Source organism: Spermophilus citellus, assembly GCF_964194105.1.
Source record: "Spermophilus citellus genome assembly, chromosome: 15".
Classification (NCBI taxonomy): Eukaryota; Metazoa; Chordata; class Mammalia; order Rodentia; family Sciuridae; genus Spermophilus; species Spermophilus citellus.
In genome coordinates, this window is record NC_138195.1 from 86,343,513 (window position 1) to 86,577,335 (window position 233,823).

The following is a 233,823-nucleotide window of genomic DNA, read 5'->3' on the forward strand; positions in this document are numbered from 1 at the left end:
GGAGCCACTGGGATTACAAATGTGTGCCACCACTCCTGGCTCCTCAACTCTTAATTGGATTAAATTTTTTTAAATTAAGGTAAAATTTACATGACATAAAATTAACCACATTTTGTTTATTCATTCATCCATTAATGAACATTTGGGTTGTTTCACCACTTAACTATTGTGAATAATGGGGCTATGAACATTTATATACAGGTTTTTGTATGAATATATGTTTTCAGTCCTCTTGGGTAATACCTAGAAATGGAATTGCTGAGTCATATGATAACTCTATGTTTAACTTTTCAGAAACTCTGATTTTTTTTTTTTTAGGCAAGAGAAATAGAATGTTTTTTTTTAAAAAAAATCACTGGTGATGGAATTATTCTTTAACTTGGTTGAGCTGGTGATTACACAAGTATGTGCATATGTCTAAATTCAGAACTAAGAACCAAAAAGAGTAAATTTCATTTTACTGAATGTCATTTGAAATATTAATGACATAAAGAAAGAAATTCTCATGAACTCTTTTCTCTTTTCCGTGTGTGTGTGTGTGTGTGTGTAGCTGGGGATGGAACCCAGGGTACATGCTAGGAAAGCACTCTACCACTGAGCTATATTCCCAATGTCTCAATGCCTGTGTCCTTCCAGGATTCATGTGTTGGTATTAAGAGGTGGGCCTCTGGGAGGTGTCTAGGTCAGGTGGGTAGAGTCCTCATGAATGGATTATAAAATAAACCCAAGGGAGCTTGTTTATCCATGTGTCACACGAGGACACAGTAAAAAGGCACCATCTATGAAGCAGAGAACCCTCACTAGACAACACTAAAGCTGTGGATTTTTTTTTTTTTTTATCTTGGACTATTTCCCAGCCTCCAGAACTATGAGCAATACATTTCTTTGGTTAATAAATGATCCAGTTTAAGGTATGTATTTTGATATAGAAGCCCAAATGGACAGAGACAAACCATAACCAAAGTGTCTCCAGGCCAGTCTCCCCTACCTCCCACCAAACACAAAGAAGTCAGATGCAGTCTGGAGGGGCTCATTGGTATCCCAGTCAGATCCTGGAGCACACATAGGTTGAGGAGCTCGGGCTATAACACAGAGACATGTTTTATGACCCAGTGACTGCTTCACGGGCAGAATTCTCTTTCTAGAAGGTGGGAGCTGGACTAGCATACTCATGGACCCATGTGAGATCACAACATGTGGAATCTGAGGTTTACTTTTGCAATGTGGCAGCTGGCTGCAGCTCCCAGAGTCCATGCTAGATGGCATCCTCTCTCTATGGAGGAGACTGACAGCTATGGGGAACGACAGCTGCCAGTTCCCGAAGTGCGCCTCATTTCAGTGGCACATTAGCCCACGCCTCTGCTTTGAGATGTCACTACAGGAGAGAATCAACGGCTCCAAATCAACTGGGCAAATTAGGTATTATAGTCTGTTTTACATGATTGTCAAAAAGCTCAGTCTGCATAAAGCATTATGTTCTTTAAACACCAAGGATTTGCAAGATTTCATTTGGCATATATCTAGGTAGCTGAGACTTCAATGTGGGAAAAAGTACATCTTCCCTTTGGTGTGTGTACTAAGGTTTCCAAGATAATTAGGCCCAGAGTCTCTGGAGTAACAGAAAGTTTGTTATTGAAGCATTAAGGTTGCCTTTTGAGCCCACCCCATCTATGAGTCATCTGGTTATAAGGGCTCCTAAGGTTCCAGTTAATTCAACTTGCCTCCCGCTTCTAAGAAGCAATTCTACTTTTATTAAGATTACATCCACATTTCCATTCTAGGCTACCATGCAAAAGAAGTGAATTTGGCTTTGGTCATGTCATTCATTCATCACATGACAGACACTGCTTCTTCCCCAATCTATGTTAACAGAAAACCACTGCTTTTAAATAAATTACAGGAGAAGAGGCATTTTCCCTCTTCCACTCTGAAAGTGCAGAATTAATTTTTATGCTTTGTGTGATTTCTTTGCCAATTTGAACATTTTTCTTCCATTTAAATCTTTTGACTGTTCAGTACTGAACCAGGGGTGAGGGGAGCTCAACCTTCTGCAAGCCATTTTTGGGGTAAGTATCTTTGGTGTTTCACTCCATTTGAAAATTGAATTGAAACTGGTTGCTTAATTTCTTTTAAAATTGGATGACCACTTGAATTACTGGGTTGATAGTAGGAAACAGCCATATTTGAGGACGAAGGTCCAATTAGAGAGCTGGAAGTTGTAGGGACTTAGAGAATACCTTTGGATATCTATAACAGGTGGCCCTGATTCAGGAGACCTCTCCCACTTTGCCCTTTAAACTCTGGTCTGGCAGGAATAAGGGAATTTTGATAGTTAACTAGCATGGCACAACAAGCACTGCCAGGCCCAGGTGGGGCTGAGGCATGCCATCTGTGGTCCAAGTCAGCAGATATTGCCAAATATTGTGTGTTTGCATGTACTGGATTCTATGGAGAAGAGAATCAATAGGTGAAAAAGAAACATTGTGGGTCTCTGGGTAGAGAAGGTAAATACTTTTCTAAATAGCTAGGCTTGCCACTTATCGGTTGACCTTGGGCAACAGACCAAATTCTCAGAGGCTCAGTTTCCTTATTTACAGTGGAGGTGCCAATTAGTGCCTGCTGGTATGACTGAGTGAGGAATAGAGGTTCTGGGTACATTAACAGGGTGAGTACGGGAGATAGGGTTTGTGTTAGGACTGAAAAAGATATCTCGTTAAATTCGTACCACTCCAGGGCCCCAGTAAGTCTACTGTGGAGACACTTCTAACTGAACACAGCTTCAGGGGAGATGGTCTTTCTTTGTCCCTAAAGAAGACCATGATAAACTAATAGGAGATCACACGTGGCTGGGACCATCAGCAGACAGGAGCATTTCAGCAGGAATCTATTTGAACGTTGCAAGCTAACTGACCTTGTAAAGTCTTGTTGTGGAGTTGGGTGTTCAGAAATCTAGAGGTAACAATCATCTGGCCAGACCAGGGTGAACCTCCCAGCAGATTTCGGCTGGTTTATCTTGAAACCAAAAACTGCAGGACTCTGTGTGTTGCTCAGAGGTCAGTTTTTTCCAATGTGATACTTTCATGACTACACATTTTACCAACATTACTGATTAGGATGAGACTACAGTTTGTTCCCTCCAACACTCCTGTTGAAGTTTAATCCCAATTCTGAGGTGTGTGGGAACTTAATCTATGATGTATAGAGATGAGAGGGGGTTAGGGCTGGGGATATAGCTCAGTTGGTACAGTACTTGCCTTGCATGCACAAGGCCCTGGGATCAATCCCCAGCTACACACACACACACACACACACACACACACACACGAGAGAGAGAGAGAGAGAGAGAGAGAGAGAGAGAGAGAGAGAGAGAGAGAGAGAGGTGTGGGGGGGAGGGGGTTAGGGTTAGGTCCTCAGGGTGCACCACCTATGATTGAATCCTGGTGACCATATAATAAGAGACAGACCTGAGGACATATGCATACTGTGTTCCTTGTCTCTCACCAAGTGACATTCTATACCACTTTTGGAGTCTGTCAGCAAGAAGGCCATTACCAGATGTGACCCCTTGACTTTGGACCTTCAGAACTATTTTCCAAAATAAACCTCTTTTATTAAAACTTATCTAGTCTGAGGAATTGTATTATGGTGACAGAAAATGGACTAAGACAGCTGAAAAAAGTTTTTAGAAATGAGTTGACTTTAAACAAGTCAATAGAATATAGGTGGTCTATACCCTAGTGACATCTTAAATGTCAAATTTGGTAACCACTGGGGGCCATTTATGGAGGAACTTTAGGAATGGAGGGGACGTGAACCAGAGGCCTCATGCTTCCAACCCCCTTTCAGCTCCCAATTCTCCTCTCTCAGAATCTTCTGTGTGCCTGAAATCACCTCTTCCTCTGTTTGCAGGGTCCTTTGTGTGTGTCTACACAATGGCCTTATTCCATTGTGGAGGTGACTGCTTCCCCACTTGCTTTCCTTCCTAGTTGTGGGCTCCCTGGGGAACTGTCTTGTACTGCCTGCGGTGCCTGGAACATACAGTTTGCAGAAGAGAATTAATGAGAACTTGAAAGCTCTATATCCAGAGCTTCCTGAGAATCCACAAGCTAGCTGAGAGGCCAGCAAAGGAGGGAAACACCAGTTCTAGCATGATTCTGAATGTCAAAGTGATTATTCAGGCAAAGGGAATCCACATTTTAGGATAAAGACAGGTCATAGCTTTCCAGAAAGCAGATTCCTATTTACAAGGACTCTGACCCAGAAGCTTTGCCATGGGAGATACAGGTACCTGTAGAATAAAATTCCCTGTTTCTTTTGCATTTTTAGCTCTGCTAAACTGAGCACAGTTGGATGTCAGTGTTTACCTTCTGGGTATTCCCGTCTGTCTCATCCTCACTAGTGCCTTCCATTTGGATTTCTATTCTTGCTTTCAGCTGGCTCTCACCGATTCCCTTCTTAGCTATTGATATTTAATAGACTACTCTTCCTTGAAGCAAACCCATTTTTCAAGAAGACTGTGAATCATTAATGCAGTTAATTGAAAGGAATGAAGCAATAATGGTGGAATTATGGACCAGAAGGGAAAACCCCTTTAAGTCTGAATCATTTAGTCAACTGCCTGCTTTGCCTTGTTATAAGTTCACTCAGGCAACCAAACAGAACAGTCACAACTATGTTGTGCCTCTCAGCCTGAGATAGCTGGAAACCAAGTATGCAGACTCTGGGTTCAGCCTATTGAGTTCAAATCTTGGGTCCTTTACTTGTTTGTTTTGTGACCCTACACAAATTTTAAAAACTCTCTATCTATAAAGTAGAACTATTCCCTATCTCTTCTGGGTGTATGTTCATTGAAATAACCCACATAAAACAGCATAGGTCCTGGCCCCCAGTTGAGGTTGTGCAAATGCAAGCCATTGGAATATCTTAATTTCCTCGTAGAGGCACAGATACTTGACATGCAATCATTTATTTTGTAGGCAGGATGCCTACCCTGTATTGGCAGGAGAACTGGACAGGGTAACATCTTCTTGTTGAGTGACTAGCAGGACTTATGTATTCTCTCTGGGTGTGTTTCCCAAAATGAAAGAGGAAGCAGGGATTTTGAGGGTTACAAAAACAAATGTCTATAGGGGACAGATAGGTAAAATCACCAGAGACTTGGATAGACAAGAGAATGGTGGGGACTATGTTAACTGCAGAACTTTGTTACTCAGAGTGTGGTCTATTGACCTGCAGGATTGAAAGAACACTGAAGTTTGTTGGAAATGGTAGAATTTCATACTTTCTCTAGAACTAGGTCTGCATTTTAACCAGATCACTAGGTGATCTGTAGGCACAAGAAATTTTGAGTAAGTTACTAGGGAGTATAAGACATCTAAAGGTATTAAAAATTATTATTTTTTAAAACTTTGGGCTTCATCAGGACTTAGACTGCTGGAAGTGCCCATTAGAGTTGGTGGTTTTAAATATTTTTTTTTTTTTGTAGTTGTAGATGAACAGATGCCTTTATTTATTTTTATGTGTTGCTAAAGCGCCTCACACACGCTAGGCAAGTGCTCTACCATTGAGCTACAGCCAGAGCCCTAGAGTTGGTGGATTTTAATATGCTGCAGCTTTTAAGAGACTTTCTTCCTAATAGAGTCCTTTTCATCACAAATTAGTGCTCTGGGCATGTGGATAGGTGGCAAAGCTCAGAATAATATTTCCTGGAGGGCTGCAAGTTGCCTAAGGAGTTATCTGTTCAGCTCTTTGCTTTCTGATAGGCAAACCACTTGGCCCTACTTTGCAGAGGAGTTAAGTGAGGCCCACTGACACTAGGGAATGGTGGCATGAAGGTATTTACACCAGGAAAGAAGATAATCCCGGGTAACTGGAATCGCTGTCCAAGGCCTGGAAAGTTTGCTCATTTCTTTATATTCTCCATGCATAATTGTTCTCCGTTCCTCGGGGCACCTCCCTGCTATTTCCTTGCAGCCCTGGTGACCGAAGGTTTCCTCCTTCTGGACAGAGAAAGCCCAGAGCCGCCTTCAGAACGGATATCCGGCCCTCAGCATGCAGAAGAGGCAATGGCCTCATTGTTCCCGGGTCCAAGTGGCCCCGCCCCCAGCCCGTAGGACACTCGTCGTGGACCCCAGTTGCAGGAGAGATCCCGTTTCCCAGGAGTGAGGCTTTCGGAGGAAGCAGGGAAGCGGGGCTGAGCACACATCTAGGAGTCTGATGTTCTGGGCTGAACAGTGGACGGAGCTAAGAGCCCTGAGATAAACAAGTCTGGAGTCTGAATGCATTTCCATGCCGGTTCAGCTGGCCTGGCTGTTACTCACTGACGCTCTCACGGCAGACTCGGGCGATTCCAGCTGCCTTCTTATAACCTAATCTCAGTGAGTCTGAGTGTAATGATGATAGTTGACCTGCGGGCCCCGCGAGCGCAAGCCCATTTATTAGCAGAGCGCGCCGCTTCCCACGCCAGGATCCCCGAATCCCCGGCGCCGGGGGCGCGGCCCGCGCAGACCCGCCACCGCCTGGGGGCGCTCGGGCTGCGCGGCCAAGGACTCGGGCGCTGGGTGGCTGGCGACTCGTGGAGTCCTTCCCGCCCTCCGAGGAGACAAAGTGCACTTTTGTTAGCTAGCTGGCGCGTGTGCGTGAGCAACTGCGGGCAGTGGCCTGGCCAGAGAACGGAGCTCAGTCCCTCGTGGGCCGCGTGTGCTCTGAGGACGCGGGTTGCGGCACGCTGCCGGGCCGACGGTCTTCCACCGGAGCTCGCTCTGACCCGCACGGCTCATGCCGGGTTGCGGTGCTTCGACCGCCGCAGTGGCTTGTGGGCTCTAAGCAAAGAGGATAGGGGGCAAGACGGCCCGCGCTCTTCTCGGCGGCGCTGCGACCGACTCGCCCATGCCCGCCGACGTCCCGGGGCGCGTCTCGGGCTCCCGCAGCCGCTCACCCGCCCCGCTTCGCGCGGGCCGGGGACTACAAGTCCCAGCAGGCCCTGCGCCGTGAGCGCTGCGGCGGGAGGCGCGTCCAGGCCGACGCCTGTGCAGTGAGGCGGCCGGAGCCTGCGAGTACCACACCCCCGGGAGGGACGGAGGGGAGGCTGAAGCATCCGAGGCTTTAAAGCATCCGAGGGAGCCGGAGGGGAGGAGAATGGAGTGACAGAGACACGCGGAGGGTGGGGGGTGGGGGGGAGAGTGTTGAGGGAGGGGGGAGGGGGGACACAGAGGGAGGAAGAAGCGGCGGCGGCGGCTCCTCTGTGCAGAGGGGGAAAACTCCGAGTGCTCGGAGCAGGAATAATGCGGTAGGCAAGGCGGGCTGCTGGCTCCCGGCTCCGGCAGCGCGGCGGCAGCCCGAGCAGCGGCAGCAGCAGCGGCAGCGCCCCAGGCGCTGACAGCCCCGCCGGCCGGTTCCCTCGCTGACCGTCGACTGTCAATGGAGCTGGAAAACATCGTGGCCAACACGGTCTTGCTGAAAGCCCGGGAAGGTAAGCGGCAGGGCTGGTGCGTGCCTGGCGCATTCTCCGCGGGCCGGGGTGCGGGTGTCGGGCGGCGTGAGTGCTGGGGCTGTGCGCGTGCAGGATGCCCGCAGTGAGTTGTTGCGAGCAGGACATCTCGGAGAGCTGCTCTGCCAACCCTTCAGGGATCCCACCCTTGAACTCAAGAGAATTTGAACTTGGGCAGAGAATGTTGCATGGATTAGGATGCTGAAATATCCCCTGGTTTCCAGCTCTCACCCTACACATCGTGCCCTTTCGGCAGCTGTTGAAAGGTCAGTTGAAAAAGCATTCTTTCAGGGAGAGACGAAAATGTGCGAATAAAATAGCTTTTCGAGTCGGTCCGAGATGATCTTGAGTGTGAATTGGTGAGTGTGTGTGTGTGTGTGTGTGTGTGTGTTTTGCGCGCGGGGGGGGGGGCGTTGGAATGAGCAGAAGCCAAGTCTTTGCCTGTTCAGGCTGTTGATAGAGACTATTGCTGGAAACCATCCGCTGGGAATGTTTCTTAGGGAAATCCCGTCGTGTGGAAGGAAGCCTTTTAAAGGCAAAGTAAGACGTTGAGAAATTAGCCAGTTCACAGAATAACCAAAGGGTGTCTATGTCAATCACACAGAGAATAATTTAGGGGCTCAGGGGTGGTTATTACTATTTCTTTCTGAGGTTAGAAGACAGATGAAACTGAACTGTTTGGTTTGGGCTCAGTTAAGAAAGGTAAGTAAGTGTACTGGTGCTTAGATGCTTTTTGGATGCAAATCATTAGACTTCCTGCATTTAGCTGTCAGGAAGTGTCATCTAAACGGAGTGGATAATATCCTAAGTCATACCTATAAGCACATATTTTGATTCTTCTTTGAGATAAAAAAGAAAAAAAGTGGCCCAGAAACTTAGATGCTTCCTAAAAGGATTGTGTTGTGTATGTATAATCATACATATTGAGGAATACCTGGAATTTATGTAACATCTCTTTTGCCAAGATTCGGGCTCTGGTGTGCAGCTTTTTTATAAAAGGGGAAGTGGTTTTTTCCTTTCCTGGGAGGAGGCTTTATTTGATACCCAAGGTGGAAGGCTGACAAAGTAAGATCTTGACTTTAGAAGGATCCTCGGTGTGCAGCCCATGAAAATGCCATACCTACTTCTTAATATTTTCATTCACCCACTTTGATGAATGAAGGAAGAATTTCTGGCCAGCAATAAAACGATCTGTGTTTATCCAGCCCATTCCATCACCTTGTGGCTCCGTACATGCTGTGCGGGAAGGTGATGTACAACCCGCTGTGAGCTGGGTTTCAGTGACTCAAACCCATGTTCTCGTCACACTTTTGCGTTCATTTGTCGCTCTAAAGCAGCCAGCAGCCACCCGGAAGATTTGTTTTGAAAGCTCCAAAGGGAGCCAGTTCTTTGAAACCCCTGAGCAGAGTTTAAAATATGCTGGTCCATCCCCCTCCCCGCTTGGCTCAGCTTTGCTGTGAACAGACTTTCAGGGGAGACTGTTACTTGGTGACTTCAGTTCTAAGGCCTAAGATCTTTTTGTTTTGTTTCTTCCCCACCGTAGCTTGATGTGTTTAGTGAACCGGATCAAGGTGGGGGCCGATCGGCTCTCCCCTGGGCCAGACTGCTGTCCTGAAAGGGGAAGAAGGGGGGGAAGCCCCTGCTGGCAGCCTTTGCAGCCAGCCACCTAGTGGTGGGACACAGTTGTACATCTCAGGGTCCTAGGGCTGGGAAAGTTTTTACCCTCCCGCGGTTGTGGAATTTCTTGGGAAACCTTTGCGTATCATGGTGCTGGAGGCCTTGTAAGTTTCACTGGTTGCTCCTGTTGCCCAGGGATCCTGCTCATCAGATTTGCTGTGTTGGACCTCTGTTTGCCTGGAGGGATGCTCTTTTCTTCCCTCAGCATTTGGTTGCTACTTTTAAAATGGTTTACTTAGATATCCATTATCCCCCCGCCCCCTTCCCGCGTTGTTCTTCCCAGTGTTTTTCTCTGAAATGAATTTTCCGGCTGATATTTTTGCTTGTCAGGTTTCCAAATTTTTTTTTTTTTTTTTTAGGGAGGGACTGCAGGCCAGAAGCGTGTGGAATGACTGACTCCCATTGGGGTAGAAGTACAGTGATTAGAAGTGCTTAAGAATGTGCCTTTTGCTTTTTTTCCTTTTAAAGTCTTTTTCAATTTTGCTGTGAGGTTTCGCTAGTCATCTCATGGTGAGAAATAGCTCTGGATGATGCTTTCCAGAGGGGGCGAGAGGGCTTTGCCTGTAAGGAAGCGGGATTGACATGAATGAGAAATTAATCATTTACACGGAAGCTTCATTTTAAAATTTGCCTTTCCCCTTTTCTCTCTTATGTCTAGAGAGAATCCATAATTTTAAGAGCTTCTATTTAATAAGGGCCGGGCCTTTATTAAAGACTTAAGCCTATATATCCTAAAGAGTATGGAAGGTTTTAGAAGCAAAAACAATTTATTTTTCTCTTTTCAGTGCTCTGTTTGAGGTTATTCTATTAATTTTAGTAATTCTCCACATAACCATATTACCTAAATATTCAGAAATGAAAGTTTCAACCAGGTTAGTGAAATAGGTAACATGAACCTTATAGGGCATGAAAAAATCTGAGTTGTTTTAGAATGTTTAAAAACACTTATTAGGGGGCTGGGGATGTGGCTCAAGTGGTAGTGCGCTCGCCTGGTCGCCTGGCGCGGCCCAGCTTCGATCCTCAGCACCACATACAGACAAAGATGTTGTGTCCGCCGATAACTAAAAAAAAAAAAAAAAATTAAAAAAACCACTTATTAAATATTCTTGCGAATCGTTACAGATGAGAAATATAAATGGCAAATGTGCGATTTAATTTAGTTCACTTAACAAAATACATTGTACACAATTTAAAATGTGGCTTTCAAGTAAAAGTCACATTTGTCCCAAACAATAGAGAGATCTTGAAGAAAGATACACTCTGTGAATGCTGGGATTTGTAGTTGTCCATGTTGGTGGGTGACTTTGGGACCTATCTTTCCATATTATTATACATTCTTTTTTTTTTTTTTTTTAAGAGAGAGTGAGAGAGGGGGGAGAGAGAGAGAGAGAGAGAGAGAGAGAGAGAGAGAGAGAATTTTTTTTTTTAATATTTATTTTTTAGTTCTCGACAGACACAACATCTTTGTTGGTATGTGGTGCTGAGGATCGAACCCGGGCCGCACGTATGCCAGGCGAGCGCGCTACCGCTTGAGCCACATCCCCAGCCCAATTATACATTCTTAAAGGCAGATTTCTTGTAAATTCATTGTACCTTCAATGAATATACATAGTAAAATATATCTAAAGTAGAAAGTGTTAATGAGGCAATGAAGTAGAAAACCAGTAAGTGGATTAGAATAAAAATGATTCTTTTAAAATAATTAGAAAGCATAGCAATCAAGTCTCACCTTGTGACAATTGTTTTGAAATAAGATAGAGATCTAAGTTCAAAATTCTAAGTCCACTGAAATGTATTTTGTGGGCTGTTTTTTTTTTTTTAGTCCTGATCTCGTAAGAAAACATCAACTTGTTTACTCTTGACTTTAGGTTGTTCTCCCCAAAATGGTTAAGGAACAAAGAAGGAAGTCCAGACTGAATTCACACCAATTTATAAAAATGAGCTAAGTGATTAAGCATTTAATGCAAAAGAGACCCAGACTTACTCTTCTATCTATTTACATTTTAGAATTTTAGAAAATTGGCAGGCAAGCTAGTGTTGAAATAATGTTAGCAAGAAAGAGTTTTGCAGAGTGCCTTTTGTGTGTTTCTTTTTAGTTTATTGTCGCAGCAAGTTTGATTTTTTCCTCATAGTCTAGATCTGTTGTCTCACTACCAGGGGAACACTGGTGAGAAGAAATTTTGCAGGGACCCACTTTTCCTTTCTTTCAGGTCCTTAGTAGCCATATCTGGTCAATAAAGATGTCACCAGGAGTATTGATCACATTTTCCTGAGCTGGACCCTAGCAAGCACAGGAACTGAGAAGTTTAGGAACGATGTGATGACTTTGCCATTTGTCACAAGAATATGCAAGAACAATTTTCTCAGATAATTCTGTGTCTGGATCTTCCTGATGATCAAGATTAGGGACTGGAGGGAATGTGGAGCTGGGGCCAGGGGAGAGGTTAGGGAGGGCAGCAGGTGGGAGTGAACTGGCATCCAGCCCTGGGAGGGGCAGGCTGGGTCTTGGACAGACCTGACATTCCACAGCAGGGCCAAAGCCAGTGCCCACCACTCCACCTTTTTCCCCTGTACCCCTTGTTCCCTTGCAAAATTTCTTCTCACTAGCTGAAACCAAAACACGACTATATTAAGTGATTAGAGTATTGAGATGCTTGAAGCTCACAGCCGTCTGACAGCTTAGCTGGGGAGGCAGACTTAACACCCCTCACTCCCACCACCCCTTGCCCACCCCAGCTCCCCACTTCAATCTTTTTTTTTTTTTTTAAAGAGAGAGTGAGAGAGGGGGGAGAGAGAGAGAGAGAGAGAATTTTTTTTTTTTAATATTTATTTTTTAGTTCTCGGCGGACACAACATCTTTGTTGGTATGTGGTGCTGAGGATCGAACCCGGGCCGCACGCATGCCAGGCGAGCGCGCTACCGCTTGAGCCACATCCCCAGCCCTCCACTTCAATCTTAAGGCATGGAAGAGCAACAGCTCTCATCCTGGTAAAGGCTACTGAGCGTGTGAAAGCGTCTGGCCTAATAAACACAATGCTGTTAAATGAAACTGCCTTTCATTTTTTTGTGAATTTCCTTTTCAGTACTGACAACTTGGAGGTAGAGAAACCAAAAGCAATGTTTTCAGAAGGCCTTGCTCTCTAAAAGAAAGTTTTCAAATGATGATTGTAGTTGATCTAGCTGCCTGTTTTTATAACCATCAGATAAATGCCCACAAGACTCTCGTCTTTCAGTAGCTTAGCTGCTTCTTGTCAGATTCTAAACTCTAAAGAGCATGATTCTTCCAGTGCCCAAACTAATCCTTGTTTAAATTATGTCTTCAGAAGCCATAACTCTTGTAGTGGCTTGCTAAATGATACCCTTTGGGTCTGCGCTGAAGGCTTCAAGAATGCCCAAGTGAATTTCAGGAACGGCTCTAGCACATGACTAACGGCTCTAGCACCTTTTTACCAAGGGCTGTTCAACCCGTGCCTGGCAACTCTCAACGTTTTTATGAAACCATTCAGGACTATTTAAAGTTAACATTCGTTAATATTTGTTTCTCAAGATAAAGCATTATATATTTAGTTGTTTTTGAAATTAAAAAAAAATTTAGGCTGGGGGGTAGGACTTAGCTTACAGTTACAAAAAGGTGTTATTGCCATAGAGCATGTCATTCAGAGGGGAGCCCTGAGAAAACAACAGAAAACCAGCGGCCCCAGGAGACCTGCTGAGAAGACAATGAGGAGTGTCTTGAGTCCCACCACCTTCAGCCGCAGCCCTTCACATCAAAATAGAAGAGTGAGGACAACGGGTCTTAAGATGTGATTTCAAGTGACTAAAGTAGATTGTGGACCTACTATATTGTGAAATGTAGGGGTAATTTCTACTTTGAAACATATCCTGTTTTGCTTAAGTGAAAAATTTAAAATTAAAATATCCTAAATACTGACAGGATTCGTTTTTTTGAGATTCTGTTTGCTGCCATTCAACCCTGGAGGAAACATTCCATTTTGTATAAATCATGTTACTTTTTAAAGAGAAAGCACTTACTTCCTGACTGGACCCGCTTCCACCCCCATTTCTCATTTTGAGAAAATGGCTCTTGAATTGTCTTCTGAAACTCTTACAAGGGTAAATGCTTTTATTCATTCATTCACCATTTGATTGTTGAAGGACCCCGGGGCAGAGGTGACACTTTTGGTGTCAGCCTTGGATAAACAACGCAAGAGATGCAGTTGGGTGCCATCAGTATCTTTTTAGGCTTTTTTTTTGGGGGGAGGGGTTGCTGGGATAACACCCAGGGCAATTTGCATACTGGGCATTTGCATGCTAGCTCTACCACCGAGCTACATCCCCAGCCCTTTTTTAGACTTTTAAACTATTATGTAAACTAGATGTGAGTACAAGTGGATTTTCGCCCCCCAAAGTTGAGGCTGACTGTGGCGTGTAGTCCTTGGTGTCAACTCTGTGGCTGGTGAGGCTGTATTGACTCTGCTGTGTCTAGAATTTGGACAATGACTGGAGGACCAGTGTGATTTAAGGGTAATTAAAAGATCTTGCTTGAGGGATGGGTCTGAGTCTGCAAGACAACTGCTAATTTTCTACAACATTGTGTTTTTATGAAGGTCAGTTCATCCAAATGGAAACCACTCAAAACAACAGCAGGAAGACCCTTTGGGTGGACAAGGACAAGGACTGGGAGGAAAGCTGATGTGCAGGACTGCTTTCCACCCAGAGCTTTAGTGCCTCTCTGGGCAGAGGCCTGGGCAGGCTGATGCCTGGCGATTCTGGACTGGAAAGTGTGGCTTTAGGCCTCCTTCTGTGTTGGGATTGGGTTGGGTATGTCCTCTGACTGACCTGTCATGGGAGTGACCTGAAAGGATTAAAGCATGCCTCTAACCAGTGCTTGTCCATTGTGGTATCCACTAACTGCATGGCATGAAATCCTGCCAGGGTTCACTGGTAACACCCTCCTGAGATGAGGCAGTAATAAATCAAGAAGAAGGGAGGGGGGCTGGACAGCTTCTTGGGGCTATTTCATCTAAGAGGAAAATGCAGTTTAGTCACCATCGTGGATATTGACAGTGGTGGTAAACTGCCATATGCCTCTTCCTTCCTGTTTTGTTTGTTTGATTTTTGCAGTGCTGGGGATTGAACTAGGCAAGTGCTCTGCCACTCAGCCATACTCCCTGTCCTCTGTTTTTATATTTTGTTGAAAAATTTGCTTAAATGGAGCAACTGACTTTTCTGATTCAAACTAAATGCACTATGTAGACACATGCAGACCCCATGTTCCTCCTCAGAACTCCTAATGTGAGGATGTTTTTTGAAATAGTCATTTTATTAAGAAAAAGAATAATAAGTTGTGTAAGGACACCAGATCCACAGAAGGAAGAAAAAGAAACTTCACTTCAAAAAAGTGATCTAAAATCAAGGTGAAAATAGGCAAAACAATTTGAAGGGCTGCAACTTCTTTCCAACAGGACAGACTGAATTGAGTAAGACTAGGAAGAAGATGTATTCAAAGATGTCAAAGACAGACTGTTCTTGTAACCACTTCAAAATGGTTTCTCTTTCAAAACTGTTTCTTGTGAGATTTGAAACATTTTAGCAATAACCCAGTTAGGGCACACTTATAAAGGAAAGGAAAGCATCTGAAACAATAACACAGTTAGTTGCTTGTTCTTCATCCTCTAAGCAGGATCTATTTGAAATCCTGCCAGGGTCCACGGGTAACATCCTCCTGACACGAGGCAGTAATAAATCAGGCCACTTTTGATAGGGCTGGCCATGTCTCTAGAAACTTGTCATCTGTGGAGGGTCAGTATTTTTTAAAAAGGCAATGATGAAATGAACCTTTGAGGACAACTTCTGGGGCCTGCACAGAAAGCAAAAGAAACTGATGAACAGATAAGAACATTCCTGTGTGGGAGGTGGCAGAGGCCACAGGCAGCCCGGGCCTTGGCTGAGTTAGGCCTTCTCAGCCTCCATTTCCAAAAGAGCAGCCACCCCTGCCTGACCGATTGGGGAGCCCAAGGGCAAAGAAAGGGCATCCAAGGTCATTTGAGCTGTGAACTTATTTCTGAGCAATTTAAGGTAGATCTCCCCGACTCTTCAAAGCATCTCCATGTCCAAAACAAATCTCTCTTCTCCTCTGTAATAACAGAAGACAAAAACCAAATTCATTTTTCAGGGTTTACGGTTTTTAAAATGTAAATTCTCACCAGGTTGTGATTGTGGAAGAGAAAGCAGGTCTCTGTCAGATTCCCTGGGAAAGAAGACAAATCAGGAGCATAATTTTCCTTGCAGACCCTGATTTCAGCTATCAATTTGAGAGCAGTTGGATAAAGCAGTTGCTACTAGGTAGTGAATGACTGATAGGTGACCCTTTGCAGAAAGTGTTTCTATTTTAAAAGTATAACTGTGTTTCAGCTCAAGTGAGTCTGGACCGAGGGGCAGGTGGAATATGTATATATATGTGCACACATGAATAATCATGTAAGGTTATAACCTCCCTGGAGTCCCATTACCTGTATTCTTCCTCCACCTCTACCCCTCCTAGTAATGAATCAAATGTGCAATGTTATCCTTTTGGTATTCTTCCTGGTAGCAGCGCTAGTGTACAAAGACTTGTCCCCAATGGGCAAGACCTTAAAGCAGATGGGTAGTGGTGTGTGGGGACATGATGGGAGATTTGGGGTGGGCCAAGCATTGGCAGTGGGGCTACTTCCTTTTCCTGGCAGAGCCCAGAGGTGGGCAGTGGGTAGGCAAGTTGCAGCTCACATGGGCAGGACACATCTGCCCCACATGCCCTTCTGACTCCTCAGGACATCCTTGCCTTTAGGCACCTCTGCCCGATGGTCGCACCTGAGCTGTATGTCCAGGTTCTGCAGCTTTCTTTACTTAATAAGTAAGTAAAGGGCTAGAGTGGCGGAGATGGGAGGATTTCCTCTGAAGAGAGGGCATGATGTAGCCTTTCCCCCCAGAAAAGCTGTCTCAGGGTTAATTCCTTTTCATTCTTTTTAAGTGCTAACATGTCTGCATTTAGGAACATGCCAGCGCCGCCCCCCCCCCCCACCGTGTTTCTCTGTGTGTGTATGTATGTGTGTGTATGTGTGTGTGTTGCATTAAGTTTAGCAACTTTGTGAGGCAGGGGAGTCTCTAAGAACTGTGGACTTCCTGGGGGGGCTGCTGTCAGACTTGGGATACTGGCCAGGAGGTAGCATGATGTCACTGACTGATAATGAGGGGACAGGAAGTCAGGCCTTTGATCTGCTCCTGCAGAGGAGGTGAAGCTCTGAACTTACCCACCTCAGGAAGGGAAGGGGGGGGGGTGAGGGATAGAATTACCCAGCTCCAGGATGGAGAGCACCCAGCCAGGGTTATTAGCCTGCATATTTGATTAAACGTCTTGTGAAATCTCATTTGAAAATGGAATCCCATCTTGGCTGTCTTAACAGCACTTCTGAAATGGAAACAAGCTGAGAAGGGTCAATGAGTGGACCTGGAAACGCAGCTTTAAATGGTTGATGCAGAAATGTGTTCTGCTCGCTCAGTGTCCCTGGTTGATATGCCCAGCAAGAGCATGAAGGGATGTGTGGATAACATCCCGTGAGAAGGAGCAAGGTCTGGGAAGGGCCAGGTTGGGGTGAGGACAAAGAAATTAGCCGTTGACGTGCATGGCAAAGGTGCAATGCTATTGTGGGTGGATGCCACTTAGTCTGTGGCCACAGATTAGGAGCATGCCTGGGACCTAATAGGTGTTCAGAATGTTTCCAGAGTGAGTGACTGATGAGAGGAGAGAGTAAGATCTTAAAGAAAAGGCCCTGGTGTCATAGTAGAAGGTTAGTTGGGGAATGTTTTGACATGGTTAAGAAAAATTAGCCAGGTGAAAGGGTGCACTCCTGTAACCCCAGCGATTAGGGAGGCTGAAGCAGGAGAATTACAAGTTCTAGGGCAGTTTTGGCAACTTGCAAGACCCTGTCACAAAATAAAAAATAAAAATGTGCTGGAGATTTAGTTCCGTGGTAACGTGCCACTGGATTCAATCCCTAATATTAAAAAGGAGGGGAAAGAGAAAAAGAAAGATTGATGAAGGGTTGAGGACCAATAGGAAAATGGTTTCTAAATGTTTGTTTGGAAAGGTCCCCTCCCCTCATAGCTGGATGTGATTTGTTTTTGTTATTTTGGCAGAAATAAATATTTGCACTTGACCAAACGTTGGGGGTGACGGTTCTCCCCACTTCCGAGGCTCTGTGTCAGTCGCAGGAGGAGCTTCCTGCTGATGAAACTCATTTCTGTTTGGCCCAGTTGAAGGTGGCGTGGGATGCGATCTGCACATGCTTCTCACATCATTAGAATGAGGCTGAGTGATGGAAAGAAAATGGGAAGCAGAGCCGTGATCCTTCCAGACCCGGGAATGGCTCATGACCCGGTATTTGAAGGATGTAATCCTTAAAGAAAAATTGCCTTTTTGCTCATGGGCAGGGAGGCTGGATCCAATTAAAAACAAGGAAAACGTATGTTCACTCGAAGGAAAAATTTCTAAACAGTCAATTCTGTAATCTCTCCGAAGGGGAAGAGGCCAGCGTGGAGGGGCTTTATGGACGGTGCCAAACCCTGTGATCTATAATAATTAGTAACCACTGGTTATCCTGCCACAGGCTCCTTCTCCAAACCACTAACCATTGCTCGGTTGGAATGCACCAGGCCTCGATATGTCCCCAGATGTCTTCCCTCCACAGTGTCCAATTAGAGGGAATTTTAAAAATTAAAGCTTAATTCTCTAGAACAGATAGCAAAATATAAATTAAGGAAGGAAGAGCCTGATTTCCCCAGACAGCTGACTGGGTTACCAAGGCGAGGCACGGGCTTTAGGATCCTTCAAGTTCTCTTCTTAGTCTGCCCTTTGATCACCGTCAGGTGGCTGTTTTATATCATGGTGCCTGGTGTTCTCCCTCATCTTCTTGGTAGTTTAAAAACATTTCAGGAGGGGCTGTGGATGTGGCTCAAGCGGTAGCGTGCTTGCCTGGCATGCGTGCGGCCCAGGTTCGATCCTCAGCACCACATACAAAAAAACCCAAAGATGTTGTGTCCACTGAAAACTAAAAAATAAATATTGAAAGATTCTCTCTCTCTTTAAAAAAAAAAAAAAACATTTCAGGAATGATTGTGAGAGGGTAGAGGGGTTCAGAGGCCCAGCAGAGTCAAGGTAAGCGCTCAGATTGGAACCCTGGTCTTTGGAATTTGTGCCCCCCCACCCCCCAGCCCGAGTGCTCTGTCTAGGATGTAATAGGGCCGTTCAGCGGGAGCCAAAATTCTCTTGAGAGGAGTCTGGATTGGCTTCTGACCTTTTCCTACTACCATGAATCCAGTATCAGGTTGGTGCTTACCTAACACTGTGCTAGGCTTGGGGAACAGGATGCACCTTGAGCCTCTTTGTTCTAAAACAGTAATTTAAAAATTATCAAGCCTGTTGAGGCCATTGCCTTATTTAACATTTCCAATTCTGTATTTTTTCTCTACCGTCACAGATGAAGAATCTGAGGCCCGAGAGGTGAGTTGTGTACCCCAAAGCACCCCGTTAGTTCCGGCGCCTGGACCTGGTGCCACACCTGGTCTCCCGGTCGACTCTCTGGACCCCACCACAGCTGCTGTCTTTAGTAATCATACAGCCATTTGGAACATCATTGCTAACGTATATGAGACCTTAAGAGACGAATCAAGCATGCAGCTGTGACTCACGGTTTACCAGGAGTCATTCTATCCAGTTTTTAAGATTTCAAAAATCTGCCCAGATAATGCCTGCGCTCTCAAGAAATTCAGACAAAGCAAAAATATGGAGAAGTAAGTCAGAGTCTCTCTCCCAATCCCACCGCGGAGACGCCTGTCAGTGTCTAGGTGGTGTCCCTCGTGCTCTGTGAGTGTGCACGCATGAACAAAGAGATGTAATTCTACACAAATGGGGTCCTTGTGTACACGCTGTTCTGCAGCTGTTTTCAGTCAACAATATGTTGCAGAGCCTTCCAGTATCTGTGTTTATAGTTTCCCATGAAATGAATGGGTGTTAGGAAAAACTGTGAGAGGCTTTGGAAGCCAAGTGTGTTCCAGTGGAATGCTGGGTATTTTCTCGCGGACCCTTAGGGGTTATCCGGTTCTAAGGAGGTCTGTGCCTTGATTGTCTCTGACTAGTTTTATGTTTAACCAAGCCCCATTTAGGTCACTTAGGTTTCCTAATTTTCAAGTGTATTATAAGTAGTGCAGGAATAGCCTGCCTCTTGTAGATTTATCTTTAGGCACTTACTTTAAAGACTTAATTTTTCTCCCTCTGTGGGAGTATCTGCCTAGTAACATACTCCTTCCTTTGGGGAGCATAGTTGTAATTTCTGAAAATAAGTGACTGTAGGGATGGCCACAGCACATTTTCTTATAAGAAAAGTGCATCGTGCATGTGCTGGGACATTTTTGAGACCTTTAGGATTTAACTTCCCTCACCTCTGAGTAACCAGTCATCTTTCTGTGGTATTCAAAGCTTGGATCAGGGAAATCAAGGTGGAGTTCAAAGACCTTACTTGTCAATGACTCTTTTTGCATGTGTAAAGCAGGCAGGAAATACAGGTCCAGAAACCAAGTCTACAGCTTCATAAAGAGGCCCTAAAGGGGATCCCCTATTTCTTATCTTTGACCCTTATTGTCACTTATGGGTAGACCTGGGAGTTGTGACTGTTCTTTTTATTCCAACTTGAGACATAAAGAAAACAAGCTCAGAGAGGTAAAGCCATTTTCCGACATCGCACAGCAAGGACCCACTTTGCCTTCCTCTTGCAATGCTAACTCCTGGTTCCCATCAGGGCTGTTGTGTTTGGCTGCACACTGCACAGCTATTCAATCACAAAGGCAACAGTCACGCATACCTGGGTCAGAAAGTGTTTTGAGTAAGGGGCGTTCTTTCCTGATCTTCTCTAAGGTGCCACACATGCTGGTACTGGCTCCTCTCATGTCCTTTGCTCCTGTCTTTATCTATAAATGTTCAACTCGGTTGTAGTTCTTCTGTCTACCATCATCAGTAACTGCTTTGGTTGAAAGTTTGCATGTGATTTACCTAGATGAGGATTATATGGTTCCCACCTTGAGAATCGAAAGTGCAAATAAAAACAGTACAAAACAAGTCTGGGGCCCTTCCTGCCCCCTCTCCCTCCCTCTGAGATAAGCTTGGCACGAGGGCAGAGTCCACAGCCCAGGGTCTTCAATAATTTTGTAGATACTAGAGGAGAGAATGGCCTTTTCTTCCTGGAAACATTTGTGGGTGTGTGAGCTCATACTGTGGCTCATGGCTGCCTGGAAGCCTCAGGGTGATCATGAGGAAAGGCCACCCCTTAGTGGACAAGGCTGTGGGCTCAGTGTCACCTCTGAGTGCAGGAAGGAGCTCACTGCACCACAGCCAGTGCCTTTCCTGGAGGAGGGATTGAGGTCCAAAGGAAGCCCGTATGTGTTGCCCTACTAGGTCAGAGACAGTCTCCAAAATAGGACGAGTCCCCAGGCCTGAATCTAAGAGCTCAGTAGCTCTAATAACTTTGAAGTCCGTATGGGTCTTGTAGGGCTGCTGTAACAAAGTACCACAAACTGGGTAACTTAGAACAACAGAAATTTATTGCCTCACAGTTCTGGAGACCAGAAGTCCAAAGTCAAGGTGCGGGCAGGGCCATACTTCCTTGGAAAGTGCCAGCAAGGATCTGATTGGTTCTAGGCCTCTCTGCTTGGCTTATAGATGACTGTTTTCTCCCTGTGTCCCTTCTCCTCCTCATCCCTCTGTGGGTCTCTGTTTCTGTGTCAATTCCCCTTTTTTATAAGGACACCATTCATGTTAGATCCGGGCCCATCCTAAAGGCCTCACTTGAACCTGATGGCTTCTACAGAGGCCCTGATTCCAGATAACATCGCATTCTGAGACACTAGGTTTTAGCACTGTGGATTTTGGGGGACAGAGTTGAACCCATGACACAGGCCCTGTGGGTGAGTGGGAGGCTTACTGGGAGAGCCTGGTGATCTGTTAGAAACTCCCTAGGAGGCTCTTGGGGGAGCCAGGCATGGGAACTGCTCCTTGGTTTCTGGAGTCTCTTTTAAGACTATCTCAGAGACTCATCTGCAGTGTGGATCCCCACACAGTGCTCTGCTCTGCAGCACCCCTGCCATTGGTTTCTGCCCTCTCCTCAGATCTGTCTAGTGATGGAGAACTCATACTCTCTCCCAAGGAGCCTATCCCATTTTGAACTGTCAGATAAAATAAATGAACAAATAACAACAACAACAAAACCCTATCAGATTTTAAAAAGTATTATTTAAAAATATACACATAGGCATTATATAGGCCTCTTGCCTCACTCATTAAATTGCAGATTCCCTGAGGGGTGGGACTAGGTTTGTCTGCCTGGGCCTTACCAGGTGCTAAAGTATCTCTTCTGCCTGTCAAGGCTAAGTGCACCCGGTGCAGTACTGACCAGTGGGTTCTGGTTGTGTTTGGAGATATTCAGGATAAATGCGGCACTCTTTGCTGAGGGGCTCTTCTAATGCTAGATGACAACTAGGATGCCCACTGGAAAACTATAGCTAGAACCCGGCTTCCAGATTCCCAGGTCCTGGTCTGTTGGGTGCCACTGTGGAGCAGAATCTGCTAATAGATGGGAACAGTGCTGTTGTGAATGTCTGGCAAAACTCAAAGATAGAGCAGTTTAATAAGTTGCCAGAAGTAGGATCAGATACCCACTTTTCCCCCCCTCGGGGTTATATGGTGTCTTCTCTTGGTTTTGAGTGTGCCACATTAACATGTTTCAATTCCCACTGAAGGTGCTAGTGGTGGCTCTGTGAGGATTTGAAGAAGGGAAAATGTGCCACCAACATGCCATGTGACCTTAGGCACATTGTTTGACTTCTTTAAGCCAAACTGTCCTCGCTGTGTAAGTGTACAGCTTGGCCTGGGTGATCTCTGGGGCTCTTTTCAGCCTTCCAATCTTGAGAATTTGCTGGTTCATTTTTCACTGATAGTAATTCAATTGTGGGCACTTCCTAATAGAAATTGGATGTTAATTTGAAGAGCAGGCATTACACATTAAAATGAAAAGTACCCTGGAGGAAAGAATTATAGCCAGGAGGAGTTACATGTGTAATAGAAACAAACAGGACAAAAACTTGTTACTGCTAATTTAACTGATGCCTGCAGTCAAAAAAGGGAAATGTATAATTCTAGTATTTTCTTGAGTGGATTATAGGAAGGAAAATTAAATAAAAAATAAAAATTAATAGTTTAGTTGTTTTACACTATATTATCTTAATAAATATATTATCTTAATAAACAATCTTCCTGGAAAGTTTTAAAATATATATCATTCTGGCCAAAGAAAACAATAAATACATATTGTTCAGAAAATGTAAGAATTTTCCAGCTAGACATGAGCAATGGAAAGCTTTGCAGGTGGACTTGCAGATATTCCGGGAGAAGTCAGAGATTGACAGGTGTTACTTGCTTTTCCAGCCTTATGATTGGGGTCACTGTTGTCATCCATAGGGGCACCAGCTGGGGGTGCAGATGGGCACTACAAGCCCTGCTATGAGATCCAGGCAGATTCGGACCTGCTTCTTAATTCTCCTATATTGTCTGCTTTATCTTGACAGGTGACACACAGATTTCATCGTCTAGGGTGATGCGATGAGGACTCTGGTTCTTTTCTGCTAAATTTCCTACAAATGAAGTCATAAAAGATGGAGACCATGATTTGTGGCTCCTCTGTTGCTTCTTTGCTGACTTGCCCAAGGCCATCAGGCTAGTAACTTAGACTCTCTGAATCTTTATTATCACACGGGGATGATGCCCTATGATCATTAGGTCATAGAGACTCAATAACCACATGCATAAGATAGAAAGTCCAGGGTAGACCCAAGTACATTTAAAAATTTAGCATATAGTAAAATATTTAAATCAATGGGAAAAGAACCTTACTCAGGAAATGGGGCTCAGATAACTAGCTAAATAATTGTTGGGAAAGATACAATGTTAGAATTCTACCCTATACTATCTAAAACAAATTATAGATGCATTGATGATTTACAGTTAAGAAGTGAAACTATAAACATTCTAGAAGAAAACATAGATGGATATTTCTTATTTTAGGGTACAGTCACACAAAAAAGGGACATATCTGACAATTTTAAGTAGTTCTCTATGACAAATAAGATCATAACAGAAGCACAAAGTCAAGCGATAAGGTGGGAAGATATCCTGAACATAGAAGATACCTGTAAAAATCAATCAGAAACAGGAAACACCCAAGAAAGAGATGAGCGAAGGACATGAAGAGGAAATTCACAAGAGAAGAAATACCTAGTAGACAAGACGTGTCAGGCAGGAGTCTGGGTCGTAAATGACAGCAATTCAGTCTGAACTAGGACAGATGAAGGAGAAGTTGCAGGACTCTGGGGTGTCTTCATTTCAAAAGAAGGGCAGGTAGCACAGGGCCAGCTTGCCTCTGAACCCCTGCAATCTGGAACCTGGAGGCCATCGGCACTCTTCAGCTCTCGTCTACTTCTGTCTGTCTACCAGCTTCACAGTTTCTGACTTCTTTCTACATATGGTGGGGAAACATGTCATGGTTTCACATATTACATTTTTTCACCAGTGGCCATAGACAGGTACTTTGTTCCTGAATTCTGATTTGAAAAATCCTAGGAAATGACTCTGATGATCTGTCATGTGTCCATTGACTACTCTGGAACAGTTAACTTAGATTACAGGCATCAATTCTTAGATTGTAGGCTTTAGGCATGAAGTCATAGAAGAACACAGCCGCTAGCTGAATGTGGTGGCACATGTTTATAATCCCAGAAACTAGGGAGGCTAAGGAAAGGGATCACAGGTTCAAGGCCAACCTGAGCCACTTAGTGAGACCCTGTCTAAACAAATAAATAAATAAATAAATAGGGCAGAGGGTATAGCTCAGTGGGAGGGCACCCCTGGGTTCAATCCTCATTACCACAAAGGCTGGGCGGAAGAAGTTACAAACAGAATAATGAACTATGTAGGGAGATGGTTTCCAGGGAAACCAGAGGGTGCTGGTCAGATAGGAAGTAGGTAGGGATCCACCACATGTGAAAAGCTGCTCAGTTTCACTAGTAAAAAAGGAAGACATTCATAATGCCTCATTATGAAAGTATGGGCAAATAGGTTCTTTCAAACATTATGCACCCGCTGCTGATAGGAGTGTAAATTGATAAGTCTGTCTCAAGGACAGTTTGGCAGTACTTACATCAAAAGGTTTGTGTAACCCTGGGCCTTAAAATTTCATTTTTGAGTCTTAATCTTAAGGAAATGTCAGGGTTTAAATGACATGTAGGAGGTTGTTCGTAGAGGGATTTTTAACATAGGGAAACAGGAAACAATTTCAGTGCCCTCCAAGAGAGCATTGGTGGAAAGAATCTTGGCAGATGAACTAATGGGCTCATGTAGCCATTAAGAATTATGAAAATTAACTTTTATGGACATAAATGATATCATAGTGGACAGAGAATTAGGGAGGAGCCAAGATATTTCCATTTGGGGAGGGGGAATGCCTAAGACCATATATATATATAACCACTTGAGCTGGGTGTGGTGGCACATGCCTGTAATTCCAGATGCTTGAGATGTGGAGGCAGTAGGATCTCAAGTTCAAAGCCAGCCTCGCAACTTAGTGAGGCCTTTAGCAACTCAGATAGGCGAGCTGCCTGTCTCTAAATAAAAGATAAAAAGGGCTGGGAATGTGGCTCAGTGGTAAAAAACCACTGGGTTCAATCCCTTGAACCCAACAACAACAACAAAACCCCCCAAACAAGACAAACACTGTGAAGGAACCATTAAGAAAAAAATTCTTTAAAAGAAAAATAAACATGCCAGGTCCTCTGACCTAAGCCTAGGCTCTCCTCCTTAGCAGTTCACCAGGGGAAATCATAGGATCATCCCAGCCATGCTACTCTAAGGATTCTTGAAAACTCTCCTTGGACTCACTTCTTGACTGACGTGTTAGAATGTGTGAATACTCACCTTCGTGCACCTTGCACACTTTTTGGATTCTGCTCCAAGGTAACATGTCTTTGTATTTATTTCAAGTGTGAATTTGATTTTGGGCAAAGCCTGCCTGCCTTCATTGTTTGGAGGCACGAAGCAGGCAGTCTCTCTGGGTAGTGATTTGGAAGTGGGAAGTTGTGAGCAAGATGGAAAAGTAAGAGAAGAATGAATGTGACCTTCCTATTGCCCTGGGCAGGTTTGGGGTTTACCTAAAATTTCTGGACCCTCTCTTTGTTAAGCTGGACTTTCTGAGTGTGCAGATGCGTGTGTTTGCTTTTACAGTAGCCACCATCCTGCGCTTTATTTGACAATAAAACAACACTTTGTGGGAGGTGAGCACTGTGATTCTTGCTTGACAAGCTGGGGAGCTGATGAAGGCAGCTGACTGTCAGAGTCCTGAACCCAGGGATGTGCCAGCGGAGGCTGGGTTCCTGTTAGCTCTATCTAGTGCACTAATGGCCCACTAATGGGCAGGGGTGATTTGGGAGGCACAAAACCAGAGTCCACTGAACTGATAAGATTCAAGACCTCCTGGCCTGAGGCTGGGCAAGGCATTTCAGGAATGCAAGGATGAGAGACACTGCTCCTCCCCTTCTGGACGCATGTTCCAGTCTAACTGAGGGAAGGATGGGTACAGGGCCAGTTCCACTGTAAGGCCGACTCTAGGTGCAAAGTCTTGATGGGGACAGGGGTCAGCACAGGCTTCATCCGAGTGGTGGCGTTGGGCTGGTCCTTGAAGACAGGTGGCTAATGGTGTGAAACAGGTGCCAGGCGCAGTGAGGCATGCCTTATGGAGACTGATATATTTTTTATGACAATCTGATGTGTTAGGGACCATTGTTTTTGAGAGTCTAAACTAGTTTTTCAAGGACCCAGGGGAGAAGAGCACTGAAACTTGGCTTTGACCTTCCCGCCTGTGCTGTGGGGAGGATTCCTTTGCCTGAGGTTACCGGGTGGAGCCCAGTGGACACAAAGTTTCCTGGCTGTGGGGAGGACAGAGCCAAACAGGGGTGACTTGAGGGAACATGGCAAGGTGGCTGTGTTTGCCTGGAGCACAGGCAGGCTGGAGAAGATGTCATGCGGGAAGATCTCCAGACGCCAGGCCGAGAAGTTGGGAGTTCACCTTTTAGGCAAAAGGGAGCCACAGGAGTCGTTGGGCAAAGGAGGCTGATAACAGCTGTGTTTGGAGATACCAGATCTGGCTGTAGAGACTGCAGGCCAAATGGGCACTGGTTCTGGGGGTGTGTGTGGCCCCCTCAAGGGTCTGCAAAAAGATGAGAGCGGTTTTGGGGAGGTTGAATGGATGAAACTTGGCACCTTAGGGACTGGAGGTGAGTGGACGGTCAGAACTATGAGGTCGATGCCCAGGTGACACGCAGGGTGGTGCAGATAGGCCGCTGGCCCTGGGGAAAGGAAAAGTTTGGCCTGGGCCTGTGGGTGGAACCTCCAGAGTGGAGCTTCTGGTGATGCAGAGCTGCCCTGGGTCAGAGGCACCAGCACATCAGCAGCTTCAGAGAAACTGAGGATGGGTGGCGTCGGTTGTTTTGCTGGCCATCACCTGCCCGTCTTCTGCTGACGGCACCTCCATTGTTTCTGAGGGAGGTCACTCTTCCCATACTAACCAGCCTTGGGTGGGGTGACTGTTCTGGGCGCCGTCGGGGAACACGTGACCCTCTCTGGCCAATCCGAGTCCTGATTCTCCATTGGCCCTCAGGGACTGGTTCTGGGTGCGGCGAGCTGCCTGTCTGCATGCCACAGCCTGCCAGGGCATGAAGGCAGCTTGGTACCCGCTGAATCAGAAGCCATGGGGTAGAGGGGGGTGTGAAGAAGGGAGAGAGACAGGATGGAGATATTGACCGAGAGATGGACATTCTTCATCACATTGATTTTGATCGCCAGCCATCCTGGGAACCAGATGTGTGCCCTCATGGCTTCCTGTTTGGGCAAAATGATGACTCAATGTAGTCACAGTGTCATGACTCACTCAGGTTAGAAGCCACACCGTTGGAGGATACGTGTTTTAAAGGTGACAAGCACAGAGGGGCGGCCATGGCTAGGGAGGAAAAACTCTTGAGTCAAAAAGACTGAGTGTGAACATTTGTCCCCAACTTTTCATAGGGACAGGTGCATTTGATGTTTGCCACAAACAATACAGTCCCCAACCTGGATGCCCTGTGGGACTCCAGTTGTAAGGGGTAAAAATCAGGAAATAAAGTAAACAAACATTGCAGTCACCATGGAAATGTGAACCCAAGGTGTTAGGAACAATAGCTGCATGCGAGCCCTGGCAGTGGGTTCCCTCTGCGCACATGCTGGTTTCAGCCACATCTGCTCTTGTGGAAGCCTGGACATGTCCTTAAAATCATGACATCCCAGCTCCTCCAGGGCTGGGTGAGCCTCGGGTTGGCCTCGGTTTCATCTCCACCAGAATAGCTGTAAACCCAGCTCACAGTTTACACATGCCCTGGCCTCCTCTCAACTCCCTTTGGGGCAGATGCTATTTTTAATCCAGGTTTACAGATAAGAAAATGGAGGCTCAGAGAGATTCCCTAACATTCCCGAGGTCACCGTAAGGAATGCAAGACCTGGGATTTGATCCCAGGCCCTGAGTCTGTGCCCTTTTAGCATCCGTAGACCACGCACGACAATACCACGTTGGTGAAGAGAGGAATCGAGATTAGCAGTTCACCCTTTCTTTATAGTCTTATTTCATTCACTTCCTGCTGCAAACCTATGAACTAGGTACAACTGGTGAATCTCATTTATACACGAGGAGATCAAGGCACAGAGGATTTAGAAATCTTGCCCAAATTCCACTGTCAGTAGGAGGCAGAAGTATATTTTGGGATTATGTTTTTCAGATGGATTTGAAATGCTAATGTGCTTTAAGTTTAATTTGGAAGCCAGAATGGGTGATAACTGTAATTTCTAAATCTGGCTTTCATCAATCGTGATGTTCTTCATTTGTAGATTTATGTTAAAGAAGCAGATTAGGGGAGGGAACAGGGTGGACAGAGAAGAGTGGCGACTTGTCTGTTGATGGAAAGCTGTATTCTGGAGCTCACCAACATGTAAGGAACTGGACAATGTTAAAGAAAAAGATCAGGTTTGGAAACAAAATCACACCAGCAAGTCTATGCAAATTAGTTCCTTGGTGAAGAAAAAAGCCCAATGTACTACTGTTTGTGGGCTGTCTGGATGTGTTACAAACGCTGTGGACGGGGAGTGTGTGTGTGTGTTTTTTTTCTTTATTGAGGGCCTATTACAAGACATATTCGGGTGCTAAAATTCTCATGAATTGATTCAAAAACAAAAAGCATGAATCATTTTAAAAATGAAGGTTCAGAGACATCTGCTTGAGTAATCTCTGACACTTAAATTTTTTTTTTTTTTTTTAATATGTGTTATACTTAGGACTTACTGTTTGAAGTAGGGTGGATTTGGGGACTGGTAGCCTCTAAGCTTTGCGAGGGCCTATGTTTGTTTATTGCTTTTTATTGTGTGCCTGTTTACAGTAGATGTGCCCAAAATACTTTTTTTTTTTTAAAGAGAGAGTGAGAGAGGAAAGAGAGAGAGAGAGAGAGAGAGAGAGAATTTTTTTTAATATTTATTTTTTAGTTCTCGGCGGACACAACATCTTTGTTGGTATGTGGTGCTGAGGATCGAACCCGGGCCGCACGCATGCCAGGCGAGCGCGCTACCGCTTGAGCCACAACCCCAGCCCCCAAAATACTTTTTTAAAAAAATATACTTTTTAGTTGTAGATGGACATAATACCTTTATTTTATTTGTTTATTTTTTATGTGGTGCCGGGGATTGAACCCAGTACCTGACGCATGCTAGGCAAGTGCTCTACCACTGAGCTACAACCTCAGCCCCGATAAATGCTTTTTAAATAAATGATAAATGGAGGAATACCCTTCTGCCTCACATCAGAGAGTGTAGAATTGGGCACCGTAGTGGCCTGCTCAGGGAGACCCTGTTTCTACTCTCTGGCTCCAACTGTGCAGGGCTGTGTTAATGAAGCACTTTGTGCTGGTTATTTGCTATTATCCTGTAGTGAGTACTAAGTACGTCTCACTGTTTTCTCTTCTAGTTTACAATTTCCTTCTCTGTTGCACAGGTAACGTTAATGCCACAACCACCATTCTGCATGCTTCATGTTTACAGGAATTCTGTTAGGTTCGTGCTGTCAGGAGGCCATCTTACTGGGGGAGACTGAGGCCTTCAGCAGTAACAACTGGCCCGGCAGCTTGTCTCTCTTTAGTTGTCTAAACTGAGCGAAGGAGCGTGACTCTTACGGGGTGTTTGCCTCTCTGCCGTGTCAAGGGAGGGAGGTACAGGCCTTGGGTGGACTTTTGTTCAGTCACTGGGGCTGGAGAGTTTTATGCTCTGAGGACTTTATGCTCACTGTATCTCGTGTGTTTTTATTGGAAAAGGGCCACCGCCTGTCATCTCTCTCATAGATCTGTTTCAACAAAGCTGGCTGTAAAGGGAGTTTCTGGAAAGTGAATGCAGGTAAAGTGAATACGAGTGAAGCAAATCCTATTTCCTGCCTAAAAAATAAGATTGCTTCAGAAGAGGTCCCAGGGGGCCCCCCAACCTGCAGAGGAGCCGGGCTGTGAGGAGTGGGGGGTCCAGGACCTGCCTTTGGCCACATCCCTATTCCCAGGCCTGACCGTCCCCCACCATCTGGGCTGTGGATGCTGCTCCCAGGACTGTGTTCTTTGTGCAGTTGTTAACAGTGCCCCAGGTGCCAAGGTCCAGTTTGCTGCTTATCATCTAACCTAGAGGGTACAACTGTCCAGAAAATCTTATCATCTAACCTAGAGGATACAACTGTCCAGAAAATTTGTAAATCAGAAAATCTCCTAAGACCTCCCTGAGTTAAAATTGGTTATCTGTTTGGGGGCAAGGTTCCAGGCTCTCCCTGTCACTGTGGGCTTCCCTTCCTTCTTATATTACACCAAGTCTCCTTGACTCATTTCTGTCTCTTGACCAGCCTCTGGCTCCAGGGCTCCTGTCTTTTTCCATCGTGTATTTGCCTTGCAAACTTTTTATGTAAAAAGAACACATTTTCCTTTGGACAGGCATAGGACTGACTTAAAATGTAATTTCCATAGGTACTGATTTTGTTCCTTCATTCTGGAGAACAGACCAGGTCCCTATGTGGAGAATTTGTGGCAGGAATATATGGGAACAGAGAGGACACCAGGCATTATCCAGGTCTCCCACATGCTAGGTCAAAGGGTTCCCTTTAAGAAATGAGAATTTGTACCAGCAACTCAGGAGGCTGAGGAAGGAGGATCATAAGTTTAAGGCTAGCCTCAGCAACTTATGGAGACCCTGTCTCCAAATTAAAAAAAAAAAAAAAAAGGACTGGGGGCTGGGGCTGGGGCTGGGGCTCAGTGGTAGAGCGTTTGCCTAGCACGTATGAGGCACTGGGTTGGATTCTCAAGACCACATATAAATAAACAAATGAAGGTTCCATCAACACCTAATAAAATATTTTAAAAAAAAGGACTGGGATAGACTCAGTGGTAAAGCACCCCTGGATTCAATCCCCAGTAGAAAAACGAACAAATAAAAGAAGAAATGAGAAGTTTACAAAGTTGAGGTGATAGTAATATTCCAGGAGAGGGCCTCAAACTCCAGAGAGATGGAGGGATGAAAGGAGACAGCGGGTAGAATGGGCAAGAGAGGGGTGAAAGACCCTTCCCTCTCTGCCTTTCCTACCCCCAGGGAACATTCTGGGAACTAAGGAAGTGGAAGCAGTGAGTTTAGCCCAGGCTGAGCTGGTGAGGTGCTGTTTATGGATCCTCACGGGAAAGACGGTTGTGGGCGGGCCTTTGCCCTCCTGTCTGTCAGAGCCGCTGGGAGGGCTGTAGGGGAGCTCAAGTTAGGGGATGGAGGGACTCTGAGATTTGCTTCTTGCATTTCCTGTCTTTCCGTTCAGAATCTGCCTGGGGGGTTCAAGGGCCCATGGCTGATGTGAGAAGGAAGGGACTTCTCTGTGCATGCACACGCCTGTTTCACATTCTGAATGTTTCCTGGGCCCAGAGAGGGGTTTCTGGTCTGAAGAGGAGAGGATGCCCTGGGAGTCCTGCAGGTGGAGTGGCGGGCTCTATGGGTTTCCTGGGTGGAGGGTGGACAGGAAGGAGTGGGGCCTTATTCTGGAGCTCTCAATTAAACTTTGGACTGGCTCTCCCAGGGAGGTAGCCTCATTTCCTCTGGAGGTTTAAAATAAAGAGCAGAGATTGGATTCCATCTGGACTGAAGGGTGTGGCCTGCTTGGTGCTGGGGTGGACCCATGCTCTCCTCAGTCTTCTTTGTTCTGAGACTAGACACCCCGCCCCTCACGGCGGCCTGAGAACTTGGGGGGGGGGAAGGTTTCTTAGCAAATCAGGGTTACTGCTAGAAAAGAAGGCGTCCTGAATCCTTTGGCTTCTTGGGCAATACCCACCTCCTGCTGGCCACGTGGAGCTGCTGTGTCAGAGTGGAGCAGTCTCTGACTTAAATTGGGGGGGTAGTGCTGCGGGCCCTCCAGGCCCAAGATCCACACACCCTGCTTGCTGTCAGGAAGTGATCAGCCACGTTCTTCAGGGCTCCAATGTCTGATGAGAAAAGAGGACCCCAAAGAAGGGTGGACGCATGGCTGGGGTCAGGATTCATAGGGTCTTCTTCTATTCTTGAAGGGACCCTTGTTTGGACAATACATTACAGAGTCACCCTACCACGAAAAAGCAGCAGCAGCTCGGTAGAGAACTTTATTTTGGAAGGTGGGGGTAGGGTGGGGGGAGTGTTAAACCCAAGGCATTTGGAAAACACGATTTTCTATATACATACATATATTTTTTCTTCTTTGGTAACCTAGATGACACAACTTTCAGAATCTGACTTCTTGCTGGAAACAGAGGGAGTTTTGTTTTTTGAGAAGCTCATTTAAAAAAACAAGTGGAATGTGAGTCCGTGGGGACAGGCAGCCCCCAAGGACCTGAGAAGTCCGTGATCGGAAGCTGCACATCTGGAACACCCAGGAACGCACATGCTCAGGCCACAGGGCCCTGCGGGCAGAGGGAGCAGGATTGTGCTGGACCTGGCTGAGCTCTGCTCGGGGCCACTTGGTCCATCTGTGACTAAAACTGCTTGCCAAGGGTGGGGACGAGGGATTGAGATTCTGTGTGCCCTCTCCTTGACCACTTTTTCCTGTAGGGCAGAGAGACCTCCTTTGGCTTTGGCTTCCTCACCTGGAAAGTGGGGTGTGGACCATCTCTTGTCCCCAGGGCTTCTGTGAGAACCTAGGGGAGGAAGCAGAGGAGCTGGGATGAGCAGCCACTGGGAGGGCTTGGCCCTGTGTGTTCACAGGGATGCTGTCTCCCATGGGCCAGGGGGGTGTGGCCCTCAGGCACCTTTGTGTCAGGGGGTGCGTGGTAGGTGGTCTTCAGTGCACTCTTTCCAGTTCTGTCCACCACCGAAGGTTCAGTGAGGCCTTGCCAGAACGTTCACCTTGCTCTTCCTACCACAGAAACCTTCTTCAGCTTCTGTCCCACACTGCTAACCACAGGCTTCTCTGGGAACACAGACCTTTTGCCAAAATGAAGTTGGCTTAGCCGTAGTAAGAAGTTTTATGGCAGTGTTGTGTGTCATTGTGAGAATGGCACCCTGGCCGGCTCATAGTGGATGTTCACTGACTCACCCTGTGTACAGGCCTTGGCCTCTACTGTGCTCAGGCACCAGGGTCACTGAGGTGGCTAGGAAATGTGACCTTTGCTTGATCCTGGAACTGGCCTTCGTCAAGGATAGCCTACAAATAACACAAATGTAGGGGAACCTTTGTCCTCTCAGGTTCAGTGCCTGGGGGCTATAAATGAAATTGACAGAAGACAGATTAACAAGGGGGAAACCCCCATATTTAATATCTACTTAGGCATGGAAGTTCACAAAGAAAGGTGGCTCAATGAAGTGGTTGGGATTTGGGGCTTATATACCATCCTAGGCTCAGCAAAGAAAAATGGAAGTGGGGCAAGTGATGGGAAGGTAACGGAAGAAATGCATGATAAATACGGGTTGTTTAGTAAGCATTGTCTCAGGTGTCAAGAGTTGTCTAGTCTTCCTGCTATGTGAAGAGGAGGGAAAGAGCTTCACAAATGGAAATTTATGTCCTGCTCATAGACAGACAGTGGGAAGGCAGAGAGCTAATTGCTTTCAGCTCAGAACAATCCCTTGCCAAAGTGGGGTGGCATATCCTGGGTCCCTCCATTAGTAACTTAGATTCTATTAAGGAAACATGAAGGCCTGGAGACCAAAGATTGAGCACTGAGTGGAAAAGTGGTACTGCCCAATCTCGCATGGAGTCAGGGCTCTCAGGGATACCACCTAGACTGGAGAAAAGGCAGAGGCTCTGCATAGCTCAGAGCCTGTGACTGTGTCCCCTCGGCATTCAGAAGGCCTCTCATAGAGCACTGGTGCTTGGCTGGCCATACCTGGGTTCACAGGGCACACGGATGGCTCCAGGCAGACTCCTGTGCACCGAAGGGCTGCACTGGCACTGTGTGCCCAGCCATGTCTGTCACACACATCCTGTGCAAGGTCAGGGTTGTGGCATCCAGTGAGATCTGCCCTGGGGTCAGCCGGTGAGGGGGCCAGACCAGCTTTGTCTCATTTGATGAGTTACATAGACACCCAAAATGAAAGTTGTTAAAATAATGTAGAAATGTGAAAGATAATATATGAACTCTAAAGCACAAGAAACAGAGCATTAAAAAAAAAAAAAAAAAAGAATCCCAACTGTAGTACTCAGAAATCCTTTGGCAGCAAGTGATATAAACTAAAATCTAATTAGTTTAAACAAAAATGAGAATTTATGGAGTCATGTGTCTGGGAATCCAAATGTATTCCTGGATTTCTGGATCCAAGGATTCAAATACTCTCCCTGGGGTTCTCTGCCCATCTCTACTCATCCCTCTTCCACTTAATTCTTGCTAGGTCAGGAGGTCAAGTAACAACTCATTTAGGGGCCCCAAGGCCAATAAAGTATCTCTTCTGAAAGCCAGCAGGAAGTCCTGGAAAGGACTCCTTGGTGACACCACATCATTTGCTGGACTTGGAAGGAGAGGAGGGTGTGGGGGTGGGGTGGGAGGGTCATGTGGAGTGGTTGTTACTGAAGCAGAGGCTGGAGGCGTGGAAAATTTCTTTCCATCCCAACCCTGCAGGAACGAGGGGCTTAGTAAGACTCAAACGCATCAATAACTTATTGGTAGGAGCTTGGATTTTTTTTTTTTAAATATTTGTTTAGTTGTAGATGAACACACAATATCTTTATTTATTTTTATGTGGTGCTGAAGATTGAACCCAGAGCCTCACACATGCAAGGCAAGCACTTTACCATTGAGCTACAGCCTCAGCCCCGAGCTTGGATTTTAAAGTTGTATTTAGTGACAGAAGTCACTGTGTATAAAAGAGAATAATCTGGCCCAGAGGTGTCCTTCCTGACATGTTATGGTTGGGGCCACCTTTGACGTATGCTGAAGCCTTGCTCATGTACAACCAGGGTTTGGCACACTTTCTCTGTAAAGGGTAGATAATAAATGCTTTAGGCTGTGGGCCATGTAGACTGTGTTGCTGCCACTCAGCTTTGCCGTGGTAGCTTGAAAACTAAACAAATATATGACTGGGTGCCAATAAAACTTTATTTATAAAACAGACATTCTGCAAGATTTGGCCCAGATAGCTTGGCAATTCCTTGATATAGACATGATTGAATTTTTTTCTTTCTTTTATTTTTTGGTGGTATTGGGGATCAAATTCAGGGCCACATGCTGAAAATTTTATATTCTCATAGGCCATAAGATACTGCTCTATCTGCAAACCACATATCTGATAGGGAGTTAATATAAAAAAAAAATCCAAAGAGGCCAGGTGTGGTGGTACATGCCTGTATTCCCAGTAACTTGGGAGGCTGTGGCAGGAGGTTCTCAAGTTCAAGGTCACTCTTGGCAACTTAGTGAGGCCATCAGCAACTTAGCAACTTAGTTATAGATACCTATATATATATATTTTTTTTTTTTTAAACTTTATTATTTATTTATTTATTATTTTTATGTGGTGCTGAGGATCGAACCCAGGGCCTTGCACGTGTAAGGCGAGTGCTCTACCACTGAGCCACAACCCCAGCCCGATACCTATATATTTATAACTCAATGACAAAAAGCCAAATAACCCGATTTAAAAATGAGCAAGGGACTTGAAAAGGTATTTCTCCAAAGAAGATATATAGACAATCAATGGGTATATGAAATGTTCAACTAATCATCAGGGAGATAAAGTCAAAACCACAATGACATGTCACTTCATACCTGTAATGATGGCTGTTGTCAAAAAAAAAAAAAAAAGGCTGAAGAATAAGTGTTAGTGAAGATATAGAGAAATGGAAAACCCTTGTGCCCTGTTGGTGAGTGTAGAATGTGCACCTGATACGGAAAACAGTATGAAGTTTCCTAAAAAACATAAATAGAATTACCTTATGACCCAGCAACCTCACATCTGGGTATTAATCCAAAAGAATTGAACTCAGATCTTGAGGAGATGTTTGTATTCCCACATTCATTGACGCATTATTTGCAATAGCCAAGAGATGCAAACAACCTAATGTCTTATTGGTGGAAAATGGATAAAGAAAACGTGGTATACACATATAATGGAATATTACTCAGCCTTAAAAAGGAGATCCTGCCATAACTATCTCATGGATGAACCTTGAGGACATTATGCTAAGCCAGTGTGATTCCACTTATGGGGAGGAATTTAGAGTGGCTGAACTCAGAGAGAATAAAATGGTCATTGCCTCAGGCCTGGGGAGGGGCTACAGGGAGCAGCCCTTCAGTTGTACCAGTGTTCTAGAGCCTGCTGTACAACATTGTGTTTACTGTTACAGTTCCATACTGTGCACTTAAACATTGAGGAGGGTAGCCTGGTACTTGCCTGTAATCCCAGTGACTTGGGATGGTGAGGCAGGAGGATTCTAAGTTTGAGACCAGCCTCAGCAATTTAGTAAGACCATGTCTCAAAATAAAAAAAATATAAAACAAAGCCGGGCTTGGTGGCTCACGCCTGTAATCCCAGCAGCTAGGGAGGCTGAGGCAGGAGGATTGCAAGTTCAAAGCCAGCCTCAGCAAAAGAGAGGTGCTAAGCAACTCAGTGAGACCCTGACTCTAAATAAAATACCAATAGGGCTGGGGATGTGGTTCAGTGGTCAAGTGCCCCTGAGTTCAATCCTCAGTACCCCACTGACCCCTCCAAAATATATATATAAAAGGAATGGGCAACTAGACATGTAGCTCGTATTAAAGCATCCTTTAGTTCAATCTCTTGTCAAAAAAAAAAAAAAAAGGCTAGGAGGGTAGACCTCACATTCTTAAAGTACTATATACCTACATATGTATATGAAATAAAGTAATTTTATGACAGTTTATTTTTTGTTTCTAGTGTGGTGGGAAGTTTTTGGAAAACATAAAATTTATCCTATCACAGAAGTGAGGAATTGGGATTGCCTCATCCAAGGCATAAGTCATGTTCTATTGCAAACTTATCTATGAGGATGGCCAGATCCAAGAGGTGGCATCTGGAGGACACGAGAGATGACCCAGTTCAAACACTGATCAGGAGAATTTTTTCTTGCTGGTTTTGGCAGTGCTTACAGTTATGCCAAAAATTTGGGATTTGGTTTTATTTCCTGTATTGGAGATTGAACCCAGTGGCACTCTACCACTGTACATCTCCAGCCCTCTTATTTTTTTGGGGGGTGGGGTGGGCCGGGTCTCTCTAAAGTTGCTCAGACCAACTTTGAACTTGTGATTCTCCTCCTGCCTCAACCTCTGGGGTAGCTGGAATTACAGGTTGCACCACCAAACTGGCACAAACTTGGGATTAGAATGGCATGCCTCCTTGGGGTTAAAGCTCCCTCCTGCACCCTCCAAACCAGGCCTTGCTTGGGTCTGAGAAGGAGCATTGTTTGGTCAGCAGCGGGCTCTGGAATCTCTGATGGGAAGGTCACCTAAGAAGAGCAGGCTCCTTGGGGATTTGCCTTTCAGCGCATTCTGACTTCTTCAGCCAGCTGCTGTTTTAAGTAGCACACCAGGGCCAGTGGAGGGTGAGCCCCAGGGGGTCAGACTCACTCACTAGTGTTGGTCTGAGGAGAGGGGATTTGGTACCGAGTTCCTGTTTTCTGCAGCTGTGATTAGGTGGTGAAGGGCAGCCTGGAGTTTGGGATCTGTGTGACCATCCCAGGGCATGGGACGCCAGGCCAGGGAGAACATTCCATTTGAATAAGATACATTTAATAAGAGCAATGGAAAACAGCGAACCTGGCTTAGGGAAAGGGAATGTGCTCTTTCATGTAAAACAAACAAACAAAAAAATGGGACTGTGGGAAGCTTCCAACAAAATGAGATGACCTGCAGGATGGATTTAAGGATTGGCACTGAGGGAAATCTCATTTCCACAGCGGATGACTCCCCCCGCAGCTAGGCTTATGCCAGTAGAGCAAACCAAAATAACTTCATAAATGAGAGTGTATGTGGCCCAGCAGGCTGTGCCCGGGCTGTCACACAGCAGATGAGAACCGGGAGGCTCTGTGTATGACCCACATCCTTGGTTGGAGAAGGCTAGATCATGCACATGTGCAAGTTTTTAGAAAAATCCCTCTAGATAGAGAATCCTAGCCCTGCTTGCTTGAATCTTTTATGCTACCTTGTTTATTTGTTTTCCTTAGGGAAGAATGTCTTTGTCCTGCCATCATTAATTGTAACCAGGTTTTGTTTAGATTGGGGGACATGGAAACTGCTCAGAGTGCTCCAAGTGTGTTTTTGAGTGGTGTTTTGTAACTAGGACCTGAATTGTTTTTTCTTTTATTACACAAGCAAGAGAAGGATGCATTTGGAATGGAAAAGGTTCAAATTATAGAGCCACATACATACATACCCAGGCAAGTATGAAAGCCCCTTCTGCACTTCCTGGGTGCTGTTTATATGTGTGCAAACACGTATATGTACATACATGTACACAATTACTGTCATTTAAAATTTTTAATTCATAAATAGGGCCATGATGTGCGTGTTGATGTACAACTTGCTATTTTCACTTAAAAATACAGCACTCCAATGTGTCAGCCTGTGTGTGTGTATGTGTGTGTGTGTGTGTGACCTTTTTAATGCTGTAGAGCATTCCATAATATAAATTCCATTCATAATTAATTAAACTATTTCCTTACCCTTTTTTTTTTTTGGTTACTGGGAATTGAACTCAGGGGCACTCGACCACTGAGCCACATCCCCAGCCCTATTTTGTATTTTATTTAGAGACAGGGTCTTACTGAGTTGCTTAGCACCTCACTATTGCTGAGGCTGGCTTTGAACTTGGATCCTCCTGAATCAGCCTCCTGAGCTGCTGGGATTATAGGTGTGTGCCACCTCTCCTGGCCCCTTTCTTTTTGCTAGTAACTGGAGTGATGATAGAGTGAGTTTGTGAATGCATCTTGTAGAGCTTGGACTTCCTGGTGTTGAAACAGGACTTCCAACTAGGTGAATGACCTAGGGCACAGGTTGACAAATTGCAGCACTTTGGGCCAGTCCCCCTGTCATGATTTTGTGTGGTTCACAAGCCAGGAATATTTCTTCATTTTTAAATGGTTGCCAAAAAAAAAAAAAGAGATAAATTGTTCCTGATATATGAAATTCAACATTCAACATCGCAAGTAACATTCCCTTAGGACTGAGCCACGCTCTTTGTTGACCTGCTGTCTGAGGCTGTTTCCTTGTTACAGCGGTGGGGCTGACCAGTTGGGACATAGACCATGTGGTCCCCCTAAAATATTTATCATCTGGCCTGTTACAGAAAGCATTTGCTGACCCCTGACCTAGGGCAAGTTACTAATCTCTCCATGTCTCAGCCTTCTTTTTTGTTAAAAGCAGATAATAAAAATACCTACTTTTTAGAGACGGGTGACTTAATACACCTATCGAATCAATGTGTACAACACAGCAGATGCATCAAATACACAAGTTGAATTGAAATGTACAAATATGCAAATTGCATGGAAAACTTTGAGTTTTGTGATTGCTCATTAAAGTTTGGCTATTATTATTGTATTATTATTATTACTGTCACAACTCTGGGTGCACAGGTGTGGGGACATCACTGATGATAACTGGAAATGGGCCTAGGGTGAAGAAGGAATGGGTTAAGTGCTACCGAATGGCTTCCAGGTTTTCTTTACCAAATCATGATTCCGAAGCAGGGCCTCTGCTTTCCTGTTTTGTTTTGTTTTAGTTATAGATGGACACAATAACTTTATTTAATTTATTGATTATCTTTATGTGGTGCTGAGGATCTAACCCAGTGCCTCACAGGTGCTAGGCAAGCGCTCTACCACTGAGCTACAGCCCCAGCCCTTTCCGGGGTTCTTGTCGCTCTGGGTGGGGGCTTGCAGCTCAGACAAGAAAGCTGAGCTGTGGATGAGTTCAGTCTTGTCCTCCCCCAGGCTCTTGGGACCCGGGAGACCCCCAGCCTCGCACTGTGTGCAGGCCTTCCGCTGTCTGCTCAGATCATAACTGCTCGTCATTTCTTCAGGGAGGGCTCCTGGGTGCTCAGCCCTTGACCTGGAATTTCCATTTTACAGATGAAGAAACTGAAGGGCTCAGAGGACTGCAGCTCCTTTCAGGTCTGAAAGCTCAATGCAGAAGTGGGGTTTGAACCCAGATGTGAAGACTCCATGGTACTTTGTACTCCACTCTTTGACTTCCAGGAGTATGTAAGCAGGTGTCAGACACTCTACATTTTCTGTCTTCCAAATCAGCATCTTGATGAGTCAGTCAGAGCTGCACAAAAAATGGGAAGCTCACTTTGGAGGGCGGGACTCAGTCTCTTGCTCTGACTAGAGCGTTTGGGACCTGTGTGTTGCTGTTTCTCCCAGTGTCCTGGCCTTTGCCGCTCAGTCAATCTGAGATCCATGTAGTTCTGACAGACGGCCCTGGTCTGGGTGAAGTGAGCCTCCCCAGGCCTCCCCAGCACCTCTCCAAAGGCCTTTGCCACAGCTTCTCCTGTGCTGTCTCCTGGCTGCAGACTCCCGCCCCACCCCACCTTCAGCAGAGGTCCCTACCCATTTCTGACCCAGGGCAGGAGGGAAGTGTTTCTGGTTAAGAACATTTGCATTCTTTCTCCTCCCCGCCCCCTTTTCTCACATTGACATTAAGAAACACCAAAATGCTGTTGGCCCTAAAACTGTCTGCATTTCAAATTCTTAATTTGCATAGGCAGTAGATCTCAGGGCAGAATGTGAAGCCTTTGACAGAGTTTCCTGAAGGAACAAAGAGGTTCTGATTAAAACCACTTTAAAGCCGGGCATGCCACCCCCACCCCCCCCCCCCCCCCAGCAGAGCACTTCTTATTTACCCCAGGTTTGAAGGCCCCCTGAGCTGCCTGTTGGTGATGTCACAAGGCCTTTCTGGGATGCTGAAGCTCATTAAGAGCACACTCAGAACTTTGTCCTGACTTCACTCCCAACTGTTTTTCCAAAGGGTCACCTTCCAGTCTGCAGCCCCATCACTAAGAGTCCCTGTAACAGAGGAAAAGTCAGAGGTTTTCTAACAGGCTGTGAGCATTTATCTGGAGTTGTAATTGTCATACACTCACATTTTATTCTTGTTCTCTTATAGGGCAGTGATGTTAGGTGTCTTGGGGAAATGAAATAAAAGAAACAATCTTCCCCTGGTCAGATCTAAGTAGGGATTGTGAACCTAGCGCTATTGGCATTTGGGGCCTTGAGATTCTGTGTCTAGGGTGAATGGTCTGTGCATCATAGGATGTTTAGCGGTACCTCTGGCCTTTTACCCACTAGATGGAAGGAGTACCCCTGCAGTTTTGATAACCAGAAATATCGCAGGATATTGCCAAATGATCCTTGGGTGGAGAAATTTCCCCAGGTTGAGAACTATTGGCCTTGGTGTTGGTGGCCTAGAATTTGCAGAGTGGTGCATCTGTGAGCCTCGGCCTCCCGCCAGCGAGGATCATTTTGTTTTCTTCTTTTTACCCCACTTTCACTGCCTGAGAGAGCATTGCCTCTGGACAGCTGTGCCAATCGCAGCTCTGGGTCAGCATAGAGCATGGAGGCAGGGAGTGCTGTCCCTGGCTGCTCCGCACAGTGATGGGCATATTAGTGCCAATAGGGGCAGCTGTGTGGGCGCAAGACCGCCCTAGGATGCATGGAGGAAGGGAGGGGGGGAGGTGGATGGGGTGTGGAAGCTCAGCTGCTAATCCTGGGGTTGTCTGAGCTGATCTTCATGCTCTAACCCCTGGGAGCCCAGGCTTGTGATGGATGGAGCTGCCCTGTTGGGTCCCTTTGGGATTCTGCAGGGCAGAGATGGTCAAGTTCCTGGTCAAGTTCCAGCTCCCTGCTGGATCCCAGTGGACAGGACATCCTCTTTCCTAGGGATAAGGGTGGCATAGGTTCAGAAAATGTTTGTCTCTGGCCCCTGTGCATCTGTGAGAGCCCCATGTCCCAGGCCCTCGGTCCCAGGTACAGTGAACTGCGTGACTGGAAAGGGCCCCAATCCAGGTGTCTTGAGGCCTGAGTTCCACTCCCAGTGGCAGCATGGCCCTGGGCAAATAATGTTCTCCTTTGGATCCTTAAGTTTCCCATAAGACCGTTTCCAACTTTCTCTTTTGTGCCTGATTCACAGGCAAAGGTAGAACCATGAGAGGATGGCAGTGTGACCTTCTCCATTTGCTGTCAGCCCTGAGTTCCTGATTTGGGGGAGGGGGGTGTCAAGGTTGGTCAGTGGCTTTTTGCCTCATGTTTGTGGGGCCCTCGAGGAGACACCGGTAAAGAACATTCCGTTTCCCTGGACACATGGAGAGGCGGGGCCATGGATACTTGCTCCTATTTATCTGGTAAGTCATCCTCCTCACCTGGGGCCAGTGAGCCAAGTGTCCAGAGGGCCAGGTGTTCTCAGAGAAGATGGAAGACACAGGGATGCAAGGGTCATGGCCAGCATGGGCTGCAGAGGCCCTGCCCCCCACCAGGTAGGACCTCCCCTGGGCTCAGGCTGGCCTGTCCCTGGTGTGCCCACCTGCTGGTGAGGGTGTTGCTGCCTCTGCCTTCTCAGCCTAGAGGCAGCTCGGAGGTGATAGCCCAGGATGACATGGTGGCACCCACACCACCCAGCACCCCCTCAGAGCTCAGGTCTGAGGGGTACTGAGATGGTGGTGGCCCTTGATGGAGTCCCAGAATTCTAAGGGGAAGGCTCCATGGGTTAAGTCAGTTTTAGCCTTGCATCAGGACCGGAGTCACTTAAGAGCACTGGCCTCTTCTACGCCCTGCTCAGTGGTCTCCACAGCCCTGCCCCCTGCCAGCTTGTGGAGAAGAGGGACAAGCCTGCCCGCCCCACTTTATGCATTTATGTATTTAAAACTTTATTTTAATTTTCCCCTTTTATTTTAAGCCAGAAGCTTAGACTTCTTGATGCAGCTGCCCTATTTTCTGTGTCCAGTTGATTGAGTCCAAGCCCCGCATGGGTCGTCCCCTGACCTGCTCTCCTGGCACCACCTTGCTGAGCCTGGGCTGAGAGCCGGGGCTTCATCCTGGGCACCCCGCTTCTTCGGAGGTCAGAGCTCGCCATAAGAATGGTGCGAGTGGCCAGCTCTTGGCGGTGGCTCTGGGCAGCCCCACCCAGCTCCGAGATGGAAGGAGGCCTGAGAGTGAGCTCCCTGCAAATCATGACACAATTCCAGAAAAATGCAGCGTCTCCTGGAGGCTCTGCACCCCTGTCTGGGGAGGGGCCTGGAGGGCCTACATGCTTGTGCTCCTTGCCTCAGAGGTCGCCTGCACATGCACACGTGTGTGCACACTTAATCTTCAGATCTCACGTGGGCCCTTTCTGAGTGTGTCCCCGCAGAAGGAGAGGTAAAGAAAACTGCCACCTGACGGCAACTCTGTGCCTTGGTTAACGGGGCTGGACATGCCTTTGAGAAATGCTCAAGCCTGTTCTTCCTGCTTTGCTTTTCAGACGGTGTACTTTGGTGGGGTTTGGACGGCACCTTAGTTTGCCCTCTGATTTTTTTCATTCAGTGATTCTGAACGTCACTTGGTGTTCCAGAGCCTGGGGGTTGTGGGAGTGGTGAGCAGGCAGACCTGTGCTCAGGGGGCCCATCTGATGGAGAAAGCAGCTTGGAACAGGCCACCTTGCCAGCAGGTGTGCTGACCCAGGGGCTCATGGGAGTCTGTGGGAGACAGAGAAGTGGGAGTTGGTGATAAGGGACTATAGGTATCAGTCCAGCCTTGGGACCTGGCCTCATCACCAGGTCCACTGTGTAATCCCAAAGCACTCCTGTCACCCCAAGAAAAAACCCTGTACCTGTCAGTAGTCATCTTCCATTTTTCCCACTGCAGCCCTGGCAACCACCAGTCTGTGTTGTGCCTCTATGGATTCACTCATTCTGGACAATTCACATAAATGGAATTTTATATACATATATGTAATCTCCTTTTGTATTGGAACTGTTTCACTTAGCATGCTTCCAAGGCTCATCCGTGCTGTAGCCTGTGTCAGTACCACATTCCTCTTGGTGGCCAAATAATATTCCATTGTGTGGCGATGCCAGCATTTCATCCATTGGTGCTCTTTTTAAAAAAAAAAAATTATTTTTTTAGTTAGACACAATATCATCTTTATTTTATTTATTTATTTTATAAGGTGCTGAGGATTGAACCCAGGGCCTCGCACATTGCTAGGCAAGCGCTCTACCGCTGAGCCACAGCCTCAGGCCCCATTGGTGCTCTTTCATTTAAATTCCAGTTACAGCCCCCAAGGTCTCCTGGAGTTCTTTGGTGACTGTTTGAAAGTTAGTTCTGATTTCTCCAATGGACACTTGGATCGACATTCTCCATTTGCTAGACTAAGCTATATTTGACATGTTTCCAGGTGGCCTTAGGAGATGTGGAAGAAGTGATTCTGCATTGGCAGGCTCCTGGTGTGGGCTGCCTCTGACTCGGGTGTCTTTCCTTACAGCTCTGGCTACACTGAGGAGGGCTGGGGCTCAACTAGTCCAAGAGTATGTTTTTGGGATTCTTTCTTAGAGTATTGCCTTCATTTTTATTTTTCCCAGTTACTTAAGATGTTATTTATGTACAGTGACATTTTCCTTTTTAAAGCACACAGTTCTGTGAATCTCAACCGATGTATAGTCATGTGACTGTGGCCGCAGTTGGGAACTCTTTCATCCCCTCCCACCCCCAACGTGCTCATAGACCCCTTTGTGGTTGCCTCCTTCCCCAACCCCCAGCTCCTGGTAATCACTGGTCTGTCTTCTGTCCCTATGTTTGTCTTTACAAGAATGTTACAGAAATGGAGTCACACAGAAGGTGGCCTTTGGAGTCTGGTTTCTTTTCCTTAGCACAGTGCCTTTCAGATCTCTCCATGTTGCTAAGTGTCCGTTCCTTTTTGATTCTGGGTAGTAGTTCATTGTTTGTTTATCCTTTCCCCAGCTGAAAGGCATTTGGGTTCTTTCCAGCTTTTGGTGATAAAGAATAAAGTCACCATAAACATTCACAAACAGCTTTTCGTGTGAACACGAGTTTTTATTTGCTTGGGTAACATACCTAGGAGTGGGATGGCTGGGTCATATGGTAGGTGGATTGTTTAACTTTCTAAGAAACTTCCAAGCTGTTACCTAAAGAGCTGTACAATTTTGCGTGTCCACCAGTGATGGGTGAGCCTTCTCATCTTTCATTACTTTCCAATCCTCTGAATGGAGCAGGACTCATATGTTCTTGACTTTCCAGTTGCACCTGGTTTAGTTTGGGTTTCCCAAAAATGGACTCCAATGATTTGTGTGTAAGTAGTGTATTAAGGTAGGTGGGGGTCCCAGGAAATTCCAGCAAGAAAGGGACGTGACAGGAAAAGGAAGGATACCAGTAAAGGTGGTGCCACCAACAATCTCACCATTTTGGTAACTGGCGCTCTAGCCCCCTGGGAACTGAGGAACAATGTACAGTACACTTCCAAGTCCTCTCCCAACCAAGGGGCCAGGGACTTGGGTTTCTGTAAACAACCCCATCAACCATCTGCCATGGGCTCTGGTTGATTTCCCTGGCACTCCCAGGCTGCCCCGTGTGCAGAGACCTGGCTTTGGCAGCAGACTTCCAGGTGACAAGCGTTGGGAAGTCTGGCCCAGGTGAGGCAGAGGAGAGCCCTCTCAGATCCCGGAGAGTTCTGCTCTGCACACTCCCTCCTCCAACATGACCCTGTCCATCTGTGGCTTCTTTCTCTGCCTCATAATTTCTGCTTACATGTGTCTCCTCTTTATGGTCCCACTTCCAGTTGACTGCAGAGTTCCCCAAGAGGGAAGTCAGTGGGTGAGTCAGTCACTGCTTTTCTATTGAACAGAGTCCTCAGGCCATCTGTAGCCACCCTGGCCATCTGGCAGCTGCCCTTGGGTCAGTGGCCTGCCCTGGGCCACCATCTCTGACTGGGGAGATGGGTCAGAGAGCTGAGAGCAGCTCTGTCCATTGGAACCTCCTGCTCTGATGGAATGTTCTACTTCTGCACTAGCTGTTAGGGTAGCTGCTGAGCGCTTGGAGTGTGGCTAGTGCTAGCAAGGAACTGAAGCTGTAATTTAGTTTCATTTTGATGAACTACGATTTAAATTCATGTGAGGCTGTGGCTACTATAGTGGACAGCATAGTCATTGAACACGGGCCCAGGAGGGGCCTCAGTGTCTCTCTCCAGCATATAATGTGATGTAGCCCTTTCTTTAGATCAGTTTTTTTTTAAAGCCAATTAATAGCTGATTCAGAGTCTTTGTGATTCTGAATCTTTGAAATTTTTCTTTTTATCATCTGCTTAAAACTTAGAAATGTCGTCAGTGTGGGCAACTTCCATTAAAACTGACCCCATGTGCGCCTGCTGCCAGCTGTGTGCATGTGAGTTCTCACTTTCCCTGCACACGTTGCTTGGCGGCTGACTGGGCCCACCTGAAAGCAGGGCTGAAGTTATATCTTGGAGTTTGGAAACACCCTGGTGTCCCGCCTATATTGGTCTCTTAGGTCAGAGCCAAGTTAGGTTCTGTTCAGCCCAAAGGATTTATGCCAGTGTCTTCAACTTTCATTTTAGTATTGTTTTGTTTTGGCTTCAGGAAATGACCAAGAGACACCTGGTGAAAATTATTTTGGAGTCATTGTAATGGGATGGGGCTTTGAGGAGCACTGGACAGGGAGTCATCTCTTGGAGTCTGCCAGAATCCCTACTGTTACGTAGGCCCATCAACTTGGGAAACCAGGATAAGCGATGCTTCTACTTTTCTACTGTAAAAGTCTAATTAAGTCTCTCTTCAGTCATGTTATTAGCTTTTCCTTTCTTTGGTTCTTTTTCTCTTACCTTCTAAGTATTGAAACCACGTGGGCTCATTACTGTGGGTCTTTCCTTGTCCTTAAGGAGGCTGTGAGAGAGCACAGATGGCAGGCGGGAGGCAAGTTGGAGAGACCTCACAGCAGTCCCCACCGGGTTCTGTATTTGTTACCCAAACCATCTCTGTGCCTTCCACCTAGAGTATTCCCCATGGGCATTTGCAACTTGTTTCTCTTGTCATTTTGCAGCCTGATTCTTCCAAAGTCCTGCAAATGACTGTGATTAAGTGACAGAAGCCCAACTCCAACTGGTTTATGTAAACAAACCAACAACTCCACGGAGCCCTCTGGCTCCTGTGTCTGAGAGGTTTGGTCCTGGGTGGGGCTCAAGTGATGTCATCTGATGTTTGTTTCCTGCCTCCCTCTCTGCAAAGCTCCTCGCTCTGCTTCTAAGTGTGTTGGCCTCTTTCTCTTTTGCCCCTGCTCACCCTTTTCCCCATCACAGGAGACATGGCTAGTCTTGGACTTGCAGCCTTCAGAACCGTCAGCAGTAACTCCCTGTGGTTTAACTTCCCCGTCTGTGGTACTTGTTACAGCAGCACTAGTGACTGATGCAGTTGGGTTCTCAACCTTCCCCAGAGTGCCCAGGTCCTGCTGTGTTAGAAGCAAGGGATCCCTCCTCTCGGAGGCATGTACATATTTCCAGGCATTCTGGAACCTTCCATGAAGCCCAGGCCCTGTAGATCCTAATCTAGAGCACCAGGTCCTGCTCTCATGAGTTGAACTGCTTTGATTCCTTCTCTAGGCCCAGTAAAGAGTGTCTCTGAGGGTCCCGAGCCCTGAGCTGAGGCAGAGGATGTCCCTAGCTTCTCCCAGGAGGTCGAGGTGAGGTGGTTGTGCCCAGTGTCCAGGGAGGTTTACTGGGGGATGCTGCAGGCCCGCACAGTCTTTTTTCTTAACCTACTGTTAGAAACAATGCTGGTTGTGTTTTTACCAAGGAGAGCCCTTCCCAAATGCCCAGCCGCCCTCTAATAAGCTTTTCCTTCCCTTTCATAGCTTTTATGTTTTTAAGGGTTAGGAAGTTTAGTAAAGCCAGAGGGAGCACAATATCGAGCCCTTGCAGCTGGGACAGGAAGCAGGGAAGGTTGACTCTACATGGAGCCAAAGAAGCCTTTATGACTCGCTTTGCCCCGCTGGTGGAGAGGCAAGGAGAGGGCTTTTTTGGCACTGGGGATTGAACCCAGGGGTCTCACTGAGTTGCTTAGGGCCTTGCCGAGTTGCAGTCCTCCTGTGAGTCACTGGATTACAGGAGTGTGCCCCGTCCCTAGCCCCAGGGGACCCTTCTTACCACTTTTCCACTAGATGTGGATTTGGCCTTTTGGGGTGAGTGGGGACGTGTCTGGTTATCTATAATTGGTGTAGGTGCTCTCTTCTATCAGCTTTCATTGTGGGTGCTGGGGCCATAAGTGATGGGTCAGCTGGACATTGGGCCCCCTCTCTTTACCATGGCCAGGGAAGGGGTTGCATGCTGAGTTGGGCAGCCTTCCCCACAGGTAACAAAGGGCTGGACTAAGGGAGTGGGGACGGTGACAGGGAAAGACAAAAAGCACAGGTCCAGTCTTGGTTCCAAAGCAAGGTCCAGTCGCTGCTTGTGGACCTGAGTTCTCCTCCGTGGAATAGATCAGATTCCTCTCACAGTATGGGAGCTGTGGAGAAACGGTGGCCCCACCCGGCCTCCACACAGTGGTATTTGGGACAGTGGAGACTGACTGCTGTCCTCCGTCATGTCCTGCCCAGCTCAGTGGAAATTCAAGGTGCTGCCTCATAGGAAACAGGTCTCCTGGGGGAGCTGAAGCCGATCAAATTCTGCAGTCATGTGGGAGAAGAGTTGGGTGCCCTCTCTGTGCTGATCCCAAGTGAGCATCCTCCTCTGTGGGACCCGCTGTGGTTTGGGGCCTGTGGGTATGTCCCTAGGGATCAAAGAAGAACAGAGACAACTGGCACCAACTCTGTCCTGGGCATTGGCCCGCCCAGACCCTAGATGGGCTGCTAAGTGGAGAAATTCCCTTTCTTGTAGTTTCTCTCTCACCTGCTTCTGAGGCAGCAGATGAGAAGATTGAATAGAACTGACGAAGTCAACTTTGGAACAAACTTTGTATTAAATTGAATATACATAATTTGATTATTTAAAAATAAAACCCATGTTTTTCTGGTTTTGGGATACACAGTTTTTCTGTGCGAGGTGAACTGATTTAGCCTCTGGGCAGTTTCTGATGCCGAGGCCGAGGATGGCCATGTTGACACCAGTGCCCCCCTTTGCCAACTTCACTGCACGAGGTGGGGTGGGAGTTGGTGGTGAGAAGGCCAGGCTGCCTGGCTGGAATCCTGGCTCCTCTGGTGGACATCAGTCGGGATGGGATTGCAGCAGTTTATCTAATTTCTCTGAGCCTCTGTGTTTTGTCTATAAAATGGAGATAATAGTAGGGTTGTTGAGATTTAAATCATGAACATGTGGTGGGTAATAAATGCTAAGGAGCATTGTTGTAATAGGAGTTGTTAGAGGTAGTCATCAACATCATCATCTTGTCATCTCAGGACACTGAGGAGGGACATAGTGATAAATAGGGTTGTATTGTCTCTCTAGTCCCTATGAAGGCCATCCTGGCCCTGTCCCCAGGCTCAGGCCTGAAGGGGGGGATTCATCCACCAGCATCACTCTGGGGTGATTTGGGAGTGGATAACACAGGGGCTACCCCCCCATGCTCCCCTGGGCTTTGAGGCCGCCCTCTAAAGTGGACAGTGTCCTCAGGGCAGAATTGGGGGTCTTGGCCAGTGGCTGATTGTAACTCTCCTACCTCACTCCAGACTCTCCTGGGCAACTTTGTTTGTTCTCTAATTGAAACATAGAAACAACTCGCATCATTTCTAAACAAAGAGGGAATTTTCCCAGGAAGTTTGGTGACCTGGTGTGTTCTCTCTGCCTGTTGAAGCATTTGGCCTAGTCTCCCACGGTCAGAGTGACTTGCTGCCAGAACAATGGACAGTAGTCATGCCGCTTCCCACCAGCAGGAAGAATGGGCACAGGTGGGTGTCCGGAAGGGATTTCATGAGCACATCCCGTAACCCCTTAAAAGGTGCCCGAGGATTCCTGCAGTTCCTATGTTGGGCCCAGTAACGAGGAGCAGGCAGGGCTGCGGTTCTGGAGGCTTCCTCCCCCAGGCAGGCCTTGTTCAGAGGGCATTTCACGCCTCAGTTCTGGAGGGGCAGCAGAACTGTGATTCCGGGATGTGGACGTTGGAGGGGCCTTGCCCGCCCTGCCCCTGCTTGCTCTGCCAGCTGTGTCGGCGCCAACCTGCTCTGTTTTGTTTGCTCCCTTTGGTCTCCTTTGAGTCCCTTGAATGTGCCTGGAACTCCCTGCTCCTCTCCTGTGTCCCCCACCCGATTCCTCATTGACCTTCAGAGGTTGGCACACATGTGACCTTCTCAGGCCTTCTTGTGCCTCCTGTGTAGCTTGGCCCCTTTGCAGACCACTCCCAGCCCAGTTGTTCCTCCTCACAGCCCCGCTCCTTCCTTCCTTTCCTCCCCAGTATGCTGTGAAGTACTGGTGTACCTTTGTGTTGTTCGCCTGCCCCGCTGGGTGTGGCCACACCTGCTGGGTGCGGCCCCATCTGTGCCACCCACAGCCTTCTTTGCTGAGGACCCTCAAGGCTGGATGAATGCAAAAATTAGTGGAGGGCAGTCTCTAGGGAGATTTTCAGCAGTTTCTTGGGAGGGGTTGAGAGGTAAGTGTGGTTTTTGTAGGTAAAACGATAGGCATTTTCCCTGTGGCAGCTCAAACTGCAGAGTGGCATGGCACTGTAAATCAAAGAGGGAAAAAACACTTAAGAAAGTTCTGGAAATTTCATCTGTCTTTGAGTGAATTGGTATGCTGGGCCTCTGGAGGAACACAATGTGGAATTTGAACTCTACCCTACCTCAGAGAGAAGGCTGAGTGATAGGGTGCAAGGCATTCAAATGTCAGGAGTGTTGTTATTAGTCGTAATCTTATCTTTCTTAATAATAATAACAGGACCCGCCTAGAAGTTACTGAATAGCAGACAGGCACTTCCGTAAGCCACACTGTCAGATAGCACAGAGGACCTGGGGAGGCGGCGGGAAAGGGACGGGGTGTTTGCAGGAAACCCCGCCCTGCTTACTGTGTAGCCACATCCTCCAACCGAAAAGGGCGTTGGTCATTCAGAGATGCCCTGGACGGCCGTGGCCCCCTTGGACACTTGCATGGCCTCTCTGGAGGCTCTTTCATCCCCTTCAGCTGCCAACACAATAGGTCTGCAGGTTTGAGACTCCAAGGCAATTTCGCTCTGCAGAGTTCTCTTCGGTCTTTTCCCTTCTATTGTCTGCTGCCCAGAGACTGGTTCAAACAATGTGTTTCCTACCGATTTTGTTTGTCTTCATTGGCTTCTTTGTTTTGCTCTAGTAAACAGACCTTAGCTTATACAGATCTGTATACTTGACAAAGAGAAATCCGGAGCCCTGGACGGAGAGACTGCACTGAGTCACCAGCTCCTTGAACTTGAAGACCTTGGATGGTCCAGAGCTTGTAAATGACTCATGCCGTCAGAGCTGGGCCTGTGTGGAGGCTTCCTTGCCAGCTGCGGCGATGGAGGGGGTGATGTGCCTCTGACTGGTGGGGAGAAGCAGATGTTCGAGTGCTAGATTATGACGAGGTGCAGCAGGTGGGCTCTAGGCTCGGCTCTCAGGGCTTTAGTCTGGGCTCCAACACCTTTTGTAGCTGTTGCCCACTTATGATGTCAATCCCCTCCTCTGTCAAAACAGAACCAACCTTGTAGGTTGTTGGGTGGCTAAGGGAGTTGTGACTTGGAAATCACTAGGCACAGAGCCTCCTCTTGTCACTTGCCTATTGGTCCCTGTTTTGTGGACTCTCTACAGTCTCTGGTCCTGCTGGGAAGGGTTTTCCTACAGAGTCACTTGACCTGGATTGGAGTTTGGGTGTCTGTCCTTGAAGTTGGATGCAGTCTTTCTGGTTGTAGCAGGTTCTCTCCATTCATCAAATGATTATGAGCGCTGGGTGCAGTAGGGCCCACCTGTAACCTCAGCAATTGGGAGACTGAGGCAAGACGATTGCAAGTTCAAGGCCAGCTTCAGCAATTCAGTAAGACCCTGAGGATGTATCTCAGTACCCACACTGCAAAAAAAAAAAAAAAAAAAAAAAGAAAGAAAGAAAGAAAAAAAATGATTCAGAATGTTCTTAACTTCTGCTTCATAGAGGACCTATTCCAGCTGAACAGGATGTAGCCAAGGGCGTCAATGCCAAATGGGACAGACCTAGGTTTGCACCTTAGTACCTGCCCCTCCTGGCTGCATGAGCTTGGATGGGCTACTGAGGGCATTTCTCAGTGTGAAACAGTGCATGGTGTCCCTCCTTACAGGGTGGCTGTGAGCTTTAACGGCACAGGTGTTTGTGAAGTGCTCACAGGAAGGGGTGTTGCCCGGCCCTCTAGGGGGATGTCAGGATACTGCAGAATCTGGAGGGCAGGTCAGAGGAGATGATTACAGTCTTTAACTTCCCCTCGCCTAACCCCATCTGATATTCAGGATGTATATGTCATTTGCGGTCCCTGGAGACCCAGGGAGGCATGGCCCTCCAGGAGGGGTCTGAGCTGGCCGAATAGCACGATTCCTGTCACGTGAGAGCATCATGCAGAAGCTGGGTAGCACCTTGGCAGGGACTCAGCATCCCTTCTGATGGCTTTTAAAACCTCTCCCAGCTTGCAAAGATTCTTCTACAGAACCAAAGAGAACACCCGCCTTTGATGCCATGTACATATCCTACACCCCCGAATGTGAACAAAGCTAGACGGGGAGTGGCTTTTCCCTTGAGAGGCCCCACGGAAGAGGAGATTCCCCAGGTTGGAGTAGACAGAATGTGGCTTTCCCGAGGGGACTTGGCTCTCTAAGAGCACTGGAGGCTATTTGAACTGTGTCCGCTGGCACCTGTTCTGAGGCTGGTCATTTTGGGGCCTGTGGTTGACACTGGTGGCATAAAGGGGTTTTAAAAATGGCTCCCTTCCATATGGAGCTCCCTCCTGGGACCTGCCTGGGCCAGCAGGTTATGCATAACAGAGGTGGGGACTGGAGAGCATGCAGACTCCATGTGACCTTCTAAAAAGGATTTTAAGTAAATCCATCTGTGATCACTCTGTGTGTGATGGACGTTTGGGGCAGGGTGCCAGCCTCAGGCTTCCTCAAGCCTCCCTGGGGGCCAGATATTGGCACCCTCGGGCCTCAGGGGATGGGACTTATTTCCCCACACTTTGCCACCTACTTTTCAGCCCTGCTTTGGGGATTCCTTGGATGGTTGGAAAATGGCTGAATCGTATATCTAGGGACTTTAATGGTGTCATCCCCATTTTTTGTTGAGGTTTTCAGGCGGCATCCCTTCTTTTTCCTCAGCTAGCTAGAGCTGGGTTTGTGAGTGAACGAACCCCGAGGCTTTTGGTTTGAAGCAAAGCTTGATGAGCCATTGGCAACTAACTGGAGACTGGTTCCAAGCCAGCCGTGCCACCAAGGATGGGGATCTGGGCACCGGCCAACACCCGGATTATAACACTGACCTGCCAGATGATACGGAAGGCCTTCGTCTCCCCTGTGGCATAGAACACAAACTGCACTTATCTCTGAGATGTCTGACCCTGACAATCTGAAAACTATGTGCACGGTGCTCAGGGGGGCTGCACGTGGACGTGGAAGGGAAAGCATCCTGGGCGGCACTGTGCCGAGAGGGACCCAGGTGTTTGCTTCCCCCTGGCTTCTGTAGGCCACTTACCCAGGCTTCCTTCAGCGGAGATCAGCCCTTTAATTCTGCCTGTCACCTGGCATTGTAAAGGTGTCTGGGGTGTCAGAAACATGGAGACTCATCTTTGTGAGGCTGTAGCTTGGCCTTTGTCTCGTTTGGTGCCACTGTCAAGCCTCCTGAGACTTAGGCTGGGTGTGTCCCCTGGGTGTGTCCCCCCACAGCCGAGGCGAGGGGTACATGTTTACCTACTGAGGAGGTCAGCTGGGGCTTCTCTGTCCCCTTTGCTGATGGGCCTTCTGGGTAGACTCTGAGGCTCAGTCTGCAGCCCGAGTACTGTCAGCCCCCGAGGGTTCCAGCCTTTGTTGGCTCTCAGGGGTGGCCCACAGCAAATCTCCTGGTCTCTACAGGAAGTTGCTGGGGAAAAGCAAAGATCCTTTGGCTTAAAATTTCTTAGAGCAATATTGCAAAATAGTTAAGGACCTGGGATTTGAATTCTGGTTTGGCCACACGCTTGCTTCCAAAAGTCCTTTGTTTCTTCATCTGTACAATGGGCTAATTATGGTCCCTACCTCCCTGGATTAGGGGAAGGAAATGAGGGAATGTGTATCCGGGAGCAAAGTTCCTGTCACACTGGCCTGTCTGGCTCAGTCGGTGGCATTTCTTCCCACTGTTATGAGTGAGACTGTCTTAGAAAGCTAGGTAGCCGACTGTGGCTGAGGTTATAACCAGGACAAGTCCCCAGAGCAAAATGACAAGGGGACACCATTGGTTGGCATCCTTGGTTTGTCTTCTCCATGCCATGGAGCAGCTGTGACCTGCATCTGACCTGTTAGAAATGGGATCAGGGCCACCTGGGCAGGAACTGTTTCTTCACATTGGGGCAGACACTGAGCCGAGTGGCCTGGTATTTCCCTCCTGAGATGACCCTTCTTTCATGTCCATGTTCTCTGCATTTGAACTTCACCGTGGGGGAGACTTGGTACAGGGAAGAATTCCCGAGGTGAGCCCTTCATTCCTATATAGATGATGGCCTTTGGATCTGGGGTCCAGTCTGAAATCTCCAAGGCAGTTTTTTCCCTGCAGTGGTTTTCAAGTCACACCATGCCGGGCTCTTGGCTGCTGCTGTTTCTGGCTGGTGACCTCAATGAGATGCCAGGAAATTAGGTGGGTGCCTTGGAAGGCTTTCAAAAACTGCTCATTGACATGGAAATGCAGTGTTAGGGGAGGGGGAGAGCTGAGCCCAAGCTCTGGTGAGCACAGCACTTAGCTTTTGGAATTCAGTCAGGGAGGACAGGGAAGGCTTGGCAGTCTGGGGACTGGCTTCTGGGTGACACTAAAGAATCAACTGGGGTTGAGTGTCCATCCACAGCTGCCTAATTCTGCAGTAAGTTTGAGAATGCCCCTGGTTCGGGTTTGAAGGTATTCTCTGTGTCCTGTCACCTTCATTTGCCAGATTAGAGTTTCATACCCCAGAGATGGGACATGCTGGGCTTCTATAAAGGATGCTTTTGTTTTGTACCAGGGATTGAACCAGGGGAACTTAACCACTGAGCCACATCCCAAGCCTATATGAAATGTTTTATCTAGAGACAGGATCTTGCTGAGTTGCTCAGTGCCTTGCTGAGTTACTGAGGCTGGCTTTGAACTCGTGATCCTCCTGCCTCAGCCTCCTGAGCTGCTGGGATTACAGGTGTGCACCACTGTGCCCAGCTATCAAGGATGCATTTTTAGAAGTAAAATCATGAAATGTTTTTGGTTTTCTCGAAGCCACTCTGCATCAGCAACAGTTAGCAGGGGTAGGTAGAAGCCTCCGGTAGGATGGAGATGAGCTCTGGCCTGTCAGTTGAATGAGGTCTCAGGAGGTGGTCTGAGCATCTCCCTTTCTCCCTCTCCTCAGTCCTCCATCCTTTACCCATTCATCCCCTTCCTTGGGTGCTGTGTTCATTTGCTAGTGAGGATATAACAAAGTGCCACAGACTGGGCAGCGTGACTAGCAGAACTTTATTCTTCCCACAGTCCAAGGTCGTCAAGGTCCCAACAGGGTTGGGCTGCTCAGAGTCTCTCTGAGCATGTTGGTTGCGCATGTCCTCCTCTTGCCGTGTCCTTACTTTGTCCCTCCTCTGTGCATTCATTCATGTTGTCATGTGTCTTTATCCCCTCTTCTTATAAAGATACCGGTCATGTTGGAATTAGGCTAACGACCTCAACTTGGCATGGCTCCTCTTTAAAGATCCTGTCTCAAAATACAGTCACATTCCAAGGCCCTGGGAGTTAGGACTTCAGCATATGATTTGGGGGACACAGTTTAGTCCATAACAGGTGCCAAGCTGAGCTACAGGCTCATGACGGAGTGGTGAACTGGGGAGCTCTGTTCCTGGTGGAGCCCAGCATCCTGGAGGAGAGGGGGTGGGAGGAAGCAATCTTCTGGTGAAAGAAGACCCAGGAGGGGGCGGGCTCTGGGATACCAGAGTGGAAGGGTGATTCTGATGAATTTGTGATAAAAGCAACGACTTGCCATTCCCATCCATGATGCACCCTTCCAGACTTGCATGGTCCTTGAGGAGTGAGCAGTGGTAGCCTGCAGCCCTGGCTTTCTGTGGCTAAGGCCAGCTCCAGCCCTACAGGGAGAGATGAACCCAGGGGTGCTGGTGCTGACGTACATGCCAATGACTGCTTGGTATTTTGGCCAGTGCCCTCGATGGAGGAATCTGCTCCACTTTCTGAAGGCAATGAAGCAGCAGGGAAGTGTGTAAAAAATAGAGCATCCATGGGAAGGTGTGAAGTCCTTGTTCTGTGGCTGAAGTTGTGACCTTGGGGTAGTGGTGAAGTGGGCATGGAGCCCTCGTATTTAGATATATATGTATATATTTTTATTATTGCATTATAATGATACATTAGAGTGGAATTTATTACTTTATTCATATATGAATGTAGCAAACTTGGCTGGTTTTTATACTCCAACTCTTCCCCTTTCCCTCTCCTTCCCTTCCCCTTGATCCACTACCTGTCCTCTACTGATTCCCCTTTTATTTCATGACCCCCCTCCCCCTTTTTGTGATGCTGCAGATTGAACCCAGGGCCTTGTGCATGCTAGGCAAGCACTCTACCATCAAGCCACATCCCTCCCCCATTATTTTTAAGTCTTCCCCCCCCCCTCCCTCTGTAGCTTCTGTATATGAAGGAAATCATTTGACCCTTGACTTTCTGAGTCTGGCTTATTTAACTTGCCATGATGTTCTCTAGGACATCCATTTACCCACAAATGACATAATTTTATTCTTCTTTATGATTGTATAGAACTCCATTGAGTATCTGGATCATATTTTCTTTACCCATTCATCAGTTGATGGACACCTAGGCTGGTTCTGTAAATTGGCTCTTATGAATTCTGCTGCTGTAAACATTGGAATGTTTGTGTCACTGTGGTCTGCTGATTTCAGTTCTTTTGGATAAATAGCAACAGCAAAGTAGCAGAATACATGAACAACATGCCCAAATCAATAGCTTCACAATAAGGAACCCCATGAAAAAGAAATCAGGAAAACAACTACATTTACAATAGCCTCAAAAAACAAAAGAAATACCTGGAAATAAATCTAACCAAGGAGGTGAAAGACCTGTAGATGAAACTTATAGAACACTGACGAAGTTGAAGAAGACATTAGAAGATGGAAATGCCTCCATGTTCATAAATAGGCAGACTCAGGTGATTTAAAGATTCAATGCAATCCCCATCAAAATTCCAATGATATTCTTCATAGAACTAGAAAAATAGTCCTAAAATTCATATGGAAAATAAAAGACCCAGAATAGCCAAAGCAATCCTGAGCAATAGGAACAAGGGTAGAGGGGTTGGGGATGTAGCTCAGTGATCTAGTGATTACCCACCTAGTATGTGTGAGGCCCTCACTTCAATCCTCACTGCTGCAGGGAAAAGGTTGGGGTTCAGGGGTACTGGAGGTCTCATAATCCTCAACCTCAAATTACAGTAACAGAAACAGCCTGGTACTGACATAAAAACAGACATGAAGACAAATGGAATAGAATGGAAGGCACAGAGACAAACCCACATGGGTACAGTCATCTTATCTTTGACAAAGGTACCAGAAAACAAAGATGAGTCATCTCATTTTTGACAACAGTGGAGAAAAGACAGCCTTTTAAAAATAAATGGTGCTGGGAAAACTGGCTACCCATTTGTTGAAGAATAAGTGAAATTAGACCCCTGTCTATCACCCTGCATAAAAGTCAACAAAAGGGAATAAAAGACCTAGGAATTAGACTAGACACTGTACCACTGATAGAAGAACATGTAAGGGCAACACACCGACATATAGGTGCGGGAACTGACTTCTTTAATAAGACCTCTAAAATGCAAGAGGTAGAACCGAGAACCAGCGAGTAGGGTGGCATCAAATTAAAAAACTTCCGTACAGCAAAGGAAACAGGAGCATGAAGAGACAGTCTACAGAATGGCAGGAAATCTTTGCCAACTAATCTTCTGACAGAAGATTAATATCCAGAATATATAAAGAACCCCCCCCAAAACTCAATACCAAAAACCAGATAACTCAATTATTGAGCCAATGAACTAAACAGACATTTCTCAAAAGAAGAAACATGAATGGCCAATGAATATGTGAAAAAACATTGAGAATCCTTAGCAATTAAGGAAATGCAAATCAGAACGACACTGAGATTTCATCTTACCGCAGTTAGAATGGCAATCGTCAAAAATATAAATAATAGGGGATTGGGGTTGTGGCTCAGTGGTAGCGCGTTTGCCTAGCATGTGTGAGGCACTGGGTTTGATTCTCAGCACCACATACAAATAAGTGAAAATAAAAGTCCATCAACAACTAAAAAAATATTTAAAAAATAAATAATAATAAATGCTAGAGAGGATGTGGGGAGAAAGGAACACTTATCCACTGTTGATAGAACTGCACATGAGTACAACCACTGTGGAAATCATTATGGAGATTCTGCAAATGACTAGGAAGAGAGCCACCGGGTGACCAGCTATCCCTCTCTTGGTATTTATGCATTGGCTTTTTTGATCCTTGGAGTCCTGTGTCTGGAACCCTACAACTGAGTGCCTACAGTGTTGTACTGGGTTGCCTAGATGTTGGGCTAGATTGAGATAAGAAAAAAGCCCCTGAATGCAGAGGTTGGCAGACTGGCTTCCCCGGTAGGCAAGGGGAAGTCCCTGCTGTGTACCTTGGGTGTTGGAGGCCTTGAACCTGTGACTACAGAGAATTTTCCTTGTTGGTGAGAACAACTGTAATCAGGGGATAAAAGACTTAAAAATTGGTGCAGGGACACATTATATTCAATAGTGAATTATCCCCAGCATGCTCTGAGTGCTAGCAGGCGTGTGATGAACATCACCACGGTCCATCCCCCAGGCTGAGGGCTGCACACTCGTCGCTGCCCCTCCCACTCAGGATTTCTTGTTGGTCTTGCTGCCTGTGGGAGTGTGAGCATGGCCTTCTCTGTCCGCCAAGCCGATGCCCAACCTCTGTCCTGCTGCCAGTTCAGAATTGGATCTGCTAGCTCTGGTCTGCTGACCCCTGCTTTCCAGTTCCTTCTGAATTTGTGGGTTGATATCAGTTTTATTTATTTATTTATTTTACTGTTATTTTTAGGAGCTTCAGGAAGGATGAAAATATTAATGGTGTATAAGTCTTCGAATCCCTGATTTCAGTTCTCTTGGGTATAGACTTCGAAGTGAAATTGCTAGATGAGATGGTAATACTGTGTTTAACTTTTGGGGGGTAGGCAGGACTGGGGATTAAACCCAGGGATGCTCTACCACTGAGCGCCCCCACCTCTGCCTTTTTTATTTTGCGATAGGGTCTTGCTAAATTCCCTGGACGGCCTCAAATTCATGATCATCCTGCCTCAGCCTTGTGAGTCGCAGGGGTTCTTGATTGTGCCTCTGTTTTCAGGTGCTGCTGAACTGTTTTCCTCCCAAAATGCTTTGGGGGCAGTGGCTTCCCACTGCCTGCAGGTGAAGCCCCCTGGAGGCCTCTTGCCCCAGCACAAGGCTCTGCCGGTCCAGAGAGATTCACCACTTGTGCTGCCTCATTCTCGGGCCAGGTCGTCCTTCTCACCTGGGACACTCCTTGACCCCCTTCCAGGGACTCAGTGCCAACCCCACCTTCACTGACTCTTGTGGAAGGGTCGCTCCCCGCTGCTTCTCCCAAGGCAGGCTTGTTCTTGGCCTAGTGACCCCCAGTCCTAGTTTACTAACTGCCTAGGTTGATGGTCTCTGCTTTGGGCTCTCTGTTCTTGCCCTTCAGCTCCTGGTAGGTGTCAAGTGCCAGAGGCCAGGTGGAGCGTTCACTGGGGCCATACTGTGCCTGGCTGTGCTCAAGGCTTGTGTGTGGATACCTGTGACTCTGCTGCCCATATCAGGCGACTGTTCTGCCATCGGCCTCCCGCGCAGTGGCATCTTCGTCACAGGAGGGATCTGGCTTGCTTCGGACTCTGGTGTCAGCGGCTGAGCCTTCAACATTGGCAGGCTGCCTTGGATTCCCGGGGTGGTGGCTGGCTGCCTCCCTCTTGGGCCCCTGCCCATTTGGAAGTATGCCCTTGAGCGCTGCCATCCCCGATCCAGGCCATCAGGTCATCCGATCCCAAGGTGGCTGAGAAGCCTGGCCGAACGCCCCTACTGTGAACTGATGGCAGAGAAGCAAACAGCTGCTCTCGGAGCTCGGGCCAGTTTGGGTAGATACAGAGCCTCATGTTTCTAAGGGGCGGTCTCCTCGGAGTGGCCTGTCACTCAAGTGGGAAACCAGGGCCCCTCCCCTCAATCCGCTCCCTCTCAGCTACACTGGTGACCCTCCTGCTAAGTGTCACCTCTGGCTTGGTCCCTGTCTCCCACTTCCTCTCTGGTTTCACCCCTCTGCTTTGCCTCTGTGACCTGCCTGCTCACACAGCACCGCTTCCATTCTCCCCAGCTCAAATCTGAGCAGGCTCTCCAAACCACCGATTCTCCAGCAGGTCCTCTCCTGTCACATTTAGGACCCCAAACACCTTTAGTTTCCTGAATGGCTCTTCTCTGTCTTGACTTGTACATCTTGTTTCCTAGGCCTGGAACTTTCTCCTGACTCCCCCTGAGCTCCAGGGTGCAGCTTAGGTGTTGCTCCCTGGGAGACACCTCAATGGCCTGGTGCCGTTGTCCGCATAACCTCCCCTCACAGCCCCTCCCACCAGGCTGCTGACCTGGTCTGGTCCCCCTTCAGGCTTGGCTAGTCCCTGTGCCTTCTAGGGATTGGTCCTTCTGCAAAGCTGGGGTATATTTTGGGGCCTCTCAAAGTTGGTAAGAAGTCTGGCTTGCTTCCAAGTTTTTGGTTCTGTTTTGAGGCTCCCAGTTCATTAAGAAATTTTAAATGCCACAGGAAGGCTATAAATATTATGGCATTTTAAACTGGCCAGTGTTTTCAACATGAAGCTTTTTAAACAATAGCTGCATAGCAATGTAATCATTCTAGTCACAGGTAATGACAGGATGTTTAAGGAGCACTGATTCCTAGTGTGCTCTGGGCAGTGTGATCTGTGATGAGACGCAAGTGTCCCTGTCCCTGCAGTCCAGTGTGGTCACATCTGGAGATGATGCAGAGTATTTGCCCTTGAGGCTTCTGTGAGATTGAGTCCATGTTCTCTTCTATTCCCATTCCCAGCCCCTCCACCTCACCTTACATCCCTCCAGGCCCTGCAAGCCTTTCTCCCAGGCTGGGAAATGAAGACATGGGGGCAGGGCAGGGGGAGGTTGGGGAGTTGCTGGGGCTTTGAGTTGCCAGGTTCAGGAATGCCTCATCCCTGGGCTCCTTGGGCACTGCTGGGGGTGCCTTAGGTGAAATTGGTACAATTACTGGGGTGGGGGGATTATCATGGGTAGAGGTGGCTCAGAGGCCAGCCTTCTGAGATCTAACTGTGCTGATGGCCTCCGAGTCATCAAGGGTCACTCCTCAGGCCAGGCCATGAGCCCTGCTCCCCAAAGTGTGATTTGTTCAAGGTCACGCAGGTAGCAGTAAAGCCAAGACCTGAACCTGGTTCTTCAAGGCCTGTGATGGGGACGCCTCTGGTAGAGGAGTGTTGCCTTTTTGTCTTAGTGATCTCAGGGCTTAGATGGAACCTGGTATGTCCCAAGGAGATCAGGATAAAGAACAGCGACCAGCTTCCCCGAGTGCAGGAACTGCAGCAACTCTGCCAATCTGTGTGATTTCTCTGGCTCCCCCCCCCCCCCCCGACTCTGGCAGGTGAGTCTGTAAGGCAGCTGGAGTACAGGTGGGAAAAGAAAACTGCCCAGTGTCCACCAACTAGTAATGGAGCTGAGGTTTGGACCCCATACTGTATGTCAGAGGCGATGGAGAACAGCACTGTCTGAAGTGAAGTGGGAACGTCCTGTGAAACTGAAAAAATTCTAGTAGCCGCATTAAAAAAACAAAAGGGGGAAACAACTGAAATTATTTTAATAATGATTTTATTTAATCCAACATGTGCAAATGATTATCATTTTAACGCATCATCAATATAGAAATTATTAGTGAGATACTTTGCATTCTTCTTTTATGCTGAGCATTCAAAATCTAGTGGTTTCATTTTAATTTTTGGTGCTGGGGATGGACCAGGGGTCTCACACATGCCAAGCACCTGCTCTCCCACTGAGCTAGACCCCAGTCCCTCCAGGGTGTATATTAATTCAGCACGTCTGAGCTCACATTGACTGCATTCAGGTGCTCCATAGCTACCCAGTGGCCTTGGCACAAGGACCACTGTGGGCATTATTGGCTGTTTGTAGCTGAGGGGAGCATGAGGAAGTGGTAAAGGGGACCACAGAGATACAGGAAGCATCTTTGCAGGACAGCCTGCGGTAACACCCGAGGACACTCTGCACGGGTGCATGCCAGCTGAAAGGGAACTGTGGTGGCAAAGGGATGCTCCGATATGCAGATGTTCTGTGGGGACCCTCCTGGAAGTCCAAGGCAGGGCCTGCAGGGCTGTGCACAGCGCGGCTCTGGAGCCCCAGCCCCTGGGCTATGGGGGCAAAGTGAGGTGCCTACCTGGGGAGCTGGCTTTGAGCTGTGTTTCTTTTGGCCAAAGGCTGTTGCAGAACTCCCTGAGCATGGAACAGGTACGATGTGTTCCTCAGAAAAGGTTATGAGTTTTCAGACATAACAGGTTTTGAGTATACAAAGAAAGGATATCTCAGCACCCGGTCGGGAGTGAAGTCATCAGACCCATCCATCATGAGAACATGGAGGCAGCCAGTATTAGGGGAGACCAGAAATCTCAGATTGGGGTGGGCTGTAAGGAGCTGGTGTTTCCTCAAATGGGTTGTGATTGAAAGAAATTAAAAAATGTTCGCCTTAAACATTTCCTGGAGTGGTCCCAAGGCAAAGTGTAGGGCAGGGGTTAGCAGGAAACTCACTGGACCAGGCTCCCTGCTAGCCCTTCTTGGGTTGGGGGCAGAGATGTGGCAAGGTGGCCAGCCCCTGCCCAGGCCAGGTTTCTGCAGAGGGGAGCTTGGGTTTGGGACAGGGAAAGGGTCCCGGGAGGCCTGGACTTATGCTGCTGGAAACCTTTTTGATTGAGGAGTTGCCCTGACCCAGCAAGCCCCAGGCCTGAAGGTCCATCATTGAGGTGGGTGCTGAGTGAATAGGCCTCCAAACACTGAGGGAACTATGGGTGCCTTTCCTAAAATCCTGCACTATGATGCTGAAATAGGGGAAGGGACATGGTGACAGGAGAGATGACAGACATCATTTTTTAACAATAACAACAAAAAAACCTATTTGATCATAGCCAAACCTACAAGAGTGGGGAGCAGGGCCACTGAGTTCCAGGGCTGGGCTGGGCCGGTGGGTGATCCCTTCAGTGAGCCCTGTGCCAAGGTCCAGTCCTCACTTCATGGCTTCCTCCAGAAAGTAGAAAGTCTTTGTGAAAGCTGAGTCTCCACTTCCCTATCCTCAAAATGGGGGCAATCACCCCAAGTTCCTTTGTGAGCTAAAATTTGGTGCTGCACATGGAAGTGCTTTATAGAGCAAAGCACCCCCAGGTTCAAGGGCTTCTTCTTTTTATTAAACCCGCTGTAAATGTTTTAAGTTTACTTGTAGCTTTCAGGTATGGGGTTCTATTTGGGATTTAAAAACTTTTCATTATGAAAAATTTCAAATGCACTCAAAAATAGAGAGGACAGTATAATGAACCCCCTGTGCCCTGCAGCCAGCTTCGGGGAATCTTAATATTTCATTGGCATAATTTCAGCTCATGTCATAATAATATCTTTCATTAACTGAATTCCCAAAGTGCTTTAAGTCCTTTGAAGTAAAATCTTTCTAGAGAACATCTGCCCCCTGGTTTGGGAAAAAGAGTTTCTGAATGTTAAGTTTCTTGGACTAACATTCTTGCTACAATCTGTGATTGGATTCTGCAGGAGCTGCTATTTGCTGTGCAGTGTGGGGGTGTCAGGGCCTGGAGGTCTCCCGGGCTCCCCTTGCTCTTCCTTGAGTCCCAAGGGTAAGGTCAGTTCTCTCAGGAGTTTGGGAGCGTCTCTTGACTCTACTTTCCAATTGGATATAATTTGAAGGGAAAAGTTTGTTCTGGAGCCTAAATGATTATTTACCCATGGAACTTGGGAGTGGCTGGCAGGAATAATGAGGGAGCTAGGGGATTCCTCGGCTCCCTTCCTCCAGCCTCCGTCATTTCAGCCCGCCACGCAGGCGCCTCTTGGAAGTGGTCGCCTTGAGACCGGTTGTCCATTCCCTTGCCTGGGTGGAGAGGTTTTGGTGGGAAAGGTGGGGAGACAGGGTGGGAGGGAAGGCTGGTGGGACTGGCTTTCCTGGGTTCAGGGGGTCTCTGTGTGTCATCGGGTGGGCTTACCAGTGCTTCTGTCACTGATTAAATGGAGTTGATGAAGATACTTGGTCAAATTTACTCTGGGTGGTTGTGAGGCTCCAGCGTCAGGTCCCCTCTGCAGCATCTGGCAGGTGGTGAGCGCTCAGTAAGCTCGTATTCTTCAACGTGGCGGGAGCGGGGGTTTATGGCAGCACCATTCACAATAGCTAGGATGTGGAACCGGCCCAGGTTCCCTCCGCAAGTGATGGACAAAGAAAATGTGGTCTGAACACAATGTGATATTATTCAGCCATCAAGAGAATGGAGTCCTGTTGTGTGCAGCAATGTGGGTGAGCCCGGAGGACGAGAGGTTAAGTGAAATAAGTCAGGCTCAGGAAGACAGATGCCACGTGATCTCACTCATGTGTGGAAGATAAAACAACTGACCTCATAGAAGTGGGAGCAGAACAGTGTTTAGCAGGGACCGGGAAGGCTAGTGGGATGGAGAGGTCGATGGCACAGCTGTGTGGGAGGAGGGGGACTAGCTCCTGCGCCTCAGAGCACAGTTGGATAACGTGGTTGACAACAATTAATCGCCTGCTTCAACGGGGCTAGTGGAGAGGATGAAAAGTGGAGGCTGCTGGAGGTGATGGATATGCCAGTTACCGACCTGATCCTTAGTATGTACGGGTTTGAAATAGCACCTCTCACCCCATAAATATGCACAACTACCTGTCAATTAAAATTTTTTTGTGTGTACTGGAAATTAAAGCCAGAGATGTTTTACCACTGAGCCACACCCCCAGCCCTTTTTATTTTTTATTTTGAGATAGGGTCTCACTAAGTTGCTTAGGGCCTCACTAAGTTGCTGAGACTGGACTTGAACTTGACAATCTTCTTGCCTCAGTCTCCCGAGCTGCTGAGATTACAAGTGTGCGCCGCTGTGCCTGGCCTAAAATATTTTAAAAATTTTAAAAAAGAAAAATAATAATAGTTAGGGAGGGAAGAATAGAAGGGAGGAATTAAGAAAGGAAGGAAACCTCCATCTGTTTATCCATTATTAATAAGCCATCACAAGTCTTTCATTTCAGGATAAGTAATGTCATAGAAAGCCCCCAAGAAAAAATGCCTGTTTCCCGTGAGCTTGGAGCGCCTTTCTCCATTTTTCTTCCTGTGGAAATTGCATTCCTACCTCTGGGGCTTAGTGCGAATGACAAATCGTCTCTGAGGTGTTCGGACCTCTTCTGGCAGCCCCCTTCCTGCAGCGCCCCCTCACCAGGCTCCCACTCTGCTGTGCACACGGGGAGGGCGGTCACTGCTGTACCCCATCAGTGCAGTGCTGACTGCTTCCTCAGTGTGTGACCAGGCCAGCAGGGCGTTCTCCTGTGGTAACATGGAGGCTCAGAGAGGTGCAGGAATTTGCCCAGGCAGACCCGCAAGGCTTAGATCCACGTTAAGCCTTGTCTCATTCTAATGCTCCAGCTTGCGTCCTAATCCTGCCCTTTGGGTCCCTCCTCTCTTGGACTGGGTGGTCCTCCCAAGTAGGAATGGCTCTTGTCTTTGTCCCTTGTCCTCGGTCCTTGCCCAGGAGCTGGAAGCTGGGACTCCACAGGTATGCAATTATCAAATGGTGGCACATGTTATAGATAGCTGGGTGGGGTCCACACTCTTTCTGCCTGCAGAGCCCCCAAGGAGATTTTGCACCCTGTGGGGCAAGGTCATGGCTTCCCTAGTGACTCTGTTGTCTTGGCACACAATAGTGCCCAGCAGGGTTGTCAGATGTCTCCCAGAGTAGGGAGAGGGGGAGGAAAACATGGGGGGGCTCTGCATGTGGGAATGGCAAGCCCGTGCCAGCCACACCTCGTCTGTCTGCGTGGTGAGTTCCCTGCTTGGTTCGGAGCCTGACAAATAACAGGTGAACTGTGAGCCCTGCTTCCTGCTTCCCCAGAGCTGACTGGATTGTGGTCGTCTGTGCTGTGGGTACTGTTCAGGGTAGTGGCCCTGCTGGGAGGGGCATCTCTACTGCCCCTCACTGTGTCACTGTCCCAACAACCTGGTGCGCTCCTCCTACCTGGGCCTGGTCCCACAGCCTGCCCTGGGGCAGATAGTCACCCTTCAGCGGGGATAGCAGGCTGGCTGCACTGTCTCCTCCCAGACTGGTCTTCCTGGGGCACAGTGTCCCGGCTCCTCGTCCCCACCTCCGGCGTGCTCTGGGACCTTTCTTCAGACCCGGCTTTCTGACGCCCAGCGGTCCCTCAGGTCACATTCCCAGAGAGCTGCAGATGAGGGTCGAGTCTGTTTATTTTTTGAGATTTCAAAAAAACATGCTTTCCCCTCCTCTGACCTTCAGCAGAACTTTTTTTCCTCCAACACTTGTATTTTTAACTTCATGAGAAAATATGGTGAGGGAGCGCATTTATTTTCAGAAACTATCATTTTTCAAGTTTTTTTTTTTTTTTTTTTTTTTTTTTTTTTTTTTTTTTTTACTTAAAGGCTCTGGGGACAGGGACATTGAGGGTGTTTGGTGCTGTGATTCAGCCTGGGGACTGCTTGGAGCTGGAGCTGTGAGTCCGTGGCCCTGGCTCTGGGCTGAGCTCCTCCAGAGCTCGCTGCATGTCCCACCTGTGGCCATTTTGATCATTGTCACTACCCTGGATTTCTAAGCACCTTTTCCTCTGAGACTTAGCTCTGGGCCACTGGGGGCTATAACAAGCTTTTCCCTCCCAGCAGTGGGAGGGCAAAAGGTGTCCAGTGTGCTGGCATCTTGCAGACCCTGACTTCTCATCCAGTGGATATAGGATCCGAGGCCCAGATAGGGTTGGTGACTTGAACGTAGTCACACAGCAGCCTGACTAGTGATAGTGATGGGAGAGCAGCTTCCTGTGTCCCTGGTCTTTAGGCCAGGTGGCCATTTTCCGGAGTCTTATAGCCCAGCAGTGGCTTGTCAATGGCTTTGCTGGAGGCTGTCCCTCTGGCGTGGCTGTTGCAGGCTAGGTGGTTCCTGGACCTGGCTGCAGGTGGCCAGGAGGTGGCTGCAGTGTGGCAGTGCTGGGGGTGAGCTGGACAGGGTTTTCTCCATGATCTTCAGGCTTCTCGCAGAGTGATCTCTTGCCTCTTGGAAAGTTGACACTGGAGGCAGAGAGGCTCCTTGGAGTTTCTGAAGTGTCACCGATGCAGCAGGAAGTTGAGGGAGATCTGTGCCTCCCTTTTAGCCACACCCAGGGTTGGGTGGTCACCCAGGAACCCACTGATAAACAGCTGTCAGGGTGCAGGCAATCTTTGGCCACCGTGGGACCATTGGTCTGGTCTGGAGCTGGGTGCGTGGGCTTGATGGTAGCCTTGGGTACAGAGCTGCTTCCCGGAGCCAGGAAGGAACTGCTGGCTCAGACCACCGCCTCCGCCTCCTGCTCCTCCTCGGCCTTCACGGTCACCTGTTTCTTGGCTTCATGAGGACAGCCTCCCCGCTCATCCGCTCATTGTTTTTGGGTTGCTGCCTTGGCTGGTGGCTATTTTGGGGGTCTTTTGGAGAAATCTGGAAAACAAAAATATACTTTAAACCTAGTTCTTACCCTCAGGGAATAAAAACATTTTGAAGTTGTACAAAAACCTATTAAGGTTGCTGTTTGCTAGATAGGCAGGGTGACTGTGGCTTACAAAGCACCTCTTGGCCACCTGCCCTGGGTGGCTTGGAGCCCTTGCTCAGGCAGGACCAGGGTTGCACCAGGTGCCTGTGGCATGGCCTCAGGTGCTCCTGGGAAGGGTTGGGCAGGGGTGATCCCACCGTGTGGGCAAAGGAACGGAGCCCTGGGAAGCCGAGGTTAAACTGTCATCTGAGGTTATGTGTCCAGGAAGTGCCGAGTGTGGGGCTGGCTTCCTCTCTGCTTTGAATCTTGCTGTGACTTGTGAAATTGGAGAGAGGGATGTGTTTTTACCCCCATTTAACCAACAGGGAAATGAAGACCTGGGGAGTCCTGTAGGGCGTCCAGCCTGAGCCCAGGTGCCTGGCCTTTGACCCCGCACACTTTCTTCTGGTCGTGCTGCCCCCCCACCCCTTGTTTTGGTACTGGGGATTGAACCAGGGGTGTTTTACCCTGAGCTTCTTCCCAGCCTGAGTGGCCCCAGCTCCCATGGGACGTTGGAAACCCCATGTGCAAGGTTTGCTTTCAGTGAGGAGTTGCAGAGGGCATGGGACAAGAACTTTGTATACGAAGGGACAGTTATTCCTCGTCCACCCCTGTTTCCCAGCTGTCCCCTCTCATCCCTCCAGTATACTGCCCACAGGGCTGTTTCTCAAGTTGACCTTTGGTGTTGGTGGGTCAGTTTCTGTTCCTCTGCGAATGCCTTGTTCAAGGTGTTGGCCGAATAGGCCTCCTCGGGGTGAGACTGGTCCTGTGCCTCTCTGGAGCGCCGTCCCTCCCTGGGGAGGAGACCTTGTGCCCCCCTCCTCACTGCCCAGAACATTCCAAGGTGGTGTGGATGGAGTGGGTGGTGGCCTAGAAGCTCTCCAGTGTAACTTCTGCCCCAAGGCGCAGATAGTGCCTGGAGGGGTGGGTGGGTGCTGCCCTCTTCCCTCCTTAGCTGACTCTGCAGGGTGGCACCCCAGGCAGGGGTGGGAACAATGCTCTATTGTCATGTTAAACCTGAAATAGACACCTGTAGTTGGAGGGCGGTAGGATGAATCTATTACCGTCTAATAAAGACAAGTGCACTCTGTCTTTTCAGACGCTTGACACCACCTGCTCATCCCCAGGGGTCGGGAAGCAGGGCATTTTCCCCTCACCCACAACCTCCGCCTTGCTGAGCCGGGAACACTGGGAGCCAGGAGCTGTGGAAGGGCCAGGGCCCAGCAGCAACCCCTGCTCTGTGTGGAGTGCACGGCTGTGGGTTGCTCTGGACCCTGCCTGGAGGCACGGCGTGGTGTGAGTGGCAGGAGAGTGCGGTGCCAGGAGAATATTGTGTAGACCCAAGTTCCAATCCAGGTCTGTCATTTGGACATTTTTCTGAACCTTTCCTAGTCTCTGTAAAATAAGACTAGAGCCATTTTAAATGCGTCGTCTGTGAGGTCTGGCCTGAGCCCCTAGATGCTCCAGGATGTGAGGACCACACCCCTCCCCAGCCAGGACACAGGAGTTGGGGTGTGGAGCTGCTTTCAGGGAACCGTTTGAATCCTGAGAGGGGACTTCCAGGGCAGGAGCTATCCTATCAGCCACCTGGGGAGTAGGGCCTTCTGGGGACCACATATCTGCCTTAGGCCACCTGTCAGGCCTGACCTAGGTTTTTCCCTGAAGACTCTCTTATTCTGGGGAAAGGGTGGGGATAAGTCTCAGGTGGAGATAAACTCAGGGCCCAAAGCAAGTGGGGCCCAGGCATGGCGGGTTTCCAGGAGACCTGGTTCCAGACCTCTCTGACCAGGACTGTCCCTTTGGGTCACTGGGGCCAGGTGGATAGGTAGGGACAGACTTAGATGAGTTCTAGAACTTTTGAGATTCTAGACCAGGGATTGGCAAACTCTGGCCCCCAGGCCAAAATCTGGACTGCCTTCTGTTTTTAAATAAAGCTTTATTGGAACACAGCCATACCTGATTGTCTAAGAATTGTCTGTGACTGCTTTTGCTATACAGTGAGGCAGAGTTGTGTAGTCTTGGCAGAGAGTACATGCTGCAAAGATAAAGTTCCTTTATAGAAAAGCTTGCCATTCCTGGATGCAGACCATAAAGCCTCTCCCCCTCCCCCTCCGTGAGCCACATCCCCAGTCCTTTTTATTTTTTACTTTGGGACAGGGTCTCACTTTGTTGCTGAGGCTGACCTTGAACTTGTGATCCTCCTGCCTCAGCCTCCCTAGTAGCTGGGATTATAAGTGTGAACCATGCCCTGTGTGTTGAGCTTCCTCTGACTCCACATTGGAGGTGGACTCTGTCCACAAGGAATAAGAGCAGAGGGACCACTGGCTCTTCAATATCTGCCACAAAGTTCTGCTGTAGTAAAAAAAAAAGAGATGTGTAATTCTCATGGGAGGGCAGGGGTGGCAGAAAAGCCTTCTCTGAGGAGGTCCAGTGATAACTGACCACAGTCTGGTGGTCACAGATCACTAACTCTGGCTGCTCACGGGACACAGCACCCATGTTTGACACTCTGTTGAGCACCTGTTGTGGGTTTGGCATACAGGGGTGTTTTCCCTTCGAAAATCAATGCAGATGTCTCTTCCTGTAGGCTCCTCAGAACAACCCTTGGGAGGTTATATATTCATTTAATAGGTTAGATTAGGCAAGTAAAGCTCCAAGGGATGAAGTGACTTGTCCACACCAGTCTGGAGCTGGGATGTCAGTTGCTGGACCACCCTGCGCTCCTGTGCAGGGGACACAAAGTCATCCTGTGGCAGCCACCTGACCCAACAGAGCTGGATTCCGCTCTGGTGTCTGGTGGCCACAGCTGAAGCTGGCAGCCTCCCTCACAGAGAGCTGGGCAGGGTGGGGGACTGGTGTGGCCCAGCCTCCTGGGGCTGCCAGACAGGAGAGGAGCCTTGAAGAGGAGTGCCAGGGCTCCAGAGGGATCTGGTGTCCCTGTGGGCCCAGCCTCTGTAACTGGGCAGGCTCAGAAGGAGAAGCTGCCACTGGGGGACGCTGTTCCTTCCTGGGTGTCATTCCAAGTCATGACAAGACGATACAACGTGATGGTGCTGTAGTGTTGGCTGGGAGTGCGACCTGGCACCTAGACAGTGTTCGGTTGATGTCAGTGCAGTGGTCCCCACTGTCACCGTCACCTCAGCTGGCCAGGAGGAACTCTAACAGCCTGCAGAGACAGAAGGAGTCTGGCCTCCTCCCTGCAGAGGTCTGGCATCTGCCTCCATCCTCCAGGGCGGCTCTGCCAGAAGTGTTCCTGGGTTGAGCCCACAGGAGCTCCGCATTCTGCCCCGCGGCTTCCCAGCTGCATTTGGCATGAGACTGTCTTTGGTGAACACCAATCTGCTTCTCTCCGGGGCCTGGGAGAGGCAGCCCTTGCCTTTCTGGCAGAGATTTTTCCCTTGGATCTTGGCAGCCCTGGGCTCAGGCCTGGCCCTGCTCCTCTCTTGGTTGCAGGCTCTGGGGGAGACGTGCGAGCCTGACGTTAGTGAGCACCCGCTGCACGCCTGGGCAGTCAGTGCTGGGCACACCCCAGTCTCCTGCAGCCCTGTGGCATAGCTCTCCCAGGCAGTGCGGTGTGCTTGGTCACTCCCTTGTTCTTTCAGTGTGACTGAGCTCCTACTATGTGCCACGCACACCAGGTGCTGAACCCGACAGGCGTGTTAGTGCCCTGGGGAGCTGTTAGTGGGTGGGAGTGTCCAGCTTCACAGGAAGTAGCTGAGCCCCTAGGATTCCTGCCTGCCATGGCTGGTGGGCAGAGGCCACCTCCAGGCTGAAGGCTCTTCCCTGTGTCCCAGCCATGATCACCACCTCCACTTCCAGTCCTGCTTCCTTCCAGCCCCCCATCTCTGCCTGTGGGACAGGCATCTCAGACATGCAACGTATTTCCAATAGGCCACACTGTCACTGTGTTTTGATTTTGTGTGTGCGTGTGGTACTGGGGGTTGAACCCAGGCTTGCTCTGCCATCAAGCTATATCCCCAGACCTTTATTATCATCATTTAAAAGGAATTTTTAGTTATAGATGAACACAGTACCTTTATTTCACTTATTTATGTGGTGCTGAGGATCGAACCCAGTGCCTCACACATTCCAGGCAAGAGCTCTACCACTGAGCCACAACCCCAGCCCCTCATTTTTAAATTTTGAAACACGGTCCTGCTAAGTTGCCTAGGCTGGCTTGAACTTGTGATACTCCTGCCTCATCCTCCTTAGTAGCTGGGATTGCAGGCGTGTGACTATAGGCCAGCTATGGTTGGTTCTCTCCATATTTGCTCCTCTTCTTAACCTGATCTCCACAAAGGGGCCTGGGAGGCCATCTTCTTCCTCTTCTCCAAATTCTGTCATCAGAAATGGTCAATTTTGTCTCCTTGTTGCCTTAGGGACCTGTCCCCACTACCCCTGCCCCAGCCCTCCCTTCTTGGGCTCCCTGTCTCATCTCATGCCCAGCTCTAACATGGTCAGCCTTGCCCTCCCGTCACGGGCCCTTTGCACTGCTCTTCCCATTGCCAGGAACACTGCTTACCCCCAGTGACACCTCCATCCCTGGCACACTCCAGCCTAGGTGCAAACGTCACCTGCTATAGGCCCCCTTCAAGCTGTGCCCTCATAGGATGCCAGTTACACGGGGTCGGGCAGCCAGCTGCGAGCACTCAGGGATAGGAGTTTGGATCTTTCTTTAAGCTACAAGCGTTGTTCTCCCTGAGGAAAAATGCCACTGAGAGGGGAGATGTGCACGCCCTGTGAGCCTGGGCACCACCGAACCACCAACATTGACAAGAGTTGGCAAATATGTTCTTAAAATGGAGTGTGTGCAGGAAGTGGGGTTGTGGTGCAGATTTGACATTTGGTTTATTTGAAACCTGGTGTGTCACCTGCTAAAGGACCAGCCACAGGGCTGGACCTGAGCTGCAGTAAGCCTTGCCTATGGGTACAGCCCAGTGCGTCTCTGTGAGTGGCCAAGTGTGGGTACAGGAAGTGGTGGGCAATGTGCGTGCTGTGGGGGTGGGGACATTTGAGGGAGAACTCAGCCTGGAGACAGGGTCCACGTGTAGGTGGCCCAGGGCAGAGGTTGCCCCTGTGACAGCTGCCTGGCTTGGAACTCCTAGTCCTGGCTGGTCCCGCCTGCCCTTGGTGTGCAACGACATGTGGCCGTGATGAAGGCCCTGTCCTCCTGCTGATGGATCCACCGAAGCTCTAAGGAGCCTTCCAGGCAGCATTTCTGGGGCTGTTTTATTGAGGTGCCGCCTGTGGGAGAGGCGCAGGGACCGTGAACACACTGCTGGGTGGGGTTTCACCAGGGGCGACGTTGTGGACCCCTAATCAAGAAGCAGCACCTGGGAGCTCCTCTGGTCGGCGGGGCTTGGTGTCCACCTGAGCCCTGCCGAGTGGCCGCGGAGCGCGTGCTCTGACTTCTCTGACTTCTCCGCGCCGCTGCGGCTTTGAGGCGCGGCCTCTGGTGGCCGCAGGTTTCCTCCATGCCTCCCTGCAGCTGAATCACGTCGCTGTCTTCACACACGTGGCGCTCGGGCCACCCCGAGACACAGGCCAGGGCTGGTTTCTCACATTTTGTAGAGAAGGAAGCCCAGGCGCAGCCAGGCGAAGGCACCTGCGAGGTCATGAGGTGGCTGGGACTTCCCCGGGGGCTCCCCAATCTCCACACCCCAGAACCGGAGTGTGTGCGGAGAGCCCTTCCTCCGGCTTCATGAAATATGTTCTAGAACGTTCTGCTCAGACTCACATGAGTGCCTCGTGCTGCAGCAGGAGCTAATGTCCACGTAATCTTTTCTTTAAAAATAGGAATACCTCCCGCCCCTCCACGAGCATGTCCAGATGTCACCTCTGTCCAGCAGGTGAGGGATACCAGCCTCCCTGAGTGTTCCCACTTTCTGGCCCTGGAGTTATCTGTTTCTCGAGCAGGGACCCTGCTAGAAAACTGCCGGCAGGGCTGGCTTTCCTAGCAGGCTGCCCAGCATCTTGCTGGCCTCTCCTCTAGCCTCACATGAGGGCAACGGTGACAGCTTGGCCCTCAGCAAGTTCCCCTGGGCTCTGCCGTCCAGCCTGTGCTGTTGGTTGTGGACCCCACTCCTGCCCAGCTCCAACTGCCAGAGCCGCCGTCCCATCTGTGCCCAGCTGCTCCCTTCTCTCCCTCACAGGGGACATCTACCTCCTGGATGCTGGCCTCCCCTTGGCAGCCAAAGACTATCTTCTTAACTCCAGGAATTTTCTTCCCATCTCCTGGCACGATTCTGTCCGGAGTTGTGTGGCCCCAAGGGGCTTGGAGAGGGTTGGACAGTTTAGATGGGGTGAGCGTGTCACCCACACCTTAGGGGTGACTTTGACACACATTCCATCCAACAGCAGCTGCAGAAGGGACTTAATCTTTCTGGGAGTGGTGAGTGGCTCGTTCCTCTGCCCTGGAAATTGACAGAGCACCTTCCCTTGCCAACTCAATCCTGGGCTTCCTAGGTTGCTCTGCCCCTCTGGCTATGGGTCTGCCCTAACCAAGGTAGCTGCTGAGCGTCTGCCCCACCACGCTCATGGCCCCCATTGCTCATGGGTTGCGGGCTCCTGCCCACTGAGCCTGCACCCTGTCGTAAGTCCAGGACTCTGGGGGCCGCTGCCCTCTGTATGGAGCTGCGTCCTTAATGACATGTTTTTGCCACTGCAGCTCCCAGGGGTAAGAACAGAATCTCACTTCATTCCAAGGAGACTTGGATTCTTCTGAAAGGGCCAGAAAAGTAGGAAAGGGGCATTTTTGAAGCATCTGTTCATTTCTGGGACCCGATTCCTTGCAGGTGGGGCGGCAGGTGGTGGGCAATGGGGCACATCTTGCCCAGAGGGATGTTTGAGCTGAGGTTCCTTCCGGTGTGACTTTGCACATGGATTCTGGTCTGGAGTTGTCCCCCTTGCTCCCTGGGTGACAGTGTCCGGCAGGAGGGGTGCACAGACAGGGTGCTGTCCCGCAGTCAGGTTTGGTGGGGCGCCCTGTGCTCCCTGCCCGTACCAGAGGTCTGGGGCCCACTTTGTTGCTTTTCCTCCATAGGTGGCATCCAGTGCAGGGTGTGGTCAGAGGCCTGAGGAAGTGACGGCTTCTCCCTTAGTGCCCCTTTTGTTACCTGCTGCCCTGGGCTCAGGCTCCAGGCCGGCCTACCTGGTGGCTTCAAACCAGACTGGATCAAATGGGACCAGGAAGCAGGACTGGGTGCTTGAGCAGAGACCACAGGGCTCAGAGATCTCAGGAGAGGGCAGAACCTGGCAGGTGCCTTCCACAGAGGTCTGGGGTTCCCTGGGGCCCTCCTTACTGCTGCAGTGGGTGCTGTTGTTGGGGCAGAGGTTGTCTGGGTGACAGTGTCTACCCTTCTCTCCTTCCCTTATTACCCTGCCCCATGACCCACACCCCTTGAGGCAGCAAAGGAAGGTGGCTTAGAGGTCACGGGGTTCAATCCTTGGCAGTTTATAAAGAGGTCCTCAAGGCTCAGAGAGGGTCTATGACTCTCCCCAGGTTGCATAGCAAGTGGAAGGATGGGCACTGTGTTTGTGGAGGGCTAAGCACATGTCCACAGTGACCAGGGCAGTGGCCATAGATGACAGATTGTGAGTAAAACCAGTAAATGAACTTGACCGTGTTGCTCATGAAAACCGTCTTGAAGTGCATGAACAAGTACTTTCAGAGGTGAACGCTGAGTATCCTGGAGTGGAGGAGCTGCGGCTGGTGAGATGAGGGAGCGAGGCTCTCTGCAGGTGGAGGTGCTCCTTCGGACGCTGCTGGAGTGTCTCGGGGGAAGGGGGCCTGTGACCTGAGACCCCACCAGAAGGGCCAGGAAGGGACCACCCAGAGGAGGCACAGGCAGAGCAGAGCATGGAGTGACCCTGGCTGCAGGGTCCACCTGGACTGGAGGAGGCCGGAGGGCCTGCGCAGGGAGAGAGGCCGGCAGGGCCAGACCTGGGAGCCTCTGTGAGTTCAAAGCCGGGGGAAGTCATTGGAGGATGTGGGTCTGAGTTCCCCTGGCTGCTGGAGGGAGAGGACAAGAAGGGCAGTGGGAGAGAGCCTGGCCAGATCGGGGTAGCAGCCAGAGACAGAGGGAGGAGCCGAGGAGAGAAGGAGTCCAGAGAGGCCAGGGTTGGGGTCCTGGCATCGCCCATCTCCCTTTTTGAGGTTGCCCTGACCGGCCAGCCCCACCGTCACAGCTTAGCCTGGTGCCAGGTGCCAGCGCGGTGCTGGCCCTCCTGCTTCCATTGTTGCCTGGAGGGTGACTCACTGCCTTGTGGATCCAGAGGGCGGAAGGGTGTGGTGTTACCTGGAACCGAGGATGTTGGAAGTCTGAGCTTGGGCTTCATCAGGGTTTGGCTTCAGGGACTCCGTAAGAATCTAGGTGTGACCCAGAGGCAGCTTCCTGGTGGCTGATGGGCAGGGCTGAGGGATGGAGCCTCCCGACTGAACGTGGGGGAGGCGCTGAGTGGTTGCCCTCCGTGACCGCAACCACGTGGCCACAGTGAGGGCCTCTGGGCACCCCGTGCTCTCTGGCTCTCAGTTCACCTCTCAACCCCGATGGCGGAGTACAAGTTCTTGTTCCCATTTTGTAGATATAGAAATTGAGGCTCAGAGTGTTCAGCCCAAGGTCACCCAGCTAGGGAGTGGTTGAGCTCAGCCACAGGCCTCTGACTGAAGTCCCTAACCAGCACCCAGCACTCTCACAGGGGACCCCATATTCTCCTCACCAGCCACCCACCCAGGGTGGTCTCTGTGCCTGTCTAGGGGACACAAGAACTGACCCCAACTAGTTCCCCTGGAGGTACTCTTCCTGGGGACCCTCCAAGAATTTGTCGAAAGAGCAGTTGTCTTGTGGGGGTGCTTGGGCAACTCCCTCCCCTCTTCCCTTCCCCTTCTCTCCTCTCCTTTCTTCCTTCCATCTGTCCCCTGAGCCTGCTCTCTTGCTGGCCAGTTTTCTGTAGGGGTCACCAAGAGGCCTTGCTGCAGGGCTGGCTCTGGCGGGGGCCGCAGGTCAGGAGCTCCGTCACCCTGCCTTCTACTTGCAGGGTGGGGGGCTGCACTGCCTTGGCCCTGATGCCTCACCTGGCCCAGGTGCACACCTCCTCCTGCGCCCTCTGTTCCTGGCAGGGGCTGGCAGCAAAGCTCCCTCGTGAGGTTTGGATAACTCCGAGGACTCCCTTGGGCCCGGGAGGAGCATGATTCTAGGGGGTTTCTGTGCTAGTTGATCTTTAGCGGGAGGCTGAGTGACAGTGTGACACAGGACGATATGGAGTGCCACACTTCCCAAACCTCACACCAGGTGTCCTGGTCTGCCAGGGGACTACCTGTGCCCTTATGGGGACAGGATGTAGGCCTCTGACTGAGCCTCTGAGCCCTGCTCTTGGGATTCAGAGGACTACTAGGTATAGTGCCGCACTGGAGAAGGGTGAGATTTAAAGAGCCAAGTCACTGAGATCCAGGAAACAAACATGTCCCAGGAACAGAAGGCTCAGAGGAGGCTTCCTCCCAGACTGCCTGCAGGAGCTGCTGGCCACCCCACCTGTCCTGTGGCTTCCCGGCTTCTCTGCAGTGGTGAGTGGCACTTGGGTGTTCTTCAGCAGCCCTGAGTCAGAAGGAGCCTGGCCATGTGTCTGAGTGCACGTGTGTGACGGAGTGCGCGGGTATTAGAGTGTGTGTGTGTGTGTGTGTGTGTGTGTGTGAGTGAGTGTGCCTGTGGGGACCCTGCGTCGGTTCCTCAGTGTGAAGGGCAGGAAGCCCCTGGGAGCCCTTGCCAGTCCTTGGCCGTGGGAGGCGCTGAGGACTCAGTGCTGAGCGGCTCCATGTGTCCTGTCCTCTTCATGTGGGCCTGGACATCAGCACGATCCACAGAGCAGAAGCCAAGTGGGACAGGAAACAGCTCCCCAGAGTCCACATGGTGGCCAAGGAGAGGGGGCCCGGACTTGAACCTGGGACTGCCGGGTGCTTGGAGGGTCTGTCTGGAGTGGGAGTCCAGCAGTTCTGAGGCAGGAGGCCACAAGTCAAGGTATTGCCTGACCCCAAGTGTGGCCGGTGGGGGGTGGGGGGCTGGTTCCCTGGTCCCTGGCCCATTGCTGTGACGGATCAGAGCCTGGCTGTGGGAGCCCTGGAGAGCCCAGGAGGAGCTCCCCAGAGCCTCATCCGTGCTGGGCACCCAGGGCCTGGCCCGGAGCCTCTGAGGTCCAGTTCCCAGGGCTGGAGCTGTGGGAACCCAGGCTCCTCCCCTGCCGCCTTCCATCCCTGCCAGAGCAGGGCTCAGCACGGCCTGGGCCTGGGCCTGGGCGACGCTGCTGCCCACTGACACTCAAGCTCATTCACAGATAAGTGCAGAGCCTGCTGCCTGTCAGACAGCACGGGCGCGTCCCTGTCCTCTTGGATGGGTGCCCAACAAAGTCATGAATAAGTGTCTCCTGACAAATTGTACCTGCTTTTCAAAGCAAAAGATTGGCGTTTGGCAGGAGAGAAACATGGGGACATTGGCTTTGGATGGATGGGGGCCGTTCAGGGAGTACACTGAGACCCAAGACCTGAGGACAGGGCTGAGTGACCTGAGGCAGCGCCGAGTGCCACTTGCATGAGGAGCCTTTGTCGGGCGCAGACAGCACTGCCCCTGGACAAGACCAGCGGATGCACATTTTTAGCATTTTTATTCTGTTTCTGTAAACTTGAAATGTTTCAAATGATTCTGGAAGGGTGTATCTGGCAGCGGGAGTGGCATGTACGAAGGTCCAAGGCAGAAAGGACCTTCCAGGGAGGAGGCAGGTGAGGCCTGCTCTGGCCTGGAGGCCAGCCCAGCACTGCCTCTGGTTCTAGGCCTGCCCCCATCTTCCCTTGGGGCCAGGGGAGGGGCTGTAGGGCACCTCTGCAGGCCCTGCCTGGTGTCCTGGTGTCACCTGTGGGACTGTGGGCCATGGGGGTCAATTCTGGGGAGGGCCCATGGGTGAGTCGGTTGACGTGCTGCCAAGGACCCTATGACTGCTCTCTCCTTTTGGGGGGAGAATCTGCCTCTAACAGGCTGGCTGTGAGGCGAGGCACCGTTTCCCACTCACCAGTCATAGACACCTGTGCACAGGCCTGTTAGCCTGAACCGTGTGCGCCCAAGAACGCCACCGCCCTGCTTGGCCGGTGCTTCAGCCTGTGAGTCCCTGGAAGGCTCCTCTGGTGCTCTCTGAGGTAGGGACGGGGCTACTGGACCCTGGAACATGGGTTTCAGATCGAGAGTCACCGGGCAGGTCCAGGCCTGGCTCTTCTGATGTGGGAAGGTCACCCAGCGAGGGCAGGCAGCCAGGGGCCTGGCTGACATTTGCAGTCCGAGCACCTTCTCTTGGCCCTGAACATGGGTCTCGGTGTCCCCAGCTAAGATGGGCCTTGCAGTCATCTCCTGGGGGAAGACTTGTTGTGTCTGACTGGCCCCGGAGCCTGGCGGTGGGGTGGGAACTGTGGTGTGAGAATCTGGCTGCCGCTGCGCCTGCAGGTACTTCCTGCTGATGGGATGCTGGGGAGCACTCCCCTGCCCCCTCCCAACTCACTGGCTACTGTGCCCTCCAGCATCTACTGGGTGCAGAGTGCTGGGGGCCATGCCAGACCCTCCTGTAGACTGGTTATGACAGGTGGTGGTTAGAGGGCACTGGGGAGCGGGGGAGGTTGCCTGAGAACTGCTCTGTGACCTGCATGAGTCCCAGATCCTCTCTGCACCTCTGTCCCCAGCTGTTCACTGAGTGTGGCTGGCGCTTACCAAGGTTCCTCTGAGCTTGGCTGTCCGATTATTCCAAGTCTGCTGGAGAGAGCGGGGATAATAGTCCTTATTCTTTGAGTGTTTTTAACTGTGCTAAATGATTTTCATGCCTCCGCTTATTGACTCCTGTGTGTCTTGGCAGTTATAAAGTATCCAGTTGAAGCCCAGAGAGTTTGAGTAACTTGCCCAGAGTCACACAGCTAGTACATGACCGAGATGGAATTTGAACCCAGTCTGACTCTGGAGCATTTGCAGTCCTCATATCCACCGTGGTAGACTTTCATATGTCACCTTCCTCAAGGTGACATGTGTTCCTGCAGCTTGTGAATATGATACCCACCTGGTATAACGGACTCTTTAGATGTGATCAAGTTAATGCTCTTGAGATGGGAACATTGTCCTGGATTATCCAGGTGTCCAGGGTCTTTCTCAGAGGGAGGCAGAGGAGATTTGACTACAGAGAAGGTGATCAGGGTGATGCAGCTCGAGAGGCCTGATCAGAGACTGCTGGCTTTGAAGATGGAGGAGAGGCCCTGAGTCAAGGATTTCAGGTGCCTCTAAAGGGTAGAAAAGGCCAGGAAATGGACTCTCCTGGGGTCCTCTGAAAGAAGCCTGGCCCACCAACACCTTAATTTAAGCCCAGTGAATCTGGTTTCAACCTTCTGTCTCCCAGAATTGTTGGATGATAAATCCATGTTGTTTGAAGCCACTTGATTTGTGGCAATTTGTTACTGCAGCAGCAAGAAACTCATACGGTCACGTTCCACCACCTGGGTTCCTGGTGGCTGGCGAGCCTTTCTGTGTGCACATTTGATCTTGAATTCCTGGGGTAAAACCTGATCTTTCAAATAGAGCTCTCCTTGGCCATTTTACAACCCAAGAAGCATTCAGAGGAAACTCTTGTCATCCTCTGCTGCCTGCTCTGCTTACTCTGCCCTGGAGAGGAAGGAGGAGGGTGAGTGCAGAGGGCAAAGGTCACAGAGAGCCTGGCCCAGTCTAGAGCCTGCCTGTAAGTCTGCAGCAGGGCACCACTCCCCAGGCCTTGATCCTTGGTAGTGAAAGGGAGGCTTGAGTCCCCTAGTCTCAGGGTCTGCCTGGATTGCTGAGGCTGCTCTCAAACTCATGGTCCTCCTGCTTCAGCCTCCCAAGCAGCTGGGATTACAGGCCTGAACCACCATACCCAGCGACCTGGGAAGGATTTCTACAGTTTGTTCAGCGTCTTTAAGTGGGTAATACAAAAATTCTAGGGAAAGCTGAAGCAATTATTACTCACAGGGAAATGCAAATATTTTTGTGACTATCCTATGAAAAATTGGGGCATTTTTCCCGAGCAAATAATCCTGTTTATTTCTCTAACAAAATAGCCACAGTTGGGCTACAGGGGCCAACCCACAACTGCCAGGGCCATTTCTCAGGGGACAGCTCCCCTCCTTTACCCCCTTTGCCCTTCTTTTTTTTTTTTTTTTCTTTTTAAGATGTTGATGGACCGGGCTGGGATGTGGCTCAGTGGTAGAGTGCTGACCTAGCACGTTCGAGGCCCTGGGTTCGATCCTCAGCACCACATAAAAATAAATAAAATAAAACTATTGTGTCCAACTAAAAAATATTTTTAAAAAACCCCATGTCGATGGGCCTTTATTTTGTTTATTTATCTGTGGTGCTGAGAATCGAACCCAGTGCCTCACACATACCAGGCAGGTGCTCCACCACTGAGCCCAGCCCAGCCCTGCTCTTCTTCTTTTACCAGAGGAAACTTAACGAAGACACAACTGACTGAGTTTGGGCTCTGCTGAGGGGAGGGGATTACTTTTGCAGTGAATTATTCATTCTTGTGGGCAGATTTTCTCAACTCTGAAAGTTGGTGTGGGCAAAAGCATCATAAACCCAAGAATATGTTTAAAAGTTACTTTCCTTGAAAAGACACTTTGGGGAGGTCCTTGTAGCAGGGTTTGCAAGGGGAGGGGCATCTGCTTCCTCTCAAGGGAAAGAGGAGGGAGAGGAGGGGGTCAGCATCCACCATACCCGGCACGTGGCAGGGCCTCAAGTGTACCTCTTGACCGCCTGCGATGCCAGGCATTTGTCTGTGGCTGGCTGGCCTCTAAGTCCCTCTGGAAGCTGAACCTTCCCTCTGTCCTGCCTGCTCATCCGCTGGTTCATGCACCCACGGAGGAGCCACTGAGCAGTCACTAGGGTCAAGTCACAGCAGGTGCCTGCCCTCAGCAAGTCTACATTTTAATTAACTTTTATTGAAATGCAGCCACACCCACTTGTTTATGGGTTGTCTGTGGGACTCAGAGTCGGGTGTAACCCGACTATACAGAAAAGGTTCGCTGACTCCTGCGCCCGGAGCAAAGTCCTCAGGTGGGAGGGGGCTTCGCTTGAGGAGGGGGAAGGGAGGCTGGAGATGGGGGAGGAGGGCTAGAGGGGGAGGTGAGCACAGAGTGGTCGCCGAGTGGTCGCAGGGCAGATCGGGCAGCCCTGCGTGGTTCCTGTGGTGTGGAGGTTGTGAGGTGGGGTGTAGAAGGGTAGAGGTGGGGCTAAATGTGGAGTCACAAGACCTAGACTTGAGACCTACGTTTGTCCCATGATAGCTCTGTGCTGTCAGTTCAGTCACCCACAAAGCCTGATTGATGATGGTGATGGCGGTGGGGATGATAATGGTGGTAATAATGATGGTGTTGGTGTTGGTGATGGTGGAGGTAATGAGGGAGGTGGTGGTGATGGTGGTGGGAAGGATGATAGTGTTGGTGATGATGGTATTGGTGAGGTGGTGGTGATGGAGGCAGTGAGGATGATGGAGGTGTTACACTAGTGTGTAGTGGTGATGATGGTTGTGATGCAGATGGGGGTGGTGGTGACGACTACAGTGGCACCTCTGCTGTGTGAGGTACTCTGCATACGTGGTGCTAATCCTCCACACAGCAATGCATAGTGGGTAGCAGCACCATCTTCATGTGCAGGAGAACACACTGGGTGACTTAACCAAGGGCACACAACTAGCATGTGGCACACCACAATGCAGTGACATGCATTTTATGTTGCAGTTAAGAGACTGTGGGGCCATGGGTGTGAGAGTCCCTGGTCAACAGCATGACCTCTCTCTGTCACTCAGAGAGGCAGCTTTGATGGGAAGTGGCCCAATGTCAGTACTGTCTTCAGAGTAAGGGTTTCCTGGGCAGGACTGTCCCAACCTCTCCGTGGTGTGCTGGGGAGGGGCCTGTCTCCCTGTCCCCATGGTGACCAGTTAGCAGGCCTGGTGTTGGCTTTGGTTTTCCTAATTTGAGGTTGTGGCTGAGGTTTTTCTGCCCTGGAAACCCCATCTGTGGCGTGGCTAGGAGGAGGGGCCTGGAGGTGCTAGAACCTGCCCACACACCACAGGCCCCATGCCCTGGGCTGCACCCTACGCCTCCCTCACTCCATGGGAGGTTTGGGGTCTTCCAGCTGAAAAACTGCAGTGCCTTGGAAATTTCTGGGGTCAGAGCTGTGTCTCTCCTCCCCATGTCCAGTCCTACAGAGCTGAGCTGCCAGGAGGCCTGGGGAGGGCTGGGGCTCCTGCTCCCGTTTGTCCACCATGACTTTTGTCCTCCTCCTCTGTGGCGTCCTCTCACATGTGGAAGCCCCTGACTAAGCAGCCAGGCAGGCTGATAGGGTCTGGAAAATTCTCCAGTCCCTGCCCCCTGCTGCTACTTCCTCCCCTCCACCTTATTTGACTTTTGGCAGGTTATTCCCGGGCCTAACTGTGCCCACGTCAGAGTGTCAGCAGTTTGAACCGAGCCTGCATGACCTAATCCTGCGTGACTCCGGGTCCATTCCTGAGTCTTTGAACTGATGCTCTTGCATAAAAAGGGACAGTCCCACCCTGTGGTAAAGTTGGCAGTGGGTTGGGCCGTGGAAAGGGAGAGGCTCTGTATGCCCAGATGTCCCCTCTTCTCCTCCTGCCCACCCTGGGCTCCTCTGCTCCTAGGAAGGCCCTGGACACTCCTACAGACACCAAGGTCATGGCTCCTATAAGCTCCTGGTGGTCCCTGCCCCAAGGACAGTAGACTCAGGCCACCGGCGTCTGTGGCATAGTACCCTCTCAGCAGCTCTGGGCCATGGTGCCTTGGCAACCCCTGCTGCTAAGTTTCCCCAAACTTATCAACCTGTGGATGGGGAGCAGTCTCCACCCACCCCCAGAGCTTGACCTTCCCGCTCAGGCACAGGAACAGCAGGGCCCGCGGGCGGGGAGGGTGGAGCTGGACTTGCCTTGACCAGGTGAGTGTATGGAGGCAGGGAGGTGGCCACCTGTGCGGGCTTTCAGAAGGGGAGCTACAGAACCAGAACGGGCCTCACCCACCCCGTGGCTCCCGTGTCATCCGTCCCCTTCAGGGATCTCAAAGGAAAGCTCTTGTCACAAAGGGCTCTGCGCCACATCCTGGGTCCCCCCAGGTCCCAGCTGAGGAGACTGCGGCCGAGGTGTAGGGCGTTCTCATAACTGTCCTGGGCCTGTCTCCCTTTCACACTGGTGGCCACGTGTATTGGGTTGAGAAAGTCCCCTGGAGGCCGAGTCCCTTGAGTGCACTTGCTGGAGTCATGTCACTTCTGCAAAGGTGTGGGTCACTCCTATCCTGGTCCCCATCGGGCCCCGTAATTGGAATCTCACTTTATTTGAGACCAGATTAAAAGAGGCGAAATCCATGAGCAGCCAGCCTCCACCTCATCAGCCTCAGCAGGAAGGTGGTGGCGAAGATGGCAGAGCCCAGGTGGATGGGAAAGAGTTACCCATGGGGGTCGGGGGTGGGCAGTAGATGCCAGGCAGCGGGCAGTTGGCCTCGTGAAGAAAACCGAGCCACCTCTGCTTTGTCCGGCCACATCTGAAGGACACCCATGGCTCCCCCAGTGGTATTTTCTGGGAGCCCACCCTGTCGCGGGCCTGGGGGAAGCTGAGGCGAGAGCGCGTCGGCAGGTTCTGCAGCCCCCCGATGGCACAGACGTACTGTCACCTGTCACGCTGCCTTCCAGCGGTGGGCCAGCAGCTGTCATTGGCCTTCTGTGGCTGGGAAATGCAGAGGCGGGATCCTTCCCACACCATCACCAGGACACCCAAGACCCTCCCAGACTGGGATCTGAGTGCCTCGAGAGAGTTCCTCCTGCTGTCCTGGTCACAATGGCTGGCGGCCGTTATGTGCCATTCTGAAGACCTGCTTCACCACTTAATGAGAGGTTCTGACAAATCTGGTCCCTGGCAGTAGCTTCACTGTCGGGAGGGCTGTACCAGACAGCCTCGGGGTCTCTGTAGATCACGTCCCTCTCTGTGCCTTTGATCATCCAGCAGTGGCCATGCTCTTTGGAGGTGAGGTGGTGGTTTCTCTCACAGAGCTGCCTCTGGTGATGGTGCCCCCACCCTGAACTTGCAGTCTGGCCTGAAAGCTCAGCGTGATCTGCCACTTGCTTGGTCCTGCTGTGTCACCCATCTTCTCCATCTATAAGCACAGAACTGATGGGAAGGTAGCAGACTCTAGATTGGCCCATGACGTGGCCTGGAGAGGAAAGATGGGCCAGCCAATCAGATTTGCTTCTTGGTGCTCTAGAACCAGGATTCTGGAGAAGACTCTCAAAGAGCTCGGTGGAAAGGGCCCCCAGTAGGCGGGGCCTCAATACTTGTGTCTTGCTGTGCAAATGCTCAGCTTGTGTCGGGCAAGACACAGCGGCCTGAGACCTGTCAGAATCAGAGCCCAGGACCACCAAATTTGGGAGCTAGGGGGAAAATTTTTAGTCGATGTGACCAAACCCCTGTGTGCTTCTGTAGATCTTTTTTAGAAGTGGGGAGGCAGAGAGAAGTCAGAGGGAGAAGTTCCCAGAAAGAGCAGTCCATCTTTGGGTTTGAGCTAAGTGAAGTTTGGGACTTTCTCTGGATTTAGGGCAGTTCTCACACCAGTGTGCATCAGAACCATCTTGGGGCTCATTGAAACCCAAGTTTCCCGCCCTCCCAGAGTTGTCTGGTGTGGAATGTGCATTTCTAACAAGTTCTGGGAGGAGACTGCCGCTCCCTGGTGGGGGGCACACAGAACCACTGATGTGAGGGCAAGAGGGATGCTCCTGCCCACATACGTGTGGAGATTCCTCAGCTTCCCCCCCTCTGGTGCGTTGCTCACTTGTGGCCACTGAGCACTAGTGTGAGAGGAAGGACACCTGAGCCTGGTTCAGGTGGTCACAGATGGCCCGAGTGCTCGGAGGAGGGGTTCTTGCTTTCCTGGAATTCTATTTCTCCTTCTGCAAGATGGACTCAGTAGTAGGATCTGCTTACCAGGGCCGAAGTGAGGAGCAAGGGATGATGTCTTATTAACAGGACCAATGTCCCCTGACTTTGTGTCTAAGAAATGCTGCATTTCTTTAATTTCCACATCACAGAGACCACCGGACTGTGTGGGGCCCGCCCTCTTCCCTGACACCACCTCAGCATCATCCTCTGGGCCTCGCCTTTCCTGCCACCTCTACCCCCCGACCATGGCTGCCCTGTGACTAGCAAATCTCCAACCCCCGTTCTTTCCCTAAGTGTTGGTCAAAACTCCAACCAACTAAAGGAGCATTTCCCCACAGCGCTACCGTTGGCATTTTGGAGCTGATCACTCAGAGTCCTAGGGGTCTGTCTTGGGCATGGTACAACGCTTAACCACATTTTTGGGCTGTGACTCCCAGATGCCAGTAGTGTCTCTCCAGTCTAGCTGTGACAATTGAAAATGTCCCCAGACATTACCAGATGTTCACTGGGTGGGAGTGGGGCAGCCTCGAGGGGCATGGTGATCACTGGAGTGAAGTGTTGACGTCTGTCTTCGCTGCTCAACGTAGCCCTGTCCTGGCACCCACCTGTCCACCTGCCTGTCACTTGGGAGTTACTCAACATTGGTTGAATGAACTAATGAATCTATGTTAATTTTTTTGAATTAATGAAAAAAAACAGTCCATAAAAATTGTGCACATAAATATGTGAGTAAAGTTGTCTGCCTGAGAAATACCTGGGAGCCTTATAAGAAGTCACCTTCCTGGGGTCCAATCAGAGAGTTGGGCTGCAACCTAGAAATCTGGTTGTCAAAAGTGAATCGTGGAGGGCTGGGGTTGTGGCTCAGCGGTGGAGCGTTCGCCTAGCACGTGCGAGGCCCTAGGTTGTATGCTCAGCACCACAAAAAAAAAAAAAGAGAGTAGATCCTGGAATCCTCAAGAAGTTAAACATTGGCTTTCTATAGGACCTAGCCACTCATCTCTGAGAATTGAAAGCAGGGACTCAGACATGTATTTGCTCATATGCAAATATCTATGGAGCAGCAGTGGTCAGCAGAACCTTAGAGTAGAACAAGCTCCAGTGTCCTTCAACAGATGAGTGGATAAATAAAATGTGTATCCATACCACCTATAGGATTCCGCCCTAGAAAGCGGAGATCCTGCGGCAGCCTGGGCGAACCTGGGAGACCTGGTGCTCCGCAAGGCCAGCCAGGCACAGAGGACACGTCTTGTGTGATTCCCTGTATGTGAGGTGACCCAAGTAATGGAGACAGAAAGTGGAACCGAGGCTAGAGGGTGCTGGGATGAGGGGGAATGGGGAATTGTTTAATGGGTACACATTTTTTTTTCGGGATGCTGAGAAAACTCTTAAAGTGCCTTAATTGTATGTCTAAAAATAGCTAAAATGGTAAATTTTATGATATGTGTATTTTATCACCCACACCCAGGTTTTTTTTATCACCCATTCCCAGCCAGGTCTGGGAATCAGTAGTGTGTATACAGGGAACGGGAGAGATGTGACCAGATGAGATCCAATGGCCCTTTTGGGCCTCACGGCCTATGAGCTGCTGGGACAGACCTGACTTTGCCCACCTACTATGGTTTAGGCTGGTTTCTTGAGAGGGTGCCCCTTCCCTGGGGGTGCACATGTGACCCTCTATAGAGGCCAGGCGGGCCACCTGAAGAGGACCCCAGCTGTTGGGGACAGCTCATCTGGAGGCCACGTGTCCTGTCCAGGGGGCAGCTGCTGCCCAGCTCCAGCTGGTTCTCGCATGTGGGAAGCCTGGTTGTGGGTGAGCAGTCCAAAAGCTGGGTTTGTGTGTGAAACTTGCTGGTGTTTAGCTGTTGGCAACTGGCTCATTGAGCAGCAGCAAACAAAGAAGCCACATGTGGGTCGGGCTGAGCGAACCCTGCGGGGCCCTGGTCTGCTTGGCAGTGTTCCTGGGCGCCTGCCGGCGTGGGCCTCGGGCTCCTGCCCCATCGTCACACGCTGGGTGGCGTCTGAGGTCTGACACCAGCTCTCTTGGATCCTCTGAGAATTCCTCTTGCTTGTAGTGCACCCGTGGGTGTACAGTCCCGACAGCAAGGGCCAGATCCCAAGTCCAGGAGTCCCCTCAGCCGGGGTCCTGAAGGCTCTGCCACCTTGCTTCTCTCTTCCCGCTGTCTCAGTTTCCTCATCTGTCAAGGGGGAGTAGAGTCCTTCCCACCACACAGAGTGAAGGTGAAGAGTGCGGGGAGATGGGGCATGGACTCGGTCCAGGCAGGGACAGCCCAAGTGCTCTCGTGTGTGTGTGTGTGTGTGTGTGTGTGTGTGTGTGTGTGTGTGTGTGTGTGCGCGCGCGCGTGTGTGTGTGTGTGTGGCTCTGGGTGGGGGTGGAGGAATGATCATGGAGTGGGATGCACTCCTGTGTCTTCACCTGTGACATGGGCCTGTGGTTTCACCCTCAGCCGTTCTCAGGAACCACGAGGTCTTTTCAAGTGATGGCTGGCCATGGCAGGTGCCCAATACATACTGTTCTGTTCTTTGAAGTTTGAGGCCTTTGCCATCTACAGGGACCCAGGGAGAGGAAACTGGGCCTGGCCAGGAGAGGCAGGATGAGCAGAATGAAGACATAGTCCTGTGTCCCCTACCTCATCAGCTCCCTTGCCCACTCCCTGGCCACCAGCACTTGAGCCGGCCCACTTGCTGAGCAGGCCTCAGCCTTGGCTCTCCAGGGCAATGGGGATGACGGGTAGGGACCCCAGCCCTGCTCTGTGCCTGCCTCTGAATGCTCACTACCTCCTTATCCTGTCAGCGTCACGAGGAAGGCCTCCTGTCTCTAGTTCACAGAGGGCTCAGAGGGGGCTGCATGCCCAGGTGTGCGTAGACAGCTGGGAGGCCACAGGGCCTGAGCCAGGCGGAGCCAGGGGAAGGGGCCCTGTCCTGGCCAGACCCTTCCTGGGAGGGCCAGTGAGGGAAAAGGCCATCAGCCACCCAGAGCAGGGAGCTAGTGTTCTTCCTGGGACCCTGAAGGAGTAAAGGGCCCTTAAAATCCTGAGATACTGGGTGCCTAAAGGATCACATGAGTTCTGGAAAAGTCACTGGCAGATGGTAACTGAGGGCCACTGTGGGGATGGGGTTGGCAACAGTATTTGGGTTCCTAGGGACCCCTGGCCACATGCCATAGATACTTCCAGGTCCTAGGTTCAGAGGCGCAGAAATGGCACCCATTGCTGTGTGCTTCTCTGATGGCTGTCCCCTGTCTCCTGGTTGGGAGGAGTGGCAGGGGTGGTAGGAACCCAGTATGCACCTCATCCACTTCCGTGTGCCCCTCCACAGGCCTGTTCGTGACACTATTTCATTACACATACGTGTTTGTTATATCTGCACACTGTGGTGGACAGGAGGGAGGACAGGACCTTTCAGGAGTCCTTCCTTCTAGTCTTGAGAAATATGTCCTCAGAGGCTCTGGGTTTGGGAGGTTGAGGGAGGAGGTACCCAGGACAAGTGGAAATCGAACTCTTGGTCCCCACATCTGGCCCAGTTGAGGAAGGAGACTCTGTAGGAAACAGGAGGGAGAAATGAGGGCAGTGAGGTGGCCGCAGTCCCCTGGCTGATGGCCTTGTTCCATGAAGAGCGCCCAGGCCACAGGGAGAGGTAGGGTGTAACAGGCCTGGCCCCTGGCAGTTACCAAGCACCCAGGGGCTGAAGGGCTGGGAGATGCCATAGGAAGAGCAGAGACGGGATGCTGGCGTGGTGGGAAAGTGGGGGGCTCTCTGCTGGGATGGGAAGCCCCCGTGGGACCACGAGGAAACATAGACTTCACGCTGGCCTGGAAGAAGCATGTGCATCTTGAGCTTGGGGTGGGGGTGGGGTCACTGGCTCGACCTAGAGCCCCCACCGTCTCCCAGCCCACGAAGCTGGTTCAGTGGGTGAGACGCAGGGGCTGGATCTGGGACAGCACAAACATCTGCCCACCATCTTTCTCCCACCTCTGCAGGGGGCGGAGGAAAGCGCAAAGGGAAAAGCAAGAAGTGGAAGGAAATCCTGAAGTTCCCTCACATCAGCCAGTGTGAAGATCTCCGGAGGACCATAGGTAAGCCCGCTGACCCCCTCCAGGCCACTGTGCAGTGAGTCAGAGGCCACTCTGGTAACGCAATGTGGTCTGTCTGGGGAGGCCCTTGAGGCCGACGTCTTTGCTAACGGGCATAAAGATGCAGCCAGCAGTCACTGACCACTTCCAGTCACCCTTGGCGGCAGCTGCTATTACTTTACTCAGATGGGGAGACCGAGGTGCAGAGTGGCTCTGTCACTGGCCCAAGGTGCACAGCTCAGGGGAGGGCAATGGGGGGGGCACCTGGCTCTGAGCCCCACCTGGAGCTTTTCCTCTCTTCCTCCCTGGAGCCCGTGCACCCTGCCCTTGGGGAACAGCCTGGCTCTGGGCTCTCCTCCTCTCTTGCTGGAGATGGTGATGCCCACCATGGAGCTGCTGCCCACCGACACAGCCCTGCCTTCTCTCTTCAGCACCATGTAGCCACCTCCAACGAGGGCAAGAGCTCATCTCCTGTGGGGACTGGCACAGCCAACACACCAAGTGACCCCACTGAGGACATGGCTGTAGGCAAGAGGCCAGGGTGACTGGGTGAGGGCTCCTATGGGTGGGCATGAGGAGGCTGGTCCTTTGTTCTGGTCAGACCTGGCCCTCCTCCCCAGTGTGCCCTGGGGTGGGCACCTCCCTTGCTACAGGAAGGCCCCTCAACTGCCTGTGACTGTCAGAGGTCACGTACATGTACACATGTTTTACAGTACTCAGGCCCACTGAGGACTGGATAGCCTACAGTGTCCAGTGTAGGGGAGGGGCTCACTTGATTGGCATTTATGAGATGAAAAGATGCTGGCTGCACCCACAAAGGCAGATGTGAGTGGGGAAGCAAGGTAGGTACTGCAGGATGGGGAGCTCCTGCCATCCTTAACCCCTCTGTGAGGTCAGAATCTCCATGGTCCTTGGAGCCAAGAGTGGAGCTGGCCTAAGGAATTGCAGCTCTGGATCCAGCAGACTTGGGCTCAATCCCGCCCTCTCTCCTGGTCCCATGACAGGTTATTAGTCCATTGGGCTTTGTCTCCCTAGCTGTAGGTGACATAATGACTGTGAACACAGTAGAGGGGACCAGATGAGACCATGACTTGCTCTTCTCAGTTCTCCAGTGTTCTTTCTGCAGTTCCCAGCAGCTGCTGCCCTGCTTGGCCCCTTTTGAGTTGTGGCCTCGAACACCCGTGTTCACACTTGAGAATCAACGGGCCCAGGGGGGGAGAGGAGGGGCTGCTCTCCTGGGGCTGGCAGAGCTCAGGGCAGGACTCACGAGTGGCCAGGTAGACTACCATCCAGGACTACCCAGGACTCACAAGTGGCCTTCAGAGAGTCATGGGGAGAGCGCCTCTGGTGACTGGCCATTACCTCCCCTAGAGATCATTTCATTCTTTATCACTCTGATTTAGGCCTGGAGAGACTGGGCCCAGAGGTGGGGACCTCAGACTGGGCTGGGGTGGGGACCTCAGCTGCCATGGTCACCACACACCCCTGAGGGCAGAAAGGCCCTCCTGTGGGTGGTCTGAGTCTTTTCGGTCACCTTCCTCCTGGGTGAGCCTGCTGGCTGCCAGATGCCTCTTCTGGAGGCAGAACCTAGCTTTCTTCTGATGGAAGGATGTCACTTCACTCCCCATTCACTATGGGCCCCGGGGGCATCTTACTTTCCTCCTTAGGACCCTGTGTTGAGCCAGAGGAGAGAGCTTAACATGGAGAAAGGCTCCCCAAAGTGGGGATTACAGAGAGGCAGGGCAACGGGGAGAGGCCAAGCCCACCTGGGAGGGGCCTGGCCTGCCAAGACCACCCTTGGAAGTCATTTGCCTGGGTGGTGTCTGCAGGTAGCTGTCACGAGGACATAACAGGCTCTGAAGGCCACTTCCTCAGAGAAGTCCCCCTGGCCCTGAATGAAAACTAGCCATGGTCAGAGTCGCCCAGAGCCTCCAGGCTGCTCCTGCTAGACCACCTCCCTGGGCTACTGTCTCACATCTGTCTGTCCCACAGTGTGAGTGGCTCTTCAGGAAGAGGCTGGATCTTTGAAGTTCATGGCCGTGTGGTTGGCACTTGGCTTACAGAAGGGGTGTGAGAGACGTCAGCTGGACAAACGAGTGAAGGAGAGAAGAGGAGGAGTGAGTGAACTCGGCTCAGGAAGGGCTTCGGATGGGAGAGTACATCCAGATTAAAGAAATCTTAATATTCTATATTTATTTCACGTGTGTCTTAAAAATATGAAACAAGGGCTGGGGGTTTGGCTCAGCGGTAGAGCACTTGCCTAGCAAGGATGAGGCACTGGATTTGTCCTCAGCACCACATAAAAATAAATAAATAAAATAAAGATATTGTGTCCATCTACAACTAATAATAATAATAATAATAAATATAAAACAAAAATATGAACTAAAGGGCTTCCGTTCTAGATAAGAGGAAGTGGATACATTGTTCCCTACCCTCTTGCTAAGGGCAGTTGAAACCCTGGACGTTGTGTGTAAAACAGATATAAGAAGACTCCTGAGGTGGAAAGAAAGCAGACTGGCTAGGGACTTTGAGCTTCTTGGGTTTTCTTTCTTACTCCCTATGTCCCTGCCTGGGAATCAGAGAAACTCAAAACTACCCCCCGCCCACCAAAAAGACCTGGCCAGTTTTCTGCAGCCAGAGGCCCTGGAAGGGGCAGCTGAGCGCAGGGGCCACTCCAGAGCTGCCGTTTCACCTCGTGCCAGCAGCAGGATGCGCACTTCCAGACTTTCTTCTCAATCTCTGTCTGAGCTCTGGCTGCGGTGACCAGTCATACTGGCCGGGAGGCTTTGACACAGGTGTTTACTCCCTAGTTCCGAAGGCCGGCAATCCAAGATCAAGGCTGCTTCCTGGCCTGCAGACAGCATCGTAGTATCCTTGTGTCATCAAACGAGAGGAAGCAGCTCCCTCAGGGCTCTTCTTACCAGGGCACTAATCCCAGTCCAGAGGGCTCCACCCTGGGGACTGAGCTGCCTCCCCACACCGTCACAGGGAGCTTGGCTTCACCACCTCAGTTTTGGGGAGGACACAATCTATCACAGGCAGCCTAGTTCCAGATTCGAGGACCTGGCTCTGCTTCCCCTCCACTTGCCTCCTGAGACACTGCTCTTCTGCCTTGAGGTGAAGGAGCCTCACAGGCTGTGCCCTGCCTGGCTTGCACTGCCACCAGATGCTCAGATACCCTCCCTGCTCCCTCCTCCCCAGGGGCTTCCAGGCATTGCCCCAGGAGCACCCAAATGTCCCTCACCTTCTCATACCCTCCTTGCTGGAAGGGGACCTGGGAGTACAGGATTGGACTGTGCATGGACTTCACCCTTTGGCCCCAGCCCCATTCTAGGCCCTTAAACGGGGCTTTTGGCAGGGCCCAGGACCCCTGGCAGGTGTGAGAATGGTGTACTGCCAGATGGGAGTGATGCTTTTGTTTTCTGAAGAGTTTTGAAAGAACTGTGTGTGTGTGTGCAGTGTGAAGAGAAGCCCAGGAAAACAGGAGGCTGACACAGACCTGGGGCTGCAGACTGTGGGCTGGGCTGGGGCTCGGGCTTGCCGCCTGTTTGCGGGCAGTTGCAGTGGTGTTTGTTCAGCCTCTGCTGGGGTCCTGCTGGAAGCCTTCTTAAATCAAAATCTCATTTCTCCTCTAGACCAATACACAAACCAAACAGTGGCAGACGCCACATTTGTTTTCTTGTGGACACACACACTGGCTCTGCAGCGCTTTGGCTGGATGTCCCAGGGCAGGCCTTGTGCCGAGGCTCCAGGGCCCCTCGGGGCCAGAGGATAATAGGGTGGTGCAGTGGGAAGGCTCAGGATCAGAGGGAAGGACAGAGCCCTCGCGGACCCTGGGACGCTGGCCCCTCCATTGAAGCCATGACCTGGCCTGCCTTGGCGCTGCCCTGGGAAGCACGGGCTGCTCTGCCCAGCAATGGGGTGATTTTGAAAAACTGAAAACCGCCCTGTGAGTCATTCTCCTGCCAAAACCTATCCTACTTGGGGTAAACCTCCAACTCTTTTCTGTGGGTAGCAAGCACTTTGGCTGTGGGTGACGTCCATGGACCCCTTCTCAGAACAAGGCTTTTACATATGAAAGGGACCACAGGGGGTTACCAAGGAAACCAGTTCTTTTCAAATGCAGTTATTAAATACTTTTAAAATGTTTAACATAGAAATGTATGTGCTTCTTTGTTAATACTTTAAATAACAAGATCTAATAGCTAGTCTAATAGCTATTGTAATTTAGAATTTGGGATGAGCATAAGTGATACTTTCATATATCTGCCACAACTCTAAGAGGAGTGTCATTTGTGCTGGAGACGAGCCCCAGGCACTGCTAGCATTGTGTGGGCCCTTGTCGACATTCATGATGGCAGGCAGTGCTGGGTTTTGGTTAGAGGTTGGTAGAAAGAAGGCCAAGTCTCTCCCTGCAAATCTGGCCTGACATTCTTCTCCCTACCCTGCCCGAGCCGCCCCTGGCTTCCTCCTCCCTTTCTCGGCTGTACACCTTTGTGCAGCTTGTCTTCAGGTGGGAGCTGTGGCACCTGCTCTCCCCTCCACCTGGAATGTTCTCCCCACACTTTTTTTTCAGGGCGCTTTTAGGACTCAGCCCAAATTTCACCTCCAAGAGAAGCCTTCGCCCCCCTCTTGCATTCTTCCACATAGTGCTGTTTATTTAATGTTCTCTCCCCATACCTCCGTGTGAAGTCATCATCTTTTATTAGTCAGTTACTTGTGTATTTTCTGTCTCCTCCACTGGACTGGTTGTTCCATGTTAAAAGTGACTGCGTCTTGCCTGGTTCACTCCCCAAACAGTGTCTGGCACATAATAGGGCTCATTAAACATTAAGTGAATGAAGGATTGAAGGAGGTGAAATGTTTGAAATTCAGGCTCTTTTTAAAAAGTTTATGACATGTGTTTGCTGTATCTAAATTTAACCTTAGCCAGTTACTTAAAGTAATGAGAGTTTAGCTTTGGGAGGCAGCGTAGAAAGTGTACAGAGATGAGCAGGCTCAGCTCAACCCCAAGACCCCAGCCACAGTCTCCTAGGCACTAAGTGGGGAGGCCAACGAGGGGCTCCTGGCCTGCCAGGTTCCCCAGAGCTGCTCTCGTATCACGTTTGCACAGAATCCTCAACTCAAGGAAATGAACATCGTGTCTATTTCAGAAGTGAGTGAACAGGCTCCTGGAGCAGGGTGACTGCCTAGGACAGTCCAGTTCCTGGGTCCTAGCAACAGCTTCCCACCACCTGGAGTTAATTGACTCATAAACATTTGGGGCATGAGCCCCAGCCAGTGCCCAAAGCAGAGGGACTCACTGCAGGCTCCAAGGGTCGACATTCCTGTGGGTCTCTCTCTCTTTACTGTATCTTGTAAGTATGTGCTGCTTGTTTATTCAACAAATGTTTATTGGGAACCTACTATGTGCTGCCCATGGGGAAACAGCTGATTCCTGCCCTCCTGGAACTCAATCATGGCTGAGCTCAGGAGATTGACTGGGATGGCCATGTGATGACTGATTGAGAATGTTCTATGATGGTGAAGAACAGGTCACCAAGCTGAAGAATGGTGGTGAGGGACTGCACCCATCAGAACTTCCCCAGAGGAAGTGGCTTCCCTCACAACCTCCCAGAGCATTTTTCTGTGAGCTCCTTGGGGGCCTAGAACACTTCCTGCTCACTTGAGAGTCTTCACTGCAGCACAGTGTGGATGGATGGATGGATGGATGATGGGCAGATGGTGGGTAGATAGATCAAGTGCTCGTTCCCTCCTCTTCCTCCGTCTGCAAACCAGAACAGCAGTTAGTGGCAGTATTAAGACAGAGGTTCCTTGCTGCCTGGATCTGCTTCCAGTGTGAGCCCCAGACATGAGCTGACTGATTGTAGACAGAACTGGCAGAGGGCAGACAGACTGTGAGAGGAGGGAGACGTCCTCCAATGTCTGCTCGTCTGCTGGCGAAACATCAAGTAATGACATTATTAGTTAGTAGGCTAATTGTTCGAGTAAGATCATTAGGGGCCCAAATCAAAGAAGTTCTCAGAATGTGCAAAGCTTGGAAGGCTGGAAACGTCATCACAAAGATAAAAGATTGTTGAGGTCTGCAGATATTTCTCAGTGACGCAGAAAGTCCTGTTGGGCAAAAGTGTGGCCTTTTTATTTATTTAGCTCAGACTCATTGCGTACTTTATTCTTTCACTTAAAAAAAAAAGTAGGAGGGGGTTTGAGTGAAAGAGTTGATTATTCCAGTGTTTGGCAATATTTCTGTAGGAACTGTCCAAAAGCTGTGTAATAAATCAAGGTCCCTCCTCACCCCCGGCAGGAGCAGTGTTTAGGAGGAGGCTGTTTGCAGAAGTGGCTGCTGAGCCTGGTGTGCCACCACGCTGCCCCAGCCCTCGCGGGCGGGCGGGACGGGGAGATTGAGCTGTCTCCTGGGAGAGCCGCTTGTCAAAGCTTAACTCTTCCCAGGAGCAGAAGCACTTGGCTGTGAGGGATTCCTAGAGGAAAATGCAGGGCCTCAACATGGAAAAAAACCTCCAACTTCCCCCAGAACCGCGAGACTTCCTTGAGCTGCCTTAGTTCTTGTTCACTAACGTCAGTCAGTGGACATTCCTCGAGCCCCTACTATGCACTGGGCATTGTGTGGGTGCTGGGCTATATCATGGGTCACCCTCAAGAAGTGGTGTGGCCTCCAGAAGGATCTTCCGTTGTCATCATCAAGGTCAAAGCCAAGGTCAAAGGGTGGCTCTGATGTGCCCAGCTATGACTTTGAGCAAGTCATTCAACTTCCCTGGGTTGTTTCCCTGGGCCATTCCCTGGCAGTTTCTTTGTACCTAAAATGGAGACACTAGTACCACCTGGTAGAGCTGCTGGGAGTAGCACATGCCACTGATGTCCTTGCCGTGGTGGTTTGAGGGACACTTGGAGAGGACTTTAGAGCTCCCCAAGGAAGCTGAGTTGGCTATGGGTGATTAGTGGGCCATGACATTAGTGCTGACATGGAGTGGGTGCAGTGCAGCGACAGCTGCTCAGAGTTTTCTGAATCTCTATTCCTTACAGCACCTACCTCCAGCTTCCTCCTCCTGGAAGCCCACTCTGAGCCCTGCAGCCCCAGCCCTCCCCCTTCCCCCCAGCTACACGGCCTGTCCCAGAGCGCCATAGCACCCCTCCTGCCCAGACCCCTCTCCTGGCCTGGAGGGCTTCTTTGAAAGGACACGTGTATGTCCTAGAAGGCTGCAGCCCAGAGTCCTCACCCTGGTTGCCCTGGGTAGGCGTGGAGGTCCGCAGGGACCCCAGCTTCATCTGCAAGGTAATTCCGTAAAGGGAGAATGAATTGGTGTGTTATTGTGTAATTAAAAAGGGAATGAAGAAAGACTGGACTCCACCATGGTTAGAGAGAATGGTGACCCTGTTTCTCTCCTCCTTGTTGACTCTGTGCCCCCTGAGGCGTCTGTGGCCCGTGGGATGCTCAGAGCTTCTCACATCTCCGTGACCTCGTCCCCTGCAGGCTGCCAGGCTGGCATTCAAGCTCTTGGTTTCATCGTCAGGGAAACCAAGTCTCTGCGGACGTCATCACCGTCCTTGGGGTGATAAGGGCGCGTCACTCCTCTGGTTCTGCCACTTAACCCTGCCCGGGTAAGGCGCAGCATCTGCTTGGCCTTGGAGTGCAGGATAAATTTAGATGTGGCAGAGCTGGAACATCAGGTGACCTGTCTGCAGCTGGAGCTCTCTGGAGGAGAGGGTGGCCTGTGGGGTTGGTGCCGTGGGTGTCAGCCTTCACCTCTGTGGCTGGCGGCAGCCCTTGGAGGAGGCCCGAGCTCGGTGCCAAGTGGCACTTGCCCATGGGTTTCTCCTTTGTGCTTCTTAGAATGGGGTGCTGGGGAGTTTTTCAGATGATCTGGATGCGTGGTTTCCAGAGGCTGCTCTGCAGGGAGGTGGGATCCAGGCCAGGCTTCCACCTGATCTTTCTTTTTTTTTTTGACCTTTTATATTTGGGCTTCTCTGTAAGGTCTTATTCTGGGGCTAAAACTAAAACCAAATTTGAAACCCAGTGTTGATATGTAAACTGAGTCCCAGAGAGACAGGTGACATGCAAAGGTCTCCTTGTGGCTGGAGTCCAGGCGGGCCTTCCCCCCACTGAATGAATTTGCCAGGGCTGCTGTAACTAAGAGCCACAGACCGAGTGGCTTCAATGACAGAATTTATTGACTCGTAGCTCTGGACGCCAAAAGTGCAGGATGAAGGTGTTGGCAGGGTTGGTTCCTTCTCAGGCTGCAAGGGAGCATCTCTTCTGGGCCTCTCTCCTAGCTTCTGGGGCTTGCCTGCCGTCTTAGCTTAGCCTGACCTCTGCCTGATCTTCACATGGCGTGTTCCCTGTGTGGGTCTGTTGGCAAGTTTTCCCTTTTTATAAGGACATCAGTCTCACTGGATTAGAGCCTGCCCCAAGGGCCTCATTTTAAAATGATTACCTCCATGAATCCTATTTCCAAATAAGGGCACATTCTGAGGGGTCTTGGCTGCTTGTTTTTTAGGGACAGGACACAACTGAACCCATAGCCTACCTTACCCCACGGTCCATGGAGTCCAGGTAGGGGCCAGAGGATCCTGGCTCTAGGGCTGAGGGTGGACCCTCTCCCTCCTACAGGCACAGGCCGCCGCCACCCGCTTCCCTGACAGGCACAGGAACGTCTATGGGAGGACTGATTGTTTCGCCAGCCGTGCTGCATAGTACTTTTCCAATCCCTCTTTTTGTTGCTAAGTCAGCAATTAACAAATTACTTTGCTAAAAATCATATGGAAAATTTTAACAATGAAGGCCACCCATAGTCACCTCTCAGGTACAGCCATAGTTAACACTTTCCTATACGTTCTTCTAGCTTTTCCCCGGTAAGCGTTTTGTTTCTTATATATAGTTTTGTTTCTTATCTTTCCCACACAATTTTTGGTGCCGGGGTTTGAACCTGGGCCTTGTGATTGTTAAGTACCTGAGCTGTACCCCAGCCCTGTTCCTGACCTTTTATCTTTTCTTTTTTCTTTTGTGATACCAGACATTAAATCCAGGGATGCTTAACCACTTAGCCACATTCCCAGCCCGCTTTTTATGTTTTATTTTGAGATGGGGTCTTGCTAAGCTGCTTAGGGCCTGCTAATTTGATGAGGCTGGCCTTGAACTTGCAATCCTCCACCCGAGTTGCTGGGATTACAGGTGTGCACCACCATGCCTGGTTCTGACCTTTTTTCTTAACATGATATCAAGTGTATTTTTCATCATTAAAACTTCATAAATATGATTTTATGGTTTTCCATTTGACACATTTATTGGGCATCAAGTATCAGGGCTACATCAGTGAACAAAACACAAAAGCATCCATATTCTCTCAGGCAGCCCTTTTGCAGGTGAGTGACCACACCAGTTGATGATTGGAAACTCACCTGTTGCCCTTAACCCAGAATTGGTTCAGGCACTCAGTCCCTCCCCTGCTGTGGCTCATCTCCTATGGGGGAAGTTTTCCTTTAATCTTAATCTATCTTGAAAATAAGGCCTTACCCTGAGTGCAGCGTAAACTGATTTTTATAGGTTCCACATCTATCACTTGTGTATATTGTACTACTTGGGTTTTTGGTTGTTACAGTTGGTATTGTGAATATCTTGCACTTCATTGTGGCATTTCAGTCTACAGCCCATGGGTGAGAAAGCCCACACTGTCTTTTGGAAGGCTCGAGTGCGTTTAGCTACACCTGAGCACTCTGCCCAGTGCCCTCTCTGCTTCCTTTGCCTCTTCTGGAATGTTCCATGTCTAGCTGTGGACACCGTTAGCCTGACACAGGGTTGGTGGAGGAAATTTCAGTTGATATTTGGTGAGCAGGCTCTGCCCTTCTGGCCAGCCCCATCCCGGGCAGTCAGCAAGCAAGAGAAGGGCTTTTCTGTCTGCTTTAGGGCCCTCGCTGGAAACGAGAAAAACAAGCTCATTTATGTAGCAATGGGGACCTCAAACCAACACAAGGGGCCAGCCGACCCGCAGCAGCCTGAGCATGACAGTGTTCTGCCCTATAAAGAGACACTGGGACAACACTTTTTATGGTCTCAGCCCAGACCCTATTTACAGATATTTCCCAGGGCTCGGTCTGTTCAGCAATACCTTGGCAATGGAGCCTGGCAAAGCAGCTACTCTAGTCCCTCAGTGTCAGCCCCAGCAAATTAACCACCCCTTGTTCTGACTACCCCAGAGCTAGCCCCAGGAGGGAGAATCAGAAGAAAGTATGGGTGGAAGGATACTTGGGGCCAATGTGAACTTTTGAAATTAAAAACTAAAAATAACCACCACCAAATGATCCTCTAAAGAGCTCCTGGGGGCACGAGTTCCTCTCGGCTTCCAGCTCAGCTCTCTCTCTGTCCAGTAGCAGGGAACAAATGTACAATCCAGAGACATCTGGAGCGCAGCTTTTAAAATATTTTCTGTTTCTCAGTTGTGCTATACTTGTTTCATCTTTGAAGATAGTAATAATAATAATAGTTGTTATTATTATTTTGCAGTGCTGGGGATAGAACATGAGGTCTCATACATGTTAGGCAAGTGCACTACCCCTGAGCTACAAAACCAGCCCCGGTTATTTTATTTTGAGACAGTCTAGCTATGTTGTCTAGGCTGGCTTCAAATTTGGCAATCCTCCTGCTTCAGCCTCCTGAGACACTGGGATTGTAGGCATGTGCCCCTGTGCCCAGCTAAATCAGTTTTTGAATGATCTTTTAGCTCTTTTTCTCATGACAAAAACAATAAACATCCATGGACAAGATTTCCAAAACAGAATTTAGAAAGAGGAAAATAAAAATTGCCAATGCAGTTACCAATTATGACATTTTGGTCTGTAGCCCTCTTGTTTTTAGTTCTGCTGATAGGAAGAGAATTGCTCAGGCTTGAATGTCATCTGTTTCCCTGCCCAGAAGTCAGATGTCATTTTAAATGGAAACATTTGGTGGTAGACTCCCTGCTGGACTGGGCAGCAGAAGACCTAGGTTCTTGTGCCAGCCTCTTGGTCCCGAGGCCCCGAGAAAGTCGTGGAACCTCATTTTGCAATACAAAGTCAGCACTCCCTACCTTAGTGGGTGGTCACGTGGTTAAAGGAGTCACTAGTGGAAAGGGCTTTGCAAAACTCTCTACAAATCGTTGCCGGTCACTTTCTTTGGGGTGCTGTGACCCCTCGGTGGGACCAGTGGCTGGAGTAATTCCTGTCTTCCTGGTGACCTTTTTTTTTTCTAAATTGGCTCATCCTGATCTTAGAGAAAAATCTCTGCGTCCTCCAGTTGCCCAGGGACCTGGGGCCTCTCTTCCCTCTGCCCTGCCACTTGCTCCTGTGACAGTCACAATCCCGGCCTCTCCACACCCAGGTGGCTCAGCCCTCACTTCACCTCCTGGATCGGCCCCTCTGTGTGTCCCTGCTGTTTCCTTTGCCCTAACTTGGCCTAAGCTCCTGTGTGGATTCCCAGCTCCTCTCAGTTTGGACGCAGATGCCGGGAGGTCGTTCCCTCTGGACCCACCACCACCACCTGCTTCAGGAGCTTTCCGCCCAGTATTCCTTGGTTCTTTCCTCCAGGCCTTTGTCGACTCTTCCCCCCACCAGGCTGTTCCCTCTTCTCTAACTTCCTGGTACCTGACTCTCCCTTGGGCCTTATGGTCACCCCTCCAGGAAGCCCTCCCTGGTGACCTCACCTGCTCAGCTTCCTCCCGACCCTTGTGCTGGCACTGACCCTGCTGTGGGGGTCTGATGCCCCCCCCCCCCCGCCCTCTGTTGCCTGTGAGCTCCATGAGGACAGAGCTGGGCCTGCCTGTGGTGGTTCCCCGCGCGAGTGTCCTGGGCGCCATTCCGTTAGCATCCTGCGTTCCTTCTTGCTCTGCATCTTGGCTCTCAGCTGGAGGAGAAAGAAACACATACACTTCCCCGGTTCTGGACTGAGTGCCGATGGGTCTTATTTTTATTCTGGGTTCTTTTGAAAGGCCTGGAAACATGGACTGAGATCAGCCATCCTGTGTCGGTTCTGAGTTGCCGCTGTACAAATCGTCGAGGGGACAGATTCAATCACAGCCCCCCGCCAGAGTGACCCCACTCTACTCTCCCCTTCTGGTCCCCCACTTGGCCTCAAGGGGAGGCCTGGGAGAGTTTGAGGCAGGGGTGAGCCCTGCCAGCAGAGCAGCTGGTGACACTGTCCTGATGCGTCAGGAAGTAGCTGAGACTCAGCTGCTGAGTTGCTGAACCAAACCAGCGCAGTCAGGTTGGGATGCCACAGCAGTGAACAGGTGCTCGCAGGGGAGGGGCTGGTTGGAGCCACGTTCCCTTCCTTCCTGATGGCTTTGGGCGAGGGACCCAACTTCCCTAACCTCAGCTTCCCTACCTGCACAGTGGAATTAGGAGTGTTGCAAAGACTACACGAAGAAGCACCTGGGAAGGGGCTTGGGCCCGGCCTGTGGCGAGCACTCGCTGCTGCGGTCATTTCTCTTTCTTTTGCCGCATGTCCTTGCTGTCAGCAGCGCCATTCAGCTCCCAGCTTTGCTTCTCGGCTCCCCTGGCTGGTGGCCGCCAAGTCCTGCTGGCTAAGTGGATCTGCTCATTCATTCATTCATTCATCTGTTAAGCCCTTCCTCTGTGCCAGGACCCCAGCGTTGCCAGGTGGTGGGGGTGGCTTTCGGAAGAGGCTCTTGGCAGCCTGGGCTGGGCCATATTTGTTGCCTTTATTTTATTTTTTGGTGCTGGGGATTGAACCTGGGATTGCTGTACTACTGAGCCACATCCCCAGCCCCTTTTATTTTTTGTTTTGAGATAGGGTCTCGCTAAATTGCTTCAGGCCTCGCTAAGTTCCTGAGACTGGCCCAGAACTTGCGATCCTCCTGTCTCAGCCTCCTGAGCTGCTGGGATTACAGGTGTGTGCCACTAGTTATTGCCTTTATGTAACCTGAGTGTAACCAGCCTTCTCTCAGCCCCATTGTGGTCCCTCGGATCTCTCTTCACTAACTCTCCGCACACTTGGAGATTAGAGATGGTGTCCCTAAGCCCTCATCTCACCTCCTCGAGACAGGAGGGCCTCTTCCTGGGAAGTGACAACCAAACCCCATCCCCAGGCCCATACTCAGCTTGTACTGTGCACAGGGTTCTGCAGAGGGTCCCTAGGGGAATCCCTCAGGAAGCTGACCAGGTTAGAAAGACGGTGGAAAGCCCAGAGGACACTGGGAGAGAGCCAGGGAAAGGAGGGCCACTGACAGACACAGGCCTGGGAGAGGCGTGGAGAGGGGGCAGAGCACCTGTGTGGGGTGCAAAGTGTCAGTTGAACAGATGAGAGGAAGAGAGGACCTCCGGGGTCAGAAGAATCTGCATTTTCAGGGTCACCCAACCAGCATTTCCTGGGCACTTGCTGAGTGGGCTGGGATAGATGCACCTCATCAGACCACTGGAAAGCCCTGGGGGTCAGGTGCCATGTCCCTGCCCCTGTTTTAAGGACCAGAATGAAGAGACTCAAGAGAGATTCGTAAATTTTTCAGTTCCAAAGCTTTACCGGGAGAATTGGCATGGGCACCCAGTGACAGGAGGCTGAGGCAGGAGGTTGAGGCCAGCCTAGGCAACTTAGTAAGACTCTGTCTCAATATTTAGATAAATAAGTAGGGCTGGGGGGTAGCTCAGTGGTGAAGTGCCTTGGTTCAGTTCCTGGTACCATGTAATATAACAACACTAAGAAAGTCTTAGAGCTCTGGCAGAGACAGCCTTGGTTCAAACCAGGGCCTGAGGCAAGGCTGTGCTGCCTATGAGTTTCCTTGGCCATGGAGATGACAGTGGTGTGGGGGGCACGTTTGGGAGGTGACGTATACACTGCTCTGGTGGAGAAAAGCCATGAGGCAGAAGATCAGAGTGGAACCAGGGGAGCCATTTGTGCCTCCAGCCGGAAAGGTCAGGTCTTTTTCCTGAGCAGTAGGGAGCCATTGAATGTTCATTCTGAGAGCTCCTGAAGCCCTCTTCAGGGACAAAGGGAGGCTGTGGACAGAGCAGGTGGGCTTTCAGGGTGACATGAGGTCTATTCCTTTCTGTTATTTATTACTGACCCCTGGTTGTCAGGGAGAGAGAGATGGTGTTTCTCGGGAATCCAAACCTGGAATGTACCCTAAACGGCCCCCACTCTGATGAGCCAAGTGCCACGCGGTGAGGCAGGAGCGGCTGGGGTTGCTCTCACCTGCAGGTCAGGCCAAGGAAGGGTCCTCTCTGTGACGCTGGGTTACTGGATGCTTCCAGCACTCCCTGTCAGAAGCCTCAGCTGTTCCCAGGGCTCACCTGTCCCTTCTCCATTCTTTTCAGAATGGCTTCTCGCTCCCCTGCTGTCTGTCCTCTCGCCCTGCTCCCCCTGCAGGGCCCTTGGACAGGTGGCAGATGGGCATGAATGTCACACTGGCTGTCTCTTTGGGCGCCTGTGGGGTAGGCGCAGGTGTGTCGCGGGCGGGACTCAGGGGTGGTTCTCAGAGGCCCAGGTGACTGGTCTGGGTGTGAGTGTGCTGTGCCCCCAGGACCCCTCCCCCACCTCCTGGTGTTGGCAGCCAGCCCCAAGACCCCTTCCTTGGGGCAGCCGGTCAACAGATGTCCTGCCACCCTTTGCCCTCATTTGGCTTTAGCATGAAAGGAGTGGTTCTTAGCTTGCTTACCTCCTGTCTCCTGCCTGTGCCCCACCCTTGGGTCCCTGTTTCCCACGATGGCTTCACCAGCCTTGCCAGGAAGGAGCTCGAGAGTTTCCATCCCCAGTGCTTTGGGTCCACCTCGTTTTCTGGTCCTCTGCTTGTAGCTGTTTTCCTTTTCCTTCCTTCCTTTCCCGTCTCGCAGTCCTTAGTACTCAGAAAGGTCTTGACTTTTCAGAGGATGTCCAGGTTGAGGCTCCAGCAGATAGAAACGGTCTGTCTGTTGCCTATGGTTCCCTTGCTGTCCCCCACTCCACCCTGCCAAGGGCTTGCCATGCCCTTGGGCCAGCCCACCAGAGTGGCAGCTAACAGCAGGGTTTTCACATCGAGTGCCAGATTGCTGCTCTTCCATTCAGGAGCTTTGTGACTTTGGGTAATCTGCTTGACTTCTCAGAGTTGCAGATACAGAACAAACATGAAAATGATGAGAGCTCTTATGGGTCAACTTCTTTTTATGTGCCAGACACTCTGCCAAGCGCTTTGGATAATCTCTCTGGACCCACTCCATAACCCTCGGAGGGAGGCATCGTTTTTAGGTTTGTTTTACAAATAAGGAAATTGGAGTTTGTCTCAGTGGAGTTCCTTGCCCAAGGTCACACACCAGCCGCAGTTCACATACCACAGAGAGGCAGGCCACAGCTCCTGTCAGCACTGGTCCCCCACCCGCACCCAAAGTGGGGACCAAACTGCTCACTTGTCAACAGGAGCTCAGATGCAGCACTTGAGGAGCCCTGGCCTGTGCTGAGCAGGCTGAGTAGGTTTTCTTCCTGCCTCTGGCTTCTGCTGTCCTTGGTCCTCTAGCTGGTGAAGTCCTCCCTCCAATGTCAATGGACCCCTGCCCAAAATAACCTCCCAGCCCTCATCCCCCTGCCCAGGCCCGGAGCTCTCCATACCTGCCACCACACTCTGGCCGTGGGCTGTCGCGGTGGGAGTAAGACTAGGCTTTAGGTTTCTGGGTTCCCCCGTGTGGGTGCTTCTCCACCTCTGCATGCCTGCGTCTCTGCAGGAGCTCGGAGAATGTGCACAGAACCATGAGCCTGCTGGGGCATCCGAGAGGAAGGAGAGGCAGGGACCGTGGTGGACAATCACTGTAGAAGGAGCAATAAGGGTTCTCAGGAGCCTGCAGAGCAGCCCGGGGCAGCCCTCCCTGGACTGGTGGAAGCTCTAGGGTCTACAGGCTTTTAACATTCAGTTCTTTACTGACCATGATCTCCAGGTCAGATTTTATCATTTACTGGGACAGCGAAGAAGACTCCAGGGCCAGGTTTGCAGGGATGACAGAGCTGGCTGCTCCCTGGGATGGCCTGAGGTATCTCTGAGAGACATGTGGCCTGAAGAATCAAGCTGGGGTGCCTTCTTCCACCTTGATGACCTTTTGAACACCATCAAAGAGAGTTGGTCAGCTCCTAGGCCTTGGAGGAAGACCACACAGGGCCTGGGGGTCCTCCCTGCTGATCTGATCCCCAGGCCTAGTGGAGGCCAGACAGCTGGCTTCTTTTGGTACTTCCCCCAGCAATAGTCCCTCCATAGACAGAGCTAGCCAGGCCTCCCCTTAGGCCTGGATGGGAACTTGGCTAGAGTGTGTCTCCTAGGAGTGGAAGGAAGGTGATCTTTGGAGACTGGACCGATTGCTGTCTGTGGTTTATTCTCTCCACCCTAGCAGCAAGGTATGCAAACAATTTGATTGTCTGCTCAGTCTCTAGGGCTGAGTACAGTGGGCAATTGGCTCCTCTGAGTGGAGACCATGTTTGTGCTCTCTGCTATTTCCTAGCCTTCTAGAAAAGTCTGCAGCCTTCTCTCTTATTGAGGGGACACAAGTTGTCCCCAGCCTGTGCCTCGTGGGCATGTCAGCGTGAGCATAGGCCTGTTTGCATGTGTGTGTGCACACATGTCCATCATTAGACCATCCTGAAGGCACGTGCTGACTGTCTTGGGTCTCCCCACCTCTGCAGATAACAGGAGAAATGACAGGCCTGAGTCGGGACCAGCAGGGAGGAAGGGAGGCTTCATGAGAGTCCTGGGCGGCGAGCTAGGTGTTCTGAATCCCACCACCCTCCCACTGACCAGCTCCAGCCTTAGTTAAGCAGCCCTTCCCAGCCTCCTCCCATCCTGCCTTGGAGGTGACCCCTTCTGGGCAAGTAGGCCTGGCAGTCTGCATCAGGGAAGGGCTTTCTCTGGGACTAGAACCTTCGTTGGAAGGCAGAGATGACAAGGCAGCCTAGACGGGTACAGCCAGGCAGATGCCACCCTGGAGCCACTGTCACTTGTCCCTTTCTGCTTCAGTGTCCACCCTTCCTTCCTTCTTGAGGGAGAGACATCGTGTGCTGTGCATTCTCTCTGCACTGTGGTTGTCCTCACCCTGCCTGTCTTCCCTCGAGCACAGGGCTGGGTCTCAGTGCCCCAGGGGGCCCAGCACAGTGCGTGTGCCTGCACACAGTAGGTACTCTTTGTGTTTAATGATGTGCCTGAGACCCGGCTTTGAGCAGGTGCTGCTCCGCTAGCCACCCACCTGCTCCCTCTTTGTTCAACCTGCTGGCAGCCTGATCCCAGCTCAGGGCCGGTGGCAGAGCCCTCTCTGTGGCTATCCTGCGGAGAGTATTTCACCCTCCCCTCTTTCTTTGCCACTTACTTCCTGTTTGGTGTCTTTCTAGAGTAACTGAACATGTGCTTTTATGGGAAGATGCTGTGGATCCTTTTGGGAAGTAATCAAGCAATAAATAAATCTACGTTAGAATTGCATGGGAGAAGGAGTGCCCTGCCTGGTGGGGGAAGCAGGTGTGGCTGAGCTTTGTCCTCCTCTCTGGAGAATGGGCAAATTAGCATCTGCCCTGCTGACTGCCAGGAACAGAGGTACAGAGTGGCTTCTGATAGCCAGCATGCTGGGCACTGCCAGGTGGGCCCTGACCCAGGCTGTGGAGGGCTGGGGGGCCAGCCCTGCAGGTGGGCACTGCTGGCCAGCTCCTCATTCCAGAGAGATTGGCTGAAGGCTTAGCTGGACAGGCCTGAGCAGAGTGCCCTGGAGGGAATTAGATGTCCTGAGTGAGGGTTCTGGTGACAGACACTTGCTGCTATGGTTTTGCTTGTCTTCTCCATCCCTGGGAGAGATAAGTGACCGGGGATCGTCTGTGCACCAAGGCAATAAATAACCTTGGCCCCAGAAGGAGGTTTGATGGACAGGTATAAAGGGAACGCTGAGCAGCTCCGCCGCCTCCCTCAACCACTACAGGAGGGCTGCTCTTGAAGTCCCGGCCACCACTGGCAGGCAACACATTTTTTTTTTTTTTAAGACATGGCAAGAGATGAGGATTGAGCAATCTCCCCTCGTCCTCCACTGTCCTCCCCCTGGTCCCATACCCCAGCTGTCATAAAGAAGAATTAGGGACCATGAGCTGTAGGTGGAGAGGCTCAACACGGGTCACTTGCTGTGTTCAGAGCAGAGCGTGTGGCTTGGGGCCAGAGGGAGAAGAGGGACAGGGACGGAGGTACTGCAGCAGGCACCAAGGAAGGCAGGGAGGAGCAGGTGGGCAGAGCCTGGCCTAAAGATCACTTTAGATGCTACAGAGAGGCAGACAGGGAGGACGGCAGCTGAAGGTGTTGGGCAGCTGTGGTCAGACTCTGGAAGGAAGTTTGTGGCTTTCAAGTCAGGCCTGGGGCTAGTTCTTTGCTCTTCCATTGAAGTTAGACGGCCTTGCGCAAGTCTTTGGCCTCTGGGAGGTAGTTCCTCACCTGTACATAGTAAGTCATACCCCAGGGGGTCTGGTCCACGACGGTGTGGGACTTGTCCAGAGATAGTTAGAAGAGGTGGGCATTAGGCCTTCCTCTCGCAGTCCTGGTGACAGCCCTTTCTGAGGTCTTAGCCGGCAGCCATGTTTTTCCCAAGCTCCTGTTTCCCCAATAGTCCTGCAGATGGGATGGTAATTTTCATTCTCACTTTACACATGAGGCTCTGAAAAGTGGCCTCAGTTGCCTATTTAAGGGTATGACTGGCCCTCAACACCTCACTGGTACACCTCAGGGATTACACCAGTGGTGACCCCCACTTGGCCTGCCCCATGTTGGGGCAAGGACACAAGTCCAACAGGGCTGGAGGTTGTGGCCCCTTCCTGCAGGATGGGCTCTCGCCCTGAGCTGGACGCCATCTCCACTGGGCTCCTCCAGCTCTGTCCCATTTGCAGGTTGATCTTTGAGTATCTGGTCCCAAGCAGCTGCTGCCACCACCTGTCTCATTTTTTCAGCCTGGCATTTGACCACGGGAAGGTGAGGTGGTGGCAGAAGAGAGTTACCTTCCAGTCTGAGTTGGTGTGAATTTGCCAAATAAAACATTTAATAAATGCCAAAAAACATTTTACGTGGTTAGTTCTGAACAGGCCAAGTGCACTGTTTTCCATCGGAACTTTTCCATCGCTCAAAAGTGTCTCTGACACAGAAGCTGAGCCCTGCAGCGTCCTTGTCACAGCTCACATTTTATTTGGGCCCTGCTGTTTTCAGAATGTCACCACCTCTTTGCGTAAGGACCAGGCTCCCTGATGGAAATATTTCCCAAGAACGTTCTCAGCTGTCCAGGTGGTGCAAAACACCTTTTAAAGGTTTTCTTTGTCCAGCTGAGAAAAGAACCATTTTTCTGTGAAGGCCCTGTCATGCTTCAGTGGCCTGTCCAGGTCCTGCCGGGACGCCAGGATCGATCAACTCCTATCCTGGGAAAAGCCATTTGCATTTCATGGCAGGGTCTGTGGAAACAATCATGGACTTCTCTGCTGACAGTCCACTTCCAGGGTGTGATGTTTGATAATACATACACCCAGTGCAGCAGAAGAATTTGGACAGCCCTCGGAATGTGCTGGAATGGAATTTGGCTGGGTCCTCCGTCCAGGTCTCTGATATGGGAGAGAGCTCTGTTTGGTGATTAGACAAATATATAATGGGTGCCTTCTGTGTTTCCCATGCTGGGCTACTCACGGGGACAAGTGCAGCCCAACCCCACCCTCAGGGAGCCCGGCTGAAAGGGAGCAGTGATAATGCATTTCGTTCCTAAACGTGTTCAACAGAACCACTCAGGAGGCAGCCATGCCTCTCCGTGTGAGTTGATTTGGGGTGACACATGGTGAGACTGTGTTATGCATTTATTTTACTGTATGTCAAAAAAGGACACAGTGACTGCAGTGTAATCCCCATGTATTATCGCTTAGAAAGACTTAGTTGAAAAAAGGTGGGAGGGGGTGTCAATTAAAACCCAAGTTAAAGGAAAGTATCAGGCTGGGGATGCGGCTTAGTGGCAGGACACTTGCCCAGCACGCACATGGCCCTCGGTTTCACCCCCAGTGCTGTAAAAGAGAAAAATATGACGTCAACCCACCACGAGTTGCTTAATGACAGGATAAGTCCTGGATCATTAGCTGATTCATCATTGTGCAAACACTATATAGTGTAATTATATGAATTAAGATGGCCACTACGTCAGTAGGGTGATGTGATCTTAAGGGACCGTGGTGGTGTGCGTGATCTGTCATTGATTGAAGTGTCGTTATGCAGCACATGACTGTAATATGATAGTAGTAACCACCACAGGGGCAGATTTTGGTAAAAATGGCTCAGGAATGGTGAATGCTTGGAAAAGTCAGTTCAGGTATATTGGGCATTGCTGGTGTGCCAGGGTTTGGCTGGTATTATATCATCCAGCCCTCAGGACTCCCTGGGTGATGGTAGTGTTCCCATCCCACCGACAGGTCACAGAGGTGAGATGATTTGTCCAAAGTCACATGACTAGCTAAGTATGAGAACTTGGATTGGAACCCCGCTCAGCTTGATTCCTGATCCTTAACACTTACCCACTGTGCTATATGGCATTGGACCAAATAAAGTGCTTATTGCCTGTCTAGGGTGTAATCCAGGAAGGCTTCGTAGGGCAGGAGGCCTTAACTGAGTGGTAGGCTGTAGCAAGGGAAGCCTGGGTCAGGCAGAATGGCCGTGGGCCAGGCTCCCATGCTTATTGGCTGCATGGCAAGAGATAGAGTGACTTCTGCATTTTTTTCCCTCCAGTCAATGAAGGCTTGAGTTTCTGTGTCATCAGGGTCCCAGGCCCCTCTCTCTGCGCCACTGGACATTTTCTGGTCATCTTGCCATCGTATTCTTATTTCAAGAAAGTAGAAAGAAGAAAAAAGATGGAAGAGGGCCCATGCACAATGCTGTCCACGAGCTGGCCGCCCTGAAGAGCTTTTCTGGAAGCTCACAGCCTGTCCTTGCATCTCTCTGGCCAGCCCTGGTTATGGGGGAGGCTGCCCACTTTTAGAGCACCTCAAAGTGCTTCTGATAGATTAGGCTGCTTCCTGCTGGGACTGTAGAAGGGAAAGGCAGAGAGTGGAGAGGGAAAAGTCTCCTCTGAACAGGGACTCACTTCTGGAGTGGCCTTCACAAGCTCCTGGTCTGTTCTTGTTCCTTCAGACCTGTACTCGGTGTTTAACTGGAGCACAGAGTTGCAACAATTAGGTCACCAGAGGCAGCCACTGCCCACCATGCCATCAGCCCCTCTGAAAACACAAGAGTCAAGAGTCTGAAAACACAAGAGTACAAGCCAGTCCAGCTCATCTAGCTGCCACCCTCTGGTGCAGGTGGAGCAGGAGCTCTGAGCTACCTTTGCACTGGGATCCCGGACTGGCCATCACTTAGGCTCCTCAGATGGGCTCAGAGATCAAATCTCATTCTTAGCAAGCCCCGCTCTGTTGGATTTTGGGTTCATGGGGATCTGAAATGAGCCATTGGCTGGGGGGGGGAAGGGGGGAGGGGGGAGGGGGGGACAGGATGCCAAGTTGTGGAAAGAAGATTAGGGTAAAAAGGGCACTCAGGTGGGATCCAGTCCCCATTCCTCCACTTTCCTCAGCAGGCCCAGGCCCTGGGAGAGCTGGTTTCTGCTCCTCATCCTGCGTCTTTGTTCTGTAATTACCTCCAAGCACAGTGTGGTGAGGAGGTTGGAGAGGTGTTGCTTGGGGCTTAAGAAATCAAACTGCTATTAATATGCTAATTACAACAGGTTCCTATTTACCATTTAAGCAGGTCCTGCTGAGCCTCCCCTTGGCAACACTGTCAGACACTCTGCACTTGAAATAGAAAGCTCATATTATTTTTAAATGAAAGTTCTAAATCCAAGATTTCCCTACGATCAGCCAGCACTTTTCCTTGGATTCCACAGACCCAGTTATGGCCCCTGGCGTTGAAGACCAGGTGGGTGGGGTAGGGTGAGGAAGATCTGACGCACCTCAAACAGGCAGCTCCCAGAGATGTCCCTGAGTGCTGGCTCACCATAGGTCCCAGGCCAGTTACCTACCAATGTCATCGTACATCTAAGTATTATTTTTAGCTGTGGCATCCTTGCAACTGGCTTTATTTTTAGATTAATGATGCAGGTGCTGTTTGGAAATGTGTTTTTTCCCCACATCACTTTTGTCCTGGAAGTACCTGGTATATGAGAAAAACAAAATGGCAGCCACCCAGCCAAGAGCAATATAAATATTTGTTTGGGAAACTGAGAAATGAGTGGCGTATTTGCTTTGAGGGTGGATCTCAGAGGGCAGAAAGCAGTGTTGACCCTGCCCAGTTCTGAGGAACTGGGGTCTTTTATTCACTGGCAAACAAGAGAGTGATCCTTTGTTACAACCAGGGGTTGAAGATATCCAGCAAAGGGCATTGAACTTCTGAAGAAGTGGCTATAGGTTCTAGGAGAATAATTCATTACTAATGTATTTTATAAACCCAACAAATATTTATTAAGCATCCATTACATGCCAGACCTAAATTAGGCACTGGAGAACATTCCAATTGCCACGCCTAAGTGACATGGCTTAAAGCCACCACTAGTTGTATTCATAGATTCTGTGAGTTAGGAATTCAAACGAAGTAAAGCAGGGATGATGTATTTCCTCTCCACATTAAGGCTCCAGTTGCCAGAGGGACTGGGAGCTGGAAAACCAATTCATTCATATGTCTGGCAGTTGGCTGATGCTGGTGTCTAATGGAGCCTCAGCACCTGTAGCCTCTCCACGTGGCCTTGGGCTTCCTCACAACATGGTAGCCAGTTACAAGTGGGGAACATCCAGGAAATGGAGAGCTAAGCAGAAATGATGCCTTCTTGTGACCTAGCCTTGGAAGTCACAAAGAATCACGTTCACTATGTTCTGTTGGTTGGGATAGTGAGCTCTACCAGGATACAGAGGCAGGGAGCACAGACCCCACCTCTCAGTGAAGGACGTCAGTCCCACTGTGTGCGGAACATATGGGATGTATGTGGATTCGAAGAAGAAGAGAGGCCTGAAAATGTGAGCAAGGAAAAAGAGGCTATAATAAAGGGCAGAGTCAACTTGAAAAGAAAGAAATAGAAATTTTAAAAATGAAATTTTAATAAATGAAAGTAAAAATTGAAAGGATATGTTAAATACCAGATTAGACTAAGCAGATGAAGAAATTAGAAAAGTGTAAATAAATGAACTAGATCAGAGCCTAGAGATGGATTAATGAAAGACAGATAAAGAAATGTGTAGGAATCAGTGAGAAAGTCTAATATATCCAGTTGGCTTTTTAGAGGAGATAATATAGAAGATGGGAAAGAAGCAACATTTTAAGAGATAACACTCAGGCATATACAAGGCCCTGGGTTTAATCCCAGCACGGGGGGAGGAAAAAAGACTCAGAATATTGCAGTCTTTTTAAAGGTATGGAACTGCCGAGCGTGGTGGTCCACGCCTATAATTCCAGCAACTTGGGAGGCTGAGGCAGGAGGATTGCAAGTTCAAAGCCAGCTTCGGCAAAAGCAAAGTGCTAAGCAACTCAGTGAGACCCTGTCTCTAAATAAAATACAAAATAGGGCTGAGGATGTGGCTCAGTGGTTCAGTGCCCCTGAGTTCAATCCCCAGTATCAAAAAAGAAAGAAAGGTATGGAACCTCAGATCTAGGAAATTCAGTGCGTTCCAAGAATGATGAATAACAACAGTCCTGATTTGGGAGGCTGAGGCAGGAGGATAAGAAGTTCAGGGCCAGCCTCAGCAACTTAGTGAGGCCCTAAGCAATTTAGCAAGACTGTCTGAAAATAATAAAAGGGTCTGGGGATGCAGCTCAGTGGCAAAGCATTCCTGGGTTCAGTCCCCAGTACAGAAACAAAACAACAAAATCAGTGCAAACCTACATTCCCTCTAAGATTAAAAAACAGATGATTTTAAAAGCAGCCAAACAGATGAAAAAGATTTCCTATCTAGGAATGCTGATTACTTTGTCAGATGACTTCCCAACAGACGTGGAAGCCAGAAAGTGAGTTATTTTCCAAGTGCGGAGAGAAACTAAGTTTTAAACTATAAGTCTATATCCAGTGGAAGTACTTTTCAAGAACAAGAACAAAATTAGAGATAGAAGAACAAAGTTTGGATAATTTATCACAAATCTATTTCATGTAGGGCCTTCTAAAGGATATATGTCAGGCAGAAGGAAATACCAGACGAAGGTCTGAAGTACAAGACGGAATGATGTGTAAAAATTTTGGTAAATATGTGGCTATGTTGAAACAAAGACTGGTTGTATAGAATAAGTTCTCAATTAAAGGACTGAAAAAAAATCAAGATAGGATTAAAATACTTGTCTACCAGAGCATGCAAACTTGGAGGGAATGAGTGGAATCCACCATGCCAAGTTTCTTATATCTTTCTTGGAAGGAAAGGAACAATGTTGATTGACTTTGGAGTTGTCGGGAACAGATAGTACAACTTCCAAACTGTCGAGTAGCAGCTTCCAAATGCCAGCCAGGACCCTCGGGGGTCCCTGAGCCCTGTCGACGAGGTTAGAGCTGTTTTAGTAACTCACCATGGTGATGTTTTCCCCTTTTACCCATCTCATATGAATATACAGTAAAGCCTTCTAGAGCCCGCTGGGCGTGATGACATCATCACCCTGGCAGTGAACGGAGCATGTGTTTGTGTATTTGAGTGTTTTAAATATTTCTCTATTTTTCTTTTCTTTTGTATCTTTGGATGCTTATATTTTAGTGTGAATATCATTTTTTTTCCATCTGTGGAAATAATATGGTTGATTTGGGGGTGCTTGATATACGTGGCATGTACATAGATTATGTTCTGAATTCTGAAATACATATGATCTCAAGAATTTTTTTTTAAAATTATCTATATTTAATGTTTTTTTTTTTTTGTTATTGTTTATTTTTTGTAGTGCTGGGGATGGAACCCAGGGCTTTGTACATATTAGGCAAGCACTCTACCACTGAGCTACATCCCCAACCCATATTTGGCCTTTAAAAAAAAATTTCATATATAAGTTAGATAATACAGGGTCTCTCTCTCTCTCTCTCTCTCTCTCTCTCTCTCTCTCTCTGTGTGTGTGTGTGTGTGTGTGTGTGTGTGTGTGCGTGTGTGTGACTTATTTCACTTAGTATAGTGTCTTTCAGGTTCATTCATGTTGTTATAAATGGTAGGAGCTCCCCTCTTATGACTGAATAACACTCCATGTATATATGTACCACAATTTCTTTATCCATTTGTCCATCACAGACATTTTCCATATCTTGACTATTGTGAACAGTACTACAGTGAACATAGGGGTGCAGATGTCTCTGCCAGGTGTTGATTTCATTTTCTTTGGTGTATACTCAGAAGAAGGGTTGGTGGGTCATAAAGTAGTTCTATTTTCTAATATGGAAAACATTAATAAATGTAATCCCCACGAGCAAAAGCTTCTTAATACTCTTTAGAAGTGTCCTCTGTCTATATAGTTTGAGAATTGCCAAGAAGAAAAGGATAATAGAAATAGTCAGACTTCAAAGACAATATTTGTCTAACAGCATTTCCTGAGCCTGAGGGCCACCTGGTACTAGATGATTATTTTTCATTCTAAAATAAATCAAGGTAGATTTTTTTTTAAATCTAGAGAACTGATAAACAAAGGTACCAATACTCTCTGTAGGTCTGAGAACTAGATCTGGAGGAATTACAAGACTGGGTCATGTGCACCCTTAAGACGGCAACACCTACTGATCAACAGGGATATTACAACCCAGCTCTATGATACAAGAGTAATTGCTCTACTCAGACTAAAGGACATGGAAGGGCAGATTCTGCCAGGCAGGGTGTGATGTCTTAAACAAAGCAGAAATTCTCCAGGTGCAGAAGGAAACTTGAAAAAGACAAATGACAATTACTTTTCCTGTGTACCCTCTTCCACAGTTAGATGGAAAGCTAATGATCCATCAGGAAATTCAAAGCAGAGAGTGGAATCAGAACTACCTTAAAGTTTTAAAGAAGTAAATAGTTCCAAGGATTTATAGAATCAGAGTCTCTGGTTCCAGAATCTTACAATGGTTAGATTTAAGATCTTTTGACTTGATGGTGTAAAAGTGGTCTGCTTCTAGAAATCATACTTCAAAACTTTGAGTTTATCTTTTTCCAGGTTAGTGATATGCATTGGGATACTCTCCACACTCAACTGTGGGCTGATTTAAGTGTTCTGAACATGTTTAAGGTAGGCTGAGCTAAGTGTGATGTTTGGTAAGTGTATTAAATCCATTTTCAACTTAAGATATTTTCAACGGGTTGATTGAGGTGTAACCTCATCAGAAGTCAGGGAACATCTGTAGTCCTATTTGACAATATCTGGTTCAGAATCTCTCTGCTGAGCATTTCTGCCTCACAGGAGCCATGTGAAGGCTGGACAACTGAGCTGTGCACCTCATCTGTGCAAGGGTCTGCTCCCAGCTCTTCCACTGGTTGCTGCTTCATTCTTTCCACTGCTGTCAATACCCAGGTTTGGGCCCTAATCCCTGGACTTTAGGTCTCATTCATGGCTTGTGCCTTCTTGACTTTCAGAGTGTTGGTCCAATTTCCAAAAATGTACTAAATGTAGTCCTGTTTTTCTATCTTCCTGATGTCCATTAAGACCAACCCCTTATTTGCACCTAGATTTTCGGCTTTTCCAGTCTTTTCTATTCTCTTGAATCTCATTCATGCCCCAGCATCATCAACAAGGCAGAGAGTAGAATAGAGAGAGCTATCACAAATAAACAACAACAAAACCTAACTGAAACCTTCTGCTTACATCGACCTCCGGCAGGCTCAGCCCAGGCTCCTGTCAGCCCCAAGTTTTCCACATGGTCTGTAGGAGGGTTTGTCTTCTCAACATGGGAACCAACAAGAGGAGGAAGGCTTTGTTTTGCCAAGTTGCTCTTCCTTTCCTCTCTTTAGCACCCGACCAGTGCTGAGCTGTCTCCTGGTCCCTTTATGGCTCTGTCGAAGAAGGCAGGGAGTGTCCACATCCACTGAAGAACAACATGTGGGTGAGGCCCAGGTTAGGGATGGACAAATTCTAAACAAGGCTGGGGCCAACCCGAGCCTTGTGTCCAAGCAGTGTGAAGTGATGCCAAGCGCCTCGCCCTCACCAAGGTCATGAAACTGATCTGGAAGTGGTGTTTATCCTCCTGTTAAATGACACAGTGAGGTTGAGTAAGGAGCAGCGATTTGACCGTAAATGCAGGTGAAGTTTGTTTATGCTCCAAAGGTAAAGCACCAAATGGGAGGCAGGATGGGCTGTGGCCTCCTGCTGGGTCTGGAAGCCATTCCTTAGCTCTGGAAATATTCCCTTGAGCCAGAGACCATTTCAATACCATGAGGAGGTGCCTTCACTGGGCCCTGTGTCCTGTCTGAAGATCCCCAAGGATATAAGAGACTGCAGTAGCTGTGTCAGGGCACCTCGCGGGAGTGTCCTCCTGTGCAGTTTGCTCTTGGAGTCAGGGAGATGTTTGGAAAGATCTTAGCCACCAGTGAGGCAGCCCTGGTATGAGTGTCCGCTCCTGGTGCACACCTTCCTGGCTGCCTCCTGAATTCCCATTCAGGGAAGCACTAGTCTGGGTTGTTGTTGGTTTGGCTGTCTTCCGGAGACCTGTGTCCTGGTGCCAGGGAAATTCTGACTAAGGCTCATTCGGTGGTAGCAATGGCAGCACAGACTCAGGCTTGCCAGCCCAGCATTTATGTTTATAGTTCTGCGTGCGTTTCTTTCTAGGCAAACAAGGGTCCCCTTGCTCACTCCCTACCTTTCCTGCCATTGCCTGTCTTCTCAGCCAGGTGGTAAGCCCCCCTCCCGCTGTGCACGCTTTTGTGCTCCGTAGTTGGCAGGGCTCCTCCATCATCCACACCCACTGGCAGGGTTTTGGGGAGGGGGCAGCATGTTTGTGACTTGGTTGCCTCGATGCAGGGGCTGGGTTTGGGTGGAGTGTGCCCCATGGTGGGGGCAGTGTCTGCTGAGCAGATCCATCCTTTTGGGGAAGCTGCTTTCATCACACTCAGAGGAGGCACCTCGACATGGAAAGCAGGTGAGCCCAGGATTGCCCAGCTCCTCTTTCCAGGTCCCAGTTGGGTCCCCCTTGTGCAATGTGGGGATTGCAAAGAGTCAGCTCATGTGAGTTTCCAAATGCCAACAAGAAGCAAAGGCAGGGGTAGTGCTCTGGGGTGACCCCCCAGCACATGTGATCTGCCCTGGCTTGGGTGCTGTGCTTACCATGGCATCCAGCAGTGGCAAAGGAAGAATGGCCCAGTCCCTGCTGCTCACCTGGGGAAGCCTGCACTGTGCCTGGGTGTGACCCATGTACTGCAGAGGGAGCTACAGTGATCCTGTGATTTGCTTGGAATCACCTAGATTCTGAGTGGGGACCAGGATTAAACTGTGTCTGCCTCACACCCAGCCTGGCCCACTTCTCTGTGGCATGGTCCCCAGGTTTAGGGGAAACTGTGGTGCACTTCCATCTCCCCAGCCCCAACCCCATCTGTGCTCTCGTCCACTTTTCCTCCACTGGCCTCTCAGGAGGCAGGGCAGAGGGAGTTAGGAGTCCCAGTTTATAGACCAGGAAACTGAGACCAAGTGATTTATCTGAGGTCATCAAGCTGGTAAATGGCAGAATTAAGCTTCAAGCCTTGCTCCTTTGATCATATAACTTGTATTTGTCTGCTAGGACTGCTGTAGCAAAATACCACAGACCTGGTGGTTTTGACAACAGGAAGATATTATTTCTCAGTTTCAGAAGCTGGAAGTCCAAGATCAAGGAGCCTTCAGGATTGATTCCTGGTGAGGCGTCTCTCCTGGCTTATGGACAGAGCTTCTTACTGTGTCCTCACATGACCTTTCCTCTGAGCTCTCTGGTGTCTCTTCCTCGTCTCATAAGGACACCAGCCCTATTAAATTAGGGCCTCACCCTTATGACCTCATGTAATTACTTCCCGAAGGTCCTGACTCCAAATGTAGTCACATCGTGGGTTAAGCCTTCGACATGAACTGGAAGGGTTAGGGCTTAGTGCACCTCACACCCTGTGCCCTTCCACTGCCTTCAGCCCCCTATTTGCACCAAGAGATGTAAACAGAGGAGCTGGAGAGAGGGTGCAGGAGACCAGGGATGGAAGAGCTGTGTGTATCTGTGCTGGGTTTGGGGTACAGCGTGCACTGAGGGGGAGTCTGGCCCGTTTCAGGGCAATTCTGTCTGCTGTCCACTCTGGGTCACTCTGATGAGCTGTGGCTGTTTGCCAGGAGCTGCTTTCTCTCTGCAGATGGGGCAGGAGGGGACCCTCCAGGCCCAGCTTGGGCTAGCAAGGAGCCAGGTTGATGCAGCTGACCTGGTAGCGTTTCCAAGTCTTGAATATGGAGGACTGTGGAATCCAAGCTGGGCAGCCAAGGGCAGATTGAAATGAGCACCCAGGGGTGGGGGTAGGGTCCCTCAGCAGGGGCATCTGCAGGGTGGGCCCACTGCCTATGGCAGCCAGCCTTGGCCGCTGAGGCCTAGCTTCTGGGAGGATAGCAAAGTGGGGACAGCATCTCCTATGGCAGCCCTTGGTATAAATCCACTTGCCTTTCTCATCTAGTGTCTGTCCCCTCTTCTCACACACTGGATCTGGCTGTGAAGGGAATGTGTACTGCAAGGTTTAGAGTATTTAAATTTCTGCAGTATCTGTTTCTGGAATGAGGGTGACGTTCCCAGAGCAGAAGTGTGGGTTCATGCAGCAAGTCCCACAAGGATTCCAGAGCAGATTCAGGTCCTGGGTGATGTTACTGTGGCTACCTGGTCAAGTAGGCTGGTGGGAATGCTGAGGGAGGCTGAGGGACTGGGCTCTCGGGAGCACTTCCTGTTCCCATGTTTCCTCTGTGAAGGCCACAGGGTCAGGCCCTGCCTCAAAGCAGAGTCTGTGAGCTCATGACCATTTATTGGGTGCAGAGCTTGCCTCTGTCTTCCCTGTCAGGCCCCTGGTAGGACTCTGATGGTCACTTCTCAGAATTTAGGCTGTGGCCTGGGTGGGAAAGCACCCCTCTTGCATCTCCATAGTAAAGCACTTGGAGCTAAGAGGAGATGCACTATTGCCCTCCCACCTCCCATGCCCTTATCTTCTCCTCTGCGCCTGAGCCCTGGTGCTCTGTGTCATACTCTGTTCCCAGGCCCTGTGGGGAAAGCTGGGAGCCCTGGGAACAAGTCTCCTTCCTGCCTGAGGGAGGTTCCTATGTGTTCCTGGGACTGCAGCCCCAACTGCTTCTTTGGTGGGAACAGTGGTTTCCTCTTGAGGGAGGTGCAAGTTGCTGTCCTTCCCTCCCAATGATTCCCAAGGGTAACTCTGGGACAGCAGAAGTCTCTCGGAGGGCCTCCTGGCCATGTGGGTTCCAATCTCCAAAGGTGTATCTTTGGGAGCCCCCAAATCCTGCATCTAATCCCAGCTACCCTGGGACACATGAAGACTTGTCCTGGTCTTCTGTCTGGCAGGACTGGGCCATGCTCTCTACCCTGTTTTGGTGCTAACAGCATGGAGAGGGGTTTGTGGCTCATGGCAGATGAGAATCTGGGGGTAGTGAATGGGCATGAGTGGATACCTACATGTATCTAGCTGCCCACATGGGAGACCTCATCTTCTTCATCATGATTGAAACCATCCTCTCATTCAGCAGGTGCTGACCACTACCCACCCATCTGCCCTCACATCCATCCATCTATCTACCCATCCATCCATCCACCCATCCACCTATCCATCCATCAACGCATTCATCTACCAATCCATCCAGCCATTCTTGTGACCTTCCATGTGCCAAGCCTTGCTCTTGGCACTAGGAAATGTTGCCATGAACAAGACAGGCCCTGCTCCACCCCAGTCCTAGGTTGAAGTGGGCAGAGGTAATCAAGCAATCAGCCAAGCAGGGTTCATAGGACACCTGTGTTGAGTGCCTCCAAGGAAAGGCAAGGAGTTTTGGCTCAGGGCCCACTTAGGGATTCTAAATGAAGGGTGGCTTTGCCCTCGGAAACCTGGGCACCAGCTGCAGGTTCACTTTGTGCTCTATACTCATTAGAGGACATGATACTTTAAGAAGAAATGGTCAATATTTAAAGAAAATAAATGTTAGGAAGCCGTTAGTAGCCCTGTGACAATCTGGAGTTTAACTATGTAAATAAAGCCCCAGCCTGGGATCAGACACCACCTGGGTGTCTGTGCCCTTGTGTGCCCACACACTGCCAGCCTTTCCATCCCCGTGAGCAAAGTCACTATGGTCTCAGGTCCTTGGCATGCCTTGGCAGCCTGTGCCCTTGAGGAACCCAGGACACTTGTGTCTGAATGACCTCAGGCGGCCAGAATGAGCAGTCTTACACAACTCTCACATCTTGGGAAAATAAATGTGATTCCTAACCTGTTGCCTTGAATTCCTGGAACCAGGGTGTTTATTTTATGTAGTATACCACAGAAACCGTTCTGTTGACTTCAGAACCTTCTAGCATCTAAACTGTAACTCTTAGTGAAATGTTCTCCAGTGTCGATGACCCAGAATACCCCAGGGAAGGAAGACTAGCATTCCACAGGGAGGAAACATTCTCCGCATCTCGGGTCACCATCTTGAGAACTGAATGCCTGCTTTTTGGGATTTAGAGACCTTAATTCCACCAGGGAAATCATCCTCTGTTTGCTCAGGTGCAAGGTCTGCCAAAGGAGCCAGTGACCCCTGGTACCGTATTATGCATCCAAGGGCAGACTGAGGGAAGCCTGGGGGTTCACTGGGTTTGATACCTGGGTCTCCCACTCCAGGCAAAGGAACATCCCAAACCATCCAGCGTTAGTATGTGAGACATCAGTGGGTGAATATTAATTTCCAGTTAACCCTTAGGGGCAGCCTGTGCTTAAGCTCTTCCTGGTTGGCAAGTGAAGAGGGTAGATATAGGGGATTTAGGCAAGAATGTCCTGTGGCGGCTCCTTGTAATCATGGCAGATAAATAAGTATTTACTGAGGATCTACTCTGTGCCAGACACTGTACATAAAAAGTAGGTCATTTTATTATTATATCTATTTTAGGAAAAGTATGTCTCCGAGGTGGTCATTCAGCTAGTGCATGGTTGGGTCAGGCAGAGTGTCAGTTGAGCTGCTGTAACAAAGACCCACACTAGAACTAGTTTCAATGAGGTAGATTATTTCTTCCTTAAGGAAAGTATGGGTTGGGGTCCAGGGCTCCCCTTCTGGGCGGGGCTCTGCACCTGCTTTGGTCTGGCCCAGAGACCCGTTGGCTCCCCCAACTCAACTCTGACTTTAGATCAACATATGTGCTTCCAGAATGGAAATTCAGTTACAAGTGACCTTTGGGAGGAGCTGGATGGTCAGAGCTTTTATGTCTCTTGGTGGTGGCTGCTGGAGCCATGAGTGCACCTTCCCCATTTGGTTACAGCCACATATGGGTCCAGGTTTCTCAGCTGCTGGGCCCAACTAAGGATCCTGCCTGCAAGGAGGGGTCCCTGCCTGCCCTCTGCTGAGTCCAGTGCCTACATTAGCTGACCCTGGCTCATGGAGCACAAGGTGCAGTCACTCCCTGTGCTTTCGAGAACCCAGGCCCCTGTCAGGGCCTCTTTGGAAGGCTTCCAGGTGGCCAGCTGAAAACGAGGAGACAGGGGTCGTGGTCCCTGAGAGTACATTTTCTGAGCCACGCTCCCCTTCGTGCAGGTGTTCAGAAGGAAAAATAAGTAAGGATTGGAGCTTCCAGTTTGGAATTTTTCAATCATCCGAACATTGTTCTTGGCAGGGAATAATTTAAAACAAACAGCTATTATGGGTTACATTTTTAGACCAGTTAGAAATGGGGACTCCACCACCATCGTATTCTTTGATCACCCCCATCATTTGGTTTTTCTTTTTCCCAGTTATCCGCCTTGTGCTAAGTAACCAGGGAGGGTGCCTCTTGGGATTTGCATCTGCTAAATGCCTGTTCCAGATCTCGCAGGCAAAGTGAAAAGGAGGTGCCGGGAGGGAGCTGCGCTCGGGCTACCACGGAGCTTAAGGGGTCTAGACAGCTATGAGATACGCAGACTCTGAAAAAGAAAGAAGCAAAGAAAAAGTGTGTGTTTGGGATTTGGGATGTGTCTGTTCCATATGCGTGCAGCTGAGAAAGCTTTAGTTTAAAATAAGTGATGTTTGGCAAGAAGTCGTGCTGTGTGCTGACAAATTGATTGTGTTCTTTTACTTAGACAAAAATGAAAATCCATGAGGCATTTTGCTTTCTTTCTTCTTGATGATTAAAAGCGTCTACTTGGCTCCATGCAGAGAAAGCCCTGGAAGATTTATACGAGACACCTGTGTGGTACTGATCACAGGCCTTCAGACTGGAGCGCAGCGATGCTTCATGGTATTCGAAATGCCAGGTCTCAGGAGGGCATTTGGAAAGGCCTTGGTAAGGGTCTCTGTGCCAAGCCTGGGTGGGACTGTTGAGTAGGGATCTTTAAATTTTAATAAATGACTTGCCTTTAGCCTCTCACTATTCACATCAAAGGGCTCCATTTCCTGTGAGGCAGACCATAACCTATTTCAGCCCAGGGAGAAATTTGGTAAATGCATGTTAGAGTACAGCCACCAGCTAGCCCCTGATGGTTGGGTCATTAATCTCTCCCTTTACTTGCTGGTCAAATGGTTTCGTGCTTGGCTCTGTGCTGGGTGCCGGGACTCCGGGGAACGAGACGGCCTGGTCCTTGCCTGCTGCACGGCAGGGCCGGCCCCGTTTGGACTCCTGTCCTGTTGGCTTCAGGACTCGCCTCCATGTAGGTCCCAGCACAGGAATGTGCTATGAAATGCAACTCTAACACCCCGTTAAAGCCAAGCATTTACTCCTGGACACCGGAGACTTTGAGACTCTCCCTTAAAGGAGCAACAGATTTGTTTGGACAAAAGAAGTGTAAACAGGATCCTGGTGAATAACTTTTCTCATGGGCGCTCCTGCTTTAATCAATCGTATTTTTATTGGTGATCTCATAAGTGTCTAGACTGTCCCAGGCTCCACAGGGGAGGTGCAGGGGGTGGTGGAGAGAGAATTTACAGCTTAGTTTAGAGGCAAAGCTAACTCTTGGGACAGCAGCAGAGACAGGAGGCGGCACATCAGCTGTGTGTGTGCAGAACCCATGTCTGCAGGGCTGCAGGGCTCGGGCAGAGGGGCGTCTGAGCCATTCTCCTGGCTGGCTCCACCCGGGCAGGACAGTGCCCAGTTGACAGCTAGACCTGAGTGGCCACACTTTTCTAGGCCTTATCTCTTGGAGGCTGGAGCCTCTGGACTCAGAAGGCGGAGCAGCCCAGACCCGAGGGAACAGAAGGACCCTTAGGCCATCAGGACACCCAGGTTACAGGACTGCCATCGTGTGATGTCATCTGCCTCCTGTGCTCCCAGGTCCTCGTCTGCTGTGGAACCCTAGAAGCTGAGGGATGAAGAGCAGTTGTTCTGCTGTCAGCAGGAGCTGAGATTCAACTCCAGCACTGCCTCTCGCCAGCTCCACTTCCCAGGCCTCATTTTCAAGCATCTAGAATATGGGCTGGTGCCTGTGTGTGGGGCAGTTGTGAGCCTGAGACAAGACGTGTGATGCCCATCACAGTGCCTGGCACACAGCAAGCTCCCGGTCATGCTAGCTGCTCTCTGGGTGTTATTATGATTACCAGGTGGCAGAGTGGAAGGCCACTGTCTGGTTCAGAACCTGTCTCTAAAAAAGCTCTTTCTGCCAAACTCCATAAAAAGCCATGTTTAAAAATCCATGCTGGCTTCTCTAGACCCCCAGGCCTCGCCTCCCGGCTTGTGTGGAACATGGGCAGTAGGTAGCTCTGTGGGCCAGGGAATGTGCCCCTTTTCCCTCATTAGCAACCCCACCCCCTCATGACACTAAGACCAGGCTAAACCAAGATGGAAGGAGTTGACTAGTTTGATGTTTAATCACCGAAGACCCAAGTTGGATTCCAGCAGGCCGAACCCACTGTACTCTGCTCCAAGGAACAGCAATCTGGGTGTGGTCCTGGGGCCGGCTGGGGTTACTGGAGGCTTATCTTAGAGACGACTCTCAGCACAGAATAACAGTCTCAAACACCCCGTCCTCTGCATCCCAAGAATGAGGGCCAAGGGCAGTGTCTCAAAAGACAGGCTTGGTTTCAGAGTGAGAGTGGCTTCTTGGCATAGCATTGAGCAAGAACAGGGACACTCGGAGGTAAAGTGCCTTCCCGGTGTGTGCAGCTAAGCTTGGCCAGTCCTGTGTGGGATGTGCGTCAAGAGCGGGTGGCTGGGGGCTTGGGATCTTGAGACCTCGGGACTTTTGGGAGACGCTCACTGCCCCCACCTTCCCAGGCCTTCACGTCTCGGCTGCTTTTGGCCCACACAGCTATGAGCCTCCCTAGGTCCTGGCCAGTGGCCCAGGAAGAAACGGGGCCACCTCGTCAGGGCTGGGCAGGACAGCCAGGTCTGGGCAGGACAGCCAGGTCTGCGTAGAAGCTGCTATTTGCCTTGGCCCTGGCTTGCCCTCCACTTCCTGGCCCCGCCCTCCTGTGGCTTGTGCTCTATTAGCTCATAGCTCCAGGTGAAGCCAGGCCGGCCCTGGAAGGCAAGGTGGGCCCCCGCCTCTGAGCACCCTCCCCTCCTGCTCTGTTCCCTGCAGGCCAGGGCGGCTTGCAGAGGGTGGGTAGGACCTTGTCATGTGAGGGTCACTTGAAATGCTTGAAGAGAGGCATGGAAAGGGGCAGTACCACCTCCAGGCTTCCCAGCAGACTCTGCCAGGCCCCTCTGTGCCCAGGCTTGTGGGAAATGCTGGAGGTGCAAGAGGGAGGCAGCTGGTGGGCTTAAAGACCCCAGAAGTGACAGACTCTTCTTGAGGTTCTGACGTCTCCAGTCCCACCAGCTCACAATCTGGAACCATCAAACTAGGAAGTGGCCACTTTTAAACTCCCCTTGTTTGTCAGCCTCATTTTATAAAGGGAGAAAGCAGGACCCCAGGGAGTGAGCTGTGGCCAAGGTCACACCAAGTCAGAGGTAGAGCTAGAGGCAACTTCCCGTGCCCTGGCCCAGCCCCAGGCCTGCTGTGGTTTTCAGAAAGCAGGGAGCCGGCAGAGTCCAGGTTCAGGTCACCTCGCTCTAGGGGTCCTGAGGGCCCTGGGCTCACGCGTTGCAGCTCCAAGTGCAGTAAACAGCCCTGTCCAGCCTCCTCGGCCCAGGCATCTGAAGCCCCATGAGCTGCGGGGGCCCCGTGCTGCCCTTGAACAGAAGCTACATAAGGCGCAACCCTACATCAACTGGTGCTTTAGGAGATCTTCTTTCTGGCAAACTGATCAGAAGAGGATGTCGAGGGAACGTGGGCCTGAGATTGGGAGGCATCTGGCTTCCCCCAGCCCCATCCCATTGATTCATTTGTTCTTTTGCTCATTCTTCATTCTTCATGTATGACTGCACTCCTGCTTGGGCGAGGTGCTGTTCCAGGTGTGGACACAGTGGTGAATTAGACCCCACAGTGATGCATTGCCGGATCACCTGGGAAGGATGAAAGGTCACAGATGCCTTCCCCAAGGTTGGTGCAGTTGGTCTGGGCGCCACCTGGGAGCTGCAGTTTCTAAAATGGCCCACATCTGCACACAAATCCCTTTTTAAGGAGAAAAGAGGCTATAGGAAGAATGTCCTCCTGAGCAGATGGTGTTCCTGGGATGGTAAGAGCAAGGTATACACAAGGACAGGCGTGGGCCACTGAGCAGAGGGCAGCAGTCGCCATCAGCCCAGACTGTCCCAGGCGCCTGCCATGTGGCAGGCGGCCCTAGACCTCTGGAAGGTTTCGGTTAGGCCATGCAGGGCAAAACACAGAGACCCGAGCACCTACACATGCCCAGTCCCTACACCCAGCAGGATATCCGGTGGTCACAGTCCTCTGCTTTCCAGGCTCTCCAGTGATTCTGCAGCTGTGCTTTTGAAACAGTTGCTTTCTCTGGTTTGAAAAAGTTTCAACATCCACAAAAATAGAAGCCAGCGCAGGTCACGCACCTGTGTGCTTCCTCTTTCCCCAGCATTTAAAGAACAAACCCAGATGGCCCAGGAGCCTTTTCTGCCCTGGGCTGTCAGTCCTCTTGCTGCTGATGCAGGGTCGAGGTTTGCCGCCCAGGGCACCAGGCTTTGGGTGAGAGCCCAGGGCTTCAGATCTCTCATTTAGCGATGTCAAGTAGAGATCTGGGCCTGGAACTTGGGTTCCGATTGTCCCCAGGTCTCCCCAGTGTGCCAGGCCTGTTCCAGCTGTGGCCTGTGCTATACCTGGACCCACCTGCCACGTGGCTGTGGCCATTCCCGCCATCCGCCCTACACTACTCCTCCACTCACTTGCCAGGTTCTTCATCCCATCCTCCATTCAAAATAAGGGAGAGGAGCCAGGGGCGGTAACCATGCCTGGTAATCCCAATGAGATGGGAGGATCACAAGTTCCAGGCCAGCCTGGGCAACTGGGCAAGACCCTGTCTCAAAAATAAAAAGGGCTGGGGACGGAGTTCAGTGGTAGAGCGCTACTGGGCTCAAGCCCCAGTACCACATGCACAAACACAAAGACACGGGAAAGGTCACTGCCTGACTCTGGGGTCCCTTTTGCTGCAGAGGGCCTGTGGTGATGTCACACCTCCAGCTTCTCCCCAGACTCCGAGGACACCTCTTTGACTGCACAGATCAAGCCAGAGTCCTGGAGCCTCATCAGAGAGGCCGCTGGCCTGGGCCCCACTAGCCCCCGCAGCCCACCCCTCCTCTGCCTTCTCCAGACCCATGGCAGCGCCTTCTCCCCCAAGCCTGCTGCCTAGCAGCCGGGCTCAGCCTCCCTCCAGCTCCGTGGTTTTGACATGCGGCTTGTCCAGGTGCCACCAGCCTTGTAAGACGTGGGCTTTATGTTTGGATGCAGCAGAAAGAAATAATGTGACAAGCCCAAGACATTCAGTCAAACTAGAGACCAGAATGAGGGGACAAGAGGCAGACAGGAAGATGGGGTTTGGTTTGGGTGTGTGTGTGTAACGTGCCATATGTCATTTTTATTCACATAAAAACATCTTTCTTAAAGTAATCGGAACCCACTCAGCTGTTGCTAACCAAATACCAAATGTTTCCCTTTTCCTCTCCTGTGCCTTCCAAGAGGCGGCTGGTGAGGAATTGCCCATGTCCACGATGCTATCTCGCCTTTCGAACGTCACAGAGCTTTTTCCTCAGAGCAAACACCCAGTTGTTTTTTCCAGCTCTGGCAGGGATTTTTAAGAAGGGGCTGATTGCACGTCTTCCTTTCTGCGTATTGTTTCAGCCTGGCATGTGGCAGCGTGGATGCTGTGGGCTGGCCCTGGCTACTCACATCCCCCTGCATTGCCTTGGGATCCTTCAGGAACACCCCCCACAGTCACCTGGTGTTTTAGAGAAACGAAGTGAAATAAAATAAAACGAAAGAGGCTTCCAGTTGGTCAAGAGATGGCCGCAGGGGTCACTTTGGAACCCCTCCCCTTTTACCATAAACATGTGGTTTCACTTCCAAGGGCTCCGGTGTTAGCATTTCCATTTCCTCAGGAAGCCGCATTTCGTCCCTGCTCTTATTTCTGAAATGGAACGTAGGTTTTCATTGGCCCAAGTTCAAGGAGTGCCTGGGGCGATGGTGAGCACAGTTGCAGGCAGGTCTCAGTCCTGGTCACCCTCCCCACGTGGCCAGCCTGGGCTGCTTCTTAGGCCCGCTCTGGAGAGCCTCGTGGGCGGTGGGGCTGAGCTGGGGGCTTGTGGCCACCCGAGGGAAGCCATGCTACCCCTTCTGGTGGGAAGCTCTGGTTGCCCTCCAAGCGACACATACCACAAACTCTTAATTAAGAAAGTATGTTCCCATTCCGTGTCACTGGAAAAGAATGAAAACAATGACAGCATTTATTTATCTTCACTGTCAATATCATTCCTGTTTCTGAGTCTACTGGGGGCTCTGGGTCTTGAAGGAATTGCCTGGGTTGTGAGATCTTAACCTCAGGCATGTGCTGTTTGGGACACATGCAGGCTTCTTGGCTGGGGGTGGGGGGGGTGTACTCGATGCAAGGCAGAGAAGGCCAGCAGAGCCCCGCCCTGCCCCCCCAGAACCTGGAGTCCAGTGGTCAGGGACAGTGGGGGCCTCTGCCCTTCAGTGCTGGTGGGAGGCCCTTTTCATTTTTACATCCCATCATCCTTTTGAATCTTCAGAGAAATAAAAGCCATCATTTTTGAGCCTTGCAGAGAGGAGTCAGCTCTCCAAGGGGCCGCTGATGTCAGAGCTTGTAGCGCCCTCACACGTCCTCCAGCCCCGGCTGGCGGTGGGCAGCTGGGCCGGAGGAGGTTGCCCCAGGCTCCCCCACTCAGTGGTGGCAGGTTGCCCGTGGAGCTGAATGATTCTGTTCTGTGCACCAGGGTGTCTACCGTATGGCTGGTCTCTACCCACTTGTTATCATAGTAACCCCAGCCGTGAAAACCAAAGGTGGCTGCACATTGCCCCCAGCTGAGAACCTCTGAGCCCAAGCAGAGCTGGGATTCAGAACCCAGCCTGTGCCAGCTGGTGGGGTGGGGGAGGCCTCAGCTACCTCCAGGCTGGGAGGGTGGGAGTGCTTGGTGTTTGGTGTTTCTGAGATGTTCTACTAATCAGCTGTGATCACACACCTTCCAGAAATTCCACCCGGATCCAGCTTCACAGTGGAGGCAGAGGATAAGAATTCCTTGAGAGTGCTGCTGGGGCAGGCCGTGGGGCCTCTAGTGGAGCCCTTCACTGTGTGCAAGGCCTGTAGGTTGTCATTTTGGTCTCCTAAGGTCAGAGACCTTATTATTCACACTTTGGTTCCAAGTGACTGAAACCCCAATCAAACTAGCTTCAGGAGAAAACGAAATCTGTTGGCTTATCTAGGTGAAAAGTCCAAGGGTGGATCTCTGACTTCAGGAATGGCAGTTTCCAGGCCTCAGACATCACTGGGACCCTGCTCCTCTTCATTCTCTAGCAGGTTCTGCCCACATGACCATGAGATAAGTACCAGCCCCTCCAGGATATGTGGCCCTAAGAGTTTAAGACCTCAGAGAAAGAAAACCTGGGTTTCCTCAGAGTGTTAATAAAAGGTCAGGGACAGACCTGGGTCCTGTATCTCTCTGAGGTTGGGGTTGCCTTCACCCAAAGCATTAACACGTTAGGAGGAGTGACTCTTCTATCAAAGGAACAGGAGTCAAAACCAACCTGTGTTTCCAGAGCAGCACTGCCTTTCCTGGTCTCAGAGAGCCGTGTAGGCGCGCTCCAGCCCCCTGACTGGCTGTGGCGCCCAGGGGTGTGATCACGAGACTCGTCTCATCCAGCAGATTTCAGGCTCACCTGGAAGGTGTGAGCCTAGTGAGTTACAGAAGTGACAATTCATGATGAGCTGGAAACGTCAGAAACTTGGTCCTTTCCCGTAGAGTTGGGAAAGCACTATTTTGCACCCCAGGGCGTGCTGAACCGGACTGCAGGGCCCGCCCGTGGACGCAGGTGCAGCAGGTCTAAAAGACCCCAGCCCTGCTTCTCCAGTGACTCCCGGTGATGCGGACACGGCCCTCCCTGGGGCAGTGCTGCTCTAGAAGAGCGCACAGTTTGGATTCTCTCCTGTAGTGGGGGAAACCAGCTCAGAATTCAGGGGACACGACTTCCATTTTTTTTCTTTCCCATTGGTCACAACTCTGTCAAAGTACTGTTACTTACCTAGAGTAGAATTCACCAACTTTAACCATAGAGTTAAATTACTTTTGAAAAATATGTACAGCCATATAACCACCACAGTCACCCCCAAAACATTTTTATCACCCCAAGAAGTTCCTTTATGCCTCTGTTCCCTTGTGCCCGTCCTTATCCTGTCCCCTGTAGCCACTGGGTCTGAGTTCTGTCACTACAGGTTTGCCTTTTCTAGAATTTCTGATGAGTGGAACCTAACAGTTTGTGTCTCTTCTTTGACTTGGCGTGCTGTTTCTGGGATTCATCCGCATTGTGTGTATCCATGATTCACGTTTTCTAACCAGCGAGTGGTGTTCCATTGTATCAATGGCACCCTTTGTTTTTCCATTCGCCAATGGTTGGACATTTGGGTTCTTTCCAGAGGTCCCTTGACTTTGAAGGGCCTGGGCTCCACCTGACTTGAACCTGGGCTTTCTGACTTCAGTCCTGGTTTCCTTTGTGGTTGACCACAGCCTCAGGCCACATGGATACTTCAACCCTCAGAAGCTCCTCCCTGCTCCTTCAAGGCAGCTGGGGTTCCCTGGCCCCAGGAAGGAGAAAGACTGAATCAGGACCAGGGGTCCAAGGGCCCAGGAGAGGCAGGGATCAGCATGCAAGCCCAATGTGGCTCTCCATCTGCTTTTGTAAATAAAGTTTTATTGAACACGGCCATGCCCATAGACAATTTACGTTTTGTCATGGAGGCTTTCATTGCAGTAGTTGTGACAGAGACCATAAGGCCTCTAAAGGCTAACAGGTTTACCACTAGGACTTTACAGGAATTTTTGCAGACCTTGCCATGGATCCAGGAATCCCCATGGGGTTGGACAGAAGCAGAGCTTTGGGATCCTGGTTAAAGCTGAGCTCCAAAGGTGACCTTTGCAGCAGGTCTAAAGGGGCAATTTGGGCAATGCGCAGCCATCTTTGGTTTTCACGGCTGGGGTTACTATGATAACAAGTGGGTAGAGACCAGCCATACCGTAGACACCCCCGGGGCACAGGACAGTCCCAGTCAATACAGAGTCACTCAGCTCCTGGTGGCAGTTTGACCCAAATCCCTCCAATCATTTGCCCTTATGAAGTTAGCACCCAAGAACCTCTTCAGGGTGTGAAGGGGCTTAGAGATTGTTACTCAAACTCCCCTGTGTTATAGATGAAGAAACCGAGGACTCTTAGATGACACAGAATCCACAGCAGGGCTGAGACCATCCTTGGCAATCACCCGAGGTCAGCAGCCTACTGAGAGAACAGATTGGGAGTCCCCCCTCCGCCCCCCATTGCCAGGTGAGGCGACCAGGGTAGGGCCCCTGGTCTCCTTGCGCCCTCTGTTGGTTGGCAGTGTGGCCAGCATCATACTGTACCTGGGAAAAGCAGAGAAGGAAGTGACCTGGCCCGGCCCTGTGTTGTTGCATGCGGTTAGTCTTGTTGCCAAGGAAAGTTATTTGCTGACCCCTCCCTCAACACGGCTTGCTGATGCCTGCCTTCGTGCCTCACCTCCCATCCCCAAGACACCTACCACTTTCTCTGCATTTTCCTTAAGCCACTCTGGAAGGTCTACTTGGTGGCACCCTGCACTGTTCAAGCCCTACCCCCGAGTTCAAGAAGAGAACCTTAAAATTAAAGGAGACTTCTATATTGATAAGCAAGAGACCTGGGATGAGAGTTGAATGAATTAAGGGCCCAAAAGAACAAAGAATGATTTGTGGATACTTGAGGCAGAGAACCTGGTGCTCCCTCCTCTAGGACGGCTTCTTTCTGGCTTAGAGGGAACACCAGTGAGGTCCATGGCCCACAGCAGGATTTCTATGTTCTAGCAGAGCCTGTGGGGTGTGTGTGTGTGTGTGTGTGTGTGTGTGTGTGTACAGTGAGTATACAGCACTCAGTGCCTGTGTGGACAGCACCCCAGGTTCTCCCCTCCTGAGAGAGAGATTGGGAGATGATGGCTTCTGTTTTTCTGGGCCTGTGCTTTGCAGCCCTGTAGCCACACCCGGGAGCAGGGTGGTGGTCAGCCCCTTGCAGCCTGGATTTCAGAGCATGGCCAGCTCCTGCTAAGGCAGATCAGAAAGGGTCTCCCCCAGGGACGTGCTATAGAGCTCCACATGCTTCTGACTTTCCAGAAGTAATCTGACCATCAGGTTTGCTGTTGCCACACCAAGAACTTATTTTTGGTGCCCCGCCCCCATCACCTTGATCATTCCCAAACACTGTCTCTCCCGGGGTGCATCTACTTCAACTGCAAACATTGTACTTGGGTTTGGTGCTGTTGTGGGTGCTTCCTAGGAAGACGAGCCTGTGTGCCACACAGTGATGCAGCCTGTAATGCCAGTGACTCTGGAGGCTGAGGCAGGAGGATCACAAGTTCGAGGACAGCCTGGGCAACTCTCACACAAGGGCGGGGGGATGCAGCTGAGTGGTAAAGCACCGCTGCATTCAGTTCTCAGTACATTAACAGAAGGAGAATGAGGAGGAGGTGGGGGAGAAGGATCAGGAGAAGGGGAAAGATGGAGAAGGAAAACCCATTTATTTTTAAGACTGAGAGGGGAAAAATACCAACTCTGAAAAGTTGACTACTGGGTTAGGGTTGTGGCTCGGTGGTAGAACACTTGCCTAGCGCATTTGAAGAACTAGATTTGATCCTCAGCACCACATAGAGATAAATAAACAAACTAAAAAAATATTATGTCCATCTATAACTAAAACATTTTTTAAAAGATGATTACTAATCCTTTTATTCCTTCCTGGGCTTCCGGTACGTGGCTTTCCTGCCTGGGATGCCCCGTGCTGTTGGAGAGGCACAGAACCATTGCTGACAGCTTGTGTGGGGATCACATGGTGTTTACTGTGCAAGTTTATGACAGCCTTGTTTCCATACTGACGGCCAACGCCATATGGAGAGGGAAGACTTGTGTTAGATGAACTCGGAAGGAATCACAACATGCTACGGGAAATCTCACCATTGCTTTTGGAAATGGGGCGGGGGGTTAGCTTGCTCAATTACACACGAGGTCCTGTGCTCTCCCCCTAAGAGAATAAAACTGACGTTGGTCCAGAGCAGTTGACTTTGGTTCCGTGTTTGTGCTGGGAAATCTCCTTACTGCCAAAGGCCGCGAAGGCTTGTTTTCCTCCCATTGGGGGATCGAGTGCAGTGGGAGGTGGTAGGAAGGCAGGCTGTACTGCAGGGCCTCATGCTAACAAGTGCAGGCTGCAGACCTGTCACAGGCCACCGTGACCAGGTTCCCTCCTGTGGCTGACAATGACACTCATCTAACGTGACATTTTATAACTGTCACTTGGGATCTTGTCTGCTCGCCCACACACTCCCCTGCTGCCCTTTGCAGCAGCAGCCCCCCTCCCCCCCACCCCAGGAGAACCTGGCAGGCGACAAGGCTAAATGCTCGCTGGAGTGGCTATTTGTGAACCATCTGTGCTTGGAGCGTGGCGCCTGGGCCCGTGGTTGAAGGGCAGAGTTGAGGCAGTAGTCCAACACTAGTTTGAGCCACTAAGCTACTGGAGAAGGGCCAGGGGCAGTGGGGCAGGGGCGGGGCACTTGGCAAGTGGCTCACCCCTGTTGATCAAAGCATCCACTTGAGAGAATGTGACTGTCGAGTGCCCTTTTCTGCCTACGATACTCAGAACCTGCGAGTTCCTACACAGGGTCCCTGCCCGCAGGCGGTTTACCCATGAAGGACAAGCGTGTGCCCGGTCACTGCTCTTTCCATTCCAACAGAATGGCTGAGGTGACTGGCACCTTTCTCCGCCCTGACTTTGTCCCTCTGGGTCCACAGAGTTCATGGTCACCTTGCTCCATGGGGCTGGGGCTGGAGATGAAGGTGGGGTGAGGGGCGGCCTGCCTGGCCTCTCGGGTCTCACCACTCTCCTTCTTGCCTTCAGACAGAGATTACTGCGGCCTGTGTGACAGGCAGCCCATCGGGAGGCTGCTTTTCCGGCAGTTCTGCGAAACCAGGCCTGGGCTGGAGTGCTACATTCAGTTCCTGGACTCGGTGGTAAGTCCCTGCTCCTGGGGTGGCCCCCGCGTTCTCTGTGATCAGAGATCATTTTTTTTGCTGAGAGAGAGAGAGAGAGAGCACACTCATGGTTTAGAAGGCCCAACAATAAACTCCACTGCTTAAGAAACCGGGAAGCTGGGCCATTCCCCGACACCCCTGGGGTAGTGTGGGGACTCTGGGCCCTTCCCCCACCGAGAGCCTTTGTCAAAGGCGAGGCTGAAGGCTTTGGTCACTGGCTTGGGTCAGGTTCCCCACAGAGTGTGAGCCCCTGGGCTCTGGGCTTCCACTTGGCTCCAGCCCAGGTCCCCGGGTGAGCGCTGTGGCTGGGCACCCAGACTCAGGTGGCCAGCCTCATGTTGTCTGGCTTCAGCTGCCGTCACCTATTTGTTTAACAAATGCCTTGACTGCAGGAGCTTTAAGGGCAGGGGGTGGAAATGTCACAGCCCTTGTCCAGAGAAGGCTGGCCCCTTGGCTGAACCACTTGCCCTGTGGGTCTCTGGCTGAGGCAGGAGAGGGGTGGGAGGCGAGGAATGGGTCACCTGGCACCTCCTCCTAGGGGCAGGGCCCAGGTCTGCCCTCATGCTGTCCCTGGCTGCAGCTGTCCGCTCCCCGTCTCCGTCTTGGGAGTGCCCCCAGTTTGTGTGTCTCTTCAGGGTCTTCACGTGGCTCTCTAGACCCACAGGCTAACCTGCCCACTGGACATCTCCACCAGAATCCTATAGGCACCCCTGAGGCAGCACCCCTGTCACCCAAACTGTTGGCGCTGTCTGGGACCCGCCTCCCTCCCTCTTCCCCACGGTCAAGGACCCTGTGCTTGGCTCCTGACCTCCAGGCCAGTTCCCCCCCACAGCTCGCCCCGTCCTAGTGCAGCTCTGGAGCGTCCGGCATGAGTGACCACGACGGTCCTGAACCCCAGCCGAGGGTCGGAGCACTGGGCAGTCTTAAAAGGTACCAGCGCCAGAGCCGAAGCCCAGACTAATGAATTTGGATCTCTGGGGGTGGGGCTTAGTGTTTTTATAACTTTTTATTATGGAAAATTTCAAGCTATAAAAAGTAAATGCCAGCCGAATGCGCCCTTCACCCCACTTCCACAGCGATGCGCTCAGGGCCAATTATTTGTCGCCCCACCTCCACCCTCCTCTCAGTGGCACGTTGTAGCAGGTCTCAGATACACTGTTATTTCGCCTGTGAGCTTTTCAGTATGCATCTCCAACGTCATCAGACATTAGTGGTCAAATCCCGACTTTCTTGTGCGTCTTACAAAATCATGTTTTAACTGTTGGGGGAGACCATCGGGGTAGGCCCCACACGCCGTGATTGGCAGTCTTTTTCCTGACTGTCTCCAGTCTCCCCAGTAACGGCCTCCCACCGTGATGGGTTTCTGTTCCTTCAGAGGCTCCCTCCCCCCCCCCCCCGACCCCGAGTCATTTAATAAGTTTCTCAGTATTTCTTGCAAATTGCTTAGTTGGATCTAGGAACTTGATCAGATTCAGTTTCCCTTTTCGGGATGTGCGTGTGGGGGTCAGCCGCTGTGCCTTGTGTCTCTATCTGCAGGTGGAGGTGTGGTGGGGTGTGATCATGTTGCCGGGGCTCACACAGTGTCCACACAGGGTCGTGCTGCTCAGAGCACACTCAGTGAGCCGAGCTGTGGAGCACTCCGCTTGTGTGCTTGTCTCTGGCAGTAGCCAGAAATCTCTTGGGGCTCAGATGTGACCCAGGATCCCTGAGTTCACAACACTGTACCCAATAGGTGGTTGACCAAAAGTTAGGACTTCAGCCTAGTGGGATCTGGTGACTTGCCCAGAGTCACAGACTAAGGGGCAGAGGGGCCTAGAATCCAGCCCCGAGACCTTTCCTCCACACCTGGCTGCCCTGAGGCCAGTGGGTTTCTAAGTCTGTGATGGAGTAGCTCATTGTTAAGTGGGACCCACCAGGACCCTCCTGCAAAGTGAACCTCAGCCCCCAGTGGGTCTGTCCAGTGATGCAGTGGTCTCCCCAGACTGGGTTTCTTCAAACAAGAACCAAGATCTGGAAAGGCAAGCCTCTGACTCTGTCCTCAGTCCTGCCCCAGTGGAGGGGCCAGGAGGACACTGGGTTGTCTGCGTTGTTTGAGAGCTGTCAGCCTTCATCTCTGTGGGGGTCTTTGTGGCCATCACACTAGGGGACTGCTGGCCAAGATTGCATCTAGGGCTCCTGCGTGGCCCATCTCACAGCTACCTGGCCTCTTCATAGCCCAAGAGGCCTGGCGAACCCTGGACAGCTCTTGGTCTCAGTTTCCTTTTTTGGGGGTCATAGAACATGGGGCCATTCAAGGCCTTCACTTGGCAGAACAAAAAGCCCCAGGACTAGGCTCCTCACCACTTTCTTAGCCTCTTATTCATTCATTCTGCAGACTGGTTCCAGTCCTTGGGATAAATCGGTGAATAAAATGGACCAAGCTCTCTGCCTTTGTGTCGTTGATGTTCTAGCCAGGAAGGGGACATGATAAGCCAATGATAGAGCATGTTGGAAGGTGATAGATGAGAGCAGGTGACGGGGGTGGGAGTGTGGGCACGGGGCCTGGTTGTATTATTCAGTAGGCAACATTTGGCCGAAGACGAGAAGGAGTCGGAAGAGCTGGCATGGGGTGGAAGGGCATTGCAGGCAGGGAACAGCCTGTGAAAAGGCCTGCAGATAAGAGTGTCCGTGGCTGGAGCATCGGGGGCAAGGGTACAGGAGGTGAGTGGGAAAGGCATGGATTGTCTAAGACTTGGGCCTTTGCTGAACTGTGGCTTTTACTCTGAGTCACGTGAGGAGTCACAGAGGGTCTTCAACAAAGCAGCATGCTGTGCACCTGACTTGGATGCTTAAAGGATCCCTGTTTTCCACAACGGAAACAGGCTTTGGGGGCAGAAGTGGGACCAAGGCCAGTTGCCAAGAGGCTGTTGTAGCAACGCAGGTGAGAGTGAATGGTGGCCGAGCCAGCATGGAAGTGGTTGGATTGGGGACATGTTTTGAAGGCAGAATTCCCAGTATTCCTGAAGGATTGGGGATGAGAGGACAAGTTCACTGTTCTGACCCGAGTGCCTGTAAGGAAGGATTAAGGACAGGCTGCAGTAAGGACAGACTGCAGTAAGGACAGGCTGGGGGAAGACCACGCTGGGGGCAAGAACAGGAGCTTCGCTCTCTGCCGAGCTTCCCTCTCTGCCGAGCTTCCTCGGTGCCCTGCTGAAGAGCCCTCGCAGGGGGGTGTTCAGGGCATAGGGGTGTCCAAGCCTGGAGCTGGCGAGGAAGGTCTGCGTCGGGAACAGAAACCTGGGACTGTCCGGCCCCGGCCGCTGAACTCACCCTGGAGACGGACAGGCAGTGCAGGCCAGGGACTGACGCTGGCCCAAGGGCCACTCCCCATCTGGAAAGTTGGGGCAGCTGCAGCTCTGGGACCTGTCTGGAGAGTTGATGAGGCAGAGCGGGTGAGGTTGGAATTTTCCAGCCGCGTGTTCTGCTAGCCGCTCATAGTCGGCGGAGAAGGGAAATATAAAATACCAAGGATGCCCCTTCATCCTGGCGGTGTCGTCTTCCGCGTCACTGGGCCGGTACCAAGAGCCATTTGTTGGAAAGGAAATGTGCGTCTGGTTCCCGCGTTAAGGCATCGAGCGCCCTTTGCATACATCTCAACCAAGTCGCTGCTGATTGTCCCTTCTGCACTTTTCTCTGTGTCCCTGGGAAATAGCGAGGTCATTTCATCGCCTGACTTGACGTCAAATGACCGGCCTTTGGACGCTCCTTTTACGCACGAAGACTTTATTGAGTTTTCCAGGGCTGGCGTGACTTCTTGTCTGAAATCCGTTTTTTCTTCCATCCTGCCTGGAGCTCAGAGGAGGGAGGGGGTGGCAGTGCCCTTGGTGTGCTGTGGTACCACCCCAGCGCTCCTTGGCTCAGCCAGTGCCAGCTGCACCATTCCCACCTCACTCTTGAATGTCCCCCAAGTGGAGCTGATTAAGACCAACCCATCCTCGGGCTCTGACGTAGCCCCCAGCATGGATTCTCCCCTGCCCCATCTCGTTGGCTACGTTTCTCAAGTCAAGCAGAAGGCTGTGGCCATTTGTACACGAGGTCGAGGTGGCTTTCCGGGAGCAGAACGGTTAGGGCGTCTTTCTGGAAGCTGCAGGGAATTCAGCCTGCTTCTGGGCCTCAAGGGGCTTCAGTTTCCCCCCACAGAGAAGCAGAGGGAACAATCTCTGGATGGCAAAGAGGGTTTGGCCCCTGATCAGCAGGAGAGGGACTCGGGCTAATGGGAACCCACGGGCCAAGAGGGTCTTGCCTGGGTGTGTTCGAGATGGAGGGTCTGCTCTCTGACCTGCTCTCTGGGATCTTGACCACATATTGGCTCATTTGAAACCCTCCTGTCCTCACACTTGAGTGTGATCTGAAGTTCTCAGTTCTCTTAGGAGGTGAGGGAGGGTTGGTGGATACTGAGCCGGATTCACTTGGCACAACTCATCAGATGTCTCCCCTGGGCCAAGCTCTGTCCCCATTGGAGGCTGCACAGTGAACGGGGACAGGCAGGTTCTTGACCTCTCAGGGCTTAACTTTCTGGTTAAATGAAAAATGGAGAAATAAATAAATGATGAATCATTTTAAATGAAGTAACAACAGCTATGAGTTGGAATACCTGTTGAGTGTTAGTTATCACATTGCAGCGGCTCAAAACGCAACAGCAATTTATTATCCCACAGTTTTGGTGGTTTGGGAAGTTGGGGATGGTTAGCCCGGTGCTCTTGGCTTGCGGACTCTTGAAGGGTAGCATCAGGTGGCTCGACTGCAACTGGAGGATCTGCTCTCCGGCTTGCTCACGTGGACTGGCAAGTAGGTGCTGGCTGTGGGCAGGAGGCCTCTGCTGTTCCCCTGGTGGCCCTCTCCGTGGGATTGCACGGGGTCCTTACACCATGGCTGGCTCCCTGCAGAGTCAGCGATCCAAGGGAACAGAGCACAGTTAGGGGGTGACGTCGTCCATGGCCCGTCATTTCAGCTTTCACAGCCATTCCCCCAGGTCACACTCATCAGACCTCGTGGGTCTTGAAGTGTCTTCTCCAGAGCATGGGTGGCAGGAGGCCAGGGTCACTGAGGGCCATTTGGGAGGATGGGGCTACAGTTATGAGGTTACAATAAATGAAATCTCCCATCAGGAAATGGTAAGTAGTCCTTCCAAGCCATTCATTGATCACAGGCCACCAGCAGCTGTCACCTGGCTTTCAATGTACTGGGTTAACTGCAGCATTATTTCAAGTGATCTGCCCTGCCGCGCCAGGGGAACTGTGGACTCTGGTTCTTACTTAGGGGCCACGTCCAGTATTTGTCTGTCTTTTCTATCATTGCTTTGATCCTCCCAAAGGGAGAGGCTCAGAGGGGAGAGAATTCCTCAGATTCACATAGAGACTCTCAGAACTGTTAGTAAAGCCAGACCCTGGTACAGGGTCATCTTGAGAAAATGGATCATCCAGTGGAAGTCTTCAGCCTTGTCCAGCCTTCTGTGTGGCCTCTCAGACCTGAGACCCCTAGTCCCAAATTATGTGGCTGCCCTAGAAGTGACATCACCCAAACTACAGTGGGTTGGAGAAGACCGAGCCAAACTGAGCCAACAGATCCTTTCTCTGGAACTGACAGGCTTGAGGGGAGTCCTCTGGTAGGGAAGACCTAAACGGGCTCCTGGCAACAGCTGACCACCATGTTTCCTGCCATGACTACCATGAGGGGACAGCCAGTCCACTCTAAGGAAGCTTAAAGCCCCATCACCCCCACAAATGAGCTAGTGGGTCCAGAAGGACTCACATCCCTGGGCCCAGCTGCATTCCTTCTCCTTAGTTTGGTTTTTCAACTCGTCCTTGGGTCCGGGGAGCCAAGAGATGACAGTTTTGCCTGAACCAGGTTAGGTTGGGCTCTTTTCACTGACACCCAGAAGAGTCACAGGAAAAGCCCAAACCCCGTGGTGGCGGGATGAGTCTTGGTTGTGAGCGAGGACAGGGAAGTGCTCTGGGGAACAGAACAGAACAGGCTAGGCAGGACTGAGCTCAGGAGGAGGATGGGGCAGACAGGAGGCGCTAGCACAGCCCCTGTGCCTGGGGACCGACAGCTTCTCGCCTCCTCCAAAGAGGTGCAGTGCCTGTCTCCAGCCAGGACCTGGTTCACAAGCTGGGAACCGTGGGACTGTCAGGAAGACCTGGGTCACCTTGGGGCCACTTCTGCCATTCTCAGTTTCTACCCGGTGTGGACAGGGATCTGCTCTTCCCTTCCTTCTCTGGTCCCATCCCATCTGTGGCCCTGCGGTGGGCCAGTGACTCCCGCTGACCCAACCCAAGAGGGCTGCTCAGCCGGAAGCCATAGATCAGAGGACAGCTGCCTAGGTAGGCACAGCTTTGGGGCTGTCCAGACCCATCAGACCCTTGGCCTCTGGAGGACTCCCTTTCCTGCCGTGCCTCTGCATTCTAGCTGGGAGGCAGAGAGGAAGCAAGATCAGTGTCCACCCACCTTGAACCTGCCAGTCAGGTCCCGGCAGAAAACAGGTGCCCACGGGTACGTGAGTGCAAGAGTTTGGCAAGGGTGGTTTATGGAGTGCTCTCGGAGTAGGAAATCAGTGGCAGCTGATGCCCTGCTACTTCTCCACCTGCAGGGATAAGAGAAGGGACCAACACAGAAGAGGCAGACCTGCAGGAGCTGGGTCTCAGAAGAGGGATACTGGGACCTGCGGTGCTAGGCAGGGAAGGGACAGAAAACTGCCCAGTGTCACTCTGGGTAGGAAGGGGTGGGGCTCAGAGTGGCTGTGACAGTCAGCACAGACAGCACACTGGGGCCAGCGTGGGTGGACCCATGGGGAGCCATGCTGCTGACCAGGCACGTCACTGCCCCTGCCTCTCAGACACTGGAAAAGCTGACCACACCGACAGTTACAGAAGCCCGGGTGGCGAGACCTCAAGGCATCTCTGACTTCATCTTCCTGCCGAGGCAGGAGAGGGTCTCCGGGGAGTAGGAGGGGCACCAGGCCAGTCAGGGCCAAGCAGCATCCCGCGGCAGCTTCTGCTCTTTAAAGCAGTGTGGCTCCTTTGGCCGCATGGCAAGTCCCCACCACCAGGACCTGTTTTCTGTTGTGTTCTCTGAGATGGATGATGCAGTAAGCGCTGATCGTGGGTGGAATGCCGGGTGGTGGTCTGCGCTGCCCACGGACTCCGCGCTCTGGCAGGCAGAGACCCATGAGTAGTCCTGCGTGCCCCAAGCTCAGGGGAGCCCTTCTCTCCTTGCATCGGGGCAGCACCTGCTCCCTAAGGCCATCCGTCCATGTGTCAGCACGAGTCACAGCCCACGAAAGTCCACTGTGCCCTACCATGGTTGGCACGTGCAGTGTATCTGAGGAGAGTTGCCCTCCGAGGGCTTTGAGCTCTGGGCAGAGGCAGGGAGTCAGATGGGCAGGACAGCAAGAGGAGTATGGGCATCCCTCTTTGGGGAGGGACAAGGCCAGCCTCCTGCTCTGGTGGGAAGGGCCTCTGGTGCAGATGGGGTTTGGCAACGGTCCTCGCGTTGGATCTACCTCTTTCTTTGAAGGCCTCCTTGGCTGCTGTTTCCTGAGCCAGATCTGATGCTAAAGTTCTGGCATCACAAGCTCTTACTTGGTCTCAGCCTCATGTCGTGGGATCTGCCTTGAGCTCAGCCCATCCAGCTCAGCTGCTAGGGGCCTTCTCTCTGTAGGTGGCCTCTCAGGACTTGACCCCCACGAGCCCCGGACCCCCTGGGGGTCACTGTGAAGATGTGGCCTGTTGCTCCAGGTGACTTGATCAGTGTGGAAACCTCAGGGGGAGGCCTTCTGCCGGTTCCTGCTTCCCAACACTAATGCTCAGATGGTGGTAGTCCGACGTGGACTCCTCAAAGAAAGGTCTTTTGATCCTGGGCTGGAGAGGTCTGTCCCCGTGTGTTCCCGGCTGCCTCCCTGCGGAGCCATGAGCCCATCTGGCCTCCACTGGGAGGTGGCTGACCTGAAAGTGACGTTATTGTTTTCTTAGCGTGGGTTTCAGTACCCAGAGTAATAACATTTTCAGCTGGTTATTGAGGCTGATCAGTGAGCCCAGGCCTCCATTGGGTTAAATAGAACCGCCTCCACAGAAGCATTTTGGAGCAGTGCGAATCCAGTGTTCTGGGTGGGGTAGAGGTACCCTAAGCCATGGTTGGCCACTTGCCAGGAGCCTGGGCCTACAAAGCAACCTGGCTATGTTCCCACATGCCTGGCCACGAGGCTGGACATTCAGGGGCAGCAGGACACTGGTGCTTCTCTGCTGTCCCTAGAGAAGGGCAGTCAGTAACTGCAGAACGCTCGGCCCTTCAGACAGGAAGGAATTGCTTAGCAGCTCTGTTGGGTTTGAACCAGTTGTTTGGCCTCTTGGCCCCTCAGTGTCTCTGCCATCAATTAGGAAGAGTCATGCTGGTTGTCAGTACTACATGTGTGTGTCCGTGTGTGTGTGTGTGTGTGTGTGTGCAGGCACATGAGCATAGAGAAAGATACAGGAAAGAGTCAAGAGGAAGAGCCACCTTCTCTCCATTAAACATCCCAAGAAGTCACCACTCAGATCAAATCATCAGGAAAGCCTCTGTCTCTCATAATCATCTTGATGGAGAGGAGGTGTGGCCCTGGAGAGAGGCTGTGACTGGATGGTTCAGTAGGAGTGAGGGGACAGCAGGCAGGGCCTCCCCTCCCCTGCTGGTGCTGGCTGTGTGACCTGGGGCAAGTCCTTTGCTTCTCTGAGCCTTCGTGCCCAGCCCTGTAAAATGAGGGGTTGGATTCCTCTGGAACCACCATCCACAGTCCTAGGGTGCAAATGGTTGTAGGGTTTGCATTTCTCATTGGGGACTGGGGACCCTTGGCTCTCTCAGAATGGGAGTGGGCCTGGATCCCCCTGGACCTTCCAAGTGCCACCTTCCCTTTCCCTTTGTCCAGGAGTGTCCCTGGCTGGCCTGGGAGAAGTTGGACCCTGGGCCCTGAACTGTGAGGTTGCCTTGAACCTCATACAGGTGCCACAGGTGCCAGACCCCTCTGCACTTGAGACAGTGGAGCACACTGTCCAGGCACGTGACTCATGAGGTCTGAGTGACCTGGGGCAGCCTTTCTGTGGACTCCAGTTGGGTGGCCCATTGTTGTCCAGGGGTTGCCTTTGATTCATCTGAATTGGTGCTCCTCAACCCCAGCTTCCAAATGCTGCCCTCCTGGCCACCAGAGGGTCTGTCCTGCTGCTCTGGGTCCCAGTGTTTGTCCATCTCTGGTGGGCAGCCTGCATGGAGAGTGCTGCTCTTACAACCAGCATCCTGGGAGAGTGTGGAGAAATTTGGACTAGACATTGGGCTGCTCGACCAGGTCTGCCCTGCTCTCTGGACCTCAGTTTCCTGCCCTGTAGAAGAAGATTGGTCAGTGGCCTCCGGGGGTCTTCTCCGGGGCTCCAAGATTCTCTAACTAAAGGAGCTCACGAGCAAATCTGTTACCTTTTTCTCCTTCTGTTTCAGGCAGAATACGAAGTTACACCAGATGAAAAGCTGGGAGAGAAAGGGAAGGAAATTATGACCAAGTACCTCACCCCAAAGGTAAGAGGCCTCCAGACCCTGCAGCAGGAGGAACCGGAGGCCCCCTCCAGGAAACGGGCCCCAGGTCCCTGCCAGGCCACTTGGGGGCACCATGAAGTGCAGGGCCAGGGGCTTCCATTGTCTCCAGAGAGCTGGGTTCTCGTCCTTAACCAGAGAGCACCCCCAGCCCAGCAGCAAGAGGTGGGGGTCCAGGCCAGGCTGTGTCAGGGAGGAAGCCTGCTCACTGGGTGAGTCCCTTCTGTGGGTCCTCCCGCTGCCTACACTGTGTGTTTGGGGCAGGAGGGGAAGAGCCCTGGCTGAACTGGAAGTGCCTGGAAGAAAAGGCTCACCAGGGGCAGCTCGGAGAGGTCAGAGAGGGCCAGGAGGGATCCAGAAGGCAAGCACAGCCCCAGGTCTGGACGGTCACAGGGCACACAGGAGAATGCGGAGAGTTCCGAGTGTGTTCTGGAGATGATGGAGGGTGAGGGGCCACCCTCTCCCCACCTTAGTGCCCATTGGATGGTTGAAGGAGCCAGGTGGAGGCACCCCTCGGGTCCTGGCAAACTGGGTTCTCTGGGACCTGCCACCTTCGACCCGCATGACGGAGAAGTCTGTTCTTGGCCCATTTAGTGTTCTGCTCATTTTCCCTCACTGGGCCTCAGTTTCCCTTCTTAAAAAGTCGCGCCCCTGCCAAACCCGCCTCGTGAGGCAGTGACAGCCAGGGACAAGACCTGCCTGTGAACAGCTCTGGGCGTTCCCAGGGCCCACAGTGGCTTCCTCCTGCTCAGGGCCCTGATGTCATGGGCACCAGCCCCTCAGAGGGTGGTCCTCTGGGAAGCCACCCAGGCTCCTGGTGGACCGAGGCTGGCACAGCCCACAGGACCAGGACCTGTCCCGGGAATGCAGTAGGTAGTGGCTGTCTCGCTTCCCTCATGAGCCAGGCTCACGCCCAGCAGTGCGGCTCCCGTCGGGCCCTGCTGCTCACTGGCCTACTGAAGGCCACCGCACACGTGTGCACACAGTGGCTGTCAGTCTCTCTGTCATAATCATACCCTTCTCCCTCTGGGAGCTGTGCACACCCCAGTCCTTTCGCAAAGTTTGGATGTGACAGGATTAATGTTTGTGAAATGCTTCAGACTCAGAACAGGCCCAGCTCACTCCGGCCGAGACATGGCCCTGGGCAGATGTGGCTGCCTGCTCCTTCTGCTGGGCCACTGGGCAGCGTTGCCTTGCCCCCTTCCACACACAGGCCTGTTGGAGTCTGTGAGGGTCCCAGGTGTAGGAGGTCAGGAGAAGTCATTCTGAGCGGGGGTCCTGCTCACCCACAATTGCAGCCAGTGACTTATCCATGGGGCTGCAGGGAGGTGCATGTTTGGTCTCTTGGTCACCACTGAAAACACTGTGAACACTATAAAAAGGGACCCAAGTCCAGAGGAGGTGCCACCCTGAGGGCAGGAAGTGCCCCAGAAGGATGAGAAGAATAGTAGCTCCCTGGCTACTATGAAGGGGTCAGGCACCTCCGAGATGGTACTGCTGGTGGTGCCAGTGTCCTTGTCCCGTTCACAAGGCTGCCAGGCCCCAGAGAGGTGAGTCACTTGCTAGGCTGCGTCTTCACCTGCCCTCTGCCAGATGCCTTCTTGCTGCGGCTCTGCTGGGCCGTTCCAGCTCTCCTTCCATACCTTCTTTGAGGCTGTGTCCCCAGAAACAGTGATGACTAACAGGGGCTGAGGACCTGCTGTCCGAGTCCCTGCAGTCGCTGCAGACGCTCCTCTTACTGCTGAGGATGAGGCTGCTCCACAGAGCTGTCACCTGCCAGGTCACAGCTAGTGGCAGAGCCAGACTTGTACCCACCTCTGGGTGATGCTGGGACCCCAGGCCTTTCCCCTGGGGTGTGCAGCTTCCTGCCATCTGGTGGGGTGGGGTGCTCCCTCCACCCAGCCTTGCCTGACTGTGCTCCCCTTGTGCAGCTGGAGTAGACGCTGGCAGCCTGTCCAAGGGCAGGACGTGGGCAGGCGCCAGGGCTTCCCTCTCGCCCTCCTGGCCCACCTCATCCAAAGGCCTCTGCCAGCAGACCCTGATCTGGGCCCTCCAGCCCTCCCTACCTCTGCTCAGAGCAGCCTCGACTCCTGGAGGCATGGGGCCCAGACGCCCCATCAGCTCAGATGGTCTTACAAGTGCCTCTGTGCCTGCCAACATTTTTCCTTAAGTACTCCTCAATTTTTGAAATTTAAACCACACCATCTGTTACAGCCCAGGGGCCTGGGGAGGCCATCTCTTGGGTCGACTGCTTTTCTTCAATAAATTCTGCACTGTGCCCCCAGCCTTCCACAAGGAGCTCAAGAGCCCACTTTACTTCTCAGGGCTGCAGAAGCCCCAGGTGCCGGAGCAAGGGACCCAGTGAGGAGCTGAGCTGGTGGCTCATACCCCTGTCAACCCCCAAAGCCACTGTCCCCCAAATCCAGATGATCCTTGCCTGGGGGCCTTCCTAAGATTCAGCTCACATGTCAGCTCCAGGCAGCGTTTTCAGATGTAGCTGTAGGACACTGACCAGAGGCCCTGGGGTCAGCACAGTGTGGGCCGCCATCTCACGAGCACATCGAAAGCTCGAGAAGTCCTGCTCTGAGGAAAACTACTTATGCTAACAAAGCATTTCCCAAACTTATTTGACCACAAAACTCCCCCCACCCCCCACCCACCCCCTCAGCATTCTGCTGGACACCCCAGGGCTGCGGAAGTCTTCTCGGGGCCTTTGTGACCATACCTCCTCTGGCTCCTACTTCCTTTTTCTTGTGGTCACTCCTACAGCCCCCCCACATCACCCAACTGTTTTTTTTTTTTTTTTTTTTTTTTGGTCCTGGGGATTGATCCCAGGGGTGCTTTATGCTGAGCCATGTCCCCAGTGCTTTTCATTTTTGAGAAAAGGTCTTGCCAAGTTGCTGAGGCTGGCCTTGAACATGTCATCTTCCTGCCTCAGCCTCCTGAGTCACAGAGGTACAGGCCTGCACCACCACACCTGGCTCTCAGTCTCCTCTTGATATCCACGTCTTCCTGGTCTTTGTCCAGGAAGACAAAGGACCTGGGTCTTTGTCACTTCTGTTTCTGTGTCTGCCTTGCCCAGACCCCTCCAATGCACAGGGCTCTTCTGTCTCCAGTCAAAATCCATCCTTCCGACCTGGTGGTCTCTGAGCACATGCTCCTTGTGTTCCTTGTTCCAAGGTGGGGGTTCTGAGCAGCCCACCTTACAGAAAAGGGACAAACATAAACAGATCAGTTGAATGCAGTGTGACTGGAGTAGTGCTCTGTGCTGGGAGGGGGGTCCTGAGAAGCCACCCCTACCCCAGCCTGGGCAAGCCAGCAGAGGCCCCTGGGAGATGAAGATGCTGTTGTGGATTTGAAAGAAGGCAGCAGAGGAAACCAGGTACAAAAGGAGGGAAAGAACCTTTCAGAAGCAAAGGCAGAGAGCAGTGGTCTCGACTTGGCCCCAGAGGACGTGTGGTAATGTCTCGGGACATTGGAGTTGCTGTTCGGGGAGGTATTACTAGCATCAAACAGGTGCAGCCAGGGTTACTTTTGTGCATCCTGCACACACCCGCAGCCCCCATCTCGAAGAATGGGGCCACGGCGGATCAGCCACAGCACAAGGCCGAGCGCCCTTGGTGCAGAGTAGTTCAGGGTGCGGATGGTCACGGGGGTAGGAGCGAAAGGTAGGGGTGGTCCTCGGGGCTGCAGGGCTCAGGAAACCATGCTGAAGAGGTTGACGTCAGGAGGTTGACCAAGGCCTTGAATGTCATTGTGTCTTATGACAGTGCCTCTGGCCACATGGAGGAGTATGAGGGGAGGCAGAAGGACAGGAAGCAGAGGCCATCTGGGAGTTGCTGCAGGAGCCATGAGGGGGCCAGAGGAGCAGTGGGGGTAGGGCTTCGAGAATGTTAAGAGAAAAGTGACAGCCAGGTATGGGCCTGAAGGAACTGCAGATGACCTCCTGGTTTGTCTTGAGTCTCTGAGTGGGTGGTGACCCCAGGCAAGGAGCACAGGATAGGGTCATTGCTGCAGAGGCGGGTTATCAGTCCATTAGCAGAGATGATTATCTGCTTGCGTTCCCTGCTGGGCATCTTCCCAGAGCAAGTTGGTTCAGGTAGAACTGGGAAGCCCTGGGAAGCTTCCCTTCAGGGCACTCACCTCTCCTGCCTCATGTCTCTGGGGAACTGGCTCCTGTCCCTCAATAACTGACACTGAGTATTTGCCAGAAGCCAGGATGGAAAGTCCCTGCTCCAAGGAGATGCTCACGCCTGGAGCCACAGTCCCCTCCCTGTGGCAGGGCACTCTGCAAAGCCTTGCTCAAACTTCCATCTCCAGAGGCAAAGCCCACTCCTTGGACGCTGCCCCAAATCCTGCAGCAGTTGCCCACACAAGGCCAGCTCTGCTCTGGTGGCCATTATAGGACATGAGGCAGGGGTGGGCTTTGGGACTGGCTGAAAAACGAAGGATCTGACTGAGAGGCAGCAGATGGATGCAACCTCTTTTAGCAGCACAGCCTCAGGAAGGTCACTGAGCTTCTTGGTCCTCTTCTGTGAGCGGGCGGGGTGGTCGTGCCACAGGACAACCGGCGAGAGCAACACGCTGCTGGTGCATCCTAGACACCTGGCTGGGGTCCTCTGCCTTCCCCTTTCTTCTTTGAGCTTTCAAAATCAGGCTGTTGAGTGAGGAAATTATCAGACGTGCAACTCCCAGCTATGGAGCTGAGAGGCCAGGGAGGGTCTGGAGGCCCCAGCCACAGAGGGCGCCAAGACAAGGCTGGACTCATTAACATGCAAATGATTAATGCAAGCTGCCACAACAAACCGACCCCAAATCTCAGGGGCCTCGAACAACAAAGGTTTCTTTCTTTCTCACGCATAATCCGATTGGGTCATATCTCTCTCGGGAGCTTCTCCATGGGTGATGCAGGGATCCTGACCACTTTTGTGGCTCCTCCATCTTGAATGTGTTGTCTCATGGCCACCGCCCAAGAGGAAGGGAGGGATGAAGGAGGCACAGGAGCTTTTAACTGCCTTGACCTCTGAAGGTCAAGAGGAAGGCCGGGGAATGCAGAGACTTCTGGAAAACCAGGTGAATGCACCAGGAAAGCCTTCTCACCCTCAAACCCCAAGCTGAAAACTGTTGGTGTGGTGCTGGGTGGACGGGCTGGTTCCCAGGCTCCTCAGCCCAGAGGCACTGGCCAGAGAATCCCACAGTCAACCAGATGTGCGTGCTGGGCTCTTGGGGATCTGGACTAGAAGTGATGGTGGTGGCAGAGAAGGAAGGGTCACCCTAATTGGGGATGCACCAGCAAATATTCCTAATTCTAATAATAAGTAATAGTAAGTAACCATGGAAACAGTATTGTATATCACCTAAGCACTACCGACTTTATTTTTTAAAATACCAGCTTTATCAAGATCTAATTCATATGTCATAAATTCACCTTTTCAAAATCTACAATTCTGTGGTTTTAAAAATATTCGGTCATGCAACCATTACCCCTACCTTTTTTTTTTTTTCATACTGTGATTGAACCCAGGGCATTTAACCACTCAGCCACACATCCCCATCCGTTTTACATTTTTATTTAGAGACAGGGTCTCGCTAAGTTGCTGAGGCTGGCTTTGAATCACAATCTTTCTGCCTCAGCTCCCCAAGCCTCTGGGATTATAGGTGTGTACCACTGCGCCCAGATACCACTGCCTATCCTAGACATTTACCACCCTCCTTTGTCCATTCCTGTTAGCAGTTCTTGCCCTATCCCCTTTCTCTCAGGCCCTGACAACCACTCACTGTTCATCACTAGGCTGATTTTGGACATTTCACATAAATAGAGTGTCATATAATATGTGACCTTCTGTGTCGGCTTCTTCAGCCACAGAGTGTTCATCCGTGCTGTAGCGTGCATTAGTATTTCATTCCCTTTTACGACCAAGCAATATTGCGTTGGTGGACACTCCACATTTCATTTATCTTCTCATCAGTTCATGGACACAGGCAGTTTCTGCTTTGAGGCTGTTATGAATTATGCTAGCAGGAGCATTCATGTGGGAGTTATGTACAGACACCTGTCCTCACCACTCTTGGCTACAGACAGGTGAGCAATTGCTGGGTCAAATGGTAACTGTACGTGTAATCATTGGAGGAACTGCTAGACCTTGGGCCGTGGTTTTGACCACTGTCATTCCCAGCAGCAGCGCCCGAGGCTTCCAGTTTCTTCACTTCTCATCACTTGTTATTTTTTTTTACTTTATCCATCTTGTTGTGTATGAAGTAATATCTTGACATGATTTTTTTTTTTTTTTTTTGGAACCAGGGGTTGAACCCAGGGGCACTTTACCACCGAGCCACATTCCCAGCCCTTTTTGTATTTTTATTTAGAGACTGAAAACTTAGGGCCTCGTTAAGTTGCCGAGGCTGGCTTTCAACTTGTGGTCCTCCTGCCTCAGCCTCCTGAGCTGCTGGGATTACGGGCAAGCAGCACCACGCCCAGCCTCTTGACATGATTTTGATTTGAGTTTTCCTAGTGACTAATAACGTCACATATCTTTCCACATGCTTATTGACTATTTGTGTATCTTCTTTAAAAAATGTCTGTGTTCAAATCCTCAGCCTGTTTTAAACTTGAGTTGCTTGTCCTTTTAGTGTTGAGTTGCGAGAGTTCCTCGTATGTTCTGCTTGCAGGTCTCAAACACACAATTTGCAAATATTTCTCCCAGTCTATGGGTTGTCGTCTCAGTTTCTTTTTTTTTTTTTTTTTAGTTGTTGATGGACCTTGATTTTATTTATTTGTATGTGGTGCTGAGAATTGAACCCAGTGCCTCACACATGCTAGGCAAGTGCTCTACCTCTGAGCCACAACCCCAGCCCTCGTTTCAGTTTCTTGATGGTGCTCTTTGAAGCATAACGGTTTTTAACTTTGACTTCATTTTTGTTCGTTGTTTTTAAAGTATTTGTTTTGCTTTGTTTTATCTATTTTTGTATGCAGTCCTCTTTTCCTTGGGGGACAGGGCCTGTTTAGGGACAAAGGAAACAAATCCTCTTGCCCCATGAACCATTCTTCCTCTGGAGAACCAAACCCTGTTGCCCATTAGAAAGGTCAGGGCTGGGCCTGGTCCTTCAGACATCCCACCCCTCATCCCGCTGACTTGACAATACTCTTCAGCCGTTGAGCCCCCCGAGTCCAGCCCAGCTCTGGTTTCTCACAGACCTGCTTGTGGACCTTCCCAGCAGCTCCCTAAGGTGCGTGTTATTGTGCCCATTTTACAGACCAGACAGCTGAGGGTTGGGAAGAGAAGGGTTGGTCCAGAATGGCAGAGCCCCTGAGTGACCCACCTCAGCAGTGCCCACTGTGGGACATTTTGCTGTGGTTCATTTGAATTGGGCCAATGAGCCACCATGCCAGGTCCCCATCAGTGAAACCCTGATGATCAAGGCCTGGAAGATGGTTCCCAGTTTGGATGTGATTTTACGAGGAAGTAGCAGTGGATTCCAAAGGCATCTCAAACCTAGTAGATGGTTCCAAAGAAAGGCTTTGTGGGGTTCTTCCTGGGCACCAGGGCGGGCAGAGGGTAGGGACAGGTTCCTGGCGTGTACTGCCAACACGCTCCTCTGTGCAAGGCGGGGACTGCCCAGCACAGGCGGCTCCCGGAGAACTTTGCTGGCCAAAGGTCTACAGGCAAAGTATTGTTTCTTGGTCCCCCCGTAGACATAGGGCTGACTCCTTGTTTTTATGTACGATGACTGGGTAAGTCTGGGAAGTTTGTCTCGGTGACGGGGGAGATTACCCATCAAGCCCTCTTTTCTGCACAAAGGAAATTTATTCCTGGTGCTTGTGTGTCTCTCAATAAAAACATCCATCTTTTAAAGCTCTCCAGAAAAAAAGAAGTAATTGTTCTAAGTTTGCCTTTTCTCTGCCTCCCCTCATCCCCACCCTGGCTCACTGAACCCACCAACTCCGTGGCCCCTCCACCCTGCATACTCCAGCCCCTGGACGAGCAAGCCCAAGCAGGCCGGTACTTAGCACCTTGGCCTCTGGGACAGCCAGCCTTACTTCCTATCCTCAGGACCAGGTCGAATCCAAGTCCTTCCAGTTTCCAGCTACGTACCCTTGGACCCTCAGTTTCCTCATCTGAGTACGGGTTGATAAAAATAATGGCACTAGTATGGGCTCCTGACTGTCAATCATTCTTATAGCACCTTCAGGGCTTTTACCCTACTTACCAACCATGCTTGTAATTATCTACATAACATTTTTCTTTAAATCAACTCATGTTTCAACTTAAACAAGTTTTAAAAGGAAATCTTGTTTCAGAAACGTACCTGCAAAACCAGTATTAATTTGTGATACATTAAGATAGCTGGGGGCTGGGGATGTGGCTCAGGGCTGGGGATGTGGCTCAAGTGGTGGTGTGCTCGCCTGGCGTGCGAGCCGCCCGGGTTCAATCCTCGGCACCTCATACAAACAGGGATGTTGTGTCCACCGATAACTAAAAAATAAATATTAAAAAATTCTCTCTCTTTCTCTCTCTCTCTCTCTTTCTCAAAAAAAAAAAAGATTTAAAAAAAAAAAAGATAGTTGGAAAAATTGGCATTAAATCCAAGCTAGATCCTTTTGCCTGCCTGAGGCTCTGGGCTATAGGCCTGCGTTCTGGTGGTTTTGAAGATTAGGAATGTCAGAGATTGGTAATAAGATAGTAGCACCACGCTGAGACTTCATCTTGATGATCAGATGCTTGAAGGAGAATTGAAAAGAATAAGCTTTTCCCTGACTGAGCCAATATTATTTAATAGTGTCGCTGAAGCTCCTAAGGCACACATTGCCCCTGGAAATGCTTGTCCAGCTCTCTGCTTCCAGTAATGAAGCATTATGGAAACGCTGGCTTGGGGTTGGTGACAGCATGGAACAAAGATTACTGGACTAGTTCAGGCTTCTTCAGGGTCCTTCCTGGGGTCTGTGGCTTTGGGGGAGGTGGTGTAGGGTCCACCTAATCATCTAACCACCCACTGGTCTCCAGAACCAGCAAGGGCATGGAACATGGGTCACTTGGGCAAGTGCCTCTTTTGCAAGTGCCTGGCCTATTCTCCATGGGGCTTAGGCTCTGGCCACTGGCCCTGGACCTGACCTTTCATTTCTGCTGCAGTCCTTGTCCCTTGTGTCCCAACACAGGAACAGACCTCCATCCTCTTGTCAACAAATCCAGTAAGCTCAGAGTCCACCTTGGCCTGTGCAGAGGGTCTGGCTGGATGGCTGGACAGGGGGAGGGCAGCTGGGCCACACTCCAGGCCTTTCCAGCTTCCTGCCACAGCCCTGCAAAGAGCCCCGAGCGTGGAAGAGGATTGGAAAGAAAACTTGAGAAGGGACTTCCTGGGGTTCCCCCCATCCAAGTGTCAACCAGGCCTGGCCCTGCACAGCTCCTGGGTCAATGGGCCACATCCAGGGTGCTATAGCCCTGACACTGGCGTTTGCTTAAGCAGTGGGGGTGGGGGAGGGGGTGGGGGGTGGGCCTCTCTGTCTTCCACTTTGGAGAGGAGCAGAGATGAATTCAAAAGCGAATTTGTGCTCACTTGTGCTCACTGGGTGTCCTGGGGCAAGACAGGAAGGAGCTAGTGTTTTGGGGGCAACTACTCATGACTGAAATATCACAGTTCTCAGTTCTCATGATAGTCTTCCAAGGAGAAACTGGCTTAGCCAGGGCCAAGAATTCTATCTGCAGCTTTCTAGTGTGCACATGGATAAAGGGGACCTGCTGTGGTTGACCAGCTGGGGCTAGAAGCCTCTTTCGCCTTCTTGCCTGTTCCTGCCTCAGGCTCTGACTGCGAGAATAGTTAGGGTTCCGTGGAACCCAGATTGAAAAACACCAAGCTAAGTCAAATTCTTCATTTGCTGGGTGAAGAAACTGAGGCCCAGGAAAGGACTGGACCCCACACTCACACAGCTTGGAAGAGGAGACAGGGATGTTCCTTGCCTGGATAGAAGGAAGGGCAGTAAGTGTCTAAATGCTGAAAAATAATGATGCCCGAGCAGAGCAGAGAAGGTGGCTGGTGCCAGGAGGTCCACACTTGAGCACAGAATCCTAACTCACTCGTGTTCCTTTAAAGCGGGTTTTAATGGAAGAGGTGGGAGAGAGCAACGTTTATTTAGCACCTACTGTGCGCTGCATGATTGACACAGCTAGTGCATTCCGCCTCCGTGGCTGTCCTGGGCGGTAGACACAATGTCTGCATTTTACTTTCTTTAGCTAGAAAGAGTGATGCCGGGAGGATTGGAAACAGGGACTCAAAGAGACTTTTGCCTGCAGAAGTTCATAGCAGCTGTTATTCACAGTAGCAAAAGGTAGACACGACCCCAGTGTCCATCAGCAGCTGGATGGATGAGCAGGATGCAGCGCACTCATGCCACGAAATGGTATTCGGCTGAAAAAAGGAACTGAGTGGCCACAGTGAGGACAAGACTGTGCTAAGTGGAAGAACGCTGAGAGGAAAGGTCACTCATGTATGATCTACCACACAAGGTATACAGAGTCGGCGAATCCACAGGGACGGAGTAGAGGGCAGTTCACAGGGGCTGCTGGGAGGAGGAGTGGGGAACTGTTGCTGACCAGCACAGGGCTTCTGTGTGGGTGGAGATTTTTGGAAAAAAAGGTTGTGGTGAATTGTACACTTAAAAATGGTGAAAATGCCACTTCCACATTTTACTGGGGTGAGACTGGGGTCTAATCCCAGTCTGTCCAAGTCCAGTCGGGGAGGTGGGCTGTCTTCCGCCGTGTCCACTCCACTGTTCTCTCCGGGGCCCCTCCTGGGCTTGCCTTCCACTCACACACTGTCATCAGCACTGTCTCCTCTCACAGGATCCCTGTGTGACATTTTTAATGACTGTGTAATCGTCCTTCAGACAACCCCTGACCCATCTTTCATGGGACAAAAATTGTCTTCACCCACATCCTGATTTCATTAAGGTGCCCTCAAGGCTGACTTGACCACTGGGGCTCCTCACAAGGCCCCTCCAGGTCCTCTTTCCTTTCTCATGACCTTCCAGGTCAGAAAATTGATGTCCCTAGATGTTGGCAGAGCAGGCTGTGCCTCTGACCCCTGCACTTCTGTGCGTAGGGTATTTCCTGCCCAGAATTCCTCTCCAGAGTGGCTTCCTGAGGGTTCCCTGTCCCCGGCTGTGTCTTGGATGGACAGCATGCTGGTCCCTGTGGTGCCTGTGTTTGGCCAACTTCCCATGTGGCCTACCCCACCCATGGACATTGGGCAGAGAAATGACATCTCATAGGGAAGTGGGTTGATGTGGCCGAATTCCTCAGATCTGAGGATATTTCTGCTGCCCCTTCATCCCAAAGCCCCTGGAATGAAATCTTCACTGGAGAAAAATCCAACCCCATTTCAGATTGAGGCTCCTTTGGCTCCTGAGGATGAGGAGAGCAGTGGGTGTTCTAGAAGACAGAAAGTCAGCTGGCTGTGCCCTGGGTTCTCACACACGCAGCCTGAGGGACACTCCCTGCCCTGAGCATTCTGCACCCTACCCCTTGGGACCAGAGCTCACTTGCAAGGTACCTGCATGTGGTGGCAGAGGTGGCTGCATACAGACCACTCGCCAAGAAAATCCCTTCTGCTCACAGCTGCTCTGGGGCCTGTGAGCCCCTGTGTGCAGCCTGTGTAAACAGCACGTCATCTCTGGTTGCACACTTTGGGCCTGCAGGTCACGACCGGGGATTATCAAACTGACAGAGCTCGGCTGGCCCCTCACTCCACGTCCGGACACATCGCATTTTGTTAATTATCATCTTTTGCTTTTGACGTCAAGGATCGAGGCTGGGGTCAGGGTCACTATGTAGTTTCCTCTCCTTCTCATTAAAGCTGTCCAGCTCTCAGGGCCCCTGGTTACATTCTGCCGTTGTTTAAAAATGTCCTCTCTCACTTTCCGACCCCTACAAATTCTTCATCCTGATTTCTGCAAAGCTACTTGACTAGCAAAGAAAACACCCATCTAGGTCTTTTGAGCCCAATCTGCTTTCTGCTTTGCAAGGGCTGTGGCTGATTTGCAGGGAGTGCCTGGGGCCTAGTGGCCAGGTCAGCAGGGCCCATGAAGGGGCTAGAACTGCACACTGCCCCCCAGTAGCAGGGCTTCTTCAGACACTTCCTGGCCTCGTGACCCCTCATTCTGTTACTTGTACCTTTTGGGGGGTCCTCAGAGGCAATCTGCCATCTGAAAGTTGTCAGGGAAAGTGTCCATTTTGCATAAGGAAGAAATTAATTTCGCCAGTGTCTAGTCTTCTTGGAAGCCTTCAGGGCAGATGCCCAGAGTCAGAGGATGGAAAGGTCTTCCCCACTGCCTGTCAAAGGCCCTCACCCTCGGGGTTGGGCCAAGCCTCATTTAGCCTGGAAGCCACCTGTGTCTGATGAGGCCACCTTTGTAGCCTTCCCTCCTGGGAATGACAGGCTGTCCACAATCCACATTGGCCTTGAGCTCTTGCCATTGGCCAACTGAGTTGGCCTTTTCAGTGCTTGGGCTAGAACTCGTGACCTGGGCACAGAATGCATACTCAGGGAACCTGACTCATATCCCAGCGCAGAATCCTCCTGATCTGTCACATCAGTGTCCCCTCCTCTACTGTTGCTCACAAAGACAACTCCCAACCCTGGAAGTCCCTTCTTGTGCCTGGCATAATCCCCATCGAAGAGGTGGAAGAGGTCATTATTCAAATAGTGGTGGCCATGTGCCTGTGTCACAATGGAATTGTGAGCCTTACCTAGGGCAGTGGACGCTTCCAAACAGTGTCCGTGTGTTTTTCCTGACCTCCTCCACCAACCACATGATGCAACAGAGAGCTCTAACTCTATGTCTTTGAGCTTTTCATCAAGAAGAGGAAAAGATGGCAGATTGGGCACCATCTTCCTAGAGGCTTGATGGCCAGCAGAGACAGAGGTGGACTCCAGAAAGCATCTGGAGAAGGGCCCTGTGAGACTGAGTGCTCTGTATTGGAGACAAGGGAAGATCCAGGTTTTGAGCCAGGGAGGTGGAGCATTAACAACGTGGGGAATAGGACATCATACAAAAGCGAATGTTGAGATGAGAAAAGAAATCACAATTACTGGAGCTTTGGAGATTTGGGTCCTTTTCATCCGCTGCCTCGATTTACTGGAAATATTTCTGTAGAAATGCTCCCTGCTGAAACCTGGGTTCTCCTCCCTGCCTAGAACATTCTGTGTCTCCCAGAACTGCAAGTTGAGAGCCTCAAAGCTTAAGCTTCCTGTGCTTCATAGTAAATCCACTTCTGATTGGAGGCCGTGCCCACCTCCAAGGCAAGCAGTGAGGGTCACCTCCCTTAAGACTTCGGAGAGGAACAGTATGTTGCCCCAGGGAGGAGATTTTTTTATTTTTCCATCCTCTACCACACACACCTCCAGCTATCAGCTGTGTGTCTGGCCGTGTCGCTGGCACCATGCTCAGGCCTTGCAGTCCACCAACCAGGCTGGCCGTGAGGACGCTGTGTTGAGCAGTTGGGTGTCCCTGCCCAGAGCTGCCGGATACAGACATCAGACCCAGAGTGGAGGGAGCTTCGCTCGTGAGCGTGTGGCTGAGCTGATTTATTCTCTCTCCAGTGACCCAGAAAACAAAGCCTTCCTCTTTCCTTTGATCCGTTCTTGTGTGGGGCTTGTGGACTGTGTCTCCTGCCTGGCCGCCACGGATAGAGAGAGGAACTACTCCAGACGGACTCCAGGGTGTGCGGCAGTGGCTTTAACACATGGCCCTGAGGTTTTGATTAAAAAGGTGGAAGAACGGCGCTTTTTCTTCCTGTCAGCCAGACCTTAAATCAACCCCCAAGTGAGGAAACGCTCCCCAGAGGCTGCTGGTCAACAAGACTTTGCCTTTGTCTTCTGAACTCTTGTGATTGATTGTACAAGCATGTTTCATTTCAAGCCAGGAGTCGGGGTTGGAACAAGGCCCCACGTGCCTCACCACCTCCTGCTCTCACCCTGGTCCCTGGTTCCTGGCAGCAAGTGATAGGCTCTTACCTTTCAGTTGCTCAAAGGGGAAGTTATCAGAAAGTTGGGACTGGGGCCTCCTCATATGACCAAATGAAACCATGAGAAACACGGCGGTACCTGGGTTAGGTACCTCTGGACCCAGAATATGTCCCCCAAGGGCAGCTCATGTTCTCCCCCAGCCACCAGCCCACAGTTCCTACCTGAGATGTACACTGACCTCCATCCAGTTCTGATTGGGAAACTTCCAAAGAACTCTGATTGGCCTAGCAAGGCAGAGGGTAGACCAGATAGCCTCATGAAGTTACTTCTGATGCACTGGAAAAGGACTGGCTCCTTCATCTGCGTTGTGAACATACATTCATGTGCACACACACATTTGTTCAACAAGTATATTGAGAAGTCAGTCGTGTGCCAGGGACACCAAAGTGAAGTGGAAAGAATCCAGGTTTAGAGCCAGAAAGGCCTGGATTTGAATCTTGAGTCCACCATTCTGACTGTTCTGTCTCCAGGTGGTTACAGAGTACTCACTGCACTCCTTTCTCATGAGACAGAAATGGAACAACAGTCCTGCCCTTCACCCAGCTCTCCAGGGCTCAGTTTCCATGTCCATGATCCTAGGACAGTTAGCCCCACCTCGCAGCATTCTACTGCAGAGCAACCAAAGCACAAATTGGTGGGAAAACCCAGTGCCATGGCTGTTGGGCTGTCCCTCTCACAGGCCACAGCTGCCCCCGGCTCTGGCTCCTGCTGGATGCCTGGTTCCCACCCCTGCTCTGCCCACAACCAAGCTTCCTGTAGCTGAAGCAGGTCAAGGGGTGGGTAGGGTACAGTCGTGGGAGTTTCCATCCTGGGGGAGAAAAGGGTCCCCTGAAGTAACTGCTTTCACTCTGGTCCATCAGGACAGAACAACTCCCTTTCCTGGGAACTACCCCTCCCTTTTTTTCCAGAGTCTTGTCTCACTTCTGCTCAGCTTTTCCTGAAAGCCAAGCTGTCCACATTGGGAAATTGCAAATAGTTTACATGGGGAATGTCAGCTGCCCACATAGGAAAATACACACATCATCAAGCCCTAAGTGCTTGCGTCTGGAGATAGAGTGGGCTGTCTCCTGGACTGACCTTTTGTCCACTGGCAGAACCATTGCTAATGAGCTCCGAGCTCTTCAGGGGGATGTGTCTGTATATTGAAGCAAAACATATGTTGGACACTGGTGTGTGTGTGTGTGTGTGTGTGTGTGTGTGTGTGTGTTGCAAACAGCGTTTCTCAAAGCATGAGGATCCACTGTGCTTCCTTATCCAGCCCTCTCCAAAAAAGGCTTGCTTTTCAAGGTCACGGTCAAGATTCTCTTGCATGCTATCTAGGAAGGAACATGGCATCCTTGAAGGACCTGATACTGCTTAGGGATAAGGCTCTGTGCACAGATTGCCAGAGTTTGAATCTTGTCTTAGCTCTTAGACCAGCTGTGTGATGTTGGGCAGGTTACTTAACTTCTGAGCTATTTCTGCATCTGTAAAATGCATATGATAATAATAAAATCGACTTTGAGAGGATTAAACAGGGTAACCCACATAAGGCTCCTGGTGTTTGGTAAGTGGGTGCTCAAGAAATGGCAGCAATGGCAGTGCTGTGACAGTGTCCCTGGGTGGTGGGATTCAGTGAAGGTCCTCACTGTTCACAGGGTCTTCTTGGGGATGGTTGTATTGGAAGCAGGTCTTGAAGACTAGGTGGGATTTGGGTAAGCCATAATGGGTGGGAAGGGCTCCTTCTGAGAACAAATGAGAGCTTGCTCAGGAATTGGCCAACATGGGGCCAGATCATGGGGAGTGGAGGGCAGAAAGGGGAAAGAAGCTGGGAAGGGTGTCTAGGCCAGGCCCAAGCAGGCACTGCACTCAATCCTGTAGGCAATAGGGACCATCAATGCTGTATGATGCAGAAAAACTCCATTGGGGACTGTCATGTCAAATGCAAGAGCAAGGGGTAGCAGAGATCTGTGAGGACCCTGCTGAATAGTCTGAGAGAGAATTCCTGAAAGCAGGCCAGTGAGATGGGCATGGAGAGGAGCTGATGGGCGGGAGCGATACCAGGCCAAGACTGCTGGGTGTGTGGTCTGACCTGTGAAATGGGGATGAGCCACTGAAATGGAAATGTCCTTCCCAGTATGCTGGGCCAGAGCTCTTGCAGCTCAGAACTTTGAGATGCAGATCCTGGCTCCCGCATGGGCCAGCAACCGGGAGGGTTCCCTTCTCTCAGGTTCTCCATCTGTGCCATGAGTGGGTTGAAGGGGAAAGCCCTGGGGTTCCTCCCCGGAGAGTTCTCTCTGATCTCTCCCTCTTCCGTCCCCATCTTGGGTCCTGACCTCTGAACAAGTATAGGGCTTGTGTTTCTAGATGGCTCTGAGGATGATGCAGAGGATTATTGATGGCTATCAAGGAGGTGGGGGTGGGGTGGAGGTGGGGCAGATTTCTTAGCCTTTCCTGGCCCTTGGGTCACGCTCCAGCTCCCTCCAAGGACACCAGCCAGTATAACTCATCCTGTTTCCACTCTGACCTCTTGAAAGAGACTTTCACGAGCAAGAGCCTCAGACATCTGGAGTTTCTCACTGAAGCAGAAAATGGTATCCTTTCTTTCTATCAGTCATTCGTGGTGCAGAGGGAGACAGTGCCCTGGAGAGCAGGTACAGTCATGGGGGTGACCAATGCTAGCAGTCTTTGCGATGTCCCCCTTAGGGCTGATGACCAAAGCTCCCGGGATAGCGGTGCACCCTATCACAGCCGTTCCCGCGTTCTCATTCTTCGTTTTCCTTTAATTTTCCATTTCACGGTCCTGGGGATTGAACCCAGGAGCGCTCTACCATGAGCTACACTCTAGCCCTTCTTATCATTTTTTCTATTTTGAGACAAGGTCTTACTGAGTTGCTTAGAGCCTGCTTAGAGCCTTGTCTAAACCTGGAACTGACCTGGAACTCGCGATCCTCCTGCCTCAACTTCTGAGTCACTGAGATTCCTGGCTTGTGCCACTGCCATTCCTGTTTTCCGCCATGGAGACGAATGTCCCCAACTGTGAAGCAGTTCTCCTGCTGCTCCAGCTCCCTGCAGCCTCCAGGCCTTTGCCACACAGTGTGGGTCCTCTATAAATCCTCCCTCTGCTCCGAGGGCCAGTTCTCATCTCCCCGGGAGGGCTTCCTCCCACATGGATATCTCATTTTCCCCTCAACTGTTAGTGTGAGGGAGCACTGCTCAGGTATGAGGGTAATCCCTTGCTAACTATTTCAGGCATGCCCCTGTGTCCTCCCTACTCCTGGAGGACAGGAGGCTGGTCCAGCGGTAGAATGTCTTCCTGGGCTCTGGAGGCACTGTGGTGCAGGGACTCAATAGTGCCACCTCGTGGACCGACGGCTTGCCTGGCCTTGGCTTCAAGGGCTGAAGCTGAGCTGAACTGGGGGCCAGCTGCCCTGAGGTTTGGATCCCTCAGTGTGAGGTCACACAGAGGGGACGTTTCATCATCAGAGGGAAGCCGTGGGTGTGCTGGGTGACCTGCATGAGCTTCTGGGATTGAGTACAGAGTAAAGAACCCCGCGGGTGGCTTCTTCCCGAGGCCAGGCCCGTGCCTCCCTCCTCAGCCTGCCTGCATTTCCCTGGAAATTCCAGTTTGGGGTTAAGCCCTTTGACTCTGTGAACATGAAAATGTGAAGCACTGAGCCATTGCTGCACTAAAGGCACTGGGGTGAGGTCACCTCCCCTTGTGTAACCTCTTAGCCAGGAAGTCACTCCAAACCAAGCACTTGTTCACTCTAAACCCACTGCTATTCAAATGCAGCTTCGTGACATCCCCTAACTCTTCCCTCCAACCAGACTGCCACCCCAAACTGTCCCCTAGAAATCCCAAGGCCTTCAGTGCATTGAATCATTGCTGGTCACTCCTGCTGCACCCGACTATCACAGAGGCTCTGATCTGATGGAGCAGAAGTCAAAGAGAAGTCGGCCTAGCCAGCATGCTGAAGTTTAGAGTCACGGCAGTGGAGGACACGAAAGAGGAAGACAAAGGGAGGGGAGGGGCCTAGAGAAGAGTGAAGGTACACAGTGATCCATGTACACAGCCACATCATCCGCTGCCAGGCATGAAAGACTTTTCTCTGTCACAGCAGTGCCCAGAAAATTACCCATGCACACTTCATCTCTTGCTGCCTGAAAAGATATATCATAGTTAACCCTGACTTTGGGAGCTGCCTAATCCCCAGAACCAGTAAGCATCAGGCAGAGCAGAGGAGTCAGGCGGAGGCAGCAAGACAGAACAGGTAGCTGGGAATTCCTGGGGGAGAGTGACAGCCACGTCACGTCTGTTCCACCCGCAGCAACCACTGGCAGCCTGGGCCACCAGCCAAGCACAACCCAGCATCCTCTGATTCAAGGTCAATTTCTCATTCCCAAAGCAGGAGAAGGATCAGGTCTTTCCTCTCAGGGTGAAGGGGCTTTTACCCAGAGGCACAGACTCAGAGCAGTTGAACTATACCCAAGCTCTAATGCCACCCTGCTCCTCCCCAGCATCAGTGGGAGAGTGGAAGAGGGTCCTTAGCCAAAGAGCGGGCACTGAGGGGATTGTCAGAGCTCCAGGGCCACCTGCAGCAGCGGGATGGGTGGTCCCAGCAGCACCAGTTCCTCCAGCAGCCAAGTCCTTTTTGGTCAGGCCAGGGGGGAGAAAGCTCTCTGGTCAGTGTCCCAGGGACACACGATAGTGCTCTGAGACATATCATGCTGTTTTAAGCTATTTCAGTTCAAGGACTCCTTATAAGGACAGCTGGGTGTCATCCTGATTGTCACCAGAGTGACTTTCTAGCAGGGCCAGGCACGCTGGTTAATGTCAGCTACTAAGACCATCAAGAGGCCAAGTATTCATGGTGGACCCCTTGAGCAGAGAAACCTCCGGTCCTTCCTCCAGCCCTTGGGGGCTACTCCGTCATGAGCTCGTTTCATAACTTCCAAAGGACCCTTGGTAGGGCTGGGTGCAACTCAGTGGCAGAGTGCTTGCCTAGCATGCTCCAGGCCCTGGGTTCCATCTCCAGCACTGAGAGCAGGGAAGGTCACTTGGTGCTTTAGTCATACCATTGTGTTAAAAGTCAAAGCCTGCAGCTGGAGGAGGAGACCATCCTTAACTTCAAAGTACTGTGGGCCTGAGGGCTCCCAGACCTAGGGGAATTTTGCAGCCGACTTCACTAAGCCCCTACTCCTGGTCACCTTTATCCATGAAGACATCTAAGGGCCTGGAGGCCCTCACCTTTGCATGTCTGCTTAGAGGGAAATCAGGAGGCCATCTTTGATATGGAGCATAGCCCCTGCCTTCCTCCCCAGCCTGGCCCTCAGCCACACCACAGAGGACAGTCCACTATCCACAACTGAGTCCTCATTGCAGTGAGGGCACCAGCCCTCTTGGCCTGCAGGATACACCCCTCCCTCCTGGCAGGGACTTCCCGGGGATGGATGGCAAGTGTGACTCCAGCTGGGATCCCCAGGGCCCTCTGAGGGGTGCATCGGGCCCACTTGCAGGCTGTGGAGGGCCTTCTTACTGGCTGTCTCTTTACAGTGGACTTCTCTAAACTGGAAGGGAAGGATCAGACACCCCAGGTTCCACTGAAGCGCACCTGGGAGCAGCTGCTCGCCGCCTCCTGGAGGGCTTGGGTTCCAGGTCCACACTGGCCAGCAGCTTCTTATTCCCATCTTGTTGGCAAAGCTGTCACTCCCTGGAGTCTCTTGAAAGGGGTTTTAGTTGGAATCACTTAATCTCTTCATGTCAAGCCTGAGGCTGAGTTTAAAGCAGTGGTCGTGAAACCACAGGCATTATCTGCTGCTCACTCCCCTGCCAAGGATTGGCTTGTGAGAGTGGCGAGACTTCATGCACAGAACTGGTCACCTCTAGACTCTGGGCCACCCCTACCATCCACTGAGAAGGGAGCACAGTGAGCTGTCCTCGCCTGCAGAGGGGAGGCTGATGACAGGTGGGAGGTCTGGGGCCAGGTCTTACTTTGCCTTCAATTCCAACTTCTACAAAGCCTTTCCCAGATTGCTCCAGCCCATAATGATCTCGGGCTTAAGTGAGTGCGGGTCTCATTGCCTGAGCTGTGTCCCCTGTCTCTACTGGTAGGACCCAGCAGTGCCCTGGTGTTCACGCTGGCTCTACATAAGGAGCCTCCTGGGAGACAGGGAAGGAGGCGAGAGAGGAGGCCCAGACGGCCTCAAACCTCCAACCAAGGCACACAGTTCAGATCCCTTCTGTCACTTCTTGGCTGGGCGTTCTTGGGCCAATTGCCTAACTTTTTGGAACTTCAGCTTCCTGGTCTTCAAAAAGGTCATCATGCTGATATGTACCTCAGAGAGCCGTCATGTAGGCTAAATGGGAGAACCCCTGGGAGGTGTTTACGTGCATTGTGGACCAGGGTCAGCCTTCACTCTATGTAAACCATTGTTGCCAGTTACTTTTAATGATTTTAAATGTTGGATCTACATAAGGAGATAAATTTCATTTGGGAAAGGAGAAAAGCTTGCTGCTAAAAACAGAAAGAAAGAAAAGCTTGAAGGCCACTGAGTCCCACCTAGCCCGTTTTGTATGTCACCACACATGGCCAAGGTGGCCAAGGAGTGCAAGAACTTCCCGTGAGGACGCTCCCTCACAGTGCGTGTAGCATCTGTGTCTTACGGGAGGGAGGGGCTTTGGGTCAAGGGCATACTGGCTTTGCCTTTTCATTTCCCACCTCTGCCCCCTGTCAGCCCCAGCTGAGCCTGTGGCGGGAGGGTGGGTCCTCCTGGTGCAGGTGAAGGCAGAGGCTTGGCAGGGTCTTGTGTAGCCAAGTGCAGACAGGTGGGCACCTCGGGTCCAAAAAATGGTTCCATTCCTGCCCACAGCCACATGCCCAGCATCTGTTTGTTACCCAGCAGCCCAATACCAGCCAGGGGAAGAGGCTACCAGGCTGGCAGCTCCACAAATATTTAGTCAAATTGGCCGGAAAATAGGTTTTATTCAAAGCCAACTTTGAAGAAAAATAGGAGAAACTTCATCTTGAAGGCTCTGCTGCGGGGGAGCAAAGCTTTTTAAAGAGAAAAAGTAGCAAAGGGAGACAAAAGGAAATGTACATCTGCTTATTTAGTCCCCCGTGCTATGCAGGAGGCCAAGGGACAAGCTCCGCTCTCAGTGCTCTTGAGCCTGTCACCCTTTGCTGCAGCATGAGGAGCTTGCTCCCAGATTTAGAGGGCCCAGCTTCAGAGTGTCCCATGTTGGGCCTTCGCTAATTCCTACCAGGTTAAAGGTCAGATCCTGGTGCAGCACGTCTCTCATCTCACCCGCTTGTTCACAAATGTGCATGGAGCACCCCTCTGTGTCGTCACCGGGCCCTCCCCACCAAGGCTGCTCCAGCCCTCAATCCTCTTCTTCCTGAAGCAGATTTGCCCTTGGACAATGGTTTGTCCTCATTTGATCACTTTTTGTTACCGGGTATTGAAGCCAGGGGTGCCACCCCTCAACCCTTTTGTTTTTTTGCTTTAAGATAGGGTCTCACTAAGTTGCTAAGGCTGGCCTGGAACTTGAGATCTTCCTGCCTCAGTCTCCCAAGTCCAGGGATTACAGGCGGGTGCCCCCATGCCCTGTTCATACTTTATCACTCTGAAGTAGCTTGGAGCTACTGATTCCCAAGAGATCGAACTACAGAATTCCCAAGTCTTAGAAGTGCACCCCTCACCCCACCATCAATTCTCGAATCTCTAAGGAGCCTGAGGTTATATCTCAGAAGCAGCTCTCTCCTGTCACAGAGGAGCCACAAAATGACCAAGGTCAGACAGAGGTCAGAACAAGCTTGGGGTTCCTGCCTCGTCCCAGGCTCCTTCTGCAGCATCAGCACGAAGCATCTTTTCTCTAAGAGGGCAGCTTTGGAGGCCAAGGAGGAAGGGACCTTTCAAAGCAGGGGGCTGTCCCTAACCAGGGCAGCCCATGGCAAATTGGTGGGAAGTTGTGTTGGGAGCCTGGTGCTTGGGGTAACTGGCTTTGCACCCATGGGCTGCCCTCACTGGGCTGGAGCCTCTGAGGCTCCCTGAGGAGGGAGAGCCCCAGGGCAGGGGTGAGCCTGCGGAGGTTGTAGCTGGGAAAGACTGAAGAGAAGAAGGAAGGAATTTGGTTGTAGAGAATCGTGGGGAATAGAAAATGAGCGGCTGATTTCATTCAGCAGGGACCTGCCAGCTGCCACCTCCCACCCACCCCCAGGTTATACGCCCCCAGGAGGCACCGCCCCGCAGACCTAGAGGAGTGCTCAGCCCTGTAGTCACATCTCCATAGCTGGGAGAGAAGGCAGGCCTTTCCAACTCCAACATTCTTTGGGCAGAAAGATGTGTTCACGCCCGTCTTTGAGCCCATTCCGGGTAATTTTTCTCAATTTCCCCTGTAATTTATTAAAAGCCCACCTCAAAGGCCAGCTGGTGAGTCAGGCCCTGGGAACAGCTGGTGGAGGGTGAGCAGTGGGCAGGGTGGGGGTGGGTGAGGCCCGCCCAGGGTGGGGCTGCTGCTCAGAGCTGCCCTTTCAAACCCAAGCCTCGGGCCTGCAGCCTAACCTAGGAGAGTGGAATGACGGTGGTGACATTAATTTCACAACCCCAAACTTGTATGCCAGGGTCTGGGCCAGAAGCTTTTCCTGAAAGTTTTATTGATTGTTCTGGGTAAAATGATTATTCCTGTCACCTTCCTGAGTGCCCTGAGGTGTACGGTTGAGCCAGAGGCTCCACAGCTCCGAACCTGGGATCAGCAGGTCTGCCAGCCCCAGAGCTGCTCCGACAGCCCCTCCCCTGCCACCAGGCTTTCCATTGCAAACCCTCTCACACCTGCACCTCAAGCCTGGGTACCCCGTCACATTTGCCCTCAGGGGAAACGGGCTGAGTGGTCCAGGGACACCACCAAGCTCACTGGGCTCACTAGGAGTCACTGAGGCCACTTGCACAGCTCCTTGCAGCTGTGTGCCTTTGCTGACCTTGTCAGTTCCGACCCCAGGTCGCAGCCACAGGGATGATCACTGTGCAGGTGAGCAGCAAGGCTCAGAGGAACTCGGTGGCCTCTGTGAAGCCCCACGGCTGTGAGAGCCAGAAATCGCACCCTAAGTCTGAGCGTACTCACTGTCCTCTGGCCCGGCAGCCTCCCACACCACTGAACACTGTCCATTTGCCCAAGCCAGGGGTGTGGGCAGGAGGCAAGGGCCACACTGGGACTGGCAGCTGGTGCACCCTCCCTGGGGGTCTGACTTGTCCCTGATCTGGCAACTATGGGAAAGTCCTGGCTTCTTCCTCCTCACTCACCATTTCCCTTTCCTTCCTCCTTCTAGTCCCCGGTGTTCATCGCCCAAGTTAGCCGAGACCTGGTCTCCCAGACGGAGGTGAAACTCCTGCAGAGGCCCGGCAAAGAACTCTTTTCTGCCTGTGCTCAGTAAGTGCTCCACCCCTCTCACCTACCTGGGCAGGCCCACTTTTCTCCCTGGGCTGGGGCATTAAGACACCCGGAAAGGTGCCACCCTGAACCCTCCACCAGTAGCCGGGCTCCAGGGAGGGTCTTCAGAGCCCCAGAGCTCCAGCCAGGCCACCCAATGGCTTGTGCATAGTAGTCACCCAGATCTGCAGTTTTACATCCCACAGTTTTAGTGACCCATTGGCAAGTCTGGTCTGAAAATGTTAAATGGAAAATTCCAGAAATAAATAATTTGTAAATTTCAAATCACTTTTATTATGGTATAGTGTTATAATTGTTCTATCTTATCATTAGTTATGGTTGTTAACCACTTACTGTGTCTAATTTATGAGTTAAACTTTATCACGGGTAGGTGTATATGGGAAAATCAGAGTACACACACAGTTTGACACTGTCGGAGGTCCCAGCATCCACTGGAGCTGTCGAAACGAGTCCTCTGTGGATAAGTGGATGGCTACACTTTTCACGAAGGGAATGAGATACCAGGTTCCCAAGTCCAAAGAAAATATCTGCTACAAAGATGAAAACAAGTGTCCCTCCAGGCTGTTGGGACAGAGGAATGTGCAAAAATTGACCCTGCTTCTGTGGCTTGGAAATCCTTCCAACCCGCAACCCCACTCTGCCACCAGTCAAGTCAGTTGCCGCCGATCCCAGCACCCAGCCCCTTGTCTGTGGCCCCTACGTCTACCCCAGGGGGAGCGAGACCAGTCAGTGACACCACCTACGCCCGCACCCCATCCTGCACAGCACCTTCCAAAGGCTTGTGCACCTAGCACTGCACATGTATGTACACACACATGCACCACTGCCTGTGAGCTGACACGGCACACCGAAACCTGTACCCACTAGGACCTGGCTAGAGCCAGCTCACCCCACACAGCTGCTTGGGCCTGGGGTATTTTCGTGGGCTCTTATTCAGCACCCAGGTATCAAGCACTGCTGTGTCCCCACATGTGAGGTACCGGGGGTTTCCAAAGTGAGCAAGGACTTTGGTGCAGCTTGAACAACAAAACCAGCCACTTGGGTGCCCTGAGCCAGGGAAGAGCTGGAAGAGCAATGGTGTGATGGTGAAGGCGGGTGTTCAGGAGACCCCTCCCCCCTCCCCCAACCTGATCCAGTGCAGCAGAAGGATGCCAGGCTCACCTGCTGGCTGCTCTGTAGAAGCTGCTGAGGGTCTAACACTGGGCAGGGGCACAGCTAGTGACCCTGACTCTGACCCCGAGGGAAGGGCCATCCTGGCCTCCCATGCTGGCCTGTTTTCAAGTTTGGCATGTCCTCACCCTTTCATGGTCCCTGCCCTTCCTCAGGTTCCAAGTACCTGACTGGATTGGTTAGCATGCTGGGTTGCTTTGTGTGTGTGTGTGTGTGTGTGTGTGTGTGTGTGTGTGTGTGTGTGTGCGTGCCAGGGTTGAACCTAAGGGTGCAGAATCATCCAGTTTCAGCAAAATGACAAGACCTTTGGCCAGATGCCTGCCTCGATGGTTTGTATTTGTTATACTGCTGAGCCACATCCCCAGCCCATTTTTAATGTTTTCTTTCTGAGACAGGGTCTCACTAAGTTGCTGAGGCTGGCTTTGAACTTGTGATCTTCCTGCCTCAGCTTCCTGAGTTACTGGGATTACAGGTGTGCACCACCTTACACAACAGGCCCACTTTTTAAGGGGAGAAGCCCACCCCTGCCTGCAGCCAGGTTTGAACCCTGCCAGGCCCCCGTAGGCCTTGCTTAAGATATAGAGGAGTCCCAGTCTCCCAGAGCGTATCCTGGCACCTGGCCCACAGCAGGTTACCGGTAAATTCTACTGCACTCATGGAAACCTCATAGTGACTTCACTGGTCCTGGACCAATTCCAAATCCCTCAGGGACTGAGCCCCACTCTGCACCCCCACCCCACCTCTGAGTCCCAGCCCCTCCCTGCACCTCAGTAATTCTGCCTCTGTCCTCACCTCAGCTCAAAGGTCCCTTCTTCAGAGAGATTTCCCCTAATTGGCGATGACACATCTCTGAGATTGCTGGTTTAATGCTTGTGACTTTCTGTTTGTGTCTCTGATCACAATGCCCATCCCATGCTCCCAGCATATCCTAGGACCTAGAACAGTGCCCAGTACCTGGCAGACACCAACCCATGTTTGCAGGATCATACAGTGTCAGCAAAATGGCAAGACCTTTGGCCAGATGCCTGCCTCGACGGTTTGCATTTGTCACGCTGCAGGTACAGCCCCGCCTGGCTGCTTCAAGCCTGCGATTATAACATGCCCATCCTTCTGTCTCTCTGAGCTAGGTCTGTCCACGACTACCTGAGCGGAGAGCCATTCCACGAATATCTGGACAGCATGTATTTTGATCGCTTTCTTCAGTGGAAATGGTTGGAGAGGTGAGTCCCCCACACGCCGTGCGTGAGAGGAGCGAATAGGAGCAACAGGCTCAGGGTTCCATCTGAGGATTCATATAAAAGCCGGTTACCCCCGTGGCCCATGGGTACAATAAAATTAGCCATCCTCCTCTTATTAATTAAGTTCTTGGGGATTCTAGAAACGCCCTGTGCTTATTAATGTGTGCATTACACGTGCGCACATGCACACACACACTCAACACCTTGTTCTTGCTTCTCTGGCTCACTCTCTTTGGGAATTCTTTCTTTGCTAGCAAATTAGAGCTACCAGAGTCTTTGAAGTAGTTGCACACTCTTTGTTTTGCCCAGTGCCCTTAATAGACACTGAGGCTGTTCTCAAGTTTTTATGCAACCTTCCCCGAAATAATGAATAGCTTTGTACATAAATCTTTATGTACTTTTGCAAGTACAGCCATAGAAATTCCTAGCGGGAGTTTCTGAGTCAAAAGTCACCTGATTGCAAACTGTGAGGGACTGTTAAATTGCCCTTTGAAACAGCCGCCCCCAATTTCCAGTTGCTCCCGAGCTCACGCCTGCTCCTTCCAAGCGTCCTCAGCACTGTGCCTGCTCCCCTCGTGAGTGAGGGGCTTCTTTCTTTAGTTTTCCATCTCGCTAATGAGATGAGACAGGGAGTCTCTTAATGGTTTATTTGATGTCTTATTCTCTTCAAAGTGCTTTCATATGCATGGCTGTCACTTGGGCAGATATGGCCTCACTGTGACTGATAAGGAAGGAGAGACATAGAGGGGACCTGATTTGCCTTATCTCTCAGCAAGCCAGTAGTGCAGCCAAGGGGCGACCCTGACCCAGGACCCCCAGCCCATTGCCCAGCTATCTACAGTGTTCCAGGATTTGGAGAAAGGAGTGATAGCTATGTTAAATCCATGCTGAGCTAAGCTGGTAGGTGAGGTGGGAGTGTCCCCTTCCACAGCCCCTGCAGAAGCTCAGAAGCTGCAAGACAGAAGCCCCTTCAAAGCCCAGCACACTTCAGGAAGCCCAGCAGGAACGTGCCCTTTGTGCAGCTGGGTGGGCCATTCTCTCCACCCTGACCAGTGGGGATGACCAAGAGACCAGAGGTGGCCTTCTCTGTTGACCCGATGATACCACTGGCCACCCTGCACATGTACTCAACTCAGTCTGAGTCCTGCTTCTGACTCTCTTCCCAAGGAGCCTTGGCAAGGCTGGGTTACTTTTCCATACCTCAATTTCCTCACTGGTAAAATGGGGACAATAATGCCTGCCTCCTAGTCTTGGGGTGAGGGTGAGATAAGAGGAGTTTAGCATGTGCTAGATCCTCAACAGGCTAATCCTCAACAGAAGTCAGCCATTAGCTGTAGGAGGGACACCACTGGGCACAGTTGCAGTCATGACCGGACCACAGCCCTCAGTTCTCCGTGTCTGATTCTGCAGCCACAGCCCACCTGAGGCTCACAGGACAGGCTGATGGGGTGCACACTCATCCTGCCCTTCCTGGAGCCCTGGGCTGGGTAACACATGGCCCTCTGCCCCAGCCCTCCCAGGTGCCAGTGCAGGTTGGAACGAGGCTCTGCAGATGACTGCCTACACCCCTGTGCCAGCCTCACCGCTTACCAGCCAGACCTTAGGCATCCCATTCCCCCTCTCAATGCCTAAGTGTCGTCCTCTGTAGAACAGGGACAGCAGCACCTCTTGGGGTTAGCATAAGACTGACATAAGCCCATGTGCAGGATGCAGCACTCAGCAAGCATTGTCACCCTGGGAACCCCAGAAGTTAAGCACTCACTCTGGAAGGCATTATATTTTCCGAACTCATGAAGCAGGATCCCGGCTTAATGACTGACAGCACCCTGCCTTCCCCTCATTTTTTTTCTAAACAAGATCCTGGCCTGTTGGTGCTGTACTGTTGAAATATTAAAGGGATTTTTTTTCCTCCCAAGGTTAACCAAGAAATTCCTGGGAAATTGTATTACACTTATTTCCCCCTCGCAGAGGAGCTCTGCGGTAGCGCTGACCGGCTGTCTGTTCTCCATGTATCATAAACTGCTAGGCCTCGGCCGCCTTCATGTGGTTTTGGGGGCTGTTCTAGGAAAGGCTCCCAGGGCCGCGTGGCGGATGCGGGCACATGGCAGGTTTTCACCAAGGCTGCCCAGGCTGCTCTTGTGTGGAAGAAGAAGCACGGCCGAGGGAGCATCTCTGTGCTTCCAGTGGGGACCTGCCCCGCTTCCTGCGGAACCACCAGCGAACAGAGAAGGGAGGTACAGCACGTGCCTTGGAGGCAAGGAGCAGGGTGCCTGGTTTTCAGAGTTGATCCAAGAAAGGAACTGCACTGCCGAGGACGTGGTTTCCAGTGAAATCCAAACTCTCTTCAGGCCCCAGCAGCAAGAAGGGTTTCCATGCAGGATAGGGTTTCTCAAATCGTGCCTCCTGCTGGGCCACCAGCTCGCTTGGCCTTCTCCTGCTGACCCAGTTCTTTGGCCCAATTCAGTCTCACTCCAACCTCTGCCCTGGTCAGGACTCCTGGGGAGCAGGGCACTCAAAAATAGTCCTGGGGATCCAAGAGCCAGTTTTAACATTTTAAGCTAATTAGTTGTACCCAAAAGGCCAGGAAAGAAAAGTAAGCTCCCGGCACCGTGGAGTCCTTAGCTGCGACTGCATGACCCTCTATTGGTTACTCCTCGAAGTACTGTCCTTGTGACCGAAAGTCCTGCCTGAGTAGATGTTCTAAGTGGCTTTGCTAATGAAAACAGGGAGTCGGGGGACACAAAGTGGAGATTACTTCATAAATATGGCGTTGGACGTTCAGGGTCTTCCTGGATCCTGGATCAATGGGGAAAATAGGATAAAGGGTACCTAGTGGTGGAGGGTTGGGGACTGACTGTCCGAGAGTCCCAGGAGCAGACCTGAAGCCAATAGCCTTGCCCCTCGTGAGGCTGGGTCTTCTGGTTCCTGCAAGGAGCCAGGGCAGAAAGTGTGGTCCCTCCTGGGAGGGTGAGGCCTACAGGCTTGGGAGGCCAGGGCCTCCTTTCTGTCATTCTGTCTGCCTCGGAGGGACTCCTCTTGGCTCCCAGTCCCTTCCTGCTCCCTGCACAGGGCTCCCCGCTTCCTCCTGAGTATGGCTGCAGGCCCTGCATTTTGGTTCCCTCATCTATTTCTTATGGATCCTGACTCCTACCTCCAGAGACCAACCTGGGGTTCTTGCTTCTTTTCCAGGCAACCAGTGACCAAAAACACGTTCAGGCAGTATCGAGTACTCGGGAAAGGGGGCTTTGGGGAGGTGAGTGCACACCCGCGCTCTCTACGGAGGTTCAGCTCAGGTTCCACTCACCTTTCCTGTCCCTCCTGGATGGGCCTGAAGTTCTAAGCAGGGCTTGGGGCAGGGACAGCTCTGCCCTGGGTCCCCTGGTGGCAATGAGGGAGGGTGGAGGATCCATGCCTCGGGGTACACGACGTGTGTGAGGTGGGAAGGAGGGTGGGGAGCGGGCCTCCCTGGAGAGGCAGGGAGGTGGGGGCCGCTCAGCCTCTGCCTGTCTGGATGATGCCTGGCTATGCGCTGTCCTGTGGGAATACAGATCTCGCTGGGCGTTATGTGACCCAGTGTGTGTGAGGCCAGCCTTGTTACTTCCATTTTTGAGATGAGGAAAGCTGAGGTTCAGAATAGTTGGGTGACCTGGCCAAGGTCACACAGCCAGTCAGGGGCAGAACTAAGACTAGAAACCAAATGCCCCATTCCCAGATCTGAATGATGAAGTCAGGGTTCTCAAGGGTCTCCCTTCACTGTCCCCCAAAACCAACCTTCCCCACCAGTGGCTGGCAGAAGAAAACCCAGTTGCCTCTAAGACAAGGGCAGCATTTGAAGCTTCTGCCAATCATCTAACTGATGTGTGCATGGCCGATTTTGTTTCTTTGAGGACGGGGATCTTCCTAAGCAGACAAAGGGGATAGCAAGGGGCCTTGAGGCCAGGTCACAAGGGCAGAGCCCAGGACAGCAGTGGGTACAGCCAGGTGTACTGTGGGTCCTGTGGGCCTGCAGCACCCACAGGAAGCCCAGCTGGCTCGGATCTGTCAGTTGCAGCCCTGCCGTGGAGGGGCCTAGGCAGACCACAGTGCTCATGACCTTGGTGTCTCTCTTGCACCTCAGGTCTGTGCCTGCCAGGTTCGGGCCACAGGCAAAATGTATGCCTGCAAGCGCTTGGAGAAGAAGAGGATCAAAAAGAGGAAAGGGGAGTCCATGGCACTCAATGAGAAGCAGATTCTCGAGAAGGTCAACAGCCAGTTCGTGGTGAGTGTCCAGGGCCCAACAACAGCCCCATGTTTCCAGTAACCCAGACCCCCGTCACCTCAAAGTGGGTGGTATTCCAGTGTGGCAGGTCCCACCCCCAGGGAAGTAAGAAAGCTGTAGGTCAATCGTGGCTGATTTTGTCCTGTCACCAGCCCTGCCCAGGCCTGGACACCCTCTGCATGTGAGCCTGAGACTTTTGTTCCCCAGGACCACCTTGTAAACTCCTTAGTGAACAAAATAAGTTCACCTCAGGCTCAATCAAAAGGAGCTTTGGGTCCTATAGACCCTCTAGACTGGTTTCATCGTGGTGGAGACCATCGTGGTGGAGTTTCTTAGGGAGACACCATTTTGTTTTGTGTATCATGTTAGTTGGTCTAGGCTAGGCTTTGCTGCAGTGACAAATTAGCTCCAACTCTTAGTAGCTGAAAACAATAAGTTATCTTGTCAACCACATCAAGTCCAGTCAGATCAGGCCACTCTCTGCCATCTCATCTACTCCATCTGAAGCTTGGAGGGAGTGCTGGGGGTAGATCTCCCCAGGAAATTTTTAGTGCTCAACTGGACTGACATTCCACATGAACTAGTCACCTCAAGGGACAAGCTAGCTGTAGAGGAGGCTGGGAAGTTTGGAGGAATACATGGATACTTGGCCTCTGTAACATGTTATTAAAAACTAATACATGTACAAGGTAATAATGCAATCAGCACAGAAGGGTACACAATAAAAATAAATGCCTCCCTCTTTGAGAGATCATTCCAGACATGTTTTATTCATATACAGGCTTTATTATTTTTAACCAACAGCGTCTCCCCATACATCTTTTAAAAATTTTTTTTGTTGTTGTAGAGGGACACAATTTTTCCAATACCTTTATTTATTTTTATGCGATGCTGAGGATCAAACCCAGTGCCTTATACGTGCTAGGCAAGTGCTCTTCCACTGAGCTATGTCCCCAGCCCCCTTCTCATACACCTTATGGTACATTTTTCCCTTAAATTGTAGCACATCCCCCTTTATCCACACCTAGAGTTCACCCCATTTTCCAAAACTTTTCCTCATTGCTCAGAAAAGATAAACCATGAACTGTACAGAAATCACTTCTCGTTTTAAACCACCGCAAACAATGTTGCAGGGTCCGTCTTTGAACACTCCTTTGGTGGGTTCTGGGTGGACACCTGTGAACGTCCCCATAGACTCCAGTTCCTGGTGAAGAATTGCCGTAGCAGAGGGTATGCAGGTTTTTCATTTGATGGCTGTTCCCAAATGGCTGTCCATGAAGCTTGTCCCTGTTAAACTCCCGCCAACTGTGAGAGGAGAGACCACATCAGCCCAGTGCCTTGGTCATCCCTTACAGGAAGGTGGCTTTATAAAGTGATAGTCAAAGGGGACAGAAGTTTGGGTCTCTGAGTCTCATCTCAGGTTGCCCTCAGCCGCCAGCCCTGTCCAGGGGGAAGAGGTGGGCAGTGCCATGGCACCTCACAGGAGGAGGTGGATAACCAACACCTGCCAGTTTGGGCCTAGGCCTCTTTGACTACTGATTGCCCCCTCGATGCTGCCCATGGAGGGGTGATGCTGGGGGGTCCACTTCCAGAAAAAGGACCCTGTGCCTGGCAAACCCGGGCTAACACCTCTTCACGGGCCATTAGTTTTGATGGCTAGACCTTCCTTGACTGTGTCTCATTCACTGTGCCCGCAGGGAGTTCCAGTGTGACACTTTTTATTATTCAGCTTTCCATCACCAAAGTGAAATTCCTGAGGCACTTAAATTTATTCTGGCTCACAGTTCTGAAGGTTCTGGTCTAAGATCAGGTTGTCCCATTGCTTTTGGTCTCTAGTGGGAACTCATGGTGAAGAAAACCACCCAGGAAACAGGGAGACAGGGCTTGGGTCCCACTGCACCCTTCAGGGCATACCCCCAGTGATCTAAGGGCTTCAGCTATACCCCTCCTCCTGAAGGTCCCACTACCTCCCAGTAGCGCCACCCTGTGAACCAAGCCACGAACACATGATCCTTTGAGGACGCTCACGCAAACCATAGCCCTGCTGCAGGAGCCCTTCCTCAGGACTACCTGGGCAGGTTTGAGTTGTACCTGCAGCAGTCGGTGGCAGAAACACGACCGTACAAGATTGCTCTCCCCTCGCTGCCATTTTGTCACCTTTCCTCAGAAATGAATGACGTTCCCTCCAAGTTTTATGGCCCAGCCTCTCCCTGGCGCGGTCTGCAGTGCTCAGATTTTATTTGTGCAGACTCTCTAAGTGAAGAAGAAGGAATTCCACCCATTGTAATTTGCAATCAACCCTAACACTGCCCACCTCTCCAGTTACCCCATGGCCCCAATCCATAGTGCCTTGGGTGTCTGGAATCCACCTCTCCTAGAGGCTCCCTTGGCAGGTGGACATGGCATGTCTTGCTTGCAAGAAAAAGTTTGGCCAGGCTGTCTTCCACTCCCCAAAGCCCTACTGGCCACTTCCTAGCCCTTCACCCCTGAGATAATGGGTCCCCACAACCCACAGGGCAGCCAAGTCTCACCTTCCTGACCAACCAACAAAACAACACCAGTTCTAACCAACTAATGAATGCAGGTGCTTTTGTGGTGGGAAAGCACAGACACCATTCTGGGGTAGGAATCCAGGAAGATCACGGTGCTAGCCTACCTCTCTCCTCCCTGTGTCCCCTTCACCTTGAACCACTTAGAAGGAGTCAAGTTTAAGTCCTTCATCAGCCAAGAGGGGAAGCAGATAAGGTAACCAACAGGGTCTCAGGGTGCAGATAGCCTCCACCACCTGCCTCCAGCTTCAAGGAACCTGAGAAGGAAGATGGAAGTGGGTGGTGATTGCCATGAGCTCACCATGATTGCTCTTGCACTCCAAGGTCAACCTGGCCTATGCCTATGAGACCAAGGATGCCCTGTGCCTGGTGTTAACCATCATGAATGGGGGCGACCTGAAGTTTCACATCTACAACATGGGGAACCCTGGCTTTGAGGAGGAGCGAGCCTTGTTTTATGCAGCTGAGATCCTCTGCGGCTTGGAAGACCTGCACCGGGAGAACACTGTCTACAGGTGAGTTGTGCTCCCGGGAGTTTGACTGGGTGGGGCTGGCCTTGCACCAGGTTAGCACAAGTGAGGATGCAAGAGTCAGATGGTCTCCTCCTACCGTGGAGCCCCAGGGATCCCCAGGACCGAGCAAGTGAGGAGGGCTCTGTCCAGTATGTTCTCTGGCCTCCAAAGTATAGGGAAGCCAAGCATGTGAAATGATGCTCCCCAAGCCCCGGCTCCCCCAAGTTGAGGTCAATGGGCCACAATCCCTGTCCCTGCAGCCCAGCCCCAGGAAGCTCAGGGGAATCAGCTCCAGGAAGCTTAGAGAGGGAGGCCACCCAGGGGCAGGCAACAGAGAAGCACCCTGTGCTCACCACTCTCCGCACGGACCTCAATGCCACAGGGCCCTGGACTGTGGGGCCATGTGTCCAGATTCTCCTCAGGGTCAGCAGTGGACTTTGCTTCTCACAACGCTCCACAAAGAAACTTGAAAACCTCTGTGCCCCTTGCTTTTTGACATTGAAATTGTCAGCTTGCCCCTATTCGTGATGGTTTGACATTGAAATATCCCAACACGTGTTTAAATAGTGGCAAATATTGATATTTTGAAATTGAACACTTACCAGTGGATCTAGTGGAATCGAATCACTGTAGCAAACTGATTTGCATGATCATCTATCTAAAAAAGGCTCCTGGAAGGTGAGAATGATGTCAAGCAACCACACCCCTGGGACTGCCAGCACCTGGGACTCTGACATTCCCACAGACCCTCCTGGCCCCAGCTTGAAGACCTTTGTGTAGAGCCACAGCCATTTGAGGGGTCCAGGAAAGTTTTGGGAACCGGAAAGAATGGTCTTGGTGACAAGCCCTCCCCTATCCCATCTCTTTGCTTGTATTTTTTTTTTTGTTTGTTTGTTTGTTTTTATTAAAGTGAAAAGAGAGAACATTTTCCCTAAGGGTTGGAAAAAAGAATCCTCCACTTGATTGCCTTTTGCTTAAAAAAAGAAACAAAGAAAAGGGAAAATAAAGCCCTCCAAGTCCAGCTCCCCTTCTTCTAGGGAGGCAGAGAACCCTGCTCTTCTGGGGTCCTGACCCTCTGCGTGGACTTGGTTCTGGCCCATGCCCCTGGGGAACTGTTCTTCCAACCAGGCAGATGCTGATTTATTGAGGAGGTGTCTCTTGTCCTTATTTGGAATTGTTAGCACATCAAAGGAAGACAATGTAAATAACAATAGCAACAACATTATTTCGTAATGAACAAGTATACACAGACACTAATTATCACTCTGTGAGGCTGCCCAGTGGATTTGGGTACATTAACCACTCCCCATAAGGACAGCTGCCTTCAGTTAAATAAACAAAGCCCATTGCTTGGGAACTGGAACCCCATCCAGATGGGCTCTATTGTCATTCCCAAGGCAGAGCTCAGTTGTGTGCGCCCCACTCTGGCTATTACCCTTTACTAGGAAAGCCAGAAGCTTCTGATGCCTGTCCCCCATCCTGGGAAGGCAATGGTTCTCCTAATTTCGAGCAAGTTTCTGCATAAAGGAGGCAGGATTGGGAATAGATGAGGCAGCAGCACCTGTATGTGACCCTCTGGCTTGCTTCCCCCTGGCTGTGGCCCAGCTGGGGCAGGAATATGCCGGCCCCCTGGAGCCCCCCTGAGCCCTGCCCACAGGGGTCTTCACCGGGGCCCCAGCTTCTCCCCTGCAGTTCTCTCTTCTTAGTTGCTCAGCGGGAGCTTTGGATGCAGTGATTTCTCTTTCTTCATTCCCAGGACCTTCAGGGTATCCTGGGACCTCAGGGTCTTCCCAGCCCTCAAGAGGGTCTGTCACCACACCAGCCAGTCTCCCTTGCCCTGGGGGCTGTCAGTGTGTGGTCAGGTGCCAGGACTGGCCTTTTCTACCTTCCCAGTCACCCTTCAGGGTCAGGAAGATGCCAGTGGCAAACAGCAGCTTTTGTCTTAAGTTACTGGAAGGAGATAAAGAACCCCAAGATTATCCCGACCTAGAGAGACCAGCTGGTCAGAGCCCAGAGGTGGGAGAGGACGCCCTGGGGTGCTCAGGCCTAGTTACTCAGGGGTCAGTCCAGGCGCCAGTCTGTCCTTGCTGCCCAGGATGGGCACACTCAGGTGCCTCTTGTCATTCCCTTTCAGAGATCTGAAACCTGAAAACATCCTGTTGGACGACTATGGTGAGTCGGGGCTCAGGGCTCTGGGAGATGGCTGCAGGGTTCTGACCACTGGAGGACCGCTGGAGGAGAGGCCATGGGAAGACCTCACTCCAGCTTCTCAGTCCTGGGCTGGGGGAGGCAGTGGGTGTGGACAAAGCTCCTGTTTCGTGAGGAAACATCGTGGGTTGGCCCAGAGGGACAGAGAGCACTGCGTGAGGAGCCTGGCATTTCAGAGACGCTGACAGACACTTACACGAAACTTCCCTGCTCTGCGTGGAAACCAGGAGCATACTGCCTTCCCCTCTAGAGGGGGACAGCTGTGGGGAGCCCCTGTTAGCCTGCTAGGTGTTGTTGCTTGTCTGCTACCATCGTTCTTTTCTCCTGGGAGTGAGCACAGGGATAGCAAGAGCGGCCACAGTAAGCCCTGAGTACCATGTAGCCTCCCACACCTGCAAAATAGTTTCCACACCTGCTACCTGACCAGAATTTCCCATCTCCACAGAAGGTGGGATCTCAGTGCCCATTTCATAGGTGACAAGACTGAGGCTCTAAGGAGCCGGGCTCAGCTGGTGGTATCAATGGGGAGCAGGGAGCAGAACCAGGCCTCTTGCATGCCCCAGGCCCCTGGAGAGAGGTCTATTTGGGGTGCTGTGCCTGGAGAAGCGGAGTGTCCTGGAGCCTGCTGGTCCTCTGTGGATGGGCCCAGAGCCATGCCAGTCTCAGGGCCCCGCCCACACTGAGCTCCTGCTGCTGACTGCCCACACCCACCTGCTCTCTGAACTGGGACTTGCAGAGGTCCAGGCTGCAGGGGGCCCTGGTATCCATAGGCAGAAAGGGGAGGGACACATTCCTTCCTGTAGGGTAAGATGTAGCCATGACCCTGCCTGTGGTGAGACAAAGGCAGCTGGTGCTCTCAGTGGGCGTCTCCTGGGTCTTTGGGTCAGTCCTGGACTCTGAGGACTCTGATGGGCTCCATCTCCAGACATTTGCCCTTCTTTTTTCTCTGAAGGGAAAAAACAAACCACCTCCAAAAACTAACCAGGCAGGGCAGGGAGCTGCTTCCCAAATTGCTTTGTAATTTTTTCCCCTTAAGCAAATTGTTGCAAAATGTCAGGAGAATCTCATATTTTTCCCATGAAGCAATCCCAGAATCAGGCCAGCACATTTTAAACTTTGCGACCTCAGCCTTCCAGAAAGCCCATTAGGGCATTTTATGAGGCAGGTCGGCCAGCGCCCAGCCAGATCCCGGCATCCTTTTGCATCTTTGTGTTTTACTCCTAAAAAGTGCAGTTCACCCACGGCACGTCATGCCTGGCCTCTCCCGGGGCCTGTGCTCACCCTGAGAGGCAGACGAGGGTCACATCTTCATGGGACAGAGGGAAAACTGAGAGTTCATGTGCCTCGCCATTGTGGCTGAGGTGGACCAAGCTCCCACACAGCTGTCCCGAGGCCTGCTGACCCTGCTGTCCCCCACAGGCCATATCAGGATCTCAGACTTGGGGCTGGCTGTGAAGATCCCTGAGGGAGACCTGATCCGCGGCCGGGTGGGCACGGTCGGCTACATGGGTGAGTGTGGCCCTGCTCCTGTCGCATGCTGACCCTTCCCTTGGGCCCCCCAACCATAGTGCATCACTGGTCAGAGGTAGTCAAGGCCCCCGCTGACTCCTTGGTGGACCCTAGCCAGCCAAGGTGGCACATGGGACCCTAGAAGAGCTCTCTGCAGCCCCTACCCATTCTGGGGGATCGGTGGCCAGAGCCTGGCACTCAGCACTGCTAGGGAGGCCTCATGGAAGTAGAGGTCTGGGGGGGAGGGCAGGCAGATGGCCCCTCTGAAAGGAGGAAGGTCATTAGGAAGGGTCCAAAATGAGTCCGCTATGTCACCAAGCATGATTCTAATTAGACACCTGCCCTGCCCCCCTCAGTCTGCCCAAAGACCAATGTCCCAGGGGCTTTAGGGAAGTGACCTGGAGCTAAACCCAGGACCCCAAAGCCCTGCTTCCAAATGGGACCTCCCCCAGCTTTCCTCTTATACCTTGCAGACACGCCCCACTCACCCTGGGACATGTGACCATGCGAGCTCTGGAGCCAGGCACCTCATTGCCCTCCACCCAGGCTGTGCCTGTGGGATTCAGTGCTTGGTCTCTGGTGCTGAAGAGTCCTTGCAGACTGCATGATATTTGGCAATCTGAGGGCACGGTCCTGTGTGAACGGGCGCAAGCTTGTGTGAATGTGCGCGTGCCCATGTGAATGTGCGCATGCCCGTGTGGATGCTCACAGACAGGTAGATGATGGTGGATGATGGATAAGCCTCTCTGCATCCCTGCTTACATGTTCGCTTCTACATTTACATCGTCTCCTTTTGCACAGGGTGTTGCACATTTCGTGTGCAACGCTGTTGTGCACCCGGTGCATGTGTGCATGCGTTCACACATGACGTGTGACTGTCTTTCTTGTGCTTCTATGGTGAATCTAGAGTTCATTCTGTCAAAGGGGTAGGAAAGACATAGTGGGAGGTTGTTTGAATTCCAGATCAATTTAAAATCTTTAACTTGGGTGGACACACCCTTATTTGCTGCAACAAGTATGTATAAGCACCTACTGCATGTCACTGGGGACACAGCAGTGGAAAAGGCAGTGAGTGCGTGTTCTGGTGGGGGCACCTCAAGGGAGCAGGACCTCTCAGTTCTGGTGCTCAATCAGAACCCTTGATGGTGCAGAGCAGGCACCCTGGAGGAGCTGAGGTTTCTAGCAGCTGGCCCAGGGGCTGGAGGAGGGGATGTCCCAGCTGAGACACTCCAGGTCACCCACCAGCAATGCTACTCCAGGGTGCAGGAACCTCCTCTGAGGTGAGGAGCAGCTCTGGCCGATATGGCTGGGCAGTCCTGCTGCTGCTAGCTCTTACCCCTCCTGCCCTTTTCTTCTGCCTCCAGCTCCAGAGGTTCTGAACAACCAGCGATATGGCCTGAGCCCTGACTACTGGGGCCTGGGATGTCTCATCTATGAGATGATCGAGGGCCAGTCGCCGTTCCGTGGCCGCAAGGAGAAGGTGAAGCGGGAAGAGGTGGACCGCCGGGTCCTGGAGACAGAGGAGGTGTACTCCCACAAGTTCTCCGAGGAGGCCAAGTCCATCTGCAAGATGGTAAGTCCCAGTGAGCCCAAGGTGTCCAGGGGTGGCTCCCCCACCAGCCCCCAGCCTTCCCCAGAAGGGACATGTGTCAGGGCGTGCTAGGCTGCGGGTGGAGCAGACCGAGGCCCAGGTGCTTGTGCTCTTTGCCGAGGACCACAGTGGTTAGCGAAGGCCTCAGGAGAAGCCTGGGGTTGAGGGCACCATGCAGGCCAAAGGGAAGTGAGTCACTCTCACTCCCACACCCAGCTCTACGGGCAAGTCAGCTGCTCCCTCAGCTCTGGACCCCAAGGTGCTGACTCGAGTCTGCAGAAAGGCAGTGACGTTTTCAGTCTGAGTACTTTAAAGCTTTCCATCCCCTCGGTGGAGTGCAGGTGACACGGGCTCAGGTTCTACCTGACGGCAGCTGGGATAACGGGATGTGACCCACCCTGAGCAGGACACACATGGGAGTGGTTTGCACACACTGGGGGACTGGGTCAGCCAGAGAGAGGAAGGGGAAAGGCGCCATGAAAGTGAGAGAGCTGAAGGTGGGGTCCACCCTGGGCCACAGCCTGGGTGGGCCCCACTCTGGGGTTGGCCGTCAGGCCCTTCTTTGGCTCTGTAGGGAGATGGCCACTTACTATTTCTACCTGGCTCTTGAGCTCCCAAGTCACAATGAGAGGCAGCTGAATGTCCAGGGCCTGAATGCCCAGCTCTGCCCACCTGCAAGCCCACAGACTTCCTGTCCTTGGTGTCCCACTGCACCTGGGGGTGTGGACTGAGTCCTCTCTTCCCTCCTCTCTGAATCCATGTGGCCTTGGGGCAGATTCAGTGCCTGTATGAATAGCCCGGCTGGAGGTTAGGGAAGAGCTGGCCTAGAAAGCCAGTAAAAAAACCCAAAGGGTCCGCTTCCAGGAACCTCAGGCTGCACTGCTAGTGGCACAGTAACCAAGGGGCTTGGCTCACCCAGCCCTGGAGGCCCCTCAGCTACAGCCATCCACGCTCAGCCCAGCCCCTTCTCTTACCAGCTTCATTTATGGCTTCGAGCAGTGGGAAGAAGGATTTGGGGCTGGATCTGTCATCTGACCACAACCAAAAGAAGTGGAACTAAGGATGAGAGGGACCCTTGGGAAGGAACACTGTGTACCAGGCAGCACACACCCAAACCCTGTAGCTTGCTGGCCAACTGTGTGTGCTAAGAGGCCCCCAAGAGACTCAGGTAGTCATTGCAGCCAGAGTTGGGGTTGGGGACAAGAGGAACAAGGCAGAAAAGGTCAGATGGATGGAAACAGGGGCATGGACAATGCTTGGTTGTGCCATGGGGAGGAATCTATGCCACGCGACCAGCCTGGATATGGCTGTAGAAGAGGGAGTTGGACAGCTGTGGTCAGAGCGTCATTGAATGTCACAGGTCAGGGTCATAAATTCAGAGAATGAAGTTTTCATCAACAGGGACATGGTGCATGCTAACGGATAAGAGGCAGAGTGGACCCCTACTCCCACCCCTGCACCCTCAAACATCCTCTCTAGCTTTGAGCTGGGATATCCTCCAGCAACCAGCAAGACAGATGTCCCTCTGCTGCCCCCTTGTGGCCAGCGAGAGAAAGTAGTGGCTGTGGTTGAGCTGACTGCTCCAATGAACCAGGCCTGGGGGTACAAAGTGACTCTCCCATGGAAGAACTGCCAGAGGACTCTGGCCTTGTCTTCTCTCCTGGGATCTTAGGACTCTTGTCTTCAACCTCCTCCTCACCCTTAACTGCTGCCTCTGAGGCCTGTGCTCTCCAACTGGCTCAAGGTACCGCAGGGCTTGACTTGCAGGAAGACCCTGGAGGCCTGGGTCTATGGGGCGGCTCCTGGGCTCAGACAGCTCCAACCTTCCTGCCTAAGATGGCTGCTCCACAAGCAGCAAGGGAGCAGGTCTCAGGCCTCAGGCCTTCCCCATTCCATCTTGGCAGCCACAGGACCTGGCAGCCCTGACCCCTGAGGTCCAGAAGTTAATGCATCTTGTTGTTCTGTCCCTTGGGTCCAGACCCTAGGCCCAGACCTCAGTGTCCACCTTCTTAGGCCCCTGCTGAGTTCCAGCCCTGGACCTTCCCTGCCCTCCCACCTGCCCTCCACCTGCCCTTCCTCCTGCCCTCCAGGAGGCCTGCTCTCTACCTGCCCCACCCACCCAGCTCACACCCTCTCCCCCTCTGATGTACACCTGAGATCGTGTTGCAGACTGGCAGCATGTAGGAGGGTGTTTTGTTCAGCCTGGATGGAATGTTTTAGAAAGAATTGAATAGTGGATTAATTGCCAAGATTTAAAAGCAAGGAGATTTCACATAAAAACCTGAGTTTCTGGTACCTCTTCAAAAAGCAGCAGAAGCCCTGGGCCCTGGCTGACATTCCTGCCTGACAGAAGCCGATGTGCAGCCTGTCAGGCTTGCCCCCAACTCCAGTCCACCCTTCACCTTTAGTGCTCTGGTTTATGCCACCAGTCTGGCCAGCCCCTGCAAGCTTTGGGGGCTGCGGCAGCACATCCAGCCGCTACACGGGGAGCCTTGCCTTTCTTGGAACATGTAGAGCAAATCCCACTCCCTTACACATAGAGGAGAGAAGCCAAGGTGTGGGTAACAGGCCTGAGCCACCAGCCTGGTAGTCAGAGGAACAGAGTGACACCTTTAGGGCCTAAAAGTGCTTAATCCTTACAAGGATGTCACCTGGTGCTTGCCCTGCTGCCACGTTTGGCTCTTCTGTTTGGGGAACACATCCCCTTTTATCCGTGAACTTCAGGAGGCCAGCGCTGGGGTCGGAACACCTGGGAGGGCTCAGAGATATAGGTGGGAGAGAGAGTGTGACAGCGACCACAGACGTCCCTCCACTCCTCTGCCCTCTGGCCTCTGGCACAAGGAGAGGCCCAACCGCATGCCTCGTGGTCATTTGTCACAGCTGCTCACCAAAGACGCCAAGCAGAGGCTGGGCTGCCAGGAGGAGGGTGCGGCCGAGGTCAAGAGGCACCCGTTCTTCAGGAACATGAACTTCAAGCGCTTGGAGGCCGGGATGTTGGACCCTCCCTTCATTCCAGATGTGAGTAGCCTCCCCAGCCCCCAGCAGATCCAAGGCCTGCTGTCCAGCAGGCCCGTGCCCAGGGCCATTCTCTTTCACTGCCTCCATGTTGGCAGAGCATGGGTCATGCTGCTGTCCTCGCGGGGACCATGTCCCTTCCCTCTGGCTACTTCCTGCCAATGCTGCAAATGAACTTCATGCCAGGTGATTCAGATGGGGTATGGGCCTGGGAGCCCCACACTGGTCATCCAAAGACTTGGGTACTTGGACTGAGGAACCTGGATAAATCCTCCTAAGCTTTAGTTTCCTCGCCTAATGAGGCCAATGTCGCCTCTCCTCCAAACTGCCAGGGACGGCTAACAGTCAAATGAACTGAATGGAGAGGGTTTTCAAGAGCATGGTAGGCTAGCATGCACTGAGCACCTACTGTTTATGCCAGGTTCTGGGCCAGGCACGGCCAGCTCAAATTACAAGGAGACCTATCTCCTTCATGAGGTCCTAAGTCAGGGTGTGAGGCAGCACTTCAGTTAAATTAGGCATGATCCAGTCCCTGAAGCCCAGGCTCTTGCTCAGCTGGGCTAGAGGCTCGAGGGACCTGGCCCTGGCAGGGGCAGAACAGGCTGAGGCTGCCACTCCAGGGCCTGAACTCTGTTGAATCAAGAGATCGAAAGTCCAAAAGATCTGCTGCCGCCTCTGTTCCTTTGCAGTCCCCATAGACTGGGACAACATCCCAGGTGGGGCATGGAGGCTACACCTGGGACCCTGAGACAGTGGGCTGGCTTCCTGCATCCTGTAAGAGCTGAGTATGCATCCTCTTCCCAACTCAGTGCTCAGCCACTTCAAGTTGGCCACTTGTAGTAGAGGGGTGAGAATATTTGCACCACTGCCATCGGCAACAAATACAAATCAGAGCCTTGCCGTCCATCCCCCTGCCCCAGCACCACCCTGTGTGGAGGAAGGTGGGGCCAGCCTTGGAACTCCAGCATTCCCTGTAGATGGGGACGCCCTGGTCATCTGGGCAGGGCAGGAGGGCAGCAGCAGTTTTGAGAAACAGGGCCCAGCTGGGTGTTAAACAGTGGCCATGGCAGCCACTGCTGACCCCATCTGGCCAGTTATGGGGGAAGAAGGGAGCCATTGAGCATGTAGAGTAAAAGTTACCGAGTGCTACAAACTTAACCCAGCCTAGCTAGTGTCAGCAGGTGGTGGAGAGAGTCCCAGTTATAGCTCTCAATCCTGGTTGTCCATCTGGGGCGGGGGACATGACAAACGCTGATCTTAGACCTGGTCCTCAAGGAATCTGGGACCAGGCCTGGGCCTTAGGGTTTTCAAAACCTCTTCAGGTGATTCTAACATGCAGCTGGGGTTTAGAGTGACTGTGCTAAGGAAAGGCCACCAGCCAGGAGTTAGTGGCTTATAGTTTTTAACATTGAGGTCTCTGGGCACAGCTACAACTCAGTATCCCTGGAAACCACCCAGAGTGGTTGCAAGGACATGACAGTTGTGTTATTGGGTTAATGTCCCAAGTTGCAGGAGAGGTGGACACCCAGGCTGGGTCTGGGGCAAAGGTTTGGAACCATCCCCCACCCCAGGTTGTTGCTATGGTGATGAGATGAGATCAGACATAACAACCTCCCGGCATGCTCCAGGCCTTGTGCCAGACCCTGGGGGACCCATGGTGAACAGAACACTGGGTTGTTTCTCTCTGGGCACTCTCCGTCTCAGAGGAAACGTGTCAGCAAGCACCCCCTAAGTGAAAGTGGGAATAGAGTAGTGAGAGCAGAGAACGGGACCTGGGAGGAGGAGATGGTGTCGTGAAGGCTTTTGCATGGAGCTGGCCAGGCAGTGCCAGAAGAGCCTTCCAGCTGGTGGAAGGTGGCATCTCTGATAATCAGGGTGACCAGTCATCCAGGTTTGCCCAGAACTGTCTTGTTTTTAGCACTGAAAGTCCTGTGTCCTGAGCAAACAGGGATGGTTGGTGCCCCTGACTGTGACCCTTCCTGCCGGGTTGCAGAGCACCTCAGGCTGTCATGAGGAGATGAGATCACCCATTGGATGTGTCCATCCCTCCCCAGGTCCACAGCACCCTGTGGACCCTGTAGTCCATGGCCCCTGCTCTGGGCCCCAGGCCTACCAGCCAATTGGGAGGTGAGCAGAAGTTACAGGTCCCTGTGAGCTGGGGACTTTGTCTCCAGGGCTGGCCTGTCCTCCACCCCAGCTGCCTTTCCTGCTTCTTCCTACACCACCTTCAGGCTGCGGCCACATTCGTAACCCTCAGGGCCATTGCTGACTCTATCTTTTTCACTTCACTTGACTTTTTTATAAATGTATTCCAAAAGGAAACTTCTCCAAGAAGTCATAGCCATGAGATGGTAAATTTTGGCAAGTTAGATAAATTTCTATGCCAGAACAGATTTTTTTAAAATATACTTTTTGAAAAATGTCCATCTCCATGTCTCCCAGGGCCAGCTTCGGGGGCTGGACATGAGCAGTCACACTGGCCCACTTGGCTCAAAGCCCCGCTGTTGCCGTCTTGAAATTCTGAATACATTTTGAGCACAGGACCCTGTGCTTCCTTGCACACTGGACCCTGCACATGATACTGCCATGTTCCACGGTGGCATGCACCCTTGGCCTTGGAAGTAGAGGAGGCAAATCACAGCTGTGAAGCTGGACGCCCTCTACCCCATCGTTGCCCACGCACAGTTCGGCCCAGCGATTTGCTGCACTGGGGACTGAGTGGCCTCCAAGCCTCTTACTTGTTCCTTGAGCAGTAGTTAGGACTGGAGGCCCCAGAAAGTACCCAGTCCTGAGACCAGTGCGAGAGCCCTCTGAGTGATTGCTGCCCACGCCAAGCCCGCATGACCTTCGAATTAGCCCGTGTCTGTGCTGGGCCCTCGGCAGTCCTGGGGAGCCTGTTTCTGCCCTCCAGCTACAGGCACATTGCCAGGTCTGGGGGGCATTCTGCACCCACCCCCCGCAGTCATCTATAAAGCCCCCGTCTCCACACCCCAGGCTCCTAGAGCCCCGGGAAGCCACCTCCAGTAACCGATGAGTCCAGCCAGATTCGTTTCTGGCAGCCCTGGCATGGAGCAGGCCCTCTGCTCTTATTTGACGGGCGGGTGAGGTTAAAAACCTTCTGTCATGATCATAGCAGCGCACACTCACGGTGCTCGGCACTTAAGCATTACCAGAAGCTCAATGGCCCTGGGCTTCTGTTGTCCCCCTATTTGCAGGTGAATAAACTGAGGGCATATGTGACTTCTCCAAAGTTTTTAAGCACCGCAGCTGGGAGTATGGCCCAAGTCTGTCTGGCCACCGGGTCTAGATGCTAACCCATAGCCCTCACTGCCCCTTAACATGAGAAGGGGCTGGGAGCTATTCCTGCCAGAGCTGTGTCCATCACCCATAGGACATCCTTAATCTGCAACTTGGTCACCTGAGGGAGGCAAACTGCCACATAGGCCCCTGCTCTGGTGCCAAGTCCCCAGCACTCGTTCTTTCCATGGAGCAGTGGACCAGAGGCCCCAAACTGTCCAGTGCAAGCTCTCGTCCAACAGAGGTGACACTGGAGACGCTGCCACCTTCCCAATGCTGTGATCTTCAGGATAACTGACATGGCTAAGGGAATGTGGGGAGGCCAGAGGTGCCAAGGACCATGAGCATAGAGACAGGCGTGCCCCCTCCCCGTTCAGCCCAGCCTAGCCCGTGGGGTGAACTCTGGCCTGTGTCAGGAAGCAGTGGCAGGAAGGAGCCCTGCACAGAGCAGCTAGACACCCAGCTGTTGTTTCATCTTGGCTGGGTCCCCTTGGTGGCTCAGAGAGAGCAGGGCAGGTTTGGGGGAGGCCCAGGAAGAAGCCCCCCTGCTCCCCATCAAAACCCCAAGGGCTGGCTCAGGGACTCATAAGCCAAAGCAGGGCGCATGTGCAGCGAGCCCTCTGCCTCCTCAGCCGCGGGCCGTGTACTGTAAGGACGTGCTGGACATCGAGCAGTTCTCCACCGTGAAAGGCGTCAACCTGGACCACACGGACGATGACTTCTACTCCAAGTTCTCCACAGGCTCCGTGTCCATCCCGTGGCAAAACGAGGTGAGCAGAGTGGGACAGTGGCTTCGTTCTGGGAGGGAGGGGTGGTCAGCGGCCAGTTCACTGCTGAGAGCAGGGTGAGACAGGGACAGAAATGTGGCTGCTGGGTGTGCCCCAGGGACAGTCTCTGGGGCTTGGGCCAGGGCCACGGTGCAGGGTGGGATTCAGAAGCCAGCCAGATGGGCTGCGAGCAAACAGAGGCAGGAGCACTGGCCTCCCGGAGAGGTTTGGCTGGGAGGGAAGACGAAAACAGCAGTCGCAGAGGCAGGACAGAGAGGCGACGGGGAGATGGGTTTTGTGGAAGAAGATGAGCGAGCTCCTGTTCTCACTGGAGTCTGAACAAGGCTGCACCCACCCCTGGGCGAGCCACAGGGGAGCCTCATCTGGGTCCAGGAGGCAGAGGGTAGGCGGGTCAGGGAAGATGAGGCCCGGGTGACAGGCCATGTCCCTGCTGGCCTCTCCAGATGATAGAAACAGAATGCTTTAAGGAGCTGAATGTGTTTGGACCCGACGGTACCCTCTCACCAGACCTAAACAGAACTCAGCCTCCAGAACCACCAAAGAAAGGCCTGCTCCAGAGGCTCTTCCGGCGTCAGGTGAGATCCGGCTGCCAACCCGGCCTCAGCGTGGACCCCGGCCCACATCTGTGTAAAGCAGCAAGACCAGAGCTGCAGAAGGGACCCCAGGGCAGAAGGGGTGGGCATCCCAAGTCTACCTGACGTCGGGGTCTTTCCCTCCACACTCGGCATTTGGGGCTGGTTCCTTGTTGCGGGCTGTGCTGTCCACTGAGGGACAGCAAACAGCAGCCCTGGCCTCCGCCATGAGATGCAGCAGCACCTCTTTCCCCGAGCTGTGACAGTAGAAAATGTCTGCAGACATTGCCAAGTGTCCCCTGGGGGACAAAATTACCCCAGGTTGAGAGCCACTGCCCCATATGGCCCGGGTAGGACTCAACTGTGTAGATGAAGATGAACAGAGAAAGGGCAGGGAGACTGGCATTGGGGTGATCCCTGCAGAACCTCATGGCTCCTGGGGCAGACCATTCTTCATCATTGAATGGGTCCCCTGCAGCTGGCAGCCAGAGGAGACCCATCCTGGGGGAAAACATTCACCCCTCACAGCCAGTCCCTGGAGTAAGGGTTGACATAGACCAAATGGAGAAATGCCACAGCGGGGAGGCAGACCCAGACGACTGAGAGCCTGGGGCCCACACCCTGTGACCCCAGTGGCAACCAAAGAGTGCCCCTTCTTGGCCTGGCCCTTCAAGAAGATGCTTATCCTGGGAGCCTCCCCCAGTCTGGCTTCTCCCTTCCTCTCCCTCCTCCTCCCCAGGAGGATAAAGAAGAGGCAGGTGGAGTTCTAGCCTCCTGGCCGGGAATCTACCCCCACCCCCCTGCTTTGATTGCAGGGGTGAGGGTGGCTTTGGGGGAGCTCCACTGTGGACCACGCCACTGGGCTGGGCCCTTTTCCAGGGCTTCTCCCATTAATATCCACCAAACCCCAGACTGTTCATTTCAGCAACACGTCTTGGGCACCTCCTGCGCGCCAGGCTGCGCGCAAGCGTGTGGGATGCCTCGCTGCTCTCGGGCATCCCAGTGAACTGTGAGCCCAGGCTTGTGCTGCCATGACCCCATTTCACAGAGTAGAGCACTGAGGCTGAGCGATTAAAGAACTTGCCCAAGCTCACACATCTGGTGAGCCCGGGAAGGAGCTGGAGGAGAGCAGGAGAGGGAACAGACACAGGCTGAGGCCCCGAGCTTACCATTTTATCTAAAACTCCATGTAAGATTTACATCCCATTCTATAATACACTTATGTTTGCATAACATAAAAATATAACTTTTAAGTTGTTCCATCAGTCGAAACCAAAGTTCCAGAAAGAAATGACCTCTCCCCTCACCCATGCAGCTGAGCTCCCAGGAGTTTCCTCAGTCTAGAAAGCAGTCGCCGTGGAGTCTCGGGGCTTCTGTTAGAATGCTCCCTGGCATTTATTGGTTAGGTGGCAGCTTTTTGAACCTCTCTCAGCCTCAGTTTGACCACCTAAAAAATCAACATGCCTGCTGCCAGGAGTTGCAGAGGACGGAGTCGGGTGGAGGAGGGGGATGGCACCCCCAGCACAGTGCCCAGCTCTGGCACCTGTGAGGCTGATGCTCCTCATCTCTCCCTCTCTACCCTGCCACTTGAGGGGCCCAGAACCCATAGGGATGCCGGGAGGTGCCAGGCTGATGATGAGCAGCCCAGCATTTTGGGGCCAGGCACTTCCTGGAGCCTTTGCATACATGGCCTCCGTTCATTCTTCCAACATCTCCACGAAGCCCTCATTCCTCATTGCAGGCCAGGAAACCAAGGGATTAAAGAAACTGCAGGAGGTCAACTAAGAGGTGGTCAGATCCCAGCCCAAGCAGTCAAATTCCAGGTCTGTAGGCTTAGCCAACACAGATGTCACAGGAGGGGCCCTTTCTCCCTGAGTCAGGGTTCCCTTAATTCCAAGGTTCTTCCCAGGCAGCCTCAAGGTTGGCTCTGGCCCAGGTCTGCAGGGGAGAATGCAAAAGGCCACAGAAAGCAAGAGAAGTGGGTTGGAGCAGCCCCTGCACCCTGTCCCCTCTTCCAGAGCCCCACAGATGTGTCAGCGCCAGGGTTTGACTTCAGGGAGGACTGACACATGCTCTCTCTCCCCCTGTCCCCCAGCATCAGAACAATTCCAAGAGTTCATCCAATTCCAAGACCAGTTATAACCACCACATCAATTCAAACCACGTCAGTTCAAACTCCACTGGAAGCAGCTAGTTTTGGCCTTGGCCTTGAAGTCCACAGTGGAACCAGCCCAGACCCTTCTACTTGGAAGCAGAACTTGTGGCCAGTGGGACTTCCACTCTGGCTGGGAGGCCAGGGGAGCCCCCAGGAGCCAGGGAAGGGACCGTCCACCTCCTCAAAGAGCCTCGAGGTTTCTCAAAGAAATTTCCACTCAGGTCTGTTTTTTCAAGGCGGCCCCAAGCTGGGGTGGATTGGATTTGCCCTCGTTGAACATGGCAATAGAAACCCAATGGGATACGGCAACTTGCACGTATTTTAATAGGCGTCCTAACTAGAACTGAATTTTTGTCTTTATTATTTTTAAAGAAAAGTTTTGTAAATTTCTCTATTGTCTCAGTTTACATTTTGTATATTTGTATTTAAATGAAAGTCCAGACTTTGAGGTGTAGATTTTTCTGTGCAGCCACTATTAAGCCATGTGTTTTAAGACATTTTAGAAGGGGGGGGTTACAAAAAAAAATGTGACTCCAGACTTCCAGAGACTCAGATGAGAAAATGTTTTTATTAAATGTAGAAAATGTTTCACCCTTCACCTTTAAAGGGTTGGTTGCATTTACCCACATCCCTCTCTAACCTTTCCTCATGGTGGCGTCACACTTCTATTGGCTTGTTACGATCTGAATTAAGTGCTCAAGACCTACTTGGAATTCCCCTGAGAATGTCCTCTCTGGGACTGTGCAGCCAGCCCTACAGGGGCACAGCTGCCATTGCTGCCTCCCTACTGCCCCTCTTCCTTCTGCAGGGTGCCCACTCTGCACAGAAGATTGCCTACAGCCCAGTGGGCTCCGGGCCTCTTTCTGCAAGGTCCCAGCTGCTAAAGCCAGTAGTTTCCAAGAGGTTTGTGCTGTGTTTGGGGATTTCTGTCATATAGTATTTCTAAAAGAAGCATAGTAACAGAAAGGACGAGGCATGGAATCTCGAGTGTTCCAAACCCTCAGGACATGGGGAACATCAGGAGGTGAGATCCAGTGGGTCATTCTCAGCCTTTGTGTCTGCAGAGGGGAGGGAAGCTCACCCAGGGCTCAGAACATTCCTAAAGTGTCTACCAAGTGTCTACCAAGTCACCTTCACCAGGCCCCCACAGATTGACCATTGTGGCATGGATGAGGTTGTCTCTCCAGGCAAATGGCATGTCCCAGGACAGACTGGGCCACCAAAAAAACTCAAGACAATCTCACTGTCACTTCCTGCAGGAGAGCTGGGGTGGAGGCAAAGTCTAAGCAGGCATCTCAGTTTCAGGCACAAGTAGACCCTGGAGGCGCAGGGGCTTTCCAGACCAGGGGCCTCTGAAAGCATTCCTGGACCCTTGTAGCCTGGCTGTCCAGCCTGGGGAGCTGCTGGTCATGCCCTGCTACCTCACAAGGTGACAAAGAGCAGATCTGCCCTCAGCTCCCCTCCAGGACAGGGCGAGTGGCTGGCCTATGGCTCCCCTGCCTGGCCTCGCCCTGCTTTCCATTCTGCCTCAGAACTGGTCAGCCACCAGCAGCTGCCAGGTTGTCTCACGGGGGGGGGGGGGGTGGACGCTGCCTGCCTCAGTGGTGCCTTCTGTTAAAATGCAGATTCCCAGGCTCTGCCCCTGGGAACCTTGGAGTGGGACCCAGGAATCTGCATCTTCTAAAGGCTCACCAGGTTATTCTGATGATCCTGGAGTATGAGAACCAGCACCTTAGGCTACCAGTCACCAATGTGACTGTCCCAAACAGGTGAGCCAGCAGCTTTGGGACTTGAACACGTAAGGAGGAGCATTATGGGTACGTCGGCCCCATTTCCAAGCTCTCCCAGCAAACCTCAGTGGGAATCCCCAGACATGCTGCTAGAAAAGGGTCTGGGCTTTGGTCATTTTAGAAGCAAATGGATAAAATAAATAGCCGGACGCCTCTCAAATACCCTACCGTACAGTGTTATCTTCCAGAGCAGCCCAGGAGGCTGCGCCAAGTAAAGCCAACACAGACAGCTGCGTTGGGGTTCTGCCAGGAGGGGGGCGCTCTCGGGTCAGTTTTTCAAGATCCTCAAGCTCTTGCAGATGCTCCTTAAGGAAAAGGCCATCATCCTCCTGGGTCGGTCACCAGCCCAAGCCACCACCCAGCCTCTTGCCTAGAAGGTTTCTTCCTTTCGCCCCATTCGCAGCCACTCTACCCCTGCCAGATGGCTCAGTGCTGATGGCTCTTCATGCTTCAAAGCCAAGGCCCTGTCCATATGCAGCAGAGAACCCAGGGAGGGGAAAGACGCCATGCCTGGCTACCAGGGTTCCACATTGTAGAAGTGCCAGCGGTCCGAAACACGGGACTCGGCACTGACTCAGGACCACTTGTCTTCCTTCCTGGTCGTCATCTGTCCCTGCAAGTGCCAGGAGAGGTGGGGGCAGTCATGAGGCCTGTTCGTCATCCATGTCTTCTTAACGACAGAGCAGGTCTTGAGAACAGTGCCTGAACCCAGCCCCTCTCCCCAAGGAGGCCCAGTCCCTGTTCCTTCCCTGTCTGGCTCCTCTTCCAGTCTTGGTTTTTATACTTTTTTGGGGGGGAGGTGGGTACTGGGATTGAACCCAGGGGTGCTCTACCACTGAGCTACGTCCCCAGCCCCTTTTATTTTATTTTCAGAGAGAGTCTCACTAAGTTACCCAGGCTGGCTTCGAACTTGCCATTCTCCTGCCTCAACCTGCCAAGCCCTGGAATTAAGGGCACACACTAGTGTGCCCAGCACTACAGCTGCATTTTTAAAAGATATTTTTAAATTAAAACCAAACGAGCCCTCCTTCCCATTGCCTGTTGGGAGATGGCGGGTTGGATGGTGGCTGGATGTAATTCTCTTGTGCATTTGAGCTCTTCGCAAAAGAGCCTTTTCTTGCTCCAAGTGTAACATTTTTCTCACCAGATATTCACTGACTTTGTGCCTTTGGGGTGAGCCACAGGGTCTCACAGAAGCATCTCTGCTTCCACTGTTCAGGAGGCAGGCTGCTGTCCCCAGTGGACAGGGCAGTCTTAGCCTTGATCACCCTCACTGATGAGTGTTTGTCAAGCTTTTGGGTGTGGGGCTCCCAGAATGTTATGCAAAATTTCAAAAAGGCCCAATTCCCGCCTTTGCAGAGGGTGCCATCCATCCCACATCTGCTAGTTCTTGCCTCTGAACTGCGGGGCTCCAGGGCTGCTCGCTTGCACTGTGGCTGAGTGTTGTGTGTCCGCAGCAGCTGCAGGGCCTTGCTACTCTGCTGAAATGCATCACCATCTCAGAGGAGTGGAGCCCTGTGATATGCACATCTGACAGGTAGCCCTCCCCGCAGGAGGATGTTGGTGTGAGTTCTGGGGACATGCACATGAACACCCCATTTGCATCTGGAAGCACAAGTGAGAGGTGGATGCCTGTCCTGGAGCCCAGGCTGCCTCCAGAGGATGCTGAGGCCAGGAAGTTTCCATGCCTCTCCAAGGAGCCCAGCTTCACTGTTGAATCCATCTTTTTCTTCCACATCCTCTCCTTTCCTAAGCCTCAAGTCATCAGTTCTACCTTCCCACCAATTTCTTGCTGAGCTGCTGACAGTGCAGAGAAGGCACCACAGCCTCCTTCCCAAGCCCTGCCAATAGGAATAGTGGCTTCTTGGACCACTGGAAGTCTCCTTAGAGGAAGAAGGAATCCCAGTCTGAGTTGGCATTCACGGGTTTCTGTGTGCTTGCCTTCTGGCTGAATACTTATACCCTACTAAGTGCAACCTCTTCAGGTTGTCTCCTGTCTTCAGAACTGATGCCCTGGGAATGAACCCTCTAACTTCTAAGCCTTTGCTATGGAAAGATCGTGAGTACGAAATCCTGTACATTGGGAAGCCACACAGCTGTGTGAGTTCGTGGACAGCAGAGAGCTTACTTCTTCCAGGTCACAGCGGACCCCAATTGGGAAGCCTCACCCCCCAAGGCAACTTCTGCACCTGTTTGCACAAGCAGCCACTTAGCTATTGAAGCTCAGGCTGAACCCTGCAGGGGCATGGGGGACGGGGCGCTCCTCTGGCCTAAACTTAAAGTCTTGTGCCAGACCAGTGATTTAAAACATGTGAAAAGCTAGCTCTCTCTAGGAGGGAAGGAAGACACTCCCCTGAAAGAAGAAGAACCTTGCTGTCTTTCCCCAGTCAATTTAGAAGTTGTTTTTGTATTAGGCCAAAAATAAATGTTCTCGATTAGAAGAGCTTCATGGCTATTGGCATTGTTAAAATAATAATAATCATTCTAGTCTCTAAAGGTATTTTTTTCCGGAGATTTTATTGTTGATGGGTGAAAATGGCTCTGTTTTAGAGGTCATTCCTGAGGATAACTGCTTCTGTTCTGCTGCTCTGAAACTTTCATGTTCCGTCACATGTCACAGTGCTGCTGTGTCTATATCCAACCACTGTTGTTGTTGTGTGTGTGTGTGTTTTTTAAGAGAAATAAATTCCTCATTGAAAACAGTGCTGGGTTTCTTCCTCCGGCCGCGCTCTCACCCCGTTTCATCTGCAGGACTTTGCCACAGGGTACCCGGGCCCACTGCTATAGCCTCGCCTCAGGTTGACAGCTCCACCCTCTGTGCGCAGGCCTAAGGATGCCATCTGAACTCACCAGGCCACCAGCTTCTGCATCCAAGCCCAGAAGGGCCCCAGCCTCTTGGCACCAACAGGGTGGCAAGAGTCTGGCCTTCACACCTGCCCAGAGGAGTCTCCTATGCAAGTGTAGGCCTGCTGGGCTGGGGGGCTCTTGTGGCTGCTCAGCCTTCACATGGGGCAGCCATGGCCCTCTCTTGGAACTGGACAGAAAGTGGGGCTGGTGGGCAGTGGGGTAGGACAGGAGGAGCAGCCATAGCTGGAAAGGGCCTTTCCTGGGACAGAGAAGGAACCAACAGCCAAAGGTTTACTGAGCATAGCGGACAAGTCTGGGGAGAAAATGGAAAGGTATAGGAAAGACTCTGAGCTTAGCGTAGGAGCCCCATCAGGGATGGGGAGGACCTTCCCCAGCCTCACAGGGCCCCACCCTTTCCCTGGGACTTTCTCCTCCCACACCAATACCCCCACTGCCCAGGCAGCCTCCTGGGCAGAAGCCAGCACCTCTCCTGCACACGGGATTGGAGAGAGACACTCCAGCCACAGGGACTGCCCACCTAGGATCCCCTCAGCCCACTCACTATTTACACCACTTTGTCCAGGCAGGTGGGGAAGGCTGGGTGGGAGGAGGTGCCCACCTCTCACCTCCACCACCCTCTTCACTCCAGACAGCATGGATTTGTCCATAAGTGCCATTTCCAGTACAGTCTGGAAGTAGTCACTCAGGGAATCAGAAAGTGCCAGTTGCTCTTCCTCTGGGGGAGTCCCTCAGAGGGTTGGAAAATGCCTGCATCTTGCAGACTGTGGAGAGGAGGGGAAGTCAGGCCCTCAGGAGCAGGCCTCAGGCCACAGAGGTTGGCTCCTGGTTCCAGGCCTTGGTGGGAACCACGGGAAGGAAGTCCATTCTGCTGGCTAGAGACAGCTCTGGAGTCCCATTCCAGAAGATAGCACCAGAGGCAGGGCAGAGGGCTCGGCTGCCTCACCTGGGCCTCCTGATGAACGAGACCGTGAGTCGCAGGTCTGGGACCATGTGGGGGGGGGGGAGGGGCTGCATTTCTAACAAGATCCTAGATGAAGCCACTGGCCCATGGATTACATGCTGAGGACAGAGACCTTAGAGAGCCTGAACCAAAGTCAGGCTAAGGCTAGGGTCAAATGACTCTGCTCCCAGAAGCTGGTGCTCTGCTATGGCAGCTCCGGCAAACAGACACGTCTGCCCAGATGCACCTGCTGCCCCAGGATGTTGTAAACATCTGGACCTTCTGACTCCATCAGATGAAGCCATAGAGTAGGGGTCAAGGACATGGGCTTACTTTATCAAAGACCAGAATTCTATCCAGGCTCTGCTGCTTGCTATAAAATGGGAAGAATAACAGTTCTTCCCCAAGAGGTGGGAGTTGGCGGAGCTGAGCCGGGGGCAGGGGGCTCAATAAATAGTAGCTGCTAATGTTATTATCGTTCTCCATCGACATCACATTCCTTCTAGAGACTTCTACAGTACACACAATGTTAGAGAAGGGAAAGAGGGGTTGGGGTCACTCTGGAGAGTTTCCAGACATGCCAAGTTTACCCTTAAGACCCCCACAGGTGGCCCTAGGAATCTGCACCTGCCCCTTAGTCCTGTGGGATCCAGGCAAGGACCTTCTCTACCCTGCTTCTCCTCAGTGCCAGGGCCAGGCATGTGGCACACACTCTGCCTCCAGTAATCTGGCGCCTATGATGTTTGCTGAGCACTATTGTTTGTTCCGATGAGGTTCTGCCGAAGCCAGCGACAAATGTTCTTTCAAATTAGCAGAAACTTGAATAATGAAGCTGGGAACAGCTCCATTCCAACACTCAGCCATGAGCCCAACCCCAGAATGAGGCTTTCTGGCTTGTCCTGTGTCCCTGATCATTTCTATTGTTACTATTTTATGGGGTGAGGCTACAGGGTGAAGGAGGGACGATGGCGTTCTTTAAAACATCTCCCCGGTGCCAGGCCCACTGTCCAGTAAGCAAGCACATTGTCAGATGTGAAGTAGGATCATGTGGTAAATGACATTATTAGGCCAGACCTTTAAAGCACCCTTGAACCTCGGGTCCTGGCATTTCCCATCTGAGCCGTGCTGTCTCTCTGAAGGCCTTGCCTTTGGTCTGGGAAAAAACAATGTCTTTGCTGGAGTCTTTTAAACTCCAGTGGTTAAGTTCACCAGAGGCCTGAGGCCTGGGTTTGAATCCCAGCTTCTCTGCTTATGTCCCTGGGAGAGATTAGCCAATTGTTTCCTTTCCCTAAGCCTCGATTTCCTAATTTGCAAATGGGTATAGTAAGAACACGCGCTCTCACTAGGTGATTGAGATGGTTAGTTGAGGTGATGCACATGAAGTGCGTATTCATGCTTGACAGACAGGAAGCACTCCAGATACATGAAGGATGACTGTGTGTTCGACACTGGGTGGTTACAATGGACACTTGCTTTCTCACCAGTTGGAAGCTAGAAGGCCAAGATTGATAGAGAAGTAAGTGCAGAGGGCAGCAGCTCTACAAGCCGTCTAGGAATTGGAAGTTTCCTGGGACAGCCAGGGGCTGCCAAGCCTGAGCTGATGGACTTTTCTCCATGGGGCTGGGAGGAGGCAGAGGATCTTCATCCCAGACTGCCCTCCTTAGAATGAAGGCTCACACAGGCCTCCAGAGAGAGCTTTTATCTTAGCTAAGACTGTTTCTGCTAATGGGCTTCTGGGGGAGAAAAACAATTCTTTTTCTGCCCTCAGGTTCTCAGCTGGACACTGTGAATTAGACTGCAAAAGGCAGATTAGCAAGAGCCCAGGACCCAGAAGTGCATTAGCACGTGGCCACGCTGAGATGAGCAACAGGAAGGAGTGGTTAGCACTGGCTTGACAAAGCATCTTAACCAAGGAACTCTACATTGTCAGAGAGGCACCAAGACAAAGGAAAAGGACTTTGCAACTCCAGGGGTGGCAAGTTGAGAGGAGGCTTAGGTCAGGCCTGGTTAGCAGGTTCGTCATGAGGGCGCCTCTGGCGCCAGCCCCCTGGGTCTAACGTGGTCTATGGTGATTATCTTCCGTCCTTCCTGGTGGAGGGGGAGGGAGACACCTTTGTAAATGGAGTCCTGTTTCGGGTACACAGGGGGAAGGCAGTGAGATTTCCTTATACCTTCTTCTCCATTGCTTTCAGCTCCAAATAATCCCCTCACCAAAGCAGTGCCATCTGCTCTCCTTTGGATTTTCCCCTTATAACTATGACATGAACAGTTAGGGTTTCCTCCCTACCCCCTGTCTCAGGGGTTTGCCCCAAAGTGGAAGCTAATACATCCTCAGATGGTCCCCATCCAGAGACTGGGCTGCAGTGAGAGGGGACACCGCAGACCAATTTACCGGCCAGGAATAGAGAAAAAAAATTCCATCTCCAGGTTCCTGCCAGAGTCTCTAACAACAGACGCCATGGGGCCTCAGCGGTGCAGCTTGCCCAGCCTGGTCCTGGTCCAGTCCATCTCTCCCCACCCAGAGCTCTCTAGGTCTCTGATGGGCGCTGGAGAAAGAAATGGAAGCTGAGCCCCAGCAGCATGTAAATACCAATCCAGAGGGAGGAGTCTGGGAACTGACGGGCATGACGTCGTACCCATGGGGGAGGGGGATTCCAGGAGCCCCTGCAGATACCCAAATCCTCCCAAGCCACACCAAAGGGTATAGTATTTGCATATAACCTACATACACCCTCCCATATGATTTACGTAATCTCTAGATTTTTAATAATACCTAATACAATGTAAATGCCATGCAAATAGTTGTTAAATGGTATTACTTAAGGAAAAAGAAAAGAAAAACTTCTGTATATGTTTAGTACACTTTTTTCCCCAAATATTTTCAATCTGCGGGTACAGAGGGCCTACTATCAGTTGCATTAAAAAAACATTCCCTTCTGGAGTTGCTCGCAGCTGCCTGGCGGACGCCTGCTCTCTGGGAAATAGGGTGGGGGGTGGCAGCAATTGATTACTCACCTCAAGCTTGGGGGTGGGGGTGGAATATGGAGAGGGTGTCTGGGAGAACTTCGTGAGGACCCTCCATGGAGTATGAAAACCCACCAGGGTGGTGACACTGAAGCCCCTGGGGAGAATGTTCTAAGAAGCTCAGACCCTTCTGAAGGTGGCTCTTGGGTTGCCCTAGAGGTAAAGGTAGCGAGATTGAAAAACGCCAACCTACTGTCGTGGCTAAATGCTTGAAAATCATGGAGGCAGAAGTCCAATGGCCCTGCATGACTTCCTCCCAAAGGAGGGCCAACCTTGAAACAAGGAAATAAGGCTCAGACCTGGGACCCAAAGCCTCCAGGGCCCTCATCAGCATCCAGGAGGAGGATCCGATGTGTATTTCACAGTATCACAATGCGAGGCCCATTTCTGTCTCTTACTGAGAGGTGTTCCACTGTGTGATGCCCACAATTTGCTGCTCAACCCAGCTGGTGGTTACTTGAGCTGTTACTAATATGTCAGTATCATGAGTGAAGTGGCTGTGACACTGAGGAAAAATCTTTGGACGTAAGCCTTCCCTTCTTTCTAGGAATAGAATTGGCAGGTCTTCGGGAAAGTGTGTACCATGCTTGGCTTCATCAGGAACTACTAAACTCTCTTCCCAAGTGGATTCCTACCAGCATCGGGGACAGCGGGTTCCACAGTGCCCACCTCCTTGCCCAGCTTTTATCATCTAAGGCAGTGTAGCTTTGTTTGACTTTTTCATTTGCTACTAATTAAGGGTTCAAATTTCTTGAGATTATATTATGACTTTATATCTTGTCTGGCAGAGATGAAAATAAATCTCTCCAGGAGAATATATAACCCTGAAGGTCGTAGGTTTTCGTTGCTCTGTAGGACATTAACCAGTTTTAATCTAATACAACATTTTCATTCTGACTGTCCTTTTAAAATTATTATCAGCAGACTTTATCTTTTATTATCAGAAGACTTTTTCAGAGCAGTTTCCAATTTAAAGAAAAACTGGGCAGAAAGTACAGAGAGCTCCCACACTCCACTCCCTCCCCAACACTGTCTCCCCTATTATTAACATCCTCCCTTAATTAATGTGGTACATTTGTAAGAATTGATGAGCCAGTATTGGCAAATTATTATTAACTAAAGTCCATAGTTTGCTGTAGTTCATTCTCTGGGGCTCACAGTACTGTGCGTTTGGACAAATATGTGGTGTGTATCCACCATTACAGTGTCCCAGAAAAGTTTAACCGTCCCCCAAATCCCACATGTTCCCCCTGGTCATCCCTCCCTCCTGCCCTACCCGGGAACCAGTTTGCCTTCTTTCTGGTTTCCTCATTAATGAATATATAAATGTTGGACATGTGTTTACTCTGCAATTGGATGAAGTCATTAGTGTAACTTTCTGAAGATTGTACCTTTACCCTGGGATCACAAAGGGAAAAGGACAGTAGAGAGCGTGGACTTCCCAAATAAGACTTGGATAGATTGCATCATTTCTTCTTCTGCACTCAACTACCACGGTGGGGAGGGAGAGGAGTGACCCTCACAGGGTAACTGGCTTGAGCTGACCGATGAACTAGAGGGGGAGGAAAGCACACGATTCAAGTAATAAGCACATGGCAGGCATGAGGGTGGGTACCCATGGCCCCTCAAGGTGTTTATAGACCCTCTTCACAGGGGAGAGAGAAATGGGAGACTGAGTGGTTCCTGAGACCAGGAGGTGCTTGTTAATGATTCTCTTGGAAGCCTAGTGGGTCCAGAAGAAGGCGTGGATGGAGCTGCACTGTGAACCGAAGGTGTCTTCTCATGGAGATGACTCTCCCAGGTAATCTCTGGGGCTGCTCTCAGAGTAGATGAAACATCTGTCTGGGTGTTGATGAAACTTTTAGTTTCTTTGGAAAAATGATCAAGAGATTGGGGGAGGTGTCTGAGAGGACCTGATTCTAAGACGGATTCTCCAGCTCAAATGTTAAAGCACCACAATTTGAGGTATTCTAAGCCCCAAGAAATGGATGGATGAAAAGATTAAGAGGTAGGAATCAATGAATTGATGATGGATTGGATGGAAGGATAGATAAGAGGGTGGGTGTATGGATAGATGGATGAATGGAAGGGTAGATGAGCAGGAGGAAGGAAGGAAAGAAGGATAGATTGGTGGGTAGATGGGTGAGTGGATGGATGGATGGATAGATGGATGAATGGATGGGCAGCCATGGTCCTATGAACAATTTACTCCCATATGCAGACTTACTGGGGGATATACTTTTGCAAATGTAGAACAAATCTTCCCCAGAGACTGTCCAGACCTTAGCTCACTATCCTGTGTGTACATAGGTGGCACTGGCCCAATCAGGTGTGGGGTTGGCAGCTAACCAGGGTCCATGCCTGGATATGGCAGACCAACCACTAAGCATTTCTGTGTGGCAACCTTGTGAGAAGAGAGTGGACCTTCCGAGCCGTACTGGGGTTGAATCACCCCTAGTCACTGTGGCATCTCCATTTCTCCTGAAGGATCCAGTAAAGACATTCAGGATTCAGCAGAGTTTGGCTAACCCTTCTTAAAATTTTGGTGAATCACAGCATAAGGGAGGGGCATTAGAATTGGGGCTAAATCCCTATGGGGGACCAGTGAGCTCTGGAAGGAAAGTCTATTCCCACCCTGGGCAGAAAGGAGAGGTGCTTACTGTTCAGTTCCCAGGCAGGGACTTAGAACAGACCTGCTCGCACCCCAGACCGGGCTCATGCTGGGTGGGAGGATGGTTGTTGGGAGAAAGCTCCAGCCAGGGCCCCAAGACTTCCCCAGCCCTGATTCTCATCCCGTTGCTCCCACCACTACTGGGGGCCCCCAAGGCAGTGCTGGCTCGCAAACAGCTCCAGGGTATCACTCAGGGACTGCTCCCCAAGTGACCACACTTTTCTGTAAAGGAGAAAGTATTCAGTGAATTGTGACCCAACCCTTGCTCTCAGCCCTGGGCAGCCCCGGCTCCTTCAAGTTCACACTGCAGCCTGCGCTTGAGGCTCCTGTGCTTCCTCTTTCCTCCTGTGAGGTGCTGCTAGCCTCCGGGAGGTCCTGCCAGGTCTTGTGGGAACGGATCTGTGATGTTCTTTGCTTTTTCTGGGCCAGGCAGAGTCAGTGCATTCAAAACTTCCCTTAAAACTGCCTCCATTCTCAGCTCTGGAATTCAACCCTGGAGGAGGGAACAGACAGGCTTCACTCCCTCAGCTACCTGGAGTAGGGCGGGCACGGCTAGGAAGCTAACAGCCTTGGTGTCCCCAGTTCTTCCCCAGTGTATGGGGGGAGCATTCTCAGTAGGAGGCCCAAGCCAGGTCACTCCTCACCCTGTGGCCTGATCTGCTGGGGAAGCTGCCCACCTACACACCCCCTGTTCCCAGCAATCTTGGCCACAGCACCGCCCTGCCGGCTGCCCTGGCCATCTTTCTCACACAGGTGACTCATTGCTCCCATTGCACAGAGAGAGCTCTCCAGAGCGCAGCCAGGGGACCAGTAATCTCTTTTGTGATTAGCAAATGAGAGGTAGGCTCCCCGTCTACCATGCCTAATTATATTCACAAACAGTGCTCCCCACACTCAGGCTCAAGGGCTCACTGTCTTGTCCAAGTTCATAAGAAGCAGAGCTGGGGTTCCAGGCTGGCTCCAAAGTCCCCATTCTTTCTACTCTAGGTTGCCCCAACCGAGGTTGTCAGGGTTAATAGCTGCCAACCCACACAGCCACCCTACACTCTGGGCCATAGAGGGCTAGAATATTCCTTCTGTAAAAAAAGGCAGAAAATGGCAGGTGGACCAGACCTAGGTTCCCTTTTTTTAGGGAGAATGAGAATCCCTAGCTACTCCAGGCATGGTCTTCAGACCAGCAGCCTCACCGGGGCTTGTTGGAGGTTGAACCTTGTGGGGCTCCAGACCTACTGCGTTAACCAACAGTGGCTTTTCTAAGTCTTCCCTGCTGGCCACCAGCTCCCAGAGCCCCCTGGGGGAAGCCCAGGGATGGGGAAGGAGGTCTGATTGTCACCAGGTGGTACCTAGCTGGCAAGAAAAGGGACTCCTTTTCTTTGGATGGGGAAGGGGCTTCAATGGCCCTCTGACTCAGCCTTCTGGAATGTTCTTTGGACAATTTAAATGACCGTTTTCTTACATCAGGCAGTCTGTCAGCACAGTTGCTGTTTACTTTGCAGTCAGTCCCAGAACATTCTTAGTTAAGGGTCATTTCAAATAAGTGCAAATGAGCTTAAGAGACAAAGAAATGGACTGAAAGACCACAGAATCTCCTGAACTCAAGGGCAGGAAGTGGACCTCTTTTCTGGTCCCTCTTGGTTCCCCCACAATGATGATTTGTTTCATGAGCTTCTCTGGGGACAGACTTGCCCTGCTTCTCTGCACATCCTCATGGTCTTCTCACCCCCCACCCTCAGCTGCCAGGTTCACGTCTCTGGCTCCATCTGGGAGGATGCCTCTCCCAGTGAAGTCCTCTGTGGCCAGGAGAACAGGGAAGGTGACAAAGGGCTGTTGCTACTCATCCAGGACCTCAGAGCGTGTCTCAGAAGAGGCTGCGGGCTGGGTGCAGACGAAAGCCACACAAAACTTGGGCACAGCAGGGAAGGGGACTGTCCCCAGCTCACCTCTGTCCAAGCAGGTGAGAGCACAACAAGAGGGGAACCGCAGGGCTGGGGCTATAGCTCAGGTGGCAGAGTGCTTGCCTGGCATGCACAAGACCCTGGGTTCAATCCCCAGCACCACAAAAAAAGAGGGGGACCATGGCAACAGAACCAAATGTCCCAACTCTCTTGGTGCCTCACAACACACCAGCCCTCACACCCCCAGTTCCTCCCAGGGAAGTTCAGGCCTCAGCACGCCCATCCTAGAGCAAAGGAAAAGATAACAGAACGAGGTCCCAGGGCCACCGGCTTGCACGTGGCCAAAGTGGTCTCTGGTACATGTCTAGTGCCCCAAGGGAATGAGAGAGGGAGGAGACAGAGAGAGGAAGGGACAGATGAGGGACACAGGGCTGCCTCACTGACCCCCACCCAGGGGCCTGGGTCTCAGCCTGCAGCTCAGGACAGTCATCTGAAGGATTTTCAAAATTATGGCAGAGGCAACCGCACTAGAGAACAGCAAATCCGAGTGTTGAGTGAGGGTGGGGGGGCATGCTGCATGATTTGGTGTCTTGGTCTCAGTGTCTCTGGCTGTAAAACGAGGCAGTAACCGTCCTCACTTCAGAAGGCTGTCGTGAGGATTTGATGACATCACCTGGAAGGAGCCCTTCGCCCAGAGCCCAGGAGTAAGTAAATGCCCAAGAAACAGTGGCTCTGCTTCCTGCTGCCTTGATGGTCATTGCTACTGCCCAGGGAGGTGGGGAGCTAGCCCTGGTCCAGAAGAGCAACCGCGGTCTGCTCTTAAATAACCCACTCAAGGCCACAGACCGAGGAAGAACAGGGCTGGGATCTGAACCCTCCTACATTTGAACTGCAGGGGCCCCAGAGTTCGCCCTCCACAGGCTCACCCTGGCATTAGCTCGACCCCGCTGGCCAGAGAAGGCTCTCAGCCAGGTTCAGTCGCCTCTCCCAGGGGTGAGCTCAGTCCTGGAGTTGAACGGCTCATGTGGCTACAAGATAGGCAGGAATCTTATGGGAATCCAAAATCAGAAACTTAAGATGAGACCTTCTGAAGTTGGCCCAGGCTCTGAGAGGGCCCTGGGACCCCAGCTCTCACCACCCCCACATCTCCTCCCTGACCAACTCTCCTTCCCAGACCCCCTGTCCACCTTTCCCTGGGCCTCACCTGGCTGCTGCTCACCTGCAGGCTGTAGGTCCTGACGGCCGGGCCCACGCCTGCCTGTCATCACTCCCTGTCTCTCACGGCCCCTCCTGCTCAGAGCCTTCCAGCCTCTGCTGCCACTGCACCCACGGGGCTCTCTCCACGTCCCCACCTCAAATCCTGAGAGGGAGAGCACACACACAGCAGAAATTTGACCCCAACGCCATCTTCAAGGGCTGGCAACCTGCTCTTTGGGTGCCTATCTTAGTCCAGCTCCTGAGACCCCACAATAGGAGGAGGGGCAGGAAAAGTGGACTGGCACCACAGGGTGCCCAGTGCTGTCCAGGGCTGTCCCCTGTAGTAGGGAGTGGGCAGGTTCCCAGCGCTTCAGCCTAGATACTCCACTCACCCCCTCCCATAATTCCTAGCGGCTACCTGAGCTGGGGGATAGATGTGCACAAGCCAAGACAAGACGGGGCCAACTGCTTCTTCATATTAACCTTATTTTCATTTATTTTTTTTACTCTTATCTTAAATGTTTTATTTATGTAATATATGCCATAAGCCTAAACCACTAGTTTTTTTTTTCTAATTTTTTTTAGTTTTTCGGCGGACACAACATCTTTGTTGGTATGTGGTGCTGAGGATCGAACCCGGGCCGCACGCATGCCAGGCGAGCGCGCTACCGCTTGAGCCACATCCCCAGCCCTAAACCACTAGTTTTACACTTCTGATCTCCAAGACAGCAAGAGAATACGTGAGTGTTGGGTCGAGCCCCTAAATTCATGGTTATTTGTTGCAGCAGCCTAGAAAACCAATAGTAAAGACTATTTTATAGGCTCCACATTTGTTGTTGAGTCCTCATGTTTCCCTTGTTTACTTCCCTTTGGCTTGGTGGGTTGCCAGTGAAGTTCCATTTGAAAATCCCTGAATGTCCTTTAGGCCAGGACAAACAGAAGCAGGATCCCGCCTTGCCCATGCTTGGCCCAGAGAAGAAAGGTCAAGCCTGGTATGGGCTGAAGGTGGCTGTGGGCCAAGATGGCTGGTGTAAGACCAGGCTTGCAACCTCCTGGCTCTGTGACCTTGGGCAAGTTACTTCTGTCCCTCTAGGGTTCGGATATGGTTTGTCCCCACTGTGAGGTACTGGAGTAGTGGAACCTTTAAGACGTGGGCCATGTGACCACTCATCAGCATGGAGCACTTTCCAGTCCCCAAAGCACTTCTGCCATGCAACACCATCCACCATGATTTGCAGCATGAGGCCCTCAATAGCTGTGGCTACCTGAACTTAGGTTTTCAATCTCCACAACTGTAAGCCAAAAGAAGCCTCTCTTCTTTACATGTACCCTGCTTCAGGTATATTGTTACGGCAACACAAAATGGACCATTCTCTAAAATTCACTCAACATTCACTCTATAGTTTATTAAGCTCTTACTATGTGCTGGACACTGTTCTGGCCCCAGAGATTCAACAACACACGGAAGTCCCCACTCACAAGGAGCTTACATTCTAGAGGGGAATAGAGAATAAATAAGACATGTCAATAAATAGAGAGTATGTTTGTCAAAAATGACAAGGTAAATCAGTTTTATTGTCCCTTAGTAGGGAAATGGCTAAATCAGACATGGTGCATCCACATCATGGACTACTACGCACAGTAATGCAAAGGAAGAAAGTATTGACACAAACAGCAACTTGGATGGATCTCAAGGGAATTACGCTGAGTGAAAAAAATCAATATCAAAAGGTCACATGCCATATAATTCCACTTATATATTGTCCTCAAAATGTCAAAATTATAGATGAGAGGAAAAAATTAGAGCTTGCCAGGGATAAAGGACATGGGGGTAGAAGAGAGGGACGAGAGTGACCATAAAGGATGGCATGACAGAGGTCTCTGGTGACGGGAGAGTTCTGCACCTGGTTGCGGTGGTGGTCACACAGATCGACACCTGGGTAAAATGGCAAACTGGACCAAGGTCAGTTCTTGGCTTCAGTGCTGTATCTCAATGACGTTTGAGGCAACCACAGGGGGAACTGGGTGACGAGCCCCTGGGACCTCCTGGTGCTGTGGATCTAATTATTCCAAGATTTAAATTTTTTAATATAAGAAAATATAAACTAATGCAGGAAAGAAGAAGCCATCTGTGGGCCATAGGTGTGGATGGTGCATAACAAAATGTTTCTCCCTCAGAGGGCAGATAGGGGGTTTAAATGAGGTATGGCATCAACCTGGAGTGCCACCCAGACTCAGCAAATGCTACTTTAGTATTTTGGGCGGGGGGGGGGGGGGCGGAAGTTAAGAATTGTGTTGTGTTTAAGCAACTCCATTCTTATGTGAGTGTAGCAATAGTACCGTGGTTATTGTAATTTTTTATTTTTTTAAGTCCATAACTTTTGGAGATACATATTGAAATAGTTGTATTCTATGGGGTCTAGGATTCCAAAATAAAACCAAAGGCAGAGAGGCAACAGGGTGTGGGTGGGCAGAATAGGTGATGGGCAGGTGCTGGGCCAGGCAGGGCTGGGCTGGGCTGTGAGGGTGGTGGTCATTGGTGGTGATCAATGTTATGTGCCAACTTGACTAGGCTCAGGGGTGCCCAGCAAAAGCATTATTCCTGGTGTAGGGGGTTGGTGAGAGTGTTTCTAGAAGAGATTAACACTTATATTGGGAGGCTGAGAAAGAAGACTGGACCTCACTGCTGTAGGTGGGCATCATCCAATCCATGGAGGGCCCAAGTTGAACAAGAAGATAGAAGAGGGCACATCTGTTTGAACAGGGACATCTTTTTCTTCTGCCTTTGGACAATGACTCCTCTGGTCCTCAAGCCTTTGGGCTTGGATTTGAATGGCACCACCCACTTTCCTGGGCCTCCTGTTTGCAGTTGGCAGTGTGGGGCTTCTCAGCCTCCTTGACCAGGTGAGGCCTTCCCTCAGTACATCTCTTTCTGTATATCTACATGTCCTACTGGCTCAGTTTCTCTGGGAAACCCTCATATGGTGGTGGTCCCCATAAGCTCTGTCATTAGGACACAGTGACCTCTCTTCCCAGATGGTCACACATACAGCGGGAGCCAGTTCTGCTGCCGGTTGGTGAGGACCAGGCCACACTCAGATCATGGGCTCTCTAAGTGCCAGAGGAGGAGGTTTCTGTCTTCCCCAGTCCGTAGACCCACGTCTTTGCGGGGTTGGCAGGAGTCCATCTGAAAGAGGCCCAGTTCTTTATTCCAGTTGAGGCTATTTCCTCATTTGCTGCCTAGAGCTGGTTTGGATGTCATCGGGATTGTCTGATGATCTGGGGACTAGAAAGGCCAGGTCTGAGAAGAAGTGGGATAGGTCTGGGAGAAGGGCGGGGCTCCTCAACCTGGTTTTAGCAGCGGAGCATTCTGTCCCTCCTGGGGCACTCAGATGTCTGTGACTGACAGCCTTTCATCATTTTTACCTACAATCTCAGGGAAAGTGCTTCCCCACTGTTTCTTTTGGATAGCCCTTGCTAGTTTGCAAAGCCTCTGTGTATTCTAGAACTGTTGGGCCACAAAAGATAGGTAGGCTCGATGAGGTCATCCTGTGTTGGAGCTGAGAAACCAGGAAAAGAGGACTCCGCTCTCTGCTCTGAGGCGCACGGTTGGTGAGTGGCAGAGCTACTTTCCTGCTGAGACTTCCAGCAGGTCCTGGGGAAGATTGGATAGGCTGTCTTGTCCCCTGCAGCCCTCAACCCAGAGTCCAGTCATGGCCTCTAGGGGGACCCAGCAACCAGTCAGTCCACACCTGGAGAAAGCCGTGAGGTCCAGCCTTGAGCCTACCCACTGGCCACCCTGGGGATAGTCACAGCACCCATGTTTCTAGGAAAGGAGGAAATCTGCTGGTTTAGTTTCAACGCATGCATTTTTGGGGACATAACTGGGGCACACCACTTGTGTTCTCAGTTTGGCACTAAAGAGCATGAGGTTTGAGGGCAGAGAGGTCTGATGTTGAATCCTACCCTCAGAACAGACCAGTAGGATGATCCAGGACAGGCCCCTGTCAGTTTTACCAGCTGTGGGATGGGGGTGAGAGGAGCAACCTTGTGAACTGCTTTGACAAGGCACACAAAGCGTGTATCACAGTGCCCAGCACCTAGAAAAGGCTCAACACAGGTATCACTGTTTCTGTGTGTCCTAGGCTCTCTGGAAGCAGGGCCTCAGATGGGGATTTTTATGCAAGTGATTTATTTTGGGAGTAAGGGAAGGAGGGGGCCAGGGGTAGAGACTGGGCAACCAAGTGGATCAGGAGAAGCCCAGCCTCAGCCCTCCCCAACGGGGACCTCAGGAGCATCTATTGCAGCATAGACATCATCCTGGAGCTGGACGGTTCAATCCTGCGTCAATCAGCCAATGGCCACTCAAGGAAGGGGGATCTGAATCCCCAGGGTGGCTCTGGATGAGGCTGCTCAGGTAGTCCTCCAGAGAGGAATGCAGATGTGAGCCAGTAGCAGACAAGCTCTGCAGTACCTGGAGCCCAGGTGTACTCACCTGGAGGAGAGGCATCTAAGCAGGTGCCTGCAGCATCTGTTATTCTGTGATTAACCTCAGAAGAGTCGCTGCCTGGAGTGCATGTGGAGGAAGATTGTGAGGCAAGACGGGGCTCAGTGGGAAAGAATGATTGGATTGATTAATGATGTCTGCAATAGACGTGGGAATGGAAATGGTAGCTCTGCGTTTGCTCAGTTCTCTCTAGCTCCATCCACTTCCCTAGAATTCTAAACCCTGGCCATTTAACCATCTGTTACTACTGAGTGAGAAGCTCTGGAATAGTTAACTTTTGTTTGTTTGTTTGAGATGGGATCTTGCTGTGATGCCCAGGCTGGTCTCAAACTCCTAGATTTAAGTGATCCTCCTGCCTCAGCCTCCTGAGTTACAGGACTATAGGAAGAAAGTTCTGGATCTTTGCAGTAACTTCCAGGAACTAACTGTCCAGGAGGGAAGAGAGGACATTTGTATAGAGAAACTGTACTGAATCACACCTGAGTGGGCGTGAGGTGGTAGGTCCTGAACCCCTCTGTCACTGACGGCCATTCAGAGGGATGGGAGGAAGGCCTGTTTTCCAGCAATACAAAGCACTCTCAAAATTAAAGCTAAACAATTAGGACCCTGAATTTTGTCTATTTCTCCTTAACACGCATCCAACTGTTCAGGCTTTTCCCATTGCTTCCCGGGTGGTGTGACATACCTTTATTAAGGGCTCCATCTTTGGGCCAGAGAGACCTGGGTTTGATGCTGGCTCTGTCACTGCCTTGCTGCATGGACTTGAGCAAGTGACTTACTTAATCTCTGAGTCTGTCTCCTGTGTGTTAAACTGACCTAACCACAGCAGCTCCGCTATTGCTAGTTTGAGAAATGGGAGGTCTTAGGGTCCCTGCCCCAGGGACAGCAGTCTTGTTTCACCATGGAGGCCTCCCAGCTCACCAAGCACATTCTACAAACCTGATCCCCATCCGGGCTCAGCCCCGAGCAGAGCATGGGCTTGGTCCTCAGGGGAGTCTCTGAGCTTCAACCTCTCCGTGTACCAGGGCTGGGCTGCAGGAGGAGCCTGGGAGCCACGTCTGTGCCATGGCTGCTGGCATGGTCCCTGAATCCCTGAACCCTGAGGGACACCCTTGCTGTGACCCCAGATTTGGAGAGGTTCAGAGAGCCAGGTAGGCAAAACGGGGCCTGGAAGGCAGAGGCTCGACTTCCTGGAGAGAGGACAGGGGCCACTGAATGAAAATGTCATCTGCGGCCAGATATGCTTCCCTCTGGGAAGCTCCAGGGGGTGTTTTGTGGTGAGAAAGATTGGAGGCGCCCTGAGCTCCCCTCTGCCCCCTCCCTGGGGAGGGTGAGGGGTGGGCAGGGGGGGTCTCTTTGACTCTCCTGGTGTTGGCAGCGTTCACCCTCCAAACTGCCCCTGCCCTCAGGGACATTCTGGCTCAACTGCCTCCTGAGACTCCCTCGTACCTCCTTGGACCATCTTGGAGGAATGTGGTCCAGAGGGGCTCCTGGGACCAGCTGAGCCCAACATCTCTCTCCCCCGTCCCTTGCCAGGCTCCCTTGCCTTCCTCCCTCCCTGTTGTGCTGACTGGCTCTCTGTCTGTGGCATTGGCTCTCTTCCACCTCTGGTGCTTGGGGGGTCTCTGTGTGCACAGCTTCCTCTCCTGCCTGCCCTCCAGCCATCTCTCTTGCCTCAGGGTTCCTCTCTCTGAAAAGCCATCCATCCATCTTGTGCCAAACCCAACCCTTGGGGTCCCCAGGAAGGTAGAGTTTTGGGACCCAGAGGCCAGGCCACCAAAAGCCACCCAGGGAGGCAGTCATGGACTCCCATGGAGTCCACGAATCTCTTGTCTCAAGAAGACAGAGCTGGCTCAACAGGAACCCAGCCAGCAGGATCATGGTTCCTCCAGCCCACCTCGGTTTGGAGTCAACTACACTTGGCATGTGTGGGGCTAGAGTGGGATGATGTGGCTGAAATGCCCGGGGCCGTGAGGACAGGTTTCTTCCATGTCCCTGGAGACCGTCCTCCTCTGCAAAAACACATCCGCACCTGGGACGTCCACTGGGCCTCGAAGCAAAGGGTGGTCCTAAACAGGACATGATGCCCCGCCCAGGCTGGGGACACCGCTTGGCCGATTCAGCTGGCAGGGTTGAGATGTGTCGTTGGTCTCTGTACCACCCTCGGCATCCAGATGCCTGGTGGACCTCTCCCAGCAGCTGCCCGAGAGCTCCACATTCACCCCTTTGTGGTCTCCAGGTTCCCAGCTGCCCGGCCCCTGGTTAGTGGAAGCAGGTTGCCATCAGGAGCTCCCAGCCAACTTTCTCCCTGCTCAGCTTCTTGTTCTAGAGCTGTCTCCATGCCAGTCCCACGCAGGAGCCCAAACCAGCAACCAGAAAAATACCCAGGGAGAAAGTAGAGGGCTCAGTGGATTTTTATGCAAGGTTCTTGGGGGTTCCAAGAGGTCTTTTTGTGTGGCCTGGTCTTGGCCTGTGACAAGGACCAAGTATCTTTAACTTACCCTGAGTTACTGGTCCAGCTGCAAAGCCTTTGGCAGTGGCCCAGGGCTCACTGAAACTTCCAAAAACAACAAGAGAGCCTGAGGTTGGGAAGAATAGTTCAGAGACTTTGTTCATTGAAAATGATTCTGTTATTGCAAAAGCTGCACAAGTATTCACTGGGGCAGATGGGAAATCTAAACACAGTGCCCCAAGCAAGGGCAAGGCTCTGTTGGCAATCCCTGGCTCTGGCCGCGGGCAGTGTTTTTAGCTGGTCTTGGAGTTGGGCACTGGAGCCATTTCCAGAGGACTTGGGGGCAGGGGGCAGTGGTATCACATCTCTTTTGCAGCATAACTTGAGGAAATTCTAAAAGGCTTAGAAGGGATGGATTTTTTTTTTAAAAAAAGAATAATCTTTACATTCTTTGAAAAATAACTTACTTGGGCCTTATCTCTCTCCTTCTAAATCTGCTGTAAATAAGCCTTCCTCTGCTCCCCCACCACCACTCTTCACATATCCATTTCCCAGGCCTGAGTTCACGAATCCTGGATTTTTCCCACTGCCCAACAAGGGATCTGTTTCTGGTTTCTTTGGATGGACCCTCTCTCTCTCTCTCTCTCTCTCTCTCTCACACACACACACACACACACACACACACACCAGGGACTGAGGACAGGAATTCAGGAATTCGCCACTCACTTGTCCAGACTGTGATGGTCTCCAGACATTTTGAAGATCCCCTCTGCTGAATGCTCAGTGGTCTACTGATAACTGTTGAGCAACAGGCTCTCGGGGGAGGAGGCTGAAAAGCCCTGATCTGTACCATGGGCCCATTTCTGTGGTGTAAATATTCCCGTCATGGCTGATCTCACACTACCAGGGTGATATTTGGACCTGTGTGCAGCCAGGAGATGTACATAATTGGCTCCGACAAGACTGTCTTGCTGGATCCCACAAACCCCATGAGAGCATTATGGGATGAATGCAAATGACCTCTTGGACCACAAGTGCTCTCCCCCAGTCCCCTTTTCCCTCAATTCCTGTTCCACCTTCTGCCCTCCCCTTCCTCTGAGCAGTTCAGAAAAAAACACGGTCAACAATCCCCATCAATCCACTAACAATGCGGCAAGCCAGAAAAACAGAACTAGAAACCAAACCAAATGAACTTATTGTTTTTTTCCAGATATGTAAAAAGCAAATATATACTTGTTATTGAAAATGAGGGAGGAATGGGCGGTGACCTCGGAAGGAACAGACCCCATTAAAGTGGCCAGGGTGGGGTTGGCTTGAGGGCCCTGCTGTGGAAGGTCATGCCCTGTGATTGTGGAACCTGTGGTTGATGGGGTTGGGATGGACTTGGGAAAGGAGGGACGCAGATTTGGGCTGGTGGGGCAGCATAAAGCCCTGGGAGATCTCAGAGGGGAAATGTGGCCATTGTATTGGGGGGTGCTTGAGGAAGGGACCCCATCCATGCACTCCCTGGGGGTCTCTGAGTACAGAGGTAATGCCAGAAGCCTGTTTAGTGCAGAGAGTCAACTCTATCCACTTGGCAGAGAGAGAAACATGACCATTTAGTGGATGGCGATCCATGCACCACCCCCCACAGGGAGCCTGTTTCCCCTGAGTGGGTGTAAGCTGGAGATGACAGTCCCGTTGGCTGGTCTCACTGCCCATTTGGTGAAAACAGCTCACCACTGCTTGTAATTCTGTGTTTACGCATACATAGTTTCCCCCAGCCAGCCCCTCGCAGAGGCCAGCTGTTGGGCTAGGCATTGATAGTAGGACCCAGAAATCTGTCGCCACAGTGGAGGGAAACTGGCCATGTTTTTCTTCCACATAGTTATTTCCTAGGGTGTTTCCAAGGGAAATTTTGATGAAGCAAGACATTTGCCTGATGTGAGGCTTTGGCCTGTCAGCCCCTTGTGGAGAGAACGCCTCTGGGCCTCTTGACCAGGAGCAGTCGGAGCAGGGAAGGGGAGGGGGAGCTATGAAACTGGGGGTCTCAAGATCAAAGGCCAGTCCTCACTGACCCCAAGTCACCACCAGGCTGACCTCAGCTTGTCCATTAGGAGGATGGACGACTCCCGGCAGCACAGCTTCCTGATGCTGCGTGGCTGCATCTTGGGCATTTCCAGAGGTGGGCACCCCAATTCTGCCCCGTCCCCTGGAGGCTTTAGCCTTCTCCCTGCTTTATGGCCTTAAACCTCTAATGAAATGCAAAGTAGAAGGTTCCCCTGAGAAAAGCCAGGCCCAGAACTAGACATCCACTGTTTCCCCAACACGGGAGTGGGAAGAAATAACAGAGGCCCGGGCTCCCTTTCCCCAGTTTCTGCCCATTTTAATGTCTCACAGAACTCTAGACAACATCACCTCGGGGGCACTGGTCCTGAGGCTGTGACACGGAGCACATCCGTCCACATCACCCGACAGGATCCCTCCTGTTGCTGCTCTAGGGCCACTCCCAGGGCTCTCCTGCCCCCTGCAACCCCCAGCAGCCACCAGTCTGTTCTATATCTCCAAACTTTTGTCATTTCAAGACAACATGGAAAGGATGTGGAGGAAAAGGAACACTTTTACACTGGCGGTGGGATTGTAAATTGGTACAACCACTATGGAAATCAGTATGGAGGCTCCTCAAAAGACCAGGCATGGAACCACCATGGGCCCAGCTGTCCCACTCCTGGGTGTTTACTCTGAAGAATTAAAGCCATCTTACTACAGCGACACCTGCATACCCTACCCGTGTCTATAGCCAGCACAATTCACAACAGCCAAACGATGGCACTAGCCCAGGCGTCCAATGGATGAATGGATGAAGCAAATGTATAGATAGACAATGGAGTTTTATCCAGCCTCGAAGAAAAATGAAATTATATCATTTGCAGGAAAACAGATGAAACTAGCAATCATTATGTTAAGCAAAAGAAGTTGCACTCAGAAGGTCAGGGTTGTTTTCTTTTTTATGTAGAAACTAGAGAAGAAAAGCGAAAAGGGATGGGTCTCATGAAGATCAAACGGAGGTCAGTAGAGGAAAGACGCCATGAGCTGGGAGTCCTGGGGAGTGATAGTGACCAAATTATACTGTTATTTGTTGAGAGCCACAGCCAAAGGGGCCCCAGCAAACTTCCAGCTGCCAGCAAACTTCCAGCTGCCGGCTGATGATTGGCTCACAGCGGCCCCAGCAACATCTAGCTGATTGGCTCCTCTGCAGTGATGTTCATTGGGCTGTTTCCCCGCCCTTCAGACTGCAAAGCTGATGATTGGCTCACAGCGGCCCCAGCGACATCTAGCTGATTGGCTCCTCTGCGGTGATGTTCATTGGGCTGTTTCCCTGCCCTTTCAGACCACGGAGCTGCTCATTGGGGGACTTTTTTGGCTCCGCCCACATGACCCAGCCAATCGGCCTCAAGAGCAGGAGGATTGTGGGAGGGGGTGAGGCGTGTGTTGGGGTGAGAGGCTTGTGGGAAGCCAGTGGTGGCAGTTGGGCTCTGAGGGTTTTTTCCTGAGGAGCTGTTTTGTTTGGCGTTTGTAGTTCTAAAAATAAAGTTAGTTTCTTTTGACAAGTGGCTCCTGAATTGTGCCCAGCCAGACTGCGGCATTTGGTGGCTCGCACGGGGAGCGACTGAGGGTAAGTAAACTGCTCGCCCCTGAGGGCAGCGCAAGAGGATGGGTAGCCATTCTAAGTTTCCTATTTTGTTTTGCTTCATTTTTGTTTTAAGTTGCCTGTCCCTGGAGATGAGTGAGATGGAAGAAAAACCGCTCACATCTGAGGAAAAACTATTTGCGTCTGAGGAACAGATAGGGAGAAAGGACGGATGCACATGTCAGGAGGATAGAAAGGCTATAATGAATTTTTGTTGTTCCATTTTTATTTCATTCTGTCTCGGTTTTGTTTGGTGTTATCTTGTTGGGTTGTATTATAGTAGAAATATGGGATCAGCAATTAGTAAAAAACAAACTGAAAGACTGTTAAGTAAATTGTTAGAGGAAGGAGGCATCGCAGTAAAATCAAGAGCAGTCAGGGCATACGTTGATACAATACAAAAATGTAGCCCATGGCTTTTTAAGGAGGAGTTGTTAAATATATCACAATGGAACCATCATGGTGAAGATTTAAAAAGAATAGAAAAGAAAAGCCCAGGGACTCTGCCAGTTGGCACATTGCCATTGTGGACGTTCGTATCTGGTTTGCTTAGTCCAAAGCCTTCAGTACAGACAATGGTAGAGGAAGGCGAAGACATATTGATTCAAGTAAAAGAGAAGGTCTCTCAATTTAGTCAGACAGAGGAAAAGATTCAAGTAAAAGAGAAGGTCTTTCGAACTAGTCAGAGGAAGAAAGTGTAAAGCAGAAAAAGCCATCAGGGGAAAAGTTACAACAGGAGACTGCTAATAACACCTTTCTATCAGAGAGCGTAAGTGTCCAACCAACAGCACCACCTCTACAGGAGACTGCTACTAACAGCATTCTATCACCAGAGGGCATAAGTGTCCAATCAACAGCACCACCTCCATATGCTAGGAGGCTCCCAACCCCCGCAGTTGATAGTTGGGATCCTGAGACAGGATCTCAAGTATTAACATGCCCTGTATTTGAGGTAGGAGGGCAGCAAATTTACCAGGGCTTAAATTTCAAAACAGTGAAGGAGCTAAAAGAGGCTGTAACAACCTATGGTCCTCAAGCACCCTTCACTGTAAGCTTGGTCGAATCCATTAACAACTTGAATATGACGCCAGCAGATTGGGCTAATATGTGTAAAGCTGTGCTAAATGGAGGTCAATACCTGTTATGGAAGGTTGCCATTGAGGAATTTTGCAAGGAAACGGCTAGGCGAAATGCAGCAGCTGGTTATCCTCAGAGAAATCTAGATATGTTGTTAGGAAAGGGACCTTATGAGGATCAGCAGCAACAAATTGTATATGATCCTGGCGTATACTCACAAATTGCTGTAGAGGTGATTAGGGCATGGAAGACTTTACAAGGACATGGAGGTTTACAAGGTCAATTATCTAAGGTAATACAAGGAACTAATGAACCTTACACTGAATTGTAGATAGGCTTATTCAAACAGCTACCAGAGTTTTTGGGAATACAGAACAAGCAATGCCATTAATAAAACAACTGGCTTATGATCAAGCGAATCGTTGGTGCAGAGAAGTCATTAGACCACGGAAACATGAAGATTTAAACACATATATTAAATTATGTAGAGACATTAATGAACAAGGGCAAGTCGTGGCAGCTGCAGTACAACAGGTTTTAGATGCCAGGCCAAAAATATGCTACAATTGTGAACAAACAGGACATTTTAAAAGGAATTGCCCCATAGGAGGAGGGTTTAACAAAACTAGGTATACAAAGTCTAATCTGGGACAGAAAAGATCCGTTCTTTATAGGACATATCAGGGCACATACAGGATTGCCTGGAGCCCTTAGTTTGGGCAATGATTTAGCAGATAAAACTACACATGACATACATATTTTCCCTACACTAGAAGAAGCTATAAATTTTCATAAAAGGTTCCATGTCAATGCTAATACTTTACAAAAGCGTTTTAAAATAACTAAGGAACAAGCCAGGCATATAATAAAACAATGTCAAAATTGTGTGACCTTTTTACCACAAGTTAATCTTGGAGTCAATCCTAGAGGACTGATACCTAACCATATTTGGCAGATGGACGTCACACACTTGCCAGAATTTGGAAAATTAAAATATTTGCATGTTACAGTTGATACTTCTTCTGGATTTTTGATGGGCTCCCTTCATGCCGGAGAAAAAACTAAAGATGTTATAGCTCATTGCTTACAAAATTTTGCCACTGTGGGCGTTCCAAAACAGTTAAAAACAGATAATACCCCTGGTTATACTTCTACCTCTTTTAAACAATTTTGCTCATCATTTGGCATTACTCATATAACAGGAATCCCATACAATCCACAGGGACAAGGCATAGTTGAAAGAGCTCATCAAACTATTAAAATGTACTTATTAAAGCAAAAAGACGGAATTGGGAAGGGGTATATATTCCCCAAAGATAAACTTAAAATAACCCTTTTTACTCTAAACTTTTTAAATTTGGATTAATCAGGACTTAGTGCTGCAGAAAGGCATATGTGTCCAAAAAAATGTACATAAGCCCAAGGTACTTTGGAAAGATATTCTAACAGGACAATGGAAAGGTCCTGACCCAGTAATTGTCTGGAGTCGGGCGTCTGTTTGTGTGTTTCCACAGGAAGAACAGCAGCCAATTTGGATTCCGGAGAGATTAACTAAAGTCCTGACCCAGTGATTGTCTGGAGTCGGGGGCCTGTTTGTGTGTTTCCACAGGGAGAACAGCAGCCGATTTGGATTCCAGAGAGATTAACTAAAGCAATTTCTACAGACGAAAAAGAAGATGATTTGGCTCAAATCCATAACAGCTGATATCCAAAACTCCAATTTGGCTATCCTTACATCTGCGACAGAACCAGGATGCTTTTTTCAATATCTATTTTATTATTGCCCTTTCCCATATCATGAAGTTCTATTTTGTTTTTTGAGCTCATACAGACCTAGGTTAATGTTTTGCTGATCAGTTCTATTTTTTTTTTTTGACTATAGAGTTTTTAAACATTGCAATGGAGATTTCACCTGTAAAAAGTTATAAGGCCTTTACTATTATGTTATGTGTTGTATGTATTATATTATGTGTGCACACTTGTGTTTTGTGTTATATGTTTGAATGTACGTATGTCCATATATCATATATGATGAGCGCTCATGAAAAAATGGATCCAAATTTTTTTTTTATTCACGTGATTTAAATGGTTTAATTTAAATTGGGTAAATAACTGTTAAGAATTGTTTTAATATGTAAACAAAAAAGGAGGTTAACAGATCTGTTTGTTTACTTTCACCTTTCCTTTTCATTATATTTAATAATTCTCTTCAAGACAATGTAAATTGTTAAGAAAATTGTTTTCTTTTAGTGCCTTCTGGAATGTTACATAATTTTTTCTTTAGCCATTATTGCCAGAATTCCTATCTTCATCCCAGTGCCGGTGAAGACAAAGATAAAACTAATCTACAGTTTCTGCAATAGCCATCACTGAACTGCTTGCAGAACTTGCTTAAACTATGTGTCACTTGTATGCATTGTGAACTCACTTGTATGCATTGTGAACTATCTGTTGGTGCAGTGACTTGTGGTAGTGTTGGGGTATTTTTGCTGATGATGTCATCGGTGGTACAATTTTTCCAACAAGAGCCGTCAATTGGCTTGGTGTATCTTCCTCCCTTCTGCTTGTCATGACAAAGACCTCTCCACAGGTGTGGTTGTATACTGGACCGGTAGTCAATGACGGGTAAGATCCAATTACAATGGTACCAACCTAAGACAGGAGGCTGACGCCTTGAGGTCAGCTCATCCGAAGACGGGTAAGGACCATATGTAGTATTGGACAACCTAAGGCAGGCACGGTCCCCAAGCCATATGCTTGTTGTTTAAACAGAGAGGGGGAGATGTTGACAGCCACAGCCAAAGGGGCCCCAGCAAACTTCCAGCTGCCAGCAAACTTCCAGCTGCTGGCTGATGATTGGCTCACAGCGGCCCCAGCAACATCTAGCTGATTGGCTCCTCTGCGGTGATGTTCATTGGGCTGTTTTCCCGCCCTTCAGACTGCAAAGCTGATGATTGGCTCACAGCGGCCCCAGCGACATCTAGCTGATTGGCTCCTCTGCGGTGATGTTCATTGGGCTGTTTCCCTGCCCTTTCAGACCACGGAGCTGCTCATTGGGGGACTTTTTTGGCTCCGCCCACATGACCCAGCCAATCGGCCTCAAGAGCAGGAGGATTGTGGGAGGGGGCGAGGCGTGTGTTGGGGTGAGAGGCTTGTGGGAAGCTGGTGGTGGCAGTTGAGCTCTGAGGGTTTTTTCCTGAGGAGCTGTTTTGTTTGGCGTTTGTAGTTCTAAAAATAAAGTTAGTTTCTTTTGACAAGTGGCTCCTGAATTGTGCCAAGCCAGACTGCGGCAGTTATTGCTACATTGTGTGCTTTCACAGATAGGTAACGAGGAATCCCATCATTATGTGCCACTATAATGCACCAATAAAAATGTGGGAAAAAAGAATGTTCTATAGATGGACTATAAATGTCCTATAAATAGACTGATACAGCCCATGTTCTTTTTTTTTTCACTCAGTATAATTCCCTGGGGATTCATCAGGTTGTGATGTGTATCAATAATCCATCCCTCCTCATTGTCGAGTATGGTATGGAAGGACCAAAGGTTGCTCCACCGTTCGCCCAGGGAAGGACATCTGGGAGGCTCCAGGTTTTTTGGCTACAACTATTAAAGCTGCTGTGAACATTTGTGGGCCAAGTTTAATGTGAACAGAATTCTTCATCTTTGGGGGAATAAATATCGGAAGGACAATTACCAATTTTTATAGCAGTTATATGTTTTTTAAAGAATTTGATAAAGTGTTTTCCAGAGTGGCTCAGCCATTCTGCAGTCTCACCACGCCTGAGTGACCTGATTTCCCCAGATCCTCACCAGCATTTGACATTGGTGCCATTTTCCGTTGTAAACATTCTGGTAGGTGTGTGTCGCTATGGTTCTAACTTGTATTTCCCTAACATTAATGAGGTGGAACATCTTTTCATGGGCTTGTTTTTCATCTGTGTATTCTCTTTGATGAAATGTTTGTGCATGACTTTTGCCTTTTTTCTGAGTGGGTCGTTTGGGGATTTTTTTTTGTGAGGGGGCAACAATTGGTTTTTTTTTTTTTAATTGTTTGTTCAAAACATTACAAAGCTCTTGACATATCATATTTCATACATTAGATTCAAGTGGGTTATGAACTCCCATTTTTACCCCAAATACAGATTGCAGAATTTTGTTTTGTTCGCCGTGGTGCTGAGGTCTTGCACATGCACAGCAGTGTCCTACCACTGAGCAACATCCCCAGCCCCAGGATCAGTTGAGGTTTTTTGGTTTGTTTTGTTAATTTTTTTTTGTAGTTACAGATGGACAGAATGCCTTCATTTTATTAGTTTATTTTTATCTGGTGCTAAGGATCGAACCCAGCGCCTCACACATGCTAGGCAAGCGCTCTGCCACTGAGCTACAGCCCCAGCCCAGGATTCATTGTTTTTTCACTGTTAAATTTTAAGAGTGCTTTATACATTTCAGATATCACTCCTTAATACTGTATATTTTTGTGGTGATTAGTGGGAACCTTAGTTCTTCAGCTCTCCTTACAAATTTGGTACACACCGGTCCTGCTTAGCAGAGGACAGGGTACATCTCTGGAGCGCCGTGAACTGTGCCGATTACTCCAGCTTGGAGCCTTGGCAAGGCTGTTTGTTGATTGCCCCTAGTTCTCTTCAGATCTCCTGAGTGTCCTGCCACGGAAGCTACAAATCTTCTAGTCCATCCCACACACTGGAGATGGCCACGAGCTTTGGTAGTGACCCAGCTTCCACGCCTCCCTCCAGGGCAGCAGGTCCAGCCTACTCCTGAGCCATTTCAAGGTGCCCTAAGCCAAATTTGCCCTTGAGTTTTTGTGTTACTTGTCACAGGTTCTGCCCTTAGATCTTTGCCATCCATTAAGGATCCAAAGTGTCCCATAGGACACAAAATAAACAGCAGAAAGGACAGCCACTGGGAGTGCACAGCTTAACATATATCCACAGCTCATCAGGGACAGGTGAGCGTGCAGGCTGTAGACTCCACGGCATCAGCCCAGGATGCTCAATGCTCCTGGAAAACACTTCAGAAAAAACTCTGTTCAACCAATCAGCGCAGCAGAGGATGCCTTGGATGGGCGAGCACAGAGTTGCAATCTACATAGACCTGAGGTTCAGTGGGAGGGTTGCAGGGCTGGATCTCAGAGCCCCAAGCAGGTTATAGGTCTCTATTGGGGTGAAAGGGCAGCAGGTCCTCTGACATCTGCCCTCAACTTCTGAACCGGAGGAATAAAGAGCTCAGCCCATCCAGAGTTCTGCTGTGCTTAAAGTAAGATTTGCAGAGCTAGTAACACCTTGGAATCTATTTTTTTTTTCTTTTCCTGCATTATAGGGGGAGAAATTGGTCTAGCAAAATGGACCACACAGTAACAGTGAAAGGGTTCATGACTTTTTAAGAAACCCTTTGGCTTCTACAGCCTGAACTTGAGCAAAACTGGAAAATCAGGAAATTCTTTCCTGTTGCAGCTCTTAAAATCTTGCAAAGGATGCCTGATCTATCCCCTACCCTGATTCCATGCAGAAAGCTGGGGCTCTTTACTGAGTTTTCTATGAGTGTGTCTCATTTAAACTCCCCTTCCTGCCACCCTCACTGGCTCTGGCCCACAGATGGGCTTCTCGTTAGCAGGCGTGATGTACAAGCCAGGCCCTCTTTTAGATGAGCTGCCAGCTCAGTTTGCTTGCTTTTCTTTTTCATCTAAACCCCAAATACCTCAGAACCAGCACCTAAAATTTTTCCTAACATATCCTTTGAACTTGCGGCAACTTAAACCAGAGAAGGATTCATTTCTCAGTTGCAATTTAGGCCGCCCTCTGCCACTCTGCTTCCAAGAAACAACCCTGGGCTTCTCTTTCTACCCACCTCCTAACAACCAGAAAGGAAAAAAAAAAAAAAAAAAAGGAAGAACGTCAAAAGCAGCGCCCTTCCTTGGCTTGGAGCAAGCACTGGAGAGAATAAAGCCCCTGGCTCCCAGGCTCCCGGGCCCTCCTCCCTCGCCTCTGAGCTCAGAACACCATGCACAGCGGCCGTGCCGAGGCAGGCAGACGGGTACATCCAGACGGGGCAGATGTAATTATCAGCATCATCCCTTTGTGTGTGCAGAATAGACAGCAGGATGCCACCACCCACATGATGCTTTGGCAAATGTGCCGTCACTCATTTCCACAAACAATTCAATGGGTCTTTGAAAAGTGCCTACGATAAGCAAAGAAAGGCATGGAAAAACACAGAGGGACGATTCAGCCTGAGCTCCAGAGTTACTGAGAGTTGCTCTGAGGACAGTGAGGCCGGACCCAGCTGATCACTCTTCAAGCCCCAGTTCAGGGGGAGAGCCTGGTGCTCCTGGGCAGGCAGCGGGCACTGTGGGAAGTGCTCCAGGTGAGATCGCAAAAAGCAAGGGCAAACTCTTCCTCATGTAGCAGGCCTGCTGCCTCTGGGCCTCACCTTCCCGTCTGCTGAGTGGGCACTGGATACCTGTGTTCCTGTCTCTGGACTTGTCTGTGTGTAGGAGATACCTTGGAAGATTACCTAGAGGGTGGGGCTCTTGCTGAGGAGCCTCAGGGGCTGCAGCCACAGGGCAGCCCCATTTCTGGGACAAATAAGGTGAACACGAAGCCTCTCTAGCTGGTTCCCACAATGTAAGCATCGACCCCTCCACTGGCCTGTCCTCTGGAAGTCCTCGGGTTAATAAGTGAACCTGGTAAAACCTAGACTCCGCGTGGTCCAGTCTCAGCAGGTAGCAGGTGAAGCAGCACCATTCAGTGCTGTTCTTCTGTTTCCCCCGAAACCGTGCAGGAGAGCCAAATGCCAAGATCGGGGAACTTGTTTAGCCTCCCCATTTCTCTGCACCCCATCCTGAATCTCTCACCCAGCACCTCCCTCTATTTCTCTCCACCTTCTTCTCCCACTTCCTAGATTGTGGGTCTTAACCCGACCTCTCTGGGTGACACACAATCCCCATAGTGCGTGGGTGGTGGCCCAGCTGTCAGTAGAGGGGGCCCTCAAAGGCAGCTGGTAACAGGAAGCTCCTGTGTGAATATTTACATCCCTTGAGATTGTTTTGTGTCATGGTGTCCTCAAAGCTGTCTGGAGTTCCCACTCAAAACCTTACACTAACACTGAAATGAATCATGACTTTGGGGATATTTTTCTTTCCCAAATCTCTATCTAAGCTCATTTCCAGCCCCTCTGCCCCCTGGTGAAAATGAAGATTTGAGTTTCTTTCTTTTCTTTTTGGAGGCCTTTCTTGAGAGGCCTCTCCCACAACGTAAGCCGCCTATCAGAGTTGGAGAGGCTTCTGGGTTTTCTGGGTTTTGCTCATCTCATCCCATGGGAGGCCAGAGTCCCCATGACACACTCCAGCTCCTGGCCCAGTCCTGCCCCAATGCCTCCAGGGAGCAGGGACCGCCCTCCTGCCACGCCAGGTTGGCTTCTTCCTGAGCATCACCTCCCTGAAGGGCACTTGCCACCTCCATCCCTGCTCCCACCCTCCCCAGCCCAAACCAACCAAGGAGATGACGCAACAGTGTCTACACAGTGACTGACAAGAGCCCAAAATGTTTGAGCAGATAGGAGATTTAAGGAAAACTCTTTTAAACTTGATTTGCCAGAATTCCCAGGGCTTCTTTGTAGATCTGAGGCTGAAGTCATTTTCGAGAAGGGCATTGGAAAGGGACTGCCATCTAACAAAAGCCACGGGCAGGCCACCCTGGGGCTGAGGTCAGGGGCTGGGCTCAGGGCCCAGCTCTGCCAGCCATGTCCCCCCGGTGGTGCTGAACACCTCCTGGGCCTGAGACTCTACTCCTCCCTCGAAGATGGGCTGCCCTGCAGGCCTCACAGGCCGTTTTTAGGTTCAGTGGAAATATGTATGTGTGATCTGGAAAAAACTTTAGAGACGTTCAGGCCATACTTACCAGGCAATAAAGAAGCCATAGAAAGGCCCCAACATTTCAACTTAGAATTTTAAAATTCATCAAGGAAATATTGGTGAATTATTTTTGAAGAAAGGGCCCCAAACTCCTCTTACCTACTGAGATTTGGAGAAAATGGCCTCATGGGTGTGGGGTAGGGGTGGGGAACACCAGGTGGGGTCTGTCCCTGTGTCTGGAAAACTGTCACAACGCTGTTAGACCCACCCTTCCCTCTGCTCAGCTGGGCACAGTCCCATGGGAAGCCTAAGGCGGGAGGATGGCAAGTTCAAGCCCAGCCTCAGAAACTTAGAGAGACCCTGTCTCAAACTAATAAAATAGTTTATAAAAGGGACTAGGGATGTAGCTCAGTGGTAGAGCCCCTCTGGGTTCCATCCCCAGTACCACACACACACACACACACACACACACACACACACACACACAATCCCTGTCTGCTCAGTTTCTAGAGGGCAAGGGTGGGTTGTTCAACTCTGGGTCCAGCCCACCTCGGAGTTGAGTTCTGAAATCCCTGTTGACTGGGTCAACACTAGGCTTTCTTCACTGAGGCTGTCCTTTGCTGTCTTTGCCATTTTGTCCCCTGAGAGCAAACTCTCTGTCCAAGGTGACCTAAGAGAACTTGTCCTAATGCGTATGGGGACGAGGAGAGTGAGATGTATTTGAAGTTGATTGACGTTTCCCTGAAATTCCCATGACCCCTTCTTTTCCTGCAAGATTTCTATGGGGTATGTTTGACAGAAAGGAACCAGGGGCCGAGCAAGGGGGCTCCTGACCAAGAAAGGGGCACTGAGCACTGGACTGGGAGTCCAAAGTCCTGGTGCCCATCCGTCAGCTGCAGTAGCCTGTGGGTGTCTCCGCCTGCTTCCCCTGGACAAGGAAGGCTGGCCAAGGCTCGATGCCCTTAAAGTCCACAATCACCTCCACAGTTGTTAAGTGGTCTGGAAAGTCCCAGAGGTGGCCTGGGGGCTGCCAACCTATGAAATCAGACGTCTGTGGACAAAACAGACCAAAGATGGCAACAGGAATCAGGGGAACAGAGAACTTCAGGCGCCTGAGTCAAGCCAGGAACCAGGTCTTCCCAGCTGGCAATACTGTGTGTTGTCACATATTATCACCAGGAGAAGCAGGCACTGTCCCCTTGACTCTGCTGGAAGGGAGTAAGGAATTTTGGTTATTTGAAATTGAAATAGAAATGCTCTTCTTTTTATTTTTTTTAATTTGTGCATGTTATTCTTTTCAAATGGTTACTAATGCTTTTTAAGTTAGAAACACACACTTATTAAATTTTATTGGACCTGACTTTTTTTTAAATGAAACGGTTCGTGTTTGTTTATTTAATCTAAGAACACTGTGAAAAAACGACTGAGATACTAAAGGCAGAGTGAATGAAGAAAATTGCTTTTGGACTAAGGGAGAGGTCAGCGTAAAAAATATTATTTCCTTCTCAGAAGTGAGGGGACATACAAGTTAAAGGACAACAAGAAAAAGTAATAAAACAAATGCAGAGCACAGGGCAGTTTATAGTCTACTTGGGCCTGGTCTCTTTGAAAAATCAGGGTCATTAAATATATATTTTTTTAAATTGGAGAACCCGGGCTGGGGTTGTGGCTCAGTGGCAGCGGGCTTGCCTAGTGTGTATGAGGCACTGGGTTCAATTCTCAGCACCACATATCAATAAATAATATAAACGTCCATTGACAACTAAAAAAATATATAAAAAAGAAAATTGGATTTTGTCATTTTTTAATGCAGAGTAATACTCCATTGTGTATAAATGCCACATTTTTTTATCCATTCGTCTATTGAAGGGCATCTAGGTTGGTTCCACAGTCTTGCTATTGTGAATTGTGCTGCTATGAACATCGATGTAGCAGTGTCCCTATAGCATGCTCTTTTTAGGTCTTTAGGGACTAGACCAAGAAGGGGAATAGCTGGGTCAAATGGTGGTTCCATTCCCAGCTTTCCAAGAAATCTCCATACTGCTTTCCAAATTGGCTGCACCAATTTGCAGTCCCAGCAACAATGAACAAAGTGTACCCTTTTCCCCACATCCTCGCCAGCACTTCTTGTTGTTTGACTTCCTAATGGCTGCCAATCTTACTGGAGTGAGATGGTATCTTAGGGTGTTTTTGATTTGCATTTCTCTGACTGCTAGAGATGGTGAGCATTTTTTCATGTACTTGTTGATTAAAAAATGACAAAATCATAGAATTTGGAGGGAAATGGATGGCATTAGAGCAGATTATGCTAAGTGAAGCCAGCCAATCCCTAAAAATCAAATGCCAAATGTCTTCTTTGATATAAGGAGAGTAACTAAGAACAGAGTAGGGACGAAGAGCATGAGAAGAAGATTAACATTAAACAGGGATGAGAGGTGGGAGGGAAAATGAGAGAGAAGGGAAATTGCATGGAAATGGAAGGAGACCCTCAGGGTTATACAAAATTACATACAAGAGGAAGTGAGGGGAAAGGGAAAAATAATACAAGGGGGAGAAATGAATTACAGTAGAGGGGGTAGAGAGAGAAGAGGGGAGGGGAGGGGGGATAGTAGAGGATAGGAAAGGCAGCAGAATACAACAGACACTAGTATGGCAATATGTAAATCAATGGAAGTGTAACTGATGTGATTCTGCAATCTGTATACGGGGTAAAAATGGGAGTTCATAACCCACTTGAATCAAAGTGTGAAATATGATATGTCAAGAACTATGTAATGTTTTGAACAACCAACAATAAAAAAAGAAAAAAAAATTGACAACTAAGCAAAAAAAAAAGAAAATTGGAGAACTGGGATGAGGTTGTGGCTCAGCTAGCATATGCGAGGCCCTGGGTTCAATCCTCAGCACCATATAAAAATAAATAAAATAAAGGTATTGTGTCCAACTAAACTAAAAATATAAATATTTTTTAAAAATTGGAGAACTGATATAAATTGAGACATTACAATGCCAGCTCCTTTATTAAACCCTGGTTTTTGTTTTTTGTTTTAAAAGGACATTTAAAAAATTCTACTTGCTGGGTGCTATGGCATACACCTATTATCCCAGGAGCTCCGGAGGCTGAGGCAGGAAGATCACAAGTTCAAAGCCAGCCTCAGAAATTCAGTGAGGCGGGGCTGGGGATGTGGCTCAAGCGGTAGCGCGCTCGCCTAGCCTGTGTGCGGCCCGGGTTCGATCCTCAGCACCACATACAAACAAAGGTGTTGTGTCTGCCGAAAACTAAAAAAATAAATATTAAAAAAAAAATTTAGTGAGGCTTTAAGTTACTCAGTGAGACCCTGTCTCTTAAAAAAAAAAAATCTATTTGGGGGAAGTTTGTGGAATAGGTATCAGAAGATACTGGGAACTATTGTTCATTTTATTAGGTGTGATCAATGTTCTTGTTTTAGATAAAGCATCATGCCTGATTTTCTTTAAAATAGTTTGGCAAAAAAAAAAAAATAGGAATAGAGGAAACATGGCAGAGTATTCATGATTATGAAGTATAGGCGATGATTTTATTGTAATCATATTTTTACTTTTCTGAAAGTTTTGTCCTAATGAAGTTTTTTAAAAGCAACGTGTTTCTGGAAATTTGTCAGCCGTAAGAGGTAGGAATGTGAAGATGGGCACAAATCCACTGGATGTCCTCCCAGCTTTGCCTCAGAATCCTACAAGAGGTACTGATGGAACTGGGCCGCTGAAGGCTTCGTGCAGTAACCTATTTCCCTACTGGAAAAAAATAAAAATAAAATAAAACCCAAGAGCTCCATGAATGAAGGAGAGGCCACTTTGTTCTCACTCCACATGGCTGGACAGGACTTGGGACAGGGCGTTGACATTCTCTACCCGCTGAGAACAGACACTAGAGATGGATGGCAGGATGGCCGTGGGGGTCCTGGGAGCCCCGACACCCCAGCCCCAGCATGCCACAGACCCCTGGCCCCAGGACTCACACCAAGTGTTCTCCTGGGCTGACTTCTCAAGAAGGTGCCTACAATTATCTGAATGTTTGTGTTCCCCAAGCCCCCAAATCACTGGTTGAAACTAGATAGCAATGCAAACGAAGTAAGAGGTGGGACCTTGAGGAGGGAATTAGGTCATGAGGCTGATGTCCTCACACAGAGGTTAGTGCCCTTGTGAAAGAGACCCCAGGGAGCTGCCTGGACCCTTCCACCACGTGATGCAGACCCAGCTGGAAGATGTCTGTCTACGAAGAAGTAGGCCTCATGGGACATGGAGTCTGCCAGTGCCTTCATTATGAGCTTCCCAGCCTCCAGAACTCTGAGAAATGCATTTCCAATGTTTATAAACCACCTGGTCTAAGGTACTTTGTTATAGCTGCCCAAACGCACTAAGACAACACCCCTTAAAATTGTACCCAAGATGCTGGAAGTATTCCATAGTTGATCTGGTTGGAGTTATGTGTGGATAGTCATTGAGTGGCCCACTTGAGATTCGTCTACTGAAATGAGCGTTAGTTATGCCTGTTGTTTTAAAAATGTTTTCTACACGCACACACACACACACACACACACACACACACACATGCATTCCAGCAAATTAGGAAAGAAAGAGTGAGATTTTAGCTTTTTATCTTGGAAGTTTCTAAAATAATTACTATATTTCAGAACAAACACTCAACCAAAAGATCAAGATTTGACTATGTGCTTTTAAAATCAAGCAATGGGCAAGAGAGATGTTTAATGTCTCAACCATTTTAAACTTTTAAGCTTCTGTGTATCCGGCCAATCATTTCTTGATCTCTTTGTTAGTCTAACATTAGTACTGGGCAGTTTATTGTACAAAGTCCTGCAGTTCTTTAAGTAATAAATACATCAGAACATTTCTTCCAAGTTATTAAAAAAATTCATTGGCGTTGATTTTTCTTTTCAGTACTGGGGATTGAACACAGGGGTGCTCTACCACAGAGCTACATCCCCAGCACTTTTTTCATTTTATGTCGAAACAGGGTCTCACTAGGTCTCGGGGTTTGGCCTTGAACTTGTGATCCTCCTGCTTCAGCCTCCCAAGTACCTGAGATTACAGGCATGTGCCACCATACCCTCCTAAGGCATTGGTTTTGAAATGAATGAAATGAACAGAATTCTCCCAGTGATGGCCATCTGGATCTTTGGGGCTGGCAAAGGTCAAAGCAAGGGGTGGGCAGATCAAAAACCAGTGAAAGGAGGTGGAAGAAAACCTCATTGCAGTCTAGGTCAGCCTCAAAACCCCTGCCTCTGACCAACAGCCCTGGGACTGGGCTAGAAGAGGGAAGCTGCTGCCCACTGTCCAGTGCAGTACCAGCCTCTGTGCCACTTATACCTGGAAGCCAGGCCATCAACCTTGGTCACCTGGCATCAACCTGGCAGCTCTACGGCTACCTATCCTGGACCTGGGCTCTTGGAAGCAGTTTATTACAAGACCCCTTACAACTGGACCTGGGGAGGGGGCTCCTCAGGGTACCTCCCTGGGGGAAAGGGGGTCCATGCAGGATGGTGCCCAGGGCCTCCAAATGTCCTCCCTGCAGCAGGAACCTTCTTCCCCTGAAGGCAGCCCAGGGATGCCCTCCCTCTGCAGCTCACCAGCTCCCCCCTGAGGTAGAGCTGGGAACTTCAGGAAGGCGTGTGAGCCCTGGACATCCTGGAAAGCATTCTTCTTGCCACGGGAAAGTCACAGAGATCCAAGTGGCCTCCAAAGAAAGACTTCCAGTCCCCTTCCCCTTCCTTCAGATGCAAAATGTCTGGAGAAGAGACACCCCAGCTCCAGCTTTCTCACTATTCCCCTGGAGTGCCAGGCCAACTCCCTCTCCGAGAGTGTTCTCAGACTTCCCCGCCTCTGCTGGACCACCAGGCTTGATGAGGAACCTGGCCACAGGTTGGAGGCCTGGCTGCAGGGGCATCTGTCACCAGGTCTCACTCTCATGTCCTTGGCTGCCCCTTGGCATGGCCTCCTCTGGGACCCGGAGACACCCAGGTGTCCTCTGGACACCTGCTCCGAGAAGACCCTCGATTTGGAGACTGCAATCATGTGAACCCATTCAGATCCAGCTCACTGACCTGGAGGCTCTTCCTGAGGCTGCTCAAATGGCAAGGGCAGCAGAGTGTGTAGGGGAGGAGGGGGAAGTGACAGTGGGAAGACCTCCAACCTGAGAGTCAGTAATCAGACCAAACCATGGATCTGATTTGTGACCATGGACAGACCACACCGCCTCTCCGTAGCTTGCCTACGGGCACCCGGCAATGCCCGTATGTGTATTACCCCACTGAGTCTCATGTAGTGCTAGGTTCTGAATGTGTGTGTGTCCCTCCAAAATGCATATGCTAAAACCTGACCCCATGAGACTACAGCAAGAGTAGGGCCTCTGGGCAGATGATTAGATCACCAGGGCTCCAATTTCAGAATGGAATTGAGCCCTCATAGAAGAGACCTGAGGGTGCCTGTTTGCCCCTTTCAGCATGTGAGGACGCAGTGAGAAGCACCATTAGGAGGAAGCTGGCCCTCCCCACTGGACACCAAATCTCCCAGCACCTTGATCTTGGACTTCCCAGTCTCTGCAACTGTGAGCAATAAATTTCTATTGTTTATAAGTTATCCAGTCTAAGACATTTTGTTATAGCAGCTTGAACAGACAAAGGCATAAACACTGATATTATCCCCTCTAACAGGTGAGGAAACAGGCTTTAGAAAGCTGTGACTTCCCCAAGATGGAATAGCTAGGATTAGACGGAACAGCTAGGGTTAGAATTTAGGCAGTAGAACTTCATGGCATGATCATAACCAAAATCCTTGAGCTAGCCAACAGCAAAGTGACGTTGGTGATGATGGTGGTGATTGACAGAGGTTCTTCAACTGCAAGATTCTGGGAAATCTACAGTTATGGTTTAAAAGCGAGGTGGCCCCCAAAAGCTCATGTGTGAGACAATGTAAGAACGTTCAGAGGTGAAATAATTAGATTTTGAGAGTTGTCACCTAACTGGTGGATTAATCCACTTATAGGGATTAACTGAGCAGTAGTGTAGGCAGGTGGGGAGTGGCTAGAGGAGGTGGGTCACTGCGGTGTGCTTCCAGGGTTTGTATTTTGTCTCCTTTCTTGTTGCCTGAGCTGCTTCCCTCTGCCACACCCTTCTGCCATGCTGTGGCCTCACCTCAGGCCGAGAGCTATGGAGCTGACCATCTATGGACTGAGACCTCTGAAACCGTG

The 233,823-nt window shown here is 50.9% G+C and overlaps 1 protein-coding gene across 2 annotated transcripts; it reads left to right on the forward strand.

Annotated features, from left to right (window-relative positions):
- Positions 1 to 7,067: 7,067 nt before the first annotated feature.
- GRK5 (G protein-coupled receptor kinase 5) lies at positions 7,068 to 197,144 on the forward strand. 2 transcript variants are annotated; one of them, XM_081267996.1, is made up of 16 exons: positions 7,080 to 7,471; positions 89,903 to 89,998; positions 134,583 to 134,695; positions 144,215 to 144,292; positions 167,632 to 167,732; positions 170,051 to 170,143; positions 173,351 to 173,414; positions 174,279 to 174,419; positions 177,293 to 177,483; positions 179,615 to 179,652; positions 181,108 to 181,197; positions 182,562 to 182,770; positions 185,669 to 185,806; positions 189,733 to 189,870; positions 190,332 to 190,463; positions 192,556 to 197,119. In XM_081267996.1, exons 1-16 carry the CDS (start codon positions 7,420 to 7,422, stop codon positions 192,652 to 192,654), a joined length of 1,773 nt encoding a protein of 590 aa, XP_081124122.1. In that variant the 5' UTR covers positions 7,080 to 7,419; the 3' UTR covers positions 192,655 to 197,119. The 2 variants fall into 2 exon arrangements, with proteins under 2 accessions (XP_081124123.1, XP_081124122.1); XM_081267997.1 differs by lacking the exon at positions 190,332 to 190,463 and having other exon boundaries at positions 7,068 to 7,471; positions 192,556 to 197,144.
- The last annotated feature ends 36,679 nt before the right edge of the window (positions 197,145 to 233,823 follow it).

Coding starts and splice junctions, on each gene's coding strand:
- GRK5 (XM_081267996.1), top strand. CDS start 7,420: ATGGAGCTGGAAAACATCGTGGCCAACACGGTCTTGCTGAAAGCCCGG. Junction 185,807..189,732: donor ACCCTCCCTTCATTCCAGAT/GTGAGTAGCCTC, acceptor CTGCCTCCTCAG/CCGCGGGCCGTGTACTGTAA. Junction 189,871..190,331: donor CCATCCCGTGGCAAAACGAG/GTGAGCAGAGTG, acceptor TGGCCTCTCCAG/ATGATAGAAACAGAATGCTT.